Source organism: Molothrus ater, chromosome 10 (assembly GCF_012460135.2).
Source record: "Molothrus ater isolate BHLD 08-10-18 breed brown headed cowbird chromosome 10, BPBGC_Mater_1.1, whole genome shotgun sequence".
Classification (NCBI taxonomy): Eukaryota; Metazoa; Chordata; class Aves; order Passeriformes; family Icteridae; genus Molothrus; species Molothrus ater.
Window position 1 is genome coordinate 11423356 of NC_050487.2, and position 288358 is coordinate 11711713.

The 288358-nt window shown below is 39.3% G+C and overlaps 2 protein-coding genes across 3 annotated transcripts; one reads left to right on the top strand and one right to left on the bottom strand.

Annotated features, from left to right (window-relative positions):
* Positions 1–1521: 1521 nt before the first annotated feature.
* SLC9A9 (solute carrier family 9 member A9) lies at positions 1522–172623 on the bottom strand. 2 transcript variants are annotated; one of them, XM_036388794.2, is made up of 16 exons: positions 172341–172623; positions 166541–166743; positions 163643–163720; positions 162943–163019; positions 134368–134483; positions 125704–125809; positions 103134–103272; positions 102192–102297; positions 93320–93408; positions 76930–77043; positions 75316–75427; positions 69806–69959; positions 45697–45745; positions 40574–40653; positions 3227–3332; positions 1522–2724 (listed from the first exon to the last, which is right to left on the bottom strand). In XM_036388794.2, the coding sequence occupies exons 1-16, from the start codon at positions 172513–172515 to the stop codon at positions 2503–2505; spliced, it is 1926 nt and encodes a 641-aa protein (XP_036244687.1). In that variant the 5' UTR covers positions 172516–172623; the 3' UTR covers positions 1522–2502. The 2 variants fall into 2 exon arrangements, with proteins under 2 accessions (XP_036244687.1, XP_036244686.1); XM_036388793.2 differs by having other exon boundaries at positions 163643–163723.
* A 24275-nt stretch (positions 172624–196898) lies between these two features.
* Positions 196899–215349, top strand: DIPK2A (divergent protein kinase domain 2A). The gene is made up of 3 exons (XM_036389088.2): positions 196899–197665; positions 209207–209510; positions 211994–215349. Exons 1-3 carry the CDS (start codon positions 197012–197014, stop codon positions 212323–212325), a joined length of 1290 nt encoding a protein of 429 aa, XP_036244981.1. The 5' UTR covers positions 196899–197011; the 3' UTR covers positions 212326–215349.
* Positions 215350–288358: the final 73009 nt, after the last annotated feature.

Here is a 288358-nt window from a genome sequence, read left to right on the forward strand (position 1 = left end):
ATGATCCCAGATGATAAATGCCCTTCCTGCTGGGACCACTGATTCAGCCTCTTTGGTAGTCTTAGCATAAAAATCTGACCTGTGGAATGTGAAGTATGGCTTGTCTGTCATGAGGGATGACTTTCTCTACCAGGTAAAGTAGCCCTTGAAGGCATAGGGCTAGAACAGTGTGAAAAGTATTTGTTGCAGACTTTTTTTATAAACAGAGAATTTCAGACCCCAGAGCTCTCCATTTATCATTGCACAAATGTGGGAGACCTGGACATAGGCACAATGAATAAATCCATCAGTAAGCCCCTGTACAGTATGCTGCAGGATGCATTTCAGAGTAGAATCTAAGAGCAAAACTATTGAAGAACTTGTCATTTCCAGTTCATGTTGCAGTTGTGAAAAACAGCTTTGCATCTTTGTCGTGCTACAGCACTTTATTGATTTCCAGTGTAATCTAAGGACTGGAATCCAAGAAAGTTAGTTAGCCTGGTGACACGCCCTCAGGACTTCAGAGGCTGAAACCAGAAAATGGCTGCTGAAATCAGGGTGGTGTTAGCACCTACCCCAAGAGCTTCTTGCTGGGTTGTCACATTTTCACCTCACTCCAGTGTCTGCCTGCTTCTCCTTCCTCTGTTCTCTGCTGTCTCCCAGTACTTGGTGACAAAACCTTCCCTCCCCTTACCCATTCTCCATCCCTCCTTGCAAGCTGCTGCACGTCTTTTCCCAGCCCAGGCAGCTAAACAAAGCAAAGCATGGAGCTGGAAATTCAATAGTTCTTAGAAGAACGTATCATGCCTGAATATTATTTGTTTTAAACCATATGGGGATTAAGGCCCTTTGAAGATTCTTGATTAGAGTTTAGGAAAAAATGAAATGCCAGTTTAAGCTTCTGATTTTTTGTAACAGTATATCCAACTCCACTGTGTTCCAATTTATGCTTAAAATGGTTGTTCTAGAGTCACATATAGCCAGAAACTAATTACACTGGAAAAGAATGACTAAAACTTGATTATATTTATATTTTAGGTTTTATTTGTGGTGAAATTTAGACCTATTCATCTTTAGAACTATTAATAGAGACAGTTTGATTTTTATTCTTCTGGATAAATTTCTTCTTGCCTGGTATCTTTGTATACTAAGGATGATCTTCCTTAAAAACTCCTGATGTTTTGACTTTCTTAGTAGGAACGTCATCACGCCTAGTTAGTTGAAGTTTGTGCTGTGCCAAAAGGCACATGCTCTAACAACAGAAGCCTGGCTGTGTCCCTGGTTTTGCACTGCTCAGCTCTGCTGTGTGCCAAAGCTATCTGTACTAATGCCTCATAGTACTTGACAGCCAGCTGTATGTATGGCTGAGCAGTTGGTTATCCATTTACTGTCTTTATGCAGAACAAAATGAACACTTTGATACCTCTCTCTTGTGTGGTGTGTGGTTCCCCCCCCCCCCCCCTTTTTGTTTCTAACCACCACAGTCCTCATTTCTAGCACAACGCTCAGTGCCCAGTATAAGAAGAGAGACAGACAAATTAATCCTTGGAGCAGGCAGTCTGAAGATATAATTGTTTTGCAGAAATATTTGATTAGAAACAACTCTTCTTAAACAGTAAAAAAACCAAAAAACAAAAAAACATTTGAGTTCTTAAATCAAAGTATATTAAATCAAAGTTCAGAATTATCTTTCAAAACAAAAAAACCCTTTCCCCCCATTTAAGCTCTGCATGTTGCCAAGCTGTAAGGACAAATGCCTTTTGGAATTATACTGGCTTTAAACAGTGGTTGTGCCCATTCAGTGCTGCCAGGAAGGACGTTTGTGGCTGATTTTGTACACCTCCATGTCTCCTACTATCAGGGTTCAGTTTGTGGAAGCCTAGAGAAGCCCTCTGTGGCTATAAGGTGCTTTTAGAAAGAGAATATTTGGCTGGATGTCAGGACGAATATATCTGTGGGCATGAGGCTTTATCTATGAAGACTGAGGTGCTGCAAAGCATGTTTTAAGCATTTTCACATCACAACTCCTCGGACAAGAATCTTCTGCTTCTTCCTTATAAATATAATACCTACTGAGTAGTTATGTGTGGATCTTGTCAGGATCAGCTGTAGAAAAGAGCTGTCAACATATAAGCATGAATGTTAGGAAGTTATTTCTCTCCAATTCAACTTACTGAAGACTCTAAGCAATATTCCAAGGCCTGTGTACATGTGAGTGGCAGAGTACAGCCAAGTGCTGAGACAAAACATTACTGCAATGGATTTACAGTGGGCAGGTGCTGCCCTATGCTTTTATCCTAAAAACTGCTACAGTCCTAAAACTTGCATATGATTGTAGTTATATGGATATGATAGCAAACTCCTTTCCTGGGAGGAACAGGCAGTTACTTGCAGTTACTTGCAGTTGCTAAATTTTCTTTGATTTTGGTGCTTAGTAAATTTTTTCTGACCTCTTGTTTACATAACAAGATCTTTTGATTCATTGTTTTTTAATCTTCTTTCTTGTGATTAACATTACAGTGCTCATGCCAATGAATTCTTCTGGGGTTGACCTGCAGTGGGTTGAAGCTGGAGTTTGTATCCTCCTAATCCTAGGTCTCCTTCCTGAATATCTTCCTTGCCTGTAGCCTGGGTGGAGGCTGTGCTGTCCTGTGCTGGCACTGCTATGTGAGCAGATGATTCATAGTTTTCAGTCAATTCATCATTATTGATGATATAAACTGTGTCTCCATCCTTCAGTTGGTCCTGTATTGAAACAAAGAAAAAGATCTGTGGAAGAGAGGCTCTTGAGGGAGATTTTTGTTAAAGCTTAAATGAACAAGAACTCTGATGCAATTTCACTTTCATTTTGTTTCATTACATGCTTATTTTTTCAGGTGTTCTTTTACCATCTTGTTGATTAAAGCCAATAGTTGCTCACCATGTTCTGTTTGCAGACAGTGTTGAGAAACACAACCTACCCTTCAGATGTTTTAGATAATTTCAGTGCTTAAATATTGCTGATGGGTAGGCCAATACTTTCAGCATCTGGATGAATTATTTAGAATATATCACTCACATTTGAAGCTCACAGATTTAGTGGCCATTCATGAAAATGTACCTTGTTGTCTTCACAACTGAAGAAATTGTATAGTGCTTAGCATTAAAAGTAAAAAGTTTTAGAGAAGGGACTGTACTGAAGTGATCAATGCAAAGTGGCAGGTTTTGGCTAACACCTCGAAGACAATGAACCAAGCTGGGTACTTACCCCATATGCCCTGGGGCTGGTCAGAATCCTGGCAACAGGGTTGCACCATTCAGGCAATGTCGATGTGAGAGGTGGCCCAGCGTGGGTTAGGAGAGGCTTTAGATATCTGTGAGGTTTGTTAAAGGATATTTGCAATAGACACACTGGTGGCAACATGCTGTTCTATTGCACTAAGAAATTTAATTGTAAAGCACAAGAAAATCATCTAACTAAACAGAAGTATATAAAATACTATCTCTTTATACCCCCCACCTTCCCCATTACTGCATACATTCACCTGTCATCAGTATTGTCGAATGTTTTTCAGTAAAAGGAAAAAAACAATCTGAAAACTCCCCCAAAACTCAAACCATTTGATGCTCAAAAGCTGTCTTGAAAGGGTACCAGAATGGCTGAAGGGAATGTCATGGCATACATAATGCAGCAGGAGCTGAAACACAGGAAGTGTATACTAGATTGTCTCCTGATCAAATTGCATAAAAAAATCACACTTGGAGCAAGACACAGAAGAGTAAACAGGACAATTTAAGATGCCATTCTATCAGCTATTTTATATAAGAACAGTAGCAAATGTTTTCTTAAACACCTATGTTTAGCCTTTTGTAAAATCAATATATTTCTTCAACAGACAAAACATATTTCATCAAATACTAAATTCCTTTATCACTGGGGGTGTAAGTTGTTCTCTGTAATACCTAATCTTCAGCATTCAATGCATTTCTTTTCCACTTCATACATCAACTCTTCTCTACATAAAATTATGTAAGTCAGGAACAGGCTTTATGCTATTGTCTCATACCTGCCTTTCCAATCTTTTTTCCAGAAGTGCTTTATTGAGATAAAAGAAAAACCTGCTCATCTTGAGCCATTACATCATCTGCATGTCTGTCAATAGCAGCTCTCCCATGAGTCCTTCAAGTTGCCTTATCTTCTCTGCCACTTTTACTCACAAAGTAATTTCCAGTGTTCTTTGGGAAGCAGATCTGTCAGCTATTTTTGCTGCTAGGGAAAATTTACTTTATTGATTTGTCATCCCACTTTCTCTCCCCTGCTCCTTCTCTTGCTTTCTTACTTGTGCCATCTTCCCCAGTCTTTCTCCCTGCCTCCTTAAACAGGAACGGAACAAATATAATAATAGTGATTCAGGTTCTGCAGCAATATTGTAGAAATACTCAGGAAGGAACACTGAGTCTTGGGCCTATCCACACAAGTGCCTCCTTTTCTTTCACTGTTGGCTGTTTATGGTATCACTGCTTTACACACAAAGCACAAATTCTTTATCCTGAAGAGATGTAAAATATGCTTCTAACCTCAGTTAAAAATTGCAAGGCTAAATAATTTTAAATGTCCTATATGCTGCAGACATGGAAATTGTTTTATAGTGGTGTTTTTATGTGCACATTTTGTATTTATTTTTAAAAGTTAAGTTGCTTTCTATTTATTTTTAAAAGTTAAGTCAGCAGATTGGGTGATTTTTTCACCCAAGGTCATATACTGAGTTTGTGTGAAAAATTAAGTCTACTTCAGAAAAGATGGTGAGATCTTAATATAAATTCTTATCAGAACCATGATCAAGGTGAGTATCTCATGAGATCTAATTGAGTAGGGAAAGTTTAGATTTGTCTCACTTCTGTTAGAGTAAAATCAAGCCAAACAATCTTTTCTGATCCATTCCAATTTGATCTGAAACCTCCAAACTGCTAGGCTGTTAAGAGCTATTATTAAAAAGCAAAGTATGAAAGCCATTAATTAGACTTGCTCTGTTTTCAGCACTTCAGAAAAACCTAATTAAAAGGCCAAAAATGGAAATACAAGCCTCATTCTAGGTTTTTAATCTTTGGGAATATTTGCTTTGTTATTACAAACATCCTGAATTGTTTGAACTGAGTTGTCAGACTGAGTGTAAAAAGTACAGGCTTTTAGAGGAAGTTGCATTTGATTATAGTGCGTTCTGTCTGCTCTGTCCTTTCATTCTTTTCCAGAATAAGTAATTGAAGATGAGTATTACTCTACCTTTCTTAATCCAGTGATGTCTGAGCTAGGCCTTGTAAGCAGCCTTATAATTTCCTAATGAGCATTTATCCCACTCATTTTTAGAGTCCTGTTTTGCCCATGCTAGCACAGAGCCTTGACCACACAGAGCAGGAGGGGGCTGTGTGCTGAAGCAGACAATCTGCCCAGCCACCACAGCAATCTTCAGTCCCTTGAGCCACTCCTGCTCTTAGCATAAACTTTTGTCTGGTGTGTTTGACTGGCTGGCGTTTATGTACGTGGATATTCTGAAGTTGTGATTATTCCATTTTGCAACAGGTTCTCTAAATCCCCTTCATTTTGCATTTGCTCTCACCATTCATTGTGTGCTGTCCGTGCTTCTGCTCTGAAGCCTCTTGAGATGCAGTTTAAAGTGAATGCAATTTTCTTGTGCTTGTTGTGTTGATTCTGTAATAAATTATTTATCTTTGTTCCTTATTTAACTAGTTATTATTCAGCCCACTCAAGGAACTTAAATTGCCCTGGCCTATTTTTCATTGTTTTAATAACCTCTGCCATAAATGTTTCCTCTTTATAGTTGACACAGTTGCTTTATAGTATTACAGACATAATCACATCATTTAGGGCAGCATAAAAGAGGAAGAAAAATCTGTGTGCAGTGCTGGCATTTCAAAAGCATGTCAGATGTGGGTCCTACAGCATTTTAAGGCTGGCAAGAAGCCTTATCACACTCCAGCTGCTCTGGTTGCATCTCCAGGGAGATGTAATTTAAATAATGTAATAGAAAAAGGTAGATGTTGCACCAAGGCTGCTTTAAAAATTTGGAAAAACGAAGTGCAAACCTCTTGGCATAACTGGGAAATTACAGTCAGACCAAATTTGTGCCTGCCCCATTCAGGGATGAGAGAAGAGAGCAGGGCAGAGCTGCTTTGCACTGCAGCCCTCCCTGGGCACACAGCCCACCCCACGGCTGTGCCACAGTGCTGCCTGAATTAAAGAATGACATTAATATTGGAAAGGTGGCGACTGCTGAGCTTTGAAACTGGATTAAGGGTGCCAGTGTAGGCACGTGCAGAGGATTTTAATCCATATGTAATGCAGGAATGTTACCATGCCCTGCTTTTATAATCAAATACCCATTTTCCCATTGATCTCTGGCTTCCACTCTCAGTTCACATACCCAGAAATGTTTACTCTAGTTTGCCTCATTGCTGTTTGAAACTGCCCAGGCAGTTTCAGTCTTGTCAGACACAGTTCTCCCTTTCTGTCTCACTGAAACCAGGCTCAATATCTAAATCTGTTTCCTCAGTCCTGGTTCAGCTTCTGTCTATTCTGAGTTTGACTGATCTGATGTCCTCTTTGCTCTAAGTGCAATGTATTTAAAAATAATTTCATGAAGATTTATCAGGAATCAAACCATGGAATTGTGATTTTTTTTTTAACATTGTCTGAAACAAATATCTATTATTGAAATCCTCCTCCTGTGTAGCTCCTGCTTCACAAAGATACAGGTAACCTGAAAGAACATTTTTAAGTGAGAAGTCCCAGGTAAATCTGATGAGAAATGCTACTGCCATCAGCCATATTGCAGAATGTTTAGCTTTTCTATCATACAGAAAAACTGAAGGTGTAAAGAAAAGTTGTGACTTAATATTAGGATGAACAATCAGAACTTAAAAACTTCTGTGACCACACTGTTTAATTGACATGTTCTGTCAGATTTTGAGGATATTGGTGGAAATCACTATTTTTTGGTAAAAAGGGATTAGCATGTTCAAATAGAGAAAGATATTCTGCCAGAAATGTTGTGGCTGTTTAGACTTGGACTTCAGAGTTCACTTTCCTTCTGTTGGAGGAGCAACAAAAGGAAGTCGTAGTCCAGTCCTAATCCTAGCTCTGCTATGAAAAATATCCTAGTAAGAGAGAAATAACTTGCTGGGGGGGACACCTGCCCCCCAGTAAACCCAACACAACAACACAGAATATCAAACCCAAGCACCCCACCCACCCACCCCCTCAGCAAAGCAGCAGCTGTGGTCCCAGGTGGAAATACACGTGGCAGCTCTGCAAAGGCCTGCATTTGGCCCCAAAGGTGGTTTGCCTTTTGCCTCATCACACAATGGGGGCTCTGTAACTGAAGACAGTCCCATCCTCCTCAAAGGAAAATATGCTCACACTTTATTTACTATTAAAAAGCACCCAAGTATAGGAATTCTTGTGCTACTAATCAAAATTACATAAAACAATTTTTCAGAGGATGTTTTCTTACATCAGACTGCTGTACACGCACATTTGTTGCGTATGGTGTTTGGTGTTCTGCTGCTAGGTGCTATATTTCTGCTGCAGGCATGAATCTCTAGAAGTTAATGGCACCACTCCCCAAATTCACCCCTTTGTGCGATGTTTTTAAGATTTCTTGAGCTTTGCAGCTTTTTGTTTTAGTGTCCTTTCGGTGAATATTTGGGAGTCTCAATTTGTAGATTACTTATGAGTTGTATTAATACTACTTTTGTTGTCTTTATGAAGAAATATAATGAAAAAAGGTATGAAAGTAAAGATGTCACTTCTATTTTTTCAATATTTCTGTAATAAAGAGAACTCGCATTTTGCTCTTTGTTAGAATTCAGTTTGTGTGTAGTTTTTTTAAAGGATGATTTGCTATAAATTACATGTTAGCCTAAAGAGCAAACATTTCCATTTTGGTAGGGTTTGACAGGGAGCAGGCAAACGATGAAACCTTTCTGTGGCTGAGCTGTGCACGTGGCTGGCTCCTGCCACCAGCTGACTGAGATTCTTGTGGTGCTGTAGAGCACGGCCTGTGTGCAGGACTGACTTGGGGAGGCACAGAGGCATGGCCAGATCTGCAGGGCATGTACAGCAGATTAACATGCCCCAGAGGAGGGGAGGGGTTTTAGGGGAGCTCTCCTCCTGGCTCTTGCAAGAGAGGATGCTCTACGTGCTCTTGTACCATGGAATTTGTAGAGGATGGGGAGTTATCACTATAGAGTAGTTGAACAATTGGGTAATGGTTATTTTGGATGTAATTGTTAGAATAACACATGTGTGTTTGAAAAACCTAAGAGATCTGTGGTGATTTAACATGTAAAGATAAGTTAATCTGCACTGTGGAGAAAGCTGAGGAGGAATCACTGAATCGGGTATAAATTATATTTTAATTTTAACTTAGAGCTGTTACTAGCAAATTCTGTTTTAGTTCTTTGTGACTTTTTAAAATCTTTTCAAGGAGTGGTTTAAAAAATTTAAAAGTCTACTACTGTTGTAATTTAAAATGCTAAACAATTGAGGATAAAAGAATAATACTGTAGCTCTGCAAAGTCAAATCATCAGGTCTCTTTTTTAAAAAGATTCATTCTTTCTGTCTTTGTTTTTCTCATGTCTGAAAAAACGGAGAGTAATGAAAATCAGTATTAATAAGATCTGGTTCAATGTGTATTTATGGGAAAGTCTGTCTGACTTAAATTCCAGATCCAGATGTAATGTCAGACCCTAAGAATTAACTCTGGCCTTTTTGCAGAATAGGGCTAAAAATTTGCTGTTTTCAACTTTGAAACTGGAAGCATTGCAGAGATGTGGGCAAAATGGAGGAAGTTAGTGGAACCTGATCTTAGTCACATCTTTTTATCTATAAGTAGCTGCAGACTGAGAAGTGGCTTGTTCTCTTATGTGTGCTGAGTAAAATGTCTGGGGTGTTTGCAGACCACAGTCTTAGTTGATAGCTCCCTGAGGCAGAGCAGAAAACTGAGACATCTTACTCAAGTTATTTGAAGTCTATTATATCCTGAATATAAACGCCTCCACCTAAGTAAAAATCAGAGACCTAAATGGAAACCTGCTTATGTAACTGATGAGTGGTAATGCAGCTACTCTTGAAAATGGAAGGATAGAACATGCAAAGGATGGAAAAATACTCATATAGGATTAAAAAAGCATATATGAAGAGACAAATTAACATTAGAAAAGTTTGGAAAATGCAGGCTGCATGAGGCAGATAAAGAATAGAAGAAAAACTTTCCCTGCCATCAGTTGTATAGTAACAAGAAAATATTACTTGTCTTTTTTTGTCTTCTTCTGACAAAAAACTAGCAACTGCCCCTCAAAATAGCCTCCCAACCCTCCCCAACAAACAAGCGCTACCACCCCCACCCCAAAATCAGAATGCCAAACAAATGAAAAATACCAAAAAACTTACAATCAACTAAACAGCACCACCAGAGATGCATAAGGGTCAGCTAGACACAGGGAATAGGTAAGGCTGCTGCACAAATCACATTGGTGTTCAGGACATTCTGAAAAATGTGTGTGATGTTAAGTTGGCATCATTGGTATCCCCTCTTTTCAGACACCTTTCAGCAGGATATCAGGCAGACATCTAACCTGCCAGTCTTACTTTTTCATCAGCAAAGAGAAATGGCCAAATCCAAGACTGTTAACTCCAGCACTGAAGGAGTCAGTCATAATTGGAATGAATTGAGATTAGGATGAGTTTCTTTCCCTTTCTTGACTGTAAAACAGTCTAAACAATTCATTTAGATGTAGATGCCTAATAATTAAGTATGTAAAACTTGATGAAATGAATCTCACACCAGAACAGGAGAATATAGAATTCCTAAGGCAAAATATAAGAAATCAAACACAATGTCCTCCATACCAAGGAAGCTAGGAGTGTATAGAAGGCATCCATTTTCATAATTAGAAAGCACTACATTAAATACATCTAGGAGAAAAAGAAAGATAAAAAGCATATACATTTCTGTGTAGTAAGTATGGCACCAAACCCAGCAAAAACTTAAATGTTTAGCTAGTGAGAACCTGAGCAAACATGGGATTCATAAAAAGAAATTTGACCTTGGAAAATTTAAAAGGATTTCCTGGCATCTTTTAAGGCATAGAAATTTCTCAGGACATTCCAAAACTGCTCTGCCTGTAGCTTGGCAATAGGGTTTATTTTCCTGCAGAAGAGGAACTTCTGCATATGGTACATTTAACATGATTACAGAACTGGAGATACCATTGGTATGAGTAAGATTAATTATTGCATTAGAAAGGATGAACTGTTGTGACCTGGCTGTGCACAGGCCCTCAAAGCCTTAGCAAGTCTCTGGTGCCAGCTGCCAGGTGAGATCACTTTGAAGCTCTTCACTTGAAGTGCAGCTTTTGTATAAAACACTTGAACCCTGGTGCTGGCAGAAGGAACTAATTTAGAAGCACAGGCAAGTTAGCAGGGCCTTCTGCACTCTGTGTGGAAGATTGTTTTGTGAGATTGTCCTTGGCATCACCATCTGGCAGAGCAGTATTCCAGAAAGCAGATGTGTGAAGAATGTGGACTGGCAGTGGTTACAACCCTGTGCTGATGACAGTTTAATACCAGTGGCACCACAAATCTAATCATTTGCAGAGTGCAGGGAGAATAAACCTTAAAAATTAAATGCAGTGAAGTATAAGAACAAATTGTTTTTGATCAAGTAAATTACTTCAATATCACAGAGGAGAAGAGAGAAGGTCTGATTCAAATCAAGTGAAAGCTTTCGGAAACCTTTCATCAATAAATGATGTCAGGTAAAATGAATCTGCACCAAGACAGCTCCTGAGGATAGCAGTGGTTGTAGTGTCTCTACCCTGTAAAAGGAGAACCTTGGGAGCAGGAGGATGATGGAAGTAGAGGGTAACAAGAGAATAATGTGAGCAAGAGTTTCCAAACCAATGGGCAGCATTCTGCTCAAACTACAATACTGCAGTGAGAGCAAGGCAAGGAAATGGCTGCTAGAACTTTGTAACAGCTGGACTAATAGTCTTGCTACAGGCCTCTGGTGATGGAGAGCTAAAGCCAATGCACCAAAATTATGTTCAAATTAAAAAAAGAATTATTTGGCATTTTTCAGGAAGTCAGATGAGATATTTAATCAAATGCATGAGATATAGCAGCATTATAATAGTTAAAATAGTTCACAGATCTGTGGAGAGGGTTTTTGAGAAATCTCCAGCTTCTGCATTGCCATGAGTCAAAGAAAGCTCTCAGAGTTTTAAAGGTACAACTTGAAAGGGAAATACGACCCCTTATGAGAAAAATCCTGTAAAGAACTTCTTTTCTTGCAGAATTTAGTAGAAGGACAAGCAACAAATGTGGAAGAAGGCTTGGAGGAACAATATCTCTTTTATTCTGATGCTTGCTTGTTTTTGTAAAGATTCTAAAAAAATAGAAACAAAAGTGATCCTTCACTATATATTTTAGAAAAGAAAATCTGTATAAAGGTAACAGAATCTCTCTTTCTTTGTCAGAAGACAGGTATAAAGAATAAAACACGAGGTTGGTGTCATGTCTGAGGAGAACAGTAGATCCAAGGAAAATGAAAATTCTGAGAAAGCTTTTTGGAGACTGTTTGGTACAGTGGTGAGGATAGACTCGAGTGCTTCTCTCTTAGCCCAGTTTGAGTGTACAAACAGAACTTGTACTCAGGGCTCTGTGTGTCCCTATGGAATGTAAAAGCAGGATCCCAACGTGAGCTGTGCTGGGTGAAGCCCTTGAGCCAGCTGACAGCACCTGCATAACTTACAGTGTACTCATGGAAATGTAGCATTGCTTGTGTGTGATTGTGAGAAACCATGCTCATTCCGATATGGAAGTAGATTCAAAAGCTGTGTGGCAAGAGCAGGACATGGTTTAGCATTTTGCAGAAGGGTATCTTACTCAGTAGCATGCTGTACCTCTGGGAAGATGGGTAATGAGGAAGAAGTGCTGGGACTGGCTTAAAATAAATAGTCCTTACATCTCCTGTGCTGAGCTGAGAGTAGAACAACTTTTGTAGAGTCCTGCTAATACAAGACTTTATTTTAATACATCCTCTGAAAATCTCTACTCCTGTGAGCAGATTGGTCCAAGGACTGTGTTCAGATTCTCCAGCAGCTTTTTCCAATGTGTAACCCATGTTATAGGCACAAGTAGCTAGTTGGGTGAAGTTGGAGCTCTCTAATAGGTTTGTAAAGAAAGCACATTAAGAAGGGGAGGGCTCAGTGTTGAAGATGTGAAGACACATTGCCCAGGAATAGGTTTTGCTGTGATCCAAAGAAAGCAGCCTTCTGGCAAGCCAGATCTTTGCTGTTGTAAGGATATTTTAACACAGAGAAAGACCCGCTAGAAAGCCCTCACAAAACAATGTTCCCTAAGAGATATGGAAATTCTAGTGCAAAGAACAAATGAGGATAATTAATTATGGCTCATATCTAAGAATAAAATAGGTTAGTGATCATGGAAAGAAATATGAGGTATTTATTCTAATATTAGTTTAAAATTCTGAATACATAAACCAGAATACTTTATGAACAGTGCCAGATTAAAATAACAGAACAGAGGATACATATTAAGAGATCAAATTGCCTTTTGATTGGCAGTGATCAAATACAAATCAGAAATAGGAGAAGCAAATGCCAGATCTGCAGCCAGGATGGCTCATCTCCCTGCTCCTGTCCCTGCACTAGTCTGGAGCAGGACAGTTGTCTTGAGAGGGCCTGAGGCTTTCCTGTGAGCCTGTGAATGCTGGCACACTGTGAGTGGGGACAGTGAGATGTGATGGGCAAAGCTGGAGAAACGTGGGGCAGGACATAGGTGGGAACAAGACAGATTTCTGCAAGTGTGAAAAGTGACTTCTGTGGCTGGCATCAGTCCCTTGTGTTGATTGCCAGTGCACTGTGCACACACACACATATACTGGTGCTGCCCCTGACACAAACACAGACTGTGATAGGGGTGGGGAAAGTACAGTACAGCATGGATGAGCATGAAGTTTTCTCATTCTGTGTTTTATTTCAGAGGGAGAGGTCACTTGTCAGGGTTTTAGCCATGAGCTGTTCATAGTACAAAAGCCACCATTATTATGCATGAGCAGGTGTAGCTATTCTATGAACATGATTTGGTTAAGAAACACATTTCTTGAGATCACTGTTTTTCTTTCCCATCTTTGACAAGTCCTGTGCTAACTCCTAATCCAGAGTGGATACCAAAAACTTTGAGTTTGCTGCTCAGATTTCACTCTAGTAACTTTTTTTGGTTCCAGATTCTTTCATAGTAGTTCTTGGCTCACTCTCAGGTAAGCTGATTAGTGAAGGATTTGAACTAAATTTCTGCAAGACATTAAATTATAATTTATAATAGAAATATCTCTGATTTCTCAGTAGGAAATAATTCTGGGTTTAGATGCCAGACAATTCAATGAAAAGTCAAAGTTTTTCCAAGGGCTTTTTCATTCAGTTGAAAGCTGATTTTTCAGTTGAAAAAAATTCGACCATCACATTTAATACAGCTTTGTCTGACTTATGGTAGTAGTCAAGGACAGAGATTTGTAAATATTTTGGATTGAGGATGGCTATGTATGTCTGACCTCAGTATCAAACAAAGTCTTTGAACCCCTCTTGAAGGAAAAGGGTAGTTCAAGGACATGGAGTTACATGGAAAATTGGATAAAATGCAATGTGTTTTTAACAAAAGCCAATTGTGTCAGATTAGACCAGTATCTGTCTTCGATAAGAACTGTTTGGCTGGACAAGGTTGAAGTAGCAAGTCAAATCTATATGTGTAGTTCTAAGTAAGGCACATAAGGTACCCTGCCTCACGGGATATCATTATTTGAGAGAGACAAAAGGGAATAGTATGCATTTGAAGACAGATAAGAAATTAATTTCCTGTTTAGCCAGCTTGGGTCATCTTAGAAGGGCATTTAGAAAGAGAAGAGCAAATATAAGGGGTGTGCCTCAGGCCCCAGTCTTGGCAACAGAGGGCTTTGAATGTGTTTGTGACATCAGTTACTATAAAATGTTATGCCCTCTCTGTATCATTCCCTCTTTGATTTTCTTATTTCTAGTTGTTTTTCTCCTTATCATGCTGATTGTCACTTAGAGTAAAGCACTCTGACACATGAGAAGTGCCTGAGACATGCAGGTTTCCTCTCCTGTCACTCTGGGGCACTGAGGCATTGTCCTGTGAACCTTCTCAGGTAAACAAACTGAAAGGAGCCTGTGACACATGAAGTGGAAGAAATTTAAGATGCAGAAACACTTAATAGTAGAGCACTCTTTTGACCTCACAGTTTTGACAAGGAAACTCTTAAAACATCATATTGAGAGGCAAGCAGAAGAATTTTTAACCTGTAAGAAAAGATGACAGCAGATTATCTTTTATGGCTGCAGCAACATTGTCTGAATGGTTAAATCAGCCTTCTGTGCTTGTGTAAAGATGAGATGGAACTCAGAACAGACCTATCATCATTTGAGATTGTGTGTGTCAGGTTGTTTTATTGGCCTGCATCTCAGCTCTCTCACTGAGGAACCTGAGAGAACTCATTCAATCTTTGGCCATAACCTGCTGAGCTACATGCACTTCATGTTCTGTTCCTCACTTCAGCAGTGTATAGAAAATACTCTGCAGTTTCCTTCAGGAATTGAGACTGGCAGGTCCCAGCTCCCAGGTAGCATCTGTGCCTCTGCTGTATCAACTCATTCTGGTTTACTCAATATTGCATGGTTGGTACCTGCAGGGTTTGACTTTCAGTTAAGCATGGTTGATCCCTCTGTGTGTGTGTGTGATAACATTACGGGGCAGCCTAGCAAAGGGCAGAAAATTCAAATACACAATACCAGTACTAATATTAGTTTGATTTTCTTATTGGCAGTGTAATGCTTTATATGAGTTCAAATAGCTTTTAGCTATTTGAACGCATATAAACATTTCCATTTTGAATGTTTTTTGGTAAGGTTTTTAAGTGATGATTGTTTTGGAATACACTTGTGATTCACTTTCCTCCCTCCTCCAGTTCTAAACCTGCCCTAATGATCCTTGTCTTTTAGATGCCAAGATAAACCATTGTACATGTGCATTTGTGCTTGTCCCTTGTTATCACCTCTCACTTTTCATGGTATAAGGAACAGCATAATTGGATGAGTTTTGCAACTGGAAGATTCTGACCCTCTGCTAAGCAAGCTAGATGAAGGGGTTAGGAGAGGAGGCTCATCAGCTTGTCATATTGTACTGACTCCTGATGTTTGGCTGGAGAGTTGGCAGCTGAGCAAAGCCCTCAGTGGGCAGGGGGATAGAAAAAGTAGCAGTATGTGCACTGATCACTCAAAGCTGAGCAAAATAGTTTTAAAGGAAAAAATAGCCTTCATGGATAAACATTGGTTTGTACCATTGTGTACATTGCATGCCAAATGAAAACAGTAGAGATATTTTCCATCTTTTGGAGTTGAAACCCTGCAGCTTTAGAAGAGTAAAGCCTTTAGGTGTGCTGCTGTTACTAAGAGTGAGTCCTGCTAAGGAGTTGTTGCCTTATGCCCTAGATTGGAGACTTGGTGATGATTTGTCATTCTTAATCCCAGGGGGTTCATGTACACAGTTTGTCCTCCCTTTTTGTTTCTTTTTCCTTTTCACTGTTTCTTATCTTTTTCCCTGGGTTTTTGCTTGGCATAATTTTCACAGATAACTCCCACCCCATTGTTCCTCTCTTACTCAGGATTAAGAATTGTCCTTCTACCTCTGTTTGTCATCATCTTAGCACATTACATTATCTGCATATTACATTTTCCAAACAGCACATTCTTTGTGTTGTCCCTCTCCACTGAGTTTTCTTAGACAAATACTTCAGAAAAGCTTTAACTAGTTTGAGTTTCTTAAAGTATTATAATATTATATTAAAAATATACTACATGATAGAGAGAGGTACAGAAAGAAATTACCTGTATCTCTGTATGGTGTTATGTCTTGCAGGTTGCTATCCTGTAGGGTATTTGTGCAGTGTTGAGCACAGCAGAGCCTATAGTTTGTTACTGATTGTTCTGAGAACAAAGAGTATAGAAGTAATAATAAAAAAGTAAGCTGATGATTTTTCATTAATATCATGCAGGAGTTTTCTATCATGTTTATACACACAATCACTGTCATACCTCACCCCAAATGTTAAGTATAAAAAGATATTTACAATTAAAATGGTGCCAACTCACCATTAAAGATCAAAATTAAAACTAGAAAAAGTAAAAACCCAAACCCTAAGAAATAACTAACATTTGGGGGTTTTTGTTTGTTTGTTTTCATTCTGTTTTCTTTCATTACCCTTTTACCCAGTGCAGGAGTGATTTCCTCAAAATGAGTTTCTCTTTGACTTTTGGGCATTAATGTGCCAATTTTCTTTCTGCTGCTGAATATTCTCTGATCCTGAAGCTGGCTACAGTTGAATTAATGTTGCTGTCAAACACAGCTGCTTATCTGAGTCTTCTTGGGGCTGAAATTGAAAATTCTTTAATAGTGTGGTGTCAGAGCTTAGGTGTTTTCTCACCATGGCCAAATGGTGTTGTTCCCTCCCTCCTTGCCCTCTGCATGTCCCATTGTGTGCCAGCTGCAGTGGGTGCAGCCTCTGCCAAGCCCTGGGTCAAACCTGTGCGTTTCACCTGTGAGGAGTGAGGGGAGCAGTGGTGGGAAGGAGGTGTTGGCTGGGAGCAGGGGCCAGCCAAGCTCTTCGGCTCTCCTCTTGCGCTGCAGCAGCGCTGTTGGTGCCGCAGCTGCTGGGAGGTGAAGCTGCCCTATCGCACACGAAGGAAGATCCTGACCCAGCCTCGTTCCCTGGGGTTTGCAGGATGCAGCTTCCTTCCCCTCTACTGCACAGCTCCCAGGAGGTGTTAGAATAACATAATGTCCAGGTATCTGTCCTCAAACTAACAACTCAATAATGAATAATTAATTTGCTAGCAAGGGTTGTGTTTACCAGGACACTATAACTTTACATTGTGAGCAATATTTGATAAAAAACATGCTGGGGAAAAAAAAAAAACAAAGGAAAGCATTAAAGGGTGTTTATAAAGTTGTAGTGGGAAATAAAGAAAAGAAACTAAACCAACGTGCAATTTTGAAGTATTGAGGAAGAACTCAACACTCTAAAACCACCATTTTCCTTATAATCTTTATGATGGAGCTGTGTAAATGCATGATTAATTTTAACAGTTTTAAGATTTAAACAGTGTTTATGCATAGCATAATACTAAGTCTAATTTCTACCCAGGTAAAGCATTGATTTCTGCTCCTTCAGAGAACTCATAAAAGAAAGATAAAAGATCCATTTTGCAGCTTGTTTCATGCACCTTCTCTTTTTTATTTGATAGAACTAGGTTGTGTCACATACTCTATGGAAAATTTGGTTTAAATTGGTGAAGCATAGCATAAACCAAAGCAGACACATGACTTCTAACACAGCACAGTTTTGGTGTTTAGGAAGTCTTGGGAATCTATCAAATGCACAAGATTCAGAAATTGGAACTAGGGGGAAACAGTTTCTCTCAGACAGATTTTCAGACTCCTTTATCTGTTTACAGTTCTGAGTAAATATCCTCAGGTTTTGATTCAATGGGATTAATGTAATGATTCATATGAAACAGTTTGCACAGTAGGTATAAGTTGTTTGGCTTGTTTCAGAACAACTCTTGGAGTCCCATCCACATTAGAGTTTTTGATGAAGACAAAGCATGCTGATGGGTACTGGAGCACACTGAATCCCATTAGCCCACTTGTATGTGTGCACAGATGAATCTATTCACACCAGGAGCCAGTGCAGAACAGATGTTACCTTTGAAAAATTGATTTGTTCATAGAGTTTATTTATTCTGTTTGTGCTATTAAACTTTGGCATCTCTCCAAAGAACTGCTAGACTGCTCAGACTTTTTGCTGTGTTTTGCTATTTAATTTGTTAGCTTTGGGCACATTTATATTCAGGGCTGTACCTCTGAAACTTAAATCAGGTAATTCAATCATAAATTAGGTACACTGAGTGTCTAGTGCACTAAAGGTGTCCACTCAAGGTTTTGCCTGACTTCAAGTAATTTTTAAAATATCTCTATGGAGCCAGCGTGACTTTGAATAAAGATTGGGTGGAAGTTCTCCACCTGCTTGTGGGGTAATGCTGAGGACAGGGGAAGAGAGACATTTCACAAGAAACATTACAGAGGCAGCTGTCACATAAACCAAACTGCCAGATGAAAATAGCAAGCCCATGCAACACAGTCCTGCAAAGATGGATTGCTTCCCTTTCCCCTTATCCTGTCTAGCCAGTGTGACTGGGCAGGGCTTTGTTCTGAAACAGCAATGCCCTGTGCCACTGCCCAGGCTGCAGATGCCTCTTTTAAAAACAGAGAAGGAAGTAACTAATTTTTGCAATCAGGAGTGAACCAAGTGTGGTGGTAGTTACATAATAATGTAGAAAAGGTAATGAATACTCTCATGTAGTTATGATATTATTTTGTTATAATAGGTCAGGGGGTGCAGTTCTATGGTCCTTGTTGATAAACCATTTTCTCAGCAAGTCCCTGAGCTTCTCATTTGTGTAGGTGCTATGTAGTGTGCAGAGGAGTTACGGAGCTCCATCTGCTGAGGTTCTATAAAGTCCTTGGGAAATACATTTGTGAAACTGATTCTTTGGGATATTTGGGTGTTGTCACAGTCAGCACTGCATCACCTAACTGCCAGACCCCAAAGTGCCTGTGGGACAGCTTTGAGTTCTATAGTAACAAGGCTTAGTCATAAAGAGAGTTTAGAGTTCTGATGAGTGAAAATCCCCTGAAGCTACATCAAAAGAGGGGATGTACATGCTGAGAGAGGGTGGGAAGCAAAAGTTCCTCTCCCTGTTTAGCTCTCTGCTCTGGGGGGCACTCACATCAGTGGATCTGCCTTGGGTTTTGAACTAGAGTCTGGTGTTAGATATTCTCTGTGGAAAGCACTGCTGCCTCCCAGAACTCCAGACACCTCATGGCCCAGGGGAACAGAGCACATTCCAAAGCCTTGTTTCACATTTCCTTTGCCTCATCCAGAGTTGCAAGGTGAACCACAGTGAAGGCTCCATGGCATTCTGTGACAGCCTCTGAGGATCCCATCTGTGATAATAGTGATAGCACTATTTACCTGTTTAGATGTAAGCCTCAATTTTCCTCATATGAGGCAAAGAACAGGCTTCAGTGCATTCATCTCTCTGCCTCAGGGACTATTTAATCATTTAGACAAGGTAAAGTTGTTCTATTGTGAGAAACCAAGAGAACTCTGTACCTGAAGGGGTTTTCTAAAAATTGAGATTCATTCTCTGATGCAATGTGTGGCTCTTTATGCCAAATAGCCAGTGAGCTCTGCTGGGATGGGGAAAGCTACCCTCAAAGGGTCTTGTCCTCTTGTGAGCACACCTACAGAACAGCAGAGTGGCAGCTGGCAGAGGATGCCAGCCTTCAGGCATGCTCCAGGATGGCAGCTGGGTTAAAGGCTTTGCCTGCTGGTGGCAATACAGACATGTGGGCCAGGAATTTACCACCACACAATGTAGGAGCTTCTGGAAACAGTTCACAAATAAAGAGTATAGCATGTCTGCCATTTAGATTGATAACCATTTGTAAAGGCTTGGAAGCTTCTATTATTTCATTATTCTATTATTCTTCTATTATTCACTTATTTTGGACACTTTTCCTGGAAATTATAGAACTCTGGTATACTGCTTCTCATGCCCTTGTATAATTTTACTTGGGTACACTGAAAGTGTGTTCTTGAATCCGAGTTTTGTTCCTTTGGGTTTATCCTATGAATCATGCTATAGCTCTATGAAACAAGCTTACAGCCCTAAATATATCAGGAGCATAATGTATATAAATATTATTTTAGCTCAGCACTGCAACCATTTTAGAGAATTATTTACACAGAGAAGCACAATAATATAAGAAATACGTCAAGCGAGATGTCTATGCAAATCAAGTCAGTATATACTTAAAAACAAGAAGTAATTGATGCCCTTGGGTGACAGACTAAAGAGGAAATAGAAAAGTGAGAAATAGCATAATAAATCTAAGTATTATTAGAATTAGGAAATCTGTTTAGGATATCTGCCTGCAAAATGGAAGATTATTTGTCGAGTTTTATTTACATTAGTTAGCCAAGAAGACTATTTACTGTGCAAAAATGGCAGTTATTCTTTAACTTTGATTTGGTCTTCTCTGTTTTCAAATGTAGCATGGTCCAGTGCTGGGTGCACTGATTTCTGCAGGCTTAGATGCTTATCCAGAAGATTATTGTCAAGTCACGCTAAGGATTTCCTGTACTGAAAAAGCCAGGTGTGTGGGGCATGGTATTTTGTAATAAAGTGGGTCCTTTCCCAAGGTGTTATCTGCTTTTTTCTTTTTAGTATCCAGATACACCTATCCTTTGTGTGTTTGAAGCTGGATACTAAGAAAAGAGGCTGTTGGAGTCAGTAAGAAAGCAAATACATACAGAAAAAAACCCTGTAGCTAAATGAGTATTTTGGGGGGGGGGAAAAAGTAGCCTAACAACTCAATTTTGCCCACATGAGGTAGTTCTGCCATAGGAATATTTTTTAGTCATCTTAGTATCGCTTTAAAACATTTGGCAAGAGGAGTAGTGCTCTGCTAATTAATCAGAAATAGATGGACCTGTCCTCTCAACACGTTCTATCTTTAGAAGCCTTCTCAGAGCATTCCTTCACCAACCAAAGGTCTGCCTGCTTTGTTCAGAGCCTGCTCCCCAGCAGCCAGGACTGTGGAAAGGCAATATCCTACATGGATCAAGCACTGAGGAAAGCAGAGACAGCTGGTAGCACTGGAGACTTTCAGTGGGAGCACACAGAGAAGGGGAAGGACTAATTTCCTTCCCTGCTCCCTCTGGTCAAGTCAGCATTTTGGTCAGTCACAGATAAAACAAACATCCTGTCTGTAGCTTTTCCCTGCTAGTTTTTTGCCTTTTTCTGGCTTCTGTTCCAGACACTTTTTCTCTTTCCCCATAACTCACTTTTTTATTACACAGGTAATACCCCTTTTTTTTTTTTTTGATGTTCAGAATTACACGTGAAATTTCTGCATTTAATGTACTACATTGTAACTGAGGAGTAGTAATGTGTTTTACTGGGTTTTTTTTCCTTTGTATCTAAACGCACAAATACTTTAAAAATATGTTGACCTTTGTGATTACTAAACCTGAAATTTGTTTTGGATGTTTTTGCAGCTTGCTTTTCTCTGTCAACTGAACATTGTTATGATTGAATTAGGTTTGTGTGTTGCATTTCAAATGTCTTGTATTGTTTTGAATACATGGCTTTGTGGGGTAGTTATAACTTACTCTTGCTTTTAGAAACACAAGAACTGATGCCCCTGCTTGATATCTGTCCAAGAAACACCAGGAAACATTCAAGTTTCTACTCTTGAATCAAAACATTTTTTAGTTGTAACCTGAAATATGTTTACAAATATCCTTCTTTGCTGAAAGCATATTCTTCATTGAGAAAAAAATCCTTAGTGTTGTTTGACAGTTAGTACAATATGAGTAAACACAAAGATCTTTTTTTATTTTTCATTCTAGCTTTGATTTACTATCAGGCATCAGATTTAATAGTAGGGACTTAACAGCTTGTGCATTAGGCAGCATAAAATTTTTATCTAACATTGTGCATTTATCAAATAATTCAATGATATTTGAGAAAAATTCTGTCTCTGCTATGAGGAACCCTCAGATGCCTCTACTCAGGACAGAAATTAAATTAGTACAGTGGTTTTACATCTTAATTTAAAAAAAGTGCTTAAAATTGAAATTAATTGCTTGATACCTCATATGTGAAGATATTACTTATCTGCCCTCTGTTCTGAAGGTCATGAGATGTCTTTCACACCTGTCAAAGCAACAGAACCTAATTCTTCATATGGCAGATATCACTGCAGGTACAGTCTTGCCATTGTGCTGTGGTGAGAGGGCACAGTGTCCTTGAGAAACTTAAAAGAAAAGAAAGTCTGTCTTCAAGAAGGTCTTCTTGATCTGGTAGATAAATGTTACTAGATCAGCATTGATGATAGCAGCATAACAGAAATCACAGCATATTCTGTGTTGGAAGGGACCCATCAGGATCACTGACTGCAGTTCCTGGCCCTGCACAGGACAGCCCTGTGCCTGAGCACCTTGTCCAAAAATACTTCTGAGCTCTGCCAGGCTGATGCTGTGAGAGAGCATCATGGAGAGCCTGTTCCAGTGCCCACCCACCCTCTGGAGGAAGAAGCTTTTTTCTAATGTCCAGCCTGAAGCTCCCCTGACACAACTTGAGGCCCTTCCCTCAATCCTGTCACTGGTCAGCACAGGACAGAGATCAGAGCCTGCCCCTCCTCTTCCCCTCATGAGGAAGCTGTAGCTGCAGTGAGGTGTCCCCTCAATCTCCTCTTCTCCTGGCTGAACATAAAAAAGTGACCTCAGCTGCTCCTCACATGGCTACATATGGCTGGTTTGTTTTAGATTGGCAGACAGTACTGGCTTCTTCACAGAAATATGACAAATGAAAGGGCAGATGGGCAAGACATTGCTCTGGGATTCTCATCATGATATTAGATAAAATTCAGAGCTCCACCATGAAGTTGAAGATAAGGGGAATAAATCTAGAATACAGTAAAGATACCTTAAGGTCACATAAGTATGTCAGCCTACTGTAAACATAGAGCTTTTGAGATGAGATTCAAAGATAGCAAAACAGAGAAAATGTCATAAAATGCAGATTAATAGGAGCAGAATATAAGGCTGTGCCAAACTTCTCAATTTCTTTGAAATCTAGGTATGCTAGTTAAGAACCAGGGCTTGGATCTCTTCAATTAATCTATGAACACTCTATGTGGTGAGATAAATCAGGTTCTCAACGACCAGCATTTCACATAAGCTTCACTTTGTTCAAAAAGTTGCCAGTTAATAGTTAATATTTTATTTATCTGAGTAGTGAGAGCAGGTGCATTTTACTCCCTTTCTTCCTACCTGTGGTACTTTAAAGGGTTTTCCCCAAATTAGATTGCTGCAAAGAAAATAAAAACCTGGTGAGAGCTGAAGTGAAAGAAATGCACAGCACCTCTCAAGTATCAACCAGTGCTCACCTGGCTTTTCCAGGACTGGCCACGCTGCAAAAACCAATGAATCATTCCCTTAGAAAACATATACATCATTTTTCCTCCCTTACTTGGAAGGAAGAGTGAGAAGAAAAATGTACAGTAATCCATAGAAAGGGGAAAAATCTAACATGAATTTTCAAATAGCTAATGAAATCATATTAACTTTTGGGAACTGATATATTTTTAGTTATTGTAAGGTGTTTGTAGAATATTAAAATGTACCTTGTGTTTGTCGTGAGCAGGAAAATAATTCACATCTTCTAATGCTGGCAAGTGTGTGCAGTTTGGAAAGGACAGCTGCTATTAATTTTTTTTTCCCAGTAGGAAGTACTCTGAAGTTATCAGGCTTCCACATATAAGTAGGTCAAGAAAGACTTCTTCCAAAATTTTTACTTTTTAGCTGCAAACAGGAAACTATTCCTCATTTTGATGTCCAAAAGGCCATACTAAACCTGACCTTGAGCTTATGTGCAGTTTTACTTGACCTTTATTTAGAATCCCTTCTGCTAGAAAATTGCCTTTTGTTGTCACTAAAAATACACTTCACTGTCACAATGAGTCAGTATTCAAAGAGAAAGGCTTTCAATCCAGTATAGAGGTGCAGTGGAATCCTGACTTCAGTGATGTCAGTGGAAACGTTTCCACCTATTCTGATACCACTAATATTTTCTTCCACCTACTTTATTATGCCAATTACTTTCCTTACATTTTTTTCCTTCTGTTTTTTTCCTCTGTATTACAAAAAAATCCCCATTTTTTTTAATGGAGCAGCATATGTGTTTGTAGATATAGAAGCATTCAGTTCTGCATTTATGGAGTGGCAGATTGTGTAACTGGCATTCTTCATCACTCCCATCTTTCTGAAAGCAATGGTATTACTTTTGCCTCTCTTCAATTGTTTAATATGTGCATAAAAGCAGAATTCACAAACTTGCTTCCCATTCTGTTATTTATTCTAAATACCAACCTATTTATTTTTGCTGCCTGCAGGCAGCACACTTGATAGCATAAGAAATGCTCACTGGCCAGTTTTGTGTCTTGCTTCTCATGACAGCAAATCTGATGAGAAAGTTTTGATAAGAGCTGGAACAATAGCAAAATAGAGACCTATGAAGTTACTGTTTTCTTTCTTTCTAACAGTTTAAGAAAGTCGAGGTATTTTTTTTTCTCTAGACTTCCTTCCATACCAGGAACACTTTTCCTTTCTATTGGCGAGTACTTTTATAACTACTACTTATGGAGAGAAAAATATCCTTATAAAAAGTGTGAATCACCTTTGAAAGCAAAGTTGCAGGTGCAATTTACTGTTACTGCAACTGTAGAAATGAATATCTGGTACTTAAAGGCTCTGTACTGTGGTCTATTCAGCTACAAAAAGGGAACAGGAATATTTATATCATACATGCTTTTGAAAGAATAAATATTGTAGGGTCACTTGAGACTTGTGCTGACAGACTTTTCTTACACATGCATTAAAGGCCTTTGGTTTGAAAATTTGGCCCAAAGAGGCCCAAATCTGTGTGTATTGAGAGATAAAAAGCTTCCCTTGACTTCACTAGTGATGACCATGTCCCATGCATCTTTGGCAAGTTACACAGTGAAACTGCTGAGATTCTGGACACAGAAGTCCAAGGTCCTTTCCCTTGCAAATCTCTGTCATATGTTAAAATTTGTGCTAAGTAGAAATTTCCTTAAGATTCTTCTCAGAAGTTCAGGGTATTTCTAATTTAGCAGTTCTCAAATATTTAGTGTATTTTGTGAAATTTTACTCTTAAAATTAGAGCCATTTTTAAAGGGGAGAAAAAAAAATCATACAAGTTGGGCAATATTCTTGCTTTTTATGTCCAAGCAGTATTAACAAATTAAGACATATAGCAGCAGCATGAAAACAAACTTGCATAGTGTTTTGACATGTGCATCTCATGGAAGGATTGCTAATTGGTGAAAATGCCAATCATTACAGAAAGTGATTCATGCTCAGGGGTGGATGATATCTACTGGTGCCACATGGCATAGCAATGCTGTGGGAACCAGTCATGACCAACATTTGAAGTATTTGGGAGAGATTTCAGCATTCAAAATAAGACTTCCATAGAAATAAAAAGAACAGAAAAGGGAGAGTTGGTTTTTAGGGGAACATTGGTGTAAAGAAGAACAAGAAATTACTGAAAGGAAAAAAAAATCAATGTATCCATATTTTAATTTTCTTAAAAAGGAGAAATGATGCCACTTGCCCACTCTAGGCCCACACAGTGGTGTTGAAGAATCACCACAGCCAGTCAGCATGGGAGTGGTGTGGTGTGAGTGCCCAGCTGTTTGACGGCAGCTGGAGTAGCTGGGGTTCCCTAAAGCCCTGCCTGGGGAGAGGGTGGTGCTGCCTCTGGGACACCCAGCCCTGGGCAAGGCTGCTGGGGGTCAGTGGCTGGCTCTGCTGTGCTGGGAGAGTATGGAAAAGGCACTGGGTGAGCCAGAGCTCTCCTCTTCCCCAGATGTTCCCCTGTGCCCTCAGCACTCAGAGATATTGCTGTGCATCTTATTAAAAAAAGATAAAAATCACCATCTTTTGCCCATCCTTGCCTCCCAAGTCTGGAGACAAAGCTTACCTCAGTGTCTGAGGAGCTGTCAGCTCCATGAGGCAGGACATGGTTTGGTTTGTTATGCCAAAGTTCATTCTGATTTGTCCCCTATCCTGTAGCTGCAGTGATGTCCTGGGTGCAGCTTCCCCAGGGCTCACGGGGATCATCCCTGGGAGCTGCCCCAGCTGTCAGGACAGCGCTGCACTGCTGGCAGCAGACAGGCCAGCCTTGTCATAGCCATTACATCCAGGAAAATACACGACTTGCTCTGCTCTGTCAGGAATAAAGAGCAACTGAAGTTTCATTAACGGGGCATTACCAAGTGCTTGTGAGCATCATAAAATAGGCTTCCATTCACACTGAGGTTAACAATTTGCCTTCTCCACTGGCTCTTAGTCACAGCCTGTTGGTGTTAGAGCTTACAATTTGCTAAGCAGGGGCCATTCTGGGGTCTATTTAACTGAAGAATGAGAAACCGTGAGAGATGTGCACTTGAATTGTAAAGAACAACATATTAAAAAGTCTCTAAATGAAATATAAGCTAAAATGTGTCACTGGAACCAAGTGCTGATTTTCAACTGGAGGGCAACTCAGTGCTCTTGGGGGTTGGGGTAGGAAAGAAATTCAGCTACTTCAGAGTTTCACAGATTACCAAGACACAGTTTTGTTAATGGTGTAGTGGGCAGAACCTTTTCTTCCTGCACCCTTTGCAGAGAATTCTTTGCCTTGGAGATTTCTTTAGGTACTAGAGAAAATACCTCTGTGAGCTTTTCTGAATTGCAAGTTTGCTGGCTTGTAATTTTCAGGCTGGAGGAGGAGAGCTGTGTTTAAATATGTCATCCTGTATTTCTCTCCTTATAGATCAGTTCAAAGTACTGTGATTTGTCCTGGTGAGGAAGAGTGGAGATAATTACACTGGTGGGAGGCTTTGTGTGTAATTATGGAAGTTGTCTTCCACAGTAAATACAGAGGTCTTGAATGCCTCATTTTGGAATTGTACTGTATTGTATGTGGCTTAACTAATATTTATGAAAAGGGTTGTTCTAAATTTTCACGTATATCTAATTCATGCCATTTAACATCTATGAAACTTAAAAAAAATGTACTGTGTGCATATGTATAATAAAATCTGCATGTAGTACTTCAAACCAGTCATGAGGCAACATGAAAATCTGAAAATGCTGTGATAATACTGACAATATTGATGATTCCAACAAAGGTAATGAATCTATGAAAAGAATACCTGTTGATTTGTGGAGATCTTTTAACTTACAGATTGGGGCTGATCAAAGTCTTGTTTCTTTTATGCAGATGGTGTTATTAAATAATGGATGACATGCCATAGTTTAGATCACTCCAGTAAAATCATGTTGGATGATCAAAAGGACAGGATATCACTGATTTTTTTTTTTTTTTTTTGGTGAAGATTTTACATCACTCTTACCACCCCAATGAAACAACTGGAAGGAGTCACCAAGGAAAACTCTGCCCTCAGTTACAGCAATTCTAAGGCAGAGTAACAAACTCCCTCTGTGCTGGGTTCAGCACTTGGAGCAAGAGCTAAGTTATGTCAGGAGTCATATCAATTCCATTCATTCCAAAGGGCTTACTTTGGATTTACTTTTTTGTTGGGCCATTTGTTTTCTTATTGATGCTAATACAAGATGGCAGTGAATTGTGTGCTATTTTTGCATGAAATGAATCCATATACTTTTCCTGTATGCTGTTTTTACAACAATTTGTGTGACTGTAGGTTTTTTTTTAAACAGATCAGAAAAGTTTCCTGTTTGCTCTAATGCCATGCCTTTACAAGTGTGGTTGATGTACAGTCTGAAATTCTTTATGGGATCATTATACCTCTTGACCTTCCAAGCTCTTTATCATTTACTGTAATTTTTCCTTTTATTTTATTTTTCTTTTTCTGGAAGACTTTACTCACCTCTTTTGTTTCCCCTTCCCTGAAATTTGTGCACTCTAGCAGCAGTCATCAAAACTGCAGGTATTAAGGCACAGGGTGCAGAATCACAGGAATCCAATAATCTCCTGACTGTGATAGATTGTAGCTCATGAGAATTAGTCTTGAGCATTGTTTGATAGTTACAGTTTTGCACACAGTAGCTCTCGAAAATGCTCATTGCTGAGGAATTTACACCCACCCCTGCAAGCAACAAGAATTCAAATGAATGGTAATGAGAATTATTCATGCATCAGAAGGGGGAAAGAATGCAAGAAGAGTCATTTCTCTCCTGGAGCAGCCTGTCTCCTTGACTGTCAGGAGAAGGAACGCATACCTTAGGAAATCAGTCTTCTCTTCTTAATTCCAGCTGAAATGGCTCAAAAAGGTTTCTTCCGAGTGTTTTGACAGAAAGTACAGAGAAGGATAAGAGATCTATTTCTCTGATACTTCAGCTGGAACTAACACAGGAAGGCTTTTAAAAAAGAATATAGTGAGGGGGCTCCATAGTGAAAATGGGAGCTTATGCATTATTATCCAAGTTAAAATAAAACTTCTACATCTGAAAAATTCAAAACAAAATAAAAAGAAGGAAAATCTTGCTGAAAAATAGAGGCCTCTTAACAAGTGGAAGTAAGGACTTTGTCCTCTTGTCCAGTACCTAGAAAAAACAGGGCTCACAAAGGTTGATGCTGACAGCCTGTCTTGCAAGAGGAAGTCAGGAAGATCCTCATGCATCAAATGCAAAGCAAATAAGCATTTTAATTCAATCTGTCAAAATTAATTAGAAACAAGATTTAAAAAGCTCCTCACAATCAGATGAAGCATTAGCTTGTTAACGTTAATTCCCATTCTGTTGTTGTGATAAACTGAGTCATAGCTATTTGCTTTGCAGCTGATCAGCTGCTCTGCAGAAATTTTGAGTAGAAAATATCTATCTGTAGTGGCAAGACATGGAGAGGGAGGCAAGGTCTTGCTGCAGCTTCTGCTGCAGGGACTCCCTCCCCACCCCAGAGAGCAGCACACCTTTCAGGGAAGGGGATGGGAGAGGGCCCCAGTGTATCTTCTGAGGACCTCCTGAAAAAGCCCTTGTGATGCATTTGCCTTGAGCTTCCAGGCTGATCAGATCCCCAGCTTTTTGCTGACAGCTGTTTCACAGCTGAACTCCCTGACCTGCTCCTGAGCGTGCATGCAGGAGGCAGCAGCTCCAGCCTGGCACAGCTCTCAGGGCAGTTCAGGTACCAATTCCCTGGCACAGGGAGGCAGAGCTGGCTTGGGCGTGTTTGGGCTCATTTGTGTGGAGTGGGCCTGCCCCTGTGTGCATGAAATCATAGCCCAAACTTACTTCAGGCCTTGTGTCAGCTTTATCTGAGCAGCTCTGCAGGGATGTCCCTGGACACGCACTGTGTGCACTCTCAGAACTGCTGTGTGCCCAGGCTCAGGGTGGTGAGCTTTGTTCCAGGAGGTGTCTATTGTGATCAGACCTGTCTAACATTAGGAAAATATTTTAAGTGTGTCATTACTGAAATAGGTAGCAGATTACAATTCTGTGCTGTACAGATGATAGATACGTTAATAGAGGAAGATTGAGAAAAAGCAATCTAAGGCATAATCTTCATTTTGCTGTTGTACCATAATGGAAGCATCCATGTACTTATGCTTAAAAAATAGATCTAGCTTTTCTATGTGCAAAAGTAAAACTATCACCATAAATACATGGCTGTTTTGTTATATCTGTAGCAACAGAGCCTAAAGCAAAAACATAGAGAAGGAGGTGTATTTATTGCTATGTAATAGGTTAAAGTAGCAATGTAATTTTCAGCTGTATTTTGTGTGCTTGGAAAAATTGGCGAACGTTCATAAAAGGAGCACAGTTGGCATTTTACCCTGTTAAGAATAAACCACAAGTCACCTGCATTATTAGCCACTAATCTCCTTAGGCTCCTAATCATATCCCTGGGCTGGGAAGAGATGTATCAGAGTGGAGGATGCCTTAGTGTCCCTGTAACTTGGAAAGGATTCTGAAGATATTTCATTTCTGCCTTATTTCCTAAAGTGACATGCTAAGTTAGTTATCCTTGTACCATCCCTAACTCATTGAGACAGCAGTGAGTTCAACCAAAAAACCCCTCATGCTGCCAGGTGAGTTACTGGCCATTTTTTTTACATAATAGCCTAGGTGTTAAAGCACTGATCTGTGAAGGGAAAGATCAGGATTTTGGCTTCCTCTTAGCCCAAGAGGGTTTGAAACCACTGTTTCTATTTCCTAAAAATATCCTAGCAGGCATGATGGAGATCAGCCTGTGTTGAGGCTCTGCTTTCTCTCTTCAGTCCTGCTGCTGAGGTTGTACTGTTGTGTGAGTGAGAATGAAAGTTGGGGAAATGACAGTAGAAAAATATTACATTCAATGTAGACTGCATATGTGTTATATTTTAATACTATTCTTTCCTTATATTTTAAAATCTAAGATATTACTGAATTGACAATCGAAGATAACTAAATGTAATACTGTTTTTATATTGCCTCTTTAAATTTGTGTGGCAACTTATGGAACAATCTGGTGCAGAGCTGTTTTATCTGCATTTTCATGGATCATTAGCAAACAGAATTTTCTGCATCACACAAATTGTAAGTCTCCAGTTTAGCTGGGAGGACCAAGCCCTAGTGACCAATCACAATCTTAATTCACTTCTGTTCCAGTTTATACTTGCCATGATACAAAATATCAATAGCAATTTAACTGTGTCATAGCAGCCTGTATGGATGTATTTTTTACTACTGAGTTTTAACTAAATGGGAATGAACCTCATATGCAATCATTTGTGCAGCAAGTGTAACTATCTTTTATGCATTTGAAACTTTTGGATGCCTGCAGTACATGAAAAGCACTCTATGGGTACTTGCATTATTGCATATTTCATTATAATGTAACTCTGTATTAGATATTCTATTTATGCAGAATCCAAAAATAGTTCATGCTGTGTAGCAATGCAAATTTTGGTGAATAATCCACAAAGAATTTCAAAGCCTTAACCATTTGTGACATGCACTGTTCTGTATCTTTAATGAGGACTTAACCTTTGAACAAATTATACTGGCCTTTTTATGAGTAAAAACCATTTCTGTGCTTCCCTGTTAAAGAACAGTCTATCACTTCTTATCTTAATGAAATCAGAAATATTAGGGTTATTGTTACTGCTCAAAATTCCTCAAACTGGCTTTAGATCAGTAATAGAAGTGTAAATCAGGTTTCTGCACCTGAGGGCTGTGCCCCCTTCCCATCTGAGAGCTGATCACCAGAGAAGGGAACAGCACCAGCATGGCCGAGGCTGGGCAGGACAGTGCAATAGCTGAGGAAAAATCCCCTTTCCTCACACTTCACCTCAAGGAACCCAACTTAAACCAAGGTAGAATGAAGGGAATTTCCCACAGTGTGGGGAAACAGCAGATGTGAGTAGGGATGTTGTTTTTCACCTGGAGTATCTAAGGCTGAGGACACTGAAGCCAAAGATGTGCAGTGAGGGCCTGCAGTGTGCACTGAGTGAGCCCAGGCTGCAGGGCTGTGCCACTGATGCTCTGGTGGTGCAGGAGCTGAGTTGACACCACAGTCCTTAGTGGAACAAACATCAAAATGAAACAAGAGGGGAACCTCCTCTTGAACTATTTAAGACATGCTGGAAAGCTGGGGCTTTCTACTGTTTAAAATAGATAGCACTGATCAGAAATTTTCCTACTGAGGGTATAATAAATAACAATTTACAGAATCAGTTCAGAAAAGCACCAGCTTGCTTTTAGCAAATTGAATAAAACATTTCTTATAAGCTCCTAATGAACAAATAGCAAAGCACTCCAAGTCCATCAGCGCTAGGACTTTTTTTAAAATTTGAATGAGATTTTACTATTCAAAGCACAACTGTGTTCAGTACATAATTACATGGAAGAACAAAATAAAAAAATCTGTAGAACTGCCTGCCTAAATAAGACATCCTTTGCAATATTTTAAAATAAGTATTTAAGAGATTAAAACTTTTTCTTTGGGAATGCTAGCACAAATTAAAAATTTTGAAGAAAATAACCAGATCAAAATACTTATTCCATTCCTTCATGCATTTAAGCATGCATTTCAAGAAGCTTGTATTATAGTGTAAGATGTAAGACAGCCTTTGTCTTGGGACTTTTACCTCCTCTGACAAAAGTTAAAGTGAGCTAGTCAGATGTGAAGGTCTGCTGCAATACCTCATGCAAACTTGTAGTCAGCCCTGTATCAGTGTATTCATTCCTCTGATCTGTCCTTTCCACCTTTCCTTGGCATCCCCTTGAGAAGAGCTGAATTAAGAACTGGTACTAAGATTGGTTGATTCACAGTCTGTCTGAATGCAGGATGATGTTCATGTTCCAGTGAATCATGTGCCTATTTCAATATCAGAAATAGAAAATGGCTCTTGAGGTTCTCTGCTGCCAGAAATTGCTTCATTTTGAATTGCTGATTGCCTGAGTGTTCTTAAAAATAGAGGCAAAAAAAGTTTTTTCCTCTCACATTTGCACATTTGCCTCAGCCTTATCGGTGCTGCTGTGTTAGGGTGCTAAAGTAGTTTAACTAAACTTGAAACTATCATAGCCAACACAAACTAAGGGGACCAGTGGTGCTTTTTCTAGAGCAACCACCTAAAATGGGGAGGATGCCAATAATACAGACCAATCTTCCAAATAAGACTTGTGTGGAAGGTCTTGTTCACACCTACTCAAAGGAACTGGAACGTATCATTGACTTTAGAAGGAATTTGCATCCAGATATTAACTTTCTGTGAAAGAGTTCAATTCAACACTATTTTCTGATGGAAGATCATTAATGTGCTCTTTGCCATTCCTGCTTGATAAAATCAATCATCCTGATTCCTTTAGTCTCCCAACTTTTACCGGAATCCCACTGTAATTTAACATTAATAACAGCCCCTTACTAGGAAGTATTACCAATTTCTTGCCTAGGTGAGGTTATAATTAGCAGTATCTTGCTGTGACAATTGCTGCTGTGAGAGAAGTGCCATTTATAGATGATATTACAGATGCAGATGTGCTGTGTGCACATCCAGGCATTCCAATACACATGAAATGTCTGGAAACACAACAGTGGAAGACACACATGCAGAAGAACACTTTAAAACACTTTAGATGTACTGCAAAGTAACTTTTTGCATATACAGAGGTGTAAATGAAATAATAAGAGACTTGAAAGAGAATTTTAAGTTATGCTTGATTAAATCTGTGCTATAAACTTCTGGTACTCTGATATCATACTTGGGTCTCTTGGGTGCTATTAAGCATTGTCAGTCAACAAACTATAATTTCATGCCTGAGTGGACTGATACAAGCCTAGGCTTCTGCTTCTTTGTACAGTCAGCCTTCAGTTTGCTGTAATAATAAAGTGAGAAGAGGAGGAAAAGAAAGAATTGTCACACAGAATGATAATACTTATCAGTAAAATCAGATACTATGATGGTTTAAGCTATAATTTGTTCAGGTCAGTAAACTGTGAGTCCATTTACTTCACTAAGCTTTAGATCAACTCCTTCAAGTTTTGTATTTTCATTTGACAGGTACTGTAACAGGCAGCTATGCAGGTGGGTGTTTTCTGCAGAACTGGAGGGTGTTTTCTGTTTGGTTTGGGGTTTTTGGTTTTTGTTTTTTTATTAGGGTTTTTTTTGGAGTGGTTTTGTACTGGAAAGACTAAAGTGTATTTCTCTACGAAAAATTTTATTCTTAAATTATAAAACTCCATGTGGGGTTGGTGTTTGTGATTTCTGTCTATTGCAGGTTAAGTTACATAGTTGCATAAAGAACCAAGTACTTCTATTGGGCCACCTAGAATCTGTGAGAAGCCTCTGTATTCAGCCTAGGTCCTTGTTCACCCAAATTCAGAGAAACAGCACACAGAAAAGGTATTATATGTCACGTGAGCCAGGATGTTAAATAGAAAAGCTGGTAATTCTAAGCAACTGCCCGCAATAAGCTCTAGGTCAGGTTCTGCCTTTGATGCTGTGCAAAACTTTTATAAAAATCCATGAGCATTTGATGCAAAGAACAGAAAACCTGGTCCAGCATCGCTGAGAGATGAAAACAAAGATTTGGTAACAGTTCCAGGAAAGCATTCCCTGCTCCTCAGACTGCAAAAATAATGACATATTCTCCTCCACTTGTCCCATTGCTTAACCATTACTTTGAACATTGATTTTTTTTTTTTAATCCCATAAAGTTTCTCCCATGTGACTATTTCTTCCTTTAAAGGCAAAAGCAATGCATAGTTATTTGAAGGCTTTAAAGAAATCAAGAAGTTTGATATAATGGCTTTGTTACCAGTGAAGTAACACCTTTGGCAAGAAAAGTCCTATTCCAGAATGATTTAGTGTTTACATTATTTTATGTAACTTTAAGAGTTAAGATTAGACTATGAGAAAGGATCTGATTTTTCTAGAGTTTCCCCTTGGCTGTTTCTTTTCTCCCTAATTTAATTTTTTGTTTTTGTTTTAAACATGTAAATAGGCCTTTCTGCAATGTACTGAATCTTAGTGTCAGGATGAAAGATATAAATAGTAAAAATTCAAGCTTTATTTCCTTTTGATTATATTTTGTGGAAACAAAATACATGAAGCTCCCTTATTCCAGGATTGTGGTGAGGAAAGGGTGGGCTGAAATATTTGCATTTTTTGATAAAAATCTCAAGAGATGATAATGAATAATTATGTATGTCTCCATGCAACGTAACTGTGAAAAGGATCATATGTCAAATATTGTAAAAAAACCCAAAGATTTTTCATTTAATACTTTGTATTTAATTTTGCATTCATACTTGTTATTTAAGTCATGCTTAGTAATTTTTCACTGTAAAAAATATCTGGACATGAATGAGACTTTCAAGGAATTGACATGAGTGAAACTTTACAAATGAAAAGGATTTTACTTGCCTATTCAGTGTGGAATTGTTTCAGAATTAGCTGTCTAGGTTTCTTTCTCTGAATGGAGGACGAACTGAGGTCACTTATTATTCTGGTTAATTATTAGCCATGTTTATTTATTAGGTTAATTTGCAGAGTTTCAACAATCCTGTGTCCTTGAAAGGGTCAGGAAATATCACCAAATCAGCTATACTGATTATCTGTGCTGCAGAAAGAACAATGAGCTTCTCTAGATCATGTTCTTGAAAATATATCGTGGGAATGAGCTTTGAAGCAAGTCCAGCCAATGTTCTAATGATAAAATCCCTTCTGGGGACCCTCCTAGTGCTGTTTAAGTTTGGACTGTTTGAGGAAACCTTATGATACAGTCAGCTGCTTTTGTTGAGCTCATGTTCTGAGATCCACTCGAACTCATTACTGTGGTTTATGCTTTCCTCTCAACTTTTAGGATCTGCTTTTAATGGCTGCAAATCTAATTCTTCGGCTCTCTTGGCATTTCTGTGCTATGCTGGCCACCTTTCCTGCCAGCCCTTTCTGCAGCAGTGCTTCTGTGGTACCTGGCTTGGCTTGGGCTGTGTTATCTAATGCTGCTTTGGTTCATGATTGGACTGAATTGTCTCTCAGATAAGATTCTTTTCTGTTTGAAAACTGTGTAGCAGAATGAGTTTCTGGGCCAAAACTAGGGCCCTATGTGCAATTTTGTTGTTTTCACTGAAGCGCTAAAGGAAGAATAAATCAAAATATTGATTTATATTGATAAACTTTTAGTTCTCTAGCAGGTAAAAGAAAACAGCATGCATGTGCATGCTTTCAGGCTCTTCCTTGCTTTTTCCTTCCAAAGATGTCTGTCTCTGATATGAGAGTGACAAGCCAGCCTAGAAGGAAAATTCAGCTGAAAGGACCACAAAATGCTGAGTTTGTCTTTGATTGTCAGTTCACCACAGAATGCACTTTTGCTTTTAATAGGTTTTCCATTTTCTCCCAGGCACAGAATAGTACTTATCTTGCTCAATAGTTGGCCATTATGTCTGTTTTATCCACGCACAAAGCACAGGAGAAATAAAATGATAGGTGCCCTGATAGGGAGGATAAACTTTTGAAGTCTATGAAGAATGCAATTCCTGTTGGCTGATGGATTTCAGGCAAGTGCAAAGGACATAAACAGCTTTCTTTTTTTTTTTTTTTTTTTTTAACCAAACTGAAAGGCATGAATTTCAATGGTGGACAACTGCAGCTTAAGCAGAAACATTTTAAGGAGTTACTTTATGGAGAATTGTCTCACTCTGTCCCAGACATCTGCTTCTATTCACTGTAACAGTGTTAGTTCCTCAGATTGCAAATAAATCTGTATAGAATGGGGAAAGCTCTCCTCCCTCTGCTTTTCCAGGTATCAGTGTGTGTGAACCACTCAAAAAGCAGAGTTTTGTGCAAAGTTAGAGAGCTGCATTGCTCTTGGGTAGCTTGGAGCAGCACCAGGGGTGCAGTAGGTCTGTCATGGCAGTGCTGCTGGAAACTGCCCCAGCCAGCTGACAGCAACCACAGTCCCTGTCCTGCCTCCCCTGGCCCCTCACCTGTGCCAAAGACAGGCAGCCTTGGTGCTCTGCTCGTGTTACTCTTGCAAGGCCACACCTTGTGCAGCGCCATCCTCATCCCTTTGCCACAAAAGCAGGATTACACTTTGCTGCCAGTGGGACCAAAACCAGTCTTGCAATTTAACACAAAGTATTTAAAGAAACTTACTGTGCATTTGATGTCCTTGTCCCTCTTCCTTCCCTTCTTGCTTTTTTCTGTTTCATCTTGCATAAGTTTTCCTGTTATGCTGTAACTATTTTGTTCTCAATGCAAGTTTCAGCAAGTATTCTCAAAGTACCTGTCCCACAACACAATGTGGGCTGCTTCTTATGAAGATGGTGAACATTTCTATCCAGAAATATCTTGGACCATGCATTGCACTCTCTTTTCTCATCTTCAATATCCATTATTTTTGCATTATTTTTGTGGTTTTGTGTAGCAATCCCAAGTCCTTCCTTTTCACTATAGAGCATGAGAAGTTGGGTGAAAATTGTAGTTCTCTTCCTGATGGATGCCAGCAAGAGCAAGAATGCCCCCACACAAGGAAGCAAGAATTAGATGGATTCTGGGAGAGAATGAATCCTTAGTGGATGAAGAGCCTTGTATAAAATTAAATGAAGCCAGAAATGATTGCAGAGTTTAGTCTAGAGCAGCTGGAAAACCAGATGAAGGTTGCTTGCAAGATGCTTTTACTGCACTAATTTCCCTTAATGCTTAGAATTGTAACTGGAATTCTAGGCCTATGTAAAGGAGGAATTCCAGCTCTAGTCAGGTACACAATGTCTAAGCACTTTGCAGGCAAAAGGAGGATATTGGCTTAGAGTAAGCAAGTAGAGAGGCTGAGACTGAGGAGAGTTAAAAGCAAATTTCTCTTAGCTGGGAGCAAAGTTTAACTATTTTGGAGATGCTGTGGAATGGGAAAATTTTGCCTGAGCTCTGCCCATATGCACACAGATTCTTGCCCTTGCAGGATGAAATTCCCACCTACTCATTCATTTGTTAGCTAAACTAGCCTACATCTGCTTTGGAAGAAACACAACATTTTAAAGATGTATATATAATGCTGGATTGTAAATCTGTGGTATCTCTTTCTCCTGATGAATTCTTGAAACCTGATTAATTCTTTGTTGATTCCCTTGCTTTCCCACTAGCCTTCAGTAGGATATTATGGCCTCAAATGGTGTAATGCACTGTAGGCTGTAAAAACAACACTTGACTCACTGGAAGTTGCCCCCTGTCAGATGCAACTATTTTATTTTGCATTTTTCTTGTTTAAATTATTGAGATGGAAATCCAAGAGGATAACTCTACCTACTAAAATGATCTATTCTTCATTTTTGTTATTTCAATGTTATAATTTCTTAACCTAGATTTTAGAGAACGATGTATTTTTCCTAGGTGTCAATACCTGATTCAAAGAAGCTTTTGCTGAAAGAATACAATCTTCATTGAACCCATCTGGCTCTTGATCAGGTTCCTGATGTTTCTTTCAGAATAAAAATAAAATGTGATTCTCAAACAGAATTGCAGGGATTTTTTGCATAGTTCTATCCCAGCATGGCATGTTGCCATTGCCTAAGATCACCTAACTAATTGGAAATCAGTCATAAAGACAGCAAAGAACAGCACAACTTTTTGATTTCCTTAGTGATATTTCCTCCCTCTTGCTTTCCTCCTGTGAAATAAATACGGGCATAAGAGATGTCATTGCCAGAAGAGTGGGTAGATTTGTGTTAATGCCTAAGAGCAAATGTCAAACTATAGAAATGTCACAGTCTTGTATGCTTTTGAAGTATATGAACAGATATTTAGGTGCACAGTTTGTGGTGATTGGGATGGGGCTGAGCTGAGTCTCATCCCCAGTTGGTTTCAGCTGTGAGCAGCACTGACAGCAATGAGCCATGGAGTGCCCAGGGGCACTGACCAACCACCAAAGGGAGCAGAGGGCACACAGGTGCAGGGCATCAACAGGAGGGAATAAAAGGCTGGGCTAAAGAACAAGAAGAGCAGTTGCTTGCAGCCTTCTGAAGTGCCCTGATGTTACTGTGTATGGGCAGACACCTGAAGCCTTCTGAAGAGGTAAGGTGTTACTGTGTATGGAGAATGCTTAAAGCCTTCTGGAATTGTATGATAATACCCTGTGTATTGTGGCTGTCTCAGCTGTGACACAGGTTATTAGTTTACTGTATCTTTTCTTTGAAAACTTTATCATAATCCTCTCTGCAATCTTGTACTGGGGACAAGTACTATGCTACGTGGCAATTTTTTCTAAATCTGGCAACATGGCTTTATAGTGTTAGGCAGGGAAAGGCAAAAGAAAGTTTGGGTGAATAATTTTTCTTTCCTTGAAAAGAATGTCTTTCAGAAGTAGTCTTACCAAAGAAAAGCTTAGAGCTGTGAGTCACAGCATTAGTGGGTTGAACTATGATTCCATGCAGGAATATGGGCACACACTTTCAGGATTAGTGAAATGTAGATGTATTATTTCTAATAAATATATATTTTAGGGTAATGGCACAGCTATAATCTCTGAACATCTGAATTCTAAAGAAACATTATGGCTTGACTGGTAGTGAGACTGACATGAAGAAATGTGTTCTTTAAAAAATTCTATTTTTTAAAATCGCTTAAAATATTTTCTTGAAATGCAAAGGACATAGAAACCAGAATTTTTAGAATAACGTATCAGGCACCCATATTCAGGATCTCTACCATACAGATGATCTCTGAGAAGTGGTGCTTCTGGTGCCTTCTACAGACTTTTCATTTTGCCTGTACTGCTGTCTGACTTTTTCCCATTGATTTCTCTTTCCCTCTTCTGCCTCTGTCCCTTGTTTTCTATCTTTGCCCTTGTTCTCTTTCATGTCTTTAATTCATGCTTCTGTCCTGCTCCTGCCTTCCACATTTTTTGCTTGCTCTTTTTTATTTTTTATCTTCAGAGGAAAGATCCCCCCTTCCCCTCACCCTGTTCATCTGTTCCTTCTGACTTAGTTTCTAGGATATACCACTACCACAGGCTATTTCTTCTGAAAAATGGGTGGTTAAAGCCAGTCATGCTGGCACTCAACATTAACATTTAAACATATTTTCTCACTTCATATAACATTTACCTACTATTTCTATGTATTCTTGAAGAATTATCCAAGGGAAAATTTTAATGCTAAGTGCTTTTTGGCCTTTAGAACTGCTTGAGTAGATGAATTAAGGAAAAAACATCCATTTCTAACCAAAAAGATGTTTTTCCATCACAAGTCTCTTTGAAGGATAACTTTGAGTGAACTCTCCAAGGAAGCTGTATTCCCAAAGAATTACATTTTATCAGCTGAAATGTTTCACTCTAGTTTGCTGCAGCTGCTATCAGGAAAAACACATATGCAGCCTGAGCATTAATTTCTGCTCAGTGGTGCAGGGTGACTGACAATAGATGTGCTGCTGGATAATGGGGGGACAGCATTGGCAGGGCTCTGCCTGCTCAGCTCCTGAGCCAGGATGCACAGAAATCAGCTGGTGGGCTTCTCTTAGATTGACTGGATATCTCTGCTAAAGGCTTGGGGGGATTGTTGCTGTGGGATCTCACTGGCAGCTGTGCAAAGCCTGTGCAGAGTCAGTTTCAAATGACAATAAATCAGAATGGTTGTGTTTACAGTTTTTGCACAGGCATTAGTGTCAGACTGTATGTTCTGCCTTGGCTTAGGGAGGATGTTCTTTTATCACTTACTTAAACTATTTTCTTGAAATGCAAAAGACATGGAAACCAGACTTCCTGGAGTAAAGCATCAGACACCCATACTCAGGGTCTGTACTGCACATGCCTCAGCAGGAAGGTGAATAAAAGCACAAAGGCTCAGGAATCCAGGGATTAGGAAGCCTGAGCTTCAGAATGTCCTGGGAGCTTTTCATAGTGGATGCCTCTTTCTCTGTTTTATTAGAGGTGTGGGTAAATCGGTGTTGTCTTATTTTTTTCTTAGGTAGCTACTGCTTTCTGAGTTTATGGTCAGGCAACAGGCATTTGGCTGCTTCTGGCTCCAACCTCCTGGTTCCCCAAACACAGAATCTGCACCCTATCTAAATAATGATAGGATTAGTTTTATCCAGGAGTTAAAGAAGATTAATTAATTTAAATGTATTGTCTATATGCTACTGTAGCTCAGAGCCCCTTAACTTGTTCCCTGTCCCCATAGCCTCAGTCAAGGCTGGACCTTCTGCTGCCTTGGACTTGCAAAATTTCTCCTTAGTAACACATTAAAATAGATTACACTTTTGGTTTATAAAAGTATAATAATTTTTGTTCTTAAACATTTTGAAGGTGAATTGTAGTGCAGCTCTCATTCATGGTTTATAACAGAAAAGGATACTTGTGGTCAAAGCCATACCATATTCTGAACAGCCATGCACTCTCAGCTTTGGTTGTATTTTTATCCAAGTTAGGTGCACTCTGCAAAATAAAAAAATGAATAAAGTGAGAAGCATATTTATAAAATAAATAAAACATGGAGTTTGGATATTAAGAATACATGTCAGACCAAATTACAATTAGATGCACTTTTTTTTTTAATTTAAAAAGCTTTGTTGTCACACAAATGTCATCCTTGTGAATCAGTTCAGGAGAAAATTGGCTCATACAGCACATTTCTCATTGCAAGAATGTAGCATTTATTCTTATGAATGATTCCAATTTTTTAAGCAGTTGAGAAGTGCTATACTCTGAGATCAATAAAATGATATTTTGATTTAATTGCCATTGTGGGATTACTTCAGTTTACTCTGACAAGATCAGAGGCTGTTTGTGTATGTCTAACAAACTGTCTTTCCCAAAGGGATTGAGATGTTCTAATAATTAGAAAAGTCCTTTCCCTTGAGGGGAACATGAATTGAATTGAAAAGGCTCAAAAAACCCTTTCCATTCTGCAAGGGTATTAATTCTGTAACATGCTGCACAGGTAGAGAGGTGGATTATCCTTTTCCTCAGGGTCCTAATTTGGAATAATAAATTAGGAACAGTTTCCTGAACAAAGACAGGCAGTTTGGTCATACTCTAGGTGTCACATCAGTACTAGTGGAAGAATTAATCTCAGGATGAAATTAGGAATGGGGTGGCCAGTTCTCTAACAATACTAAACTGTTGTCTTGGTTTTTTTTTTTGTGGCAAGTTAGGTTAGTTTAAATGAGTATATTTTTCTTTATGCAGTTTTAAACCAACGAATCTGTTAATTTTCATGTTTTAATCTAATAATATATTAAAATAGAATACTTTATAATAGACTAATATACATGTAAATTGATGATGATAATGTCAAGGGTCTGACCCTCAAAAGTGTAAGGTCTAGTTCCCAGGCAACCTGTTCATGGGAACTTTGGAACAATGGGAGCATTGATGTCATTGAGTTTTGAATAAGGTTAGACAGAATCCATGCTGTGGCTGTTATGATTTTGGTAATGTGGTCATGCTGAACATGCAAATGCACCAAATAGAACAACTATTATTCTTGGGATCTGTTTCCTGGTTAACTGAATTGAGTATATTAGCAACCCCTCCCAGTAACTGGGGGAAGCTGTGGGGGGAGGAGGAGGAAGATGATATTAATCCCTAACCAAGCAGCAGAACACTCTTCCAAGCTCTAAACATCTAAAAGTGCATTTTGGCAAGATAAAGATTGGGAAAAGGGTTGAAATGTTTAAGCAGGAATTGATTGTAAGCAAAATCTGTGTTAGGTCAGAGGAACAAGAACACTGAATAAAGGAGAGGGAAGGACTTGAGCTCACAGGGGTAGAGATGAGGAAGAGAAGGACAGACATGGAAATAAACATTGTGGAGTGGGCTACTCATGCAGCAGAGGTGCAGAGGACAGCTTGTTAAAAGCACAGTGAGCTCTGTAAATGACCTGTGTCCTTTGTTTGCATTTTCATGTTGTTGTTGGTTAATTCCTCTTTCCAAACTCATTGTACCTCTAGCTTCCTCTTAAGGAAGAAGGTTTCCTCATTCAGGAAAATGAATTGTTGAAAGCAGTGGACAAAGAGAGCTACACAAGAGTATGATCCCCCAAGGGCTTTCTGGTCCTGACCTGGGCCTTTTATTTCTACTTTGACATGTTGCACCTTCCTCCTTTTGTCTATGAAATCTGTGCTGTGTTATCAGCTTTTGCAGTAGTGGGGATCTGGAGGGCAGCTCCTGCAGAAACAGTGCAAGGGAGGACAGGAGATGTTGGTGTCAATGTTTCAGGGCTCTTGCAGATCCTTGGATCCTATTTTGGATCTTATGATTTTAAAGAGTAACTTTTCACTTTCCCTACAGTTCAGAGAGGTAAAAGTAGTTCTCTCTGGGAAGAGAAAATGCCAAAGTTTTTCACATCTCTTCTTCCATATGGGAATTGCCCATATGGAGATTACTCTCATTAGTCCTTGCAATAAATTCACCAACCAGCTGGCAGATGAAACTGATAACAGTGTAACTAAATTCCTTATTATACTTACAAAGATATAGGGGCAGTTAAATAAACTATGCAGATTAGTTTGACAGAGACGATATTGATAAGCATTTTGCATGTTATTTAGTTTTTTCCTGAGATCAATAGCATATCTACAACATTTTTTCTGAAGTACTTGTAGAAATTATATTCTTACCCTCTCTCAACTGAAGTTAACATGGCAGAATTTGAGGTACAGAAGCCATGTGAATGAAATATCCTATTGACTGTCTTTTTAAATGGGAGTTTAGTTAAATATCTCACTTTCATAAAGCTTTTGCCTTTTTTAAACAGACTCACTTTGTAACTATGCTTAGTGATTATGTGTCCCTGCATTGTGCTTTTCAGAGTTAGCTTTTGGTATTTGTACACTGCATGTACATGATATGCAGCTAAGTGGTTTGTTTTACATACCATTTTCTATACAGTAATATATATTATTTTAGTATGTATTTTGTAATTTCTCTCAGAACTAAGTTATGACAGTCCATCAATAAGCAAATGGGTCTGAATATGAGGCTACTTCCTTTTGTTAATGCTCATGCTGTGATAAGGATTTAATTATAAATTTAAGGGTGGCAAGACAGAACTGAAACTGAGATATGCTTCTGATGGATCATGGTATGGTGCAGTGCAGATGTTAATTATACATGAAGAGGCTCTACACCTTTTCTAGGGAAGGAGCTCTGGGTTCCAGGTCTTACAGTTTGAACTGGAATTTGCTGCGAGATGACTGCCAAAATTATTGGTTCAGGTAGCCCAAAATAGAACATAATCAAAAGTGTAGAAATAACTGTGTATATAGAATTATTGAAGAAATCAAATCTCTTCACAGAAAATTGAATTTTTGGGAGGCAAAGGAAGGAAAGAAGGGAGAAAAAGATGAGGAGGTAAGAAAGGAAAAGGGTTTTTCACTCATATAACTGGTATTGTATCTGACATAGTACCCATGAGATGGAAGGTCTTTAAGGCTTATTCTGCCCCTAAAAAAAATCAAGGTATGGTTACAGACAGGGATTGAGAGGCTCCTACAAGGTCCCCATGTCCCGGTAGTTAGAGTGGTCACAGAGGAGCTAAATTCAAATCTTGGTAGCAGACCTTGTAGCTTTCCCATTCTGGCTGAGTACTCTGACTGAGCAGGGAGAGGCCTGGAGGTTTCTGTTCCATTAATTTTTGCTCTCTTTTAAACATCTTGTTCTTCAAGATATTTTGTTCTTATTTCTGGTACAATCTCCCCTGAAGCTTCAATTAACAGCACTGAGAGTGGGCACATGGTTTAAAGTTCATCTGGGCAAGAGCTTTAAGTGGCAGTGGGAGGTACTGGCACCTGACCCAGTATTTGTGCAGGGATGGATGTGTAGGAAAATCAACTGCTTCCACTGTGAAAACTCAGTAACATAGGAAGAAAATAAGTTATGAAAGGTAAACTAAGTAAAAACATCATTTTGGAAGTAAAGGGAAAGAAAAGAGAAACACAGGGGAAGAAGAGAAAATTAGAAGAAACAACCTGACTTGAATAACTATGATAGGTACTGAGTTAAAACAGTAAGTGCTACAGAGAATGCAGCCAAGATCTGAAGTACTAAAACATTGAGATGTCAAATATAAAAAAAAAAAAAACAATGAAAATAAAATACCATGGGAGGAGGGAAGACTAATCAGAACAGCAAAACTATTTTCCAAGGTATAATATACTACTATAAGGAATGTTGAACTGGACATGATGGGGCATGAAAAGTGTTATATTTATTTTTACCTTCTGTGTTGTATTGCTCAGTTTTGTCAGAAGGGATAGATGTTAATTCACAGAGCACAGTTGGGACACTGGATGTGTTACTGTTGTAAATAAACATTATTATTTTCATTTTCAGTAAAAGATTGAGAAAATTAGATGCCTAGCAGCTTCTGAAGAAATCATGTTTTTGTAAAACATGCATTCAGTCAATTTTGAGCTGCATTCCCTGATCTTTGATAATTCATGAGTGCTGAAAAGCAGAAAATTTCTGCAATTCTATATCTCTGTACTCCAGTCAAGAATAGACTATGGTTCTGTGTCCTGCTCTCATTCAGGATTTGGGCAGAGGCATTGCAGGAATTCTTACCAAGATGCTTAGGAAAGTGAATTTCACATGAGGCCCCTCACTCAGAATAAAACAGTGCCTTGCTATGGTGCAATGAAGGTTATGCTAAACCTTTATCAATAGTGACCAGGTTGTAAAATGAAAGATGTGGTCAGTGTAAGTAATATTGGTGTTTCTTCTTTTAAAAGAAACATTAGGATAATTAGGCACCTGAATTCTACTTGTTACAATGAAAATTGAGATTGACCTTATGTGCCTTCAGAAACGTGCAGATGTGTAAATGTTAAGAATACTCAGCACATAAGAGATATTCAAGTTTTGCCTAATGGTATCTCTAATGTATTTTGAAATGAATAAAGTATCTTATATCTTCCTCAGCTTATTTTCTACATTTTTGTTATTTTTGGGTGATTTAAATTTCAGTTCCAGTTGCATTGTCTGAAAGGGTGCATGGGATGGTATCACCAGCATCAGGCACTTGTTGGTTTTTTGCTTTGGCACCTTGTCAGCTTCTCCACAGTCCCCCTGCTGTTGCACCCACTGTGCTGAGCCACAGGTCATGTCTCTGTGCATTGACTCTACAGATTCCTCCTGCTGCTGCAGGCAGGGCTGCACTTGAAACTGCACCATATATATAATATTTATGTATATATATGACAAAAAATGGAAGGGCACCCATGAACAGCTGCAGCTTGTTCAGGAGCCCCCTTCAGAGGTTTCAAGTTCACAATGTATTCAGGCTTTCATGTGAAAAATAACTGAAAAATATTTTCATACACCAGACCTACTAGAGTTGAGCATTACACATTCTCCTTTTAAATTCTGAGGGATTAAAGGTTGTTCTGAGATGTCTCATTTCCACAGATGCAGCCATGATCTGCCAAACATTGAACACTTTTAAATTCAGCATGTATGTCCAAAAGCCTGACATACCTGGCTCACAGCTCTAGCTTTCAGATCTTCATCTGGATCGACGCCAACTCTGTAAAAAAAAACCCAAAAAACCAAACCTGAGGACATATGGTAATGATCTGGTGTATATTAGACAGCTTTGAGTGTAAAAATGCTTCTTGTGTCACTCATTTCCTACTAGGTGAGAAATGAGGAGAAGAGCTGGGAAAACATTAGGATCACTTTTTAAATTAAGGAAGTTCTGAAGTTTTTAGAAAACTTAAGTTTCCATGTAACTGCCACTCCTAACACCTGAGACTGGATCTTTATCCTGTCTCTGATCCATCTCTGGGGAGAGACAATCAAGCTGTTACCCTGTGCTAGGAAATGCTTAATTGCTGTCAGAAGAGCAGGGCTGAGGAACTGCAGTTGGAAGTGGAGGATGGGATTGCAGAACTCCAGTCTGCCTTGCCTGTGCTGCATTATGGATCTATTGAGGCACTTGGAGAAGGCTTTACTCGGCACACCAGGTACAGGGAAGCAACCCAGAAGGGAGAGGAGGCTGCAGTGAGTGATGTACAAGATGGTGATAACCTGGGTGGCCCTTTCCCATCCCATATGGATGGGGAAAAAAATTTGCTATTTAAAAGGGTGTTGTTTAAAGGAAGAATTGCATATTTTGATTATGGCTGATACTCAGAGCTGAGGAGAAATGAAATTGAAAATGTTTTAAGTTGAACAACAGAGGCTTATGCTGATGAAAGACACAAGAAAGTATGGAAAGCAGTGAGGGATGATAAATAATACACCTTATTATCACCCAAATCTGAAGTCCACAGCTAAGGTGACCAACAACCCCCATACACCTTGCAAGCTCCCAGATAAGTAGCAAGTCCACCAAGATATAAACCAGAATTTACTGATGCAAAGAAAATCTAGTCTTTCACTGGATATTAATTTAAGGCCACTATACTGGTTTTCTGATAGTCTTCATTTTTGAGTATAGATTTGCTTTTGGTAATAACACATCACATTATATTTTAAAATAATATTAAATATTAACAATTGCACACCTCAACATTCTTTCCTGTGGAAGTTATGCATACACTCTTATTGGACTGGAGACAATGACAGGAACTATATGCAAAGTAGATGCTTTTTATATGTAAATACTGAATAGACAAAAAAAAAAAAGAGATTTCTTTCTATCATAGCTCTAGAGCTCCAACAAACCTGAGTCCTTCAGGCATAAATATTTCCATCTTTTTATTAAAAATAACCATCCTGGAGGTGGCTCAACAAAGAGACAGAATGAATAGCAGGTTCTCATTCTTTTATTTTCTTTTTTTTTTGTCCTCTTGGCCCTTAAATTGCAAGGAAAAGCTTCTGATGACACTAACCTTATTCATTAGTTTGGAATAAAGCAAGTAAGGTATTTCCATTTCATTAAAATGGAAAAATTTACATATGAAAAGGAAAAGAATCATTACCCAGAGGTTTAACCATCTATCTGGCAGTGGGTTTGTCATTGCCATGTGCAGAACAGAAGTGTCCAGGGCCTTATCTGTGCTTGGCCCTGTGAAACAGAGCAGTGTGAGGCAGCCCTGCCCTGCCCAGGCTGCAGGGTAAGGATGGTGCCTGCAGTGGAGGCTGCAGCAGTGGCACAAATGTGGGTGCTGTGGTCTCAAACTCATAACCCAGGTCAGAATCAGAAAGCCAGTCTGTTTCCTGAGCACAGGCACTGTTTATTAGACTGTGGTGATTCATTGGATGTGTGCACCAGCGCCAGGCCAAGATAAACCCACCAGCAGCACATCAGCTGGAGACTGCAGAGCTCTGGAAGTAAAAAGATCCAACATATTTATATGTGATTGTGCTGCAGCCCTGCCTTTCAGCTGCACCTGACTTCCCAACACTCTTTTTCATGAGCTTAACTTGATCTCAAAAAAGGTCACTTCTGGGACAGAAGTAATTTAGCCTTCCTGCAGTTCTCACCTCACTGGAGCTGAGAAACCTCCACTCCTGGCTGTGTGTGTTGGAGTTGTGATGTGTTATTAGAGACTGAGCTAAGACAACAGAATACATTTCACCCAGGACTCAAAGGACTGTAATAGCAAATGGGAAAAGAGAGAGGCCATGGGGATGGTAGGACCAGAGTTTCTGGCTGTGATATTGATTCAGTAGCAGGATATAACTAATAGCTAATTCCACTGACAGCAGGAATTAACTGGTATTGTAAATCCTAATTTTTCCCTGAGTTCTGCAGAATCTGTGGTGTGCTGTGCTGAAGCTTCTCTGCATCTATAATTTCTCATCCTTATAGCTACAGAGACAGCTAGACATTTTGCTTTGTTTATTTGGCAGACAACAGATTATTATAATACAGCACAAATGAAGATTCTCACATGACATCCTAACAGGAGTATTACATTTAAAGCTAGAAAAAAGCAACAATAAATAAGGAATTCAACCTTAGGTTGTTAATGTATGAAAATGAAAAGGAGGCTTCTATGCCACATGAATTCACAGAGCCTGAGCTGACACTTTATTTGGTCTGTTCTTTGCCCTCATTTAAAACACATGGTCAGATAGAATTGCTGTTTTTCTCATGGAATAGTATCTCACTACTGGGAGTTCGTCTGGACACCAGAATATTACCAGGTGATTTAAAGTCCTGTGGGAAAAGAACCAAATTATTCTTTGCATTATATGGGAGATTTCTTTAATGCATTAAAATAGCAATGTGTTTCTGTAATTTAATGAAGTATGAACTATGTAAACTCAGTCTAATCAGTTCTGAAATTGTGGCTAATTATTTCATATCCAACCATAGGCTTGGGAGCCTAATATCAGGCCCCTAGGAGTGAAAGTCATGGTCTTCTAGAATTAGCTCTGATACACTTGACATGAAGTAGAATTTAATATTTCTAAATATCAAATATTGAAAAAAACAAACTATACCAAATTATATGAGACTCAAGATGACTGAAATTAATCATAGATATGCACTTGGAGTTTACAACCTTGAATTCTTCAAAAGGCCTGCTAGATCTAATGCTATTGCCAGTAGAATTTGCAAGCTTAAAATATGTATGAATTACTGTAACTGCCTCTAAGAGATATCCTGATAATATTTGTACAAACATCTTTCCCCTTTTAACAGTCTCAGGTTTCCATTCCTGTGAGAAAATCTAATGCATGCTCAGAAAAAATATTTTCTTAGTATTTTTTCTCTTTTCTTGCTATCAACTTTTGTCTCTATTCTCCTGTTGTCTTTTACTTCCTGCAGCCTCTCTTCTGTCTTTCTGCCCCACTTTCCCTGGCTGCTCTCTGTTCCTTGTTTGTCTTCTAAATATTGTATGCTTTTATTTCTGCATCTTGTTCTATACATTAAACATTAGGATGATTTCTCTTCCATGAAGACGAATTCAAAGACTCTTAATCAGTTCTGCACTGCAGGGAAGTTTACTTTATGTATTTAGATAGGCTTTAGTAATAGCTCAGGTCCAAATGCCCTAGAATAGGGAGGAAATCAAACCCCTGACAGCTTCTCTGTATTGCCCTTTTCAGGATTTTTGGGTGGGGGATTGGGATGTGGTAGGGCATGTGCCATGGTTTTTTGTTTTTCAGTAAGGACTGGATCAAAACCTGGGTTCAGAGAATGCTTCCAGTTGCTCTGCTCAAAATGTGGAAGGGAAGCTTTTGACTTCAGGCAGCCTCTAGCAGTTAGGCCAAAGAATTGCTGGGAACTGCATTAATCTGCACAAGTACCCCTTGCAGTGGATGGGATTTAAATCCCTGTGTGCTATCAAGTGCATCATTTTTTTAGCAAAAGTCAGAATGTACTTGGTAATAAGAGAAGGAATTTGTCACTGAATACAAAGCAGTTAATAACATCTTTCCTTATGTGGTTTGAAAAGAAAATGGATCAAAAGATAAATCCCAAATTGCCAGGGGAATCAATAGTAAAAAATACACACCCAATCCCTAGGAATACTGAGTAGTAAATCACTATTCAGGCATTGTAAACTTTTAATTCCCTCACATCACCACAAAAACAACAGTGTAGGATAAAATCTCTGCTTTCTCCAGTGGAGCCACATAAAACCCTATATAGACTGACATCTTCATGAGGATCTAGGCACACAGAGCAGAACTGTTGGTGTCTGTACTTACAAGTGTGATTCTCAGCCCTCCCTCACTTTAAGTGCTGGGAAACCTGCAAATAGAGACATTTCTCTGAAATCTGAAATCTAATTACTGAAATTGTCCTGGGCCTGCATGGGCTTTCTGTACTGGCACAGCAGGGCCTGGTTCATGCAAGTTAAGTCTTCTTGGAGTTCTGCCTAGCCTGGTTTGCAATTACCATGGACTCACACTGGTTAGGTGTGCCCCAGCTGAGGCAGCCAGGACTGCTTTTATTTGAAACCTTGTCCTGAGAGCATGTAATTAATGCTATCTAGTTGATGACCCTAGAAAAATTGTTTATATCTGTATTATTTAATGCAGCTAATGATTTAATGAACAAAGGATCAAGCCTGGGAAAGAGACATCTCTCCTAATGCAAGTAGCAATCTTCCCCTGCTCAAAGTGTATGATGGTAAATGTGTACCTGGTGGAACAGAACATCACTGAGCTGTCTCATGAGGGTCAGGATCAGCCAAGTGTCCTCTGTATCCTTTTCCACAATAGTGGGGAAACAAAGGCACTGCAAGAGGTGGGAAAAGTCTGGCATCTCTATCCCCATTTCTATGAAATGGGATTAACAACACTTCCTTCACCCTATGGCTCATCTGTTTTGTATATTTAGCTTGTAAGTACACATCCTTTATTATGTTTGTACAAAATCTAGCACAGCTGTGTTTTTGTTTAGAGCTCCAAGAGTGCTGCTGTAAGTTAATAACAATATTGGCTTCTTTGCTTGTCAAAGGTTTCACTGGAAGAACTCACTTTGTCAGTGCAGTGGCCTCAGCCTTCCACTGGCTGTCTCACTGAAACTAAACCAGTCCTTAAGCCTCAGCTTACATCTCAAAAGCTACACATCCCAGGAAGGGTTTTTTGAGTAAGTGATTTAGAACCCAATTTTCCAAGATGGCCATTAAACAGCATTTGCAACAGGAGTCTTGAATATTTTTGCATGAATAAATCTCAAGCTTGTTGCTATCCATCGTCAGCATATTGCATTCAGTACAGAATTATTAACTGTAAAGAATAGAAACACGAGTAAAATCCAAAAAAAGGTTGTTTCATGATCTCTAATAAATCACTGTAATTGAAATTAGAAAACCTTCAGGATAAATAATGATTTCTCAGGACATTATTCTTGTCCATGTGGCAGTAAGTGTGATGTGTATTCCTAACAAACTGATACTGGCAATCTGCTTTTGCTTCTAGATTGCTCTATTGCTGCTACATGCTGCTTTTTCTGTGGACTGATACTGTCAAAAACATCTGCTTTTTTTATAGCACAGTATTTCATTGACAAACCCATGAGGAATTATGGCATGAGTATAGATCTTCGAAGTTCAGCTGATTTTCTTAATAAATGAAAACACTTCAGTTGAAGTTTAAGGCAAGAGTAATCACTTGCACCTCACAGCAGAAAGAACAAATCAGTTTAATTTCATGCTGAGGAGGGCTTAAAGAAATTAGCAGGTAAATGATGCTTCCTAAATGGTTATGGCAGCTGTTTGTCATGCAGCTAATGCTTTCTATATGCAACATGTTGAAATGGAATGAAAAGTGTAATTTTCAGTTTGTTGAATCATGTAAGAGGTAAAAGTGATATAATTTGACTTTTGATCTTGGAATTTCCTAAAACTGGTAAGATAATTTTTAAAAAATGCTAAACATTTGCTCTGTGGTTGAAGTCCATGCCCCATTTTTGGTGGACATATGGAGAACTACTTTGTTGCAGAATTGACAGTTAAATTAATACACTTGTATAAATGGTGTCCAAATAAAAGTGGAGTGAAATGCATGAAGATAATGGGTAAATGCTGATAGAAGATAAGGCTGAAGAAAGAACTGTAGTGCTCTATAAGAGATCGACAAGTTATAGTTTCTAGATGTGACCTTCATCAAAAAGATTGTGAAATTGAGAGTAATGTCACTGCATAAAATTTTACCACTTTCTTATAGCTGTGTGAAGAAAATGCTAAAGTTTAAAAACAGATGATGGCTTGCATTTACATGATGAACCTATTTTCAGAGCAGCCAGAATGATGAACTGGATCTGTAGATAGCTGGTATCTGATCCTCCCTTCTGATAATCCTATTTTATCCTAATACTGGGGCAGGGGCACTAAAATGGTATGGCCACTCTGGAGTCACAAGGTACATCTGCATGGCAGAATGCAAGGTCAGATGTTCTGCAGTTATGGGGAGCAGGGCAGCATCCTGAGCAGCAGGGATTTACATCCCTGCAGTGCTTCTGGCACACATGGTAGATTATCAATGTTATTGTGCTGTGTGAATATTCCTGTAGAGAATTCAGGCCTCTTGCTTAAAAATATGAACCGAAGTTGAGTCAAATTAACATAATCTAACTTCTGTAGAATTTTTAGAAATCATCATTTGTAGTAGTATCAATGCACGTGAATAGATTTGGAAAAGATCAGCAGGAAAGTTGGCAGCAACCAAAATAATAAAAGCTTCTGGTGACAATGTCAGAACTGAGATGAGTTTTCAGGTTTAAGGAAAAATTATTGTAATAGATTCTATGATAGAATAAAAGGTGTTATTGTTTACTATGACACTCAGGCTTGTTACATCAAAGATCATCAAATCTAGGTGGATGGGAAGTGCAAGTTGTACATTTATGTCCATAGACACAATAATTATACAGATTACACCAAATTCTATGTCAAATTGGAAAGATAGCAGCTACTGACTGTGCCAAACCCACTCTGCCCCAGCAGCATGCTACTCACAGTGAGCTGAGGAGGTTTAACTCCCAGCACAAGGCTGCAGGTCAGCTCAGCACTTCATCTTCAGGCAGTGGCTGCAGGGGGTTCTGTTTTCAAGTGTGATGCTGAAAAATGCAGGGCTTTGCAAGCTTTACATCCTTGTATCCATATGTACATGTGTCTTTAGGGACCCAAACTCACAGTTGTTTCCTGCCTCTGATACAGAGTGAATGCGTGGGAAATTTGATTTCTGTGCTTTCTCCTGAACTGTTGGATTTCACAAGAATTGTACAATTAAATATATTCAGTATGTGGTTCACAGACAACTGGTGAAACCCATAGACCCTTGGCAGCAATGTTAGATATCCTCTTGGGATATCAGCTGCTCAGCACTATTTTCCTGTTTTGCTTCCCTCTGCCTTCCTCCTGCCCCCCTTTTGATTTTGGTTTTCCTATTTATATATACTCATATCATATGTTGTTCCTGAACATTTCATTGCACTGTGGTAGGTGATCCAGCTTTCACCTTCTACTGTGGTGTGGATAGCTTGCTTTGCTGAGTGACAACTTGCATGTTTTATTTTTTTAATTCAACCTTAGGGAGAAGAAAAATCTGTCATAAAATGATATTTTTAGTAATCCACATTAAGATTAATAAACTTTCTATACTAAAGTATGTGGAAAACACCACCATTTCCCCTCTTTTTTTATATTCTTATTTGGAAAATGTTTCTCAGATGCAATTGTTTTTCTGGGAACTTGGCAATGTTCAAATCCCTCTGACGGTTTGGCAAATCCTTGTTCTGTTTCCCCCTCCTCAGTAAGGACTGGCATGTGCTTGTATGTGAGCCATTCCACTCTCCCTGCACCAAAAGAGCAGGTTTTTTAAAACTCTGTTCTTATCCTAAAATGCTCCCACAGGTTTTTGAGCAGCTCTGGTTGCAGTGTGTGAGGAGAGGTTTCCCAGGGCTGGGCACAGCTCTCACAGCTCCCAGTCGAGCAATGTCAGCGGTGTCATTGGCTTCCCAGGGACCACACTGACACCAGTGCTGTGTCTTTCACAAGAATGTTTCCCTGATACTTTTGCCAGCTTCTCAGCATTTCTGAATTATACTGGGGTGTGGTGGTCATTTTAACTTTCCACTTATGATTGTGCTGGCATCACTCATCAGCCTGGGTTTCGTTAACATCACCTGGAGGGCGGCACTCACTGCCATTGCTGTCATTTACTCACTGAAAGAAAGAGATTGTTTTATGCAGCTCATTTATGTAAAACCTGAGCTCTGTAGAACAAGGTAAGCACTTTGCTGCCTGCTTTGCAAGCATTTAGATTCTGTCTATAATCTCCCTCTTGAAGTGCAGGAAGGGCAGGAATTCCAGAGCAGGGTTATGTGGAGGCTCAGCCATAGTCAGCTAATGGGCACTGCCCCTCACAGCAACACTGCACTCACTGAGCAGGGAGGTGATTACTTGTAGGCAATCAGACATAGATTTATGGGCAAAGGATGGGAAAGCTTGAAAGGACTGTAATCCTCCTGAATTTTTATTTTTAATCATAGTTACAGAAAAAAGGCAAACCCCAAGCCCTCAGTAAATCTAAAATTCAGGATAACTGCTACCAGAAGTCTTCTAAAATGAAACTCTCATGATAACAGTAGATTATTTGATATTAAAATGTTATAAAATTATTAAAAATCTGCTTTGTTTAGATTGGAAAAAATCTGTTCAGACAGTTGAGACGGAGACACCTCTGGAGAAAATTGTGGCTATAAGGGTCACATCACTCAGGAATACTGTGCTCCAATCAAAGAAACTGAAAAATGATAACACATGAAAAATAATGTGACTTGAATAATTTTATAAAACTGCAGGAGAAGTTCAGATATGAGGAGTGTGCATAGTAGTAACTGAGATATACAGGGCAATTATCACTTTCTCAGCAAGGTTTCATTTTGCAATTCAGTTTTCACCTGAGTTTTATATCTCAGATGAGAACTGGGACTCGGAGAATAAGAGATTCCCTAGATATCATATTATAGTGTTGATGCAGTATTGACTTTGAAGGAAGGATGGAATTGGGTCCCTTTTTTGGCAGTAGTGGTGTTACTTCTTTTGAGTGCCAACCCAGTTAATCCTGACAAGGGTGAGCTTTTGAGCTGCTGAATCACAGCACAGTGTGGGAAGGTTGTCATGAGGTGACTGTGATGCCTCCCATCCAAAATCTTTATTGTTTTGAGGGAATAAAAAAAGGGGGGCAGATACATTACATTTCCATTACTGTAAGTAAAAGATGTTGTATTTTCAATAACACCAACCTACATGTCTTAAGGAGCTACTGGTGATGGCAAATGTTTTTTTTGCTTTAATTTGAAATGTTGCAAATGGAGAGATTTAGACACACACATGCATCTGTGTATCATATTTTCAATAAGAGGCAGTAAATAGAACAGTATTGATCAGCCTCCATGTGCTTTAAGAATTTCATTATTATTACCATGCCTCTCCCCATGCTGCCAGGAAGTCTACAGATGAAATGCTCTGTACACAATATTGGAAATGTATTAATAAAAATCCCTGGTATATTATTAAAAATAAATTTTCAGTTAATGCAGAAAGACAGAAACACCACTGCATTACAAAAAGTATCATTTTTGCACATAGTAAAGATCCTAACTGCTACTTTTATGAACTCCATGGAGATGATTAGAACTTGCAAAAAAAAAAATTAAGGAATTAGGCTGTTTTGTTGGTGTCTAACTCAGGTTACTAACAAACTTTGTCAGCTAGGAAAAATGGGAACTGGTTTTACAGAAGATGTGTATGAGGAAAAGAAACTGTGTGCAGATGTGTTTTGACAAAATCCTATAGATGAGATAAGTCAATTTCTGGCTCAGAAATAACAGTTTCCTCCAGTGAATTATGTCAATGATTTCTAGAGCAGTAAAATGTTTGTTCTCTGAATTACTTTAGGTGTCTGTTCCTTTATTTTCCTTGCACATAAACAGCACAGTGTTGGAAAGAAGCCCAGGCCATGGTAGATGCATTATATTATTGCTAATGTGATTAACCCAAAGTAAAACATTAAATCCTCCTGAGGCATTAGTCTAAATAATGAGATGACCAACTTTAAGTTCTCTGGGCTCATGGCATGGGGAAAAATATATCATGCACTTCATCTCTTGCATTGACATTTGAAATTTATCATATGAAGCTGGTGCTGGGAGCAACTGTGCACAGAGCCATTGGAAGGGCAGAGTAATGCTGGTCAAGCCTGATGCATGGTACAAGCAAAACATGCTGAGTAAATGCCTGTGCCTCTGCTGCTGGGATCTGCTGCCATGAAAGCCATCACCCCTCTGCCCATTCAGGCTACTCCTTTCACAGGAAGCTTGTAAATCAGCTGCATTGTTTCAGATCATATTTAATTCCTGCCTTGAAATATGTTCACCTAAGTTCTGTCTGAAGTGCTCAGAACAGCAGGGAATTATAGTAAGGACTTGTATGGATTTATTGACCCAAGGCTGTACAAAGCAGGTTGAAGGTGTATTCTCCCGTGTACCATATAAGATATGCTGTACTATTTTTTAAAATCAAAATGGCATTTCTGAAACCTCAACACTATGCAGCACAAGGGTTTGTAGAGCTGAGGTCACTGCTCATAAGCAGAGATGCTGCAGTGCATAATCTGAGTAAGCACTGATAGGATCTTTGCATGTTTCCTTATGTAGGAAAAAGGGCTCAGGAAAATGACTCAGGAAAATGTTAGGCACTTATACAGAAAAGTTTTGCCTAAATTTTCATTTTCTGATGTACACAGTGCCAATAATTATTACTCTTTTGTTTAAATGGCAGAATGACACCTGTGCACGTTTGTGTCAAAACACACTTTAAAGCCACTTTAAATACAGCAGGATGAAGAGCAGTGTCTTTTCTGAAGGCAATGTTCTAAGACACTGCTTAATGGAAAATTTAACTTTTCATTTCTTTTCCACCACTTTGCTTTTCAGCAACACAGAATAAAACAATGACTCAAAGACACCCATTTTATTTAATTTTTTTTAGTATACCATTTAAAACCTCAAACATGGAGGTTTATTCAGGAGTATTATATCCTCCTGATATAACAAATATCAATTAATGCATAATGGTCTTTTTGACAGAGTGACTATAGAATTGCTGGAAAAGTGTGCTTCCCTTTATCTAGTGTTTATGCTGTTCAATGTTGTTTTCATTTCATGAGTTGTTTGATAATTGCACTCTTTAGTTTAAACAGTGCAGATTCTGTTGATTTTAAATTTGTTTTTGCAATATAATCCTTCCTTAAGAAACTTGGCCATCCTTACCAGTTTCAAGCAATACATTTAGATCTTCTGTGACTGTTTAAAACACTATTTAGGCCATTCATACAAAAACTTACTGTATCTAAAATAGATACAGATCTATTTATGATCTATGTATTTGCACTGTTTGTAATGTGAGGGAATGCAAAGCTGTTACTGACATAAATTTGTGTGTGCATGCTCACAGACACCCTCCAAGCCCTTGAGCTGCAGAGGTTTCAGTGAGGAAAAAATATTTTCTGGTGCAATTGGCAAATTGGGACCAGATGTCATCCAAAACTGAGACCTGCCAGTGGCACAGGGCTCATGGAGCAGCAGATCTGGCTTTGGGACAGAGCTGTTCTGGGGGTTTTGTTTCCTTTTCACTTTCCAGATGACTTTCACTTGTACAGCAACACCAATGAAGATAGACACTTGTTAGCTAGTTATTGTGGTTATCAAGAACTATAGGAAATGCCCTTATTTCACAGTGTGCAAAGGCCCTTTGTAGAGTTCAGAAAGTGCTAGGCTTGGGGTTGTTCTGAATTGTTTTTACTCACACTTTTCTTGAATTGTTTTTACTCACATTTCTAAATATGCATGACTTGGGAAAAATTTGTTTATTTGGAGAGAATAAGAGCTTAAATGGAATGTAAATGATCCAGAAGCTTGGGTCTGGTGCCCTAACAGATGAAATTAAACTTGTGTACGTGCATTTGTGTTGTGTTACATTGTACTCAGGAGAATGGAGGAACTATCAGGCATTTGTTCTGCATTTGAGCTTTCTTATTCTGGCAAAGCAAATGTCTCAGATGTCAATGTTAGCTTTTTCCTTTTGTGTCAGCAACTCAGCTGTGGCTGCAAACCTCTCGATTCTGCTCGTTCTGTTGATCTCAAGTCAAAAATTTCCTAATTTTCTTTTGGTAATGAACCAAATTGGCATTTTTGCCATATTTTCAGGGGCCTAGCTTGTAAACATGTGTTTTGAGATTTTATTTATACTGCCTGCACCAATCCTTGCAAACTTTTCATGAGCAGCCAGGAGGAGGGTTAATCACCTTTGTTGAACAGTTCTTATTAATTGGGAAACACTGGTAAAACAATTTCATTTTAATTAAATCAAGTCTCTTTTCTCACAAGTGCATTTGAAGACACTCCTCAAAGTTTCTAGTGTTTGGGGTTTTAAATTTAAATTTTATTTTGTCTTCTCTCTGTAGCCATATACAGCTTGAGCAATAATCCTGAAGCACCCAGTTGAAGTTTAAAATGAGTTCAGGGGAAAAGGAGTTCTGGAAGGATGAGATAGGGAGTGTGCTATAAAGTTTCATAGTTTTATTTAAGCTTCTTTTGTTGCTCTGTTGTGTGTTTGGAGGTGTTTGCTGCATCATAGTTAAGAAAAGGACTCCATTCCCATTGCCTTCTTGTAAAAATAAGAATAAACTGCTGTATGTAGCAGCTATGAGCTATCTGAATTCTAGCTGTGATGACAAGAAAAGCAATAGCTTGCATGAGATTAAGAAGAGACAAAGTGAGAAAGTGGAGTGAGAAATTGCCTTGATCAGGGATTCTGAAAGTACAGTCTACTTCTGCCTACAGGCCAAGAAAATAAATGAATGTCATTATGACATCCTGCACCAGCTAAGGATCTGTCCCCATTTCTCCACTGCCACTCAGCTTCCCTGGGGCTCTAAGTACCTCTCTGTGGCCAGTGACTTCAGGCAATGTGATATTTCTGTCAGTGTATTCATAAATATGTGATGGTATTGGCTTCAGGTTCCTGTCTTACTGAGCAGAGCAGTAAACTTCAGAGCTGAAGGGCAAGTCTAATGCCTAAAACAAGTCTAATGCCTAAAACTCCCCATAGATACACAGAATAATTTAGGCTGGAAAGGACCTTTAAGATTGTAGAGTTCAACCATTAGCCCAGTACTGCCAAATCCACAACTAAATCCTGGGCCACGTCTACATCTGGAAAGGCAAGAGCCTTCTTCCCTTCTTTTGTGAAACAAAGAAAAGATTACTTAATTTTACTTTTTAAAGTGCATCATTACTCCTTTCTGGGACGTGTAAGTTGAGATGTTTATAATAAATTGTATCAATATTTGCTTAATCTAACTTGGGGAGCTTGTCACTTATTTAGAATTCTGCTTTTCAATGTAAGTGATAGGAAAGTGGCACACATCCATAATGACTTAGAATTCAAAGTCAAAGAAATGCTCTGATGGAGAATTCAATGTCTTTTTTCCCAGTATTGCATTGAGCATAAATAAGAAAATACATTGGCTGCAGACTGTGTTTTGGAATTAAGCTGAGAAAATAGAATTCAAATTCAAGTATATGTATATGTAAGGGTTACTAGATCAGAAAGCATGTGAGCAGTCATTTTTCTGTAGACTAATGAAATGGAAGACCTGGATTCTGAACTTTACTCTGAAAAGATGAATATATTTTAGCTGATAACTCATTTAAAATGGAACAGAAATACTTGCTTGGACAGAAGCTGACACCTCCTTAGTGAACACATTAGCCACCAGTCTACACAATAATTTTATCTAATTTTCTGGTGAATTAAAATTATTTTCTAACTTCTCTATTTTCCTCACCTCATGATGCATATGCAGCCAGATGAAGAACTGATGAGGTCTGGGCTAGAATTCTTCCAGAAGCGTGGAAGAAATTGAAAGAGGCAGAGGAAGCAAACCATCAAACCCAGGGAGGGAGAGCAGGGCTGCGGCGGCTGTGTCCAGGTGGGAAACAGGCTGCCATGGCATTTGCAGGGATTCCTTGGGGTGGAGATTAGAAAAGCTCAGGGACTGATTAAGACTCAGATCAAGATGCAGGCAGACTCCCTGAACCCACTCTGTAATTCCTGACCAGGCTTAGTGCTCATGAATAAGTGAATAGCAAAGGCATCTGGGTAATTCCAAGGTCACCCTGTACAACCCTGTCTACTTGTACAATAAGAGAAGCAAAGAGTCACTTTTTAGGATTCCTGCTTGGGTATTTTACATAAACAGCACTTAGACATCAACTTTTGAGCAAACATCTTTTCTGTATATTTATTTGCATAGAAAACATTTTGGATTTATAAAACCATAATTTTATGTATGTTTTCAATATCCCTTTATATATATTATTTGTCACTATAACAAAATGGTGTATCTATTTGAAGAAGTAAAAAAATGCAGAAGCAGAATATAATTTCAAGGGCATTGAAACCAAGTACTTCTTGCTGAGATAGGAGGAGATTTTCTCATTTAAAGCTCATCAATGTACTGACCAGCCAGTCACTGTTGGGCTGTTCCTGATAACTCACTATACAAAAGTCTCTATTACATTGTAATTATCTGTTTATTAAAAGCTAAAAGCCCAGACTGCCATACAGAGCCTCGATTACTTAATATCTGCTTTAATTAACTTTTCACAATCAACTAATTCTGGAACAATTTGATAGGCTTGTTATCAAGCATGCCAGACCTGTCCTTCCACTCTACATTGTAAAAAAGAACACCAAGTTCAGAATTTCCAGAGGAATGTTTCATGAAAGTTGAAGTCACAGTTCTCTCCTGCCACAAAGTTCCTCTGCAAACCCAGATGTACCCAGTAATGTTCTTATTTTTTAGGTTCACTATTGTTTTGTTAGAATATTTATGTCATAGTCCATACTTTGCATAAGACCCTTAGGGACTGTAAGACCACAAATCTTCCCAGTTATTCTATACCTTTATTCTTGTTGGAAGACACAAGGTCTGTTTTGGGTTTTTATTTTTTTGATGTAGAGTTTAAAATTGGAATGCAATGTTTTTGGCACTTTGTGGAATACTTGATAACAGAAGAGAAAACCACGGGAAAGCTTAAAAAAACTGAGAAAGTTTGAAAACTTTTGGGTTTTTTCTTATTGAAATGATATTTTAGGTCATGCTGAAAACTTTTATCCCTTCTAAATGAAGCATTCATTTAATATTTTCTTGCTGAAGTAATTCTAGTATTCTTAGTTGAACAAAATAGGAGAAGGATGAACATGCACACTTTGGAAATTATGCAAACTAACAAATATGAAAGCCATTAATTCCATGCTCTATTTTTTAGTGCAGCTGACAGCATCACACAGTTCTTAAAATATCAAAGTTCAGTGAGTTTTGAGACCAATTATTTTGCAGAAAGCATCAGTTTCTGACCAATAAAAGGAAGAATTAAGCAGTATCTTGTTCAATGCTTACTGACCAGGAATATAAGATTCATCTTAGTAAATATGATCCTTATTTTTTCTAGAGTCCATGTTGATACCACATATTTATCTCAAACTTTTAAAGGCTCAAACTATTTTTCTGTACCTTTTGCTCACCTTCAAATGATACAGTTTTGACATATGCATGAAATAAGCTGGGTTTATGCTTGCTCCAATTTAATTCTGACAGAGTAGTTAGAGCTCCAGATTAATTTGGGATATTTTGGTAGAAAGCAATAAATCATCAGTCTCATTCCAAAGATCCAAATAATTAAGTTGTTCCCTAGCACTATTTCCTGATAGGTTTATTTGGTTCTTTGTAACTTGAATAACTTCATTATGTTGACTGCTGCATAGCAGTTATCTTTTGTATGACAAGGAGAAAAGTGTTAATAGGAGAATAAAGTTACTGCATTAGATGGAAGAAAACTTTTTTAGCATACTCAGACACATCAAAGCAGCAGTATTTTAAAATAGGATAAACTATATAGTTTAATTGACACAAATCTAGCTGGATGGTTTCTATTCCAAATTATAGATTTTTTTAATAGTTTTCTGGAACTATTCAGAGGTTTTGGCCTGTGGAAAGTTAATCTTATCATTTGCTGCTAGTAAACTGAGGGCATGAATCTTTTATTGTTGTGTAATTTTCCTTCTCTCCTGTACCAAATAGTCTAGCAATAAAAGTGTATCTTTCATATCTTTCTTTTTCTGTTTTCAATAGCCATGTGTAGCTAGAAATACAAGCTGTGTGAGGTGGGATTTAACTGTCTGCCCTGTTAGGAGACTGTGCTCAAAATTAGACCCCTCTGGCCAATAAAGACCAACAGAGTTGATAGCTGGAGTCATGTACAAGTCATGCACCAGTCACAATTGCAATCCAACATCCCCTATTCAACATCTGCCCTGGACTGCCTTCACAGCTGCAGTCAGAAAGCCAAGACCTTTGTATTTTAGTCTTTTATTTTGTTTCAAGCACAAATGTTTATAAATCTTGTTTAGTGCCATTCAGGCAAAATGCTGTGGTGAATAACTGAGAGATCAAATGCACACCTTATCTTTGCAGAGAAGTACCTTGCAAATAAATGACAGGCATTTCAGGAGATCACTGAGATTCATTACCTGGATGATTTCTCATTTTCAGATAGGAATGAAAGGAAATTATCCAATTTCTTTTTCTTATAATAACAGCCAATACATTTATTGTCCAATTTTATAGTGCTTCTTGATTTATAGCATTTCCCAGGCTCATCATGCTCTAGCTACCACTGCAAAAGCAGTTCCCATCTTAACCCTTTCAGGGTGGCTGTCCCCCAAGAAATGCTCAAAGATGATTTCATGTGTGATGTTGAGCTCCTCTGAAGCAGAAGGCCTTTCTAATATGGCTTCAGGCAGGAACCCCAGACCATTTGCTATTTCTTGTAATTACTACATACACATGAAGTGCTTTCATACGCACAAATCCAGAACTGGTGGCAAAACCAAAGAAAAAGTAGCAAATCTAGCAATATTTTTGTATTAAAAAAGATCCTTGACTCAGTTCTAACCCAGTATTTTAGCCTGTGCTACTACAGGGGATCAAGGGGAACAAAGTGATAAACCAGCATCTGATCTTCTGCTCTCTGTGACCCATGTGACATGTAATCAATACATTACCATGCAAATTAGTCAAATGCTGAATGACAACGATCTCTTGGCTAAACCTTTCTGCCTTTTCCACTGTCTCCCTGGTCCAGTTGCTCCCCCCCTGCTGGGTAGGTGAGTTACTGGGTGCACAGAGAGGGACTGGCAGCCATGCAGTTTCCTAAGTGAATCACAAATTCCTATTTTTCTGTTGTACCCAGAATATTGTGCACAAACAATGATGGAGCTCATCAGCAAAACAGTGTGTCTTGAAGATAATGCTCCTGCAAAAACTCTGGGACAACATTTCCTCTGAGCCTTTATGGTGGGCTGTCCATGAATGCATGAAAGATTCCTTGTTAGTTTAATTTTACTTGAATAATTTTCATGGTGTTCTTCACAATTGTGAAAATCCCTTTTTAAACAGCAATGTGGATCTTGTGACCTGAGAATCTGCACATTGATCAGTAACATCCTAAGGCTGAGGAGAGCCTGGCGTCAGCAATGTGTTTTCTCATGTATATGCCTTGAGTGATAATGCAGGAATATTCAAGCTATCATCAGTATAAAAGGTGCCAGGCAAAGGCTGTCCTGTAGATGTTCACAGGAACAAATAGTTGGCAGCTAAAGACAGTATATTAAAAATAGTTGCGGCATTTATGATTAGACTTGTTAGATTAAATTACAGCTGTTTCTGTATTTCAGCGGGTTTTTTTAGGATTAAATGCTTTTCCAAGCAAAGACAGGGTGATCCCTTTTGAAGGTGTGTCTGGGTGAAAAAATTCTCAGTGGGCTGAAGAGACCTGGCTGAAATTGGCCTCTCAACAAGAGTGTTTATTGCAGTGTGATTTAAATACATACTGTACCATGGCTAAAGAGCAATATGACCCTGCAAACCAGATCAAACTTTGTTTATTGGAGCTATATTTGTTACTGAGAGGGAACAACAGTTAGGCTGATTATGACTGTTCTAAACACAAAACAAAATAATAACCAGTACAAAGTGCACAGAAATACAACCATGCTTGAAAATATCCTGCCTTTAATTGCACTGTTCATCTCTATGTTGTGGTCACTTAAAATTACAGTTGAAGATTCTGTTTCCAACAGCAAATAACAACTTCACTTCAACTAAACTGTTTTCCAGGACTCTAGAGGAAATATGACCCAAAGGAATATGGGTCAGAACCGGCTAAGGCCAGGAAACAACATTTAGCTAAACCTTCTCTAAACTGACTTTCCTTCTTATTGACAAACAAGGACAGGAAAATGTGTACCAAGGAATACAAGCAAAATAACTAACAAGGTCCTTAATAGTTTCTAAGTAATGAATTATGGATCATCTGAAGATACGTACACACTCAGCTGGTACATTCAGAGTGTCTCACGGACTAGCCATGTTTCAGGAAGGATAATCCTTGTGTGCCCATGTGAGGGAGAAAGGAAAGCCAAGATGTGTCCTTAGTTTAGAAGTAAATGAGAGGCACTAGAGATCAAACTCCAGTTTGGCTCTAGTTGATAAGGAATGGCTGTAAGGAGATGTACTGTCTCATGCTCTCCTCCATGAGCAGAGAAGCACTCTGTGATGCAGCACAATATTCTGATCAGGGTTCTCTTAACCAGGCTACGGGATCATTCCTCCTTGCCTCAGCTGAGTGCAGCCCAGATCACCTGTCAGGAGGCCATTCTGTCCAGTGCCTTTCTGCAGCACCCCCTTGAACACAGCTGGACACAGAGAATCCTGCTACAGAGTTTGGGAATAATGAAAAGAATATTTTTGTGACTGAAGCAGTAATCCTGGCCAAGATCATGTTCTTATTGTGGTTGCTCTGTCATAAAGTTCTGTCTTTCAGCAGTCTATAACTAGCTGCGAAAGGGCTGAGATAAATACAAAATCATGTTCAACTAACCAGGTTTTTAGGTTGTTTTGTGGTAGACAGCCACAGTCATACACAGTCATGGCACAGCATTTCACCCCACTGCCCATCGACATCCCTAATGAGCCATCCTGCTAAACATATGCACTGCCTTAGACTTTGGTGTTGAAACAAACTATTGGATACTGAAGGATCCAAAATGTTGGCTCCTTCTGTTGAGTGAGATGCTTCTGCTGAGAATGTGAGTTTGGTCAGCCTTGGTCATGCCCCAAAAATGGGTAATACGAGGCCTCAGTACTTAGAGAAAGTTGGATGTTTGGAACTGAAGTTTTAGGTGAACTAGAAATGGTGTGATTTTAAGGGCAGCCAGGCACACAGACAGCTCTTTTCTAAAATACATTTATCAACAGCAATGGCCAGATAGGCACAGTAGTAAAAGCTACTATTCAAAGCTACTCAGTATTTGTTTAGATTATGGAATAGAATTCTTCCTATTAACTGAAGAACAGCTGCAAAGAGATGCACAAAGAGTCTGGAAATCTCTTGGCAAACATTTACACAGAAGGTGATGATAAACAAACAAGACCTAATACCTAGCACAATGCTTTTATAGGACATGTTTTATTAACAGCTTTGAATTTTTGCACTGCTTGTCAGGAGAATCCTTTATCCTCAAGCCTCTCAGTGCAGATTTACTGTAAAATGTAGCTCTCTATTTTTAATCAGAGTATGGGGAATGAAGGGAATCATATATCCAAAAGCATTAGCAAGTAATGCTCAGCATCTCTGAAGGCACATTTATTGAATAGTTCAATTTGACTGGGAACTTAAATGGCTCTCTCTGTTTTGGTGTTGATGTATTATGGAATTATTCTCACATGCTGATCCAGGTTTATTCATTGTCTGCCAAGAACTGAATATTGTAGTCCTTTCACATGGGGAGTAAAAGCAATTCTTTTTCCTGTTACAACTTTAAGACATAGTCAAAGGACAATGTATTACTTAGGGAGGTGGTGCAGCTGCTCCCAGTGTGGCAGCTGACAGTGCTGTAAACACCTGCACCACTTCTGTGCTGGGAGGTGCTGCTGCTGCACCAGACAATTGGGAACTCGTAAATACAACCTCATCTTCAGAAAGGGAACACCCAACTCTCCCTGAAACTCAGAGTTTCAGGTGTTTAGAAAGCAGACAGCTAAAATAAATAAGATATTTCCAAAAGTGTACGTTTCATTCTTTTAGAATAAAGTGAAGAAATATTCAGTCTTTGCCAAGAATTTTAAGACTCATTTTGAAGGGTGTTGTGTATGAGTAAATGCAGTAGTAAAATGAGAATTATTGGCATGGATTTCTGTTAAAACTGTGTTTTGACATGTAGACACATTGAGCCATAAATTCTGTTATTAGCAGGTCATATTTCCAAAGCTTTAAGAACTTTTCTTAGATTCAAGATATAGTTTAAGTAGGAATATATATTTAAATATAATTTATTTGTTAAATAAAGGGAGGAAGAATTATTATTAATAAATTTAGTGGATTCCTGGGATACATTTCAGCTTTTTTTTTCCACAAGCTCTTAGCTGGTTTCTCGTGACACAGCTGATTGATGCTGCTGCATTACATGGGAGATAGAAGTTGAGCCTTTTTAGGTAGCACATGGTTATTTTTGATAGTGTATCTTACTATATGTTTTAGCAACAATTTGCAAATGTTGTATAAGCCATACATATTCCTGGAATAAATCTACTGGTAGTTATCTCTGAGGCCACATCTTTTCTCTAAAAATAGAGTGACAGATTATATTTACATTATGTTAAATTTCAACTGAAAAAGAAAACGCAGATCTGATGGTATTGCTGTGAGGAGAGGGGGAAAGTTATGGGAATCCAATTATTATGGAGACAAAGACTGATTTCTTTCAGAAGTTTCATTCGTACTCTTATTTATAGTTGTCATTGTAAGGGAATTAAGGTGTAAGGGAATTGTCATTCCCTTCTACACCAAGTGTCCTGATCACTGTTAAGAGAAATGCTCAATGTAAATTATGGAGAAAGCAATAAATAATTGAAACATGGTATAATATGTGGCAATGATATACAGCAAGAAGGCTGTAGAGATCTGAGTACTACCTTCTGCCCTAACACTGTAATGCATTATGCCAGAGTAAATGGTAAATATATGGGTGTGAGCTCTTTCTGATTTATGTTATTTTTACATATCTTGAACTGAATGGATGATAGATTTATTTATCTTTTAAATCCAAACTGTGGGTAAATTGGTCTGTACCATATAAACCCAAGAATTTATCTCTAGGATAAGACTGAGCTGATTGACCTTGAGGAGTTCAGAGTTGCATCTCCTGAACTAATGATAGGAACTGGACCCTATTTCACAGAGGGAGAGGGGACACAAAACAGTGCATGTGAATGAGAATCAATCTATCCAAATAGATTCAGAAATGACTTGCTCTTCTCTTTTAGTCTCTGAATACCTCCACATGAATTTAATACATTATCTGCTGGATAATAATTTTATGATGAAAAATTGGCAAAAAAAGCACACTCTGTTTGTGACTGTTACTTACTTGATTGTGCTGTTTTTGACATTCTCTCCTGAGAAGGTTTACCTATACAGCAACTTGTTTCTGTAGGGAAAGTCAGTGTAGTCACTGTGACCATTCCTATATTTTGATTTCCCATAAGCACTATTTTGAGAAGGTGAGTACCTTTAGTTGTTTGGATTAACTGAGCTGGCACTGTGCTTTGAGTGGGACTGACAGTGGTAGATGTGGTTCCCTGGAGCACTGGGAATCTCACAGAGGAATTTCAAGCTGCCCTGGGAAGGTGCCTGAGCAATGTTTGCATCAGCTGATCACAAAGGGCTGCTGTGAGACCAGACCCCCTCTTCTGTGCTCATAGCCATGCTTGCAGCATTTCTCTGGCTTCAGCCCTTTTTTCTGTAATTGATGGCAGACAAACCCTTTCCAATAAATCTCTTCAGAGACAATCATATAATTTTTGTACTTGTAATGCAGTTTCTGTGGCTTTGTGAGTGGAACCCTCCAAGCTAGGTTGAAAAATACCATCTTTTTCTTCTAAAGAACTATGGGGATAGATGCAGCTCAGAGCTGCTGTTCAGGCACAGGTGCCAGCATGCTAAGCAAGCTGGGGTCATTTGCCACAGCTCCATAACTTTCCTTAGCAAACTCATCTGCCAGAATCCATACAAGTGTCAATTGTCGTGAATTACCACCACCTTTGAATACAATTACTTAGCAAAATTCGTTAAGACTAAAAAGATAAATGCTGGTAGCTAAGGAAAAAAGTCCACACTGAGGTGTAATAAATTATAAATACAATTAAATATCTTCACTAGAAGGAGAAATCAGAGCCTCAAGATAAATTTGTAATTAAAGATGTCTATTTAAAATTTTATCTCTGACCTCCTCATAATTTATGAAGATATATGTTCCAGTGTCAAGAAAGTAAGTGTAAATTATGAACCTAATATCTTTATAGTAAGAAAATCGATATCCTGATTACAAACTCAATTTATTTTATTGATAAAAATGTCTGGCAGATCCGATGGGATTCAGAGGAAATCCTCAGAGATAAGCATTTCAAATCAGTAATGATTGTCTACTTTCAGTGTCTTGGGTGAAATCTATTGTACAAGAGTCTAGAGAAAGAAGCATGTGCACTGAACAGTATAAACAGTTAATATGAGAGTCAGCCCCTCACTTGTGCTCTTGGGGGGCTTTGCACTTCTGGGTAGCACTAAGGAGCAGAAGAAATGCCCTTGCATCCAATTAATTTCCTTGTTAGTGAAAGCACTTCACAATCTTAATTTAAAAATCCCCTTGAGAGCTAACCACGAGGGGCATCTAGAGACCCAAGCTCTCAATCTGCACGTTGACTACTCAGACTGCACATTGCTGCCAGCCTTTTCTCCTTACTGTATTCTCAGCATTACTCCTTATCTCCTGTTATAGAAACCCAGACTGACTTGCTCCCCAAGATCTACTGAGAAAGCTCTTCCTCACCCGCCTTTCTGTTGCCACACAGAAAAACTCTTGCTGACTGACAGTGAAAAAGTGGCAAATCTCAGAAAGATGACTGATAGTGCCAGAGTGTATCCAAACTGTAATGGCCTTGATTGACATTATGGGACATGAGGCATGTCATGAAGAAGAATCAAACTGTCACAGAAATAGAAAACCTCCACACTGTACATGGATGCCTGTATCCGTGTTTCTCCAGTACACTTGTACACTAGTCCTTATTTTGTCTGCAATTTTATCTATGCTCTTTGTAAAAGCCCCAATTTGGTTATCTTCAGCTGCTATTTTATAGCAAGAGTCTGACATGAAGGCTTGTAATCAGACATCATTTTGTAAACAAGGAAAACATATGCTATATATAGAATAAATGATAAGGACTTGTGAATTGCAGGCCTATCTTGATACTGAGGATTTCTGTGGTGATCTTGCAAATCACAGCAGGGAGTTCTGAATGGATTGTGAAGTAACCAGAATCAATAACCAGCATGAGTACACTCATTATTAAAAGTTAGGTTTCAAAAAAGCACACTTGGAAGGACATTGCATTTAAATTAGATCCTTTTTACTCCAGTTTTCTATGTCCCTCTCACTTGTAATTTAACCTCCCTTGTCATTCATTGCTCTCTGTGAATACAAGTAACTATGAAGTAATTAAAAAAATAATATAGTGAAGAAAAATATATAAAACAATGCATAATAAATTAATGCCTGAATGAGGCAGCAGTGGAGGAAGATTTTTCCAGCATATTCTCATTATAATCAGAAATACACCATTTATTAGATGTTTGTGAAGTAACTACATATTTTAGGATGAGGGCAAAATCTGCCTGTATAGCTCTTTCCTCAGCAGCAAGGAGGACACTATTAAGATGTATTCATGATGTTTAAAAGAGCAGTAGTGAAACAAACTCTCAGGAAACAAGGATGTGTCTGACCTACATCTAAGCCCATAACAAACTTAGGAAGGACCTGTTCCTTGTGGTCTGGAGCCACCAACAGATGCATAAACCCTCCCTTTGTGTGTCCTAAAGCTCATACAAAGCACACCTAGAAGCATTAGGAAGTTGTAAGGATGTTGCCATGGATCCATAGGGATCCCATTCTGTGCTGCTGGCCGGGGCTGCACAGACAGTACTGACCTGATCTGCAGCCAGGTGAGCATTGGTGTGGTGCCTCCCCCACACACCCAGACTGTGAAGAACACCACCAGCAGGGCTGTGCTGAACATCATCTGCTTGGGCTGCGAGTCCGTGTCCCGAATGGCCAACGCAAATGCAATGGCGCCTCGCAAACCTGGAACGAGACAAGGGGGATGGACTTAATGAGAGAAACAGAGTTTTAATCTTTTCAGTCCAAAGCCAGTTCCAAGGACAGAGGAAATTTTCAGATCATAATCCTGTTTATAAAGTACTGAATCATGCTAACTGAAAGGGTGGGATTTAATGCAGCAAATTTGCAAAAGTACTCTCATATTCACATAATAATCACACTTTTGCTTTAAGTCTACTGAATTCTTTGTCTAGAATAATTGCAAATTAAGTAGGGATCTGAACCTAATGCAGGTTGAAAAAGAAATTTATATTCTCTGTTAAGTGGGACTACTCATGAAGTCAGGAGCAAGTGAAAAAGAGGATTGGCATTAAAATCTGTACCTAAATATGCTACTCATTGCTTCCTTGAAAATATAAAATATATTCCTTTAAAATCATTTAATGTTCTAAGACTAGTCAGAAAAACATGACTTAAAAACAATGAATAGTTTTTCAAACGAAACATCCCCTAAAAGGGGATGCAGAATAAATTAATGTACTTGAAATGTTATAATAGTTGTAGAATTATACACCCACAGAGACTGAACAAACAAGAAATTACAAGGGTGGTGAAAACAGCTAAATGAGTTTAAAAAAAAAAAGCCCCATAGGTAGTAATAAAGGGACTAAATAGGTCTTGACAAAATGCCATGTTTAAAAATTGAGGGGGAAAAAACCTGCTGGTGCCTGCAGCCCTCAGGTTGCATAATACAAACAATACTCCATATTTTCCAATGCCTTTCATTTATCTATTTAAATGTGCTTTATTGTTTTCTAAAAAACTTTCACAAAATAATTCTAGAGAGCAAAGTCATTACGTGTATACATACATGCTGAGTGCAAAAAGTACCTTGCAAAGTATTGAGAAATTAAATCTAGTAATCAAACCTCTTGTAAGGCACTGATGACATATGCAGAATCATTTAATTAACTGCTAAATGCAGCTATTTTTGGCCTAGAACTCAAAAGCTCTTTAAGATTACATAGCTAGAATGAGAATTATTTGGTATAGAAGCTGAGCTTCCAATTTTTTGGTATAGAAGTTTATGCAGGGAACAGCACAAAGCCATTTCTGCAAGGAAGAAGCAGACTGGGGTTGCACTGTCTGAAAATACTCAGTGGAGCAGGTTCAAAACCCTGCAGGCAGACACTGGGCTTTCCTTGGCTTTGCTTTTGTGTAAAAGACATCTCTGAGGATGCAGTGCTTTACTATCTTCTAACAGGGAAAGAGTATAATCTCATTTTAAACTAAGGAGGGAATGAACAACTATTGAAATGGTCTTTATTTCAGTGGTTACAGTGGTAATCTGGATGATTGGAACAGCTACATTTCCCTGGAAAAAAATGTTTTTTCCCACAGTTACAGCACACCTTTAATTTTAAATCTAGAACACCTCTTTTTGTAAGAGGGGATATATATATATATATATATATATATATATATATATATATATATATATACACACACATATTTAGATATAAAAGTTAATTAGTATGTCTTCTTGAGCAGTGGACTGGCTGTTTCTTCAGTTCAGAAAAATAGTGAGTGACTTCTCTGCATTTTTCATTTATAAAAGGCTCAACATGGTCTATAAGAGATAATTCAGTTTCAACTAAAGACATGTCTTAAGTAAAATAAATAAACTAAACAACTAAAGCAGTGGGAAGCAGATGAATACACTTAAAATGTAAAGACTTAATGAGAAGCAAGGAGCACTGCTATACGCCTATATATATATGTATACATCTCTCAAAATACTTTTCAAGTAATAATACAAGTGAAGGAAGGGAATTTTAACAACCTCAGAACATGTTGAGCTATTGAAATGGTCTGAAGTTAAGGAAGATGAAATGTTCTGTAAAACTTCAGGGAAAACTGCCACCAAAGCCCAGTGGGATGACTGGATGCAGTGGATGTTGGTACCTCAGCTCCCGCTGGACAGAGTGGGGCAGCAGAAGGACCAGCTCTGATGAACCATTAGCAGAGATTCTCTCCCCTCATCTTTCAGAGGTGCACTGATGGCAGCTCCTCATCTGTGTTAATCCATTCATCCTTGGGCTGAATCACAGATTTCCTAACAGATATTTTTTTGTGCCAGCCATTAGAGATTGATCTTTAAGCAATACCCTCTAATGGGTCAGAGCCTTCAAAGCAGACCAGCCCAGGGTTAAGCCCCAGAGTCCCCAGAACAGAACCTGTGTGCCCTGTAGGGCTGTTAGCCATCCTTTGCCCACACCCTACACAAACATCTCTCCAAACCCAGCTCTCTGAAGAGCCCATGAGGGCTGGAATGTTTGCTGATGGTGGGAAAAGAATCTGCCAGGAAAGAAGACTTTCTGTGGATAGCCCTGATGTTTTGGTTTCAGCCATAGTTTTTTGCTCTTTTCTTCCTTGCTTTCTTTTCTATTTAGCTGATTTCTTCAATTGCCACTTCCCACCTCTGTGTCTGTATGAATGTGTAGATGTAAATGCCTGCACAATAGCTGTCTGTACATGGGCATCTTTTGGCTTAATGCTGCATTTGTGTTCATCCTTTCAGGCTCCACTGATGCTGTAATCTTATATTAACAGCAACCACCCCTGTAGCACTGTGTCCCACAAGCCTCTCTGTTGCCTATTTATGTGTTGTAGAGAAGAGGAAAGCAGAGTAAAAAGTAAATAAAGATGCTGGGAGAAGAGTGGAAGATGCTATAAAGTCTAAGACTTTAAAATGTTTCTTTTTCACATGAGCAGAGACTGCTGGACTGCTCACTTTAGCTGATGTTCAACTTAATTTGAGAAGCCTGGACTTCATTAGTCCTTGTATAAAGGACTAACCAAGTTTTCATTTCCAATGGAATGTTATCAGGAATCATGATTAAAAACAGTTGTAGACGTGAATCCACCCTCTGTAATGTATTTTTAGAGGAGTGGTAGAAGCAGATAAAGAATGTGATAAATCAAAATCCTTCATAATCCACCTCCAAGCCCAACCCTTCCACCTTTTCTCAACTGTATTGATATGCATCAAAAAGCAGAACTTAGTGACTTCAGGAGAGTTCTTTGCAGAGTAAGGTTTAATCAAAGGCTAATCAACAGTGTACTTGCCTGACCTTAATTGCTTTTCTCAGCAATTTTTCTCAGCAATCACTTTGGTGATTGTGGCAGTAAAACAAGCAGTAAATGTTTGGTGGATTTGGTAATAAGATAGAAAACAAAACTAACCCCAAATTCATTGTTTTCCACATCTGGATGTGTGATGCTGTAGTGAATGAAGGGCATTTTTCCCTGTGATCAACAAGAACCTGATGCTATGCCAGAACAATGAGGATGGTAAAACCCACACTGAAGTGGTGGATGCCCCATCCTTGGAAACACTTGAGGTCAGGCTGGATGGGGCTCTGGGTGACCTGATCTGGTTGAAGATAGCCCTGCTCATTGCAGGGGGCCAGATAACCTTTAAAGGTCCCCTCCAGCCCAAATTGTTCTATGACTGTTGCTACAGATCTTTGTAGATAATTTCCTTCAAACTCAAATTCAATGTCTTGTTTACTCATCAGAAATGTGTCTCTCTCCTGGCAGACACTGTCCTCCCTGTTTATCACTATATGCAGTTTTATCAGTTTATAGCACTATGAATGTTATTGGTAACTAAGCACAAATCTTGGTGCATCTTAAAAAATAGAATTACACAGAAAATCTGTGCATCCTGTGAAGTGTGCAGCTGCTGGCAGCATGAGAGACAGTCTTAATTATTATAGCTGCAGATTATGCCATTACTTTATTATAATGTAAACACATTTTTCTCTACAAAATAGAGGGGGTTTTATCTTTGGAAATAGATACTTTTCTGAGAACTTGAAAATTTATATTTTAGAAGCCTGCAATACTGCTGTTTCAGTTCTCAGCTGCCAGATTGTCCTGGAAAGCTAAAGTGTGTGAGTTCTCACGTTCAGCTGGCTGCAGGCTGCTTTCTGCTTCTGTTCTGTGGAGAATGAAATTTGATTGCAGAAAACGAGGACAGAAAAGTTAAAGAATAAGAGAGATTTCAGAAGGTTTTCCATCCTATACTTTGGCTGATGCAAACCAAAAGCCAAAATGGAGCCCAGGAACTAGATACCAAAAGATATGAAGCTATTTTTCATGCTGCTGTCTAGCTGGCCACCTGCTAGGCTTACCAGGGGGATCTCCAGCTCCAGGTTACCCATGGAGCAATGGCAGGGGAGCAGTTGGGCTGAAAGGCAGCTCCTGCTGGATGTGTCATCATCCCTCACCCCGCTCTCGCCGGAATTAGTGACATTTTCAGTGGCAGCTTTTAGCAGAAGGATTGAATGGGTATAGAAATGAACTGCTGTGTTGCTCTCCAGAGAGTTGGAATTACATAGGCACAAATGAGGCCCCCTGATGTGGAGTACTCCTGATGAGGGAGCTTGAAATGCAGCACATTGTATTTCACTCGTTATCTGGCTAAATGGATCCCTCTACATCAAGGCTGTCAATCAAGAACTTTTATCCATACAAATGTGGAATACATTTTTGCATAAAAAGCAGGAAAATGAAGCAAAAAATGTGCTGAGTTTCTAATTTTAAAAAAATATATCATCAATAGCGTAGGGGTATCTGCATTTCTGTCTTTTACTGAACAGATATACTTGGCTTATAAGTGAGTTTTTCCTAACTAGCATTAGAAAGTCAAGTGGAATTATTTCTAGCTTGTACAAGTAAAAAAATAGGTAATCCAGATGAGCCTTAACAGTTCTGGGGATGATGTGCAAATCAGACTAGAACATGGCTCCCTCTTCTGGATTTTATTTTTTTTTTATTATTCTACAAGGTTAACAAAATCAACAAAATTTAATATCAAGCTGGAATACATATGAAGAGGTCTGTGGAATTGAAATGATCAGGTTTAAAAGTAAAACTGCTCCAGAAGTTTAAGGAATTGCCAAAGGCCATGTCTGATCTGAGTGTGAGCACTAACACTGTCCAAGTTGGGTATTTATTTGCTGCTGTGTAAAATACTCTCAAGTATACTACAGGTGCCTCTAAAACAGCACAGCTTAAAAACATGGTATTCCCAAATTGTCATGAAAGTGTAGACAGATGGGGGACAATGGATTGAAAGACAATGGCTTCCTGGGCAGTGAATTTCCAAAATGTTAATTAAAATAGGGAAAGAGCACAGTGAGGTTGATCACAAGGCATCCATTTGCTTCAGTAGCTTTGGAGAGATGACCTTGAGTTTTAAGATAACAAATTATTTGTGATAAATGTGTTTTTTTGTAGTGATAGTTGACTATTTTTGTCATTCATTAAATGTGGACAGGAGAAATACCAAAAAAGCCAAAATAGCTCTTACCTGAAAACATCATCATGTGCTGAAAGGTCCTGGGAATCTTATGTTTTCGACCCAAATTCAAAAGGAAAGATAGTGGGTATATGTTGGAAGCTCTTGCTACAAAAACTGCCACCTAAAATGTAAGATGTTGAGGAAAATAGTGGACAAACTACCGACAAAACCAGAATTAACCCAAATATTTCTCTAAAATTATTTTTAAGGTGTAATTAAACAAATATGATGTTATCTTTTTAAGTTTTACATGCCATGTTCTAATGCTCCCTGTGCAGTGGCACAGATCTGCCTTTCCCAGACATCCTGGTTTTATATTCATCATTATATATCTCACTTCAATCACTCTACTTCTACTCATGACACTTGTGTCACATGTGACTTCATCTTCAGCTCTTCAGGAAAATGCCCATCATCAATTGCAGAGAGAGCATTATGTCCTTGAGCAGCAATTTTCAGAGACTAAATCTACTTTTGGACCTGATTATTACTTCCTTATTTCCTGGTGATTCATATTGTCTATATCAAGCACTTTTTGCTTTTTCTTCCCCTTCTCAGCTGAGATTCCTCTGATGAAGTTCTTTACTACTCCTCTGTGGAACTATACCAAGTTTCCTTAATTGGAGCCATGAGGCCATTATCAGGTTTAGAGAAAGGCAGTCTGAGCTCCCTGTATATGCTTTTTGCACATTTTGCACGTTTTTTGCCCTTCCCTTGTCTTGTGGCTCAATTATGGCACTCCCAGTCTGAGTGGTCTGGACTGGAGAGCAGTGTAGAGTTTGAGAGGCAATGTCTGAGACCCAGCAGCTGCCCCAGGAGCTGCCTGCAGCTCTGATGCCGTCCTGATTATTCATTTAGAAATTACATATAACAATTACTGCACATCAACAGTGTGCTCCCAACTTTCAAAGCTATTACAGTTCATTTAAAAGTGATAAGCAGAGTCCTGCTGCTCTGAGAAAAAAAAAAATCATTGAATAAATTGTCACTGTGAAAGGAATCTATACTGCTCTAGGAGTAAGATTTATTGAGAAACCATGGCAGAGCTTTTCTTACCTCTTAGGCACATGATGGTGTAAATAATTCCATGTATGCTAGAGATACCAAGTATAAAGAAGGAAAGATCTGAGCAAAGCAGACCTGTGTGATTTTTAAGGACTTCATATCATTTAAGTTGTTTTGGGGAAGTCCTGCTTATGGCACACATCTGTCTGGAGGCAGCTCTCCAGTTTGGGGATCTGCACTGGCTCCAGACAGGAAAAAAGGTTTTGTGTTGCACCTGTACCCACAGATGTGTCCCAATACTTGTCCTAATTTCCCACCCCACTTGTAAACCACTGGCAAAAGTTCCCCAGCAGGTTTAAATCTATTTGCCTATAGCAGAGGAGCAAAACAGCAACTGTCCAAAGAACATGTGCTTACATGCATTGGGGCAGTTATTGGCATATAGGTAATAGATGATTGTGCTTGGAATTGACAATTTACTGATCTTTAGTATTTGAGGAACTGATTGGTTTGTTTGTTGACTTCTTTTTTCACATGGAACATGCATTCTTTTTATATATATATATACACACACACACACACATACAGAGATATGTACTTCTTTAAAGCAAAGGATACAAGAGCACCAAATATGAAAAGAGGATTGAAGATGTGATTTTGAAATGTAAATAGTGCGAGTCCCATGTAACAGAAGATGACATTCTCAGCCAAAAAATTCATGAACTCGAACAACTTAAATGAGAGAGAAAGAACATAATTATGACTCATGTCTACAGCAAACTACTGATTATCCCAGGTTCTCTTGGAATACAGAACTGTTTAGATGAAAGGAACAGAAATTGCTGCTGTTTCAAGGGTGGATTTTAAACCCACCTAATTTGCTGACAAATTAGACACAAGGTGTCTTTTAGCTTTAAAAATCATAGTTGCTTGCAGGTTTTTCTCTGATTTGTATATGAAAGCTTGACATAGACAACTGGTAAAATACATAAACAGCAAGTAAGTTATATGAGCTTCAGTGCAAACTGCAGGGAAGCTGAGGGAAATTAGCTTCACTCATGTTTACAGGGGGAGCCTGGGAAATGGCTCGTGGTAACACAAGTGGCTGTGCATAATGCAGTCCTGGGTATGAGTACACTAAGGCCTAGAGAGAAAAAATAATCCTAAATGGACTTTTAAGAACTTGTCCCTTTAAAATATAGCACAATCTTTCTTATTACTATGAATATTGTCTTGCAGATGGAAATTCTTATTGCACTGTATGGACATCAATATCAATACTAATTTCAAACCAAACTATTTAAAATGTCATTTAAAGGTATTATAAAATAAGCTTAAAATGTATGAGTAGGGTAGAATTTCTTGTGGGAAAAATCAAGCAAAGCCAAAATATTCATTTGCCTTGAGGGGATGTTTTTGATTATATTTGCAACTGATTATATTAAAACTAATAAAATAAATTTTCCTATTTAACCACATCTGCAAAAAATCAATCATTGCTGCCAAATAACCACAGAGAGGAAAAAGGGGCATTTCATTTCTGCAGTAATTTTTGAGCTCAGGATTCTATGCTAACAGATCCTGATGCAGAGTTAGAACTGAAGTTTGTCAGTCTGTCTGCAACCAGCCATACATCACTATCCAGAATGTTACTATGGAGATGTTTTATTTGTCCTCAGTGGGCTTATGTATTTTTTGTTATTTGTTTGTTCTTCTAAAAATAAATATCCAGTAACAATCACTAAGATTTAACAAAGGAAAAATGAGAGCTGTCAAAATCATTAAAACAAATTTCAGAGGCAAAATGGCATAAAACCCATTAGTATATGGGAGGATATTTTGGACTCCATGGTAGCACCATCAATTATCCCAAGCACACATTCCATAGCCCTCATTTTGTGCTGCAATAATGAATGACATTAAAACAAGCACAAAAAATATTTACAGGTTAGCAGTCTTAAATTATTTGAATTATATTTAGATGAGAGAAACCAGTTGTCAAAAACTTCTAAGTCTGGGATCTTGTGACTCATAGAAATTATGATAGGTTCTTGCATTTCCACTTGGGAGCAAACATGATCCCACGTCTTTGTGGCAATATCATGCATTGTTTGAAACAATAGAAAAATGTATCAGGAGTGCCATGACAGGATCTACATCTCTATAAAATAGATATCTGTGTATATATGAAAATCTTCTGAGGGAAGGATACTGCTATGAGGAGCCACAACTGCATACTTTAATTGTTGGGATGAGATAAAGTACTCCACAGGTTTTAAAGCTGAATGATATTTTGTTTTTCATTTAGAAAATCTCATTCAACACTCAAAAAAAAATTAAAGTAGATGTACTATTGGCACATTTTAGAATCAGAAATTCTTAAACTAAATTTCCTTTCTTGTATTTTCAAAACTTCTGTTAATATACATTTTTTTTGAGGAAAAGAGGTTTTTTTTCTATATCTTTGCCTTTGCTCTATACTTTTTCTCAGCAATCCTACTAAATTCAAGCTTTTACTGTTGCCTGGAGTGCTTTCTTGGTATAGCTGATTTTAAACTTCTCACCCCTTGTCTCCCAGCAATCCCATCAAGATACAATCTTTATGGATTTCTTGCAAATCCAGTTTAGTGCATCTTTTTCATTTCCCCACAACTTTACCTACTTTTACTCACTACAAGCCTCCTGCTTCTTCCTACTTCAAAGTTCCACGCTGATTTCAGTAAATGATTGTTGAAGAGAAAAAAATCCCTCATCCTTGTCTGGGTGTTTGCACTCAACACGAACAGCACATTTTTCCTTTGCTCTCTGGGTGAATGTGTCATGTCCCACAGCACAGCCCTGCTGATCTCCTTGGCCTCTGTTCACAGTGGGTGTAACATTTGCAGCCACAGCATCTGTGTCAGATACCTCCAATGTTGGAATTGAATTGCTGTACATCAATTTTTCTTTTCTACCCCCTGAGCAAATATAACCCAAATATTTTTTTTGTTTCTGTGAGGCTTTTTTTTTTTTTTAATGTGTCTTTGCTGAACTGTGCTGGTCTTTCTCCTCTTATCTCTAGTTTCTCTGTATTTTGATCTTTCACTATCACTGCTTGCTTGCTAGAAGATTAAATCCAGACTCCTTTTCTTCTTTGTGTTGCAAAAATCCAGGTGTTATTTCAATAGCTAAATTAGAGCAGACTCCACTCCTTCCTATTCCAGGCACAAGCATGATATGGTCTATTATCAAAGCTTCAGCTCCTTAAAATGGTAAAAGTAGCTCGTTAGCTTCATTCAGAGTCTTCTGTGTTCCCCACATAGTTTGCTCTCTTTTTTAAAAGTCTATCACTCACACATATGACACATTTATTCACTGACTGCAACTTATTCAAATTTCTCACCATGAGTTAGAAAAAATTAAATAAAACAACTGCTTCAGAACTAGTCATTGTCATAAAAGGAGTGATATCTGAATGTTTTTTCTTGAAACGTGACACTTGCTGATATAGCGTAAAAATGACCCACTGTTCTCTTGGCCTTACTTTTATTAGTGTATTTAAGTTCAGTGTTTTATTTAGTGCTCAGCTTCTGTGTTTTGTTCAACAGAGCCCATGGAGACATCCATTTAGCACTTAACTGTCGGTGCTGTGCAGCACAAATCCCTTCAGAGCAAAACAATTTGTTCTAAAGAGATCTTCTGAAAACCACGTTAAGAAACAGCTTCCATAGGAGCCTTTTCCCAAATTGTCATGCCTCTCAGTCAGATGTTTCTGGAGTTATTTTAAAGAGGAGATGTCAAGATCTTTTGATGAGAATTAGAAAAATAGGAGCAATAGGCTGGAATTTAAAAATCCCTGGGTGCCCCAAGGAGTTGCACCTTGCACAGCAGCCTGTGGGGTGACATCCTCTCCTGTCTGAGGGGCCATGAGCCAGGATAATGCGGTGCTCCAGGGGCTGCTTAAATGCCACTCAAAAATTCTCAATATGTTGAATGCATGTACTTGCAAGTGGGATTGCTTTTGTGGGAAGAAAAAGTTAGGATTCAAGTCTTCTGGATTCCAAGTGTTTGGAAGTATTTTCTCTATAACCATAAATTCCCTTCCCTCGTCACCCACACAGACAGCCAACCTCTTTCTGCTCTAAATGAAATTGGCATAAAGTGCTTATACACCACTATTAGTTTTCCCAGGGCTACCAGAAAACCATTTTAATACACAAGTAGCAATAAGACATTTTTTTGTTACAAAACCAAACCGCCTCATTTGTAATGCGGCATTTCTAACTCTCCACGGAGTCTACAAATCTGGTTATACTTTTAATGTAAGAGCTGTAATAAATCACCAATGACAGCACATTGCAGAGTAGAGCATTAATTACAAGAACACCAGTTTAGAACTAATCCAGGCACTTGGTTTAGGTGTTTAGCTGAGGGAATTACTGAGAATGGTATTTACTTTGCTTTGGTAATTTCCTCTGTAAGTAGTGGTTATTACTAAAGATTTATAGTAAAATTGACATAATATTTATGTATTTAAAAACACATAATTAATAAAATATGCTTCACTTTTCTATTACTCTCAGCTGTTGTATGAAAGTACTAAGTATGAAATTACTAAGAGAGATTAAAAATTAGAAAATCCTTTTTTAACCTGGGACATCATTCTGGAAAATGCCCCTTGCAGTTCAGTTCTCACTGACAGAGGAAGGAATCAACTTGTATGTTAAGCCTTGCTGTAACCACTGAGTTTACCTTAGACCAATATTTTATTTTAACTCAAGTGAAAAAATTTATATGATATAATAGCTGCATTAGTTTTATCTTTTCAGTGGATAAGGAAAGCATGATCTTTTTTCCTCTCCATCCTTTCCTCCTCCCACACAGTTAAGTTCCAGCCAATTAGAGCAATAATCTATGCCAGAATGGCTTTTGGTACTCAATTTATTTTCTAGAACCACTTATATTTTCACTGAGTGTTAGAGAGATTTTCTAGGTAAGTAATTAATGCACCTGGAAGATGGAACGCACTAAGTACCAATCTTACCTGCAATGAAAATAGAATTCCTTAAAGGAGCATCAAAAGGAGAAAATGAACATAATCTATGCCACAGTCCCCTTGTGGCTGGGGAGATGGAAAATGTAAGATTTTTGAAATACTGATATTTTAAGGAACACTTCTCATCTCAAGGGAATAAAGTTAGTATGACAGGACTGGGTAAAAGCAGAATGGCAAACAGTATTCTTTCCTCTTGAGGGAATAACATTAGTACAGAGGTATTGGGTAGAGGCTGAATTATATCCTCAAATTCCTTCCAGCAAAATTGACTGAATTTTAATCATTGATGGCAATATTGCATTCGTTCACTTGATTTAATATCTGCTGAAGGAGTGTCATCCACCTCTTGCAGGTACCTGCAGGCCTTCTGTAGTTGCGCTGATTTAGCCAAAAACATGGGAAATGCCACCTCTCTTGGGAAGTGCACCCTACAGGGATATGTTCCTGCATCAAAACAGGGAGTTTCCATACTCCAACAGCAGCTAGGAAGCTAGGATGTAAAAATGATTATAGTTTTAAGAGAGATCTAAAGGTGGCAGAGCTACTAAATACCCAAGAATTCAGTGTTAAGTGATGGTTATAAAATTTATTATCTTTGAATAATTTAAAATTTATTATCTATTTAAATAGATCACAGATTTCAAAATACTCCATGAAGTCAAGGATATTGATAAATTAAAAACTGATGAAAATTACTTTTCCTTAACTCTTTTGAATTAAAATGCAGTGAGAATTCAAGCTACTATAATTTTCCTGAAATCATAGAAACCTTTATTATAGCCTAATTGCTTTATTTTATTTCTCTTCTGATTAGAAGTTTCAAAATTAGGAAGAGATTTGGATTTGAACATTTTTCTTGAAAACTTATTCAGCTATAATGACTGTTCACAGCATAGTGATATGATGCTCATTTCTGAATATGTTGGATGAAAGAATCAGCAAAAGTAACTCAAATTCATATGTCTGTACCTGGGAATTTTGGGAATTCTTTTGTTCATTTCTACAGTCATCTTTAAACAGCTTCCCTGCCTCCTGATGTAGGCTGCTCTTCAGGAATTGAGATGCATTTGAACAAGAAGTCTGAGAAATGTGAATAGCAGCTATGCTCTGTGTGCCACACTTTTCCCTTAAGTATTAGAGTACGTGGCTTTTCTCATCTAACACTCCTTTACACTTAAAGCTGTAATCTAGAGTGCTCCATGGAGAAGTGATAAATGAGACATAATTTGACTTCAGCTGAAACAGAAGATGCTGAACTGTTGGAAAAAGTACTGCAAAGATTTCCAGTGTTTTCAGGTCTACTAAATTACTTATGGTCTCATTGGTGATGTTTTACTGACATCAACAAAGGGGAAAAAAAGACAGTAAAACAAGCAGAAATTAAAATTGCTACTCTAAGATACATCTTCAACTGTACTTAAATCTGAGAGCTCAGGTGACTGTTTTACATAAAATGAAGCATCTGTAGTGAAATGATTAAAATAGCTTCTGTAAGATTCCGTGGGAAAGTAGAAGGTGGGTGTACTAGGGACATATCATTGGGCACCTCAGAAAAATGCTTTTACAAGAAAAATAGTAATTACGACATGAATGTGGGCTTCTGAGGGTACTGATTGTCTGTTTGGAATTTTCAAACACTCCTAACTCTTCTCAGGTTCTCTGGAGGCATAGTGTGGTCAATACCTCCTTTAATTTGTGTGACTGAAGCTGAAGTAAAAGTCAAAAGCTTGAAAAAGATCCTCAAACTTGTACCCCAGTTCATTATTGTAGGTTAATGAAAGTATATAGGTACCAAAATACGTGCAAAGATAGGGCACTGATTTGAATCCTAGTCATGATTTAGACATTTAGTCTGAAAACTTTTGACAAAGGGCATTTTAGCCCTTAATTATGTGCACAGCCGGTGCCATGAGGAAGAGATGAGCTATTGGCAGCTGTTTGGTATGTCTTGCATTGTGCTACCATTTGGTACAAATGTCTCTTTGGAAGGTAGGAAAGCCATTAATTGTGTAATGGAAACACAGCTGTGCAGTCACTAAAAAGACAGGATGCTGGCAAGGGCTTTAGACTATTATAATGCCTTATTTACATGTATTTATTTTCTTCTTGCAGCTTATTGTGTGAGAATTCTATTGTTACCAACATACTTCTAAAAGTTTTGACCAAAGCCTTTGTGAAGTTCTTACAGCTGATAGGGAACTTTGCAGATAACAGCCCTTGAAAGAGAATTGTGAGGAATCAGCATTCATGTAAAAATCATGGAAGTTAAAAAGGAGAAACATCAGACTGCAAGAATGGATCTTTGCCAGCAGCAGTTTGGTGCTGTTAGGAATCACACAACAGCTCCGATTCCTTAAGGGCTCCCATTGCCCCAGGGCTTCTGGGCAGGCAAAAGCGTTGCTGTTTAAAAAAATATCAAGTAAAAAGTAGGAAAGCTCCCAAAGCCTGCAGACTGCTTTGGGTGAGGTCAGCTCCATCTGCAGCAGAAATCTGGATGCTCTGCGGAGATCCCAGTGCTGGATGCTCTGCAGAAATCCTAGTGTAGCCTCCCCAGCCAGGCCAGAAATAGCAGCTTAATTGTGTTTCCAAACACAGGCCTCACAGGAGGAGCAATTATGAACCTGGTGACACATACTCATGCAAGTGTAAGGCAACACAGGGTTCTAATTAAGGTACCTATTATGAATACCCTCAACATTAAAACCTCTCTTTTGACCTATGTGCTGAGCAATTTTGCTGCATTCCAATTCAGCAGTATATTGTACTATGCACAGAAATACAAAACAGATAGGGTTTTTTTCCCTAGAGATTTATTCCATAACTGAAGAATTTAGTGATAAATCTTGTATTAAAATCATCTAACACAATAACATGAAGTGTCAGTGTTTCCAAACTAGAGAAAATCAATCCCATTGGGACACAACTATATTTTAAGTAAGAGACTGAGTGTTTCTAACTCTGTTGTCATTAGATATATTTAGAACTTGCTCATTTATAGCATAAGCCAAATGTCATTGAAATCAAAGGACTTTGGTTCATTATATAAAATTCTACTAAATTAGTTTTCCTGTATGAAAAATTAAGGAAGACTTAAAATAAGAATCCTACCTTTGTTTTTTTATCCTTGTCACAAATTCTCAGATGAGGGAGTTCTGACTGATTATGTTTGTGGGAATTGTTGTAATTATCAATTTTTACAAAACATGAGATTGCATAAGTTACTCTTCAAACTAAAGTTAACCGTATTGGTTCTAAGTATGGGATGTTAAAGTGCACTCTGCTCTGTTTCAGCAGTACATGTTGATGATGTGAGAATATGCTCCTAACCCAGAACTAGATTGATTCTGGTTTGCTTTTTCTCTTTATGCATTCCACAGTTGCTGTTACCAGTGGCAATAATTAGGATGGGCTTGATTTCACAGGTTACATACATAGAGAGAATAATCTTCACAAAACTAGATGTGCTTTACACAAGTGGGGCACAAGGCTGGATTTTTGCACAGCTGCAGACTTAAAAACAAAGGATAAGTGCTAACTACCCCAAGTAGGGAGAAGTTTCTCAGAAGTTGCTCTTCAAAGCTCTGGTGAGATTGATGGAGCACAGCAGCATCTGCAGAGTTCCATAAAGCTGTGTTTGATTCTGCAGCAGCTCTCACAGCCCCAAGCAGTCTGAGTCCACTGCACAGAGCAGCACACATGAGAGCCTCATTTGTGATTCAGGGCACTGCCAGAGCAGCTAGGCCACAGGTCTCACTTTGGAAGTTCCTTACACATTTCTCCACGTGCCAATGTGATTTTGGCCTATCTGTTATAATTCCAATTGGTATATGTTAGCTAACTGCTGGCATCTGATACTGTGCTGGAAGAGTAAACTACAACCTTAACAATCTAAGATCTTTATTAATATTTAAAGAAAATGTTTAATGTTTAAACAGATAGTAAAAACTTTAATGAAACCATTTGGAAACTAGTTTGTATATGGTATTATGTTCCTTAGCCTACCAGCATCAAAAATGACATAATTTTTCAACAAGATGAGCTTTTCTGTAGAAACACTGCTTCATTACAGTTCTGGGTTACTTCAGGGTATGAATTACATTTCAGTGTGTTATTTTCCAGTTTCTGTGCTTAAGCAAAATTAAGGAAAATATTTATTTCTTTGTTTTTCAAGAGAATTTCTCTTCCTCATAGGCTCAAAGTACTTTTCTTTATTCTCTGTGTGTATGTGTTTAAGACACTAGAATATGATATTCTTCATAAAATGCTGATGACAAAGGGGCACATGCCTTGTGGGAGCTAATGAGGCCAGAGCACATCTGCACATTCTCAGTTAAGGAATCTCTAATGCAGGTGTACAAAAAGAGGGAAAATGGAAACTACAGAATCAAGTATAGAACTGAATATTCTAACAAGATTTTGTATATGGACACCCAATATTTTCAGTATTGTGGGTAGGAAAGCAGCTAATTTATTATATAAACCATAAATGATGCAGGTAATTACTGATGCACCAGAGTTATGAAGTCTGCTGTTATTGGTTACTCATAGCAATGATTTCTAGCTGTTTACCATCCATCATGTAGCTCACAGCTGAAAGAGAGGAAACAATTACAGCATTTTCACATAAATTTAAGGGGAGTCACATGTAAAGAGACTGCAGATTAACATTCTTTTAGCATGGTGAAGTAATCAGGAACATCAGTCAGATAATGAGGGATTTTGTCAAGAAATTCAGATTGAAAGACATGGTAGTATAATTTCTTCTGCAGAAATCAAGATTTTCTTGTGTTGTTATGATTCTTCTTGTTAAACCCATACAGTAAGCAGCTTTAGACTTCTTTATAGCATTACACTGTTCTACAGGGTTCCATAAGATTTTATGGTACATCTGGTCAAACAATGCACCTGGCATGTCTCCAACATTCATCTTTTTCTGCTAAACACAGAAAATAGCTGTGCAGAGGACTGGAATTCATTGTACACTTCCTGTCAATTGCAATCCATTTTAAAGGTAACAATTATTACAAGCACTCTGCATGTGATGCATATTCAATTAGAGAGAAGAAGGCAAGTGCTGAACGAGGGCAGGCGGTTTGTGACAGAGCCAGGGGCTCTGCAGAGATGCTCTGGCTCTGCAGTCAGGAGCACAGGGCTCAGCCAGCACATCTGACACTGCTGGAGCTCAGGAGGGAGGGAAAGCTGGAGCTTAGAAGGGAGAGCACAGGACAAGAATGAGAGGCTGCTGCTCCTCAGGGTATGTAGGCTGGAGCTGTAATGATAGCCAATGTCTAGAGACCTCAGCTTTGGACTTTTAGAAAGGTAGAAGACTCTGGCTTGTGTTGTTTCCAATATAGGTTAGCTACCTCAAAATTAGAAATAGTTTCTACCTACAGTTTCAGGTATCTGATCCTAATAGCCATAAGATAAATGCTGTATAAACCATTATTTTTTAAACCATGCTTACAACCCTTGTATGAATGTATCATTTCCTTCTCTCAAAAGGAAAAAAAACCCAAGGGCATTTCTATTTTCTCCCTGATTGTTTTCAACAGCTGTAAAATGAAGATTTTTGCTATAGGCCTTGTCTCAAAAAAAAAAAAAAAAAAAAAAAAAAAAAATCTGGGTGAAATACCAGAAGACAAGATCAAGGTTTTTCCTTAATATTACTAATTTCTGAAATATTTAAGCAAAACTGGCTAAAACATGGGCAAAACTATACTAATGTTATTCCAGTACAACAAAATCTTCCAAAACGCTATTTTATTTTCAGACTCTTGTCATCAAAAGGAATATCTTCTCCAGACCTTTCTATTGAGCCCTATTAGTTGGTCACCTGTGCTGTTTCCTGGGCAGCACTGCCTGAAGCCTCAGTCTTTATCACTTTTGAGTCTGAACTTGCAGGAGTTCAAGGAGGTTGCAAATCAGAGAACTTTTTTTGTTCAGCTGCAGAAAGGGAACCATGAGACAGTGCCCATCAGAGCTAACTTTTATGCTCAGTCTCCACTTAAATGGAAAAATGTGCTTCATGCATGTAACCTGTTTAATGCTCACCAAGAATTTGGACTTTACTGGATTCCTTAGGCAAAGACCTCTTCTGTATTATTGAAGAGTGCCAGACCTGAATGCCATGCATTAGCCAAAAAGAATTTCCAGTTTGCTCTCAGAGGACTGTCAGACAGCCAGCTCTATACCTGGGAAGATAATAAACCCCCATTCTGGTATGAAATTTTCCTGTAGGCACTGTGATTGAGGTGTGCTGGGAAAACAGATTCCTCCTGCACAGCACAGATGCAAAGGCAGATTAGAATCTGGTACTGGTGGTAACCTTTCTGAGAGATAACTTTTCTTTCAGTCTTTCTCTCTGCCAGTCATTTGTGTGGAAATACCTGACCTCTTGCAGCGCCTTAAAGGTCATTTGTCCCTAAGAAGAGGGAACAAATCAAAACAGCTGTCAATTAGGCTGCTCATTTCAGAAGGATGAGAATTATCCTTGTGTATCCTTATGTTTTGTGGTAGTTCTGCCTTGCTAATAATCTAGGGCATTTTACTGTAAGTAGGGTTTTCCTCTGCCTAGAAATATTCTCATTTTTTTATAAATTAAGAGTTTGAATTATAAGAGCCATTATAACCTGACATTTGTGCATGTACTTTTATTCCTAGAAGTATAAACTCATTATCTATAAACAGTTCAATGTTTGATAACAGAAAATAGTAGGCATTAACTAGAGATAAATTAATATAGGCTCTGCAATACAGAAGCAAGCCCAGCTCTCTTTGTTTGGTCTCTTAAACACTCACACAAATAGCAGAACCACAGCTCCAGGGCACACACATGTCCAGTGTGACTGTGGAGGGTTTAAGATAAAGGCACCAAACCATTTCATTTTGTGCTGCAGCTCCCTATGAAATTAGAGGGCTGCTTCTCCCAGGCATGGGTGCTGGATACCTGGAGTGGGACCCTCACAAAGCAGATGTAGTTTGGGTGTGGTAGTGCAGAGTCATCTCTCCCCAGCTGCTCTCCTCTCACAGAAAGGGAACAGTAGCTGCAGCTCCTGGCATGTGCTTTTAACAACAAACTCAGGAGAAATCATTCTGCTACTAAAGCAGAATTTGCAGTGCATTATTTTCTCCTCTAAAGACTGCTGATGGGAGAATCCTATAAAACAGAATTATGTATCTGGAGAAAGGTAATTTGTTGTTGCAGTGCCGGCTGTAGGTCTGCTTGTGACTGATTTACAAGATCCATAGGCCAAAAAGCAGTAGAATTTTGAGATCCCAGTGATGGTGCTTCATTTGGATACAGTGACTTTGCTCACCTCTCTGCCTTTAGTCCTGCAATGCTCTTTTTAGTAAACATTGTCTGTAGGCATTCAGGTAATGATCCTTTGATTAATTGATTTTTTTTTTCCCCTTTCAGTTGATTTGGATACCTCTGTCACCATACTTTACTTTTGCTCTGCTGTTTTGCTTTGCTTCTGAAGTGAGTCCATAATCATGGATGGAACAGCTCCCCAGGGAAGTGGTGGAAACGCCATCCCTGGAAGTGTTCAAAAAATGAGTAGATGTGGCATGGTGGTATTTGGTTGATGATTGGACTTGATGGTCTTGGGAGATCTTTTCCTACCTCAATGATTCTGTTATTCTAAGTCTAAAATCTATATTGAGACTATACTATAACATATTAGGGTCAAGAGACTATAAAGATTTGATTTGCAGTTTTTGAGAAACTACAAAAATTTTTATGACTTTTTTCTACATGTTTCAATTAATGTGATTAATTGGAATTAAATTATATGCTTAAAACCACAATCCTTTTACACCAAAGTGTCTTGGAATGCAGTTTAATTTCTGATCCAGAAATCAGCTGATTGATCCCTAGCCAGTGTCCCTGTTGGAAGGAGGCTGCATCATCAATGAGCTCTGAACCTTTTGAAAGCTTCATGTATTTTTTAGGGATTTCCAGGAAATACTAGCTGCTCCCCTGCAAACTGATGACTTTTATTAATCAGAGATAATCATATCTGCTTTATAGTGCAGAGATTAAAATTTGAAGCAATCAGTACTATGTCCATCAGTGAGCAGAGCCCAAGAGCAGTCTGAGCCCTGCAGTGCAAACTGATCTGCTCAAGCCTCTGAGTGAGACTGCATCTTGGTAAAGTTACTCCCAAGTTAAGCAGCAGTGATGTTTATCTCATCCTCCTGCCTGTGTTAAACCTTGGAGGTGAAGGGCCACTGAAATCTTAACTTGGAATCTTGTGCACACAGCACGCCCAGTGCAGCTGAACAATCAGGCCAGGAGCTCCTGTCTCTAAGGCACCTTGTTCCCCTAATGGGCTTGCTATCAGCAACAACAGCACAGGGGAGTAACTGTTTAACTCCTCATGTGATTAGAAAGGCTACTACACCTCATTTGAGAAAGCAACCTTCAGCAAAAGTTTGACACACCTGTTTCAGAGGTGACCATGAGAACAAGGCTTAGCTTGGGGAATGAATGGAGACAGGGCAGTGTGTGACATATTCCCTTGTTGGCTGGACATGTTTTCCTCTGTCTTCTTGTTATTCCCTGGCTCTTCTTCCGTAGGTGATGCATTTCAGAGTTCCCTTTCCAGAATTTGTAACTTGCTGACACTATTTTGTCTGCAAAGAGAATTCTTCATACCCTTGCACGTTTAACCAAAGAGAGGTATTGCCCTGCCCACTCTCCTTGTTGGAGTTGTTCCCCAGAGTTAAAGGAGCATAAAAGGTACAACTCAGAAGTATATTTATGGCCATTAGTCAGTACTCCACCACTAGGAAAATGTGCTGGTCTTAGCTTGGCATTTGAGTGAAAGTGATAGAGGGCAGAGAGAAAAACAGAGCAAGGAACGTCTTATCTTCCTGTAGAAAACACAATCTTATCCATGAATCCTTTTCTAGAGGTGACCTGTAGGGATTTACACTCTGCCCACTTTAATCAAACCAGGGATTTCTGTTTATCTCACACCACCCTGCCCAGCCTCTGACTTACTTGTAGCAGAGCAAATCAGCCCAGCCCAGCTGTACATCTGAAGCCTACAGTAAAATTGGAGCTGTGATGTCCCAAGATTTAGAAGCAGCTGTCTGGCTGCAGCATAACGTGAGGGGAGATAGCAGCTGTAAATAATTCTGGAGAAAGCTGCTCAGAATCAAATAGCTTTCAATCAGATCCCAGCAGTTTCATCTTCTCCCTCACTAAAGATACATTGGATAAATTAAACTTTAAATGCCTGAAATTCAGGAGCGCTCGTGTTAGAGCTAACCTTGCTGCCATGGAGGGCAGGGTCAATCTCACTGTTAAGATCATGATGGCTGTTGTCAGGTCAATGATGATGACTTAAAATTACTTCCATAAACATCACCCATGTTAAAAAAATGACAGTAAAAACACACAGAATGTTTATAAATACCTAATGAAAATTGGGATAATTGAATTGAATGAAAACTATCGAAAGCCTCCATTTTGACTAATTTTTTTAAATCTACTTTTCCTATGAGAGTGTTAAAATAATACATTTATTTGTGAAAAGATTAGTGTTGCTTTATAGTTTCAGATTCTGTAAGTTTCAGATGCTTGAAATCTAATATTTCTCTTTCATGAAATCTTAAACAGTAATTGACAGAATAATGGATACATGGGGACTAATAATTACATGGCATCTTTTAACAGGCCTTTTTAATAGACATTCTTAAATTCTCATTTAAGAACTGTAGATAAGTTCTCATTTTACATCAGTGACTGAAGAGAAACTTTTTACTTTTTTTAGAGCAAAGGATGATGTATTATGGGAAATACAGAACTTGGCACCAGGGTTGGAAATACCCTTCTCTATCACTCTGTACCAGATTTTATCATCAAGCTATAAAATTTTAAAAGCAAGTAAAAAATGTAAAGAAAATTATGCAAAGCAGTAAAGAAAAAGTGTTTGTTTAAAAACAGCTAACACAATTTTGCAATCTGATTTACAGTTTTAAATCTAATTTCCATACTTTTTGTAAGCTTCAGCTTCAGCCTTAACTCACTGTTTTGTCAGTGTGTATTACAGTTCAGCACTCCTTTCTGAAAGATCTGTCAGATTGTAACAAAAGAGAGAGACTGCTTTGGAATAATTCTATAAAAGAACTGAAAAGCCCTTGATTTTGGCCAGTAATGAGTAATAAAAATGACTTAGAGTGGGAGCAAAGCCAACTGTCTGAGCAACAATATTCATTGAAGATGCACTGAAGTTATAGATGATTATGAGAATGCCAAGTGTGTGGTTTATTAAATTTGCTTGAAGAGAATTCTTGGGAGGAGAGAAAGAGGCAGTGCAGGTCTCACTGAAACAGCTGCATATGAAAGGGTAATATTTGGATTAGAAAATAAATTAGAAGAATTCAAAGGAATTCAACAACAATGTTTGAACCATATTGTAAAGGAGGCTGAGGATTAAGGGCTTATGGGGAAGAGAAAAACAGAATAGGAAAGTGTGCATAAAACTCATAGCTCCATAGAGAAACACATAATCCCTTTTCTGTGTGTTCAAGGGTAAATTTGGTTTATTTTCACTATTTTGTTTTGCATTTGTTGAATAGGAGGGAATAACAGAGTAAACATGAACAATACTAGGATGCATTTAAACAAAATATTAGTTGATTCTGCTGCTGAAAAGCTTAATAGATAATTAAAAATACCACCAACCTTGGCTTTTTCTGTCTCTCTCTGAGGCTATGCATCATTAAAACATGCAGATGAATCCCTGAAAAAACTTCTATTCAAATTATAAGTTTTGTGCAAGGGCAGTAATGGCATATGTAATGCAGTCTTTCTGCAGAACAGAAACAATTCTATGGTGGATTTCAATGTCATTCCCTTTCAGTGCAGTTATCAGAGAAAGGTTAGTTCTCTGCTGGAATACTTTCTGAAAGCATCAGACTCCACTGCTATGAAGAAATACAATTGAAAAGACTTATACTGTTCAATAGCTAACACTTTATTATGAGAGTAGTGACCAGAAACTTTTTGTGATCTAAAGTCAGTGAGACTCTAACAGCTGAACTGATACTGTGGCCAGTATTTTTTTCTATCAAGCTGTTTTTGATAGAAAATTGGATTTTTGATTAAATTGAGATGTGCAAGAAGCAATGAATTTTTCTATGTAAAATTTCAAATGCTTAAAAGAAAGGAATTGCTGAAAAAGGTATGAGATTGCATCATGAAAATTATAGTATTGGGCGATAAGTTTCCATTTTATTCTAGGAGATAGATTTCCTACAACCTGGGGGTTTTGGGACATATGAGTCAGTGTTAAAAGGGAAGAAAACTGCATTTAAATTACTTCTACCAGGCTCTAGGTAGTGGCAGGGTTGTCTAAAATTACTCATGCTGAAAAGTATTTTGAACACTGAAATGCCATAGATCTGAGAACAGCCTCATGTTTTAAAAATAATTACAATTGTACTAGTCACTTCTTCAAACAAAAACAGATGATCAAATTTCACATTTCTAGACTCTAAATAACACAATGGAAAGAAAAAATCTCTATCTTTCTAATTATGGCGATTTTTAATGAAACAGAAATTAAACAATGTCATTGCTAAAATCTGTGGGCCAGACTGCAGTTTATACAATCCCTTTGCAAAAATCTACAGGGATCCAATCTTTCAGACCACTTCTGTTTTACTTACTGGAGCTCTTTGATTTCCTTAATTTTGAAGCATTTTTGTATGGAAGTTGGTGCAAGCTGTTATCTCCATACCTGTCTGGCATTTCAGGTCTCTTGGGAAGAACAGATTCTTATATTCTTATTTTTTTTGCTTATCTTGATAATTGTTACTGTTTTCCTGGCAAAATCTCCAGTCTTTCCCCTGATGAAGACACAAGCCTCTTGCTGTGCATTGATGAAATCCCATCCAGCTGTAGTGCAGTGACTGTTACTCCTTACCACCAGTGTAAGGTCAGTTATTTCCATGTCCTACCTGTTTAGTTCTCATTTTGGAATCTGCTGACAGATTGTTGTAGGTGTAATGGGCCTGTGTGACTCCACAGAAAAGGACAGCAACAATACCTGGAATTAAAAAAAAAAAAAAAAAAAAAGAGCTGCTTCTGTTTTCTTACTTAAGCTTGCAAAAGGCTGCATAAAAAACCAAATTAAGTCTGTTAATAGCTTTTTATAACAAAAGAAATTTGAGATATATGTTCTAAGGCCAATCATGCTTCCATAGCATTTCCACTGTAGTGTATTTGGAAATTCAAAGGCTGTATAAAATTTTTTTTCAATTAACACATGGTATGATCCAACCACAATCTGACAGTAATTGTAAGTGTAAGACTAACATAATTGTAACATGTAGGAATTTGGACTATTTGAAAGAATTTGGCAGGGACTGAATAGGAAAGGAAAAGAAACTGCTACATTTAAATGGTTTGAGACTACTTGGTAGGAAATGACTGCAACAGGGTAAAACCATTCCAGTCTGTGCCTGATTGTATCTTATCACAAGCAGGGTGTAACAGTGTCAAGGTGAACAACAACACACTGCTTAAAAGGGATGCTCTGGCAGGTGCAAGCTGTGCTGCCCAGAACAGGCAGGTCAGTGAATGTGCACCAGTTGTAGTCCCAGCTTGTGGAAGGTCTGGAGGGGCAGGGAAGCAGGATTGTCAGGAATAATAGCAACAAATTTGTTTTATTGGGATATTTTTCAATACTGCCTTGGCCCTGGTAGTAACTCACTAGAATCACAGAGTAACATCACTGTGTGCAGTAGTGTAATTAAAGAAGCTGATAAGATTGTGAGGTCTGGACACAGATCATGCAGGAGGAACACACATAGGGAGAAAACAGAAATCCAAACAGTGTCCACCAGTAGCCAAATGTAAATGGCCATGGAGGAAGAACACTCTTTTTCTTAAACTTGGGGCATGTCTACACAGATAATTATTTACACAACAGCTCAGGGCTTCCTTGTGTCCACTCTGATCATTGCTCCCGCAGACATTTTGTTTGCTTCTGGGTTCTCTTTATATTTTAAATTTACCTGTACGGCTTCTACAGAACACTGACTCTTTAGCCAAGAGAAATTCCACTGAACCTTTAGTGTGTCTTTGATTCTTATATTTATTTTAAGTCTGTTTTGATTTTTTTTTCTAGCTACACAAAGACTTTTCTTCATGATAAATATTATAGGGTGTGGTGAGATTGTCACTGCTGAAATACATTCCAGGAAGTTTATATTTTTGTGAGGTCTAATTGCTCTCATGAATGTGTCTAATTCTTTTTACTCAGTAACTGTATTTGATTGTGCAGAACTGATCTGAGGAGTTTAAAAATTCTCAAGGCATTAATAATATTCACTGGGATGCTCAAACAATGACATTTCAGTTAAAAATACAGGCAAACAGTAATGTTGCTAAGTATCACTAGCTCCAGGCTCAGTAACTGAAATGGAGATAAGAGTTTCTGATGCAGTTTCTTCTCTATTAATCATCAGGATGTCAAGTCTTGCATTTTAAAAATTTGCTATTAAATTCAGCTGTGATTATAAACTGGTTTTGACTGCTAAGAAACTGTTAATTATGGGTAGTGAGAAAACCAAGAGTGTCATGAAGAATAAAATGGCTTAAATCTGATTTTGCAATAAGAATAAATGAACTGAACCATGCAATTATGCAAGTGTAGAAACCAGATATACTCTGTTTCCAGGGAAGACTGGGGGAATGCAGTGGAATATTCCAATTGCTACAATTGAAAGCTTAATATGTACCAGCCACGACTCTCACAATGAACAGTTCATTAAAAGGCTTGGAGAAAATGGTTTGTAATGAATATCCATAAAAATGATTACTTAAGAGTGATTATCAATTACATGTTAACTGAAAAGGAAAGAGAAATACCTGAAGAGGCAAACACAGAACTCTTTAGTTACAAGGAAAAGGCAATCTGGATTTCTTTGTAGCACTATAAAAGCTGGAATTGAAGTTAGCTGGGTAGAAAAATACTGTATGAGCAGAGTGTGGCACAGAATGAGGCTGCTTTTGTGGGCTTGCTTTCACAGAGAAGCAGGTAAGAGCAGATATGGCAATGCTGGAGTTGAAAACAGAAAATATCCATTAGATGCAGGAGGCAGATAAAGCAAGTGGACCCTTTACTTGTCCTCAGTTTCATGCTGTTGGAGGCAGCTCAGTCACTCTTTACTTAAGTGGAGAAATCAGCAATTACTGAGACAGTACTACAATTGCAGAACAAAATGCTAACTTAAAGTAAGCAGGGAATGTTTTCAGTTGAAACAGGTGGTAAGTTGTTAAGTGCAATACAGCTCATTGTGTTTATTAACAGATTACTGACATTTTTCTCTTAATATAAAAGATGAGACACTTCACAGAAAAAATGCTTTTATCACTAATAAACTTTCAGCTTCAGATCAACCTCTTTTTTTTAGAAATAAAAGCCTTACCATTTTATTTGATTTTTTGTAACAGAGAAATTGAGGCAGCTTGTTAGCTGTTAATACAGCTAGAGAACTTATTCTTACATTAGGTTTTACAAATACATGTAGTTGAAATGCTTGTTGAGTCAAAAGCTAGTAATATAAAAAATATAGCAACTATATAGGAACTTGTACATTTAAAAGTATTCTCCTGATAGTGTGAACCTTAAAATTATAGTGTGGGAATTAATTTACAAGTGCTAATCTGAAAATAGCTCCCATATTAGCTCTCACTAATAGACAAAATCTTCTTTTACACCATTTCACAAACATGCAAAAAGGAATATCAGAGAAGAGCAGCATGTGCAATGGTCTTTAAATACAAACCTGGAAGTGAGTGGCCACAATCAAAACCTGAAAATTTGCTAATTTGAGAAATGAAACCAGAAATTTTTCTCCAGCTGTCAGGACTTTTGGTGGTAAAAAAGAGAATTTAGAAAAAGAAAACCCCCAAACCGCTACTTTCTGGGGGAGCAAAATAATAAAGGTGTAGCTTCATTTCAAAAGACCTGTAAGTAAACCAGTTTTCATCCCAATTTAAAAGCTTTCCAGAACTTCTGGGATGCCTCTCTAAAGATGCACAATATCCTGAAATCTCTCAGTAAAGCAGCAGGAACTGGTCTTTCATCAGAGGTGGGGAAATGCATGGAAAAAGGGACAATGAGGATTGGGTAAAAGAGAAATTATTTAAATCAGATAACATTTACTTTGGAGTCATATTTATGTGAGAATCTCCACAGCATCTCCTGGGATGCAGCTGAATGTGTGAGTGGCAGGAAATGAGACTCTGTGTGCCTCCAATTGCTGCAGTAATGGGGCCACACGCCCAGGGGCAACAATCTCCCTATCCAGGCTGTTTGAGGGTATCAAATGTGACTAATCATTTTCTTGGTACTAAAGAAAAGATTTAAGGTTTCTTACACCAGACCTGCACCAATGCAAACCAAAGCTCGTGCTTTGCTCATGAGGCTTTTATCTCTGGAGTTATCTGAGGCTGATTTTATTTTGAAGTGACAGAAAACAACAAGAGATGGAGCTGAGGGGATTTTTTAGGCCCTTATCTTAGGATTGATCATTGATGTTGTACCTGGCTGCTTCAAGTGAGACCTGGGCTTCAGTGTTGTACTTTTGTAACCCCAAATGAATTGCTGAATTCAATGTCCACTGGAACTCCTGAGGTGACATATAACAGCATTTGTTCTGGCCATGCTAAGAGTGCTTACCCTGTTTATCCTGAACCTCTGCACTAGCAATAAGACTCCACTATCCACATTTTATGCAACTGATCTTTTGTCTCAGCTTAATGCTTTGCTAGAATATGTGATTTTCTCCAAAACATACACATTTCTCTTTTTTTCTTACTGCCTTAGAAGACTGTGCCTACAGCAGCCTCTAAATTAGCCAGGCCCAAGCTTTGACTCCAGTAAGGGATTGGCAGGAGACCAGCTCAGTTGTCATCTGTCTCTGCACAGCTGGGCAAATGCCATTTTCTTATCTCTTGTTTTCCTAATTAGGCTTAGATTTCATCCTGTGCTCCTAGGAGTGGCAGACCTTGAGCTTACAAGAGTTGTGGTCTCTTTGCTTTTGACCTGGATGCCAAAGTATCCCCTCTCCCTCCTCACTGGCAGGAGTCTGCCTACTCTGCATGTCACAGCATGGCACATTACTAATGAATAAAGAAAAGAAAGCCACACAGTTTAGAACTGAAAGCCCAGAATATCTTCCTTGTATAGAATAATGTCAGCTCAGTGAACTAAAGCCCAAACTGCCTTGGGCTCACAGTGCTCAGAACTGCAGACAGAAATGTTTTGGTAGATCCCTTCTGAGAGCATGCACAAGACCTGCTCAGAGCATTTTAAAAAAGCAATGAGGTAGATGACAGATTCTAGACAAATTACAGCAAACAGATAGGAGAAGTGAACAGCATGAGGATAAATGCACTTTGTCAGCAGTATTAAAGAAAATGAAGTTGATGACATTCATGCTTGCTATGTCCTAAATAGAAAAGTAGCACAAAATTGCCCCAGTGAGAGACCAATCTCTGGACTCATCCTGAGTACCTCATTCATAATAGACTGCTTATTTATTTTTGGAGGAAAAGGAGGAGAAGCTTTCCTGATAGATAGACTCTGCTCTCCTGTGAGCCCCTGAATAGGAAGGCAGGTGTCACAAAGGCAGAAACATCACAAAATATCCAGACAAGAATTGCTGAAGGTGAGGAAGCAGCAGTAATTTATTATTACAAGCTTTTTTGCTTTAAAATGATCAAGGCTATGAAAACTAGTAAAGGAACAAAAATTACACTCTCCAACAATTTTTTCCTTCAAGGTCTATTGTCTTTTTTGCCTTCATAATGCAGGTCTTTACTGTGTAAAAATCAGAGAGCTTGGCTGCACTTTTGATGCTTTTACACTGAGTCACTGTGTGACTTTGAAGCATGCACCAAATGAACACATACATACAAGTCAATTCCCATACATATTCTTGAGTGTATTTCTGCAGGTAAATTAATCTCCTTTTATTTGAGTATCTGGTCACTTCAAACAGCTGTAGATAGAGAAGGTCCAAGTGAGATGACCATTAAATGCCCATGTACATCATGAAACCTTTCTCAGACTGAGTGATCATTCAAAATTTGGAAAATGTTTTTAATTATAAAACAAGATAACAAGCAATTAATAAATGCAAGATGTACTTTCTTAATTTATTTCAACAAGTGTTTAATTTAAATTATTAATGATTTTTTTTCATAGCCTACTAGTAAATACTATGTAATGAACTTTGCAAATGAAAACCTCTCTATTAACACTGGCCTTACTCAAGTATTCTGCTATTACAGCTGTGTTCAGCAGTCAGGAATGATATACTCCAGGGCAAATGAGAACATGCACAAATTAGATTCTACTGTATAAGAATCAATTTATCATGCATGTGTCACAGCTTGATGATATAGCTATAAGATTAATAACCATAACATTAATTTATAATTTCCAGTTCCCAGTATAACAATAATTGTGTAGTCATCCCAGATTTTTATTTTGATTTGCTGGTTCGATCACATCCATTTTTCAACCAGGGTCAGGCCCATATATTGTGTGTTATATATCATGGGATATCTTGGGGCAGAGGAATGAAATATTTTCTAAAATATTGACCTGTAGTACTCTCCATTTAAGTTTTATTTTAGAAATCTGCAAGCTAAACAAGTGAGCCCTACCACCTACTTTACCCACTAAAAAGCCAGTATAGCCCATTATTTATAAATTATGAAATACTTCAATATGACACTTCAAAAAGCTCAGAATGATTGAAGGACTGCTGTGGAAAGCATAATAAGAATAAAATTATTTTGCAATTACATTACTTAATAGCTACAGGGAAGTACTAGTCTAGTGTTAATCCTTTGAAGTTCATTTAGAAGGAATGAACAGAGAAAACACAATGTCCAAGGAAAATGAAGATGAATAGAGGCATAAATGTCTAATGGAAGCAGTTGATTTTTGAAGCTTGTCAGTACTAGCAGTGTAGAGCATTGATTGCAGTGGTGCAGCTGTGCCATTGCTGGGCTGAGGCTCTCTGCATTCTCACAGCTGCTTGTAGGGACAGGCACAGGGCTGTAAACCAGAGCCTGCACACACTGAGACAAAGGGCAAAGCAAGAAAGCTGGCAAAGACTGGAAATTAGAGTGTGGATTAAGAGCTGAGTGTGTCCTGAAGCATGACTGCCCCTTTGCTGGGCTCCCCCTGCCCCCTGCAGCAGGTGCTTTGTGGGTACACATCTGCATTTTGCACTCATTTCCTTAGCATGGGCATGAGAAATCAGGGCTGAACCAAAGTCTGGTGAAAATTTCCTAACCAACAGAATATTTCTGCTGCTGAACTTGGGGTTTAAAATAGTATTTTGAAAGGAGGAGAGTTAGAACTATTTCAGAGGAAACCGAAAGACAAAAGCAACATCAAAACTGGTTAAGCCAGGCAACTAAAGGATAATGTCAGCAGAGTACTAATAAAGTAAATGCAGTTATAAAACACAGCTTTGAACTTCTGAAGCCACAAGAAAGGCTCCATGATTTTTTCCATAATAACAGCTTCTGACAAAAGCCTTTAACAGAAATTAAGTGACAAAGATTTAACTGATAAAAGTTTCAAGATTAAACTTTGCCTTCTCACAACAGTGTAATTAAACAATTTCCACATGAAACTCAGAAACCATGAAAAAATACCCATGAAAAAATGCTAGTGGCAGAACTAAAAATGCTTGATACTTTTTATTGGAATATATATGTTGGTGAATTAATTCTCTTTCCTCTACCAGTTCCTATTTTGTTAAGAATTAGTTAAATTTCCCAACAGTTTTCTATTTTCCCTTAAATTGAAACTTTACTTTGGTTCCACTCTCTTCCTCCTTCTCTGCCTCTGTCCATTTAAAATTCCATACCATGGCTACCACCACCATCTGTGGTGTTCAATAATTAAGTCTTTTATTTCAGATATTTTATATATTACAGCAGAAAAGAGCAATGAAACACTCTTCAGGGTAATACCAGGAGAGACTCTGCTGTCCATCATCACATTTGCAGCATGCAAAAAAGACATATGCCAATTATTTTTGTCTGGACATACAGTCTGTTCCTATGCCTGAGAAATGGAAATTACCTTTGGTGCAGCACCTGAGGCTCTGAAATATATGAGTGTTTCCTTTACAAATCTACTTTTTGTGTGTAATGTATAATCAATTGTTCAGTTGCTGAAGCACAGCATCCTCGTGCTCTGTGAGGAATGCATTTTAAACCAGTCTTTACTTGGAAGTCACTGGGTTAGGAAATCAGTACGTCCAGAAGCAGGAAAGTGATCAACAATGCTTTGCTTGCATTTTTCTGCAGTATTCATGCCACATTTCTAGAGCTTGTTGAGTCTAACCCCAGGCAGCAGCTCAGACTCTCAGAGCTGCTCACTCCCTCTCTCCCTCCTCCTTGGTGGGATGGGGAGAGAATGAGGCAAGGGCAAGAGTGAGAAACCTTCTTCCTGCAGCTTCTCTGCTCTGGGGTCAGCTGTCCTGGCACCCTCAGCCCCTTTGCTGCTGGGCTGAGGAGCAGAAAACTCCTTGGCTCTGTGTAAGAGCTTCTCAGGGACACCTGAAATATCCCTGATTACCAGGCCTGTTCCAGCACCACATTAGCCACTGTGAAGAAAATTAATGCTACCCTTGCCCAAACCAGTACAGAGCTGTTAAGAGACAAAATGGACTTTCGTTCCACCTGGTATCTGATTTTCTTGATGAAATTAAATACCACCCTTTTGTTCAGTTCATGTACCACTGTTTTTATTCTTTGGCCTGAAGAATTTGGCAGTAAACAGGGTGCAAAGTTGTATAATTAGTAAGACAAAAATGCAGATATTAATACCCATTCAGAAATGGTTTGATTGTGTGGCTGATATTAAAAAAGTAACATGCTGGCTCCAGAGAACTCAGTAAAAATATAACTGTTGCCTTCAAAAGGCTTTGAACAATTTTGCAAACAAACCAGCATGGGCTGCATTATACTCCATTAAGCATTTTTCTTCTCCTGATTTTCCCTGACATTAATTAGAGCACTGGATTTCAGAGGTGACAACTTCAACAGCATTGAAACAATCAAGGTCATAGAAACTTTGTTCTTTTGAGTCACACTATACAATAGATTGCTGTGGAGGTAAATTATATCCATTTACAATTTTTGCCTCAACTTCTGTGTGGACTTTAATGGAGGCCCTGGGCACACAACTGACTGTGATTGTACAATTTCTTTCCTGGCATTAATGAAAAAACAATTGGATCACACATCTTCCTGCCTGTCACTGGGACATGGCTGTGCCAAAATCTACATGTAGGTGTACTGAACAAGATGACTTTTTTTTTGTAAGTATAAAGATGGATGCAACCCACTGGCCCTGTTCTTGCTTTACTATTGATAATTGGTCTCAATTATTGATAATTGAGAATAACGAGAAGGGCCTGGGATATGGAGTGTGTGCAGAGGAGCACAGGCTGGTAATCACAAGACACTGCCTCCTTCCTTCCTTGCCTTACAGTTATCTTTGGTCCCATAGCTGGCCAGAAAAGAGGGGGATTAATAGAGAGACATTAATAGGGATGGCATAATGCAGGGAAGAGAGATAGAGGACTTGAGCCCGATCTGTTATGTCTTTGGAAGAATTATTCACTGTCACTACAGAATTGTTCTTAAAGATGAAACAATCTCCAATATAGCAACAGGCTTTTAGGAGCTTTATATATGACGTCATACCTAAAATAAACCATGCATTTTACCCACACTAGAGGCATAATACAAAATTGCTTTTATTTCATTAAACACAATACTTACCTGTAAGCCCAGCAGCTTCTGCTGATAAGAAGGCACTCCAGGATAGGAGGAAAAACAGACCTGTCTCCAACATAGGAAACTCACACAGCTTTGTGAATTTTGTCAAGTGCTAAAAGATTACTAAGGAAAAATAAAAACCCAACTGTTTTGTAAGCTAAAATTACCCCCAGTCTGAGAAAGGATGAAAGAAACAAAGCAAGCTCCCCCACCATACTCATCTAAACATTGAATTTGGGAAGAACTGCACAGCTTCTGACTTATCTCAAGGAGCAAAATCCAGAACAGATTTTAAAGTTAGCTGTTTTAAGTACTTTTGTGGAGTTTGAATTAATACCTAGTTGGTTGCATTTGATATTCTTTTTCCTAGAAAAAAGGAAAAGGAAGTAATTTTGTCCAGTTTTAAAAACAAACTGGCATTTGTTTACATTTGTGTGAATGCAAGAAATTTCAAAATAGCTGATCTTTCTACAGTAGCATTTTATATGAAGTGCAAAACACTAGAAAAAATGCAGGGCAACAGAAAGACCTTTAATTTCCAGCTTAGTTAAACTGATGGGCTTGTCACTACACTGACACAGTGTAGTGTTTTCCTTGTAGTTTTGTATAATTGCTGCTAGCCTAGAGTTCATAAATAAGCTGTTGTTCTTAATAGATTAATGTTTGAGCCTCAATATCCTTCAAAACACTTTCATTAAAATACAAATATTTGCAAATAGGGTGATAAAGGCCAGAGTCCTGCCTAATGATAAATGTAAAAAAAGAAATTTGTAGATTCTGACAAATGACATTTCCTGTCAATTTATGATTTATCTGTTTGTTTACAAACACTTGAGCCCAGAGTGAAAAGCTTCAGGCTCAGACTAAAGATGGTCACTCTCAGATATTGCATATTTTTTCCAACATATATAGATTTGCTCCCTGAAAACAAACCATAAAGGATATTAAAGCTGTGACAACAGCATAAGAGGATCCCATGGCAAATGATCCAGCAAAGATCCCCAGAAAATTTCCCACTGACTGGAAGAAAGCTGCAGCATCAAAAGCATTAGGATTCTCCTTAGGACTGTAAATGGAAATAGAGCTGAAAAGAAAACAAAGGGGTGGGGGAGAGGGAGAGAAAAAGGAACAACAAATTCAATCACATTGTAACAATTTTGGAATCAATAATTGCAAATGAACAGTTTTAGGCACTCAAAATGCAAACCAAGACTTCCCTGGGCTAACAGCAGATGAGAGCAAAGCAGATGGAGACTGGGGAGAACCAATTTGTTTTCAAGGTATCACACTGGAAATAGTCTACTGCCAGTCAGCAACACTTTTATACTAGAAGTGCCATAAACAATATTGTTTCCAGGCCAACAAAACATTAAAAGGTGGTAGGTGGATAAGAAAACTGCAGGGAAGATAGATAACTCTGAATTATTTATTGGCCATATGTCCTTAGAGCAGTTACATATTCGCAAATATCCTTGATAAAAAGTGCAGCTTTGTGGCTGAGGTTCAAATGGGTGACACAAATCACAGCAGGTACCACACATGCAGCAGCAATTTTGTCTCAAACCACTGAGCATTTTCCTTCCTGGTGTAACCCTTCATAACCAGGGCTGGAGCTGTGGCAAGGGCTCAGCAGTAGGAAACTTGTGGACAGAATGGAAGTTGTCCCACAGAATGAAACTGCTGCAGTTGTCTGAGGTCATCTCCTGTTTCCCACCCCTGAGTGCAGCCACCACAAGTGTTTTGGGATGAGAAAGGAGGCCACCAAAGCAAAGGGGCTGTGCACTAAATAATTGGAGTGTCTCAGAGTTATTTGCCAGCAGTCAGTTATTACCCAGAACACCAGTAACTCCATGAATGTACGTTCTTTTTCTTGTTGAAATGTTATATTGAACAGATACAAAATTGTTCTAAGCCTCACAAACTAAGAAGCATTTTCCATCTTTGTGTTCTGTTGCTTTGAGTACTGTTTTGAGTACTTTTATGATCCTTGTCAAAGAAAATGTGCTGAGCTTGGCTTTGGATTCAGAATGTCCCTTGGATAGATGGAAAATGATTGGTATTTTAAGAATTGGAATTTTAGAATTTTTAAAAAGTTGTGAATATTTTAAGCTTTTTGATAGGAAGAATGCAATCCTTGCAGTCTGATGATTTTCATTTGGAAATAAGGCTTAGGGTTGAAGTTCTGTTCAAAGGATTTTCTAAACAGATGCATTGAAATAACATGAAGATGTGAAAAGAGTTCTCGTGCTTTCAGTCTGCAGAAATGGCACAAGGTTCTCAAGGCTTACAGTGGAGCACCACAAAAATGAGGGGGGAATGCTCATGTACTACAACAGAAGTAACTAAGCACTAAAATCTGTGATCTCCAGTTATGCTGATTAGCACCACCACCAAATCAGGGAGATGATTTCTGGTGGAAGGTGCTGCTGATACAAGGACACAGAACCCTGGCAGCAGAGGAACTGGTGCTCAGTAGCATGTTGCTATCTAAATTTTCTGTCCTTTTTCAACTGTGGCTTTCTTAAACCAGGGGATCCATTATAATTCTTTGTTTCTCTTGCCTAGAAACTTGTAGGTGTGTCTTGACAGCAAAGCAGCCACTTGGTTCTTTGATGTTTGTCCCAGCCAAGTACAAAGACTGCAGCTGCTGCTCTGTTTTGCTTAGTGAATTATAAATCAGGAAATGATCTTTTGTGCCACTGGTGCTCTGGTCTGCATTGAGTGGTGAATTCAGAGAGGTCCTAAAATCAAGGAAAATGGTTCTGTTAGAATGATGGGCTCTGACCATGATAGGGATGCTCAGTAACAAAACAGGTCATGGCATGGAGTGAGAATTTATTAGTCAAATGTGAGCCATAGTCAGTAAATGTTTTTTTTTTTTTTAACTATGTTAATCTTAGGGCAAGAAAAGTTGGCTTTATTAAGACTGGTTAGGGTTACGGTTTGCCCTCCAATCTACCAACAGAGTTCAGGGATGAAGAAAACTAGAAGAAAGCATTCTATTCTTAATGTAGTTATTTCAGGAACAAGTATGAAGTGACTCATTCTCACTGAAAAGTTTTTTTACTCAGTGTGCCCCCCATGATTTTTTAGAAGCACCACAACATGACATGTGCTCATTATACTACTGTGGTTTCTGGTCTAAATCTTTCCAGAACTCCTGTTTCCCTGCAGCTCAAAGAATATCTACTTCTATTCTTCATTTCACATTATTCTCTACTAGAGCTATTTATTTTTCTGGATATGTTTCTTTTTAGCACTAACTTTTAATCCTTTCAAGCATCCAAAATACACGGTAATTTACCTGAGGTTTTCTATATAAGATGCAACTTAACAGAACAGGATTTTATTCTGTTTATTCCACTACTTGCTGCCAAACCAATTATTTAACCTAAACACAAAACTGGAAAGTTTAACCCTGGAGAGAACCATAATTAAAATTATAGTGCCTCTGCTCTTCTTCCTTTTCCTTGGAGAGCAATTCAAAAGGCCTGCTGGCATGACTTGCCCTCTCTGCTATCTGCTCTCTGTACAAAGGGGATGATTGCAGTTCATTAATAAGCAGTGTGGGTTTGATACTAAATTTCAAAGTGTTTTTAGGTTTTAGAGGCTTTCTAAACGCTGAAGAGTTTATTTCTGTAAATTTGTATCAGAAGTGGATTAAGGGAGTCCTCAAAGTAAATGCAGCAGAAAACTGTTTTCAGAGACTGATAAATGAACAGACTTAATGGCAAAGGCCTGCTTTATCTGCCAGCCAGAATGAGAAAGAGTGCAGGGATTGGAGTGAGAGATTTTTGTTCACTCCCCACTGAATACTCAATATGTTTATCTCACAGACACCTGTCCCAGTCCCTACTGTCTGTCTGAGTGTGAGCTTGGTAACCTCTGCCTCTCCTTCTGGTTGGAATAATACTTCACCTCCTGGCTGGGTTCAGTAGGATTAGCCAGCACTTTCTATATTAGACAGCTATTTAACAGATCTCTTTTTATTTCCAGTTTTTCTGTGTTTCCTTGAGCCAACAACATTGGACAGACTCAAGTGCTTTCACAGCTTTCAAAAAAGGAAATACAGGCAATATTTATTTATGCAATGTATTGCAAGTTGGGGTGGTAGTTTTTCTTGTAGCAGATAGAAAGATCAACAGTTTGTGTTAGTTGTACCACGCTAAGCTTTCCACTTCCCTCCCCTCATCTGCTGAGATCACTTCAGGATGAAAGCTCAGCATGACAAACACTTTAATTCCACACACTTTATAGAGATCTAATACTAAAGGTCTGCATGACAGAAGGGCTTTTGCAATAGAAAGCATCCAGTCACATTCCCTGTTACATCTTAATTGATTACTTTTTACATCTTCAGTTATTCTTAAGCAAAATCTCATTTATTCACAAGATCTTTTTCTTCCTGTTAGTTTTCCCAGCCTGTGAGTACAGCACAACGTATTTTCCTTGGAAAAAGGAAATAAAATAGAAAGCACTTAGCATTGCAGCAGAGATTTTACAGTAATTCATGCAAGTTTTTTGAGGAAAAATCTGTTGTTGAGGTTAAATCTTGTATCCTACTTTTGTTCCTGTCCAAACCTGATGGGGCAGCATCAAATAAAGAAATGCTAATCAGTCTTAACTAGCAGAACAGCATGAAGATTCTTTGTTTTGATATCAGCCAAAGTGAAGCAACACCTGTATCAGATGCGTTTTAGAAAAATGCATTATGCTAGAGAAATACACTCAAGCATCAGAAGGAAAGTGTGTGTGAACAGCAGAAAATTTCTAATAGAATTATGTAGAGTCAGTTATTAGAAATAACCAGTAAACAGACTGGTTTATTCCTGTCTTTTTGACCAACAGGAAAATAATAATTGGAGAGGAACATTTCTTTGCACTTGCTAAGCCACAGGGCTTCCTTTAGCCAAGTGCTCTTCTTCCTTCTTGCCCTTCATCACATGCCATGTAACACTGCACAATGTGAGAAAAGAAAAAAAATACCTGAAAATACAGGAAGGTCAGGTGTTCCCTAAAATACTTTTATTGAATACAGCGGGATCTCCCTCAGGTGAAAATTATTATAGAACTACATGGTGATTTCATCAGCTGCTAATTAAGAAAAATAAAGCAGGCCAGAAAAAAAGTATTCTAGAGTTCAAGGTTGTTTTTAAGAGGGAAAGAAGGTTATTTTTCCTGAAATTATAATTGTGCAGAAAAAGGTAGGTCACTACAGTATGTTGGAAAACTTGAATCTTTCAGAGAAGTGGATGGAATCAAACAGTTTCTGTTCCCACACAACTTTTTGGCTATATATTTTTCCTAAAAGTGTTGGAAGGAAGCCAAAACATCAGAGCTATAATTCACCCCCAATATGTGTTTGAACTAGAAGTGAAAGTCCATTCATGGCACCAGACACCCACACCTTCCCTTGGCAAATTGGTAGAGCCTGCTCAGGCTTCCTCACAAAAGATCTCCTCCCACAGGAGGGACAATCAGATGAACTATAAAGGTAAAAACAACTGGGGGAGTTTGGGATGTGGCCGTGCCAAGCCAATAAATCACGTAGCAAGCAGAGGTTTGCAGGCACCTAAGGAAAAGCAAAGACACACCAGAGCAGGAAGGCTTAAGGACTAGCAGAGGCAGCCAATTTTAACAGTTTTGAAACAAATATGCAGACATCTTCTAGATAAAAATTTCAAACAACAAACAAATGCATTTTTCAGATGTGTTAAAACAGTGATCAGTACATTGAAAGAACACATTGAGGAGTCTTTTGTACATCTCTCTGTATATATACCCTGTGTATACTCTGTATATATAATGGATCTGTCTCCATGGAATTTATTCCTGACAATATTTGCAAATTTTTAGACATTTAAGGTTCCTGAAGCAGAGACTTTGCAGAAACATAGATACTAAGCTTTCTATTTATATAGAGCTTTATATAACAGATAAAAAAATAAAAGGAATGAAAAAAGAAAGGTGCTGGTAGTTGAATTACTGCCCAAGTGGCCAGTGTTTAACCTTCATTATGGATACCCAAAATTTTATTCTTCTTGGCAATACAGCAGGTCATGGTTTTTATTCCACTTATAGCCTGGTTTTATCACTGCTAGTATTAGTACTACTATTATTGGTTTTAATTCTAGAAGAAGGTCTGGCAGTTGTTTATAGAAACTATTTTCACTCTGTTTCTTTTTCTCTGTGCTATGGCTCATTTTCTTCCTCTGTTTTCTGATCTTACTTTGCTCCTTTGTAGGCTTTTCCAGAATTTCTAAAATACTAGAGGACATTTTATCTTGATTACTTTAAACCAAGCTAACATTTACTGTTGTTGTATATGAGCTTTTATTGCTTTTACACTGGTAACTATTTTCCATTTTCTTCTGTGTCCAAGCCTGAGCTGACACACAGCAGCAGCAACTTAGAGAAAACAACAAATAGTTTGTGTTGTTCCAGGTAGACTTTCCCCTAATGCAGATCTTAGTTGTCATCTGCCCCCAAACATCAGGGGCTGCAGAAAATCTGTCATCCTCCCTCCTTCTTCTCTGTCTCCCAGCCCATCATCCTTAGGAGGTCTGCTCTACCTCCCATGGGAGCCTTGGAAGCCATTTATCCTGGTGATCACATTCTTGCCCTCAAATCCCACACCTGGGCCGTACAAGGTCCTGGTATCTCACCCACCTGGATGGGGCTGAGCTCAGCTTTCCTGGTGCCCAGGGACACTCTGCCAGTGCCTGCTGCCAGAGGGGCTGGACACTGCAACCTTCTGAGCCCTGCTCAGAGCTTGCTCACTACAGGGCTGCAGTCACTTTGACTCACAGAAAGGAGATGTGAGGGGAGAGTTTTGACAATGATTAAGGACCTAATGGGCCTGCAGGCAGAGCAATTTCAAGTCTAACATCATCTCTGATCTGGTGTGGAGCTTCTCTGCCCCAGTGCACCTAGCAGTGGTGTGCCCTGTCATCTGTACAAGTATCTTAGCTTCTCATTACCTTGTTCTAACCTGGTTTTATCTTTGACAGAAAGAAATCCTGATGAACAGCAACATGGGCTTAAAATCTATGCAAAAGAAAATTAAGGCTTTAACAGTAAAATTTGTTCACATATCTCTGAGGCTTGGCATAGGAATATTTCATTCTCAAATGACTGCTATTGCTTCTAAATGCCTAATTTTCATAAATCTATTTGGAAATATCACAGTCACAGTGACAACTCTTTCCTGTCCCATATCTTTGAGAGGAATGAAGCACATCAGCAGCAAACAGATGGCTGATAGTGGGCTGTCTGTGACAGCATGTGCTGCATTCTGTGTTATCCCTCTGACTGTCCTTATTTATGAGCTGATCATATCCAAAGGCACATAATTTACACATTTCTGTGCCTGAAAATATGATCCCTTCTCATTTGGATATCAGAACTGTAATCCAACTCACTGTTTAATTTCCATTCTTTTTAAACCTTGCATGAAGAGGAAATGCCTGTGTCTGTCTAGAGCAGCTTGAAGTCTATGCCCCCAGTTAGGGAGATTTCAGTGGCTTCAGCAACTGGGAAGATGCACATAGTGCTGAGAAAGTAGAAACAAAGAATCAACACCAAGGAAGCGATAAATGTATTTATTGTACTAATACAAAGAGCTGACTTCTCCCCTGCCTGGCACCTCTCTGTAATCACTCATGCAAAATAGAACAAGGTAGAACAGTGCTGTAAAAAATATGCATTTTTTCTGCAAAGAAAACATGGCTGTAAAAGTTGCAACCCATCAACCCTCTGAGTTAACAAGAAATAATGAACAAGTTAAAAATTCTTCAGTCAATATCTAGAAGGAAAAATGAAATAGTTTTCTATGTTATTTGAACCAAACCTGCTGCATGATGCTAATTGTGCCATAAGGGGAGTTAGATGTGCTTTGTGTGTTCAGACTCTTGCTAATGTTGGTTCATGAGCCTGAGCAAGCTTTTTGCCTCCCTACCTCTGAGACATGAGTTGGGAGCTATTGTCCACTCCCAGCTTTTGCACTACTAAATTTACATTCTTCTTCATTATTCACCTTTGTGTTATCTTAAATTTTTTACTTGAGTTACTCATCTCCAAAGTTACTTAAAGAGCTGAAAAATATTTATCCGAAACATTTACACAACCTTCCCTTTATGTGACAGTCTTTCCCATTAGTGCAGGGTGATGAGACTCTGGAATAAGGATTTTCTGTGAAAATTACACACCTCTCTTGAAATCCAAAAAATTAAATTAATGAACAATTGCAAGTGTTCTGTGTGCATAAGCAAGAGTTTAATGTGCTCCTGGAGGCCTAATTCGATCCACACCTCAGGTTTACTTGTACAAAAGTGGCAGAATGTGATACTAGGGACTAGGGAAGGTGATTACTGGAAGAATGGGTAATCTTAGTTAACCCCCCCTTTTTCTACTAAAATTTTTGGGATGACTCAAGGATGAGGTAAGAAAGCCTTCCAACTACACTAGTCCTTCACAGTGCCTTTGTTCCTGCAAACAAATGTTATATTTATCTATGTCAATTGAACTCCACCTGCCTGTTGACAAAATGCTGTGGGCTGCTGGCTGCCTGCACGGGGCAGAGTGTTGGAATGCTGCAGTAGATTGCCAGAAATCACTGTGATTTACTGTCATCCTGCTCTAGAGGAGAAACTGCCTCAAATTACCCTTACAGTGATGAGTGTCTGAAGCAACTCCACTGATTCAGTGCAGTTGGTATAAATGTGCATTGACCTTACAAAAAAAGCAGGATATGACCCAAACACTTAAAGGAAGGTTTTAAGCAGCTTGGTTAGTCATGAAAAATCCTTTCTCTTACTGGCAACTAGCAGAGATTGAATGGAAAGAGTTTCCACTAAATCTTTATTAAATAGTAATTTTCTTATAATCAAACAGTCCATGATTTTGTTCAGAAGCAATTTAAGACTGAAACAACAGAAAATGATGTATAGTTTATGCCAGACAGTATTCCCTTCATTTAGGCTTTGCCTCATCCTCATAACACTGCAGGAGAACCCACTAGACCTGTGAGCACTGTGAGATACCAGCAGCATTTCTTTATAGTAACAGCTGCTTCTTATCCTCAAAAATGCATAGTCCTACTCACCTCACCCTCCTCCAGGCTTTAAACCAACTTGTCCCTGAGATTGAGCTGGTTAAACAGTTCTACAATACACTGTAATTTCTGAAATCCCCTTGAATGAATGTGGACAAAGGAGTGAGGGGCAGTAGCACATTGCTTAGCTTGATCAATGGAAGAACATACACAGCATGTTCTTGTTTAATACTCAAAGGACTTTTTTCTTCTGTGACCTCTGCTTGTGAAAATCTGATGTGCTCAAGGGTGGTGCACCCCGTTGTCTTTTCACAGAGAACATTCCAGATCCCTGCCTGTGCTCAGCCCAATACTCCCAGAGACAGGGAGAGGAGGCTCTAAGTGCCCAGTCCTGCTCACCTCGAGGAAAGCAGGCTGTCCTCTCACTGCTTCTCCTCTTGTCAGTGGGACAGCAAAGGACCCCACTGTCACCACTGCTCTGCCAAGCCTCAGCTGCCCCATGTCACTGCCTGAAGTGTAACAGGGGTGTAAAGCTTACCTAGGAATGTTAAAGAGGAGGGACAGAATTGGGAGCATGCTGCTGGGAATATGCTATAAAGAATTGAAAGGTTAAGTGAGAGAGCAGGAGAAAGAAAACTATCTTTGTGATTTCTACCAGATGTCAGTTTTATATTCTACCAGTCATATATTCTACCAGATCTCATTATAAAAATGTAATGTACTAATTATATGCTTTCATAGATTTTTCTCAGGCATGAGGTTTAATTTTGTTTTTTCTTCTGTTTTTCTTGTTATCTCCCTGAAATAACTGTCTGTGACCCAAAAGTAATCTAATGAAGTCAGACCATATAATAATCTATGTTTGCAACAATCCTTAGTAAGCATGGGTACTCTTTGTCTTTTAAGAGATTTTTATGCTACTGTTTGTGTTTAAATCATCACATCCTAGACACAGCTAAGTGTGCTGCTAGAGGATGCAGGTAGTCCCTGGAGCAGCTGGATAATCCACTGCCAGTACTATGGCTGTGCCAAATTTCTGGCCTATCAACAGCCTTGGGCTTTTTCACTTGCAGAATGTTTTCTGTCAGATTTAGAAAGAAGCCCCCTGCCTTCACTGAACTTCAGCATCTTTAGGAACTTCTGAAGAGAGCAGGACACTGGGCAGCCTGGTGCTGAATGTAATTGATAAAGATATGGTACACAGAATCCCACAAAAATTGGGGTGGAAGGAGAAGGAAAGTATGCCTAAAGTTTTTTCTATTTCAGTGTTCTCCCTCACTCTGCCTAAGACTCTCTAATGTGTAATAAATAGGAAGAAATGTAGTCTTTGCTATGTGGTATATCATCCTTGTATAGCCAGTGCATGCAAAACAGATTCTTTCATAGTCAGAAGAGGGTGAAATGAGAAAAATCTGCAGTTCATGTAGCTTTTTAATATCTGGAGTACAATTTGTCTGTCTCCTACACAGATTCTTAGAGAGATAAAAAAATCAAATAATTGCTCCAAGAAATATTGTCAATAGATGCAAACAAACTGGCCCACATGATTTCTAATTGCCCAGACCATGCATCAGATGACCCCACCCCAGTCCTGACTTGGAACAGGCTAACCTTGAGGTTGTGCCAAACATCCCTGTGTAGCCCCATTTCACTCAGGAAAGCAGTTCCCTTCTCTCAGGTGTCACAGTGCAGGGCTGTGAAGGGCAGCACAGCTCACCTGGAGCTGTTCTCTGTTAGCACTGCAAGCTGCCTGTGCAGTTTTCCTGTGCATTCATCATTAGCACTCCTCAAGGATGGCTCTCACCATTTTTTCCCCCAGTGAAGACACACCCTGTGCTCTCAGCTGTCAGTTTCTGTGCTGCAGTTGAGAGCATAGCTGCTGTGGCAATGGGATTTCCAGAGCTCCATAGCCCTATCGATTTTTCCATGCACCCACCAAACAGCTGATAATTTTTGCCTCTTGCTAATCTGGATTTGAGATGAGCCAGTAATCTAAAGAAGAAAATCTTTTTAATCTCCTGAGCTGTTCAATCCCACCTACATTTCATTATTGAAAATATTTTCTATATTTTTCTTTTAAAAAATGGAATAGCTAGGGAAAAATGACTCAGGCATTGTCTGAATGAAATGCTATCCTGCACGATAACACAGCTTCTCTCACAAATATTAGTTCTACTTCTATTGCTTTATAATAAATGGTTGCAGCTGTTGCCATGGCAATTTTAATTTTTAAAAATGTATCCAACTGAAGACAAGAAATGCAGCTGTTGTTATGAGAAAGTCTAAAATAAATCCAGATGTGAATTGTATGATCTAGTGTTGGCAGTAATAACGTCAGAAACAAAACATGTTACATGTTTTGTTTTCTTGATATACTGGAGCTGAGGATGGGGATTTAGGGACATTCTGAATTGTAAGTCTCTGTTTCTGATCCAAATATAGCAAATAAACAGAATGAAATTTCACCTTAGGGAAAGGCACTTGCTAGAAAAGCTGGTCAGCCTTGCATAGAGAATGGCAGTAATATTCCTGTAGGAGAAAGGTGGGCCTCAAGCTCTCCTCTACTTTTCTGCTAATATGCTAGCATTTTATTTTTTACAGCTTATAAAAAGAAAAAATCCCAGTCATGGTAGAAATCTTAGAATTGCAATATTACCTATTGTTTACTTCCTTATCACTCTATAGCCTGAAGTTCTTTAACCTGTTATACCTTTAATGTGAGAACATTAAAACAAAATTACTGGAGAGTGCTCTACAAAACAAGCACAATCCAACAAGTCCCAGTACATGCACTAATAGTCATCCACTGGAAAAAACCCACTGGGCTGGGCAGGTAAATAATCCATGTAAGTCTCTTTTGGGAAAAAATACTTAAGGATAGAATTTCTGAGGAGGTGATAGAAGAATAGGTCCAGACTTATTTGAAAGTGAAGTTTACCTCTGGTGAGTGCTGGCTGAAGAGCAGTAGCTCCCAGCAGGAGCAGAGAGGTGTTGAGGGCAGCCTGTGAGTGTGACAGGACCCGGGCAGGGCGGCACACGGGCTGAGAGCTGGCTTTGCATCCATCTTGGACCTTTTCTGCTTGCCTTGGAACGGCAGAGGCTGCTCTGCCTGGAGCCCTTTGAAGCTCTGGCTGGCTCTCCACAGCCTGGAGGGTTCATTTCAGCAGCTTGGGGCTGCTGAACCTTGTGGAAATTGGTTCGCTCAAGCGTGAGTCAGTGCTGATTATGGCGCCTGCCAATAGCTCTTGGCAATCTGGAGGATTGCTGAACTTCACTCATGGTAAAATTAAACAAAGAGAGGGAATCACCACTTAGGCAGGGAAGTTGATGTGGATAGAATTTCAGTCCCAAATTCTAAGGCAATCAAAACAGCAAAACCTTCTTTTTATCCTTAAGGATTACAGCAAGAAGAGAAAACAAGAAAACACACACAAAATACACTCAGACACTCATTCTGTTTCTCTGACTTCCATCCTTGGGGATCTTTTACTCAAAATAACTGGAATCTGTATTTCTTTATCCTTTGTACAGGAACTTTGAATGATAAGTCACCTTTAAGCCTTGCTACTTAAACATATGCTACTTGAAGGAAATCTAAAAGTTAATGGTAATCTTGAAAATAATCTGGAAAATAAAATCCTACCCATCCCAATTTCCTCAATATAAATCACTTGATCAAAGTGACCTAATGCCAAACATACTGGATGAGAGGTTTTGCTTTGATAAGAATGAATTATTTGTAAGTACCTATGCTAAGGCTTTTGGGCACACAGCTGCCAGCTGATTGTGAATTATTCCTCAGTGCTAAGACTGAAAGAGTTAAGGAACATCTTCTTTTGTTAAAATGAAGGTATATGCTATTTGCCTATCCAATGCACTGTGAAAAACCTCACAGAAATGACAGGCAGCCAAACAGATAATTTTTCTTTCTGGCTTTGTAAAGACTCTATTGATTTACAGATAAACATGCAGTATAACACATTAATTTCCACCACTTAGTTTAAAAATAAATTCTTTCCCTAGACAGGAAGTTCTATGAGGCTTAAACACAGCTATTAATAAGAGGAAAATTATTCTGCCTAGCTTCATTACCCTCATAATTACTAGAATGTAGGAGTCTTGCCTCAGAAACTTTTGCATTCACTTCACTCTAACAATGCTCAGTGAAAACACTCTCAAAGCTATGTACTATGTCCTGCTAATGCTAGAAATAAAATGCAAAACTGTGAACATCCTATAATGAGAGTTTAGAAATACCTTTCACCTTACTCTCTAGGAATAAAAACACTGTAATAAAGAAGATGTACACTGTTAAATGGTTCAGGAGGCTGATATATTTCTTCAGGAATATTTTCATCTAGCTGTAACCTTTTCCCAGTGTGTCTGAGGCAGGAACAGCAGCCTGCTAGGCACTCCATTATTCTCATTTCTCTCACTACTGCTTCTGGCTGTGCTTGCTACAGATCAGTAGAATAGTGTGGAAAGAAAAACAGGTTGACTTCTTTTAAGTGAAAATAAAGTAAATTTTCAGTGAATGAGGATAAAAAATTAAAATGCTTTAAAGTCTAAAACCTATATTACTTTTGTGAGATTTTGCAATGGAGAAATTACTGAGGGCAAAATGTGAATGTCAGTTTATTCAGTGTATTGTTGGGATACTACTTTGTTCAAAGTTTTAATCATATTTAAACCTTCCTTTTCAAAATCCAAATTCTAGCATGACTATGTCTCCCCAGAAATGTGCTGAAACTTCATTAGAAATCCAAATAACATACACATATGCACATTACATTCAGAATATGTGGATCATTATAATTAGCAATTAGTTAGTGAACATCAACGTTCCAAATGCATCAAGAGCAAACTGATAAAAAGAGTGGGTGTCTTTCCTTGGTACCATGGTCTTCACAGGGAATGTTCCTAAGTCCCATTGCCCTGAACACGGCAGAAATGCGCCGTGCTCTGTCACACGGAGCTCTCTCAGGGCCACTCACACAACTGCTGCCCTGAGTGTTTTCTGTCTCTGTCACAGCTTGTGACTTTGCCAAAATGTCACCATTGAGACTATGTTGCCATGTTGTATTTGCAATTTCCATGAAGATTTTTTTTCTCTCTCTCTCTTTTCTTTTTTTTTTTTCCCTCTTTAAATTGGCATTCTGCAGAGCCGTTATAGAGGGACTACCTCTGTGCTTATCTTGGACAGAAACCTTACAACCACATAATTACAAAGCTTTCTCACTGAACCACTTTGAAATTCAGACTTGTCATTTCCAAGGGGAGGAAAGAGGAAATTATCCATCTGTTTCCTACATATCTTTCACCCTTGTGAAAATGTGACAAAATTATGCAAATTTTTAAAGGTTTCCAAAATGTTTAGTTGACAAATCTCAGTGGAGTTCTGATAAACTTCATCAACTAAAAACCTTACAAGATCTCATTTTTTAGGCACGTACCATCTAAAACTTAAATATGTGGCTTTTTCCCCTGCAGCTGCTGGTCCCCAGACTCAGCCAGCTGCTGTCCCCAGTGCTGTGACTGTCACATCACCCCTCTTGTCCTCTTTTGCTCTGCTCTTTGTCACAACATAATAAGAAGGATAGTGAAGAGGTGCTGGCACCAGGAAGGAAGTCAGGGTCTCTCTCAACTTTAGGGTATGAAGGAGGTTGGGGTTTACAGTCTTAGATTATCTCTAGAAATAATTTCTTTTTATCTCAGGTGGGTGACCTAGGGCCTGGAGAGTGCCACAGAAGTGGTGGAGCTGGTCATGCAGCTCAGGGCAAAGGGTAGAGTGAGATGGAGATGGTGACCATTGTCTTCTGGAAAGACAAGGGAGAGAAAGACTGAGACCAATACAAAAACAAGTGGAAACAAGGAGAGAGTGGAGTTTTGTTACCATTGGAATAAATCCCAAGGATAGAAATTTGCTGAGTCTCATCACTGAAGCAGATGTGAAGTGCAGTAACTGGAGGTTTGCAGTCACTCCTGCTGTGCCTGGCACTGAAGGAAGGCAGCTGATGCTACTGTTATCAATTATTCTCTTTGCTCAAGTGACAGAAGTATATCCTGAAACCATTAAAGTTCCTACTCCAAAAGGTGAAACATGCACACTGAAATGATGTCTTGGGTATGGAGAGAGGGAGGTTTCTGTGTATGAAAAAATGAACTTAAAAATAACATTTAATTAAAATGTTTACAAAGGGTACCTCTCCTTTGTAAGATATGAAAAATTTTGGGCATTATGTAACTAGTAAGTATTTGATAATATTTGCATTATTTTTATGTGCTTTATGGACAGTTCCTCATGCACATATATATATACACACACACACATATGCACTGCAAAAGAATTTAATGAAGAATTGTGTCAGTTCTAACAGCCTCAGTAGTTCAAGGATTTGAGCCTTAAAAGATCAAGGCTTGCAGGAGGAAGCAATTTACCTGATATTGTTGGTAGAAAAAAAATATGCTTAGAGCAGGTCAGAATGATGAAATTCAAATTGAACTGTAGCACAGAGGTTCTGGAGTGGTTCACAGAGGGATCACAAGAGACATCAGTCTTTCCTAGTGTTCCTGGGCAGCCACTGGAAAATAGTCCATTCTCCCACAATAGGAATGGGTTCTTTGTTCATGTAATCATAACCTGATCTCCAAGGAATAACAGCATTTTTATGGAGTATCCTGTTGTGACAAACTCTCTGTCTCTGAGATAGCTGTGCTTCCAGTACTGTATTTCTGGGAAGGATGTGGGCAGTGAACAGGAATTGGTGGCTACCTTTGCAAATGAAATGACAGAAAGGACTCCCAGACCTTTCTGACACATACTCCTCCTCTATCTTCTCTGCCAGGAGACATGGTATGTTAATTTATTGCAAGAGCCAGAGAGACTCTTACATACAGTATTTCATCCAGAGAGGATGAAATCAGCTTTCTTTTGGAACACTTCAAGGGAAATAATATCAATACTATAATTTTAAAATAAAAGGGGTTGTCTCTGTAAGTAGAATGAGACTCTGTATGTAATTATCTTGCTCTCAGGAAAAATCTGTCTCATTCACTAGAAAATGGTTATTTGGACAAGAAAAACCATCTGAAGAGCTCAAAACCCAGGCTGTAACCTGTACAGGCTGTTACCTGTAAAAACCATGATGTACTTCAGTTCTGAAGAGTTCCCAACAGAAATCTTTGAAATGAAGAAGCTCTGATGCCAGTTTGGTCATTTTCAGGGAAAGTGTAGCTAAATAAGTGCCACTTAGGTGTGATTTGCAAGGACTGCAAGCAGCGCTCTTAATTCTGAACTTAAAACTTATCTGTTTGTGTATCAGTGGATGGAGATACCTGCAGCTCCTCTGGTTTGATTGGGTCTGACAAGTACAGACATTCCCAGCTGATTTGAGCTAAGCTCTATCTTCATACATCCCTCAGGGCAATCTCCATAAGGTTGCTCACTGAAATCTACTCTAGCTTAGCAGTCTGCAGCTGAGGGCTGCCTGTTCAAATAAACTGCACAGACAAAGCAGTGCCAATTACAGAATTGAGGTGGGCTGCCCCTGGCTGGGTGACAGGTGCCCACCCAGCCACTCCATTGCCCCCTCCTCTGTAGGATGGGGTGGGGGAAAGAAAATAAGATAGAAAAAAGACCAGGAGGAAGATAAAGGCACATTAACAAAGCAAAAGCTGTGTGTGAAAGCAAAGAAAGCAAAAATTTTATTCTCTGCTTCCCATTGGTGGGTGATGCTCAGCCAAGTACCTGGAGCAGTTGCTGTGGAATATAAATGCAGTAACATTTATCTGCCCCCTCCTCCTTTCTCTTAGCTTTTATTGCTGAGCACATCATATGGTATAGAATATCCCTTTGTGGCCTCCCTGTGTCTTCTCCCAAGTCTCTGTCCACCTCCTGCCACTGGGAAGCTGGAGAGACAGAGCTGCTGCTGGGCCAGCACTGCTCAGCGGCACCAAAACACTGCTGGGCTCTCAGCAGGGCAAAGCACAGCTCTGTGAGGGCTGCTGGGGAAATAAATTCCAGCTCACACACACCCAGCAGCACAGAGAGCATGACCTTTAGCATATATTAAATAGATCCCAAGTAAAATTTTAGTATGGCACTAATATTGGAAAAAGGGATACGAAATACTGAAATGTGAAAAAAATTGAGGACTGAGAACTACTTCCTGAAAATATTCTCTTCTGAGTGCCCATTTTCATACTACAATTTTGTCTTTAAGAAGCATTACAGAAATTCAACAGCATTTTTTCCTCTGATTTAAGTATAACACTGGTCTGTACAGTAAAGCTCATGGAGGCAAAAAGAAAGGAAGTTTTGTTAAGCAGAGATACAAACATTTTATGTGGGATTTCCTCTATTCTGGGAGAGAAGCTCTTTTAAAGTTCCTGCTAATAGCAAGTTTGGTTAGCTTCCCAGTGCTCACATCTCCTGTTCCAGATGGTCAGTGACGTGAAACTCTAATTATCATCAACAAAATAAGCTGGGACTAAACCCTTCCTCAAAGGTAAAAAGAGCAGATGGACAACCAAAATTTCATTATTAGAGAAATAATAGAGAAAAGGACTCCTCATCTACCTTTCAAAATCACTCACTAACGTGATGCATAATTAACTCCTTGCTCTATTAATATATCAATTACTCTGTTATTTGACTGTTTGAATGGATGCTTGTTATATAAACCTTTCCAACAATATTTGGAATAGCAGCCAAATCCATCTAGTCTAAGGGGAACCAGTAAGTGAAATGATTGGGCTGAGCTTCCATCCAGCATTTTGTTTGCTTTCAGGTTTTCAGGGGATTCTATTTTATTCTCCTCCACAATGTTACAGACATCTCTCCTCAGGAATATTGGTGGGAATAAAATCACAAATAGCATTTGTCTGGAATGAGGCAAGGCCTGTATCCAGAGATCCAGCTAGTCATTCGTCCAGAGCTGTGGCTCACAGACATTGAAATCCCTAAATGTTTGTCAAGGATTCCAAGCCATGCAGGTCAGTACATGGAGCACTCTCCCTGTCTGTTGGGTTCCAGTGCTGGTCTCACTTTGAGCTGGGATTTCTGGGTCAGGCTTTGCAAAGGCAGCCCCTCATCTAAACCTGCCCCTGCTCAAACTGAGCTCACACAAGCCTCAGTCCCCCCAGGGCTGCCCAACCAGTCCATGTAAAGACAGCTACAAAGAAAGGGTCTGGGAGCAACCCCCTGTATTTCTGGCAGAATCTCATTCCTTTTCTGAATTCACATTCACTGCCTGATTGCAGCATATCACTCTTTGAACTGGCTGTCCTAATTCCTAATCTGTTGCCAGTTTTCTGCAGTTCAGGAGTAGATTTTGATGTACTAAGGATTTCAACATAGATATTCATAACAAAACAATATAAAACTGCAAAATTGCATCAGAGAAAGATAATCAGGTTTTCCTCTCTATCCTTATGAATAAACAAGCTTTTCTTCCCTCCAAAGAGTTCTAGCTACAGGTTTATGTATCACTGTCATGATCTGTAGTTACACAATGAGCCTTATCTTTGTTTGTTGCTTCTTTTTCCTAGCCATGCTTTCACAATGTCCATTTGTTGCTTTCACCAGCTTATTTTCTTACATCTTCATTTCACCTTAGAAATCTCTTTTTTTGTAAACAGGAAAATGTTGCATGTGTTGATACTTTTTACCTGCCACCTGTCTGATGGCACAGGTGCTTTTATTTCCCTCTTTCCTTCCTGGAAAGACACTTTGTACATTAGTTGGCAAGGAGTGAGGCTTTTATCCTTTTGAAAAAGAATTCCTAGGCTGAAGAGTTCTATGTGTAGGTACACTAAAGCTATTAGCTGTGGGTACATAAGGGCCCACTTGTGGATAGAAGTGTTTTTTAACACTGTTTCTCTGTACTGATATGTCTAGGATGTGTGAATAACATCTTAGCACTCAGACACATGTTGAGAATAAATAGAACTTAAATTAGTTTCATTTTCACTCCAGTGGCTGAGATAGTATTGTAAAAGACACTAAGGAACTGCATGAATACATACAGGGTTTAAAAAGTGGCTAAAAATATAAGGGCAATAGAGAAACCAGCATCCTTTTTCTTTTCTTATGTGAGGACTCAATACTATTTGTCATTTGCTAATAGTGCCTAACAAATCTCAGCATGAGGAAGAGATTCAGGCTGACAGAATTCCCTGTGTTCTTACACTGAACAAACTTACCTACAGGTGGGGAGGAAGCTGAAACAAAGGATTAGCTAAGAGAAAAGTCATTGTTTCTTAATTGAAACACATGAAACAAAAGATTTTGACCCAGTACATATGGAAACCCACAACGTCGCGTTCAAAGGACACTTTCTGAATATAACTGCAGGTTGTGGGAAAAATACGACGTGAGAACATTCAGATGTCTTTCCTCTGTAAAATTTGTTATTCAATGTGCTCAGGGATCAAAGTGTGGCAAAAACTACACAGAATAATGCTTCAAAAATGGAAGGTCAAAGGATCTAAATTAGAGACAGTCCATGACAAAAGAAAAAAAGAAAAATATAATCATAAAGGGAGCTTCACATCTACTGAGATATGCATCAAGCAGACACCCATCATAACTTTCAAAGCCAATATTCCTGCAACTTCCAGCTCCCTATCTAATTATTCAGCAGCATGGTTACAATATCTGTTCTTGTCCTTTCAGAAAAACTGATTTTAATATATAATACTCAAGGAACAACAATTAGTAATTGTGAAAAGTAGGGTGGTAACACTTGCAGATAATGGACAGTTACATCAGTGGGCCAATGACCACATGAAAAACAGACTGAATTCTTGTAACTGCATTTGATGTTTGTCCAATGTCTGTTTCTCAGTCTCGGATTACATTTCTCTCCTGTCTATGCTACGTTCAAGTTCAGTGACATAATAACAGAAATAACCCACTGAAATAATACCAATAATAAACAAGTAAACAAGTACCTAGAACCAGAAAGGTTTAAGGATTCTTATTAATTTTCTATTTGAGGTCCATTATATCACAAGAGTTTCCTATATTTTGAAAATATCTAAACTCTAATGAAAGCAGTAATACAATGGCTGTGCCTACCCTTAAGAATCCCCAGCGTGTCAGAAGGAATTCTCTTGTCTGCCTAAGAAAATTATAGGAATCACTGTCTGAGAAAAGACAGCCTTAGAGGGTGCTCAGCCCAAACTGAGCTGAACTCCAGCCTCTGAGTTATTTCCCCTGGAAATTGATACTGTTTTTCAATCAAGTTTCAATAAATCAGTTACCTTTGCCATGTTATTTCAGAAAGCCTTATACAAGCTTCTGCCAAGAAAGCAGGGTTTGAGCATGACATTAACTTGTATAAGGTATGTCTAGACTAGAATGAAAGTACTTTTTGAGTGAAGATGTACAATGACCTGAGTTGGTATATGTTTATCCTGGAAATATTTAAGAGGAACCACGAAACTACTTTTATCAGGATTTTCCTCAGTCAGTATTCTTAAAAACAAAGTATGTAGGAAGTATTTGTGGCATAATTAGTCATATGGGTTTTTCTGGGTAAAAGCAGACATATTTAATAATCTAATAAATACTCTCTTTTAAGGGTCTGCTATCAGTTTTCTTAAAAACTTGGAATTCTTGATGTTTGTTTTCTGTGAGAATTCTCACAAGTTTTTATTAAAAGCAGAATTTTATCCCAATAACAAAAAGTTGTTAGAAACTCTGGAAGTGATTTTGATATGAGGAAATCCTCATTGCATCTCCCATGCCCTTGTTTAGAGGCCCTTGTGTGTGTGAGCTCTCCCAGATGCAGAACAGCTTGTCAGCCTCCCTGCAGCCACTGCTGTCAATTTGAGTCACAGTGATCCCTCCTGCACGGATTATCTTAAAATAGCACACTAGAAATGAAACCTTGCAGTTAGCACAAACACCCAGGTGTTTGCTGGGGCAGGATGGCCACAGGAGAGCTGTTAAACTGCCCCAGAGAACTGGTGTCCCTGGCTGGGATTTTCACTGTGTGCACACACTCTTGCAGCAACACAGCTCTTGTGACTTGCTAAATCCCTAGAAAAATGCAGGGGTGGCTGCTCCTGCTGCTGTCCTTCTTAAACTAAATGATAAACAGGACAGGAAAAATAGAAACTGGAGGGAGAAGCTGAAAGAAAGGAGAGAGATCAATCTAAGCCCTTGTTGGCAGACAGCCATGCTGCCTTCACCTTGCCAAATTGTCACCTCCTGCCATAAGGGCCTCCTCTCTCTTCTCTTCCTGCCTCTCCTGCAGTGAGTCACTCCTGCAGACATTATCTTACTTATTCTTTTAGATAATGAAAGGCAAGGTGTATTTTCATATTCTATTTTCCTGGTTATCATTATGTAGTGTACTAAATTACTTACTCTTGCTTTTCCATATTTGTAAACATTATTCTCACACCTTTTTAAATAGACATCTATTGCTGTAATTATGAACATGTTGTGTTTGCACACAAGAATGGTATGGGTTACAGGAGAAAAAATAGCTGTTCTTTTGCAGTGGCAGAAAAACAATTTTCTTAATTTAAACTCTGGTTGGTTTAATAGGGTTTTAATGACCTGAAGCTGGCAATATTAACAGTATATCTTTACTTAAAATGCTACAGGAAGATTATATTGGGTTGCATAAGTATTGTATTTGTGCAGAATCTGATTATTTAAGCCAGAGAGTAATGAAATGTGAAACTGATGATGCCATGTATTCTCTTCAGTCTCTGCAAATGACTTTAGAAATCAAAGAATTGGTCACAGTGAATATATATAAAAAAAATCAGAACAATTTTCCAGTGTCAAGAGATTCTATACTAAGGATTTGTAACCTCTCATGTAACAGCAAAGAAAACATTAGAGGTAGATAGGCTGAGGTGCATAACCTAGACTTGAGTACTGGGAAGAGCAGAGCTTAGAAACTCATGAATCATGTACTGGAATACTGATGGAACTGGAATCTGATGGGTCTTTCCCTTTTAGATTTGTTCTGCAGTTGAGTTGCTCCTTTGGGAGATCTGTGTGCTGTGGCATTAGGGTGACTGAAAACAGAGAGATTTCAAACAGTATGGGCTCCCTTGAGCTGCTTGGAGCCCCACTGTTCCTCTGTGGGAACCTTGCACTAACAGCAGAGGAGTCTCAATGAGCTGAAAATGTCTCAGCTGTTATTAAACCATGCCAAGGGAGGGAGATAAAAATCTCAGACATCGCCACCTACACACTTCTTCCCAATTCTAATAGCTGCTTCAATGCCATACTGTGGCTCTCTCACCGAGTTGTCTGGTCTTTGCTTACTTTTCTTTTTGTGCATTTTATTATCTGGTGTACCAGAGCTCTCCCAGGTGACACATTCCAGCCCCAGTCCCGGGTTGTGACAGCCATGCTCTATCTAACCCTGAGCTGCTGTGCTCAGACACTCAACAGTGTTTGAAAACATTGCTCTTGCTCTGGAAACTCTGGGAGGAGTTCAGTGTAGGTGAAGGTTACTAGATTGATAATTGGAGAGTGGTAAATTAAATAGGAATACTATTTCTTTTTCTACTGTGAAACAAGTTTGGGTCTTTTTGCAGCAATTATTATAAGTTGAAACTTCATGGGGTTTCAGACAAAATATTAAGCTCATCTTTTAACTACTGTAAAGTCTTTAATTCTGAGAGATAGGATAAATCCTTGTTCAAGGAACCATGTTTTAAGGAGAAAGTTGGCACTGAATTGAGGCTTACTGTGAAGCACCTTCAAACATCGTGGAGAAGTGAATTTGACTTTGCAGTTCTGTTACTTTTAAGATTATCTGAGAGGATTATTTGTATTTCTGGCAAAGCTCTGGGAAGCATATAATACATGTAGAGTGGAGTAAACTTGAGATCCCATTAATCATGTACTTAGCATCTATGTTTTTAGGACAGCACATACTTGTGTGATTTTGGCCCATCATTTGTGATCTGTTTGAGGATTCCTGAGAATAAAAAAGCTATATATAAATTTAGGATAATATTATCAGTTGAAGCTCTGCCAGCTTCCATAGACAGAAATAGATAAACAGATATTGTGTACCACTTTGTGGTTTTAATATTGGAAAATAATAAGTGCAAAAAATAAAAAGAACCTGTCTTGAATGTTATAGTTGCTCTATGTCCTAGATGTTCATTTAGCATTTTTTTTCCAAGATACCTTGTTTAGATGAGGAAAGAAATGGTAATAAATTAAGTTCACCATTTTACAGAATGTACTGCTTTCTGGGTTAAAGAACATGAACTAAAGTTGCATTCTGGATATAGAGTTACTATGAACAATATTGGAATTCTAGTGTTAACAAACCAAGAAAAATTCTAAAACTACATCTTTGTAACAAAACCTTCAAATAGTATAGCTGTACTTGAACAAAGCATATCAGTGAGAGTGGCACCAGTGAGAAAAGCTTTAATGATGTCCCCAAGTAAAGCATGGAGGTGGGTGTAACTTACTGTGTCAGCACGATAGCCACAGCATCATTTAGGACACTCTCTCCAAACAGGAGTGTGTACAAATCTGTATCCACATTCAGCTCATGGAAAATAGCAAGGACTGTCACTGTATGGAAAGAAAGAAAAGTGAGTTGGTATTTTCATGTTCCTCTGGCAGTTCAAGAAATAAAGCAATGTTAGAATACAGGTTTGAGAAGCCCAGTCCTATATATGGCCTAAGTGGATAACAATGGGTTAAGAAGGATCAACTATTAAGTCTATGAATTTTGCTGCTGCAGCTGAGTTAGGAAGAAGCTTTCCCTCTCAGACAGAGAATCCTACAGAAATGAAAATGTCACAGCATGTTTCACTGTGCATGAAGCACTGCAGTCTTGTGACCACAGAGGAATAAGGGTGCTGAAAAGAGTTGGGTTTGCTGTGCATTTTGTGTGTGATGAGTAGGGGTCTACCTGTTTTAAGAAGGACATAATAACACTTATCCATCTGTTACACATGCTCACTAAGGGATGTGCAGCATGCCCACCCTGTCCTGCCCCACGCTCAGCAAGGATGTGGCTCATGGTACCCAGGAAGCCTCTGACCCAGACCAGGATATTTTACACCTACAACCCATTCTAAGGCTCCTTCAGCATACCAGTGACTTCAGTTCCTTCCTTCTGCCTGAGTTATACCCTATATTTGATTTTCAGTTCGCCAGTGCAATATAAAAAATAGAGTGTGGTGAATTTAAATTGAAGGTGAGCAAATCATTTAGACACATATCATCAGGAGTATTTAGACATTTGGTTCCTATTCAGGTAGTTAAATCCTGTAGATATTAACTTAGGCCATCTCTGTTTTTCCCTCTTCCCTGCAGACAGAGGATCACAGTCCTTCCTATGGTCTATTTTGCACTTCATAATCTCCAGCTGAAGAAGGCTGTCTGTGTTCTGTGTATGTCTTATTTGAATTCTTATTATTCTTATTATTTTCTCTTTGCATGGACAAAGCAGAACTTTCTCATTTCAAACAGAATTTAATGTAAAGACTCCCAATTACTTGTCTGGTTAAAAATTGGATGGTAACTCAGTGCTTCACTGCTGCTCATTCTAGTACATAATTGTGCACTTGACTCATCCTTATAGCCCAGGAATCCTAAGGATTTGGAGTGCCTCTGGGATGCCATGTTCACATCTGACATTTTAGAAATAAAAATAATATACTTTTACATTCACATGACTGCTGATAATTCATACAAAAGTATGACCAGCTGATTATGCTTTGTCTTAATGACATTTCTTGGAACTTTCAAAGCATTGCTGCTAAGGTTTTCTAAATGGCACTTAAATATCTATGTAATCTCAAAATCAGTTTATAAAACCAAAATAGATTCTCAGTTCTCCTGTGAGATTTTATGTTAAAGTGATCTCTGTTGATGTTATCTCTGATGTTATCTCTAAAGTTATCTCTGAAGAATTTTGGAAGTGTTATTCTACAGAAGACAATTTAGGAGATGTGTGTAGCAGAACATTTGCTGATATAGCTATATTTAAATTAGCTAGTTATATTTAACCATCCTGGTAACCTCACCCATCTACTCCCACTGCAGTTATAATTTAAACTACGAAAAGAGTTCTTTCCCCAGAATAGCTCAAAGGTGTAGGCAGAAGCTTTATTGACAAAAGATATTTTCTTGGTTCACCAACGTCTATATTCAGGTTTTTGCCTGAGTAGCAATGCTGACTTAATGTGCTAAATATGGACTCAGTTTAGTCTCCTGCTCTCTAATGTCATTGGCATAAAAACAGACTTGTTTTCTAAAACTATTTGCCACTTTCAGCTTTTGCTTATTAGCTAATTAGTTTGGGCTCTCGTTAATAGTCCCTGTGATAATGATAGAAGGAAAAGAAAACAGTAATCAAAGTCACTGTACTGCTGCAGTGTGTGTGGAGCAGGCCAAGGCAATTAGACAGATGCCTGCACATTCCTCTCCTTCCTCCTGCCTCCTAAATAAACAACTTTCTCTTCTTGTTTCTCTTCCAACTCTACCCCAAAAATGTTACTTTAATCTTTTCAAATGAAAGCAAAATAATAAATCAAGCAACACAGTAATGCATCAATTGCCTCTTCTGGGAGAAACCCCCAGTTCACCCAGTTCCCAGAAAATATCTTCCATTTCAAATGTTTTCCCATTTCCAGGGGAGGTTATTGGGAGGTTATTTACCTGTCCCTGACTGAAGGGTCCTGGTCTCTGCTCTGTCCCTCTCTTGTCTGGCCCAAGGCAGAGCAAACTTCAGCCCTACCTCTGCTGACAGATATTTATCTGATTTGTTTCCAAGAACTGAAATGATGCTGGTTGCAAGAAACTCAAGGGAGTCTGACTTGCTCTTTAGTATTCATATCATTTATAAATGCAATTATTCCTGAATCATGTCTAACCCAAATCTCCCCTCCTGCTTTTCAAGTCTGCAATTTCCATTCCTAGCCTAATGAGAGACAAAAATTTGTCATATTTATTCTGATTTTCTTTCAGCAGAATTTGTCTATTCAAAGACTCATTTCAGACATCTCCTCCCTAAAATGACTCACTTCATTCAATCTCCTCCTTTAGTAATGTTTTCTTGCCCTCTAATCAGCTCATATCTTTCCTGAAATACAGTGCCTAAAACCACATACCAGTAATGTAGTTGACACTCGCTGTCAAGAAATAGAATGAAAAAATGCTGTAGAACACGTTAATAAATCCTGTTTTCCTTTTATTTTTCTGCTATGTATTGGTTCTCATGACTCATTTTCATAGGTTGTAAACTTGAAATCGTTTTCAGAAGTGAATGCTCACTTCTTATCTGCTGTCTATGAAGATACTTTCATTTCAAGTGTAGCATTTATCCTTGTCTATTTTAAATCATTACAGCAATCATACTGAATTCTAACCATGCCTTTCAAAGTGTTTGCAATCTCCTTTCAGCAGAATATTGTACCATAAAGAAACACCCTCCATTGCATTAGCCAACTCATTAATGAAAATTATAAATAGTGTCTGCACAAGAACAGAGATCTGCAGGATCTTTAGCACATCCACCCTTTTAAGAGCTCCAGGAAACATTTTCACCTTGTTTTGACCACCACTGTCTGGGCACTTCCCCATGACCACATTTGCCTTCATTAATTATGAGAATCTCTGGGCATAGGTCAGAATGGCCACATCAAAGGGGATGTGCTGCTCTGCTATGGAAGAAAGTTAATTTAAGTTACCTCTGGACATAATAACGGTCTAGGAATAGTCATCATGTCCAAGGAAGTCACATCATGTTTTGTCAAATAGATGACTTTAAAACTCAAGGGAAATAATTTAAAAATAATCCTATACCACAGTAACATGCCCAGTCTGTGAGAACTTTGACATCTAAGTCAAGTTTGTAGATGCTGCACTGCAGTCAGCTTGGCCCCTGGCTTTCTGAAGGCACTGCTGAGCAACAGTGAGAAGGGCTTGGTTTTTGTGTGGTAACTACTTAAAGACTCCCATAACAACTTGTATTACAAAGATACCAAACTATTTTTCTTTAAGGTACTTGGCCTCTCTTGTTTCAGTGTAAGCAAATGAGGACAGAAAAAGAGGTGGGTAAAGAAGTGGCTGGAAGGTCAGGTCATTGGGGGAGCACCAACACCTTTTGTGGCAGTAGAAAACCCACACCAACAGAAATAACGTGTGCCAGAGCTGCTGACTCAGAAAGGGTTGTGAACTTCAGTTAAAATTCAGTGATGGGAAGCAGGAAATAGTGAGGCATCTAAGATTTTCACAGATTTTATTTATGCCAACAAAAGTCTGATTCACTTCTTCCCTGACTTCATGGGCTGAGGTAACATCTATCACATGCTGAACCCAACATGATTTCAGTTGTACCCAAGTCATAAGAAGTGTCTGTGGAGCTGCTTTGTGAAAGGTATCTTTGGACAAATGTAGAAACAAATTGGCTTGTTATAGATGCCTGTAAAAAGTATCTATAACTGAGATATCACCAAACTACAACAATCTCTGTGCTAACTGGATTCAGTGCTACTTTGCTGTTACTTTTAAAAGAATAAGGAAACAAAAAATAAATTACACCATTATATAAAGTATTGGTATTATTGTACCTCAGTCTTCTGACTAGAGCTATTAATATCTTTCATAGCTCATGGGACTGAATTCTTTAGGAGTGCAGTATCAATGAGAAGAAAATAAGATTAGAGAAATCTAACTTTTATTTCCTATTGACTTTGTCTAAAAATAAAGATTCAAATTTGAATTATAGACTCCTTTCCCTATTAATAAGTCACAGCACTCACAGATTAGTTCAGTGGTGAATAAGATGAAAGAGGACATATATTTTAATTTAAAACACATTTATAAACTGCCTTACATAGTGTTTGAAATGCATTACCTTGTTGCATTTATACATTATGCTTCTTAATGCAAAATCCTTCAATTTTATGAGAAACAGAAACTGCTCTTTCTGATAAATATCCAATTTTATCAATAACAAGAGCAGTGCAACTCACAGCTCCAGTTCAGCTGTAACCATAGTAACTTCAAAAAGGGAAGAGCCTTGTGATTGTCAATGTGACCAAAGGTAAGGGAGTTCATATAGCTCAGAAATAGCTGTGCTTCAGCAAACCCTCTGAGGGTAAATCACTTTTCTATACTTGAAACATCAAAAATTGGAAAAGAAAACAAAAGGAAGGGCTAAAGGTATGTGGAATGTCTTTGGATGGGAAGGTGATTGCCCAGAAGGTGTTACTAGCACAGCCCTGGAGGCTGCCACAGTTGTGCTGTGTGTGTATTTTTGGTGGCTGGGGCAGAGGTCCCATCTGTACCCCCCTGTGCCAGGTCTGTGCTGTTCATTGCTCCATTAGAGCCACAGGGACAGCTGGGCCACCAGGCCCTGTGGGCAGTGTCACTGTGCAGCTGGGCCACCAAGCCCCATGGGCAGAGTCACTGTGAGGTGTCTGAGGGGCAGTGTGACTGTGAGGTGTCTGAGGGGCAGGCAGTGTCACTGTGGGGCAGTCAGTGTCACTGTGGGTCTCTGAGGGGCAGGCAGTGTCACTGTGGGGCAGTCAGTGTCACTGTGGGGTCTCTGAGGGGCAGGCAGTGTCACTGTGGGGCAGTCAGTGTCACTGTGGGGCAGGCAGTGTCACTGTGGGGCAGTCAGTGTCACTGTGGGGTCTCTGATGGGCAGTCAGTGTCACTGTGGGGTCTCTGAGGGGCAGGCAGTGTCATTGTGAGGTCTCTGATGGGCAGGCAGTGTCACTGTGAGGTGTCTGAGGGGCAATGTCACTGTGAGGTCTCTGAGGGGCAGGCAGTGTCACTGTGGGGCAGTCAGTGTCACTGTGGGGCAGTCAGTGTCATTGTGGGGTCTCTGATGGGCAGGCAGTGTCACTGTGGGGCAGTCAGTGTCACTGTGGGGTCTCTGAGGGGCAGTCAGTGTCACTGTGGGGCAGTCAGTGTCATTGTGGGGTCTCTGATGGGCAGGCACCCAGGGCTCCCCAGCACCTTCCCTGCTCCCCCTGCTGCTCCTGAGCAGGGGCACCTGTGTGAGCACAGAGCACAGCCAGGAACTGCCCTGCTACCTCTGAAGGGAGCCCAAAACACTCCCAGAGTCAGGGCACACCAGAAATCAAATGCCAGTGCTAACACAAGGCAACCCTTTCAACAGTGAAACAGGGAAATCTGTGCTGGTTTATGCAGATGAAACAATAAGACATGATTTCCTTGACAATGTGATGAACTATGCCTATTGATCAGAATAAACAAAAATGTAAATACTGGTGTCATGTTTTAAATCAAGAATAATGAAGAGATAATTTGGGAATTTAGAAATTCTATTTCTTAAAATTTCACCTCTCACCTGAAGTCTTAAAATGAGAAACTTTCTCTACTGAAAATGATAAATGATTGGAAGGAGATGTTCTCTGTAAGATGAATTATTTGGTCAAGAGTGACCTTGTTTTGTCCCTGAAGTTTCTAACTGTCCTTTCTAGAGACATGAAAGTCTTTTGAGGCATCACAAAGTATTGTTGATATTTAAGGATCACAGTTTATAATGGAAAACACAGTCCCAAGTATATCCAGTCCTAAATTCATTTCTTAATCTTAGTTCCAGTGCTAGTTTTCTATGTAAGAGAACACACAGCAAATAAGAGCAATTCTCCTGAATTATTTTTATGCCAAAATATCTAGATTAAAAATCTTCAGATAAACTTCAGAACTAAAACTGCAGAGTGCTGTGACATTATTTCCTTCTTCTTTGCAATACTAGAAAATTTTACCTGGCATATGTTTGTTTGCTACCTTGAGATTAAAAAGCTTTGTTTAACATGTAAACACCTACCAGTCATCTTTACTATCACAAATAAGGAGCTCAATCAAACCAACTTCTGTCAAGTCAACAAATCAGTTTTTGGCATCTTTTGAGACTTAATTGCTTTCCATAGCCATGGGAAATTAAATCTCTTTTTGAAATGAGTTCATAGTCCTACACAGTGAAGAATTAAATGAAAAATCATGTAGCAAATCTGTCAGGAATTTATTATTTCATCTTAAGACCAATTTATTGTTGATAACACTCACAACATTTTACTAAAGTTTTCTTTAAAAAACCCAAAATGAACCCTAGTTATCACAGATAGAATCTTTATACTGATTATTTTACGCCCTAATATGTATCAGTTCTCTAGGGAGCCATATTTGAACTGATTTTGGAATGCCAGTGAGCTCTTTACACACTTGAGATTATAATTCACTGGCAAATCCTAAAACACAATGAAATATTTTCAGCAGTGTCAACCATTTAATTAATGAAAACCTTAATTCAAAATTCTCTTAAGTCTTTGAGGGGGTGAAATTTATGGATAAGATTAGTGAACACATGAAACAACTTAGAATATTGTGAATTGATAGCAGAGGGAGCAAGGCTGAACATTAAAAAACTCTTGGATGTGCACAGACTATATAAGCAGAGAAGTAATTAGAAACAATATTAATCAATGCAGTTTGTCACACTAAAAATAGTTTTCTCAACTGCAACTTTAGCTTTTTAAGCCTGTTTAAAACTCTGGGAAAAGTAATCCTTGTAACTTATTCCTTACAGTGCAAGAGGAGCTTCTGTTTTGTTGATTTTTTTTCCCTCTTGATTGTTCTAGATTAATCAGTGGTGATTTAATACTCTTATAATCAAAATCAGTGCATTTGTCTTATACATTACTCATCATAAGTCAATATTTGTGAAACTAAATAGTCTTGGACTGGGAAATGGGAAAAGAAACTGAGCCAGCTGCAAAACCCTATTCATAGCACTATCACGAAATAGACTTGGAAATTGTAAGGATGCTTTTATTCCATAAGCAGTTGATTTTCCTAGGTTTTCCTTGTGCTTCCAACTTCTGTGTTTTTCTCTTGCTCTGAAGATTGGCTTCAATCATGTGCTGAGTCTTATTAATATGGCTGGGTGATTGAAGAAGTGGCAGCATATTGGATGTGTGGATTAATTTGAGAACAACAATTTCATGCAGCTTTTACAGTAACCTTGCAACAACTGGTTTTGTGGAAACAAATTGTTTTATACCGTACTTTTAAGCTGTCAGAATGATAAATCACAAGCCCAAATATTTTGTTAAATATTGAGACTTCATTTAAAGACTGGAAAAAATATGTAGAACAATATTGCTTTTTCTCATTTCTTTTAAAAGCCAGGAATTTGAAAGCTTTATTCCTAAGTCTCTTAGAGAAGCTTCTCAAGTGCAGTTTTTTAACACTAATGCAGAATTTCACATGCATGACAAAACGTTTTCTCTTCTGTCTCCTTTAATTGCTCAGCTGAAAATTTTGCAAAAATCCATTGCACCCTTGCAGACTTTGTATTTTGTCTTAGCAGATAACCTCTATAAATATCTGTTCACCTTCTCCTTTACTGTGTTCCCACAGCTGCAAATAGCAATACTTTTAACACCTGAGTATTCTTATTGACAGTTTCAACATAACAAATCCTGGACAAATCTATGAAAGCTAGGCAAGCTTTGAGATTAGACTGCTCTAATTAGAAGGTAGGACTAGAACACCTCCAGACATCCCTCCAAATCTAAATGATTCTGTAATTCTTTGATTCCAAAATTGACTGATTCTGCTTCCCAGACTTTGCCATTTACTGTAACATTGGGCTTTAAATCTTGTATCTGCAAATTCAAGTCAATTTCTTGGTATCTGAGTTGTATTTATCCTGAACACTGATATCACATAAACAGTATTTATATGGCCAAATTTGAACACTCCATTCCCCATATCTTAAAGGGGGTTATGTCACACATGGATGTGAGGTTGTGATTATTATCTGTGAGGCTCCAGCAGTTCTCATATCAGCAAGCAACAGGTGGTGTCCTGAAGATCAGAGCATTTTCCCAATCTTTTCAGTAACCTTAATTATAAAGTTTGTGACCTCAGCCTAGGAAAACCAGCTACTAAAAAGCCACAAGGTATCTCAGGAGCTGACTTGGACTTTGATTTGCTTATGATTATCAGAATATCAGGTATTTAACAGCTAAGAGAAGAAAAAAAACCCCAAGAACAGAGACTTAGAACATTTCTATGGCATATACAGTTCTTATTTACTCTTCTGACTTTTGAAAAAGTAATTTATTTGAAATGGTTACCTGGATCTGTGGCAGACATCAGCGATCCAAAAAATAAACAGTCAGTGAAGTGGAATTCCCATTGCTTTAACTGGCCAATGTGTACCATGGCCTTCACAAAGCCATACATTATCAACCTGTCAGGGCAAGGATAAGACTGGTATTCAGACAGAGTATGTAATATTTATGTTTAATTTACATTATTAAAGAGGTTCGTATTCTCTACAGCTTCTTTTCAATGAATGTATCACATGAATACTGAACATAAACTGGTATCATATAAAAATTCTATTTCCTGTTCAACTGTCAAATACTGTATTGAAATGTCAGAGACAATTCCAAATCAAAGGTTTTCTGGGTAATTTTCATCTCCTGTTAGCAGAGAACAATGGTTTGGGCTGTTTATTTTTCAAAAGGAAAGATAAGGTAAGCTTAAGAAGACATTATTAAGACAAATTTGTCTAATGTAGAACTTTTAAACAAAGGCAGTTCTCCTATCAGCTCTGTGGCTTGCTCTGTATTTCTAAATGAATTGTGTTATTCTATCAGCTTTTAAATGTTAGCAGCACTCAAAGTTCCACATAAGGTCTCTAAGTGGGCATATTTAACAACTCACAGTGACAGTGAGCCAGCAAAGTCATATTTCAAAATGCACTGCTACAGCCTCACTAGTTTCACAGGAAATGTTATCTCTGGTTTATGTAACTAGACAGTGCTCTCTGAGATGTGCATTCCAATTAGAATCTTGAGATAATGTGGAAAAAAGAGATTCACTTGTTGTTAGAACCTGTTGCAGATTTTTACAATATTATTCATGTCAGTCTAGTTAATAATAAACCCCATTGCATTCAATGCCTGTTCCATAAACACACAGATTGACAACTGTGCTCTTCTAACTTCAGGCTCTAAACCAATCATTTTAACAAGTTCCATGCATGCTCATCCTGAGCTCGGTTTTGCCCTCAGCTTTCCTCCTAAGGAGCTCCTGAATTCCCATGAACACTGACCTGAGGGACAGATAAAATGCAATTAACAAACAGCCTGAGAGTTAATTACAAATGGCTTTCAGATACTGCACCAAGCTCTCTGTGTTGCACAAGGAGAGAAGCAGAGAGGTCACCACAGCCTTCCCCAGTGGCTCTGAGTATTTGTGTAGATATTTACAGAAGTTCTCCAGCAAACAGCTCAGCAGCAATCACCCTACACCGCTGTATGCAGCTCTGGCTCTCCTTGATTGATGAGCTCACTTTCTTTCCCTTCCCAAAGAATAATGACTCAAGACCTTGCAGTGAACTCAGTCTTCTTATCCCCAGAAAATTTTGTCAGCTCCAAGGAATGAGTCCTTCAAAACCTGACTGTGGTGCTGCTCTCCCAATTTTCAATTGTATCCAGAGCCACAGTAATGGAAGTGAGCACAGCCAGGTCTTTTAGAAATAATTGCCTAAACCTACTTGCAGGTTTGACCAGAGATACTCTTCTCCCTCATTCAAAAACATTTTAAAATATTAAATAAAAATAAGTTGCAACTATCTGGCAAATTTAGTACTGATAATTCTGCATATTGAAAAGATGGATCCCAGTGGATACCTGAGCTCCCAATGGTAGTGATATTACACATCATCCAGTAGTACCCAACACAGCTGTTCTTGCTGGAAACCCAAGAAGGAAAGCACACCCTAAAGACAGCAGGACATTATTCCCAAGGAAATGTTCTGCACTGATGGTACTACTGCTATTATAAAGTGGAATTGCAAAAAGATAGTCTTATTGATTTTTAGAGCTACTGTCACTTAATTTGATTAATTTAGTATATTTTTAGCAAGTTTATACCAAATTTCAGTAAATCAGCTTGCTTTATTAATAAAAAATCCATTTAATATATGTTGAAAAAGTATGGAATGTCTTTTAGTAAGTTGTAAATAAATCAAAGCATCAGTGACTCTGAATTTCGTGTGGAATGTTCCTGTCCCATGGGAACGTGTTCCCACCCAGTGCTCACTGCTGACACAGAACAGGCAATTGACACCAATGGAGTCAACATAAAAAGCTCTGAATCTGTTGAGTAGGATAGCACTTCTATTTCCAATTCCTGTCTGTGAAATCATCTTTTTTACTAATAAAGAATGCTAAATTTTATTTTTCATTGTTTTAGAATTTCAGAACTGAGATCTTCAGGGCAGTGTAAAGGAAACAGAACTTCAGTGGCAAATCAGTGTAACTCTGATTTTCAATATGGCTTTGAAAATCTTAATTTTAAAATAATACTGCAAAAGAATTTTATTTTATACACTTTTTGAAAACTTTTTTTAAAATCTGTATTGCAAATACCTTGGTAAAATTCTTGCCTCTTAAAATGTGAGATCTTTATATCTGTGTTCTAAATGATCCTTATCTGATAACTTTATAGAGTAAGAGCTACTTTCTCTATAAGCCTGGATTTTGCATTTATACTGTGAACTGTGCATCATTTAGAGCACTGTGTTTACTCCAGGAGATAGTGTCCCTTCATTCTCCCCAAATGAACCAGTGAGGAGGATTCTGTGGAACAGAAATAATGAGGCACAGAGCTGGGCAAGGACTTAGGAGAGGAGACTTCTGTTGAAAATCTGAGTCCTCAGAGCTGCTGCCTCAGGTCCCTGCTGCACTTTGATCCACAAAGCCTCTCAACTCCCAGGAGGTTTCTGGGGGGTTTGTCCAGCACTGTGTGTGTCCAGCACGTCCTGCTTGTCCAGGGATCCTGTGGGATTCACACACTGATGAATGGCCTGGCTGCCAGTGAGAACTGCAGGGACATCCTGACTCTCACAAAGCCCAGAGCTGCAGGAAAAAGAGGTGGCTCCACTTTGCAGTGCCTTTCATTCTACTCTGACTGAGCAGGACATGTGAGCCTCAGAGCCAAACCTTGTTTCACCCCACTGTCCTTTATTTTTCCTACACTCAGCTGCCAAACAGGTCCCAGCTCCTACAAGCTGCTCCACCTTGCTCATAATGAGGCATTATTCATTAAATTAGGCAGCTGGAATGTGCATGGATGTGACAGTGGGATGTGGTACCAGGCACCATGGGTCCTATCCTGGGTGATGGAATTCTGACCTTAAGCCTACGCTTTGAAGTCAGATTCTTTTCCCTCTGTCCCTCTAGCTTTGCATGTCTCAAATTCTGCTAGGTGACAAAGCCAAACAATGCAATTTTTGTTTTGCATCTAGGTATATATGTCTGTTCTAGAAGCTACATAGACTCAGTGCAGAATAGGGAGTTGATTTGGAATTGTCCTACCTCCTTATAACTTCTTTTTCTCATGAATAAATCTTCAAATTCAGCAATGTATTTTTGTGATCAGAAAGTAGATGATCAGAAACATTATACTTAGAAACAAACTGCAGCTAAATTGATCAATAATTAAAAGTTGCTGAAAACTTCTCAGTTGGACTTAGTGATGGTTTGGTTCTTCAGAAAATGTTTGTGAATAACTGATTTGTCAAAGACTTGGAACTGTCATAAAGTAAGAAAACAGAAGAATAAAATGCAGATTAGCTTTGCTGCAGGGGCTCTGACATTTTCTACACCCAAACATATTTTTAAAGTCTGGGGAGGAGCCCATCAAGTTAGAGCAAGTATTTTACCACTTCAGCAGGAAAAGAGAAAAACAGTAATGTAATGTAATGAAACACATGAGAATTCAGAATTTTCCAGATTACACAAGTCTGGCACTCACAAAGTGCCTCATCACTAAAAAATGCTGCATAGAATGCTGTCATTACACAGTAGAGGAGACACCATATAAATATTTGACTTGCTGAAGTAAGAATCTTTTGGGAAACTGAACTTTAACCACCACAATTTCCAGTATGAACCAGCAAGTAAACCACACAAACGACACAAAATCTCAGCCCAACAACACAAACCCCCCCCTTTAAACTGACAAAACTAACAAAAATAGAAGTAAATAACAGACACTGAAGAACCAGAACAAAAACTCTTCAAGGCTTTAATTATTCTGAGCATTGGGCTGTCCTTAGATTTTTGAAGCCAGACTGAATTTTGAAGCTTGTTGGTGTAAAGAAGTGGGAGTGAAGAGTCTCCATTTGTGCAGGTCCATTTTTTTACTAGCACAGTTCTGCTATGCTGAGGAAAGAGTTTGGAAAGCACACTGGCTGTCTGTGTACTGCTGGAAGGTTCCAGTGACTTTATTTATAAAGCTGCTCTCCAGGAAGGCTTCTCTGGGACAACCCTGGTCTAGCTGCAGTTTACATGTACAGGGGAAAAAAGAGAGCTATCTCAAAAGGCATTTAAAGAGTAATTACTACACACAAAACTTTCTAAGTGCTCAGGAAGAGCTTTAGATGCAGCTCAACAGAAGTTTTTTTTTGTTTTTTTTTTTTTTTTTTTTGCAAGTGTTTCCTTTAGTAGCATCTGTTTTAAGGGATCTGAAAAGAGAGAGCAAAATTGCTTTGGGGGTTTTTGGGAAGCTCTTGTCAGAAAGCTCTCAACAGCAAAACCTCTCTTCAGCAAACTGCCAGTGGAAGAGAGATAATTGGTAGTTTTGGAGCAGAGGAAGTGGGGTATGTCTGATGCAGAATGGGGAGGCTGCAGGAAAGATGCAAAGGATAGAAGCATTGCAAGCAGTCACAAACAGGATCAGAGCACACTGGGAAGGGAAAAGATACCAGAGTCTTCAAGACAGGGAGGCTGAAAGCCTGGCAAGAGTTTTGGTCCTCTGGGTGTGAGTAAGGCAGTGAGCACAGCACACCCAAAAGGCAGGCAGACAGCAGGGGCTGTGCTGCTCCCAAGGCAGCTGGGGAAACCAGCCTGGGAGCAGCACCCCTGGCATGTGAGACTGCAGGGGTGTCCAAAAGAACTGCTGAGAGCAGCTATGAACAGTGCACAAGGGGGACAGGATGACAATGCATAAGGTACCTTAGGTACATGTGAGATGAGACAGATGCAAATTGAAAAAAATCCTTTAAATCCCTTGTGTTAAAAATATGCCTCACTGGTGTAGTCAGGCAAGAAATCTGTGCTGAGCTTTGCCTCCCAAAAATCCCAGCCACACCTTCAGCTTGCAGGACCTGGCATCACAGCACCTATCCCTCTGCAATAGAGCAAACTGAAAAAATAATGGCAATAAATACATATGGGCAGGTTAGTTTATAGGCCGCTGCTTCTTTGAAAACTAACTGCATCCTCTCATGCAAACTAAAATGGGGAAACCTACCAGTTCTAAAAGAATCTACTCCTAAGTTAAAGCTCTAGGGGACATAAATAGAATGTAACAGAACCTGCTAAGTGAAGATATACAGCACACATACATGCCCTGTATCCTCAATACTGATAGCCCCATCTGCCTGATGATTTTATCAGCAGTTGTATTTTCTTCAGCTTTGTTATTCATTGCATTATCACTGCTGAATCTCACTGTGGGTCTTTATTGTGTTAAATGTTTTAAAAACATAACTCCAGATTTAAAATGTTTGTGCAGTTATGCTGTGTAGCATGGAAGAGACTTGTAATTTACATCTTTCTTGCCAAATATGTTTTCTAGCCTGCAGAGAATTTTTTATGTCATAGTCTAACTCCCTAAAGAATCTTGCCTTATCTAGACATGATTATCTTGTAGCTTGAAGCCAGTTGAACATAGCTACAGATTGTAATCATGCAAGTAAAAGATGAAAAAATATTTCTTCCTTTACATTTCTTCTTTTTCACAAGGAGTGGTGATATCAATAAACCAACAATAGGAAAAGGGGATGATTTTATTTTCCTTTGTATCTGAAGTAACATAGTGATTGACTGAAACCATAGTAGAAATAAAAAGTAATTTTTCAGAATTTAAAATATATGCTAAAAACAGAAATAATAGAGATGAAAATTAAAAACCTGTTTTTTTATTTTGCTCTTTCTGTTTCTAACATACCAATATATTTCTATTACTTTTTCCATGCAACAGAATTCTTCACATCAAATGCTCTGGCTGCAGTGATCTGTTATTTTGAATTGCTCTATGTGCTACTACTTCCTTCTTTTAGTTCTCTTTTAAATCAGATTTGTCACTAGAAAGGGTAGTATCATGGGCATTTCTCCAAAAAAATCATTTTCTCACTAATCAAAGCAGGAGAAAACCTCACTGAAGTGTGTCAGGTAACAATAAAGCAATAGTAACATTACCTAAAGTTATTTCGTATAAATCACACAAGAAGAAAACCCCTCTGGCTATAGAAATAACAGAGATCAGAAAAGAGCCTGACTTTGCAAATCACTGCATCCCAGTTACCTGGGGCACAGTACTGTCCAACAGCTGAGCATTAGAACTGCAGAGCTGCAGCTCTCACAGAGCTTCAGCACCAGCAGGTCTGACACAGCTCCAGGGAGCCCTGCTGTGCTTGGCTTGGCTTTTCCCAATGGGCACTGCCAAAGATCTATCACAGAGACTCTGGAAGCAGTCACAGATCATCTTCTGTGTGCTTCTTACCTCAGAAGTTGGGATGGGAAGGCTAAATGGAGAGAAACACACTTTACACCTCAGAGATAGGGAAAGAAAGGCTTTGTTCCAGCAACCTTGGGTCCACAGGGAGCTCCTCAGACAGTCCTGTGCTACCAGAGCTTTGGGAAAGTGAGGCTGTTCAGAGTTACTCAACCAAGCGAGCAGGTATTGAATATAAATAAAAAATCCAGCCCAGGTTTCTATATCAGTCAATTTGGGGGCCAGTGGTAATAGAAAAAGTGAAGAGATCTGAAAGAGGCTTCAAAGTGGCGGGGCTGTCATGCCCTGTTGTTTCACTTAAGGGACGACCAACCATATTTGTGTTCAAGGCTTTAGGACTGGCTTGAACAAGATTATGCAGAAGGCCTGAGTGCTCAGAATGTCTCAGCGTCTGAGCCTTTGCTTAACTAAAAATATCTTCCTATGGATTTGTCCTCATGAAAGTAAAGAATAGCTACATGTCAGTATGAATTTTACTTTGGTTAACCTTCTGTAGTACATTCAACCAGGGGTTGAATTATTGAAATATAGAGATGCTTTCCTTTAAAATAGAAAAAACCATTTTGCCCAGGTTCAAAGTTTCAACATATAATTGTAGATTTTGCTCATAAATGCTAACAGTGTAGCAAAAGTAAGGAGTGAAAAAAGGGGATAAGGCAGGTAGGGGGATAGAATATAAGAAAATAAAGATAGTGTAGAGAGTAATCTTACCCCTAAGGAGTTGCAGCTGGGTCAATTATCAAAGATTAGGAACAGGCCTGGCTTTAGCAGGCTGCAGCTGTAACCAATGAGAAGAAGATGCCATAACAGAGTGGGGTGGCTGGGTGAGAAGGGAACTGGAGTCAGTTGGCTGCTTTGTGAAGAAGAAAGAATCAGTGTTCTGAGGAGCTGCCCACGATATGAAACCTTTGTCATAGGGAGACAGCAGTATGGAACCCCTGCAATAAGATGACAATAAGGCATGAACACACATGAGATGAAAGTTAGTTGAGGTCCTCAGTCTTCACTGGAAACTGTCAGTAAGTGGTATTTCATGGTTTGTTTTTTTGTTAAAATTTCTTATCTCTTTTTTCAGCTGACTTTCAAATAGCCCTTACTGTATTAGAGGTTTACAACAGTGTGCACCACAGACATACAAACCAATTCACCACCACTCACAACTGCGCGCTATAATTTAATGTATTTTTAGTACTTCCCTAATGAATGTAACACAGCTTCAGGATCCTGTGTTCCTGAGCTCCACTTAAATTAGAGCCATTATGCATTATATGCATAACAACCTGAACCTCTGCAATGAAAAACCTGCACTTGATCTCAGAGTGCTGAGTAAAATGTAATAATTACTTGGGTAAATGAGCCATGAAACACTGCCAACTGTACTGTGTCCCAATCATAGTGCCACTTAATATTTTATTGCACTACACAAATTTAAACATTACCTGAAGATTTACTTTACTCAGTGTTATAAATTGAGAGAACCTTTGAAAAGGGGATGAATTACTGACAGTCTTACGTATATACTTTGAGACAGATATCCTCATGACAGTAAAAATTAAATCTATAAAAAGAAGACATAAGATCATCCATATACAATTAATGTAAATTATTTTAAAAATTCCTAATTCACTGTTTTACAGAAGGTGGTGGCATTCTAAAAAAATATTAGTGACACAAAGAGACTTTCATTAGGAAAAAAGAAGGACTGAAAATGCCCAGTTTACAGAGAGAAAAAAGGCACTTTTAGATTGTATTATCTACAGGAGTTAAATATAATTAAATGTCTAACTCGGAGTTCTCAGATCACACAACTGTTGTCACATCCTGAGCTACCACACAGAGTCACTCAGGGCAGGGTAAATTGGGTTCACTGGTTAATTGGCTCATTCAGTCAGCCAGCAATAAATTCACCAATCACATACTCCAATGATTACCATCATTCTAGCAATCAGAACATGCAAAGTTTTTCTTTGCCTACAAGAAGTCAACCTTCTGAAGAATTTTGTCTGGTCTAAATATTTAGGGGTTTTGTAAGTTCAAGAAAACCTGCTGCAGCTCATAAAATTGCCTCCAATATGAGAAGTTTCTCTCTAGTTCTCAGCTGAGTGGGTGCTTTGTATGCTGAAATGTTAAGACCCCTAATCCCATCCCATTATCAATATAAATGTCTGACTTTAATATTAAAGAATCTGCTAAATCCATGGCTTTAACCACATCTGATAGCACTAAGTGTCTCAGAGTAGCTGTGGACCCAGAACAAAACTTTGTATCTGTTTTCTTCACCTTTGAAGCTTCAAATGTGCCAACATTTAATATCACTGTGTATCACCTTATTATTGTACAGACAGAGGGATACATAAGGGTAATTTTGTCTTTTCAACCTCAGGAATATTGTATGTGTGAAGAAAACTCTATGAGCTTTCTTCAGAACATCACATGACAGAAAAATCCTACTTTCAGAAATAGTTTTCAGGACAGTCAAGAATGATAATATAAAGACCTGTCTATGGAAAGTCCTCAAACCTTTCAGATCTGAGTGATTAAAGGAAAAAAACAAGTCTGATCCAGCAGAAATTCACAAGAAAACTATTTTGAATCAAGAAAGTGAGAGCCAATAATGTTTTGAACTTCCTCTCCAAGTACATAAACATTGCTGCATCCTAACCTGCTATCAATCTCTGTTAAAGGCAGAGTCATGCTTCTGGTTATTATTCATGCTGAACTAATTAATGAGTAATTCAGCTATTCTCTAAATTTCAGAATGAACTCCTCCAAAGATTCTGGAACAGCGACACTTTTGCCCCACATTTGAAACTACAGTATTTGAATTTTACACATAAAACAAGAAAATATTTTCATTTAATATTTCATATCAAAATACATAAACCCCATGATCTCATTTGCAAGGAACTTCTACAATAGGTTTTCACTGCAGCACCTGATGTTTCCTTTAAATTAGCTTGTATTATCATTAAAAGGTAATTAGGATCAGTTTGTGATTTCAGAATAATGTAAATTGGATTAGAGAACAGCCTGCTGTAAAATAGGGCATGAAATGAACTATAAAGAAATATGTTTGAAACAGTTTTAGCATTTTTATTGGATTAGCTCAGTCAAATAGTAGTACAAATAGCTCAAGAACAAAGAAAAGAAGAATTCATACCTGCATTATAAATGAAGATTGCCAGGTACCCTTGACAGGCATTTAAGTTAGTGCAGTTTTCAAATGTAAAATTTATTGTTTGATTAAAAAGTTAAATGTATTTAGGACAGAAAGGGATATTGCCAAGGCTTGAGAGTTTCCAGGTGCCTACCTGGGCTTGGTTCTGTCTCTCTTAGAAATAGGGGACACTGTGGAATATCAACCAACTTTAAAACACTGAAGTTCTACATTTCTAAATTAGGGTGTGGTTACATCTTGGGATTTGGATCTTGTGCCTTAGTAATTGAAATCTAAAATTGAGACCTCTGAAAGTGTGAGAATTTCTGTAACTGTATAGACAGGAAAAGAAACACATCCAACTTTTAACACATCCAACTTGAGGCTGGTTACTTCAGCCTCAAGAGGTGCAGTGGATTGATGGTAAATCCCTTGGGGCAAAGACTCATCATAATGAAACACATGGAATGTCAGGCATTGCTGTTTGTGGAGAGTGTGAGGGGTGGGATGAGAGAAGTCATTCCCTAATCCTCTGCTTTTAGGTGTGTTGTGAGCAACTTGACAAGCTCAAGGTAGTGAATGAAAATGCCAATGAAAACATCCTGTCCCCACTACCAAGAAGGTTCTAGATATTCAGAGTGCAAGGTGCTTTCTGTCAGACCTGGACATACCGGGGGATCCTCACAGGCTTTAAGCACATAAAAAGCCCTTTGTAGAATTCTTTTTTCTCTTCTTTTACTATAGCTGACACTGCACAAAGCCCACCCACACAGCAGTAAGTGTATGCTCTGTGGCTCTATCCTGTATCCATGCTCCTCACTGACAGTAGCCAAGGACAGACCCCATTTAAGCTTAGGAATTGCCAAAACATTTGGTTAGTTATTGCTAGCAGAAGGCAGTAGGTGGAAGTTATTTCTTATTGCTTCTGAGATTTAGGATATAACCTATAGGATTCTGTAGGATATATGATTGAACCTCTAGCATAAATCTACAGATGTGTCAAGATCTACTTCACTCCCTGTCCAGGTTTTCATTTCCTTTCCCCTGAAGGCAGAAAAACCTTCTAAATAAATATATTTTAGTTTTCTAGCACTGGAATATGACAAGGAGACGTACACAGGCACAAGCTGGATGTACAAAAGAAAGTTTTTACCACAGCATTCCTGACCAGTTTGTGGCAGTAACATTGTAGGACAGATTGATTTGGTGCATCTCATGGAGGTCACTTCTCTAACTAAGGAATGCCCATGCCCAGTTACAGGACACCTGTTCCCATTACAGGATCTGTCATGATTGTTGTGTCTCATTTAACAACCAAAGTTTCCCATTCTACAGGATGAGGTTTGATAATCCTTAAAATCCCAAGCTACTGCTGTAGCTTTTAGTGGAAATGATTAAATGGAAAATTGCCTTAAATGCTTCCTGGGTGAGGCGAAAGAATGATAATTAAATTCATTAAATGGAAATGCAGTTGTGATGCACTGGCTGCTTTCTCATGGAAAAATTTACTTTGTAAATACATGTAAAATGGATTGTTTTGATGAGAAAAGGTAGAGATATTTGTTTAAATTATTTCGACTTCGGAACAGGGCTAAGAGTGACAGTGGATTACAGGAGATAAAATTCTTAAATATGCATGTAAAACCATCATGGGACAAATAATTTTTGTCTGAGTGATGTACATTACATATCAAATTAAATAGAAGTGTAAATAAGACAAATATATGGGATTTGGCCAGATTACAACACTTCTGTGCTGGGTGATTGAAACCAAGCAGCTATATCTGTCCTGAGAACTGCATACTAAGCTTAAACTGTCCTTAAATTTCCAGGGTCTGTGAAGGCAGAACAAAACTACTGATTAGTAAAAAAGCAGGTGCAACTCATTGGGATTCAGGGTAAATCTACAAGTATGTGTCACACTGTGCAGCATCAGGATGTAGCAGTTGCTTGATAGTGCTTATCACTCTGATAAAGCATGCAGAACAGGGAATAAGAAACAGCCTACAGTCAAAAACTGCTGGGCAAGTCTGGGGGAGGAAAATGCAACGTGATTATTAAGGCTAAGGCTAGCGTGGATGCTGGGGTAAATATTACTATTCCTGCAAAGGTGTGTAAGGGGATCTTTCCACACCCATTATTTAGGGTTTTGTACTTCTAGAAATACAAACACCTTTGCATGTTACACTGGGCAGGATTCTGTTAGAGGTCCAGTTGCTGAAGCACTGACAGACACTGCTGTATTGTGTCCTACCCACCAGCACTACCTTCAAACATTCTCCCCCAGCCCTCTGGTGATGTGGGCCAGGGCATGGGTGAAGTGGCTTTGCAGTAATGCACTGCAATCAGACATAGATTGGACAAGAGGCTGGAAAATATTTTTCCAGCAATAGGACTGATTAGGCATTCACAGCTAGAGCTGAAGCACTGTAGAAATGCAAATAGATTTGTTCTCTATAATGGCAGCAATTACTGCTTTGCTTCATCCTATAGCTGGATCAAAGCAGAGAGAAAAGGACTGACATTTTTGCACCCTAGAATTGCTCCTTCATTCTTCCCATGCTCCCAGGGCTTTAGGTATGCTGGACAAAGCAGCCAAGAATGAACTGCAAAGTAGCCTTTTAGAGGTGGAATAATGAGCTCTACAGTCTAATAGCTCTTTTACTGCTCTAATTTCTATGCCTCCATGATCTACTCCTTCATTTCATCACTTCAGAGATCAGAGAAAGATTATATTCTCAAATGAGCAAGACTGAAGTACATTCCCTCATTGGGAGGACACTGAGACAAATTACCTGATACTACATCACTGAGCATGGCTTACCATGAACTACAGTAACTTCTGGGACTGATTTGATACAGCAGCTGCAGCCAAATTTGTTTAACACTGTACTGGCTTTGTGTGCTGGGATTTTGGTGGTGAGGGGGACTAAAGGGGTGGCCTAAAGGGGTGGTTGCTGTGAGAAGCTGCTGGAAGATTCTCCTGAGTCTGATGGAGCCAATGGCTGTAGGCTCCAGGACTGACCTGCCCCAGGCAGAGCCCATTGGCACTGGGGGCAGCACCTCTGTGATGAGGTGTTTCAGAAGGGGCACAAAAACCTGCAGAGATGGAGACAGGAGTGAGGGTATGGAGAGAACAGCCCTGCAGACACCAGGGTCAAGGAAAGATGGGCAGGAGGTGCCTCAGGCACTGGAGCTGAGATTCCTCCTGAATCTCATGGAGAGGCAGCTGTGCCCCTGCAGCCCCTGGAGGTCCATGGAGGAGCAGAGATCCACCTGCAGCCCCTGCAGGACCCCAGGCAGAGCAGGTAGATGTGCCTGAGGGAGGCTGTGAGCCCATGGGAAGCTGGAGCAGGGGAAGAATGTGAGGAATCCTCCCCCTGAGGGGGAAGGAGCAGCAGAGACAAGGTGGAACACTGTGATGAAGTGACCACTACCCCCATTCCCTGTCCCCCTGTGCAGCCATGGGGAGAAGGGAGTGAAGGTGGGACTCATTAAGGTGGGGAAAAAGAGAAGGGTTTTTTAAGATTTGTATTTATTTCTCATTAACATACTCTGATTTGATTGGCAATAAGTTAAACTAATTTCCTCAAGTTGTGTCTCTTTTGCTGTGACAGTAACTGGTGAGTGCTCTCTCCCTGCCCTTATCTTCACCCAAGAGCTTTTCATTGCATTTTCTCTGCCCTGTCCAGCTGAGGAGGGCAGGGACAGAGCAGCTTTGCTGGGTCAGCAGGGTCAGCCCAGCACAAGAACAGTTTAACAGAGGGTCTATTTAGACCTCACTGTAAGCTGTAAGTTGCAGAAATATTTTTTCCCCTTTAATCTCATATGGACAACTGATTACTCAAAAAATCTTGCCAATAGCAGCTTTTATATAGGTTGAACCTCAGTTCATCAGATACTGCTCATGTCACATTAGAGAAGTCCTTAAATCAGGCCAGGCCTTCACACATGGAAAAGAATTTGGGACTACCCACAAAACTTAAGAGTGCTTCAGAAATCAGTAGGCATTGTTTTATGTTGGCTATAGCTCCAGGTAATTAAGTTAGTAATTATTTCTGGATTTTCTTGACAAAACTTTGAAAACTGGTCTTAAGATCTCCACTTCCTTCAGTTTGGAGTTCTTGCTTTCTTAACTTTATAAGATATGTTTCATATTAGGTTCCAGGTGTTTTTTATACATGCAGCATTTTTTTTCACGGCAGTCTCTCATGTACAAGATCACTGGTCTGTGGGAGCTGACAGAGATGTTACAGATTTACTCACACCCCCAAACTGGGGGCACCACTCCCTTGGGCAGAGCAAGGGGACAAGGATGGCAATGTTTGCTCTGTAACTGAGTGAGCACAGCAGAGCTGGCTGCAGGCAGGCAGTAACACCAGCAGCCAGAGGCCAGGGGGCACATCTGGATCCCACTTGCAGGCTGAGGAGCCCTGGGGTGGGCAGTGCCAGTGTGGGATCCTGGCCTGGCCATGGAACCCAGGCTGAGGAGCCCCAGGGTGGGCAGTGCCAGTGTGGGATCCTGGCCTGGCCATGGAACCCAGGCTGAGGAGCCCCAGGACACCAAGCCTGGATTTGCCTGGGGTGAGACACAGTGTCCATGGGAAGGCAGGATCCTGCACCAGAGCTGGTCCCAGATGCCAATCTGGCACCACCCTGCAGTGTATGGTTTGAACTGGCCTAAGGCATCCCCTACGACAGATTATTCCCAATTTTCCTGCTCTTCTCCATCTTGTTGCAACTTGAGTCTGAAAAACACCGGTGCCTTGTTTGTCTTAGAAAGACTGTGCCTGCTTTTGCTGATTGAAAATATCCAATCTAAAATTAATTTCAGAGAGTGTTAGAACTTCTGAAGGATAAAAAAACTGGTCCAGGGGCTCCATTTACATTCACTGAAGCTTGAGTCTGTTCGGTGGCACAGAAAGCAGAACTGCCTGCAACACCTTGCCAGGAGAAAAAGCGCAGATGAAAGGAGGAATCACAAAACTAAGGATTTTACATTTCCATTGCACTTTGATGTTCAGCTCTTGCTGCCCTCCCTCCCTGAAGCAAGCTAACACCGCTGTGTGTGACTACACCCCTCTAAGTGCTTGAATCTGCCTCCAGGCGTTCTCCTCCCAGTCTTCCTCCATACATTTGAAAGATCCTCTGCCTCCCCAGCATCTGTTCCTGAGTGATGACGGTCAGTGCTAAAGGGAGAGCAAGGGCATCCCAATGGCAATTTTATCAACTGGAAATCGTACGTGAGGCTTTCAAAACGGGCCAGCAAGAGGAAATTAATAATGGGGTAGCATGTAATGATCAAACAGATCAAAGAAGTGTGAGAAAGCACCTCAGAGATATTTTTAGAGGCAGAAAACCCTGCAGGAAAGGAAGTATGAAGGCACAGATACCTCAGCACATCCTCTTGGCACTGCACTGTTACATATTCCCTTGAGATAGCACAGCTTGCATAGTATCACTATGGCAAGAAAAAAGTATTCCAGCAGGGATATTCGCTGAATAATACTGCAGTGTTTCCATCCCCAACATGTTAAAAACCCAACAAAAGATAAATATTAAGTCTTAAAACAAGATTTTTATTAAACTACATAGCTTTTATTCTTTGGATTGTTCAGCTTCTAGTTTGCATCTGGATCATGTTTCCCAGTTTTTTGTCTTAATGAGGCACTAAAAAATAATTCAATATGATGCTTTTGTGCACCAAGAATATTCTCAAGAGCAGCACTATAATTAAAATATCAGAGATAAGGGGGTTTGCAAATAAAGCCAGGTTTGATAACACAGACGTGTGGCACTCCTCTGAAATGTGCTGCCGGGCTTCAGCCATCTGTCCTGGCTGTTACCAAAGGTTTTTGTCCTTGTAACACAATGGGGCTAGTTGTTGTTGAAAAAAGACATGTAGGCAGCTTGAATAATTCATTTCTTCAAAACAGAAGCCACACAAGGGCCAGTAATGAAAGGAGGAAGAACACAGAGGAGAAAAAGTTTTGAACAGTATAGCTATGTGGGCCCACCAGGAACTAACCTCAAGGTGTGGCATTTTCTTCTCCTTGGCACAGAAGCCCTCCTGAGACTCTGTAATCAGGAAGAACATTATCTGAGAAGCTTTGTGGAACTGTTTGTCCTTCATGGAGCAATTTGTGGGCAATTTTTGGGAAATGTGTTAAACTGCTACCAGTGCTCTACTGACGTGGAAGGAGTCTGCTCGGATGCTCTGCAGCTCCCAGGTCAGTTTATTGGAAGAACAGCCAGGTTTAAAGAATCTACAAGAAAAATTCAGGCACAGTGGAGAGATAATGATGTTCCTTGACTACATGCATCACCACATGCTGTCAGCCAGACTGTGCTGTGAGGGACACCAAGGGAGTGCTTGGGGACAGTAGTGACAGACAGATTCCTAATTATATAAATTTCTGTCTTAGTGGAGTACCTGAACAGGACCCCCTAGTGCCTGCCTGAGAACAACTGCTATTGCCCTACAGTAATGTTAGTCACTGTGTTGTTGATAGATAATTCTGGTTTTCAATTTATAAAAATATACATATATATGTGTATATATATATATATATATACACACATATATATATGTATGTCATCCTTGCATTTAGAGGAGTTCTATGTTAACTAGAACATCCACAACACTAATGAGAGAGTTTTGTGGGAAAGGAAGCTACTTTATGTTACTGCATGTGTCTTGGCTCACTGGGAAAATACTACAGAATTTATGTGCTTACAATTATCATTAGATCCTAATTTTTGGCAGGTTTAACTACTACCTTCTCTTCCCATTTATTTTTAAGTGAGTTGTGAGTTTGTGAACGAGCCAGTTTGATGGCCCCAAAGACAGAGAATGTCTGTTTGCCTATAAAGGCAATATATTTCCAACATTCCCTTCCACAAACTGCTCCCGAAAGAGCGCTTCAGTGGCACACTTGAGGGGCTAACAAGAGGATCAGTAATGTAAAACCCCCGTCATCTTGCCAAGATTACTAATGAGGCTGCAATTTGCCAGTGAGATGTTGCAACTGTAATGGCTTTTGCAGTCTATTCCTTTTGCTCGGAGGGCATTGTAACAACCTGCAGGCTTCTGAGCCACTTCCAGTCTTCCAAGTGTTCCCACTAACTTTGTTAGTGATGTCCTTAAATCGTTGTGCCACAACTCCAGAACTAAATCCCTACTTAGAAAACTACATGAAAAGTTTTGAAAATCAGACTGATTATTAACATTCTGCTAATTTTGCAGACTGGACACCAATTTTAGCTAAGAAACCATTGTATCCCCAAGACATCCCTAGTTTTCTAATAATTGTTCATCAGAATAGTTTCATTTATTGAATTATTCAGAACCCCGGGCAGATCAGTGTCAGAAAACTGACAAGTAAAGGATGACACTTGTTTAGTAGCTTGTAGTACACCCAGTAAAAGCCGTGCTCAAAGTCCGAGAAAAGAGAAGTGGGAGCTGCAAGTGATGCTGCTGCAGACTTTTGGAAGCTGCTCTGTCACAAGATAAACGAGAGCTGATCTGGAACAGAGCACAGCTGGATCGGGATGTCCCAGACCAGGCCCCCGTGTGGCCTGGTGTCCCCAGGATCAGCCTAGAGAAGCTGTGAAGAGGAGCCCCGGGCAGTTTTGAACTGCATTCAAAACAAATGAATGCAATTTTGCTGGCAATGAGCTCGGTGTGCTCCCCCGGCCGGCCCGGCCCGGCCTGGCCCAGCCCGGCCCAGCCGAGCCCGGCCCGGCTGCTGCCCCGGCTGCGGGCCCGGCCGCACGAGGCGGAGCGCGGGCGCCGCCCGGTGGCGGCTGCGGGCACTGCGGGCCCCGGCCGCGCTGCTCAGCTGCGGGCGCTGCGGCGCCGGGCTCGGCCGGGCTCGGCCTGCTCCTGCTCTCGCCGCTCGTTTGCGTTTTAGAAGTAGTCGCGATGAGTTTTTTCTCCCCTCTCTGGCGTGTGGGAAGCAAAGCCGACGGCTCGGCTCTGACGGCGGAAGGAGTTAAAGCTGTGCAGCCTCAGCCACGCGTTAAACTGCGATCGGCAGCGGAACGGGAGCACTGAGCGACAGCAGAAGTGAGGCTCCCGCACCGGTCTGGTGGGGGATCAGACACAATCGAGCCTTTGGCCGCAACTGCGGTGTTCTGGAAAGGTGCCGAAATGGGAATAGGACAGGACCGCGGATCCGGCGTATCGCAGCTACAGCGATAAGGCTTTTCTGGCTCCGGTGCTGCTGGCCCGTGCCAGCCCCTCTGAGGCTGCTCTCCCTTCGTGATACCCGAGTTTTTGAGCCATCTGAGTGGGACGGCAGAAGGCGCCTTTCAGATAGCCGTGGTTTTCAGATGGCCGTGGTTTTCAGATAGTCGTGGTGTTCAGATGGCCGCGGTTGTGCTGCAAACGCTGCAGCACAGCCCGGGCAGGGCAAGGGGCTGAGCTGTTCCCCCTGAACAATTCAGCTGTTCCCCGCTGAACAATCACACCCTGTAACCTGTCAGCCAGTGCGCTGTTCCACATCTACAGTGAGATCAATATTCTGCTTCCTAGAAATCAAGCCCAGCTTAAAAGGTATTTTACCATCTTTGAATGAGTAGCAGGCAGGTTAGACAGCTACTGTGCTATGCTTTAGCACAAACCATGGATTTCTGTATGGGCCAGACAACTTTCATAGGAAGATTACTAAAAGCTGATGAAGTCACCCATCTCGGAAGGACTTGGAGGGCGGCACAGCCTCCCTCCTGCTGGGCTCAGAAGTAATGAGCACGCACTGGTTGGAAAGCAGCTGCACCTGGATATTAATGCTGCTCCTCAGAGATGGACACCGAGGTGCATTCAGAATGTGACCAGCACGCTCTACATAACCTGCTTCAGCTTTTGCAGTAAGCCTTGTTTTTGTCAGCAGGGGATTGGACCTAAGGTAAATGCCATCCCAAATTATTTGTTGAGTGTGACAAAAGAGTGTTGAAGAGCAATCTCACTCTGATGTTATTCACAGTGCAAGAAACTGAAACCAGCTGGATTCACAGCCTGATGAACAACAGGGCAACTGCACAAACCACATGACATGATTTGCTAGAGAGCACAACTTCAGATACGTTCCCCTCTTTCTTACTTTCCTTTTAGGATACTCATTTTTCATAGAGGTTGCATAAACCGTCCAAAAATCAAATAAAAGGAGATCATTCACAGGAAACACACCTAATGTTTTCATGTGCAGTCCCACTTGGGTTAAATAAAATAGGCAAACAGAACTCTGAAAATTATTCCGATTCACTGGAAAATCAGCTCTTTCCTTGTTTTCGTCCATGAGTGTGTAGTAAGGATGGAAGAAAGGAACATGGGAAATTAAAAAAAAAAATTGTTTTTTTCATTTGAAGTCTGAAGAATGACAACCCTTTCATATATCAACAAGGCAATGAAAAGGCATTGCTGGTGCAGTCTCTGTGCCTGTATGTGACCTTAAATTCTTGTTGCAGAGGTTTTGCTGTTACTCATTGTCTTTTTGCAGATCAAGTGTTTTTTATTTTTATTTTTTTGGGTTTTTTACCAGTGACATCATCCTGCTCAAAGCTTTCAGCGTGCACATATAAGAGATAAAAGCACCCATGCTCTCAATAATGGAGAGGTCAAAAAGGAGTGGCAATTGTGGTCCCTTCACATTTCAGTTTTGGTTGCTGCTAAGCTTCAGCTGGAGAGTGGTTAGCTGGGGAGAGGCGGTGTTGCAGAGAGCAAGGAAGTGCCCAATCAGTGTATTACAGAAAGGAAAGTGATTTTTTTGCTTTTTAAACTTGGAGCTGACTAAGAATTGAGATTAATTAGCATTTTAAGAGCCATCTTCATGCATAAAGTACTTGCTTCAGAAGGAAGTGAAATAATCCTAACTTTTCTTCAGAAAGACCTTTTTATTGCAGATTCCATATTTTAACAGAAGTTGAGGAGAAAGAAAAATACCCCAGAAGCTAAGTGTTGAGTATGGCAGGATGGAGACCAAGATAATTGAATCAGAAAAATTGGCAGAAAAATTAAAAGTAGAAAAGGGCTGAAAGAGATGGACTAGGGGTAGCATATTTTCTGCTGTAAGGTTTGTTATTTACAGCAACATAGAATTTAGAGTAACTTATGTTAGAAGGGACCAGAGGATGTCTCTAGTCAAAATTCCTACTCAAAGCAAGGTTCAGCTATGAGCTCAAACCAGAGTAGTTAGGGCCTTAGCTACTTTGGTTGTGAAAACCTCCAAGGATGGAGATTACACATCAGCTTCTCTGGACAACCTGTTCTGATGCTTGAGTGTCCTCATGAAGAAAAAGCTTTTGCTTATATCAAGTCAAACCTTTTTAAAATACAGTTTATGCCTGTCAATTGTCCTCTCACCATGTACTACTGTGAAGAGCATGGCTTTCCTTTCTTGGTAATCTCTCCTCAAAGCCCCTCTTACTTAGGCTCAATGAGCTCAGTTTCTTCAGTTTCTTCTTTTTGGGGCAAATGTCCTGTCCATATTGGTGGCCATCCACTGAACTTGCTGTAAGTTATCATCATTGTCAAATGTATGGAATATGGAGTCAAATGTAATGGAGTTCTGAGACAAGCAGTATTCTAAGGAGAGCCAAGGCTAGGGACACACCTTGTATGATTTATTGTCACCTTAGTAATCAGGAGAAAAGCTCTGTGCACTATTTAAATGTCATCTGCCTCTCACTGTGTAGGATCTGGTTACCTGATCAGACCAGCTTTTGTAGGTTTTGTCTCCAATAAATGCAGCATCTGTCCCAGGGCTATCATGAAAACGGCTGTGTTTACAGAACATTTCAGGCCAGAACCAGTTGTGTTCAGTAAAGACTTGTCAGATACAAAAGCACCATTTGATCAGCTGGCTCAGAAGCAGGGTATGTAAAATGATGGTGGGTGGGAGAACAAAGCATCCTTTGAGCTGGTGTATTATGAATTTTTCAAGGTAACAGGCAGGAGATCTCAGTCACCCCCTCTCTGCCTGCTCCAATGAGCTACTTGCTGCCTGTACACTTCCCAGTGTTGCTCAGCATTTGATCTGAGAGCAAACCTGTCAGTTTGAGGAGACTGCAGGTTGCAGGTAGCTCCATGCTACTGTAGTGGAATAGGTTTTTCCTCTTGTGTTTTAAATTTCTGTTGCATCTTTCACGACGAGGCAGCTCAAAGCACTTTGCAACCACCTCACAAGCCCAAGTGCTCCTGACAGAGGGCACACAGTTGCCTGTTTTGACTCAGAAGGAAACATGGCCTGGCTCACTACCTAGCAAAGCCATACAGGTGTTTATGGCCTGGAGCAGTGTCAGCCTGGGCTGGAGATGCCTTCCTCAGTTATAGGCTTGGTGTGCAGGTTTCTCATGCAGTATGGAAAAATATCTGTAAGAGGTGGAAAATGAACTAACACATCAGAGTCAATGCACCCTCTGCTTTCATCTCCTCTGTAGCCTGGAATTGTTCTGGAAAGAAAGGATGTACTGAGAAAGGCAGTGGATTTCAGGATAAAGGGCCATAAGGGATGCATATTTTCCATTTCACCAGCTCTGTAAAGATGTTTTCCCTGAAAGTCATTGTGGAGACTGCAAGAGCAGATTTGCAAACTTGAGACTGCAAATGATGCTTCAGCCAAGGAAGCTTTTTTTGCACAGGTGTATGGATGATCTATTGCCAGAGAAAGAGGAGACTGGGAATCTTTGTTAGCCACTCTGCATGTTAAATCTTAAAGGATGCATGAACATCAGGGAAGAAGACATGAAGAGCTGTATTCAAGAGTATTCCTTCCTGCAGTTAAAGCTTTGACATTCAAGACAATTGGGAAGACACTTTGTAAAAAAGAAATCCAAAAAACCAAACAAAAACCACACAAACAAACTCTTCCTTCCAGGATAGGGTTTCTTATTGGGAAATATCTGGACTTGGGTGTTTAGCCTGTTTTGCAACAAATGGCATTTGCATGTTTTTCAGAAGAGCACATGATTTAAATTCTTTGATGGATTCCTGGAGAACCTGCTGGCTATCAAATACCAAATTAAACATACTTTTAATTTTAGATTAATCTTCTGCTATTCCAGGTTCTGTTTGTCTCTGCAGTCCTACACCTTTGGTGTTCCCTATCATACATTTATTTCTTTCGTATGCTGAAGGGTTCTTCTGGATGATACAAATAATTACTTCCTGCTGCTTGGCACATCTGTTTATGAGAAGAAAAACTGGTTTTTGCATGATCAGCTCTGCTGCAGTAAACAATGTCGGATGCTTATTGCGAAATAGCGACAAATTCTGGCTGAACTTGCAGCAACACATGCTTGAAGGCATCAGAGTACTCTTGGAAGAACTTTCCACTCTGTGTGGGTGTCAGTGGTTTGGGAAATACTATTTTATATTAGTGCCTTGATTTAATCCAGCTTCTTATCCATAATTTCACATGTCATACAAATAGGAGGTGCTTTGTAAAATATTTTATAACTTTTAGACCTGCCAGAACTCTCTTGAGTTACGGCTATGAGGAAGCCTCTTCCCTCTCTACCACCTGTGCAGAATTCCCCAACACAAGTATCACAGTGGGTGTATATTTTCAAGCTTCTCTAAATTTACACTTTACAAACCATTTTGGATTTACCACACACCTTTGAACACAAGTGAGAAGCAGCAACTACCCCTTGCAACTGCAGCTCTGAGCTGCAGATGGCAACTCCCCAGACTGCAATGGAATTACCTCAGATTTGGACTGATCAGAGAGCCAAAGCTACTGCTTTGGGCAACTGAGCTGCACATTAACATGTGCAGCATGCATGCAACATGTTCATCTGCCTTTGGAGAAATCTGGAGAGCTTGATTTTTCAGCTGAATAATCTTTGTTGAGTTTCCTCAAGTCAATGCAAAACTGAGGCAATACTGTTTGGTGAGTGAAAGAAAAAGCCTTTATTCACTCCAAGATGGGACATGGAAGGAGCCATAACCTCCAAAAGGGGCACCAGCACAGGCACTGCACTCTTACAACAGTTACGCTTCATTCAATTAATGTTTTCTTACTAGTTTTGTCTTTATTTCCACTCATAGGCTGAATATCTGGCCTCAAAATATTGTTAGACATTTTTGAAGTCAGACATCTGATGTTCAGGGGCTTTTAGCACTGAGGAGGGTAAGTGGTCTAAATATAAGTTTTCCCTCTTTCTCCTTCAATTAATTTCTACAGCACTAAGATACTGTAACACTTCCACTCAGCAGTTTCTGTTTGTACCAAAAAGAAAGCTTTTATTCTTGCTTGTGGGGAGGTTAAGCATTTGCTATATGCAAGTGGAGTGTGGAGGGAAGGTGGACCTGGGGTTTTTTATGTGTCATTTGATGACATGCAGTACAAAAGAGTATTTTAATTAGGGAAAAAAACCCCAAACTTGTACATGAATTAAGCCTAAATTAATACAAAAGTTATCATCTGGAAGGCAAGAGCTTAGCTGGTGCAGTAGCAGATAATCCTTGTAAAGGTATTTGCTTAGTTTATGTAGAGCTCTGTAACAGAGATTTTGTTTTTTGTTACCCTTAAACAGGCCCCATTTTCCCTTGCAGAAACAGTTCCAAAATCCAGAAGAATCCCACAGCACCACACATTAAGTTCAAGCCAAACAACATTTGGCTTTGCTCTGCTGGAGCACATAGGTACAAGTGTTTCATTTCCAAGCTGTAAAGTCTGTCCATAGCCCTCCAGTGAGAAAGAACAGCAGATTATAGGGCCAGTACTGCTCCCTATCAGCAGACCCCATTTGTATATTCCTTTAAGCTTCCAGCAGAAAGTAATAAACACGCCCATAACCTCACTAAACTCCCCTCTAGCCCAAAGTACTTATGGAAATAAAAAAATATCCCCAGTCCTGCAGAGCTCAGTAACCACAACTACTGCCTGCTGAGGCTTTTGGGTATGTGTCTCCTCACCTTTAGAATAATGTTTGGGCAGGTGTAACAGTGACAGAAGCGAATCTCTGACTGGAAAGTTATGTCAGGATGCATCTCACCCAGGTAAACTGTGGAAAGGAAAGTTCAACCTTTTGTTTTTAGTGCTGCATTTGAGCAACAGTGTTATTAATTCAGCCCAACCCATCCTTCTTTAGAAGGCACAGAGATTCTGCTGTAACAGTACAGTTAAGAGTGAAGAAAAACAATTCCATGTGATGGTGGAATATTTATATCACAGACATTTGAATGAAAAATGTCTACTTTCATAGAAAGTTATGATGGAAATTCTAATCATGATCAACAAAAATATCTGTATTGGTATTTGATATTCTTGATACTCCTTTCTTTCTCTCTTAAAAATTTTTACTTATATATGTATATGTCTATGTACAGAGACAAAAAAATTGCTCTGGTTTTCAAGTAAAACCATCTAAGATTCAGATTTTAAAAGGGAGAATTTAGAAAATATATGTTAATTATATTGTATTATATTTATTATATTAATCATATTTATGATGTTGTATTATTATAGTCTCAGCATTTAGTAGCCATATGTGGACAGCATTTGAATGTTCATTTGTAGAATGGTGAGGAATGGCAAAGGAAAGGATTCTTGATTGCCCGTGAGAATCAATTACGATGACTTATGCCTCACGTTTGAATCTAAATGTCAGAAGAGACTTTGTCCAAACTGTTAGCCATGGCAGTTAAACACAGATATACAAAAGAAATACTTTGATTCTATGAGGGTTTTTAAATGAGAACTTGAATTTTGAGCACTGATTGCCATGAAGTCTGACACGGTTACTTTAAATCCAGCATCCATGTGCTCACAGACATATTGGAATTAATCAAGCCAAACTAACCCCCTGTGGCTCCAGCTGAACTAAGAAGTCCTGTCTCCTCAGCCAGAGAAGGTTGTGCAAACTGAGCAGCTAATAAAAACACCAGCATCCTTCCTCCTAAAACAGGGATCATCCTGGCATGATTTTTCCTAACACCACTATTATCTGTTATTTGCATTTCGTAGCTTCCCTCAAAACAACAATTACTCCAATTTTCCTGATCCAAACCCCAATTTTATCTCAGCTCTCTTTGCTTTATTCAAGCAAAATTCTCACTGCAGCCACAAAGATAGATCAAACTTGGTCTACGCTTTCTGTAAATACATTTGTTATTTGAGTTGCACACTCAGAGAACTTTAAATTCCAGAAAAATCAGGCCTTGCCAAACGTAGTAGACAGGCTGGAAAAATATGAGTGAGTGACTGCAAACATGCTGCATTCTGAATATTGAAAATGTGGCTTTGGCATTGCAATTCGAGAGAACCCAAGTGAAACCAAATAAAAAATCACAGATAAGACCAACTTAATGATCTCAGTGCTCACATGCATAGGCATCTTGGCCCTGGCTGCCACTGAGAATACTGAGCAAAGAAGTCAAAAGGATTTCAAGAGGGGGAAAAATGCAAATGGTTCTACACCCTCTGCCACTCAATATGTTGCTCTGATAGGTTGTTATCACAGTGTAAAGATTTTTCCAAATACTTAAGCACTCTTCCATTATCAAAATAGAAAATTTCTATTACAGACATCAATTCTGGAAGATGCACCCCAGCACAGTTTATTTAAAATAGAATCTAAGGGAAGAGAACACTATTCCTTGCAGAAGTTAGCATTAGGTCCTTTTCCCCGCTTCTTCCTAAGATGTAAAAAGTAAAAAAAGGCAAGAGGGGGCAGATGTTCATTTAATACTTCAGCAGCCCAGTTTTCATGCACTCACTGGGTAGCATCAGCTCAGTGGTGCTTCAGCTTGCCATGGTCATAATACACAGCTCATAGTGAGGTACCTATGGAAAACTACAGCAACCATATGCAGCAGTCCCACAGAAGCAGGGCTGGCTACACAAGTACCTGCAGAAAACCCCTGGAGTCCTGGGGGATACCAAATGGAGCACAAATCACAATGGGACTTCACAAGAGCAGCTATGACTGCAAACCACATTGTGTTCATGGAAGCAAGGGAGCAAACCAAGAGAAGCCATTAAATCTTTTGTTGGCACCTGGAGGTGACATGTGGAATAGTGTGTGTCACTTTGGACTGCAGGACAGGGAAGACAGAGATGGGACAGAACCACCAAGATAATTTGAGGGCTGTGGCATATGAGAAATGACAGAAGCTGAGCTCCCTCATGTAGGTGGGAGTGGAGCTCAGTGCTGTCCTCAGGTGGGTACGGAGAACATGAAGGCTGCATAGGGAAGGGATGGGAGGCAAAAGTTACAAGGTGAAGCAAGGGAAATTGCAACTGGATAAACACTTTGAAAGACACTTTGTAGTGAGGGTGGTTAAGACTGGAACAGATATCTCAGAGTTCTGGATGACTGCAGACATCCAGACATTGCTTCCAACCAAAGTTATTCTCTGAGTCCATGAAACTCAAGGAGTCTCCTACAGCAAAAGACTGCCTGCCCTGTGTCAGGCTGAGACTCACAGAGACTTGCCCTGGATGGTTTTTCTCAGGAAGAAAGAGATGTCTCAGTTCTACACTACTCTTCAGAAGATGGGAAGCTGGAACCACTGACAGAGAAAAGATCTATTGAAAGACTGGATCTTCTACAATCTTATGTCATGCAGACACAGAGACAGCAGACTCCGTTCACCAAGAAAGGGACCACTTCAGCTATTCTGCAGTTAAAATAGAGCTTGGAGTGGGCGAAATTCCCCTCTCCCTCATGGGATCTCTCTGCATGGATCCTTGCTAGTCAGATTTGGTGTGAAGGGCATAATTTGTGCACTTTGCTGGGAAAGCTTTATATCTTTCCTGTGTTTTAAGTGGCTGAGGACAGTCTTACAGCAAATATGGGCAGGCATATAGCAGTACTTAGAGCAGTACTTAGCTGAAAGCAAGTAGGTTTTGGCACAATCTTCACTAAAAAAAAATCAATCTCTCTTACTCCTCCTTCCCCCACCCTCAGTGGGAATATCTGATTATAGCCTTTTCACTCAAATTCCACACAGCTCCTCTTTCTTGAGGCCTTTCACACAAATGCAAAGACTCACAAAGAGCAGACAGGCACCATTGTATCCCTGTGTTCCATGGCAACGTTTTAGCACTCCAAGAGTTTGCAGCAAATCCAAATGATGTTTCTGTTCTTTATTAATGATATTTCCCAGCTGTTTCTGGTTGACAAAGAGAGGTCTGGTCCTTCTTTGTTACAGGCTGTGCCCTGCCACTTCAGGGAGCCCCAGAGGGGTGCACACAGAGCTCTGTAATTCAGGCAGCGGGAGCACAGCCCCAGTGAGAGGCTGCAGACAACAGAGCTTGAGCCTGGGGATCTTGAGGTACTGCCTGTGCTTGTGCTGTGCTCATATAATGAGAAGAAAGCACAAGTTTAATCATACCTGTGCACACAATATTTGTCTACAGCAATGATACCTAGAAGTACCTCAGGGTGTTTTTTTTCTGTTTTGTTTTTTTTTTTTTTTTTTTTTTTTTTTTGTAACAGAACTAGTTCTTCACCCTTTCTCTCTTAGGACATAGTTTTCTTTTAGGGCTTACTTTTCATTCCCTTCAGTAAAGTTTTCATATCATCTTTCTTCTTCATGCAGTCATTATCTCCTCCTTATCCTGACATGCACATTATGCAAACATGCTTCACACTCACACAAGCCCTGCTCTGAATGTATCACTGCCTTCTCTGCAGTGGATCCAGTGGGGGCTCTGGGTTTGTACTAGAACAAGGCCCAGTGCTTACCACTCTCTACCCTAAGGTTTCCTTTGGATCTTTATCCCTGACTTTGGGCTTGAACTTTGAACTGCTAGTAGGAATTGTTTCTAGTAGAACTTTTTCTAGTAGATTCTATCTGCATTTATTCTGTTTTAGATAACATGGCATGGATCTAGGAATGAAAGTATTGGGAATAAAGGCTAAATTCAATATATTATGTTTATTTTAACAAACTTATCAAAGCTGATCTGGCATTTTTCATTTACAAGGGGCAATGTCAGTCATAAACTAAATGCGTATTTAAAGGCATTACTGGCTGGACCACCCTAATGCTTTCCTGCAGTCTCACAGATCCCCTGGCTTTGGTTTATGTTCAATAGCTCAGACAAGAGAGTGGAAGCACAGGAAGAGTCCTACTGAGATCCAGAACCATTGTTACCTCAGAAATGTGCTACCATTTGGCTCAAAGTGTTGTTTGGATGTAGATTTTCTTACTGAATTTATAATTTCAATCTTAGGGGTGCTCTCTGACATAGAGGGCATGGAAAGAAAAAAGAGCAAGGGTCATAGGTATAATGCAAATAAAGACAGGGGGAAAATATGAGTGATGTAGCTGTCCAGGCTGTGAACTTCAAGAAGTGATGAGGTGCCATTTCTTGAGGAAAGCAAAATTTCAGAAAAAAAAGTGAGATTAAGCTTTTCCTCCCCAATAAATGGGACACATGGCACAATGCCTCTGGGTCTGAAACTGAAGGCATCTTTTTCCTGAGCCCAAAGATGTTCAGTGGTTTTTTTACATGAAGGGGAGACAGCCACATTGAGAGTTTACACTCCTCTGTATTGCAGCACAGATGATGATCATACTTTGATTGCAGAGTCTAAATTTTCCTGGCACTTGGAGCAACCAGAGCTTACAGGACATTTAATACCACAATGCCTCTGGTGCATTATGCTTACTAAGCTTGATGATCAGAAATCTAAGATATCAAGATAGATATGATGACATACCCATAAAAGAATGGGTTTAAAATCATTGAACTCAAAGTTATAGGTCATTCATGTATTTTACTATTATTAAAATGACATTAAAGGAGAAACTTCCATCACATATTAATGCCAGTAAGAGCTTTATACCTTTTCCATCTCAGCACTTCTTGAGAAGGAATTACTTTATCTGCTACACCAGTTTCTAAGTATATGGATCATGCAGGCTCTGCAATTCTTTTTACAGTTTAGTTTTTAGTTGCAAGAAATACCAAGCATGTGATAATAGCAGAAGGCACTCACTTACCCTATGACAATGCAGGAGATGGCAGTTCCCAAAAAGGCGTAGGTTAAAATTGATCCTAAGTTACGGAAAAAATGTCTCTGGGGAGGAAAGTTTGAAAGGAACTTTGTTATATAGAAAATAAAAAAGCATTCTGACCAAGTGGAAACACATCTAGGAGTGTTTCCATTTCCATCTAGAAGTGAAGCCTTTTTTTAGAATACATTTCTCATATGAAAGATGGAGGAATATTGGCTACCTCAGTTATTTTGGAAATTACAACTTAAAGATGTTCAATTTTTTCCCCTGGCGGAATGCCATCAAAATTCCCTCTTTTTTATGTATCTGGCCAAATGTTTCAGGATCATGGCAGATTGGTGGTACCTGATGCAAATGGTATCATGACCCCATCCCTAGAACAAAGTCCTGATCAGGCAGGATATGAGACACAGGCTGTTCCTGCCTGCAGGTCACAGCACTCAAAGTGGTCTCTTCTGAAAACAGGGAGGCCTGAGTGCTGTGAACTGCACAATCAGATCTTTGCACAGGGACAGAAAGAGAGCAGAATGAGGGCCATGAATCATTCATTTTAATCCATTCCTGCCAGGCAATGGATTAAATTGGCAATGAAATTGTTAGCTGACTGTCCTCTGTCACTGGCCTGTTGGGTCTAGAGAGCAGCAGCCACACTCAGACCCTTCTGTCACAAAAGAAAGACACATACCTTCTTCAAACTATATCCAGCATGAAATATAATGGGTGGCAGCAGAATGTTGAAGAAGATGGAAGGATCAAAGGTCATCTGCTAGGAAGGACAAAAGAGAGGGTAAGGACAACTAAAGTAGCATTTAATTTGATATGATAGTTTTTTAATTGTATCTTCTTATCAAGACTGATCTCAGGCTCACCTCCACTGTTTGTGAGATTATTCTGAGTTGGTTTTTTGCAAGTATAAATGTGTAGTTCCTTACAGCTTGTAGATGCAGACTACTACTTGAAAAGTATTCCTTCAAGAAGGAAATCAGTTGTGCTGCATTACAGGGAACACATAAAAGCAGCTTTACCTGTGACAGCAGCTGCCCTACCAGACATGCAACTTGACAGTCCCATGACATAACTCTTGGTCACTTTCAGGAAAGACACATCAGCAGTGTTGTGTCTCAGTTCCCCATGTACAGAAGGGTGATAAAAGGCCTAGATCACCAAAAGCAATTTAACATTTCCTTTGAAGGAAATGATTTATAAAACAGCCATTAAAAGTTTTAAAGCAATGCTAGAATAAGGAAGTGCACTGATCATACTGGCCTTCAACTTCTGGCACAGAGAAAGACCAAGGACATTGCTCAGCCATTGCAATTCAATAGAATAGAACAGAATTCTCTTTAAAATTACAGCATTGCTGGAGAAAAAAAACCAAAAAAGCCAACTTTAATAAGCCTGTGTACTGCTCAGTGTTCTGTCAGTGGGCTGTATTATACCAATACTTTTAAGAGACAGGAGGTAATTAGTGCCAAGGCTTGCAGCTCCTTTGTTCAGATGAAGTGATATTTTAAGGCTATGGTATTATATATTATTTTCCTTCAAAAGAGTAAGACCTGCCTACAAAATTACTTCTGCCTTCTTACTAACAGACAGCTTGATTCAATAAACAGGAAGTGAGAGCTGAGACTTTTTTCCATCCTGCTCACTTTGAATTATAAAGCTAAAAATTCTAGCTAAATAACCTGCCAGCAACATTAGCTGTGCTGACACCATCATTGAAAACCTAATGAAAAAAGGATTTTCTTCATCTATGAACTAACGTTCTCAAATGTTAATTTTGGAATTAATTCAGCAGATATGTTAAAATATCTTTTCTGTGGGCATCAGAAATCCTGACTACATGTTTTATTATTCAAAACATGTTCTGAAGAATACATGTTTGTAAGTCATGGCACAATCTATTCTCTCTGATAAAAGGCACTAAGTAAACACTTTTAGTGCAGTCAAAAGGGAATTACAGTTGTACAAACCCCAGAGCATGGTGTGATCATGCTTTCTGTTTTTTACATTAGTGCTTTTGCCAGTCAGGAAGGCTGCCAGGCATTGTTATTGTCTCCTAAATACAGCTGAACTCATCCCCCTTTCCTTTTTTATTTATTTTCTTTTCAAGAGGGCATCTGCCAGGTAATTTTAAAGGAAAACAAGTGAAAATCCAGGCAGACTGAGGTCTCTGCAATAATTTAGAAGAACTACAATTCACAGTTGAGACCTTCAAGAGCCTTCCAGCAAAATGAGACTATAGAAACAAGATTGGGCAGTTCTCTGTAGGGGCAAGAGAAATTTCTGTGCAAGTCATTGCTCCTCCTCTCTCCTACGTCAGCTCCAGAGCCAGGTCTGATGAAGAGGATCAAATGTAATGGATTAGTACATGTGCCCTGGAAATGAAACACACGCTTTGGCTAAGACAAAGCTGCAACTGCAACCAGCTAGCAGGAAAAAGAATGGAGATTCAGCAAAACCTGATTAGTCTGACTGCCACAGTATTTTCCTGTCTCCACCCACCACAACTCTAATGGTCCTTGACAGTCTGGTTCTTTCTGAGAAGGGCAAGTCTGGCAGTAACAGCAGACAGGCACACAATGCTGCTGCATCAGCAAGAAATTTGAGCAGATGGTTAAATGCAAATTCTGCTGAGCTCCACAGTTTACATTCTAAGCATAACTTATAAGTTTTCCCAATGATAACTGTATAATACACAGGATCATGCATTACTGTGCTAGACAAACAACAATACTTGGAAAAAAGCTAAATAATACATTGCACTATTGTAAAAAGCCATTGGTAGGGGCTTTGGAGCTTCATGTGAATATACAATGTTTTTGAGCACAAAATCCAGGTTTTAAAAAGTGCTTCTGCACTCCAGTGTTCTTCAAATGGCGGCCATTTTAAAAAAATGAACATTATAAGAAGCAAATATTATGTGACCAGGGAAAGATATACTAAAAAAGTGAAATATTTTTTTTTATATACTGGAAAAAAGAAAAGTCTATGGCATTGTGAAAGACTGCAAATTTTCTCCTACACTTCCCTTTTTGCATCCAGCCTGAATTGCCCCAGTGCTGTCTCCCTACTGAGGACCACTGCAGGAGTAGAAGAATGTATGAGAATGCTGTGATGAGTTTAAGTGTACATTAATACATATTTACAAGTTTGTGTTTTGAAAAATATTTAGAGTTTGCCGTTTCCTGTGCTATCCACAGGAGGTAACCTCCCCTTGCATTATCCTGCCAGAGCAAGTCACTTTGAAGACAGAGGAAAAGTAAAGATATCATTGGGTTTGTAAAGGTTTAGTGGCAATGAATCCAAGTTAACAGCTGTGTCTGCAGGAGCTGGGACTGTCATTTGAAACAGCTCAGGCAACCATTCTGTGAGTGCACAGTCAGCTTGGAGCTAAATGATGGTCAGGGTTCTACCACACTTCCTTTCCTTTACTGTTCTTCTTCCCCGCCCTAAATTCAGAACAGACTCTCTGTCTCTCTCATTTTAACTTGAAGCTTGTTTTCCTCTCTCAAGCATGAAAATAAAATAAATATCTTCCAGAGTTTAGAGCAAAAATAAAATAAAATAAGATAGCTTTTACCTTTTGAAGCATTGAATTGCCCTGGTGGCCATTGACATTGTGGTGGCTGATCTCTCTTTTGTATTGATATTCGTAGACCTGATTAGTTATATTAATAAGCAGAGTGGATGGCCCAGATTTCAGTTTTTCACATTCATAAACAGTACCACTTTCAACATCTGGTGATTTTGTCACATATCGTATAATTAATCCCATTACAAGGCCTGGAGAGTAAAGAAAAAAAGAAAAATGAAAGATATTCAAGTACTTCAAAGTATTTGATGCCACACATTTAGAGAAAAAATTAGCTCTGCAAAACTAGGATACCTTTTCAGTGTTTCTACATTTATAGAACCTTTCTCAACACTTCATGGATGACCACTAAATATTCTTCCAAAATGGTCATTTCACAGGAATGCAGATGTTGGTTTGACATATGCACAGTCATACTCCTATTTGTGTGATCCAGTTGCTGGCATAATAATTAACTGAGTTTCTCATCCACTGCATTTCCAATAGTTATTTAGAGCAGGGAGATGTCTGCACAACTCATGTGCTGAACTGAGCATATAAACATCAGCTGTGCTGTTGGGTATTTTACACACTTCATTTGTGGGGACAAAACTCCGACACATCCTCAGGCAAATTCTGCTTTCTGTAGAAGATTGCATTTTTGAGACTGCATAAACATAGAAAAATAAAGTCAGGAAGAAAGGAAGGAATAATAAGACTATCTACAATTTAGGGCTCTTACAGATGTTTTGTTTCCTTTTACATTTAACAGAAAGGAAAATGCATTTCTGCCGTCATCCTCTGGACAGTATGGCTCTTTCTGTTGGCTCTACTGGGAGGCTGCATGTTTACTTTAGGAGAGGGAATATTTAGCTAGATAATATTACTGAGATTATTTCCACCCTCAGAGACTTTGATTTGGTTTCAAATTTAATTTCCATATTTCTTTTATGTCATGTATGCTTTCAGTCCCATATATAGACTGAATAGCTTTACAGCTACTAATTATTAGCATAATCATAAAATGCTAAGAATGCTCAGATGAAATATTGATAGAAGACACCTAAACATCTAGAAAGATATACTTGCTATTAAAAGAAAAGAAAGAAAATAAATTACATTAGATATTAGAGAAGCATCTGCAAAATATGATATTACAGTTTCAGTTTGATCCCATCATCAGAAGGGAACACAAGTGATCACAAGGATCTCGAGAATCCTTCTTATTGTCACATCTTCTCCTAACAGAGACTCTGGGAACTGCAGATTCCTGGCATAGCTGTAAGTCAGGTTTGTAGCTTCTTGGAGGGATGCTGAGTAACAGCTGTAGTGTCTGTTTTAGTGTGTGCAGGCATTTGTGCTTGTTTAGAATCTATTGTTTAGTGTGGTTGCTTTCTGTAAATGATGGAGGATTTCAATAAGCTGTAGAAAATCCCAAGACCTCTCTCTTAAGTTACATAGCATTCATGCAATAAATCAGATCATAAATCTAGCTGTAGTAAAGGACAGAACTCCTCAAAATGTTAGGGGAAGATATGTGTATGTAAAGGGTAGTAAGCACTGCATGTGCCACCATGAAATATGACTTCCACAGTGCTCAGCCCAGATGTCCGAAATCATGAGTCAGAAACCAGGAAACCATTCATTATTTAAAACTGTCAGGGTTTTCAGCTTATTTTTATTAGATTTCCTCCAGAAGAATCACATAATTAATTTTTAAATTCAATTTCAAATATGTAAAAAATTCAACTTATTTGATAGATGTGACATTTTTCATTCTCTGGAGCAGAAAACATACAGGTTTTCCTTTACCATTTTTGTCCTTATGACTCAATGTTTTAAACTACTACTTCTATTACCAGGTATTACTTAACCTGCTCAGGTAACAGAAATATTTTGTAGACATTCACCAAGGCCTGTGTGAGGACACTGGCAGAAAACGACTATTCAAAAAGTGTTTTAAGCACATTTATTTAAATGCAGCATTGAAACAGAAAAGGCTGTCAGTAATGTCACAGATTTCTTTAAAAAAGTCTCAACTGGCCTTTGAAGTGGGATCTTGCAGCAAAACTCTAACTACAGCTCAGTCATGTTTCAACTGAAGGCAATGCAGGTTCTCCAGGGTCTTCAGAGGAAGCAGGAAAAAATGGTTAATTACAGATGTGGCCATTGGTGGGATTTTTTAAGTCATTGTGTCAAACTCCTGAGCTAAACAGGACTGTTCTTTCCCCAGGATTTCATCTAGTCAGCTGTTAAATGCTTTCTGTAGTAATAACACTCAGGGAGGCAGTTTTAGTCATTACTTGATTTTTCCAAATATTTAAGATTTTCTTTCAAATTTCTTTGTCTCAAGAATGATGTTCCTCTCTTCACCTTACCACTACAAAATTTCTGCCTTAATTGTGATTTTCCTATGTCTCTTCTGAGTTCCAGTGAATGTTGTAATCAGGAAGACAATGAAATACTCTGTTTTAGGGAGGTTTAGAGATTTCTCTTTCTGGCACCTGTTCCATCCATTTCTGCCTGTGAGGCATAGGGATACTCAGAACACACCATCAGAAGGCAAATAGAATTATTTCACACAGGAGGCTTATTGGATTAGGAAGGTATAAGAACGAGAGTGTTCATCATTAGACACCTCCAGCTGAATCCAGAACTGATTGTGCCTCACTCCCCAACTGAATTGGAGCTCAGAAGGGGCTGCAGAGGGTGTCTGTGAGTCAGCTTTCCCTCTGCACACCTGTCAAAACCTGTCCCCTCCAAACCTGGTGAAACACCTCTAACCACTGCAACCCAAAGCCATTTCATGTGAGACCACAATGGCTCTTCTGTCATTCAGCCTTTTTGTTTCCTTCCAGTCTCATCAACTAATGCCATGGAGCACAGCATTGAAGGCTGGTACACCTGCAACCAGCCCCACCTTCACCTGGGGGTACCACCCACTCCCTAGGGGTGACAGTTACTCAAGCTGAGAACAATTTCCATTTAAATTTGGTAATTAACCTCCCATACAAAAGGCACAGCTTCATTTGCTGCTGGTTTGGGGTTTTTTGTCGTTGAGTTCAATTCTGGCTGCCTCCTTGCTGGAGTATTTTAGCCTCTTACTCAGAGCTGTGATGGTGCCTCTATGTGAGCCCGACACCTGAGTTCTGGGGAGGATGAACAGTTTGGATCCTTGCACTCAGTTTGTCACTGCATAGCTCTGGGTTATTGCTGCACTGATGTGAAGGGCCCTGACTCACATCTTACATGGGGGATTTGGTGCCTATTGGTTTATGGCTGAGGCATTTAAAGCTATCTGGCCTGGCAGGAGGTGGCTGCAGGCACTTTGGTGTTCTGTTGGCTCCTTGTGTCTTCTCCAGCACCAAGAGGCCACATCCTGGGGCTGGTCTGAGAGGGCTCACCTGCTCTGACCCCAGGCAAGTGGCTTTGTTTTCATCGGTGTAGATCATCTCCCACACCATTCCTGAGTGTGCTCTTGGATAGGAAACTCTCTCACATCCATCTGTCTCCCTGGTATACAGAATCAGGAATTAACTTGCGTTTACTATTAGTGGTCTGTTTATCAAACCCAACTACAGTGTGAAGAGAAACTTGCTCTCTGAGACTCAGGAAAACCAAGGAATGAATGAATGAAGGTAAGTCTGTATTCTTCCTTGTTTTTTGTGAGTGATTTTTCAGTCTGGTCTCAAAACAAACAAGGTAATTTGAGTCTTTAAATATTTTCAAACTAAATGCCTTGCTATATATATAGATACACACACACACATACATATTCACACACTTGAATGTGAAATAATGTTGAGTTAATTCTGCATTATTCAAAATGCTTTTTGTTTTTTTTTTTTTAATTTGTAGAAAGATTTTAAAATTAAATATAGCTATAGTTATTGTTGATCCATTGCTTTGGTAAACAAAAAAAAATTAATACATCTCAGTTATTTAAGTTTCTAAATAGATAGTATGGTTGGGGTTTTTTTCTTGCTGGAACTATTCAGCCTAAAACTGAATTCTGCTACCAAGCCTATAAAAAAAAAGCCAACCCCCCCCTCTCATTTGTTCTCTACTTTAAATAGCACTTTCTATCAGGCTGTGTTCCGTTTGTGGCTGTTCAGCATTTTGCAGTAACTGTAAAACTTCCTGGGTTTGTCTTTCTATGTTTGTTTTTTCCCCCTGGTGTTCCTCACACTTTGCCTTCCCTGTCCTCTCCCCTGCTACTCCCCTGAGGGCACAGTCGAGGAATGTGGGCCCACCTGTCATCCCGTGGGACACGCTCTGCAGTAAGTGCCCATGTCCTATCACTTGAAGGCAGTTTATCAGTTCATTGTATTGCTATTCACATATCTAATAAATAGCTCAATGGGATGGAGCAAAGCAAACTGCAGGACTGGAACCTATTTTTGTGCAGAAAAGGTAGAAGTTAGAATTGCTTGGAAAGGGAAGGTGAAATTAAGTGAGGGCAGGACTTGTCCCACTGTCAGTCTTGGTGACATGAAGATTTTCTCCCAAAGTTGCTGCCTGCTGATCTGACAACCTCTCCTATAAGCTCTGAAATTTCACATTTCAATATTGCCATTCCATGGTGTAAAGGGAACTACACCCATATCCAAAATTTTGAAGGATAAGAAGGGCATCGTTAGCTTTTTAGATCTTACAGATAAGCTTTTCTTTTCCTGTTTGAAGACTGCCATAAATAATGCAAGACTAAAGAGATAGTTTCTTTACAATAATGAGGAATGTTTTAATAATTCAAAAGCTGTGTCCTGCTAGAGCACTCATCTCTTAACCAATCCAAAGAATATGAGCAGGTTATCCTCATGATGTGCAGAGTATGTTCTGGGCAGGCAGCAAAAGAGAAGCAAATGATGAATAAAACTCTAATTCCATACTTATTTATTTTTGTTTTGTTGTATTCTCCTATATTTCATTTCTGTTTTGGCTTTTGTCTAAATCTTGAGAAAATGCCATCAGCTGCACATGGCAAACAGCCCAACAGTGAGAAGGAAGCTCCTGCAGTAGAGGCACCCATCTTTACAAAAGTAGTTTCGGGTATTGCAGGAGGATGTGGTGTGCACAGAATGTGTCAGAACGGGCTGGCACTCGGTAATGACTGAGCTGTTGATTTCTATCTTCCATTTTGACAGTTTGCTTTCCTGTATGTATCTTATGGCAGCAGAGTGTCTCAGTGAAACAGCACTAAGAGAGTGCCAAGAGAAGTCATTACACATGTAAGTGTGAGCCATTAAAGCAGAGAGTACTTGGGGGACAATGCAAAAAGTTCTGTGTGAGAGTGAAATGCAACACGGCAAAACTTCATCAAAGATTAGAACTAGGCAGGCAAGCTAGAGTTACTCTACAATGACAGCATTGACAGCAAACTTGAGACACATTCTTCAGTGTGCTTTTCAAAGGCACAGAGCAAAGCCAAAAGAAAGCTCTCAAGATTATTTAATCTTTATTAGACAACGTGTCTGTATCCACAAGGCTCCTTAGACTAACAGCTTTGAATGTTGGACAAACCCAAGCCGGCTGCTTTTGTAAACAGTGAAGTCCCCAGCTCTCTGCTGCCTGAGCACAGGGAGCAGAATGCACATGCTGGGGGTAACCAGCTCATCACAGCTGCTGCCCTACCCAGGCAGCCTCTGGCTACTTCAGAGATGCTGTCACATCATTATTGTACCCCACACTTATGGAGCTGATGACATTTAATTCAGCACATTTCTGAGCTTTGTCAGCACTTGAGATCAAGTACCTCATCATAAATATGCAACTAGTCCAGTGTTATGCTGGCACTTGAATTTATACTCACCATAAAGCATAGCTCCTCCAGTTTCATGCAGAAAGCGGAATCGATGGTTTTTAAACAACCAAATAGTTAATATTGTAAGAATGAGTAGAAAGTTAAAGATTAGCAGCTCCACAGCTCCCTGATGATAAAAGTGGTCTTCATCTTTCACTGATACATATTCCTTCAACTTCTCCATTTCATTCCCTTTTTAGAAAGTTTGTGAAAAATAAAAGAAGAAAAAAAAATCCCAGGAAGGAAAGTGTTGTCACCTTAAGTACAAAAACTCCAGACACTACAGAAATTCACAGCAAGCACATCTGTTTCATTTGCAGCCTCATGGTGAAGTGCCCCAGCTCAGAATTCAGCTGGATTCTAGTTACAGCTTCCTGTTCCTCTCTTAAAGCCGCCCTGTCTCATTTTTAATGGTGCGATCGTGTCGCTGGACTGCGCTTGCTCTGGCTGTGGATGCACAAATTGCCTCCAAGGCTCAGACTCTCCACTTCTAAAATTCTGTTGCAAAACTCAGCGTGTGTTCATCATGTTTTCTTCCTGTAGTTTACAGTCCAATCTCAATCCTAGGAGTCCTATTTTGTCTTCACAGTTTAAGATGGAAAACATTATGCTAAAAAAATAGCATAACAACCTTTACTAAACTTTGGAAGTTTAAGCACCTTTCCTCTTTCCCAATTCCCACATTTAGATGTAAATGACATAGAATAAAGGTGGCACTTCTATGGTGCAAAGACAGAAGAAGAAAACAAATCAATGGATAAGGATTTCAAGATTTAGGCATTTGTATTGATCCTGTCAGATGACAGATCTCTCTAAAAGCAAGGGTCCAATCACCTGGAATTAGGAGTACTTAAACCCCCCCATTGAACGAAATAAAATGCAGCAGAATATACTTTTCATCATTTCTGCTGTTTGTATGTTTTGATTTATTAAAGTCATTATTCTATTATGCCAGAAAAACAGTAAAAAAACTCTATGTATAGCAAATACTCCTGGACTTCTGTCTATGGTCAAGGCTGCAATGCATTTGCATACAGAGAATTTCAAACCAGCTCTAATCTTCATCAGAAAAACCAGCAATTCTACTGCTCATTATAAAAGATAATTTTCTCATTATTTGATGTTAAATTCTCATAACTTTTTTTTTAAAACACACTTTGGAGCTCACTAATCTGTACAAAATCCATTCCAAGTCAGGTAGGTGTCAAAGGGGAATAACCCACCTGTCCATACTCTCAGTAGTTTTGGGGCTGTAGCTCATAATAGTGTTCCCAGGGAGGTGCTGTTTCTTCAGTCAATCTAAATATTTTGTTCTTGATGATCAATCAGTTCTGTCCTCTGCATAAGCAAATTTCACCCCCTCTACAGGTTTCCCCTTTTTTCTTTCACTTTGTAATTAAATTATTTTCCTCCTAATTTTTTTAATCAATGCTTTTTCTTTGCTTACCAGATACTTTTTCAATCTCTGTCAGTGGTTTCTCTTTGTTCTCTACACGTTTCACTATTTTCTCTCCTTTGTGTTTCCCTCATTTTCTCTTTCTGTAGATTTACCTTATAATTTGCAAACATGATCAGGGTTCTTGAAGTTAAAACTGTATTTCTCAAGTAATTTTCAAGGGATCCTCTGTGAGATGCAAAGCTGGCAGAAACCAGAGGACACCTCCCAAACTAATGAACTGCAACTCAATTTTAAGCAAGGGTAACAATGCTAACTGGTATTTTTTGAGAATTATTCAATACTGTATTTTGAATTAAAAAATAAAGTAAGGGAATTGGGTGTAGCAATTTCATATACAGCTAATGCAACGGTTTAAGAAATGTTAGTTGCATAGCCAAGGCTTATAGCTTTCATAGAGGAGAAAAAAAAATAAAGGCTTGATATGGTTTTCATAGTCACAATTTGGAAATGACAGTGACCTCAATTTTGTGTGTCTGATCATTCATTTCAAAGGTGGAAGTATCAAAAACAAGCAAAAAAAAATCAATTTAAAAGAATCACATTCAGTTTCTTTTGCAATAAACCCCAAAGATTTGTTTATTATGAAAGCCACTTCTTTTCCACCCTGTGAAATAAGTAATTTGCAGGCTCTTATAATAAAATCAATGGAGAAGCAGCCCAAAACAGTGAAAGAAGGTAATTTTATTCTGAAAATCTCAGTGATTGGACTATTTACTTCAGATTTGGGAGACCAGGCTCAGGTTTTTATTTTAATTTACCCAAACTCATATTTTTCACTAAGTAACAAGGAGTTCCTTAGTCTTACTGCTGGAGCAGGTGTGGTATGAAATATTTGAAACACATAAGTGTCAATTTCCAAAGCTGCCTTTTCTCTTTTGCAAAATAGGGCAGGTTTATAATCCTATCTCACAAGATAATGTGGTACATGTTTGTGAAGCAATCACATGTTACAGCAATTTGCACCAGATCAGAGCTTAAATGAGAACAGAATTTCAGGTTTTGCATCAGGCTTGCAGGTGTTGGACTTGGGGCTTAAACTCTGCCAAAGCTCCTTCTATAATTTTGGGAAGGTCTGGTTCTAAACAGCACTCACCATGTTACAGGACTGGGGTTTCAGGTGCTGCTTTCCTCTCAGAGGTGTGAGACAGTTGCAAATCAGCTTTCCAGACCCAGCCACTCATCATAGTTGCAGCTTCTGAGGAATCCAGAATTGACATCTAAAAACTGTTGTTTTTCTTTGCATTCTCAACCATTGTATTCATCATTACTATACAGTATCTGAAATATGCCAAAGTAGGATGATTAAGGCAGAATAACGGTTGCAAGATGTTTGTAAGTGATAATTTTATACATGCATTGTTAGGGGAAATGTATTGGCATGAAGTAGTGCAGGATCTTAGGAATGCTTTTTGCTTTTAATAATCTGGTGTCATTTGGTACCCATAGGCTACTTAGAGGGATGCCTCAAATGTTCAGTCATACATGGAGAAGAGCTAATGTGAAAGCTGTGGGTCACAGAAGAGCCTGTATGAAATGTTTCAATCCTGTTAGTTTTGCTACCCCCTGTCTGACTGGTATGGCTGTATTGTCCTCTGTATGCCATGTGATTTTATTAGAGCTACACAGAGCCAGAAAGCTCTTGAGCTAAATTAAGCCATATCACCTCTCCAATGTTTCTTAGGCAAATTTTTGTAATGTACAGATGTTAATCTTGTAAAGTCTTCTTTTTTTATGTACAAACTTTAGTTTTGTAAAGAATTATGAGTCTGAGTAGATTAGGAGCAGCTCTATTGAGAAAAGAGAGCTACCCATGGGAAATACACAGAAAACCAGTATGGACTCAGAAAACCTTATCTGGGTTTCCAATAAGGTCTCACTTGAAAAACTGTTGGCAATGTGACCAGTTAGTTTTTCTTTTTGTGCTCAGGTCTTTCCATGTTATTTCAGATAAACCTACTTTTAGGGATATTGAGGCCCTGCAGCAATTTCACTTCCTAAAAATGGAATAACTTCTCTCCAAGTTCTGGTTGGTTTGCAGGTTAACTAGGAAAACAGTCTGTTGCAACAGCTGCATCATATTTCCAATATTGATAACAGACGATAAATTAAGAAGGAAGGGAAATTCATAAAATAGAATGGTACACTTTGGCTTTAAAACAGGCTACCAGGTGAATAAAGAAAGTTTTCATGGTGAAGATATTTTCAATATTACTTAACAGGTGAAAGAGACAAACAAGATTTTGTGGAAGGCAGTATGTCAAGTAATTATCATAGTACTGTGTTCTTACTACAAATAGTATTTGATTCATCTCCTCTGGCATGTAATTTTAATGAACAAGAGGTAGTAGTCAAATTTTCTGTGTCCACCTTATCAACTCTATGGATTTCACAGACTAATTATCCTTAGCTTGGCAGATATAGAAATCTGCTGTGATAGAAACTATCAAGATGGAATAGAAAGCAAGAGGAGTCTTGTAAATCAGTGGAAGGATTCTCAGCTTGGAGGATTTAAATTTAGAAAAGGAGTATAATGTAAAAATGGTAATAAATTATAGTTATTGGGAATTCCAAGCAAAGATACTGTGCTTTAGTACCACTGGCAATCCTGCCAGCATAGGAAAAATACAGACAAGAGTAAAAGCAAACATTGAAAACAAGTGCACCTGTATATATAATTAAAAGACCAAGCCAAACCAACTCTGAAACTGAGAAATCAATCACTTTGTGAGTACACAGATAAAAAGTGTTCTGTCACAGCTTGCTTGTCTGAAATCCCCAGACAGAATGGAACAGGATTAGTGGGATCACAAGTGGTTATCCTTCTCTAATCCATTCCAGCCAAGAAGATCTGCCTTGCTGGCTCCTGCTCTGATACACAACTGCCCAGGAAACACTGTGGGCTAAGGCCACTTAAGGCCACTAAGCCCACAGTGGTGGGCTAAGCATCATTTATAACTGCCAGGCCTCTGTGCATTAATTTAAAATCTCTTCTTCTACTGCTTAGAATAGTCTCCTATGAAACCAGTTGATGTGCTGGTTGCTTGTTCTCTCTTTTTTTCTGAGGTCAGACTCTGGTTTTTCATATCTGATATTGCTGGTATTCAATCTACACGGGTCATAGAGCCTCTAGAGTCAGAAATAAATCCACATAATCTATGTATCTTTATGTTACAGCTAGTACACTTAGATGAAAAATAGCTTTAAGAATAATTTCTGCTCACTGGAATGCAGCTTTCTATCCAGAAGGTAAAATCTGGTTTGGTTTTTTTTTTCCCTCTTTGGTTCAGAGACTGTTTTACTGATTTATTAAAATACTGTACTAATTATGATGAATATATATTGAGTTGAGTGGAACTGGACTTTTAATCTCCCAAGACTTGTGATCCTTCTGCTCATATGTCACTGTCCAGAGGCATTGTATCAACACAGGAAAATCTTTTCTCCCCTTAGAGCATGAGTAAATTTGATGCACCCTGTGATGTAACAACCAGCTCATCATGCTGAATCTGCCTTCAGAGACCAAAGTCAGGTTAGACAGACCTGAAATGCTCATGTGTGCTTTTCTCACTGATAAGACAGAAATGCCAGCAAAAATAAAAGCTTCAAAAGACAGGAAGCACTTTGGTTCTATGAGTAGTTACAGGAGAATTAATCTGTTCCAGTTTAGACAGTTTCAGCCAACAGGTTCAGAACTAAATTACTTACAAAATTGAGGAAAACTGATATTACCTGTTTATGCAGTTAAAATTAATCCACCCAATTGAATGTCAGGATTATGAAGAAGTAATTCCAAGTTTACTTCTGTGGGTTTGATGCTCATTTTCAGCTTGAACTTCTGCCCTGTGGTATTATTTTTAATTTTTAATAAATTTAAAAAAAATCTAGATAATTTTTATCATTTTATCAATTTTGTAAATTAGTTTCCTGGTGGTTAAACTACTTTGGGGAGCTGACTCATGTTCAACTCTTAGAACTGTGGACCTGTGCATATATGCTGGTTTAAGTTTAGTTTCCTATAAAAGCAGGCAATGCATCAGTCACAGATTATGCTACAATGCTGGAATGTGTGTGCTAAAAACTGGGGCAAAAAGGTCATTGAATTCCTTTGTCTTTTCCGTGTCCTTTGTCGGTAGTTTCTCTGCCCCACTGAGCCTGGGTGTGCACTTGCAGGAGCCACTTTTGCTGCCCTTTTCCTTCCATCCCTGCTGCTTTACAGCTCTGGGTCAGCATTTCTCTGTGTGCTCAGGCAGGGTCTGTGTATTCCTCCTGGGTTACCTGGTTCTGCTTCCATTTCTCTACTGCCTTTTCCTGTTTGAGCTCAGCCAGGTGTTCCTTCATCCACACGCGCCTTCTGCCAGGCTTGCTTGACCTTCTGCATGTTGGGAGGTCCTTGTGGTTTGAAGCAGCTGTCATGGAGATCAGACTTTCCTGGGCTGATGATACTAATACCCCATGCTTCTATATGGATGTGGATGCCACATCACTGATTCAATTGCGTTGAGTAAACAGCAACTACAGAAAAACTGCAGCATTCAGGATAGCCACAACACAGCAGCAAACATCCTGACTGTCATTGCCATTTAAGGCTTTAAAAACTCCCCAACAAAACCACAAAACCCCACCAAACTCAACCCCCCAAACCCTCAAATGCTGCCAGAAAAAGTATTTTGGTATAGGGCTTTTTATTTTATTCAGGTTCATTGTCCATCAGTGTCCTTTGGTCACTTCTGTTTCAGATACAAATTATATTACATTATTGCGTTGTGTTGTAACAAAATGCTAGCAAGGCATGCAGGAACACACACCTGATTTTACTACCTTGCATGACAAGGGCTGCTCTTTTGCATCAGTCGAATCTGAAAGCACATCCCACTAGAGGGCTCTCGTTACACGTGAAATGGAAATCTGACTCGAGCACTGCTCGGTCTTTTATCAGTTTTCCAGGTTAAAGATAGGTTTTGGTTTATTTAAACAAAGCATCGCAGTGCATCAGTGTACTGGAGTGGATCCCATTTGGAATTCGTAATTACTTTTTGGACTTTATTTTCAGAGGAAGCGTGCTGATCCCAATGATGTACTTTTAGTTTATGAACATGAACATTTTGAATTGTTCCTAATTAAACTAAACATCAGGTCCCAGTTCTTATTTCCATTAGAGTAGTAGGAATCAGATTATTATAAATTTATTATTTTATAGGTTCTGCCAATATCACTAAACTATTTTTGTGGGGACTTAGGCCAGCAGATGTAAACCTTTCTTACGTGCAGATAACCCTGCTGCGTACCTCAGAGCCTAAAAGTGTATTTTACAGAAACAGACCTGTAATTAACACTGCTGTTTTCATCTATATCAGTATCCAAACAGCAGCTGTTCCTTTTTTCATTTCAACACTGTTTAAAAACTTGTAAATAAGTAACATTAAGAGCAGTTATCATCATTTCTATATAATTGTGCTGTGCTATCTGCATCTGCACGTTTCAAGAGAACAGATTGTGTTCTTCCATTCTGAAGACAAACAGGGCTATGTTTGTAAAGGAATGTGGGCACAAGAAATGCAGGCAGGTGCTTTTGAAAATCCTGGTGGACTGTAACTCCTATTGCAGACCCTGGACTCTTATGTAGTAACCAGTTTTGCTTTAAAAGAATTATGTCTGAAACATAACTAATTTAGATCTGGCAGTATCTCTTTGGAGTGCCACATTGTATTCCTCACCCAAGGGAAGGCCTCTCATCTCCAGTTGAGCCCCTGGCCTGTGCTCTCTCTTCCTTTGCCATTCCCTGTGGATGTTTGGGACAATCATTTCTCTTTACTCCCAGCCATGTTTTATCCTAATGTTGCTCTTGCTTCCAATCTCCTAATTCACAAACCTCTTTTCTTCCAACTGACAGTTTTCAAATATTTTTCTCTTGTTCTCTAGAAACTCTAGTTGCTATAGAGACACCTGATGATTACAGAGACAGTGACTACCTTTGTTAGAACCTCAGTTGCTATAGCAATGACTGTTGGCTGTGGGTTCAATGAAATCTGCTACATGGTTCATGCCCTTTTACACAGCAATACAGCTTGTAAAAGCTTCTTTTAATTGTTATGCTCAGTAATGAGACTGTGAGCCAAATTCTGTTCTAATTGAAGTCAGTGGGAGTTTTGCCATTAACTTCGACCACAGTTTGATCCTAAACTCCTCTGTCCATAAATAACAAAAGGAATCCACTTTCAGCACTGTGGCCAACAGGGCATGGCTTCATTCAGTCAGTAACAGCTGAACCTGGGAACAAAGCTTTAATGTCTGTCACTGATTTCAGTAAAGTCTGACTTAAATGATATTCTTTTTCTTTTGAATATTATAGAAATTCTGTGACTAAATAGTCAATTCTCAGATCAAACATATCATAGTCCTTGCAAGGACCTATGTGTATTCTTTTAAACAAAAGAATTGTGAAACAAAAATGTAACCTTTAAAGTACTTAGACTATTTCTTTTTCTTCTAGGAGAAATGTTTCCCTTTTGTTGCTTTGTGGGAATAGTGACAAGAAAGTAAACATTTTCAAGGAGATATCATCACTTCACAGAAGAGATATCCCTACTGAAATTGTAGATATAATGCTGTTCTTCCAAAGGATGTTATTTCTTGGCAGTATCCCTGAATTTTTTTTGACACTATGGGAATGACCTCTGAAGAATGTCTTAAAGTCAACTTTGTCCTTGAGCTATTTCTGTTCTACTTAAGGTATCCTGGAGATACTTTCAAAGTCACAGGAATCCCATTCAAGTAGAAGCTGAGGTTGGAAAGCACTGTATTTGCTGTGTCCATCCACAAATGTTTGTTTCATTTGGGTATGCCCGAATTATCACATACTATGACTGTTGTAGTCATTTGTGCTTTTATCTGGCAGCCTCTGCAGGAACTCATTATTTTTCTCTTCTTTCTCTCCTTCACTGTTTCTGTGAAATTATGGGGAAATTTGCTGTGAGTTTGTGTCAGAACAGTTCTTACCCTTGATCCCATCTGTAAGGGTTAAGTTACAGGCAAGATTACAAAATGTCTCATATTCAGCATGCCCAGAATAACAAATCTGACATGCCCACTTCAACAGCTGCTGCAAAATTAAAAACCTAAGAAGTCCTCTTACAGACTTGTACCATGCATATTTTGTGTGACAATCTGCTCATTTAAAGCAGTCATGACTAGATGAAAGAAAAGTACCTGAAATAAGTGCCATTGATCTCTTTAGGAACAGCTAGGCCAGAATGAAGAGAGAAGAGATTTTCATTTGCTAAGGGAAAAGCAAGAAATGGAGAAACATTGCCATAACAGCTGAAAAACTGAAGTGACACCTTGTATCAGCACATGTTGTGTATACATCTCTACAAGAGCCACTCCCCAGGTACTGTCAGATGCCTGCAGAACATCAGGACTCTCTGGTACTCCCATGCTTTTGGTGTGCTCACTGCTCTGTAGCATTTTTTTGTACCCAGACCAAGATACAGAAGGAATCCAGACTCACCTATCTCTCCTTTCCCTTCATATAATTCCCTCAAAACCTGGCATTTTTTTTCTTGCTGCAGCAGCCATTTTTATTTCTATTTCTTCTGTGCTCCAAAGATAAGCTGTGCAAGACTCCTACAAGAAATAATGAAAAAAAAAAATCCTTTCTTATGAATTCTGCTCTCCTCTGGTGATCAGTTTCGTGTGCTGGTCAAAGAGCATTTAGGCACTCCTTTGTTTGTACACAAGCCTGTTGGTCAAAGTGCTCGTTCTTACTGTTCATGAATGCCAGGCTTTCTGTGAGTAGAGGCTCATGAATTGTAAACAATGACCTATTGTGAATCCTGTGCAATTATCTTATTGAATTTCTGATTAATTTAGCACCAAAAAATCAGAATGAAAGAATAATTTAGATTTGAAAGGACTTCAAGGGTCATCTCATCCAAAGTCTGAGCTAGCTAAGATTGGGCTTGAAGATGCTCAGTGTCTCACTGTGTTGTTTTATTTTTCTGGGCATTTAATTTGCAGGTATAAGAGAGAGAAAGCAAAAAAGTACTGCATTCAGTGGTGTTAGAATTTTGAGTTTTGTACACAAAAAAATTATAATGTAGAGATGAAATTCAAAAGTCATACATAAACTCCATTGTACTCAAAGCATCCTCTGCTGACTCCAGCATTTTCATTCCTCTGTCAGTTTGGACATGGAATAACATTAGAACTGCTGCTTTTCTTGTTTAAGTTTCACTTTCTTAGGCTTTACATGAACATCTTCCACCAGTCTGTTATGGAAGACACAGGAGAAATGCTAAAAATTCTTGGGGATCATTAATTTTTGTGAGATTTTCTGCTTTGCTAGAAAAAGCTTGATGAATTGTGTTCTGTGTAATCTGTTCTATTTCTGAGCCATATGAGGAATTTTGTCCTGTCTTCTAACATGCATACACAATGAATTTTAGATTATTCACACAGTCTGCTTGGATATCTAGTGAATTCTGGTATTTGGAGGAAAGATATTATTTTCTACGCCCTTCTAGTAAAAGTACATTATCTGACACGAGCAACAAACCAACCCAAGGCTGTGTTTGTTGCTGTCAGAGGGCAAAGAGATACTTATTCTCTGTTTGAGGCTGTTCTTTCCATCCATGCCCCACATTAAAGCTTGCAGCAGTTCTCTGGCCCTGGGAAGGAGAGGAACTGCTGGGGCTCACCATCCCAAGGTACTAAAGGCTTGGAACAAGCCAGATTTGTGGGTCTTCAAATCACACCTGTTTTCTGACAAGTGCTCCCTAATAAATGCTCATCTGGTTAAACAGTGCACTGCCAGGACACTCAGACTGCTGTGGATGTTCTTGTCTCCCACAGGTTAGACACTGTTTAGGAGGAAGCAGCATATCTGCTCAGCATCCTTGCGAGTACAAGAAAACAATTTTAGGATAAATCAGCTAAGTATCCCAGACAGAAAGTGGCAGGAAGTTATTTAAGCTGAGCCAGCACTTGTGGCTTTCCTGCTTTGTTCTCAGATTTGCTGTTAACAGAGTTCTTTATCCACCTTGTCCTTTCCCTTGCCAGTCTCCTGCCTCCATTGCAGGTCAGGAGAAACAGTTGTTCCTTACAGAGCAGCTCTAGCAAGAAAAAAGGAAAAAGGGTGTTGGACTTAGATTTACATCTGTTGGTGCTTGACACGGCTTCTCTGGAGCACAGCTTCAAGTCTTGCACTAATGTTCTCTCCACCATGGCCAAACCTGGCAACACCCTGCCTGCTGAGCACAGCCCTGCAGGGGTGCAGAGCTGCAGGGCAGGGCCTCACCCACCAGGAACAAGAGTCTCTGAAATGGAAAGAGCCATCAGTAAGGGATTATTAGATCAGTGTCTCACTGCAATCCTTTTGAAATTTGCTTTGGAGCAGCAAAGCCCAGATCTTTGTGCATCCACGTATTCTGGCACTTCAAAGAGGAATCAACTGAACTGGTCTTGGAAAAGAGGAGAAATTGAGAGGAGAAATTGGAACTTATTGAGCAGTTACCTTTTACTGGATGTGAAGGCAGAACACTCATAAAGACTGAGCATTCCTCTTGTTGCTTGGAGCTTCTTCCCACCTTCCAAATGTATAGAGAAATAGCCTTTAAATGTAGTTCTTCCTATATTTCACAATATTCCCCAAGGGAAAAAAAAAACCCCAAAAAACACCAGGGTACTTCTGGGGACTTAAATGGGATATATTACATCATAAAACAAGCTTGCCACATTCCTGTGCAAGCTTAAAGGTTCTCTTTGTCATTCTGGAAGACTCTGCCAGCAAAACACAGGCTATTATGCTTATCTGTTCTCTGGTTTTGAATATGGCCTTTTGTTGAAAGATCCATTTCAACATGGGTGAGCAAATGGTCACTTATTCCCTTTGAAAGAAAGCAATTCCTTAAGTTCAATTTACATCTTGCACATTGATTTAATTTTAGGGGTTTTAAAAGAAGTAAAATTTAAAATACCATTATCTGGCTATGGGAGTTGTTCTTCTATCTAGGAATTATGAATTTAAAAATATAATATTATTGTTAACAACATTTGAAATGTGGCTATAAAAATGTTTTATAACAACAAAACATTATTTTTCATGTGTTACAATAGTAGGAAAAACCCGGTATGTTGGTATCCTGATAATACAATGGGTTGCATTTTCCCAATGAAAGTTCAGATTTCAAAATCTCCTTCTGAATTCTCCATAGAAAACAATTCCATTGAATTTAATAATTACCCTCTCACATAAGAACTAGACTTCTCAGGAAAAAAAGTTGGTAAAAGTATTTTAATATATTATTTAAAGTTACTATAACATCATTCAGCATATCCTCAAAATGAAATATTATATGCTGAGACAAATGTCTTACTATATTGCTTTTTTAAAAGAAAGTGTATCATGTAAGTTTTCATGTGATATTTCAACAGATATACAGCATTTTAAAAGGTAGGTTAAGATATAATTTTTAAATTGAATTGCAGTCACGGTAGACAAATAGAGGAATATTTGGATACCAAATGGGAATTGGCAAATTTTTATGTCCTTCCTTAACAATTTTAGAATTCATATTAAAATTATAATTTTGGAAAAGAAAATAGGACAATTTTTGATATTGCAAGAACTTCCTGAGACAATACTCAAATTTATCACTCATTTGCAGTGGATGGGAAGGAGCCATAAGAACAGCTAGCCAGGTAAACAATGTATTTTAAACAGAACTTTGGCTCAGGAACTACTTCTAGAGTTTGCTTGATTTGCCATCTGCTCAGCCATAAATTATTGTTGTTTTCAGCTTGGCTTTTTCTTTCTGTGCAATCTAAATCTAAACCAGACACATTTTTTTTGCAGTTCACAGAGGTGATATTGCCATGAAAACAAACAATCACTACTTGTTACTTGTGTTCTGTCATTCTGTCTGAATTCATTATAAAAATAAATCCCATTTGATATTTTTACATCTGAATTTAGGCACTTGAGGCCACCTTTTTTTTTAATAACACATACTATTGTTATATAGAATATGTTCTTTGTCCTAAGGAAGCAGTAAAATTACTTTAAATAGTCCAAACATCTTCCTGTAAGTGAGGTAATATTTTCAAAAGTACTGTAAATAATGGATTTTGTTTCCAGCATTCATATCTGTAAGCAAAAGTTGCTTTTTGAATAGAAGTCAATACAGTGTGAGTTAGTGGGGGAAAAAGATATTTATTTCTTAAATAACAGTAAAAACTTGGGGCTTTATAAATAGGATCTTTTCCTCCTACTCCTTTTCACATGATGGATTTTCTTACAAAACCCCAACCAAACAACAAAAACCAGACAGTGATTACAAAATCTTGAAGGAAAACGTAAAAGGGCTTTTGGAATTAAACTACCCTTCACAAGAAATCACCACATATTTTTCCGCTTTGCTTTTCTTGAAACATTGGATAAATGTTACAGCTCATGGAAGGACATCTACAAAGAAAGTGGGAATTGGTGCCATTTCTCTTTCATGAAGAGGCAGAAATCATTTCCTAGGGGACAGTCACATCATCTTGTAAGAAAACTCATACAGCAAGGACAGGCAAATTCAGCTAATATGTGGAGTCAAGGAAAAACTCTGAGCCCTCAATACTGAGACTAGTGTTGAGATGGGACTGGAAGCAGGCAGCATCACTCAAAATATGGATCCTGTAAACCAGGAGAAAAACTGCCTCAAAAGCACAGAGGTGTTAGGAAGCCACTTCCCAATAACTGAATGGTTTCATTTTTTCTTTGAACCCAGCATGACTATTTGGGAGCTATGGCACTTCTTTTTCAGAAATTGATGCTTTTGGTAAGACAAACTCTGAGTGAAAATTGCTAATAATAAATGTAGAACTAATGAAGTCAACTTCTTCCAAAGTCCAGATATGAGACAGCAGAGGCATCTGAATTCCTTTCCTGACTTTGCCACATATTTTAATGGTAGTTATCATTTATGACTTGTAGGATATGATTTATTTCTGTTTGCAAATGGTTTTGGGATTCCTGAGTAGTTACAGGCCAAGTGTTCAGAAGTGTACTGAATTGCCAAGCAATTCAACATTTTTCTAAAGTAACATATCCAGCTATAGAGGGGCTTCATATTTCATGTCACCATGCTCAATCCTTTATTTGGAAGAAATGCTGCCAGTAGCTGTACAGAGGACTTTCCCTCCCACTGCCCTCTGCTTCAGTCCCATTTGCAGTAATCTAAGATGTCTTTGTTCTCTAAGCACTTAACTATGGAGTGTAATTCAGAAACCACCGTTTTTAAGTTACTTCCACAATGTACAAAGGTTTGCATGGGAGAATGACATTTCTAAAACTGCAGAATCACAGAAAGCTGGAACCTTGCCTGCAGGAGTACAAAATTATGGTTGTCAAATGTGAGCACACCCAATTTCTTTGTGTACCTGTAAGTGTGAGATGTATATTAACTCCACTAAACAATATTGTATCATAAATAGGTTGAAGGAGCACCTTCTGTTCACTTGAATACTAAATAATATACTGAGGAAGATGAAATCAACACCAGTCATGTATGCCATACATAAATAAGTGTGGGGAAAAACTAGCATGGAATCTATGTACTAAAAGGTATTTTTTAGAACAGCAGACCTCAATGCTTAGCATGTCTTCATACATGATGTTTTTACTATAAACTCTGCAATGTTTTTTTCCTTGTACCATTAATGTCTAGGAAGCAAGATTTTAATCTTCAACAGCAGCACTTGGACAGATATTTAAAAAATTTATTTGAAAAAGCTGTTGCAGTGAGTTGGTTTTCTGTCCTGTCCCTGCTGGAGACACAAGGTTGGACTCTGAGTTGAGTCACAAATGAAAGAGTAATTTTCTGCCAGTCACCATCTGTGCAGTATCCCAGCACTGCCACACATCCAAGCCTCATTCTGCATGCTCTGGAACCCAAGTCACAAGGACACACATCCTTGCCTCAGTAGTGAGAGGCAGTGACAGTGCTTGGGAGCACTTAGGCAGTGACTGCATGATGGCTCATTGTGTTACTGCTTCACTTATTAAAAGCAGATCCACATCTCTCTCGTGTCAGAGGAGAACAAGATCACAATTTGGCACCACAGCAGTGAAATAACTCATCTGCTGCCTAATGCATTATTCTGTTAAGCACCAATACACCAACCAGTCCCAGATATAATCCCCTACGTTTTGTTTTAATCCTTCTGCACTTTCAAATGTACTTCCAAAGTTGGAGATTTTTTTTCTGCATGGAAATAGAATTACATCTTTAAGTTTGGGCAATGAAACATTTGCATCTGGCATGAGTGACTTTGATACCTACAGCTAGATTGCATTAAGCTGAGTTTGCTGCTGAAAACTGACAGGGCTTACAATTATGCCGTCACAGGATCTGCAGAAGCAGAGCAGGGAAGCAGCATTTGTGAGGCTGCCCTGTGCCAGATGGCACACCGTGGCAGAAAAATCTATTTGAGCCCTTGTGTTCTTGCATTATAACCAGCAGATTGTCAGCTGGAGTAAAGTACAGAAAGTATGTAATTTAGCTGACCTTGTCTCTGTAGGAATTTTCAGATCAGAGGATGAAACTCTTGATGTTTTTCCTTGGTGAGGCAGTTTCATTTTTTCTTCTTTCCCTTGTACGAGATGTATCAGTAGTAGATAAGGACTGCTGCAAAACTTGCTCTGAAATGTGAGTTTTTGAACTTGAAAGACATGCCATTTTAATAAAATGGCACTCTTTAATACTACTGCTCAATCCTGTGAACTCAGATCACTAAAAGTAAGTTTCTTTGGACTGCAAATTACAAAGTACAGCTCTATTAGTTTTCATGAGTGCATGCTAGAAATTGTGTAATTTCATGTTGTGATCTTTGAGTCAAACTTCAGACACAAAATCAGGCTGCTTTGTAATTCATCTGCAACTTCCCTGGACAAACCACTTCAGTGTGAAGACACCTTGTGATGTAACACAGAGTGGCCAGCAGGTACCAACCTTTGAGCTGAATTTGCTGTGGTTGTGATGTACCTAAACCCACTTGTGTGGATGTAACCCCCGTTCAGGAAAGCCTGAGGCACGAGTAACCAGGATCTCCTTGTTCCAGTCATCCTTGTCACAAGGTCTGCAAACATGTAGGCCTTGTTACCATGTCCATCTGCAAAACTGGGTAAGCACTATATGTTTTTCCATATGTGAAACTGTTGGCTGAAGCCAAAACTAGCTAGAACTGGCTTGCAAGTTACACAACTTGACAGCAATTTGTTATTTATTTCTCAGCAAAGCCTCAGCAGAGTGTTAAGCAGATGACTACATATATCAGATTAATTTTTCTCCTTCCAGTATATCAACTATTGTTGGGTTTTCATGAGCTTCATATTTCCTAGACCAGAAAGGACACAGACACTATGCCTTACATACTGCATACAATTAAATTTAAGAAAGCTACCTCTTGATTAAGCTAAATTCATTGCTGTACAGACCAAGAGTTTATTCTGCAAGTGTGAAAAATCACAGACTCACAGATTAATTTAGAATGCAAAGGCAGTCAGAAGATCATGTAATCCATCTCCCTGATGAATGTGTGCCCAATGTGGGTTGATTTCACCTGATTCCATGAGACCCCAACCTTTCTAGGCTTGTTATCAACTTGTTATGAGCCTGTGGGACAGCAGTGGAATGGCTCTGTGGGACTTTGCAGGTAGAAGGAAGTGAACTGTGCCTCCATGGAGAAGCTGGTGTCAGCTCTGACCCAACAGGCACTGGCTGCAGTAGGTGCTAACTGACACAGTGGATTCCACCTCTCAGCAAAAATTTATTTTCCAAACTTGTAAACCAGCCTGCAACATTGAAAGAAAATTCTGCCTCCAATACACCTTGGTTGTTTTATTGAATTTTTAAGAATCCTCAGTGGTTGCTTGACTAAGAAGAAGGATAATTCTGCCTGCATAAGTCAAGGTAAAATTGTTCTAGATAATTATTTCCTTGCTGCAGATAAATTTCTCTTTTATTAGACAAACACTTTGGAAAAATTTTTTTCCTAGACTAAACGAATTCATTTCCTGAGACAATGTGGAACTTTTCATAGCTCCTATATAGTAATAGTGCCAATTCCACACCAAATAACGTTTTTAACAGTTAAGAAAAAAAATTAAATTCTTTTTGAATTGTATTTTTGGAGGTGTGCTAATTTCTTATGTGGTCAGACTTTTCTCTGAAAGCCTAGCCCTTACAATTTTTTAAAATCTGTCTGTCCTGGTGTGGTTTATTATTCTCCAGGTTGCTTCTCTATGTGCTCTGCATCATACAAGAGTAACAAAACTAGTTTGGTTTTATCCACTACTGTAAGATGTAAAAACCTCATTTCACTTTTTGTGGATTTTCTCCATTCCACAGAAATTAGAGCTTTATCCAACACTTAGCATTAAAGCAGAAATACCTTAATTCCCTTTAGCAGTGCTGTTTTCAGTGACTCAGTCTTCCTTGCCTTTTCTAAACCCCTCTGCTGTTTGTTGCTTTGACACATACTTCCTTGGTGCTCTCACTTATCAGATGTAATTGCGTTTCAAATGAGTGGTTCATTTATCAGCGACACTTGAACCTGTAAGGAATTGGCACTGGTACCTCCAGAACACTGCAGCAGTGCTGACAGCTGAGATGTCTGTGACTGCAGTTATGGCCTACACAGGAGAAAACACCTTGGGAAGAATCCTCACAGGTGGAGAGGCCTTAGTTAAGGAGGGACACGTAGGCCATTAGTGGATCTTGGTAACACTTTCACAGTTTAAACCTTTACTTTGGAAATTTGATCTTGACTGCAACATTTTCCAATTAGAAGCTAATTTCAGATCTTCCTTTCCTAAGCAAATATTCTTAAAATGGTGCGGTCCCTTGACTATTATTATTATCAACAGTTTGCAGTGTTTTCAGAAGCTCTTCTTAAAGACACAGTTATATTGGTAGCCCTATTCTAAAACTTGAATTTATCTACCAACTCCTACCTGTGTTCTATCTTTTCTACATCAAATCTTAATTTTTAAACATGCTTTATCACCATGTAGTAGGTTCTGTTTTCATTCTTTGCATTTAACCCTCCTTACAAGAACTTCTATTATCGTAGTTTAAAATTTAGCTTTATATTTCTCATTACTGTTATTCTCATTATCTGTCATAACTTGTTCTAGCACATACTTCGTACCACAGTAAAATTGATTTAATTTCACTTTAGGTAATTTTTTATCTTCTAGGCGAAGTTTTAAGATTGTTTGGCAAGTATAGCATATTCAAATACTTAATTTTCTCAATGATTTCTGTATGGGGTTTATGTGGCAAGATTTTGCTCGCAGGGGCGTGGTGTGTGTGTGTGTGCTGCAGGGGTGGTATGAATGTACCTTCAAGTGATTGTGATAAAGGAATAGAAAAAACCTCAGCTATTAAAAAAGTAGCATCCTTTGTGGCAGCTATTTCTTAGTCGAGTTCTGCATTTCATGACTGTAGTAAGTACTTTCAGAGTCACCAACTGTTTCTTTGTTTCTTCCAGTATGACTTAATTTTAATGAGCTCCATGATTTCACATTATGTTCCCTACTCCTGGAAGTTATCAAAATGCAGTTAAGAGAACTTCTACATCCTTTAGAAGATTCATCCCCATGGCAGCAAACTTTCAATTAGGTTTTAAAAAATGTATCAATAAATGGACATGAAAGCAAGTGTTTTAGGCCTTCAGTTTACACTGAAGTCGAAGCGTTTGAAGATGCAATGTTTTATAAACAGAATAATAATGGACCTAACTGTCAAACAGTTGATCTGCCGACAATGTTCAAATATTTGCATTTGTTTCATGTATGAAAACCAAATACAGTAAAACTAAATATCTTATGGTTGTTTTATACTTTGAAAGGTGATACTGTTTGCAGGGTATGGACCCTTAGGGACAAGCTACTGGGCCAAAGCAGATGTCCCTGTCGACCAGCAGCCTGTCATGAAGCATATCCAGGGAATGGATGTCTAGGAAGCAGCAGGAATAGGATGTACATACTGCTGCCCAATCCTTCTGCAGACTTTTTGCACCTGAGCAATCCTTTTCAGCCCAGGGACTTCCAAAGTCAGTTTCCATGTACTTGGTTAGCACCAATGTGCTTCTCTTTGTGAACTCTCCATTCTTCCTTGGAACCAACAGAAACTCCGGCCATCTGCAATGCCTGGAGCTCCACAGCTCTGTCACCCAGTGCAGCACTTGCTACTCTGAAACAGGATCCTACAGGCTTAATCTGGGGGGGTAGGGTTAATTGGTTCTTGTAGTTCTGGTGGTAGAAAAGCTGAAGAATTTCTGAGAGATACCCAGCCTTTCCATCACACTCACCACCTTGTACTTTATCATACCCTTCCCTGATATCTTTTTCTCAAACCCAATAGTTCTAGTTTACTTCATGGCTTCTAGGAAGGAAGTTGTATTTTTGGTCAACCTTTAGCTCTTCTCTGAATCTTTTCCAGTCCTAGTTTATGGTTTGGTTTTTTAACAGGACCAGCACAACAAACAGTGAGTTCAGATTTTAATTCTTTCAACCCTTTTCTATGCCACATAATACTCTACTTCTACAAGTAATACTAGAGATTTCAATCTGACTTGTAATCTCTCTGTGTTATATTTTCCTCATCTTTAAGGAAGGGATAACATAAAATACTTCTCTGACAAGATTTTTAAGAAGATGGATGTGATTATTTTACTCTTACTGACATGAGGAACACATTTCATATTTCCTCTGCCCTCTGGACCAAAAGACACTCTGTTTAGGAGGTGTCTCAATGGCACAGCACAATGGCATAGCTTAGATCTAAAGACATCTCTGAAATGTAAAACCAAACAGAGCACAGAGCTGGAGGCCATCTGACTGGATTTTAGTTCTTAGAGTATGGAACATTAAAATATGGAACAGAAGTCCCAGTTATAGATTCCTCCCAGAAAGGCTGGCAAGGGACAAAAACTTCATCATAACTATTGACTATAATTGCTATAACAATCAATAAATATGGATAGCAAAGGCGTTTTCTGAAACTGAATTGCTGGAAAATCTTCTAATGTTTTGAATTTGACAAAATAGCATGGAAGAGTAACTTCTCATGGCACAAAATCATGTTAAAGCTAAGGTTCTATCTATTTTTCAACAACTCTAAGACTGAAACCAAAAAACTAAATAAACCTAACTCACAGATTGGCTGCATTTGACATCAGATGTGTAGCTTTTGAAATGCTGATGTCTTTTTTCAGGCTACACATGTTAAAATTGAATGAAGAGGCATTGTCAGCTTTAATGTATATATGCAACAGCAATGAAGAGCAAGCAGCTGCTGTTGTGGATCCCAGTTACCATAGCAATGCATTCCCATAGACATTTACAATCTCATTTATAATAACAGTGCCTTTAGTAAACAAGAATGCAAAGTTGCTGATAGCATTCATGTGGTTTCCTGCATTATGGATTTTAGATGTTTACAATAAAACAACTTCATTATCGATGGACGATCCCACTGAAGGAACTTGATGAAGTAAATTATTAATTGAATCAGTTACTTCAGACACAGGACCACTCCATAGAAGTCCAAGCCAGTACCCAAAAAAATGATATATTGCATATGTTGCAGTTTTACCAGGTTCATACTTATACAAAAAAATACAAAAAGAAGAAAGTTCACATGCCCACTATTTCCGTGCCATGAAAATTCTGATTAGTACAATATAAAACAGTCTGATCGTAGAGTGGTATACAGGAAGAAAGAAATAATCCAACCTAAACCCTCCCAGCAGACAAACCTGAAAATCCATGTTAAGCAATGCTACTTCTAAATGAACAGATGTCAGATGCTATATAATACACATAGAGCTAATTGAACAAAAAAAGTTGCGCATAAAAGCAGCAAAATTCTCTACTGAAAGTAAAGATGCTATGGTTTTTATGGTGTTTATGGTAAAATTATTGTGTAAAGTTCGAAAATGAAAACAAATTATTTTACTGAGAATCTCAAAATTTCCATCAGAAACAAAACAATTAGACTTCACCCAAGGACAAGCACTGTCACTCCGTTCTTACACCAATATTAAGAACATACTGCACGAAATCAGGATAAAAATAGATGTTGACTTTAAAGGACAAAGACCATCCTTAATCTGTACTTGAAGATGAGAGGAAAGAGAAAGGAGAACTTGAAAATACTTTTGCAGCTTTTGATATTCAATTTCAGTGCAGTAACCAGGCACTGTCCGATTCATGATGATAAAGCATATTTGCTAGGATGTTTATTCAGCTAAATAATCTGTAATGTTGTTCAGCAGCTCAAAGGCTGTAAGAGGCAGCAATTTAAAGGAAGTAGAAATTGAGGAAAAATGGCAGATTACTAAAAGCAAAAATTCTACAGAACCACTATTTCTGTTACACTGCACCAAATACATTATGTGCATAAAATTCAACACAATTAAAAAATTTATGATTATTTATAAAATTGTCGTCTTGTTGCCTTTTTTTCCCTCATTTTTGCTTTCATTCTAAGCAAGAATAAGTATTGTACACAGCCAATTAAAACCCCAATTTACTGAAATTTTTTATTGGTTAAAGAAAGACACTCCCACTAGTAAGATTAACAGACTTTTAGGTGTTACTTTTCCAGAAGCACAATACAAATTTCATTTTGCCATCAGTAAGTGGCACAGCATAACAAATGAGATTTTCAATTTGCAGAAGGTAGAGAGCAGAACAGAAGTTGTGCTACACATCCTCGGAGAAGTGCTAAGTGTCCCTCTGAGTGTGATGGATGGTTGGTTGGACAGATCCTTTACACAGCCCAGCCATAGATCCAGATTCCTTCAGATATGTTCTACTTTCTTCTCAAGGATCAAATCTGGAAGATGTCTGAGGATATTGAGTGTTTGTCCCAACCTCTGGCTGTCCCCTAAACATAAAAAGGGAAAATATTCAGAAATCTCAGGCATGCCCACTGCAGCCCTTGCTGGGACACAGGCTTCTGAATTATGTGTATGCAGTCAGTCTGATGTGTGTGAACATAAATATGTAAAGTCTGGGTTATAAAGGTGCAGAACTTGGAACTGTTCTTCCAGCACATCTTTCTGACCTGCCTGGCTAAAGGGACAAAGATCCCTATTTTGAAAGTGGCAAGGTGGATTTGGTGATTGAGTGTGGGAATGAGTGTCTAGACAATTAAGAAAAACAGATACTCCAAACGCTTTTGCAGTATCTGCAAGGATTTTGAGATAGCTGCCATTTCAAACAGCTGCTTATTCCATAGTTTGAAACAAGAGCTCAGAGTGAAGTGCCCTAGTAAGGGAGAGTCTGTTATCAGACCTTTCAATAGAGCTGCTGGATTATCTTTTCTTTCTAAACTGTTTAAATTCTGAGTGGTTGTTTGCTTTCTCATTATGGAGGCCTGGAGCTATTCAAGTCTTCTTTCAAATCAATATACTGGATAATTTAATGTTGTGTAGGAGGTCTCTGCAGCTGTGGAGTCTGTGATCACCATGAGGCCTCTCCATGTCTCTGAAAACACTGGGAATATATTTTGTCCACTTGTATAAAAGGTCTGCATAACTCCAACCCACCGCTGTTATGGGAGATGTAAAAAATCCCCAGGTGGAGGCAGCGATATGAGGTAATTGTTGGAACAGCCCTTCCTAGCATACAGCCAACTGAGACCCTGTTGCTGTGCTGTGAGGCAGCCCTTGGCGAGAACCTGCTGCACCCCAGAGAACGTCTGCACTGGCACTCCACTGCTGGCCTGTGTTTGCATCCCAGTCACTGCAAGCTTTCATGATTTACACTGTCAGATATAATGAAGTCTTCACAGGAAAACTACTGTGGTTGATTTTGAAGGCTAGGCAGAAGGTGGCAACTCTAGAAAGACAGGAAATGCATGCATTATAATGCATTATCTAGTTTATTTTGCATTCCCCCGCTCTTTGAAATGGATCATTCACAAATCAGGCATTTTAACACTACAAGATATACCTGTCATTCTTTCAGAATTGACCATTTTTTACTCAGTTGGTCCCCCTCCTTTGCTTTTTCTTTCCAACTCTGCCTCAACCTTTTCCTTCCACACATTTTAGTCTTCCAAATGGTTGCATTTTCCCTTCATTCTCCTTTCTTTCGTTACCCAAAATTTGTAAATCTGTGAAACCAAGTTAAAGAGACATTGAAAGGCAGCCTCCACCTTTTCCCTTATCCCTCACAAACAATCTTCACAGTCTCCAGTGAATGCCAGGGAAATCAGAAATAACTACAGAACAAGTTTTCTGATCTGTTTAGAAACAACTTTAGAAACAGATTTATTTGTTTATGAATTTGCAATGTCAAATGCTTTAAGAACACTACATTGTTGTTGAAAGAACGTATTAAACTATTTAAATGATTCTTTGTACTTTAAAATGTTTTCTCTTGTAAAGATTAAAATATTCTGTTTGCATTCAGGAGGATCAAGCTGTTTCCCTATAAATGAGGAAATGAGAAAGCTTGAGAAATAAGCAATGCAGAAAATAAACATTAATTCAGTACATTTGTTTATATTTGGATTTGTTAGTGATTTAATAACATACAGACTAGATATTGTTAGATGAAAAAACCCACTATCAGCATGTAAAGACCAAACATGTTTAGCTAGTGAGTTTGGAGTTTGCATGCAAGAAAAAAATCAGTTCATCTTTCAGGATCAATTATGATTATTTGAAATATGGCATCAAGCACTGCATCCCCTAATGAAGACTTGAATTAAGGGAAATTGTATATATTTATGTATATACTTAATTTGTCAGAAACCCACTGGTTTGTAGACTGTTTGCAGAATTTGGTGATGGAATGTTTTGACCCTAGGAGCAGCATTTAACAAGGCATATTGAAACAGATACAGTCATTGACAAAATCTCAGTAAGAGAAATACTTTAGACTAGACATAGAAGTGTCAAAACACAGGACATAGAGATATTAGTACATGTCAGTAAGAAAAGACAAATAATGTCCAATATTCTAGCTACTGAGCACCCAAAGTTTTGTAAAGTGCATATAAAATAACTGGAAATTATGCAGTCTGCTACACTTCTTTTGCAACGACCATATCCCTATGCACTTTTGGGACTGGACAGGTAATAAAGTGAGTTACTTCTCACAATATGAAGGTAGTCTTTAACTTGTGAGGGCATAGTGTCAGACGAGGTTAAGATTTGTCACCCTCTTTGTTACTCTGTTGTGGTTAGTTTTACAGAACGGCTCTTAGCCTGCGGCAGTGCCGGTGGTGCCAGCACTCCCAGGGACGCTGTGGGGGCAGCCTCACAGCACGGAACGTTCCTCACACGGGGACTGCACCTCAGCACCGGTTCTTCCCCCGGCGTGGGGACAGGCTGGACACATTTCACAGGATCAGGTGTAGCGTTCCAGCGCTACACGAGACGCACGAACGGCCCCTTGCCAGCCCTGGGGAAGAGAGACCCTGTCTCGCGGTACCGCCAAGCCAGGCGGGGACGCGCCGGGACCCGTGAGGGCGGGCGAGGGGCGGGCAGGGACACAGCGGGTGGCGGACACTGCTGGGGCAGCGCGGCCGTCCCGGGCCAGCCTCGGGCAGGGCGCTTTCCGCGGACACCGGGAAAGCGCTGCTGCCCCGGACGGAGGGCTAACACGGCGGACAGACGCGGACACAGACAGGCACAGGCAACATGGCGGCAGCCAGCGCCAGCCCCGCGCCCCCTCCCCGGACGCTCGAGAGTCCGGCGGGGCCGGGGGCTGAGGGGCGGGAAGGGCGCCGCGCCCCGCCCCCCGCGCGCGTGGCGGCCCCGCCCCCGAGATGGGGCAGGGCCGCACGCGACCGCGCCGCGTCACGCGCAGCCAACCGCTGGCGGCCGGCGGCGCTCGCGCTAGGCCCAGCCCTCGGGGGCGTGTCCAGCGGCGGGCGGGGGAGGAGCCCCCCGGGGCGGCGGGGGCTCGGCGGCGGCGGGAGCGGCGGCGGCGGAGCCCGAGCCCCTCCCCGGGGGCGGGTCCGCCCGGGCCCGCGCGCTGCAGGCGCCGCCCCCCCTCCCCTGCCCTCCCCCTCCCCGCCGGCCCCTCAGTAACTTGGCCGCCTTTTATCGGGCGGGCGGCGAGGCGGGGAGTTTATTGGAGCCGGAGCCGCGGCGCGGCCGGGGCGGGCAGCGAGCTCGGCGGAGGGCGGGGGGCCCGGCGCGGCCCGGGACGATGCTGCGGCTGGTGTCGCTGAAGTTGGGGCGGCTGTACCGCTACGTGAAGCTGGCGGTCCTGGGCAGCCTGGCGGCGGCGCTGGTGCTGAACACGCACTCGCTGCTGGCCTCGCTGCAGCGCAACGAGCTGTCGGAGCGGCGCTTCCTGCAGCTCAATAAGTGCCCGGCCTGCTGGGGCACCAGCTGGTGCCGCAAGTTCCTCAACGGGCAGCTGCGGCTGGAGAGCTGGGGCCGCCTGCGCCTGCTGGACTTCTTCAACGTGAAGAACGTGTACTTCGCGCGGTACGGAGAGCCCCGTGAGGGCTCCCGCCGCGTCGTGCTGAAGCGCCTGGGCTCGGCGCAGGAGCTCGCCGACATCGACACCAAGATCTGCCGCCGCGCCACCGGCAGGGGCCGCTGCGACCTGCTGCAGGCGCTGCCCGCCACCGAGTTCGCCAGCCTGAACGGCGACGTGCGGCTGCTCACCCCCGGCGCCGTGGAGGGCTGGTCCGACCTGGTGCACTGCCCCTCGCAGCGCCTGCTCGACCGCCTGGTGCGCCGCTACGCCGAGACCAAGGACTCGGGCAGCTTCCTGCTGCGCAACCTGAAGGACTCGGAGCGCATGCAGCTGCTCATCACCCTTGCCTTCAACCCCGAGCCGCTGGTGCTGCAGGTAAGCGCGGCCGGCAGTGCCCGTCCCGGCGGGACCCTCGCTGGAATAGCCTTTCCTGCCCTAGCCGTGTCTGCGAGCGGGGCCGAGGGCTCCCGGGCAGCTGGCCCCGAACCCCGGCGGATCGCGGGGGCCGCCTCCGGCTCTGTGCCGTGACTGATTCTCCTGCGGAGGTGCCGGCCGGGCGGGCTGAGCAGAGGGTCCCCGGTCCCTGCCTCCGGGCAGGGGGAGTTTCTTTAGCTCGCTCAGCCTGATCAGTTCTTCTCCTTCCTTTCTCCTTCAAACCTGCGTGTTTTCCCGATTTGCTGTCCTCCTCAGGGTTTTAACTCCATCCCCATCCCGCTGTGCCGCCGGGTACCGAGCGGCAGGCGCGGTCCCCAGGAGCGAGCGGTCAGTGCCGGAGGCTGATGCTCTCTGCTGCCATGATGCCTCTGCCTTTGGCACAGTCCGGTGTCAGCGTGTTCCGCAATTCACACATTCCCGGGCAGCAGTGCGTGCCCGTGATTCATTTCTTAGGCTCTAGTTCGGGAGGGAGTGCGTAGAGACTGTGCTGCGATGCTGTTGTGCTTTCCTTGTCAGAAACTGACTCATGTGCTATGTCATGTTCTTAGTGTGAACTAAATATAGTTAGTGCTGGTAGAAATTAGAGATAGGTATTTGTAGCCTGGAAATAGACCGACAGATAAATGGACAGTGTTCTCCTTTCAGCGATTACATGTTCTGTAGTCTTTAATTAGGGGGACAGGTTATGTGCACACACCTGAAATTTGTGCTTTACTATGTTATAGAAATTTTTAGGTGCAAAATGCTTAGGAAACTTCTATTCTGTGGCACTGCTCTGTTGTTTCTGTTCTATATCTGTTTAGATGAGGAGCTTTGCATTTTGGTTTTTAACATTATCAAGGGAACTTCCAAGCGTGCCTTTATCATGTAGGTTTGGAATCAGAACTGTTTTGTCTAACTACTGAACTGTCCTTGCCTTTATCCAATGTATGATTAAAATAATATTTGCAAATATGTTTTGAAAACATTACCTCATGGTTACTATTAACATCTGCTGTTTCTCTAGTGAGAGGCCAAGAAATGCTCAAAAAGCAGTGCTGCAGGCTTTACCCTCCAGAAAGTTTGCCTACTGACTAATTTCTAGAAAATCAATTTATGAACTTAATTACAAACATGTTTTTCAGTAGTATGCCTTCTGCCCTTCAGTCTCTCCATGTACAGCTCTTTAGTTTTGTTTTCAGAGTGTGTTTCCAGTTTGCTTCTCAGCAGACTTGAGGGTACAGTAAGTTTCCCATTTTGCTGTGAAGTTCCTCCTGAGCACAGTAAGGAAACTCCACTTAAGTAAGAAAATCAAAACTGCTTTGCTCTGCTGAGTGTATTTGGAAATTCTTTGAGAAGTGATTTGTTTTGGCTGTGTTTCATACAACTTACTTTTTTGGTTTTGAACAGTGGTTCCAACATGCTGAGTGTAGACCTCGATGGCCAGAGAACAGCTGTGTTTCTTCTTAATTCTTTACAGGCAAAGGGTATGGCACACTTGTGGCATTGACTGTAATGGGCTGGATCATGCGTGGAGGGCTGTGGGTTGATTAGGAGCCTTGATTCCTCTTGGCTTCTTGATGAACTGTAGATGAATCCTGGGACTGTCAAGCAAATCTGTTGAAGAGAAAAAATCTTGGGTGGACTTGAGCACTCTGCTCAACATTTATTTTAACAAGGATGCAGCTGAGAGCAGAGCAGGTCAAATTTGTGGGAAGTGAGGCAGCCTTTAGCAGTTCAGAGAGAAGTAAAGCAAGTCTGTTGCCTTTTAACAGATCAAAAGTGTTTCATAGAGTCTTGTGAGTTTTGATGGTTTGGTTTATCTTGGACAATATTTCTGGGGAGGTTCAGGCCAGCTTTGTGTGCCTAAACACTCCTAATGGTTTCTCCAGAAGAGTGTTAATTAACTTTGGTATTAACTGGGTATTCAAGGTTTGAAGACCTTCCCTCAATTAGGAATGAAATATGTGAAGTACATGAATCTGTATGATCTCTTCCCATTCCATAGTACTCCAGGTTTAGTCTCCATCTGAGAAACATTTAAGGAATGGCTAATTCTGTGTTCTGCAGCTCTTGCAACAGCAACGTGCCAGACACTCTGAGAGGTAGTTACTTTCTAGAATTGATAATTGACTACTGAGCAGGTTTGTGTTTGTACATAACATTTGTAAGACATTTTATGGTGTAGTTTCTGCAGTATTGATGAGGGCAAGTAGTGCTGTTGGAATGAAACTTGTAGGCTTGTTTTAAAAATCAGCTGCTTCCAAGAAAAGAAACCTTCATGATGTTGTATGAAGAATCAGATTTTAATTTAAAGTAAAGCAATCGATAAATTGATGCATTTAACTCATGCTGCCTGTCACCAAGAGGGCCCAAGGGAAAATATTGCTTGTTTTTGCCTCGAGCCTTTCATGGAGCACTACAGTGACTGAGCACTGTCATTCATAACAGTGCAGATGATGTCCAAACTCTTGGTGTACACTCCGTGCAAGTTCTGTTTTGCTTAATTGTGTAACAGACAAATATAAATAGGCAATTTAGTAGGAATTTGAAGCTTGGTCTTTCATTTATAGTAGAAAATTCTCAGTAGTTGTCCACAAGAGCCAACAGTTTGTGGATTGTGAGGTTTTTCATCAGAGGCTGGGATTTTAGCTTGAAGCCTGTGAGGAGTATGGATTATTCCTGAAGTGCTGTTCTCGTGAACGGCATCATCACAAGTGATTTACAGCTTCTGCTCTGGGAATTTTTCAGGTGGGGCTTTAACCCATAGCATGATATTACTGTTCAGGGATTTGTATCAAAAGTATAACACTGCACAGTTTAATACAGATTACATGTTGTAATCCTAACTCATTATTTGTATTTTTTCATAACTTTCTTGTTAACCTTCTTTGTTTGCACTAATTTATTGTGTAGGTGTAATCAGGGAAGAACTCAGCCCCCTTTGCCATTTGACTTTGTTAAGCAAATGGAATGACATCTGCAGTATTGTTCAAGTACACTTAAGATATTTTTTTGGATATTAAAATACTAATTTTTCTTCTGTAGAATCTTGCTAGACTGCTCACTAATTAAATCTTTTCACAATTTTCATCTGAATTCACATTTGAACCAAAGAACTTCTATCCTAAAGGTTTAAGTTCTGATAGGTTTGGGGTTTTTTCATCTCCCCTCCTAATTGTTGTTTTCTGCAATAAACATGAATACTTTTTAGTTAAATAAGGTCAGATTTGTAATCAAAATGCTACATCTAAACCAGTATTTCATATAGGCATGAACAGCTTATTTGGACAAAAGCAACAACAAAACCTGCTGCTGTTTCAACTCATTCAATGATAAACAGAGTGTTTTAAATGGGAATCACCTGAGGATAGGATCTATGCATGGCATCCAATTTCTAACTGAATATGATGATGGTGTTCATCAAACACTTGCAAAGATAGGTCAGCTGGAGTTGCCTTAGAAGAAATAGAAAAATTGAAAAATAACTTGGATTAGAGACTGAGTGCAGTGTGACTGTTCAGAGAACCATTCTGGATGTAAGCAGATTTATCCTTGTCCTGTGACTTTCTATAAACCACCAGCTTCTAGTTTGTCTTGTAAAATAGATGTAGTGGAGAAAGGTTTTGAAATATTTTCAACATTTTAAATAGTGGATGCTATTCAACTTTATCAAGTAACTTGGTTAATTTTTATCTTCAGTCGCAAGTTGGAACATAAACTTACTGTTAATAGACCTGAAAGGTGTGATAGCTCTTTTTTCATAGAGCTTTTGCAGTGATGCCTGTCAGCCTCCAGATTTCCCCTTTGGAGGTGCTGTGGCAGTGTCCTGGCAGTTTGGATGGCAGTTCCTGAGCTGCTGCTGTGGTGCCACAGTGGCTGTGCCGTGAGCCCTGGTGTGCAGCCACGCTGTGTCTGACACCTTCTGCAGTGGCCAAGTGTTGTGTTCTCTGCTTAAACAGGAAAAAACAACAGTGCCCCAAATCCTTGTTCTTGGAGGTGGGGGAAGTGCAGTGGGACTTGACTGCTGAAAGAGAAGTTGTTTCTTGATAAGAAAGTTGTTTTTCAGTAAGGTGGTTGTATTTTCCTAATGCTTACCTGAAAAGACAGTTTACATCTGTACTGGCAAAACTGAAATACAGGATTTATAAGTTGTTCTGGCAAAAGTGCATCTAGAGCTGGTCTTGCAACCCTCAGTCTTGTCTTTGTGTTGGCTTTGCTGTTGGTTTACATTATTGCCAGGTGCCATATGGAAATGTCAGTTGCCTTTACTTTGTTTTCAGTGCTGTGGTTTAACCCCAGCTGGGAACTCAGCCCCACACAGCTCCCTCCCCTCACACTGGGACGGGGGAGAGTAGAAATGAGAACCTGTGGGGTGAGACCAGGAGAGGAAAGCCAAACAAGGGATTCATTCAGCAATCATGGGCAGGCAGGTGCTCAGCCATTGCAGGGCTCATCACATAGGATGGTGACTTGGGAAGACAGTGCTGTCACCATGGATGTGTGTCCCCCTCCTTCCTCCTCCTTCCCGCAGCCTCACGTGCTGGTCACGATGCCCTGTGGAGTGGAATGTCCATTGGGTCAGCTGTCCTGGCTGTGTCCCCTCCCAGGTTTTTGTGCTCTCCCATTCCCCTGGCTGCTGGGGTGTGGAGCAGGAAAGGCCTTGGCTCTGCTTAATCACTGCTCAGCAATAACTGAAACATCCCTGAGTTACCAATGCATTTCCAGCACAAATCCAAAACACAGACCCACACCCGCTACTGTGGAAAAAATGAGATAGGCACACAAAGTAAACTTGGAATTTGCACATATATTGTGCAATTAAAATAAAATGCTTGCACATAATGAAGCTTTTTTCAAACTGTAGAAGGTATCTATCAGTTAAATCCAGAGTGCATTAATGCGACTTTGTCTTGAGCTTCAGCTTTTAACAACCTCTTTAAATGAACATTCTTCAAAGAATGATGGTGAACATTTGTGTCTTGTATGTAAATTACAAGTCTCAAGGACTTTTATTTCTCTAAGAGAAATGCCAATCTCTATGTGCCAAAAAGTGGTATTTCTGCATTTTTAATAGACTGTGTAAATCATTGCCCCTCCCTCAGATATGGTTTTAGCTTCCTAAATGCTTAAGCTTAATGACTCTATTTTTCTCACAACTTGTGATCATTCTTAATCCTTGTGGGGAAAAAGCAAAACAAAACAAACCCAACAGCTGTATCTCTATTCCTGGTATAATTACTCTGCATGAACAGTCTGTTGCCACATAGCCTAAAATTCTTCTGGTTTCTCTACATGTCATTGTTGGGCTGTTTGGTTTTGTTATGGGAAGAGCAATAGTTGACATCTGGTAAACATATATTAAAACTTTATCTGATCAGTTTTAGTGAATTCTATGCAAGAAATTGTTTCAAACTAGCAATTTGGCCAAATGTTCCAGAGAACCATTTTGCTGATCCATACATAAGTAAAAGGGCAAATTCCTCTTTTCTATTTTTTTCCATACACACTCTTCTAATCGTAAGGTTATTTTCTGTAGTTCTATTCTAAATATATTGGTAGAATGTAGAATGGCAAGTCAATTTTAATACTTGGTACCCTTTAAAATGTCTTCATTACTGAATTTGGTGTTTCTGTTCCATAATTCTGATGCCATAAACCAAGCAGTGGATATAAGGCGGTATCTGCAATACCTGACATGTCCTTGGCTGGACTTGTGTTATTGGAGTCCTGGCTCATACAGATACTTGGATTTTAATAGACTGAATTTCCATTGTGAACCTTTCTAAAAGGAACGAAAAATTGGTTCTTTGTTGAATTGAGTGGCCTCATGTTACAAGAATATTCCTCTAATGTGGTTCTATTGAAAACTGAAGAATCATTTTTTTTTGCAGTGACATATGACTGTACATATTAGACCAGAACTGGCTTGTACTTGTCATGTTAACTGTCATATTTAATTATGTTCCCTAAGTTATCAAAACTATTTTCATCCTTCTTTCATAGTGAAAGTTCCCTATAGTAGAAAACATGTAGGTGAATTATAAGGGATATTTTAAAATAGTCTAGAAATTCTTGAAGTTATTGTGGGGTGTATATTATGATGAATGGCTGTCTGAATTTAAAGGCTGCTGGGAAGTTACTATACAGACTTAAATAGAAATTCTCTTGAGAAATTCTCATTCTTGCAGTTTTCAATAGCAGGAAAAAGTTTGTTACCCCACATTAGAAACCTTGCAATACCAGTGTTGTTCTGGTTTGTCAGATGTATAGGGGGAGTTGTGTTTTACTTCTCTGAATTAAATAATTGAAGCTTTGTTTTAGACTCCAGTTTTGCAAAGTAACTTTAAAAATAAGGCCATCTCTGCTAGGACTGCTTTATAGTAACATATTCCAGGCTCATTACTGATGAGAAGTAAATACACAGTGATCATTTGCATGTGTTGCAAATTTAATCTGAAAAAAACTTCTATGAACTACAAACCAATTTGAACAGGTGACAACCAATAACGATATTAAATTTGCTTTATTGTGGCTCTTGAGTTTAATCATTGTTCATTAATTTATTTGGAAAAGAGGCATGTCTCTGCTGATGCTGTGAAATACAACTTTTACAGCTGAAGTGTTCATCTTAACAACTGAGTATTTGGAATTTTGTGTGTCAAGCCTGGTGTGAACCTCTTGTTGGCATGAGTTGTATGTAGTAACGGGTTGAAATGGAGTCAAATAAATTAAAAAACCATGGTTTCAGTGGGAACACCAGTATCTGGAGCACTCAATGAAATCCACTGTTCACGCTGTGTGTAGGCTATGTGTGTATAACTCCTGTGGAAGTTCTAGGGAAATATCCAATGCTGTGGCATGTAGCTGGAATTACATAAACCACTGTACTCACTAGCATTCAAAAAAACATTTGAATACATATCTTCCAGAGTGCAGATCAGTTCCTGACAAAAGGAGGCATCTGTGCTTTGTAACTCCTTTGATCCAAAAAACATCACGGTAAATCTGCTCTCCAGCTCTTCATGGTTCCAGAGCTTTGCTCATTTGCCTTGGTGATTAATGCAAGAGCTACTTCTGTTTACACTGTGGAATCAGCAGTACTCTGAGACAGAGCTCATTTTCCTTTTGAGGAAGAGCATGTTATGTGAATTCTGCTTGCCCTGCCTGCTGGTGCCTGCAGTTCAGCAGGATGATGCAGTGAAGGTATCAGGGTGGGGTCATTTTGCCATGAAGTTCCTCAGGGTCCCTTAGAGACGAGTCCCCACTCTGTCTGTGTGTGTTTTTTAAAATTTCTTCACTTAAAAGATGCAGCTCTTTGTTTGGGCAGGTTTTTTGTCCGAGGTGTTTTTTCTGAGCTGGAACTCACTTTATGCAAACACTGGAGGTGACAAATAGAGCATCTTCTGGAATAGTTTTGAAAATGAAAAGCATGTTTTTTAACAACAGAAATGCCAGTTGTTACTTAAACTGGTTTGGCTTTTTGGTCTTGATTATGAGGATGAATTATATGCTTCATTATGATAAACTAATACTCTTTTAAGTGTTTAATTCAAGGGGGATTTGTGTTACTGCAGAATACAATAGGCTTTATCAGCTGCAAGCTGGTGAGTCTTCACTGCCTGATCTAATTCACAGCTCTGAACAAAAAGCACTGGCACATTTGTGTATAATCTCAGGTTTAGACAGATGGAAGTGAGGAAGACAAATGCACTGATGGTGTGTTTTTTGCTTCAGTGAAGTGATAAATTCGCTCTGTTAATTCTTAATATTTATTCTGAGACTACAGTGTATTTTTTAAAGGTATAAATGCAGAATTATTCTTTCAGGACCAGCATGTCCATTGTCCCTTTGACAGGATTTGTTTAGATTTCTGAGCCTTGCTTAGAGAGATATCTTGGAGCTACACTAATTAGAGCAAGCAGAATATGTTTTGGGGCTGTGTCACTGGGAATGGAGGTAGCAGAAGTTTTTGGCATCTTTACTGTTTTCCATCTTTCTGTTAGAAGATATACATAGATAACAATGTTAATGAGAGGAATCTTTCTAAGCAGCCTGTTTTTACGTTTTCATTACCTTATTTTAAAACAGATGAGGTTTAATTGTCTATGGTTTCTCTGGCTTTTGTGTGTATGTTCTCAGATAAAATGTGAGGGGGTGCATCAGAATCAGATTCTTTTGTCAAACAGCTGTTTCTGGTTTTGAACAAGAGCTTAGTTTTTAATTTGATTGTCAAATGCAGGTTTTAAAGTCTGAAAATAGCATATTCAAGTACAAAATGATCTAATTAAATATGCGGACTACTAAAATAAAGCATAAAGTTGTGTATTATTCCCCAGAAATCAGATTTTTGACTGTGATGTAAGAAGCTTTGCTTTTGTTTCTAAATGCAACTTGTTCATGGAATACATGTTCATTAATCATATAAATTTGTTTTCAAAATTTTAATGCATGAACCAAAAAATCCTTGTCAAGTTAGCTGCACTTTCCTCTTAGAAAACAACTTTCAAAATAGAATAGTACAAAAAGTTACAAACTGCTGCTTGCAAAGACAAGAGATCTGCACTTCAATTAATATTCTTGTCAAATTCACCAAGTGAATATAAAAACTACTGAATGAGGCACTTGTACATATTTTTATCCCCTTCTTCCGCTACTGACTTGGGTAATGAAGTGTAGATGTGGCTGTTACATGCCAGTTGGAAGGGAGCCAAAGCAGAGATGTTGTTTGTACATGTGCAGACCTTGGCAGGATTCCCTGCACTCCTGTTGTCAAAAGATGTTTTTATTGCCACAGTGTTAAAATATATCTGCTACAGCATGGCATGCAGATATTCTGCTGGTAACATGAAGGTGAGCACTTCTGAGTAAACCAGAGTGCCCCTCGAATTTCTTGTCTGCAATGAAATTCAGTGTACACAGTGCAGGAAGCATAGTGGATGTGTTTGGAAGATCAGTGACTAACGCTGCACTTTGAAAATCAGTTTAATCCATTACATAAATCCCTGCTGCTGCTGCTGGAAAGGAAACGTCCTCTTAGCTCCTTCCCTCTTCTGCACCCAGCTGGGGAGGCCTTCTCTTCCCCTCCCAGCAGTGCATGCTGGCACGAGGTGGGGATGTGGTATGGATCAGGCTCTGATCCAGGGGAGCACCAGCCCCGCAATACGAGCCTTGCTTTGCTAATGGTGTGCAGGGGATGGAAATGAGCGTGCTTGGTGGGCTGGGAGGGAAGGACACCTGTGCTTCCAGTGGTAGCACCTTCCCTGCCAGGTTCTACTGCTTGTGGTTGCATTTGTTTTTGCAAAGGGAGGCAAAGTCATAAGCAGAGCAAGATTGGAACATGGTAAAGGACAACAGTGGAAAAGAGAAGGAGTGGGGTGGTCCAAAGTAATATTTAAATAAAAATATTTAAGCATCATTGAACCAAGTGCTGATAAAATACAGCAATATGAAAGTGTCATACACAGTTGTTGAAATGAGTTAAGCTTGTGTTTATGAGGAAATGTAATCAGGTAACTTTTCCCCAATTTAAAGAGAAGTTTGTATGATGTAGGTTAAACAAATAATTTCATTTGATGGACAATAGCTGTTAGCTTCTTGTTTTGTTTTGGTCCAGGACTGAATACAGTCATGATAACTGCACATGAAACCCCTCTTTGGTGACATTTACTGATGCCACAGCCATGTTTCTGTTAGATAGTCTGTTCAGAATAGGTAAGGAACACTGAATTACCACACACTTCAGTTGTTGGAAGGTTATTTTGTTAACCACAAAACAAGTGAAAAAACAATCCTAAAATTCTCTTAACTGTGGAATGTGACACTTGACTGAGCTGAACTGGTGGCTATTTGGCTGTATTTCTACCTTCATTAATTGCCCTGAATCCTGCAGGCAAATAAGCCTGGAGGCTGGATAATGTCCTCCCTATTGCATGGTAGATTTAGTTACTGAGAGAGATTTAGTTCTGCTGAGTTACGTGGTTTCACAGCTTGAAAATACCATACTGCTCTCAAACCTGTCAAATTAGTTCCTATTATCCTCAGGATTTATCACAACCTGTTTTGCTTATGTGAGTAGAACATGTGATAAAAATAGAGTTGAAGTTCAGACATGCAGACATGTCAAAAACTTCGAACCTCTTCTGTTATCCATATGGTTCTGGATGTCCTTTTACCCAGCCAAGAAAGGTGGTTCTCTGTAGTGGTAAACATGGTTACTTACCCAGAAATTGTCTTCTAAGGTTTGCCACCTTAGAGAGCAACTTGATGGCTTTTGCCATAGAAATAGCAAACATTGTCAATTATGTATATTAGTTAAAATTTTAGTTTCTTCAGGTGTACTACATAGACAAAGTTGGTTATGTTAGGCACCTCTTCTCTGCGTGGTCTTGTAGTTCAGACCTGCTCTACAGAGTGTGTTTCCTTCCAGTCTCTTTCCCCAGGTGATAGTAAATGTTTCTGCCATTGTAGATTCCAGAAGGTCCCAAGGCTTTCATTTCATCCATACTGGTGGTAAAAACCCCCAGCTGTGGTAAAACCTTTGCTACATCATTACTGCAGGATGGATCCTGGGTGGTGTCTGGTGACACCATAGAAGGGCAGAACATGAGAAAGGAGCATGGGCACCTGGTGGTATCTCCTAACAGTTAGAAGCAGTGTACATCATATTCTTACAGTGCTAACTTCTCAAATTTGGTGTTTCTTAAATCAGTGCTTTTGTGGTTTCTTCCTATCCAGCATTCCTCTGGAGTTTGGAGGGTACCTGTTAAGTGCCTGTCTGTTCACATTGAAGTCCTAGAGCACATTCAGCACAGCTGAATTAGGAAAACCGTGCTGGTGTGTTGTGGCTTTTTTTGTAATTTCTTGTAGGGTGTCGTTTCTATTCAGTCTCTTATGTTAACTTCCAAGAAAGGTACTGTTGGAGACAGATTTTACTCTTGATAAAAATGTTATGTGGCTGTGTGTAATAAACACACAGTATATATGTAGCAATTAATCAAAAGATAGACTTAAGAATTAAATTAAGAAACCTCAAAGGAATCCCATCAACTGGCAAAGTGGAAGGGGTGGTGGTGGAGAGAAGGAGGTGCCACTTTGTAGAGTTTTTTTTCTTTAGGTTGTTAAAAGAACTGGTTTTAATTAAAAGATCAAATGCAAAAATGTTGTGGTGGGAAATATACTTGCATTATTACAACAAATGTGTAATAAAACACCAAGAGAAAAAGATGGTTGGTGAAAATGTGTGTGTATAGGTGGAAAGCTAGGTATGGGCTATGTATTGTTTCAGGCCATCCAGCCTTTTCCCTGCATTGGTCCAGCAAGGCCTCTTGGTCACAGAAACACATTTTGTATTGTTTTTCCTTTCCCTTCAAAACTTAGAAACATATGGATTATTGTGTTGATGGTTATTTACAGCTTTCTCTTCTAGGTTTTATTGAAAAGCCTCTTAAAACCTTAGCTGTTTTGTATTAACTGAAAATTTAATTTTTTTTGTATATACAGAGCTTTCCATCTGATGAGGGTTGGCCATTTGCAAAATACTTGGGAGCATGTGGAAGGATGGTGGCTGTCAACTACGTGGGAGAGGAGCTGTGGAGTTACTTCAATGCACCGTGGGAGAAACGAGTGGATCTGGCCTGGCAATTAATGGAAATAGCTGAGCAGCTGACAAATAATGACTTTGAATTTGCACTCTACCTCCTTGATGTCAGCTTTGACAACTTTGCAGTGGGACCAAGAGATGGGAAGGTTATCATTGTAGATGCAGAAAACGTTCTGGTGGCAGACAAAAGGTTGATCAGACAGAGTAAGTGTCTTCTTTCACTCCCCTCACCCCGTGTGTCTCACTTCTTTCTCTGCAATATTTAAAGTATGAGTGGTTGCTAAATACATATTTTGTTTGCTTTGCAACTAGACTGCTAATTAAAAATGAATTCACTTTCTTCTGCAATTAGACTAATTAGCTTGACCAATTTCATGAGCTGTTGGGCATACCTGGATGCTTTTAACTACTGTAAATGTGCATAAAGGAAGAGGTGGGGGTGGGAAAAGAGGGTGTTGGTGCAGAGTGTGTTTGGACAGGTGGATAGACAGATAAGCAGCCTGGCTGTCTTGTCCCCCTTAGCTAAGAGAGAGGGGTTTTTTGTCTTTTCCAAGCACCTATGTCACAGTGGAAGTCTTGGAACTCTACTTTCTGTGAATGACAAACAGCCTTAGTGCCTGCTTTGCCTCAGTCCCATAGCCTGACTTTGCTTCCTGTTGGTTTTCTGTAATAAGGGAACTGAAGCAATGGGTAATTCAAGTGATGTTTCCAAATTAATTTTCTTTCTGTCACCTGTAAAAGCTCAAAGCAGTGGCAGCAGGAGAGGTGTTTGACAAAGTGGCATCACGTAGGTTTATATTCTTTTTGAGCTTATAAGGAAAACTTACAGACCTAAGGGCTGGAGACATTGAACATGGAACTCTGGATTCTGCAGAAATTCATGGCAACAGGCCAAGTGATTCCAGTTTGCTTTGGGTGAATGGATTATTTTGAGCTTTGCAAATAGGCTTCATATGTTTTGCAGTGGAATTAAATTTTAGACTGGGTTTTTCTATCCACACACTTTTCTGCAAGGAAGTGTGTTTTGGGGTTGTTTGGTTGGGTTTTTTTATTAGATTTATTATATATTCTCAAGCAGCTTAGATTAAAACTGTATGAACCTACCAAGGAAATCTTTTAATATATTGAATATCCAGTACATTAACTGTAGAACCCTTTCCTTTCCTTCTATTCCTTTTTCTTCCATTAATTTCCTTCCCTCTTAAAATAATATTACTGAAGGCTTTCATTTTTGGAGCCTGTCTGAATTGCTCAGGCAGAAGGATGTCCAGATGAGCTCTGAAAAGGTTGTTATGTATGTGAAATAGGAGCAAGTAGCTCCTTGCAGAACCTGAATGCTGCAAGTGTCACATCTGTTGTCCCAACCAGGCTTTTGGTGTGATTTATGATCTAACAATCAAGAACACAGACAACAGAAGAGGACATGAGAAAATTCTTAGTCTTTATATAAACTTGTTGTGGTTGACATTTACTACTGTTTTCATGCATCTTTGGGAAGGTTCCATGAGCCAGTCTCTGTCCAGAGTGATCACTGTGCCTGTTGAGGTATTTCAGTGTGTACCTTCTGTCCAGTTGCACTGTACAGTAACACCTGTTTGTACTCTCTTTGGGATGTCAGATTTGAGTTTGCTGAAGGAAGCTCTTTTTTACTGGCTTTTTTTCCACATTGACTTTGCTGTTAATTCTGCAGATCTTACATCATGTTTTTATAGTTTTAGCTGTCATCCTTCAGTACTCTTTCTTTTCCTAAACTGTCTTCTCAGTGTGCTGTGAATGAGAAGACCAATAGTCAGCTCATAGACTGCCAGGCACAGATGAGTTTTTCTTTGTACCTCACACTGCTAAGAGACATCTGCAAAACTCTGGGACTCCATGCTAAGGACCTCTTCTCACAGCTGGCAGTAGTCTGGAAACTTAAGATGAAAGTTTTCTCACAAAAAATAATAAGAACTCAGGAGAGCTCACACTTAGTAACCTTTTCAGTATTATTACTGCATGAGGTATTTTACGCAAATCAGGTTTTAAGTTAAAGCTGTGAGAAGGAGAAGGGTTTGTGCATAAATGCCATTTGCCTTGTTGAATTTTACTTTTTTCAAAGATTCTAAGTAATGTATCTGCTTTTTTTATATTCTTTCTGGTTACTGCTGTGTCGAAAGTAAGATGGAAGATAAAGTTTCAAAAGTTTATAGCAATTACTTTGCAATGTTTTTTTAGTCTTTGGTAGACCACTTGCTAGCAGTAGTTTCCAGGGCAACTGGAGAACCCAAATCTATGTTGCTAAAATAAATCATGCTGCTTGTTTGTTTTTCTCTGAGCTTTGGCTCTGGATTGTTCTCTTGTACTTGCTCATGCTACATTTTTTCCTCTGGGTATGTGTGAATGTAGATTTCATGTGTTTACTGTGCTACTTTTTTTTCCTGCCTTCTCTTTGCTATCTATTTTTCCCTCTTTCTTTCTTTCTTTCCCTTTCTTTTTTGTTTTGCTGGGACCATTTCAGCAGAAGGATGTATCAAACTGTCAGATGCAGTCTTAGGCTCCAGCATTTCTGAGTTTATCTAAACAAAACTGGTTTTAGTTTAAATATTACCAGTTTGCTGTGCATTGAGCCTTCTGATTGTATTCAGACACACACACATGCTCTTTGCTCCCCTCCCTCACTTGTTTCACTGTCTCCTTGCATTCCACAGATAAACCTGAGAACTGGGACGTGTGGTACGAGAGCAAGTTTGACGACTGCGATAAAGAAGCCTGTCTGTCCTTCTCTAAGGAGATCCTTTGTGCTCGAGTCACCGTGGACCACAACTATTACGCCGTTTGTCAGAACCTTTTGTCCAGACACGCCACGTGGCGGGGCACCTCGGGGGGGCTGCTGCACCACCCCCCGGCTGAGATTGCCAAAGAGGGGCGCCTGGAGGCCCTGCTGGATGAGTGTGCCAACCCAAAGAAGAGATACGGCCGATTCCAGGCCGCCAAGGAGCTGCGGGAGTACCTGGCACAGCTCAGTAACAACGTCAGGTAGTCCTCAGTGAAGGCCTTTGGCAATGCTGGCTAAAACACTATTGCAAAGAGACGGAGAAAACAGAAGTTTTGGACTCCTCTGTTAAAAAGAGAGAATAAAAAAAACCCTAGTTTATCAGTTTTCTAAATACTGTAAAAATAGAATTTTATGGTGTTATAATGTTCCTTTGCAAACAGACAAGGTACTTACTGAATTAAAACTTGAGCTACTATTGACTGTCCTCCCTAACTGTTAAAAAGGGAGTAGGTCACAAAAGACTGTGATAGCTTCATTGACAGCTTGTGTGTCAAAGGGTACTTTACCTAAAACTGCATTAGTGTCACAGTTTTGTGAAACTGATGTTCTTACTTGGAAAGTCAAGTTAGACTGGTGGCCTGTTTTAAAGGCCTTTTTCCTGACATCATTGTCTCATTTTTGTGTTTATTTAAACACCTTGAAGTGGCATTTACATCCAGGTAAACCTAGCTGTCTGCATTGTTTCAAACTGAACAGGCTTTCATGTTAATGCTGTGCAGAACATTCCTACTGTGAGTGCAGAATTCCTGAGTTTACTGTCTGATTTTAGGGGGTTTTACACTGTATTTTACTATGCTTAGACATTGTGGTTTGTTTTTTTAAGATCATCCTGAGCTCAAATCTCACTTGAACTAACATTCATTTAATGTCTTCTGTGGTTCTGCCATTGGAAATATCACTTAATGTAACTATTGTACAAAACTTACCCTTCGTGCCAGTATGTACACATGGCTGTTTAACAGGAAATCATGGTATGAGCAAACTCTTACTTTTAAGAGAGATAATTTGAAAATTGAAAAGACACTACAATAAAAAGATCTGTGTTAATTTAAATTTGGGATAGAAGATTGACTAAAAATAAAAAATTGCTAATCTGGTGTAGTTTAAGTATAAGCCAAAGAAAATGGTTTTGTTTACTAGTTTTTTAACATACAGTAAACAAAGAATGCTACACTGTAGTGAAACTAATAATTTTCAAAATTGAGATTTTGATGGTCCTTGGGTACTTTCTGAAGAACTTCTGAAACTGTGTACTTATGCTAGAGAAAACCCTAATTTGAATAATGTCAAGCAAGTTAGCAGTTTGTTTTACATCCTTCCTAAGTGTATTGAATGGAATTTTCTGAATATTCATCTTTTGGTTTACCAGTAAGCTGTACTCACTCTAGGTACCTTTTCTTGAACTAAGTTTCACTATTCCCAGTACAGTTGAAATTGACTTGTTGAGGTTTGTGTAAATATGGAGTTGTTCTCATAAATCACAGTTTTTATAAAAGCCTCAGTTACTGCTACAAAAACTCACTTGAAAGCTTGCTCCTCAGGTTTTGGTTTTCCCCCTTTTTTTTTTTTTTACAACTACTAAGGAAATGTGTGCATATTACTTCTGGTAACAGTAATGAAGGAGACTAATATTTCTTAAATGCCTGTATAAAACACTATTTTGTACAAGCTAAACTTAATTCTGAGCAAGGTAACATGTGCTACTTCCAAGAGCAGAGCTGCTCTGCCTCCTGTACTGCATGGAGCCTGATGGAAATTGTTCTGCAGGTGAGGAAAATGGCAAACTCACTGACTTGCCCTCCTTTCTCAAAGCTCAGAGTGGAGCCACACAGAGATGCAGAGTGCTCTTGGATTTCTTAGGTCACTGTATTTTGAGGACATTTTTAATGGTGAACATGGTGGTGGTGCTGGGTTGCTGGTTGGACTTGATGATCTTAAAGGTCTTTTCCAACTTTAAAGATTCTATGATTAAGGATATTTTGGAATTGGAAATTCTCACTCTTATGTCATTGTTGCCTCTGTAGTCTTAATTTGTTCCCAGTCCCTTGTCTTGTTTTTTGAAGTTAGAATGCCCAGTGCAGCTTTTAATTTTAATTTCTCCCCTCATTTGAACAGTTTTATGTGCTTCTTCTGGCACAAGCTGTTGGAGAACAGTCATGTTACTTCTCTTCATAAAATCCACTTATTTGAAGAAAATGGACAAACCCTCAGACTAGGTACTACTGATGCCTTAAGTTTTAGCTTTCATATTTTCCAGATTCTGTACTCCATTAGTATGTAACTCTGAACTTCATATAAAAAGTTAGCAAGTTCTCTTCACAGTTTATTTAGACAAAACAATCCTTTTCCAGCCTGAGAACCAAGGACACCTTTGCAGCTTCAGGCCCAAAAAGTGTAAACAACAGGGAGTTGAGGAGAGCAGTCTGGGAGGATGGGACTGCATAACCTGAAGCTGTAATTGGACAAATAACCCCAATATGGAAATGGACCAAAATTTACAAAAGTGTGAAAACTCTTGGCCTGCTCTCCATGTTGGGTGGAGCCACTTGTACTGCCCAGGGTGTATCCTTTGAAGGCCTTTGAATAAATCCCTGCTTTATTCCTTTAACACTGTCTAGCCTCTGTTCTAGGTAGCCTCGAAGGCATCACTACCACCCTACCTTAAAGCCTTGACTTACCACTACATTTGATTTTTAAACATTACCACATTTTCCAAAGAGAGAGTGGAGTGTGATTGTTAAAGTTGTGAAAGAAACAAACACTGCCAGTTTTGGGTACTACTTGAGTCAGTTCTGTGACTGTCAGAATGTCCTCTTAGATTTTGTTTGGGGTTTAGTCCCTCCAGAAACAAGTTACTAAAGCCACTTGTAAAAGGAACTTGGAAGTGAAAGGAAAATAAACCCCAAAACCCCCCACTAGAGCAAAAACACTACAGGGAAAACCTTGTGGAGAGCAATAAATCTTGTTCCATTTGCACCTGTCAGATATTTATTGTACAATAACAATTTATATTTTTAGTCATTGCCCATTATTATTGATGAACATGGTGAAATATTTTTGAATGAGATGTTTGGGGTTTGTATGTGCATTAAAATTGTCCTTTTTGTACTGTAAGTTACTGTTTGTTTGGAATACTTTATCAAAACTGTCTCCCTGTGCCTTTATATTACAAGAAAGTTGTTTCTGCAACTTCTAATGATATTAATAAAGAATACTTTAAGAACCTCATCTCAGCTATTCATTTTCACTGTTCAAAAGGTGAAAACACTGCAGAAGTGTTACACACATACTGGCACATACTTGCTATGATGTGTGCCTGCCCCAGGGCCACATGTGTTATCAGAAATGGTTCTTTTCAGAATTTCATCGGAATTCTTTGCTTGTGGACACAGCTGTGTGAGTTTATGAAGGCTTGTGATGTTATGACTGCATTCCCCAGGTGCTTGACCAGCAAGTGCAGTAGGAAGGAGCCAGAAGCTGGGGCGGTCTGTGTGCCTCTGTCCCCTGGCAGTGCCCTCTGCTCCTTTGGGTTGTGGGTGCCCCATGGATCCCATCAGTGCAGGGCTCAGCAGACTGCAGCAAGAGCCTCTGCATCCTCAGGGTGTGCCTGCCTGAGATCTGCCTCCCCCTCAGATGGGACTTGTCTCCTTCACTCAACATCTTCAGTGTGCTTATGCTCAATTAGCAGCTCCAATTTGTATTTCTTAGGGCTTGGAAGACACTGGGTGTGCATGTGGGCAAGAGCTGGTGGCAAGGAACCTGCTTCATGTACATCAACACTCTGCAACCAAACCAGCACTGGGGAGCAGGAGTGGGATTGAGACATTGGATTTCAAATTTGCTTTATTCCTCCTGGACAGGGTCAGTGTAAACCCAGACTCTGAGAGCTCAATGTTTTCTTCACTAGGCAGAAGGAGGACCCTGCATTCTGACTGAGCTTCCTTACAGTTAAGTTTGTGTGTTATTTATCTATTAGTTTTTGCTAATGCCGTATTCAAATTTTATGTGTCCATATAAATGTACTCATATGGGTGTATTTAGCATAAGCTGCTATTGCAGAATTCAGATTGGACTGCAGGCTCACAACTAATGATGATTTAATCAATTGCTTTATTTGTGGAAAGTCTGATAACCTAATTTCCCTGCCTTCTTGTCTTCATCTATGTGACTTTGTTCATCAGATCTGGTGTCTTAAGGACCTAAAAACTGATCTGTAACCAGCTATTTGGAACAAACTACTAAGGATCTTCCTGTTATTTTATTTTCAAGTTTAAATTTTTGATTTGCAATGTGATAACTGAGTTTACATGGCACTGTTGTATTTACCTTTTGGTGCTTTACAGAAAAGGAACTGTGGTTTCTGATTGTTTTGGTAGTTACAAAGGTATTTTGATTTGGAATACTACTCTTTCAGACTTGCAGATGTTTTGTTAGTACTGTAAGAGAAAGATTGCAGCTCTGGCTTTTAGATGTCCAGAATTCCTCAGCTGGGTCCATCGTAGGAATTGTGAAATGCTCCCACAAGGACCACATCTCTTGTAATTACCTAGATGTAGAATTGAGGCAGAGCATTTCCTTTGATGCCTGGATTTTTGAGACATGAGAAACAGTAACCCATCTCCCTTGAGGCAAAAGTATTTTGAAAAGGAGAAGATATGATGTAGGTGATTTTTGGTTTGTTGGTTTGCTTGTTTTTTCACTATTCGATACTTCTCTGGAGTTCAACTGATTGCATTTTGTGAGATGAATATAATTATGCTGCCTTTATAATGTTAAAATCTTGCAAAAGTCACTTTTTAGCAACTTTGGTGCCTTTTAAATAGAACTTTTAAATTTTACTGTGATGTATTTCAGTAAATAAGCAGTAATTACAAACATTTTTGTGAAGTGTAACCAAAGTTTTTTATATTGTGATTTCTGTGTGCTCTTTTCTGTATGTGGGCTAGCAGTTTATTCTGTACACTGAATGTTGCCTGCCCACATCACTGAAATTGATGTGTAGTAAGGACACAATTGCAGTTACAGATGGAGTAGTGTGTGTTTCTGGCCTGTAGCACAGCTCTTCAGTGGCAGATTACCAGAACTTCTCTATTCTCCAAACAAATAAGCAATGTGCTGCATTTGTATATTATTTATGGGTGTTTGGGTTCCCATACACGAGCCACAGTCTGAGGTGTGTTGGTGTGAACTGAAAGGAGCTGCTGAAATTAGAGAAAGTGGATTAATGCCCAGTATACAAAAGCAATGGGTTTGAAGTTAAGCTCTCCCTTCACAGGCATTGCAGACAGAGTGAACCATGTTTAAATAACCCACACATTGGAAAGTCATCCAGAGAGAAGAGCTTTTGTTCCTACAAGGATCACATGTTAATTTACATGTGGGATACAATGGTATCAGCATATGAATTGCAGGAAAAGCAGATATTGGGGGGTCAGGGTCTGTTTTTAAGATTTTTTTTGTGTTTCATATTTAGCAAAAAGAAAAGAAAATTAGAAGACCATGAACCAGGATAAGAGTTTTTTCTTCCAAAGCAGAAACAATGAAGGGAGGATGTTTGCTGAAATAGTACCTCAGTCCAGGCAGAAGGAAATCTGTTCAGCAGCACATGATCATCCTGTGTTCCATGTAGATGTTGATTTTTTGTTCTACTGATTTCATTTTAGTAGCTGTTTTCTGCTTTGCGTTCAAGAGCCAGAATAAATTTGACTTCTGCTTTTCCTTACCTAGTGATAAAGGAGCCTCAGGCCAAGCGTTGGTGGGTGCTGGTGGTGGCTCTGGGAGCAGCATCCTGCAGGAAGGGCCTGGGGCTTCACCTCCACAGCCCTCCAGACTGCAAAGGCCTCGGGGAAATGATTTCCTAGTTCAGGCTGGTGAGAAGTGGAGCTTGCCAAAGGAAGCTTTGGGGCAGCTTATCAGTGCACCTTGTCAGGTACCAGTTGAAAAGAAAATGGTGTTTAACTGTGGGATAGCCACGTGTCTTGAAAATTCTTTTGCAATTCCTGTAGCTGGACAGAGCCCAATTTCCAGAGAATTTTTTCTCCACCAATATCTGTTGGGGATGTAATTCACAGTGGCTGAAAGGTATGGTCAGATTCCCCTAAAAGCAAACCACTTAAGAGTATGCAGACCATGTGTTTGTAATTCAAATATCTGTGTTATTTAATGTTATATTTATTGAAGCCTATTCTTCTCTGCACTTTTTCAAGGCCTCTAGATTCTTGCTAGTTGTCCTACTTACAGACAGCGAAGCAGCCCTTGATGTCTGTAGCAAGCCACAGGGCAAAACAAGAACAGCTCACCAATGTCTTTTGTAATTTGGATAGATGTCCAAGGTGTCAGAAGTGCTTTGAAGTAATTTAGTCTCTTAAGAAAAGTATTTAATGCATTCGAGGGCTTCAAAGCCAAGCTGTGTTTCTAAAATTTATTTATTTTATATGTTGAGTAGAATTTTGGGGTCAAAATGTTCACAGATCACCTTTATATTCATCCTGGTTGAACATCTGCAGGTATTTTTCCCAGTGTGTTTGGGAATGTTTTAATACTTACAGATGACATTTCAAAGCTGAATGAAATCTGGTAGCATTTACCCTACTTGCTGAATATGCTAAAATCCAGTAATATTTAACTGCTTTCATAGTGTAAATTCTAGACTATAGCATCTTAACTGCCAGCTTGTTTTCCTGGTGAAAGCAGATAGAATAAAAGAACATATGCATTAGCTGCTTGTTAAATGGTACACAAGGCTGTGGGAAGCCTCTCACTTCTGTTTGCTGTGCCTTATATCTCTATGCTGCTCTGTACAATAATACTGTATGATAGAGAATCTTATCATTGCAGTTAACCCATGCACAGCAGTAAGATGTCTGTAAAAAAAAAAAGACTTTGATACCACCTTGGTTTTCAGTGGAACAAAACAGTGCCTGGAGAAATTAAAAAGGAAATATGATAAAGGAATCTGCTCAAGTTAAGTATGGATGCGGCCATGGATGGATCAGCAAATGGTGTGGGAGGAGGTGACAGCAACCAAACCTGGTGAGCTCTGGAAGCTGCTGCTGTGGGTCCCTGGCTGAACTCCCACCATGCTGTCCTGGCCACAAGAACAAGAGAATCTCACCACAACTCAGCAAGGAAAGGGTGAGCTCCCAGCAGAGGACACAAAAGAAACCACTCCAGTTGTTGTACAAGGTGGAGATTTTAAACAGACTGTTCTAGGCCAAGTCTTTCCCCAAGGGAACTCTTGGGAGTTGCTGAAGCTGTGGAAGGGTGCTAAGCAATCCTTTTGGGTGAGTAAAGTGCCACATTCAAGGCTTTAAAGTGTGGCTCAGCTGTGAAAATCTCTCACAGAGGACTGAATGTTCAAGGTTTGTGCTACGACATCTATATACTTCTTTATTTTCGAAGAATGAAGCAGGAAGTGTTTTCAAGCCCAGTAGGATAGGGATAATAATCTCCCATCTGGTTTCCTTTGCACATTCCAAGTTTCACAGAAAGAAAATACAGGTGTGTGGGCTCAGAGCAGTCCAGGAGTCTTCTGAGAACAGGGCTTGAAAATAGCTTGTGGTTTATTGCAAGTTAGTCGAAGTGCAGGAGAGAGGCTGGGGAGTGGCAAAGAATTGGTTAATCCTGAAATGTAAAGCACATGAAAAATCCAGACTATGATTCTGATTTTCAGAAAATGTTTTGCTTCTTCCCCACCTTTCTCCCTGGTTATGTGTACACAGTTTTCTTTATAGTTTTCCTTCAGCTTTTAAATCCAGATGTACAATGCTGTGAAGTGAATGCATTTTTGTGCTGTGCCATAATAAGTTAATATTTTCCTGTACAGAGTTTCACAATGCAAACTTCTGTGGAAAAAGGTAACTCAAGAATTCCAGCAGGAACTTTTCCTTGTTCTGTGTTGGGAAAAAGATAAACATTTGTGCTCCCAATTCCATTTGCTCCAGTGCTTTCCTGTCAGCTTGAGAGGAGTTCTCTCCTATTAGAACTGGTTTAGAAAGATTAAGATTTGAACACTGAGATCTTCCCTGTACCATAGGGTTGAATGGATTCAGCAAAGCACTTAAACAGACACTTTAAATTGAGGTTTAAATGAAGTTGCACAGAATGCAGTTTACATTTGTGTTTGTTTAAAATGTATTTGAGGACCATTAGCATATTCATCCTTTCTGTAAACCTATATTACATCTAGTTTTTATGTAACCTTAACGTGCACTGCGATTGCTGTCCATTAGGTTTTGGATTTAATGATCAGAATAGAAAATGAAAAAGAAGCAAAATATTTAGGAAACTATTATTATGACTACATCAAGCTAATCATGCAGATACAAGGCTTTAATAATAGTGAGATTATCCTCTGTAAATAGTAGAGTCTGTATGTAACATTTCCAGTTGTTGAATATCCAGAAGCTGGTAGTACCATTTGGTTTTGCTTCTCTGCTAACTTAAGTCTATAATCAAACAACCATTTAAAGTGAGATTGATCTCCAACTTCCTGTTACAGTTGGAGTAATATTTGAAAGGGGCCAGCAAATTGAGTAGACTGATTTAAAAAAATCATCCTTTTTATATTTGTAGCACCTTCTCAGCAAAGAGCTCCTGTATCTATGAAATAAACTTGCAGAGGGGAAGGAGGCCTCCCTAGTAGGTGATATAGCACAGTTCTTCCTTGGTTTACAAAGGAGACATAATTTTATTGATTCAATTTTTTGAAACTGTCTTTTGAGTAGTTATTGTAAAACTTTAACCTTAGTGAAAATAAAACTTGTCTTAGCTTGGCACGACAACATTCATTTTTTAAAATATTGGCTTCATTGAGGGTGCGCCTCAATACCACCCCTTAACTAAGTTCTTAAACTCTGGTCCTTCCATACATAGTGGAGAGGCTCTTTCAGACAGTAATTTAAGACCTACTTCTAGAAGTATGAATTGTTTAATATTAACGAAAAAAAGAAATAAATTAAAAAATGAAACAATAATATTCAGGAAATTCTGCTAAAGGAATAGACAAAGCAAAAATGCTGCTGTATGGATATCAAATTTAATGCCATGGATTCTCTTACATAAGAAATACACATGAATGTGGGACGTGAATGTCATTTAATAGTTCCCAAATGCAATTGAAAAGGTAAAAGTTAAAAGTGATTGTTCTGGTAGTGTGTGCATAGGAGAGCTGGCTAAAATTGAAAAAGGTTCTTCAGTATTTTGAACTTGGAAGATGAATATTTCCTGAAATGTCACAGTTCCATTACATATGGCTCATAACCTTTAAGTGTGGTTACAGTAAAACAAAATGTATTTCAGATTCAACACAGTAATCCTTGATGAGAGATGTGCAGAGCTGTCATTTTCTCCAAGCATTCATAGATGGTCACTGGGGTTTCCACAGGCCTGTTCCACAGAGACACTCTGCCTTTTAGCAGGTAAACACAGATTTATTTTTTTTTCCCTGCAAGGAAACTGAGAAAAATCTGTCCTCAAAAAAAAGTAGCTCCATACAATCTCCCCTTGTTCCTGTTAAATTTTCAAGAGCTAAGAAACCATTTCTTACAATGCTGCTGTAAAACTTTGTCTTTATTTGTTTGTGGTTTTCTTAAACATTTTTGGCAAACATTGTCAGTGAAGCTGCATGTTTTCACCCAAGTGCCATCTGGAACTGTCCATTTTTCAACCTGACTGCTTAAAAAAGAGGAGACTTGGTGAGGAAATCTATTTTCTCTGTTGGTTTGAAAATGCCTGCATAAAATGTGCTAGCCTGCACATCCCCAACCTTTTTCAGTGTTTTGGAAGAGTGGCTTTTCTGTTGAGTTTATTATTTGCCAAGCGTCCTCTGTGCATATGTAGGTCATTGCATGACATGGCACTGAAGCTGTATTGCTTTGGGGGCATAGAAGCATTTCCAGAAATATTTTTTAAAAGAACAAAGACAAATTGTTCTGAGGCGGAAATTTAACAGTTTGATCCCTCTGCTCCTGTGACTCTTATTCTATAAATTGTGATAATCATTTCTGGGGGAGGAAGGAAGCTGAATGCAGAAACATCTGTGCTAAATGTCCAGTGGCCTTGGCACCTGAGCAGTGAAATCTCATCATAGGAGTAGGCTCTGGCTGGTGGAGACAACAGGGAGAGCAAAGGCAAGAAAGCTCCTGGGCTGACATAAAGACATTTTAATAGGTGGAGGAAAAACCTCAGTGGCACAACAGGAGTCACCCACCACGTCCCCCAGGCAGTCCTGGAGCAGCAGCTGCCTTGGCAAGGCAGCCCCAGCTCCTTGCTGTGCCACAGTGGCGCTGGGGCTCCGGGCTGTCCCTGATTGTCCCCCCCCTGCTCCTGCCCTCCCCTGCTCCTGGGGCACCGTGGGGACTGCAGAAGGCCTTGCCAGGATGCCAGCAGTGCTCAGCTGGAACACTGGTGCTTTATCCAGCCTGCTTTAGTCACAGTCCCAAACCTCACCATGCTATGGGCTGCTGTAAAACCTTAACCCCGGCCTGGCCTAAGGCAATGCTAAATTAATCCAGCTGGAACCGTGGAGGGGAGACTCACAAAGGTGGCTGTTACAAGGGAAAATGTGTTTATTCAAACAATTTATGCTTAGTTTAAGTCTCTTGGATTTTGGAGGGGATATTGCCCTGTTAGGAGGGCTGATGAACGAGCTCAGATGATGAGTGATTTATTGAACATGACCTAATTATACTGAGGGAAATGGGAAATATTTTCTGACGGGTTCAGAAAAGCTCTGTGGGAAAGAGATACCCAGGGTTGTCTTGGTGTGGCAAGAGGGGATGAATGGAAATTAACTCCTGAGAGACTGGTTCAGGCATTTGGATGATGGGCGCTACATGGGAACCCAGACAGAACAGTTCAGCTGTTTTTGAACTCACTGAAGGATTAAATCCCCTTCAGAGCAGCAGTATGATTTTGAGTTTCTTTGGAGTTCCCTGCAGTGAGTGAGTTTATATCTCTCAAAAACAGACAGATAAATTAGTGCTTGCAGTATTTTTCTCAACTGGATTTGAGTTTGTAGCAGTTGAAATTCCCTCCACAGAAATGAACAATTCCCCATTACCTCAGCAACCCCAAAGGACTGTGCTCTGTTTTCCAACACGAGGTCCCAGGGGCTGCAGAGTTCAGCACTGATTTCAAATACCCTGAAATATGGCAGTAATCAGTGGTGGAGGATGTGATCTTCCACTGAGTCCCACACACGAATCACATTTCCTGCTGGCTGCATGATGGTAAAAATGGTGGCAAATGGCCCCAAAGCTGGAAGCTGGACCAAGGGAGGAGTGAAAGGCAGTGGCTGCTCTGGGGTTCCTTTGCTGCCAGGTCTGAGGGTGTAACATGGCTGAGGAGCTGCAGAAATGGAGCATGAGGGACCCTCAGTAAAAGTGTGCCTTGGTTTTTCTGGCCTCTGTTGTTTATCAGCTAAAGCTGAAAAACCTATAATTGCCCAAAGGAATTACAGTCTTAGTCTTAAGCTCTCAGGATCTCTCGGTTTAGAAGCTTTTCAACTGATTTCAAGAGTGTGACTGTGAGAAATAATATAATACACACAAGACTGTAATTCTGGAGATATTTGAAGGTGAGAATACAGTGAAATTGGTTGCAAATGTCTCCCTCATTTATTTTTTAGGAATACAGTGTTCATAATAGCTTGACTTTTAACCTGTAGAATTGCTATTACTGCAAGCATCACCATCATGGCAAACAAATACATTTTTTCTTTTTGTTCTGATTTTATAATAATGATAGAGCTATAACAAAACCAATTGCACAGAATAACTGCAGATTCTGAAAAGAATTTTGATCACTGTTAATATTTTGAAAAATAAAAGCTGGAATTTCTGGATAACTGCACTGTAAATTCTCACAAAAGTGTGTTTAATTTATCAATTATGGACATTTTAAGGCTCCTGTAGACCTGTGTTTGAATGCAATTGTAGAAACTTCTGTTCTTTGATTATGATTACTATAATATTATTGTGATGGCTTGATTTCTGTGTCGCAAAACTTTGGTTTCAGTTGTTGCCCATGTAAGATCATATTAAATTAAATGGCAATTTAAAATTTATTCTGATAATTTAAAATATGGATTCAGGAAAAGTAAGGCTGGAAGAAGTGCTAAATACAGAATTTCAAAAGTATTCCTATTGTGGATCACAACATTTTATCTTAGATGAGTGAATAGGTGAGTCTCATGAATGCACTGACGTTTGGCCAGTGGTCAACCTGCCACATTACTTTTCCTTTTCCTTTTATTTTTTTTTCTTTTTTTAATATTAATGAGCTGGAAAATATATTTTTTTAGCTAAGAGCAAGACGTTGTGTCTTTAGGTCTTAAGTGAATTAAATGTGTTTGCTGTGGACTGTGTTGTACCCTAAAGTTGGTTTCCCCCATTTTCCATCTCACCACAGGACAAGAACAGCAATGCTGGGGTTTGGAGGGAAGGCTACAGGCTCTCAAATAGTGCTGATGGGCAAATATCTTTAATTTTTGATTCTGCTAATCTTCCCTCTTAGGATTTACTAATTTGGCTCTCGCTTCTCTACAAACCCAACTTGACCAGAAGAGGTACAGTTGTACAACTGTCCCTTGAGAGGTACAGTTAAGTTTGAAGCTGCAGCTCCATTACAAAATAGAAATCACTGTTCTCCCACCATGTGTGGATAGGATGGCTCAGTACTGTATTTGCTGACAGTTTGCATTTTGCCTGAGCTTTAGGGATCTCATGACGTCTTGGGAACCCAATGTTATCCTCTGTTATTTTAGTGAACTGACTTAAAATATATCATTTAGCCTCACGCAGAGATTAACCCTCATTGTGTTTTATAAGCTGGACATTATTTCTATTCAAACAGTAGGGAAGCTCAGATATTTTAGTTAGCATTCAAAACAATATTTTTGGCTTTTCTTGTGGTACTTTAATTTCCCTCTTCATAGATCTGTAAATATTTTCTTTCTCTGAACAGGTAAGTAGTTTTTGGTAGTACGTTAGAATAGATTTGCCTCCCCTAGTGTCTAAAATGAGTCCTTCATGATCCTGTATTAGAAGTGTTACAGTCTCTGTGCAAAAAGCACATTCAGTAAGAAGTTAATAACAGTAGGAAATTAGGCTAAGAGGCAGGTGCCAAATAACCCAACTGTACTTTTCACAGTAATGAGTAATCTGTGCTTCTTTTCCTAATGCCTTGACTAAAAAGGCTTGTTTAGTGTGTGTGCTTCACACTGTAATATAGTGCTTCATTTCCCCCATAATTTCTGGAGCTAGGAGCTAAAGTAATGGTTTTCTGGGCCTTAGCACACTGCTTGATCTTGCAAAGTCTATTTCATGGTCTGCTAGATCCTAATGGAGATTGTTGGTAATGAGATAACATTTATTTATATAAAACGAAATTTACTGCCAACTGCCTAAAACTTGCAAGCAATTGAAGTAATGAGTTGTTTTAAGTTTTTAGTTTATTTTATCAGTATATAAGAGAATATGCAGAGGTCACAATTTCAACTCCCTAAAGTGCCCAAAATATTATATAGGTCAGGGTACCAAGATACAGTGTCTGAGCAAACTTTTAAATGAGGCTGTATATTAATGGTTCTGCTGGAGATACATTTATGTCTGGAGCTTCTGCTTCCCAAGCAATTAAATAATTTGGCAACAAATGTTACATCTCATTCGGTAAAATCAGATATTATGTGCATCTGTTAATGGAATCAATCTTAGAGCTGAAGCATGAGCAAAAAGGTGGGAGGGAGCCTGTGCAGCTGCTCTTGAGAGGCTTTGAGGGTGACCTTGGTATCAGCTGTGCTGATGGCATTTCCAGCAGAGCCTCTGCAGTAGGCTTTTGCCTACAGCCACGCTGTGAGCTATCCCTGCAGTGGAGATTACATAATTGTTAAGAGAAATGAGGAAAAAGTGCCCTTCTTAATTCCCAAGTGAGATCTACAGCACAGCAGCGAAGGGCCAGGCTGGTGAATCCAGACTGGCAATCTCGATGCTGTGCAAACCAAAGAGAACCAGAAGCTCATTCCCCCCCAAGAGCTCGTGTGCAGTGCTCACCATCTCAGCTTTAACTGGGGCAGTGTGTCTTCCTAGGGTGCACACAGAGCTTTATTTTCCAATGGTGGTGCTGTGGATGCCACATTTCAGATTTTTGAGGAGGTTTTGTTTAGATGTTGCTCATTTTTGGTTGGTGAATGTTTTCTAATCAGAGAGATTTCTGGTTTGAGAACCATCAAAATTGCATTCCTTTTGCAATCATGAAAGTAGTTAAAAACAATGAAACATTAAAAAGTCTGTTGACCCATATATGCATTTACAGTAGGAGGAAAGAATATTGAGAAAAATCTCTCTGTTGCTCACAAGGTTAGCAACTGGATTATATATTGATTTGAAGTTCAATTCTGTATCTGTAGAACAGAGTAATAATGTAATGAATGCAGAGGTTTCATGAGTTCAAGTCTGAAGTAGTGAAGCCATGGCTTAATTTTGTCGGTCATATAAAATCTGTGCCAATAATTCTTCAAGGGATAGCACATTATGTGTGCACCTACCACTTTTAAAGGCTAGAGACTCTTAAAAATATCTATTAGCTCTCTTTTAATAAAGCCTTCATATCCAAAGTGTTGGAGACACTGATGATTAAGATTTCAAGTGGAGTGGCCTCGGGCACTGTATCTAACTTTCAGAAACCTTTCCAAGTTATCTAAAATAATAACAACTTCTTCACTTTTTACTTTCTTGTTAAAAAATTCAGGATCTCAGGGCTTTGTAAGGCTATGAAGTTGGCAGACTTTACTGCACAGGAAAGTTTATTGAGCAACTTAAGTTTTACAATCAAAGCTTATTAGATGGCTTAAGATATGTGTGTTACTTTTTCATTTGAATTTATACAACGCACAACCAATGTGGAAAATATTTTTAAGAGGTTGCAAGAGAAAGTTGATAGCAGTAAGAGGGTGGGGCAAAACCTGGCAACCTTTGCCAATGTTATGGGCAGTGAGATTTTAGGTTTTGCAGTTTTCAGGTTTTGCTTTGTCTTGTTCTTTGTAAATGGCATTAGGTTGGAGCTATGGAGTTTTGTTTTATTTTGCTTTTCCTGGAGAGAGCTTTTGTTTAGGTTGGGTTTTTTTGTCTCTGCTTGACACAAAGGTTTAGGTTCGTTTTTTTTGTCTCTGCTTGTCTCTGGTTAGTTAAGAGAGAGAAAAACTGTGCTGTCAATTATACTGATATGAATCTAGAATAACTAAATATTCATGAGCTGTTAGCCTAGACTAGATGGGACAGAAAAACAGAACCTAGCTACAGTATTTGTTGATGAGACTGTAGAGAAGATCTTAATTCCTGTCTAAATACTTCTGATACTACTGATATTAAATTCAGGTTTATGTTGTAGAAAAGGTTTAAAATACTGATTCAAGAAATAAGTGTAAGGAAAAGAATCCTCTTTGATCTGCACATATGCTACTGGGAGAAGAACCTTTTGCTCCTTCCCTGCCTTTGTAGCTGTGAAAGGCCAGCCAAGCACAGAAGAAAGTTTCCAGAAGGCAGCTGAGCCTGCAGATTCAACTGTCCCCGTGGCACCCTCAGCTCTGCAGTCCTGCCATCGCCCTCACTCAGGCACTGGCGAACCTGCAGTTGTTTGGGCAGCCACACCATGCAGCTGAGCTGAAAGCTTGAGGAAAACCAAGCTTTCCAGCTCCAGGATTTCTGAATCAGCTCCATGAGCCAGTTCACTCGGCAGTTACATCCTAGTTTTTTTGCCATTGCTGGGAAAAACACTGGGAGGGTTTGGGTGGGGCTGGGGTAGGACACAGGACACTCCTGGGCTGAGCATGGATGGTCAGCTGGGAGCTTGATGTTATCTCTGCTGGAGAATATATTAGTGATTCCTAAACCCAGCAGTGTGTGCTCTGTGCCCAGAGTGGCTGCTGAACTGGTGTGGCAGGGGGGCTCTGAAATGTGTGGCTGGTCCTTGTCCCTGTCCCCAGAATGGCTTCTTCCACTGAGGGTTGGATTTTACACTGAGAATAAGATTTTACCCTGCATCAGGAAAAGTACAACTAAAACTGCACATCAGCTGAGTAGTTCACTTTTTTTGAATGTAGGATAATCACACACAGAATCACACACAGAAATTCTAGGTTGGAAGAGACCTTTAAGATCATCGAGTCCAACCCATGTTCTAATACCTCAACTAGATCATGGCACCAAGTGCCACATCCAGTCTTTTTTTAAACTCTTCGAGGGATGGTGACTCCACGACCTCCCTGGGTAGATGATTCCAGTATTTGACTACTCTTTCTGTAAAATACTTCCTCCTTATTTCTAGCTTGCATCTCCCTTGGCGCAGCTTGAGACTGTGTCCTCTTGTTCTGTCGGTTGTTGCCCGGAGAAAGAGACCGACCCCCAGCTCACCACAGCTACCCTTCAGGAAGTTGAAGAGGGTGATAAGGTCACCCCTGAGTCTCCTTTTCTCCAGGCTGAACAACCCCAGCTCCCTCAGTCGCTCTTCATATGGCTTGTGTTCCAAGCCCCTCACCAGCCTCGTTGCTCTCCTTTGGACACGCTCAAGCATCTCAACGTCCCTCCTAAAGTGAGGGGCCCAGAATTGGACGCAATACTCAAGGTGTGGCCTCACCAGTGCTGAGTACAGGGGAAGAATGACCTCCCTGCTCCTGCTGGCCACACCGTTCATGATACTGGCCAGGATGCCAGAGCAACTTTATTTTGTGTTAGTTTTTCTTCTGAATTTGTAAAAGGACTAGAACTCTGTTCTCTGGTCATGTCAATCAACCAAATTAAAGCACAGAAAACTGATGAATAAACACTGCAACCAGTGTAGAAAGAAAACAAGTAGAGCAGCAATCACCCAATATTTCTCCGAGTAACTGTGCAGAGCCAATAATTAACACTAATAACCTCTGGCACAGCTGTCCTTCAGCACTTTTAAAACACAATACCCAAATCCCTCACAGCACATCCTTTGCTAAGACAATGGGCCATTCCAAATCAGGAAGGCAGAGGCAAAGTAGGGATGCTGAAGTAGCTTCTTATTTTTACAGAGGAGGGCTGGCCTTGGGGATTGGCTGCTTTCAGCTGCCTCAGTGCTTTTGGGGACCAGAGGGAGCCTCTCAGCAAGGCAGGTGGCAGATCTGACAGGGCTTAGGTCAGAAACTGCACCTTGGAAAAGTGCAGGTTCCTCCTGCTTGCTATGAAACCGCCACTGGATGTGTTCATGTCACTCGCTCGCTTGCACGCTACAGAAATTCCCTCTGAGTTGCTGTCTTGTCCTATTTCAATCTGAAGATGGATATGTGCCCTGTCTTGAGGCTTGTAGAAGCTGACCAGACACTGTAGAAGGTAATGTCAATAGAAGTTAATCACTCATATGGGGAAAGGTGTCATTTTGTGCACCAAAAACATGCATTCTAAGCATATGGGGGACCCAACAGAGGAAATGCCTCTGTCCTGCCTTAAATGTACAGTGGTGCCACTGGCATCACAAAATCATTTAGGCTGCAGCTGAAACCCATTCTAGCAGTGCAACAGCCAAGGCTCTCATCCATGCTTGTGGCTTTTGGAACAAAAATGACATTTGAGATTCTGAGTTTGTTTTTCAGCATCACCGTGGCAGAGCCATCATCCCCATGACAGCCAGCCCCAAAGAGCAGCACAGACCTGTCACAGAGCAGAGACTGCACAGGCTCCATTCTGGATGCCTAAAGGGGAGAGCTTCCCAGGGGTTATGTGCAGGATAGTCTCCACTCCAGTATCAGCCAGTGCCCCAGTGTGCATTCAGGGTACTACCCTGACATTAAATTATTGAATTTCCAGCTTCAGCTGGATAAATAACTATTTACTTTCTGTCAGAGGTTGCTATCATTAAATGGTCGCTGTATTCAACATTACTGTGCAGGTAACTAACTCATCCATAAAACTATTCTTAATTTTTATTCATGAAAGGTATTATAAACCATAAATAATGAATTATTTCTCCTATATCTAGATTTTTAAAAAACTTTAAGAAAGTGCCTTAAGTACTTAGAGTGTAAAATCAGTTGGGCAGATCATACTGAAATGCTAGACTAACAGGTCTAGCAGCTAAGAAGGTGTTGCATTAAAATGTTAAATATAGTTTTTGTATCAGAAATGGGGGCTTTTCAAAGTAACAAAAGTTCCTATTTTAGTTGAAATAGGAAAAAAAGAGCTTTATATGAGAAGAGCATGCTCTAGGAATTACAATACTTTGATCATTACATCGTTTACTAGAATGCTGCATAATAGAAATTTCTATAATAAAAATTACATAATTTAAAAAATGATCATTTTAGGTTGATTTTGAACTCAGAAAAACACACCGGTGCTGAGAAACAGATGAAATGAAAAAGCTTTACCAGAAAAGAACCAGTATGGTAAAATATTAATAACAATTATTTTAATCTACCATACATTGCCAAGAACTGAGATCTTGAGAGAAGGTTGTCACTAAGAAGTGATGTAGCACAAGTGGTAGCTGAAACTGAGACTGTTAAACAAAAATCTATGCAAACCAGAACTAAAATGACAATTCTACAACGGTAACTGTGTGTGTGAAACCCAAATTGAAGGTTATGGATGAGCTTCAAACCAACAGATCTGGGACTGGTGTAATTATTGTGCTGAGCTGTTATTGCAAACTCTTCATTCAGCTGAGCCTTCCAGGGTACCACATGTAATGAAGTTTAGAGGCTCTTACTTAATTTAAAGCTGCTCCTAGAGGTCGATGGATCTTGGCAATGCTGCCAAGTCTTGTTGAATCTTAAAAGGGCTTTAGGCTGGAGGTGTTAAATGTGGGTAACTTCAGTGGATTCCCATGGATTCAGAGGTGCTTTTGACATGTAGAAGGAATGTAGAGTGTGCTGGTGTCTGCCTGGGGATGTGAGCAGGTGAGGTACACAGCCTCCAGCTGTGCAGGGAAACGTGGATGTTTGTGCCTCTGAGGGCAGTGCCTGACCAAGGTGCAGCTGTGAATGTCCCTCTGTTTTTACTTGGATTCAGTGCCTGCTGCAATTCCCTGCAGTGCCTAGCATGGAACTTGGAGCACTTGATACATTGGAGATTTTGGGCCTTTTATAATTCTTGTCATATTAAACCTTCACAGATACAGTGTTAAACTTCAATCTGTTCCATTCCAGTGTCTCCGTTATCACCTTATCCATTCCCTTTATGATAATTCCTAAATTTGTCAATGGATTTTAAGGCTTTCCCACTCAGGAGACTGTACTTCTGCCCAGATACTCAGCTTGCAGAGTTAGGCTGTATTTTAATGATATAATAAATCCCAATTTAGCACTCCCTCTTAGTACTGAAAAATTTGCCATGGGCACATGGCAAAAATGCTGACTCTGTGTAAAATCTGGGCATGTTCTGAAAAGTTTTTAAATTATTGACAAGTTAACATTGTACCAGTTCATTTATGCTGAACAGGTATTATTTGTCTTTTGCAGCCAGAGTAATGTTCCATAATACTGTAAAGCAGCCTGAATTTCTGAATTGCTGCTTTGGCTAACTTGGAAAAGGCATGTGGATGGATCCAGGTTCAGGTCCAAAGGCTTTGGCATGATGACAGAGACTGTGAGAGAGCCTTCCAGCACCATGTATGACAAGACTGTAAACAATGCTGTGAGCAGTAGATACACTGGAAGCTGAAATGACAATAATTACTGACATATTTTTATGTAAAAATCATTGCAATGAAATTTTGACATCATTTTAGAAGCCCCTGTTGTTTTCTGCTCAAGTAATATCAGAAATTACAGAATTAAGTTTAAAGTGTTTTTAAACAGAAACACAGAAATAGTTTCTATTGAAAGGGGGAAAAAAAGCCACTTAGGAATAGCTGGGAAAGCAAAGATCACCAGTGCACTTTGGTTTAAAAGTTGCTCTTTCTGAGCACAAGAAGTGGAGTTGGGAGCAGTGTTTCCATAAGCTCATGGTTTATCTCTGAAAATTCTACTGCTGCATCTGGCTGGAAGTTGGCTTGCTTTGTGTGTCCATGTGTTTTTAAATGATAGATACCAACACAAATCTTTAGACCACTGTGAAATGCTGATGCTTATGGCAGACAGTAATTTCTAGAGGTGTATTTTCCTCCTACTAATGGACTTGTATAAACCTTACACTTTGCAGAACTGGTCCTGCTCTAGTTGCTGTAGTCGCATTTGCTTCCCTGGTATAATTTAGCTGTGTAGCCTAGCTGCAGTACTGGAGATTCTGGCTTTTTTTCCTATTTAATGTAAAAGTGTGACTGTGCTCCAAAAATGTGACTGTAGTGACTCCCTTGCAGAAAAGAGGAGCGGCCAGGTTACATCCTTTTGGAGGAAGAAGTAGTCTGGGCAAACAAAGTAAGCCTTTCTAAAGTAAGATCTTGGAAAACAAGACACAGCAAGTTGTTAGACTTCATGTTTGGCTACAGTGATTGTGAGAGGCCTCTGCAGGGCAGGGGAAGTTCAGCTCTTCCTGCCTTCAGCTCCTCCTAATTGCTGAACTCGTTATGTTCATCAGAATTGGCTGGTGGTGAGAGGCTGCCAGATTTGATAGAAATAACCAGAACCTGAAGTGAAGGGTGAGAAGTCTGTAACATGGACTTGCTGTAATGACTAATGTAATCAGAATGAAGGCTGAATGACACTGACTCCTGCATGATAAACACTGATAAACACTATGATGTGGATCAAAATCTAAACACTACTGTACCCTAGGAAAATGCAGCTATATTTAGGAGAAAGGAGAAAAAAAAGCCTGAAATATTCCTGTCAAGTCACATTTCTCTTACTTATGTTTACTCTTTCACTGTTGTCTCTTCAGCTTTTCCTTTTTTGTGTCTTTCCTTGTAAGCCTTGACAAGATCGGCAATATTGTTACATTGACACATTGGGATAGAATAAGAAATGCAGGAAAGCATTGTGTGAAAAGGTTGTCAGCACAACTTTTCTGGTGTTTTTCTAGACTTTTAGTTAAAATATTATGTACTTGAAACTTTTTTCTATCTCTTACCTAATAATTTAATCTAACCCTCTGGGTCACTGCACCAGTTTTCTGTAGCTGTTCCTTTTCTCATTTCCTGACTTCTCTTTCACACTTGGACACTTCCATGAAAGAAAAATCAGCAGTGCTGCCTGTAAGGGTTGTCCTGAAGTGTCCTGCACTTGTCTGCCTCTGATGGCATGTGCTGATGGAACAGGGGGCACACAGGGGATGCAGAGGGGTCACACTGTGGGGCTGCTGAATGGATGAGTGCATTTCATGCAAGTTATTTCTTCATGCCACTGCCTGCTCAAGTGCTCAGCTCAGTTTTAGGAAAAGCCAACTATTCATAGTGGCATTCAAGCACATATTCAGTACCTTACTGGGTCAGAGTTTCAGTGATCTGGTTTTTTTCCTAAATTATACCAAATTATGTAAATTACTTACGCATGGCTTTGGAACATAAGTCACCTTTTTGAGATGTAAGCCTTGTAAAATAAACAAAACAAAATCCCAGAGGGAAGAAAACCCACAATCCTTTTCTACATTTTAAGCACAGGATTCTACTGCAGCCAAACCATCTTCTTCCAATAAAAAGCTCTGTGGTGGGTTCAAATATGTATATTTATATATTTCATTTTTCCCTAACTTCATCATGGTCATTTGAAGGACTTTGAATTAATGCTCCTCATTGGAAAACTTCTAAACCTTGTAGTGGAATGGCACAGGGCTGCAGGCCAGGAGACCTCAACACAGCTCTTTCACCTCCTGTAGGCCCAGGAAATGTACTTTCAGTTCAGGCTTTTTATCCAGGATGGAAGTGGAGCTGAAGCCAAAATGACATTCTTGGGAGTTTGTGTCCTTGCAGCAGGAGGCTCTGTGCTCTCTGGGTGATGAGCTGTGAGTTGTGGTGCACTTGTGAGCACAGCCCCCGTGTTTCACTGAGGCTTTGGGGTTGAGCACACACCTACATTGAACAGTGTTTGCTCCCTTGGCAGTGTTGCCAGTCAAAGATCATCCCATAACAATACTTTCCTCTTATGCTAAAAAATTATTATTAAACAATTCTGCTTCTGACTTCTACCCAGTAACCAAAATGAGTACTTTAAAATCCTTATCAATATCATGAATCTCATTCTCATATAAAGCAGGCTTTTATTAGAAAACTGTAGTCATATGTAGTTTCTCATTTAAGGCTGATGGTTCTGCAAGTACAGACAAGATGAATGTGCTTCATTCTCCCTGGGATTCTGTGTGCTCCTATTTTCTCACAGCTCCTTCACTTTTAGAATGGACATTGGTTTAATCAGAGCAGTCCTGCCAGTCATACTTAGTTATTTTTGGAGACATAACCTTGGCTAGTAATTAATTGTGCTCTGAATTTGTTACTGAATTCAGGTTGAGGACATGGTAATATATATTCTTATATTATATCACACACTGTTCCTATACCCTAATCAAACAGACCTGATTGTCTCCAGTGTTCTGATATTCAAGGCAGAATTCTTTGAAGATTTAAGGTTAGGATTCTTGGCAGCTCCTGGCCTAATGGCATATTATCTGAGAGAACTGCTCAGCAGCTTATGATATCAATGCTTTTTGTGCTTTTATCCTCACATATTGCATAAGGTAAATATTCTTCTCCTCATCTTTTGGGAGAACAAACAGAAGAACAGCAGCAGTGCCATTTGAAAAAAAGCAGGACCTTTCTGGCTGTCTCAAGCCAGGAGGTCACACTTAGTCCTTGTTTCCCCCTTTACTTGGTGGAGGAATTCCCTGTGCTGATTGGGCAGTGCTGCAAAAGAAGCAGCACTAACACTGTCCTTGCTTTCTGCTCTCCATTCAGTCAGGGATTTACCAGTCTGGCAGGAACCGCTTTCCTTCTAACTGTGCAGCCTTCACAGGAGAGTAAATGCCTTTTTATTCTTCTGTGGGAGTTTATCTCAGTTTCCAACCCATGAATAAAAACATTAGTTGGGAAAATGAAAGATTTTCTTATTGATAAGCCATGAAAATAAGCTCTTCTTTGATCTTTGCTGGAAACCACCATATACACAGGTTTCTCTGTTCAAGAAATAGAAGAATTAAGCATTAAACATCTAGAAAATAAAACAAAAGCCATGACCATTTTTTCTGGGAAACAATGGTGTCACGGTATGCTTTATCAGTATAATTTAGCTATGCATTATATAGAACATAAAACCTTTTAAGGGATTTTGTGAAGAATAATTAAATAGATGAAAAGTGGCATTGTTGAAAATAATCAAAAGAGATTTTTGTCAGTTGTGGGCAGATGCAAAACCTGTTGAAGCCAATGAAAGTCCTTACAGAGATTTAAGCTGTGTCTCCTGTCCCCCACAGAACCATGAGTGTGCAGCATGGAGGCTGCTGGATTGCTTCTCTCTCCCATGTCAAAGAGGAGGTGAATATTTGTGAGTCAGAGCAAGAACCAAAGAAGTTTATAAACCAAGTGTCACTGCCAGTTATGACTTAATGCCAGATTTTGGGTATATTTAGCTGCCTAAAGACCAGCTGAAGAACACACTGGGCTTTCCAAATCACGCAAATGCTTCCCTGTGTGATCCAGTGGGCAGCAGGTCTGTGCATTGAATGCTGGGGGTACATTCTTAACTGGGCTCCTACATAAAAGCCAATTTAATTATAAAAGGGTTATTTAGGCCTTAAAATCACTGAGGTGCCATTGCAGATGCTACCAAGGAAAGCAACTTCTCATACTAGAATATTTTTAGATTATCAGTAACTGCAATATGCAAATTTCAGTCAGACCAGGACCCTGTCTCAGTTATGAGTGGTCAGCAATCATTCTGGAATAAATGAATGTAAAGTAATATGACTTATAAATCATGCCAAGCAGAAATTGTTTCTTCTATTTTGTTAAATATAATTATTATCCCAAATTAATTATGCTTTAAGAAGAAGAAAAAATATTTTAAATGATCTTGGAAAAAGACTGCAGAAAATATTAACAATATGCTAGTGCCATGAGAAAATAGAAAACTTGCTACTTGAAGCAGGATAAATTGTTTTTCCTTACAATAGTTTTGACTCATGATGCTGATGGTAATGGAAATACATCTAAAAAGTGAAACTTAGAAGTTATGTAAATTCAAATTTTAACTTGTCTTGGAAAATGTCCTGGGAAAAGTCTAAATAATGAAATTCTAAATTAAGAAGCAAGCAAAAATGATAATATTTCTGGCAGTGGTATTTGAAGGTTTTCAGAAATGCTTTGTTAGCCCAGAGCTGAAAATTTGGAATCTGTGAAGTCAGAGGGTGTAATACAATGCAACCATTTGTGGGAACTGTGTGTGTTATCAGATATTCCCAAAAGGCTCCTGGCTATAAAATTTAAAGTTAAATAGAGAGTCAACGTAAAAGCAATTTTATGTTTAAAACTGTGGAATAAGGAAGAAAAGCTGTCAAATACCCAAGAAAAATGCAGGTCCCTTTTCATAGGCCTTTTTTGGCATATTCTAAGGCTTTTGGATGCAGTCTTAAACCTATAATTTGAGATGCAGTCTAATTGTCTATTGTCTTTATCTTTCATTGTGGACTTATGCAAGAAGAAGATCTTTGCTTCCAGGCAGTGTGTGGAATTTGCTAGTCAAATTAACGGCTCAGGCAACATGAAAGACTGTGGAATTAAAATATTCTGTATATCAAGAACACTATTATTAGTAAGCAAAGGTATGTGTTTAAACTTTGTGAAATGACTTTATTCTCAAGAGAAACTGCTTAACAGCAGAAGCCTCATTTTGCAGTATTTGGATTTAGCTGTGTCTATTTAGTAACTTAGCATAATTAATGCAATGTAGCTCACAAAGTTGATGCGCTAATAAAATGTCAGGCTTATGGTGTAGGTGTGAAGTTATACACTCAATAAATTATTCTCAGATGTCACTGGAAGTACAGCAGTTCACTGAAAAAGCTGATCAATAAAGCAGAGGCCCTCTTGCTGTTATCCCAAATATATAGTCTGAAAAGGAGCCAGGACTAGGGAAGCCCTGCAACCCCCAGCTGCCCATAAAGTGGCAGCTTGTCTGCTTGAAAGGCCAGTTAAAAGGTCAAGTTCTGTACTGAGTCCTGATGTTACCTGGTAGCATTCCTCTGCAAAAACTGTGTCCAAGCACAGCAGAGTGACAGAGAAAGGGAGGACAAATCACCCCTGCCAGAGAAAACCTGTCCTTGGAGCTCGGAGGTAGGGAATGGAACTAATTTATGCTCATTTCTCTTTTATCTTTTTTCTTTCCTTTGGGGAAAGGAAAATGAAAGAAGACCACATTCAGTAGATGTGGAACTAAATAAGCAGTGACTGTTTGGCTGTAAAACTCAATCAATTCTGGTTTTACACTGACTGTGTGTACAAGATATTTTATTGTCGACAGTAGAAAAACTATCTGGTCAAGTTCATTAAAACCAGGTTTAAAGCCTCACATAAACCTTCTGTTTCTCCCCTGCAGAATCTTAAATTAATCTTGAAGGATCCTGCTGAAAATTTGATCACTTATTTCTTAGCAGCCAAATAGCCATTGACTAGTGGCTGGAAGCTCTGTGATGAACAGAAAAATGGCTTGGGTTAAGAACTGGCTAAAAAATTACAGGGTGTGGGGAAACACAAACTTCCAAGTCTTTCTTAACATCAAAGGAAGCAGTTCAGATTGCCCACAGATAGCTGTCGAGGTTGTCAGAGCCTTGTGAAGGTACCAGTAACCTCTGTGGGATTTTCTGCTTGAGGAATGGCAAAGTGGTGCAAAGTTACCCATTGTTTGAAAGCATTTGGCTTGTGAAAATGGAAAGGTTTTTTCTCACACAGAATCTAAACACCAAATCTGTAATTTAATCTGGCATGTGTCTGATTTTCATCCATAATCAAACAGTAGAAATACATGGGTCTTTTGCCTTTCTGTATCCATTATCCATGAGGAAACTGAGGAGGGCCAATCTGACTATGGAGATGGACTTGTAATTAAAGCATGGTGATCTCCACTGTCACTTATTCAATGCAGGCTGGAGGATACAGCTCTCTAATGCACCATTTTCTTATCTAGGACATAAGAACAAACACAATATTTGTCTTTAGCAGTGGCTGGCAGCAGTGCAGTTTGTGCCTGCACTGCAGTTATCTCTAGTCTTTGTCACAGGAATGACCTACCTAATATCCCAGACATCCTTTCCTTAGGGGTAGGGTAGAACTGGATGTCTCTGAAATAAAATAATCATTCCTATTATCTAATTCTGTAGGCAGCTGGAGGGAGTAAATTTGTACCTTCCAAAATGTTCTTCTCTATGTAAATTGAACAATGTTGACTAAACCACTAAAAGCTAAAATGTGATGCGGTTATTGCTTAGCTGTGTGAAGTAACATCACAAAAATGCTTCAGAACAGCAAGTGAAACACTTAGCTAAGATTTTAGAAGAAATGCTTACTTCAAACATAATGTACTTAGAGATTCAGCTAAACTTTGCTTTTTCATTGCAAAAAATGTTCTAAAATCTTTAATAACTTCAAAGGTTGAGGGCTTCAGTTTTACAGTAGCAAAGCGCTGACTGAGCCTTTCCTCAGAATGAGTTCAAAAGCAAGAGCACAACTTTCTTTGATCGGAGACATCTCCTTAATTTTATTATGGTTCTAGTGAAGTCTGCATTACCTTGATAGCTGCAACTGGTAAGTTTTGCCCTTCTGTTCCTCCATCATCCTATACAAAATAATCACTCCACATAAAACTCATGAGCTAATAAATTATCTCCTTCATTGCATGCCTCTGCTTTCTGATTAGAAGATCAAGGTTTTCAGAATACTGTTGGAGAGCCTTCAGTCCTACACATTCTAGCAGAAAATAGGAGAGGAAAACAGCCCTTCCTAGGCAGTGTATGCCTGGGTCAACCACTTCCAATTTCTGAAACCTGCAAACTAGAGAATGAATTGTTGTTTCATTTAATAACTAACAGCTGTGCTCAAGTCTAGCAGGTCATGGCCATATTCCCCAACAAAGGGTTACATTGGCACCAGAAGGGAGAAACTGTACCCTGCTGAGAAAAAGAGAACAGAAGAGTGCTATTATGTAATTTAATGCCCTTACTGGGACTAAATGCCTGCCAAGGGGTTGCTTGCTTTTATAATCCTTAAAACCCCACAAAATACTCCACCTTTTATGACTGTGAGTTGGGTAAAAGGAGATGCTGATGAGCTATTGATCTCTTTCTTTCAGCAGATCACTTCCTTTCAGGTGAGACTGAGCACAGTGAACAACTTCAGACAAACCAGACTGGACCCAAATCCTGCCAGCTGGAGAAAGGATGTGAAGCCTCACAGATGCTCACATAAGTAACAGAAGTCCAAAAATATGCACGTGTTAACATCTGTCTGGGATGTCACCTGTTCTGAGACAACTGCCTGGGGTGTCCACAGGGACCTTGGTAACACCTTCCCTGCCCTGTCCTGGTTCTGTGTTTGTTCCTATCCTGTCTCCACACCATTCCCCACTTGTTTTCATGCCTTCCATTCTAAATAGTATTCTTTTTATTTTCTTCAGTCATTCTTACTAAACTTTTTTTTTCTATCCCTGTCACTGTTACATCTTTCTAACTTGTCTTTCCAAATTGTCCCAGCTTTTTTCTGCTGAATTACATAGCTCACTCTTGTCTTCAGAGCCAAAACTACAAAAACATAGGAGGAGTTTCTCTTTCCTTGCTTTTCAAGTGTGGTGTTAAATTAACCGTGGCAATTGTGCAATTGCAGAAAAAAACCTTTCTTTAATTCAGGCCAGAAATTGCATATTCAAAGCATTTTACTGTCAGGCTGTACCAAAAGTCTCAACTGTTCATGTGGGAACTAGAATTTTGGAAGCTTATATTTTAAACAAATTTGGGAGGATTTTCACACCATGGTACTGCAGTGATATTTTCCTTCTGCCACATTTCAATTTCTTACTCTCTAGCTTGAAGGTATCAAAAAATGAATTTTTTTTTTGAATTGTAAATCATTATTCACTTGCATCTTTCTTGAAATTGGCTCATTTGTTTAAGCTGGCGCTTTCCAAAATCTTTCAGCTTGCGGCAAGCACCCAGCAGCGCAGGAAATTCCTCAGAATGGTCAACACTGGCAAAGTTCTAAACAACTAAAAATAGGTCTTATCATGGAAAGCTTTGAATGTGCTGACTGTAAGAGGTACTGTCAGCTCTGCATGTAAGAGACAGAACAGAGATCCTGGCTTTCTTTAGAGGTACTTTGGCAAAGACCTGCACATCTCCTGAGGCAGTTCACATACACCATTTCTGGGCATGTTTCCAAATAGAAAGTGGAGTAAATGCTGCTCCACAAGCCAGGACAGGATTGAAAAACTGGCTCTGTAGCCCCTTTCTCTCAGAGCAATAAGCAAAAATGTTAGGGTGAGACTGTGGTGTGTATCCTTACAGATCCCAGAGATTACTGTCTCCAGCTGGTCATCACCACCTCCTTTGGCATTCACAGTCTTTGTTGATATGCCAGTTGCAGGAAAAGTGCTTGGTTAGATGAGAGGTCTCACTCTTAGATCAAATATGAAGGCAAAAAAAAAATCCACCAAAAAGCTGTAGAAAGTTTGTTCTTTTTCTGGAGGGACAATGGCATAGATACTATACTGCAGTGCAGAGGCCAGCTTACTACTGGTGTGCTTTAAAGAATTTATTCTTATGGAAATGTTAATGTTACTCAGTTCATCTTCAAGTGCCAATAGATCAAGCACTGGGGTGTTCTTAACCTCAGCTCTGCTGCATGAGATCAATAGGAGCCAATGGTTTTCTGATTAGCTCTATATTGATTGACCTTAATCTAAGAGTCATGTCCCTCCCTAGTAACAGTAATCTCCCAGGAATGCCATGGCTTACTTGATGGTAGATGGCATAATAATCTTCATTACATTCTTTTCATTGTTCATTTTGAGCTGTTTCTCCATGCAAGTCATGTCTTATCCTTAATGCTTTACTTTGGATTTGGTAGCATCATTATTAAGGTTAGTTAATTAATTTGTAAAACTTTTTATGATACCTGTAGTTATTACTTCTGCGGAATGAAAAATTGCCAGTTTTTTAATATTCATTATCTCAGTAAATGTAGTTTCTAGAAAGAGAGTGTGCTGTGCCATTGTGGACAGGGGATTATAGGATAAGAATATACTTTTGCCTTCTAGAGATAGGTCTCTTGAGAAAAAGATCTCTCAAGCCAAAATCAAACCTGGTTATTCTAGGTCTGTAAAGGTGTCAATGACTCAAGGAGACTTTTCTTTTGTCATGAAATTTTATCAGCTGTCCTCTCCTTATGCATAAAAGATTTTCTACGATCCCTGTTAGCTCTGTAATCCTCACCTCAATCTGAAAGCCAGGGTGGATACTTTCCAACTCCTCTGCTGTCTACAGGAGCACCGCAGGCTAAATGAGGCCATCACTAAAAGTTTTTTTGCCCCCATTTATTTCCCTCTTAAGAGACAACTTTGAATAAACTTGTCCAAACCTATTAGCTTTCAGCAGGATTTGCAGAGGTGTAAGTGAGGACAGCCTGGCCTGCAGCAGTTTGTGCTCTGCAGGTGACAGCACATGACAACACACATAACCAACACATGACCTGAACACCTCTGTCTTTTACCGTGCCTTTTGAGTCTTGCAAAATGGAACACTTGTTACTGCTTCAGTACAATTGCATTGTTTTAACAAAAGTGGAATAAATATCAATTCACTGTAACCAAAGAGATTCTCTTCCTTTTCTAGATCAATTTCCTGCCTGAAGAAAATTGCTATGTACCAGCTTTGGTGTTTTGGTCAGTGCAGTTTTAAATTCTCCAAGCAACAGGAGACCCACTGATGCTTTTTAAAGACTATTTCATTTTATTAGATTCTATTAGGGGAAATTTGCAGCTTCCCTATTTTTTAACTTCACATTAGCAAAACCTGTTCTTGTCACAGGGAGTAATGAACTAAAGAAAGTTCATTCTCTGTTCTTATCTCCAATTACTGTTAAAGCACAGCAGTTCCTGGGTGTGGAATTCACAGGAATCAAATGTCTTTAAGAGGTGTGGAACACCTACAAAATGTGTTTGTGTTTAATTTGCAATAACCCCATTTAGCTTATTCACTTATAGCACATCTGTCTAGAAACTGGCTTTTGATCCAAGAGTGGCTTTTGGGACTGCCTAATCAGACATCTTGGGGCATTTCAGAGTTACCCCAAGTGATGCAATTATGCTGTAAGAAACTGAAATCATACCTGGGAAATAAAAACTGTTTCAAATACAGTAACTATTTGAGGGCTGCAGGTTTTGATGGGAGAGGAAGATGGTGGTCATTTGTGCTTGCAGAATCAGCTGTGCTGGAGGAGGGGTTAACACCTTTGTGACTGTGGCAGCTGTGTAGCTGATTCCTGTTAGCTGGGTTTTTTTTGTTGTCATCAAGAAGGTTTAAGTTGTGCCTGCTCAGCTGAGGAGGTCTTCTAGGTGGCTGCCTGGAAGGAGTCCATTTAGGCATGTCCTAGCTCTACTTCTTGTTTGTTGTTTAAGAACAATACATCAGATAAATCAGAACGTGGAGCTGCAGGTAAGACCAAGAATAGTTTTTGTCTTTTGCTATTGTGGGAGATGATTCATATGTGTGCACATTTAACATTTTGGGGTGGAATCCCTGGAGCTGTGACCAACTGGCAGAAAGCACTGGAAGCATATTGGTCTTGGCCTCCCCAGCTCCCAGCTGGTGTCTGCCTGGGCCCCACTCCCACTCATTTGAGGTTCAGCCCAAGGGTAGGAAAGAGTGTTGGACACTGCTTCCTTCTGGGTTTTACCTGGCTGAACAGTTGTGATAGGAACTCAGGGATATTGCCTAAACCCTGGCACAGACAGCTACTGGGGTGACCCAAGGGACTGACTGGTTTTGTTGGGGCTGTGTGTGGCTTTTGGCATTTGCTGGCCTCGGTGTGGGGAAGTGCTGTGGGTGAGTTCTGCTGCTGTGGCTTTCTGCAGGCAGGCTGAGATGGAGCTTAACCCTAGAGCTGAGGTGAATCTTATTACTGAGGTCTACATTAATCTCTCTGACAAGTGTGCTGTACACCTCAGTGCGTTTCTACTGGATCCAAATGAATTATTTTTTCTATGGACAGTAATCTGCTTTAAATATAGCAAGTACCCACACAGCACATGAAAACACAAGCAGGAACTTATGCCAGCATGCTTCAGCTATATATTAGTGGGATAGTTTGAACAAAAAAGCTAGCTCAGCAAATAGGAGAGAAATGATCTTTTGTCAATCCTATACTGGATCTGTCTACCATTATTCTATGTGTAAGGTTGTGTGAATAATAAATCAGGAGCAAGTAAATTGTATGAAGGCAGAAAGCAAGTCAATAATTTCTGATCATCTCATTATGCTTGACAATATCTTTAGAAACTGCTTCTATTATGATGGGGATGAAGGGAAACTTACTAGCACAGTTACCAGCTTCTGTGCTTTTAGAGGTCTAATAAGATGATACTAGATCTGAAAGATAAATAGCTAACTAAAAAAAAAATGAAGTTTTTTTTTTAAGGGAATGAGTAAATCTGATAAACATGGTAGTTGGTTTGAGAGTGATTTGAGAACAAAGCATCTGGTAGCATTTGTTAGGCTTCACAGAAGCAGAAAATCAATTTGCCTCCTGCAAGGGTGGTTGTTATCTCTGGTGTGCATACTTACTGCCCACATCAGCCCATCATTTCTGGGGTCTCTTGGTTAAAGATACTATCATCTTTAATGAAATTTAGTTCATTTTTTCAAATGCTCTCAAAGTCAATTACTATTTAAAATACACGATAGATGCAGTCCTGTTTTACATTAAAGAAGATTGATCTCATTCCACCAGTTTAAAAGGTCTACCAGCGAGCATATTTTATGGGCTGTGTAGAAGAACATGGATCAGTAACTCCAAAAGGCAATGTTCCTTTTTGCTTTTCCTGTCTAATTCTCCTTCCCAAGATCTGATCTTGGCTGGTTACTGTGCTGCCTGTATGTTGATTGTTCAACTGGATGGACACATCAAGTGTGGAACTACTTATAAGTTAAATTATGAAATGTAAAGAAAAATTGGTTTGTGTAAAGATATTTTCTTCCTTGTTATTGCTGAGATTGTGTACTATTGTATGAGACTAGGTCAAGCCATAGTGCCATATGAGTATAGAAATTTTAAAAGAAAAATAAAGTTCAGAATGACAATTTAACTGAAATATTTTTTTATTATTAACGTGAAAAAAGAGATAACTGTTTTGCCTTGCCTGTTGATCTTACAGAATATTTCACAATTTCCTATTAATCCATCTTCTCTTCAAAACTATGCCTAATAAAGCTTACAGGAATCCCATGATATATGTTATTGGAGAACACAATACTCCATTTTTTTTTTGGACTTCAGTTTGTTTTGTATCACGTACCAAGTTTCTGGTTTATTTCAGGTAACGCAGAAATGAAGGAAGGAATAAGGAAATGGCCCTCCTGCATATCAAACTAAAAGTATGACAGAGTAAATCTGTATTTAAATACTTTGATGATTGACCCTCTTTATGACCTGTGATAGCTTAATCTCACAAGCTATTTGTGCAATGACTTCACTAGTTTCTAGTTTGGCAAAATACCCTGAAGACACATCACTTAAAATTTGCAGTAAGAGTTGAGTCAGCAGCTGTCTTGCTTGAAAAGAAGAGTCAACAGTTCAGCATATTTTCATCAGCATAAACAAACTTTGAAGAAACATTACTTTCTCAGAATTATTTATTTTTCCAAATCAATTAGCCCCTTTTGCCTTGCTCTTTCCTCTGTTACACCTCTTAGCATAGATGTGTTGTGGAGCCAGGCTATGTGTGCCAGCTGCATGTCTGTGTTGCCCTGGTATAGCTCTGTACCAGCAAGTGATGCTCTTTGACATCATTCCAATTAAAAAAAAAGTGCTGGCAGTGAGATTCTGGAGATGGCTGATGAGTTTTCTAGCACTAATTTTGACTTCTCAGAATTTGATAACTCACTGGCTGAGTGGGAGAAATGAATATCGCAGTAAATTCTTGGTTAAGCATATGTTTGTGTAAAAGCTTTTGGTTTTTGCATCCATTTGATAGTCAGTCCCCCTAGGAACAGTTATTTTTAAAGCAAGGTGGCTGTTTATTGGGCTTGGCCTGTCCCTAAAGGGAACTGCTGGTTTTCTCTATACCATCACTTGCACTGTGCTGGGATGGTCAGCACTTACTGACCATTCTGGCAGTTAAAGCCTTGCTTTTCCCACCTTCCCTTCTCCTCTTCTTATTTGTGTTTCTGGGTTTGTTTTGTTTTTATTGTTGTGTGTTCCTCCTGGGAATCCTGCTGTGCCACCTCACGTGCTGGGCCAGGCCTGGGCCGTGGTGGTGCCGTGTTTCCCTTGCCCAGGAGGCCCACACAGGGACATTGTGGTGACAGCATCACAGGAGAGCACAGGGACCCAAACCCAGCAGTCCAAGGGGTGGCGTGGCTGGGAGAAGGTAGGAGGAGAGGAGAAGGAACATGAGAGTCCTGCTGGCGCTTGGCAGCCCTTTGACACTTGTCTCATCTGGAGTGCCTGTGCCCCAGGGAGGGGCCATGCCCTGCCCTCCCTGTGGGGCTGTGTGAGGTGCTGTTGCTGTGGAAACTGTCTGTGTATTCCATGGTGACATTCGTGAGGGTGAGCAGAGCCCGATCTGGCAGCACAGCTCCAGGGGAACAGTGCTGGCAGCTTTGATGGAGGCCATGTCTCTTGCTCCAGGGCCTCCTTGTCACTCTGTGACAGCCAGGGCTGAGGAGGGCGACATGCTGCCTCCTCTGGGAGCGCTGCTGGTGTGGCTTTATCCTGCTCTCCTCTGGAGCTGTCTTTGCTTGAGCTTTGGGATTGTTTCTAAGTGTGCACACAGACACTGTAGGTGACAGCAGCGCTGACATCCAAACCCCTCTGCGCTGGCCTGAGGCCCAGCCATGGGCGTCCTGGGGAGAGGCACAAACCACCCAAGTACCTCACCTCACTCTTTTCAACTAAAAACCTTCCAGTTTTTAAATTTTTTGTCTAAAAACTTTCTAAAAAAAAAAATCATCCCAAAAGCACTCAGTGAAAGTGATCCACAAGTATATGGTGAAGTGGTGCTTCAGTTTAAGCTCCTAAATGCTTCATCATCAGTGTATTCAGTGCACAGCTCGGCTGCCTAAGCAGCTGTCAGAAAACAACAGTACTCTGGAGAGTAATACACTCTTCAGGCATCATTTCAGATTATGTAGATAATTTAAGATTAACCCTTCAATGCTTTAATTTAAGATGAGCCCTTCACTGCTTTAGTAAAATTCAGTTTTTTACATACTATCACAACATGAATGAACCTTTTGGAGTGATGCCAAAGGCAAGATGACTTTTGTTATTAGTTTCAAGTGACAGCAGTAGTTTGTTCTGATATTGTGTCAATATATCAGTATATCTAGCTGTTTTATTCCCTATAATATTTCTAGTGTGAGTTTTATTTGCTACCTTGTCTGTCTGGGTTTTTTTAAATATCAGAACATATAATATGTTGAATAAGGTTATATGAAATTACTATTTGTACCAGGTAAATCTTTAAGACATTTTATTTGGATGTTACTGCATAACTTAAAATGTTAGGACTACTATCAAGTATAACTAGGTAAAATAAGAGATAATTATTTTGTACCTGAATGATGCTGCTGGGATCACTAAAGAGACAACAAATTTTATTGTTTTGTATTAAGTCTATCTGCCTTATTGTCCTTCTATTCTGATTGTGGTTGCTGGTTTGCAAACAAGATGCCTTTCATACTTCATATCCTGTGAGTGTCTTGTTAGTAATTTATCTCAACTCTAGTCTTAGATTTTTGTTGCTTTTTCCTAAAGCAGTTGTGGACAGAATTTGTCCAAAGAATATCGATGAAGCAACAAAACTCTGTTCTTTATTGAAAATGGTCATGGATGTCTGAGCAGCCAAAACACACATGGTAGTCTTCTCTTGTGGAAATCTATAATGCCATGGTGCCATAATGAAAGCTTTCTTTGTTATTACAGGCTGATATTCTTGTCTGTATGTTTAAGAGGAATCCTACTGCCTGACCTTATATAATATGTGTGAATATTTCACAGATAGCTCCAGTATCATGCCCACTAGCCAAAATGATTGCTGATCTTTAATCTTCAATTTTTGATTTGTGACATGGTGAGTGTTGGAAGCCTGCCACATAACTTGATAAGCTGTTATAAAGGTTAATTACACATTATTTTACTTTCTTGAAAATCTGTTTCATTTTCTGGTCTGAAATTTCCAGCTGCTGTCACAATGGAGCATATTCTTGTACAAAATGTGTTCCAGTGGGAACATTTATGGGGCCAGAGTTCAATTTATTAATGCCTTTCCTCTAAGGTGAAGTCAGGCAAGAAATATGTGAAAGACTTGCAATAGGTAATATGTATCTGATATGGAAGGCCACAAGAAGCTGAGAGATCCAGATTGGAGGTAAGGAGGGAGAGTAAGATGCTAAATTTAGGATGAGCCCTTTATAGGATATATCTCCATTTTAATTTGATTTGGATTTCTACTGTGCATACCTGCAGATACCTCACTGGGTGGCTACTGAGGTTCGTGGTGTTTTGAACTTTGAGCTAAGTACAAGGCTAATACAACTGCAAGGTGCCCTGGCAATGCAAATGTGCTGCTTGTGCAAATGTGTCACTTTTGATGTGGAAGTTTTCTGAATCTTAAGGCGGTGTATTAAAATTTTCCCATGTTCCTGCATATCATAATACAATTTGAGTAGGAAGGGAACTCAAAGGTGATCTAGTTCAACCCCTGTGTGTTATTGTGAAAGCTATCATGGAGGTGGGTGCAGTTCACCTACAAGGTTAAACAGAGTGCATGTCACTTTTGAAACTTCTGTTAAGGAGCCAGTGCTGGTTTCCTTCATTGCAAAGATTAACAGAGGGTAATTGTTGTAAAGAGCACAATAGTGCAGTGTGCTTCAACCTGTGATCTCTAATCTGACTGGACTGCAAGTGAGCACAGAGGCGTCAAAACATTATCTGTGAAATGTTTGCCAAAAACCAAGTGCTGACAGGGTTAGCTGGAATCTGGCTCCTGGTGATTGTTAGCACTTGCTGGCAACAACAGCTACAAATTGCTAGAAATTGCCAGCAAGCAACTTTAATGCTGAAGTTACAACGCTGTGAACCGAACATTTTCTGTTTAGCCCAGTGATAAGTACTGTAGGGTTCATGTTTCCAGCAAAGAACGAGGACAACAACTACTCTTAAAGCAAGTCAAAGCAATGAGACTTGACTCTGCCTCCTTCCTCCCTTTCTCCTGTCCTATTTTGAGGTTTCAGCATAAGGGTCCAGAATAGAAACTTATTTACTTACTGATGTTAATTATGAATGCCTTTAGTTTCCTGTTTAATTTGGAGTTGTGGTGATACAGGAATGGGCAGTGGCAATTTTAAATATTCTCAGGTTTTTTAAATGAGAGTTCATGCTGTAACTCTACCACCTTTTCAAACTAGTAAAAACTAGCAACGAGTGAGGGAGTGCAAGAAAAGGAATATGTATCGTAAAAATTGCTTTGGACACTTGTATAGAACTTCAGACATTACATTTCATCTTGAGAAATAAACACAGTGTCTCCTTGGTCAAAATCTGTTTTACAGACAGTTCTACCTCCAGTAATTTCTAGTTGCTGTAAGGAAAAAGTAAATTCATTATTTATTCAGCACAACTGTAACACACAGGACACATTTTTATCTGTGCACAGCTCCTTGGTACCTTAGCAGCATCATCCCTGACATTCAAGAATGTTGTGAAAATACAGAACAGGTTGCTATTTTTATGAAGTAGATTTATACACAAATCACACAGTTTTTTCTCTTTGGACTGCTGGTTACTCATCCCTGGTCATGATCCTTATTCCAAACAACTTCTGTTTCTTTCATTTCCCCCTTCTCACCAATTCTTATTGTAGCAGCAGTGCCTCTGGCAATATTTCTCCTGTTGTCTTGCTTTGATAACGTCACAGCTTCCCTGGAGCGTGGGGTTGTGATGCTGCCTGTGACCTGCTCGGGTACCAAGGTCACTCAGCTGCCCTGCCCACGCTCTGTCCTCCTTGGGAGAGGCAGCACTGCCAGGGACTGGAAATCTGCCACTCTCTCTGGTGGTGCTTCCTGACCCAAACAGATGTGATATCAGATCAGTGTGTTCTCTGTCTCCCACACAGATACATCTTGCAGACATGGTTTAAGGCTGACTCCCAAAATCCTATAATACTCTAAGGAGGAAAGCAGATCCTATTAGAGTGCTGAATGGTTTAGTAATTGGAATTGTCCTTGTCTCCAGAAGTTCTTCACAGGTCACGAGAACCATCAATAATATAAATTTCCTTTGTTTAAGCACTGTTTAACAGTGATTTTAAGCCCACATGAATGGCTTTTGTACAGGATTAAGAGTTCTAATTTTTTTAGGAAGGAATGTGATTTCTGGAAGGGAGATGGTCTATTTAAAACCAGTTCAAAAACTAAAAAGAGTTGTCATAAGGTAAAAGAATTTCCAAGATGTATAATGTTGAGTTATAAGTGCATTTACATGTGTAAAAGATTTCTGTACTGTGCTTTTACATTTTCATCCAGGAACTAGTGCTGTAGCTTGATCCAAGCATTGAAACAACGCCTAATGTTAAAAATGCACATGGCCAATTGTGATCAGCAAGGACTATCTCCAGCTGAAATGGTTTCCTGGATTTGGTCCAGGGGGCCATACAGGGGTGGGTGTTTAATTCCTAAGAAATAAAAATGCCTTGGTTGCCCTGATGTAATTCCATCCCCTCCCACCTTTGTCAAGCCTTGCCATCCACAAGGGTGGGACGTGGCATTGGAATGATGGCAGTGTGCTCCTTGCAGTCCTTAGCTCTCGTGGACAGAAGGAGATTTTATAAATTGCTAAGAGGTTTTCATTGCAGATCTTCCCCTGGAAGCCAGTTATTCAGAACTGCAGATACTGTTAGGAGGTTGACAAAATCATTTGGCCGCGCTGATGATTAATTTATAAAGGGCTTAAAGGCATTAAACCAGTGACCTGGTAAAAATCATTGGTGTCAGATAAAGGGATGCCTGCATTAACAGAGCTGAGGCCTTTTAACAGCTTTAAGAGGAAAAGTATGTATTAAAAGCATGCTAAAAATGACACTGTTCAGAGAACAAGGCAGCCAAAGTAATTTGCAAAGAGAAATAGTGTGATATTTTTGCGTACAGATTTTGATTGTTGTAAATACTAATCTAGGCCTACAGCAGCAATGAGAGATGAAAGCTAGAGAAAAATAAATTCCCAACCCCAAACATTCAGGCTTTGCAGAGCTGAATGTTTTTATAGAAAGACTGTTCATTTTTCTTTATTATTAGATGCTTGGAAATAGGAAACTCATCTCTTCTTACAGTTTTGGATCCTTGCATCCACCTGGAGTCTCACTTAAGCTACTCCCAGCAAAAGTGATCTGTCTGAGAATCATGCCTTTCAGTAAAAGGGCCTTATTCTGCAATTTATGCATATTCTCTCAAACTATTTCTGATGTATTCTGATGTTGGTGGTTGTCTTATGTCTCACATCTGCTAAAGACATTTATGTAAAGAATTTATATAAACTCTTCACCACTCTAGTCAGTAATGTAAAAACTTAAATACTTTTAATATTCAAATAGACTTTTTTATGTTAAATTCTGCAATTCCAAAGACATGGGTTTCTTTGGAAAGTGTAGCACAATTTCTTTTGTTAAACAGTTGAAAAAACTCATATTTTTTGAAACATCTCCCTCAATACATCAGCATGACTTCTCAAATACTTTGGCAAGCAGTATTCCAAACTGGCTTGCTCGGGAAGGAAGGTAGGCAGCTTGCATTTATTTACAGATTGACTGTGTCATGGATGGTGTTGGATAGAGTCTCTCAGGGGTATTTGCTTACAGGAGCACTATATTGTTGTTACATGACTGCCTCACATACTGAGGTTAATATTCTCAAGCCTTGCAGACCTGTGCATTGCAGAAAGAATCTCCAGTGCCTCAGCACTGCCTATTGAGTATGTATTTCAGGGCAATTCTGCTCCTCTCCAATGGTCATATTTTGTAACTTTCTGTCTTTTAAGATTGTGACTGTCATAACAGTACTCCTTCCTTTGCATTAAAAAAAATAGCCTGGGATAATGTAAGTTTTAAGCAGTAATTACTACTACATTAGATACCTTGTCTGCTCTAAGGAACGATCACACCAATTAGATTTTAATGATTATGTGTAAAATTAAAGCCACTAGTCTCCATATAGAAAATGCCTACTGAGATAATCTGTTATTGGAAGCAGGGAAGAAACAGCAATGCATATTTGTGGTGTATAAATGACCACATTGTTTGCCTGAACCTGTGTTCAGTTTCTACTATTCAACAATGCTGTAACAGAATATCAAGTCTTGGGCAACCCCTGCAATAAAGAGAGGCAATTATCACAGTGCTGCAGTTAATGAATGACCTTGCTGACAGAAACAATCATTACTATTAAACATAGCAAGGTTGTTCTTCTGTTTGTTTTTTTAAACCCTTCCTTCTTCAAAGAAAAGTGCCTTTGGTTTTAGGAAGGAAATACTAATCAGACTGTAACTGAATTGTAAGTGAAATAGTGCATCTCCTTTACTTTCAAACATCACTGCTGGTTTGTGTTTATTAGCAGACCATATGCATTTGCTGCTGTTCTGAAAAGGATTTTTAGCCAGTACTTAGCCAGCAAATCTAGAGTCCATTTTCTAACACAGTCTGTCCTGGGGACACTGACACTGAAGATACATATCCAGGAGTTATTTTGCAGTTGTGGTAAAAGGCTTAGTCAGTTCTGTTCTCTGCCCTGCCTTCTCAGGTCCCATTTTTTGAGCAGTCAGCTTGGTCACAAGGGTGAAGAACTTGTTTGAGCTAAGAACAGCCACTCCCTTGCTAGGAGAAAGGTTGTGTTAGTCCAAAGGTTCTACAATGAAAGGATACTTTTGCTTAAATATGCATGTATTGCAGTAGATAATTTTGCATTATCTTCCTACAGATGGGAAATGGAGTCATTATGTCCAGTGACATTGCCTAGATTGCAACACAAGATAGATTTAATTCCTTTTTTATTTGTTGAACCATCCAATTCCCCAAAAACAGTGGAAGTGAGAAACAGTACCAAGAAGTATTAATAGTGTGGATTATAGAAAAATATTTATAGAATTATTTCAAATGTTAGTATTGCAGTGTTTTGTTTAGTTCATGGGATCCAAGTTAAATAGAAGAGTGGGAGTATTAGAAGTTTTTGAGGAAACATCTGTTTTTCATTGTGCTTGAATGAAACTGCCTTTTCTAAACTTTTCATTATGTACTCTGTGCATAATGTGAAGGGTTTTTTTAAAATGTAAATGTTTATATTGAATGGGGATACTGTAGTCAGTATTGATAAGAGGGTTTCAGAGACTGTTTTTCCCATTAAACATTGAAACTGATTTTCTCAGCTCATTCAAAATTATTTTTTTTGAGGGTGAGCAAAGCAAAAGTGTAACCAGATGCATTAATTTATGAAAAGGGGAATATATTTTACAATTTTTCTTTTATTATGAACGTAAAAGGTGGTGGCTTTTAAATACATGAGTCCATAAAATCCCCACTGGATAAGTTGTCTCCTATACTATCCCAGTAAAAAATTGTCCAGCTTATGTGTATCAGGCACCCTTATGAGACAATAAAATGCCCTCTGTGTCTTGTCTCTACATGAGGTTTTATATGTGTTCTTTCAGGGAACATTGCAATTGGGGTTTGGGTTACAGTTCACTACAGTAAACCTTCAAAGGAACACACTATCATGCGGATATGTTGTTTAAGGTTTTTTAAACAAACTGAGTATTTTGAAATATTTGTTTTTGCTGAGCAAGCCCTATTCTAGGCTAAGTTTTAGAGGGGAAAAATTGCCACACTATGTTCACTATGCACCATTGTCTAAAATTAGCAATTACTGAAACAGCACTTGGTTGCAATCTCTTCCTCTTTTTCTTTCTTTCTCTTTTTTAAAAAGCATATTCAGCCTTTGCAGAGCTGAATGATTTTTGAAAAATTCTTGCAATTTCTGACAGCCACCTGCTCTCTTGGTCATAGATTAATAACACCTGACCAAGCATGAAAACATGCTGAGTCCATCTGCCTCTCCCCATGCAGGGGGCATTGTAGTGTTGTCTTATTAACTCCCCAGCACAGCATCCCGTTCAGAGCTGTGTTATCAGTCCTGTGCAAGCAGCTCATTTGACAGAATGTGGGATCTGTTCACAGCACCTTGGAAACAACCTTTTTGTCTGGACTTCTTTTGCCATAGTGCTGCCAAGTCCTCGGTGTGGCCATTATTTGAGAAGAGCTTTATTGTTAGAGATTCCCTAGAGATTCTTATTGAGCCTCTTTCAATGAACTGCAGGGATGCTGCCTGCATCTGTGGGACCCTGTCTCACAGGACTGCCTATGGATTAGATGTTCTTGCTTAGTTCTGAAAAGTGCTAAAATATGTTTTCAATTCCAAGCACAAAAAGTGTTGCTAGTGAAATAAGTACTAGGATGTGAAATAAGTACTAGGATGGAACAAAAATGATCACTAAATTAAACTTTTATTGTTATTTCAAAATGAATTAAAAAAAAAAAAGAAAAAAAATCCCCTGAGATACCTGTAACTGGCAAAATGCATGAACAAGTGATGGCTTACATCTGCATAGAAGATATTTCTTGAAATAGTAATGATAATTAGTACCTTCAGGTGCCATCAGCCTGTACTGTACTTATATAATACCCAGCTGTATAATTAAGTGATCTTATTTTCAGCTTGATCCTTTATTTTTCCATAATTGTCTGTTAAAATGCTACACTTGTGAGCCTGACACTTTTATGTTTGCAGTGCAGTTAACCCTGGCTCAAGCTGTGCAGAACAGCTTTTAGTGTTAGTTCAAAAGTCTGAGCTCCTTGGGCAAAGGCCCCTTCCAAAGTGCCTTGTTGCTCTAGAGCAGACCTTGGCTGGGCTCTTATGGGCTCTGGCAGTGCTAATGACTGACTGGAGCTCTGCGTTCCACAACTTTTACAAATCTGGGTAGAAAACAAGGAAGCAGTTGAATTTTTTTTGTAGGAGCTGTTATAAATAACAAAAGAGATAAGTCAAAGTCAGATTCTAAGGCTTTTAAAGCTGAACCATAATGTTGAAAGAAGCTATCAATTTGAAATGAAGTAAACACCTGCTCGTTTTTGGAAGATTGTAACCACTGTCCTACCCCTTTTTTAACTTAGCTCTGTACTGAAATTCCTTTTTGATAAAGAGAAATATGTAACTTCTTTTAAATGAAACCAGAAATTGCAGTAATTTTGGAGGAATTAGGAGGACATATAGTGATATTTCCTTATCTATCCAATGTAGTTTGTAGGTACTAGATGGGCTCTGAAAGGATTTGTCTTTCTCACTGTGTACTTCTGCTTTTCACATTGCTGCTCTTTGGAACTTTTAATGCTCAAGCTTGTGAACAAATGAAACATCTGGACACAAGCACTGTATGTGGTTGTATCTCATGCTGACTACTTATGTCCAAATATTTTGCTACTGTTCTTTAAATCCTAGGAAAGGAGACAGAAAATTACGTTTTGGGAGAAAAGAAAATATTTTTCTTGACTGAAAACAATCACTTGGTTTTTTAAAAGAATGAATTCATTTCTGGAAGCAAAATTTGAAAGCACACTTGTTCTTCTGTGATGAAACTTCTGTCACCTCTGATCAGAAAACTTATTGTACTGGGGATTTTTTGGGATAGGCTTCAAATGACTAATACTATGATAGTAGCCTAGCTGAAGTGCCTGTAGAACAGGAGAAGTTAGTAAAGAATGTTGCTGGTATATTCCTGTGTCTACCCTTATTTAGATTTGCTGCACAGCTGCTTTTATAGACAGTGGAGAAAAGAGACCATTCACTTAGAGGGAACTTCACTGGGGAAAAGAAGGTGATTGAAAGGAAAATGCAATTACAAGTAATGAGTCTAAGCCCATTTTTAGACAAGTGCTATTGTTCAATATAGAATGGAATATAAAAAAATAATTTTCTCCTCACTTTCACCACATCTTAAGCAAGCCTTTAGTACTGAGAATTGGCGAAATTAAATTCTTTTGACAATGGATTTCATTTAACTATAAAAAAATTAAACCAGTTTCATGTAAGGTTTGTATTATGCAGTGTCACCTCTGCTAGACACAACTGTTTCTTTTCTCTCCCGACTCTCAAATCTCCTCCTCCCTTTTTCCTTCCACTTTATGGATGACTCCTTCATCTTACACAGGTGACAGCTGTATCTGACAGCAAAACCCCTTCTTAGGAGTCCTTGAGGACACACAGATTTCAGGCTTGCTTTCAAACTCCTAATGTTCGAATCCCTGTGTTTAGTGAAACTGTAGGTGGAAATCAGATATAGTTTTGAGTAACCTTTAGCTGCCTTGCAATGCTTAAAAATTATTTTATACCCCTCACAAGCTAAAATCTCACTTGAAATAATTGTTACTATTTGGCAGATCACAATGAAAGCTGCTTGTTCAGTTTTGAGCTGCTCTCATTCTCTGGCTGTGAGGAGATGCTTGCCACACCTTTTCCAAGGTGGAATGAGTTTTACAGTCTCCATCTTCCTTGTTATCTCTACAAACATGCACTCAATGGTCAGCTTTTGTTGTCATGATCAAACACCACAATTTTTTCTTTTTATATGCTGGTAGGATGCAGATCCTCTTATAATTCAGTTCAGAGGGCCTTTGGATTTGGCTTTGATCTGGTGTATATTCTGTACATTTGGTTTGCTAGCCATATAAATCAACTTTTATGCACATTTAAAATTGCTGTTTACTAAAATCAAAGCATTTAAATTAGAAAGCTATACTTGAGAAAGTGGGGATGCCAAGGAACCTATGAAAATGTCAGGTCCTCTCTGCTTGGGGGCTTGTATTTCATAAATGGGCTCTAGTGTGTTGACATTCAGTCCAGGATCTCACTGGCTGCCCTTGGGTGTGGCTGCAGGCTCTTGGCACATCCCAAATCCATGATCTGTCAGATCCATCAGACTTCTGCTGCTGGTCAGTCTTCTTGGCCTGTGTTTGCATCACTGCAAACTCACTACAGATCTTTAGCCTTTGGTTTATTTGCTGCTCTGCAGTCTTTTCTCTATGTATGGGAGCCTGTTTTACAACTGGTTGAAGAGCTTGTATTGTTTCACTTTAAATGGATGTTTTCCAGTTTCATTCCCTATGCTCTCTTGTTGCTGACCTGCAGACAGTGGTGGTTGGAGTACAGTTCCCTGTAGTTTCCAACAGCAAGGTTCTTCTACACAGAAAGAAGCTCTCTGTTTTGCAGCCATCTGTGGAAAAAGACCTCACTGTTATGATACATGTATCTGGGATTTGTTTTCCTCTCACTACCTGTGGCCTTTTCAAGAACATTCCTGTTTGTGTAAGCAGAATTTAACTATCAATGTGGCACTATTTACCTCTTGTGCTCCTACGTGCAATGTGTTAAGTGACACAAACCCAGATGTGCATAATAATAAGGGGATTTATCACCTCAAGTCTGATGTAAAGAATGCTTTAATTATTCTAGTTGGTGTAGAATTACTGTAAAAATTAAATGTCTTAAAGAATGGAAGGAAAATGCTTCATTTAGAAAGTGTATGGTAGTGAATTAATACTTGAATCCAGTGTTATTTAATCTCTGCCTCAGGGTCAGAATTTGGTATTCCTAATAACACTGGTTATGAGCTGCCTTTGGGGAAGCTGTAGAATGAAGTACTATTCACTGTAAGGAAGAATTGTAAAACATTTCCCCAAAACAGTAAACGTAAGCAAGAATTGCACAGGTATTAATCTGACATGCAGTTACATTGTTTCAGGGAAATCTGTCTATCTTGCAATTTCTAGATGGAGGAAAAGTCCAGCAAAGCACTCAGACTGTCTGCCATTTTCTGAATGATTGCCAATAATTATGTCCCTCTTTTGAAATGATCTACAAGTAATTCAAACTGATGAGAATGTGAGATGTGCCAAATGATTTGGCAAAATATCAGGTACCTCTGAACATGGTGGCTCCTGCTGACCTGCCATATAAAATGACACAATGTGTTGTGACTGACACTGCATACATTAAGCAGCATGTAGGAAATTGGAAAATGAAGTGTTTTCAAGGCCAAGGTACTGAGGAAAAATGCATTTTTGATGGATGCCTACTTAAAAAAAAGTTGCTGTTTGTGAAATGTCATTTTGGCCTTTTGCTGTATTGGAGAATGGATTGTATGTCTGGATATTAGCCTTGGCTCTGATCAGCTAAAAGATACTGTTGAAGATATTGGGAAAGGTGGTAAATTATTGGGTAAACAGTTGGATCTATGTAAACTCAGTTTTCTTAATAGGGAGGGAGAAGGAAATGAAATTTCTCTTATGAAGCAAAAAGCTTAAACAAAAATATCTTAATATTAGCTATTATGCAAGACTGGGATTCTCTCTTGGATTCAGAGTGTTGAGCTGAAATTTAAAGAATAATCTTGAAACAGTGAGATTTAACTGTCCTCTATTTATTAGGATTTTCCCCATGCACTGACCTCCCTGTCATGAACCCAGCTGTTCTCAGAGCAAGGGGACACTGGGTGTCAGTCTGGATGTGCTGGCTCAGAAGTGAAGAGCATTTGCCAGCTACTCAGAGGCAACCTCACCTGTAAATAGAGGCTGATGGAGATGATTTGCCAGCTTGCCAAAATGTCCTAAGAAATGCTTAAGTGCCTCTGTAAAAGGTCTCTGAATTTTCTTCATAGTTTCATTCTTCTTGTGGTTAGAATGAAGAAAAGGGACAAGTAGAAGCTACATAGCTAATAGGATCTTACAGACTCGGGTCAGATCAAGAACCTTTGGAGGTGGATGGAAATTTTGGACCTAAAAGTTATGAAGGCAGCCTTAAATGTTAAGAATAACAGCCTTGTCATACAAGGAGCTATAATGATTGTCTGTATACTGCAGCTAACTTAATTTGTGTTTCTAATATCTTTGATTTCTCAGTAGTGCAAAGAATTATACTTTTTGCTGGAGATTTTTCATAATTTTTGGTTTTGTTGGAGCAAAATACTGAGCAAGTTTCAAGTACTTCAGGAAAAATTCAGGAAGCACTAGTTCAGAAACAGTCCTGAGTGTCTTTTTTACACTTGCTTAAGGCTATAGTGATTTACATGCCAGTGATATTTAACTTCTGTGCTGTTTCAGCTGCTCTTCTTAAGAAGCAAGACTGGAGCCAAACCTCTCTCCAGCTCACCTGGCTCTTTCAGTTCTTTCATAGGTATCCTGCTGAATTTTGTGTGTTACAACTTGAGGTCTGAGTACAGCACCAAATGAAAGGGAAATCGTACTTTGCTCTTATTCCCTAGGAAGGGAGGATAGTCTACATATCAGTTTAGCTCAGTGAGATTAGACTATTGCACAAGAGATTCCTGAGGGGAATGGGAGCAGTAGAAAGAGTATAAATGAGATGGGAAGGGACACTGCCATCTACATCAAAAAAGATGCCCTACATTGGCAGTGAGAACAGAAGTGAGCTATGTGATAGTAGTTCACTGGCATTATCCACTTCTGATTTCCCTGATTGGATACCTGAGCTAGAAGCTCTACAATGACTGTAGAGCTGTCTGAACTGTGTCATACACATGAGAACACTCCAGGGGTTGGATAAAGGCAGTTCATTAGGTAAAGCAAAAGCTGAATGCACAAGCCAAGTAAAATAAGGAATTCATTCTCTGCTTCCTGTGGAAAGGCAGATATTTAGCCATTTTCAGTGAAGCTGAGCTTCACCACAGGTAATGGTTGTTTGGGAATCCTAGGACTGTACTGCCAAATTTCACCCTCTTCTTCCAGCACCTCCATATGCTGAGCATGATGCAGAATGGTATGGAACATCCCTGTGGTCAGCTGTCCTGGCTGTGCCCCCTCCCAGCTTTTCCTGTCCCTCCAGGCTCCTGGCTTGCAGGGAGTATGACAAATGGAAGAGGCCTTGATGCTGTGCAAGCATGGACCAGCAACAGCTGAAACATTCCTGTACTCTTGAACACTCTTCTGATCACCTCTCTGAGCCATGGCCACACAGGCTACTGTGACATCATCATGGTTTGCTGTACTTTTATATAACAGCAAGCATTGCCAGTGGCCTTGCCATGATTGCCATGACCTCATAGGACAGCAGCTCTGGGAGTAACACTTCTGTCTCTATAAACCTAAAACTTTTAAACAGCTTTAGAAAAACCTGGTGCTGTCAAAGATGGTAAGATCAAAGTGGTACTGAACCTTCTTTTTCAATGTTTTGTGAGTTGTTTTGATGCACAGCAGCATATGCATAGTGGAGAATATGAAGCCAAACAAACAAGGAAAAGAAGTCATATATCTTATGAGTAGTCTTCAGAAAAAGAATGCTAATATTTGATGAAAGCTAATTGGTATGACTGTCAGGTTTTATATGGTTGCTCTCCACCATGACTTCCTTGTTATTCAACCCTGTTTTTATCTGCAATTTGGTTTTAAACTGGCAGGTTACCTCAACCTTTCCCATTTTTCATCACTGGCCCAAATGTAATCAAGAACTTGCTTATAATTCTGCAGTTTTACTAGCAGGTCATTTTCAATGAATTATGATTCCCCATTTTCTAACCATGATTTCCTTGTACTGGTTCCAGGACTATGGTTCTGTGTAGATATTATAAATTTTAAAACTGCAAATTTAGATAATATCTTTTCCTTTGTCTGTTTTTTGTGCAGTTCATATCCCTCTAAACCAATGTTTGTTACTCAGTGTTTGTTGAATCTCCTCAGATGTATGGAACTTACAGATAGGTGGAATTTTATGTAAAGGCTAACTGTGCATAGATTGAAGTCAATGGGGATAACCTTGGATGCAGAATTATTCATGCACTTAATTTTTTGCAAGATTGAAACCTTGAGATAAGATAGCAGCAATTATTTTAAGCTTTTGGTTTTGTGTCAGTTAATGTTGAGTGGGCTGAAGTTATTTTTAAGGTGAATAAGTAACTCACTTATATTGGCTGGGATAGGGGTGGCAAGGGATAATTTTGTAAGCCAAATGATATAAATGGACACAGATTTTTAGAGTTTTTTTAAGAGAAATTGAGAACTTCATTCATAATTTATTTTTCTTCCTGCTTTTTTTTTTTTCAGTGTGGCTGCAGTGCAGTTTTCTGTTTGATTGTAAAAAAGAGATAAGTAAAGAGATAAGAGATGTTTGGAAGCTGCTTGCCAGACTCTGCCATGGAACTTGCTCATCAGGTTTTTTTGTCCAGTCAGCATGGTTTCAAGTGTCATGAGTGCCAGTAAGCCTGTCAGCTCAGTCTCATTTCTAAAAAGTAGTAGTACAGAGCCTTTATTTCCTGACATGAGCAAATGGAAAAGTTCAGTTCAGTCTGTAACCCATAGCTATATGAAGTCATTCAGTGTGAAGGCAACAGCTCTGACCTGCACAGCTTTAGATGGGACGTGCAAGGGGTGCTCAGTCAGCTCTGCCACCCTGCTCTGAGTGCTTGCTGCAGGGGCTGTGGGTGGGAGCTGCCAGTGCTGCCATGGGGACTCTGGTGATGCTGGCCTTCACTGTCCTGCAGGTAGAGCTCAATAATAATTGCCTCACACCAATATTGCTGTGGGGCAGTGTCATTAACAGGGAAACTTGGTTTAGCTTTGCCATGGACCCTTCCTGCTGATTGATTCAGCAGCCCAGTGAAGATTTGTGGTCTCTGTGCACCCCAGCAGGGCACTTGTAAGAGCTGGAAGTACAAGTGCAGATGAAGTAGGAAATGCCCAAAGTGTGATCGTGTTAGCTTACAAAAATTAAGCCATAATCTATGGCAATCATAGGTGTAAACAAAATTAACTTATTTTTCAATTTGGGCAAAAAAGAATTTACTACTTGTTATTGTCCAGGTTGGAACAACACTCAGGTTAATTTTCTTTCTTTTCAGTTCTCATTAGTCCACAGTAATGATGGATTCCTGCCAAGCAATAAACAGTGCCATTCCCAGTTGCTTTTGGGCTTTTTTTTTTTTTGCATACACTGATACAAACAGTGAAGGTAATTTTAGTTTTAATTTTTGTCCATGCTTAGTAATTTTGGACAGCCAAAGCCTTATGTCCCATTTAACTCTGAGTCAAGACTGGGCTCAGTCATGCCTGTGAAAACTTGTCAGTTTTCCAGCCATTCATGTTCACAGCCAAGGAGTAGGAAAAATGTCTGCAGCTAAATGCTGCTCCTCCCCCAGATTGCTTTTGTCTCTTGTTTTGAGAACTCTCCTTATGCAACGTGCTTTGGCTGTGCTGTAGTGCTGACTCCAGAGAGGCTCTCTCCCTCCAAAGTCATTACTGCCTATTATATTCTTCCTGCCTCAAGAGCTGTTCTAATTATGTAAAGAGAACTGGCTTTTCATATAAATAGACATACAAATCACAGCCTGCATAAACTTCCAAAACAAAATCTAAGTTTCTGTCACTTGGTGTTAATTTCCACTGTATGCTTGCTGTATAAAAGGGATTTGTGGTTTTGGTTTTACACAGTGAGATTCTTTTAGCAGTTTTAGTTCTGTTTTTCCCAGTCATAGGAATGGATATGATATAGTCAAACTGAAATGCCAAAATAGTCGTTGTTGGTTTACAGTTGCTTCAGGATTTGTTCTTTGAATGATATATTTTACCTTCCTTAAGAATACAAGGAATACCTTATGTAATGAAATACTACTACATAAAAGGAATAAATAGAAAATTGAAGTTGCCATTGAATGTCTGTGGAAGAACAGGCATCTCTGAACAACATATTATTTTAGCTGCAATGTAGAAGGGCATTCCTTCCAGCTGGGAAGAATGTTAATGATGCCAATTACCCATTTATGACAATGAATGAGGAAGGCTGGAATGCAGGGCTCTTTTTCTGAGGATGATGTGACTGCATGAATGATGTTCCAATAACTTTCAGTAAGATCCACATTATAGGGCTGATTTTTAAACAATGCCTCTCAATCCCCTTTATTGTATCCTTGAAATGAAAGCATTAGAAGGTCAGATAGCGTATCCATTGTGGGGAGAGGGAATCCATCAATGATGGGTATTCACTTCAGTGCTGTGACAAGTGGCATGAGACAGTACTGGCAGTGAGGATGTTCCCAGGAGTAAGCATTGGTCTGTGATGTTGGCACTGCTGAGACTTTTCAGCAGGACGGTGGCTGGGAGTTCCCAGCAGTGGGGAGGTGCTTGTTCTCCCCCAGGTGACCAAGAGGGTCTAGACTGGAGGAATTGTTTTGGCATGAGCTCCTCAAAGGCTGCAGTGTTAGTATTGCTGGTAAAGCCTCTAAAGTGAGTAACTTCTTACCTTCCTGCAACTGTCCTTCGGTAGAGCAGATAAATAAAAACACTGAATAGGAGACTGCAATGTCTTTCCAAGAATAAATTAACTTAATTATCCTAATAATTATTATTAAATAATTAGCAGATCTTGTGTAGTACAGAGGTTGTGGTGATTGGGATGGGGCTGGGCTGAGCCCCATCCCCAGTTGGTTTCAGCTGTGAGCAGCACTGACAGCAATGAGCCATGGAGTGCCCAGGGGCACTGACCAACCACCAAAGGGAACAGAGGGCACACAGGTGCAGGGCATCAACAGGAGGGGATAAAAGGCTGGGCTAAAGAACAAGAAGAGCAGTTGCTTGCAGCCTTTGATGTTACTCTGTATGGGTGGACACCTGAGGCCTTCTGAAAGGGTAAGGTGTTGTTCTGTATGGGCTGATGATTTCTGATATTGTATGGTAACACTCTGTGTGTCTCAACTGTGACATGTGCTGTGACAATCTTGAGACTTCTTATGTGTAGAAAAGCTCTGCTAAATGGTACCAAAGTTTTGAATGTGGAAACTAGTGAAGCTCCATTGCATTAAAATAGTGACTTTAAACTAAAAACATAACCTGTGTTCCACATGAGATTATAGGCTTTTTTTGTAGTCTCCTGCCTGCTGAGAGGGAATTGTAAAGCCCCTGACTGCAGAAAGTGGTAGAGGATTGGGAAAAGAAATCAGAGTAGAAATTGTTTTTCCATGTGGGATGAGCAGCTTGAACATGAAACGCAGAGGAAGGAAATAGTGGATGTCTCACTGCTCTCATGGTGGGTAAGCACACAGCACTGCATTTCAATTTAGACTATGTTAGTGTGGGCTGCACTGATCAAATTAAAACCAGAAACCATAGAAATGTACTGTGGAACTTCTGGTTGATTAAACATTGTCTCTTATTCTCCAGCCTGCTTACAGCCAGGACAGTGTGTTAAAAATTGAGGGGTTGAGAGCTCCCATCCATTGTTCCTCTGCTGAAAACCTCCCTGACAAATTCTTCCCCCGAGTGAGAGTTCACCAGCAAATTCCAGTAATGCTCTGGGTAGCTGGTGTGTCATGTAAACTTCCCTCTTAACCCCTGAACTCTGCTGTTTCTAATTTCAGCTGAACATGTGTGACAGGCCAGGGCTGTGGCTTGTGAAACCAGCTGTTCTGAGCTGCACTGCAGCTGTGCTGGGCCACTAGGCACTGGCTCTCATTCCTTCTGTAAAGAAAATGTTTATTCATCTACTCTGGTCTTGAAATGACAGGATTCGTGATGGACACATGGCATGATTTGTATAAGCTTTCATTTCTTTTGCTGCTGTGTTTGTTACAAATGTATATATGGCAAAATTTAGAGAAATGGTTCAGTAATAATACAATGATTGACTTTAAAGCCAACTTTCTTGTTCCTGTTTACATCTAGCTGCAGCAGAAGCTTAGCCATTAAAAAGAAAAAAAGAGGAAAAGGGTAGAACTGTTGCTTTTCCATCCAGATCTGGTCAAATTACTCCAGTTTTGCAATATCTTTATACAAATCTGCGGTTTCTATTATTGGCATAGATTTGCTGTTGGAAGCATTTGTTTGACCTTTCTGTTTAAAGCCATCAGAATTCCATGCTTATTATTTAGATTTAATAACTAGAGGTACTAAGTTATACTTGGACATCATAACACAATTAAGTTCCACAATTATTTAAATTTCTTTTTATTCTTAGTAAGTTACCTGTACCTTTGCTGCTTTCTATGCAAATGAAAGATAAAAGAATTGATGTTTTTTCTGCATTTTTTTTTCTTAATTTGTCCTGGCTTTTGGTTAAATTGAGTTTTATAAGTAGCTGTATTCTTTTGGAAATAGCCTTTTTCTTATTCTAGCTCATGACTCAGCTGATTTCCAAACACTGCATTTGGTGCTCATACTCCCTCCACCTCCTGGAAATGAAGAATATTTAGAAGGAGAGATTTCAAAATGCACTTTTAGTTCAGTAGCTTAGAATGCTGAGCTTTAATTGGCATGGCCAAATTCAAGTTCATCCCATCCAAGCATATAGAAGTGACTCACTCAGCTAAAATTGCACGTACCAGATATGGCATGTCTAGATGCTATTTAAAATGCTGCTTATTAAACTGCTCTACACTATTGCTAGTTTAACAGTCCTGCTGCCCTCCCTGTTTAAATATGCTGCTTATTTTTTTTTTATTAGGGAGATATGTTCACCTGTTTTCCACCCTGTCCACAAGTGGGTTTCTTTTTTGTGTTGAGGTAGGCAGTGAGGTGGGCCCTCTGTCTGGTGGGGGATCAAGAAATAAATGAAGAACACTTTAGTTTTGAGTTTATTTGGGCTTTGGTTGGTTCCTTCTTTTTCCTTTTTCCCCCTTTTTTTTAAATAATTTTGTTTTCAGTTTCTTTTTCTATGAAGACAGGTGATTTTGTCTTTTACTTTTAATTGGCTGTCTTGGGTTCAAAAACTCTTACAGGCTTAGGAAGACCTGTCAATGGTTTCTAGCTCTAATTTCTCTCAGGCCTTCCTTTTTACTGTGCACACTCTCTGCAGAAGAAAAATAATAATAAAAAAAAAGTCTCAAAAGCAAACAACAAAACAACAGCTCTGTAGAAATGAAGTACTTGCTGGTGTATATGTTGTTTGTAGTCTGATTTGAGTGCTGCATGTTTTTCTGTCTTCAGATGTCTTTTAAGGTCGTATGTAGTGGAGAGAAAGGAAAAGGCTGTACTGGAGCTGTTTTAGTTTTCCTTCATGTGAGTGGACAGCAGGGCACAATGCTGAAATTAGAAAATAATGCCAAAAGGATTTCAGTGTTAGTATAAAAGAGGGAAGTACCAAAATGAAGCAGTTGTATAACAGAGCTGCTGTATAACAACAGCAACACACATCCAGCTGTATAACAGGAGTTAAAGCTCACCTCCAAGAAAGGTATGGGGACCTAAGGGCCTCAGAGTCCTGACTTGCCTTTGCAGTAGGGAGGAGCTGGGTGATAGTGGGGTTTCCCTCCCCACTGCTGGCAAATTGGTTCCCATCCACTCCTTACATATTATATTTTTTTTGGTTTTTTTTCCTGCAAGCAACATCTCTGTTCTGCTTGCCTTGTGTACAGGCTCTGCCCCAGGTGGCTGATGTTTCTCTCTAGAAAAGCTTAAGGCTGCACTTCTTATTTAATCTTTGTAAATGTGTAGCCCAAATCCATGAAGTTTTCTGCTTTAAAACACAAGCATCTCTTGAAAGCTTTCATGAATATAGATAGAGTACATTTGAAACCTTGTACCAGTATCAATTACTTCTTTCTTTGTCTATTTTATGGTAACTTTCTTTAAATAATATGCTGTGACATCTTTATTATCCTTTAGTGATGAGGACAGTGAGCACAATAATAATTTTGATCCTCAGTAGGTTAATGGAGTTAGGCTTGTCACCATACATTATAAAAGCAATCAAAAGTGTTTTTAATGATCTTCAGTGAGTGTGAATCCCTGCTTTATACAGCTCAAACTGGAATATCCCTTGGAACATATCTTACTGTTTTGGAAACCCAGTAGAGGAGGAATTTTCATCTTCTGTCTCCAAACAGAGGCAGTTTGACTCAACCTCTGAGTGCTGCTTGTGTAGAGAAAAGAGAAATTAAATGGAGTGATATTTGAGGCTATATTTCACTTGGCCGCCTATTTTTTCCTGTCTCTATATTTGTTGTGACTTAAAACTATGGCTGAAAGGAAATGAAAGAGAAAATCAAGGATTTTTTTTTGTTTTGCTAGGAGTCAGATTCTATGTGCTTGACTCAGGCCAAAGGGAATCTGTAAACACTGTTAAACAGTAGTGACAATAGACTCTTTCCTGCAGTATTTATAATAATCCAAGCAAAAACGCTGTTTTAAATTGTGAAAATCTCCTGAATGGGCCTGTTAATTTTGGTTGCTTTATGTCAAGTCCCAGTTTGCTCTCTTAGGATATTCATAAGTGATCCTGGAGGAATGGCATGTTCAGTGTTTAATGCATTATGTCTGCATTGCAGCTATCAGAGTGCAGGTGTATTAGCACTGCTGAGGTTGGTGGGAGAAACGCACAATCCTGTAGTGCCCAGATCTATCTACAGATCTCAAAGTTTCATCTTGTGGCATTCCCAAGGTAGTGGATTTGGGTCTATTTATAGGCAAAGCTGGGCTCATGCCCAAGTGCACTAGTTCCATTTTCCTGCTTCAGGATGATGCATCTTTCCTAATCTTTGTAACTGGATTTGGTGGTGTCTATACTTGACATTTTGCCTTTCTCTGTGAGGTCTTATAATGATCCAACTTATTTTTTCCAATCCATCTAACCTAAAATATAAAACTACTCCGTTGGTGGAGAGAGAGGTGAGGAAGAGCTTACTAAAATATCTTGCCTTATCTAGTGACAAGCAATGAAACCTAGGGGAACAGGTCATCATTGGGTAGATACTTTTGATGCTGCTTGCCATTGCTCTTAAGGCATTAATCCTGCTTTTTTATGAGTTATGTGCTGTCTCTGAGGAATTTTCTGACTAATTTGATGTGTTTTGATTCTAGGTTTGTGATTATAGCATTGCAATTGCATATGGGTGTGGAGATAATTGAATTGTTATTCTACTGTAATTGGGGTGATAAAGTTTCAAAGTCTTTTTCTGAGATGGTCCTGATTTTTATGAATTACTTATTTGTACTAAAACTTGTATTACTTGTGTTTCACAAAATGAGATTGAAAAAAATTATTATCAAAGTCTTTATGCCATTTGGGATATCATTATTCTGAAAACTTGTGCATTGATAAAATTATTAAAAAAAGTCTATCCTTCCCTAAGATCATCACCCTTATAACAGTTAAAATTGTACATGCATATACTAGATTTATTTTGGTACTTAAACTTCACATGACTGATGCAGAGGTTGATGTCTGAATTTAAAGCTCAGGTTTGGACTGTGAGCTCTAGAACTAAACAGATTTGAAATGACTTGAAGCCACAAGTTATAAGATATGGCTTTCTGCATATTTAATTTCTAATTCAGTTGGGTGAACATATTTGCTTGTCAATCAGTCCCTGAAAAATTTTCAGATCTCACTGTTTACAGTGCCATTCTCTGTTCTGCAGATGCCAATGATCTGTTATCCACATTCCTGCTAACAGCCTTCACTGTTCCATGGTTTTGTCTTCCCTTTCTCAAATGCCAACTACTCTTTCTCTCAAATTTTCCAGTTAATTAACTTAATTAGGTTAAATCATGGTCTCGGAGGCAGTGATATTGAGGAACCTTTTCTTGGCAGTTCTTTTTCTCTTGAGCAGTTCCTGTGCTTGTTCTTCCTGCTTCCCACCACTTGTGTTCCCTGATGTAGCACATTGTAACCAGATTCATGCAAGTCAGAATCTCTGCTGTCTTTTTTAAATACCAAGCAATTAATTCACTGTTACACTTCCCAGAACAGCTCCACAAATGGTTAATTTGGCACAACTGGAAGGCAGCAGCAAGGGGGTGGGTGGGCAGAAAGCGCATTCTTTGGAGCGGAAAGACCTGAGCTACCCCTGCTGCTAAAGGAGAAAGTCCTGAGGTCCTATTTTCTCCAGAACTTCTAAAGGGAGGCATCCCAGAGCTTGGTGCTTTTTCACATTTTTTTCAGATGGTTTAATGCTAAACACTCTGCTCCACTCAACTAACCTTCAAATAGACAACCCCCCTCCAAAAAAAATCAAACCAGAAGAACCAAATCTTGCTTTACAGGGCTTTCAGAAGATTCTTCACTTTGTTCTACCACATTCTAGTCTGAGTGGAAGTGCTTTAAATATCCCCATGGAATTGTATTTTGACTTGATGGCAGTTATGCCATAGACTCACCTGAATTTCCATCAGTGCCACTGCTGTTTTAAGCATCCCCTCTCTGTGCTGATGGCACTGGGGAGTCACCTGGCCCTTGATGATGCCTTGTTCGTGTGGTAACACAGTGAACATGTGCAGGTGAATTTCTTTAGCATGGCACAGTTAAGGGGATAATGAGAAGGCAGAAAGGCACTTGTAGGCACTTGTTTCTTGCTTGGCATACTTGGCCTCCTCAGCAATTGTTTTTCAGTCGTTTTCAATTAATAGCTCCATAGAAAGCTTAACATAAAATAACAAAATTGATTGCTTTTGACTGGTGAAGTTTCAATTTTCATTTCAGTTGATCTACCTTTGAGTTTTACTGTTCTAAAAATGCTGTTTGGGACTAGGGCTAAGTCCATGTTACAAGGCTGAGTCTCTGCTTTTCCTCTCCTGAATAATCACCCTGGCATGGGCTGCTCCAGGCAATATTCTAGTGTGTGCCTAAGAACAGCAACAGGTTTCTGAGTCTTTGCTTTGTTTAGAGGCTTGTAAGGTCTGTCCTGATGAGGGCTGATAAAAAGCACTCCTTGACAGTAGCTGTGGAAAATTTGAAGGAACTCAATGGGAATTGTTACAAGAAGGGCACAGGTAACTCAGGCAGCCAGCTGAGGGTTTGTTCTATGGTGCTGTGTCTTCCTGTAAAGCACTGCAATGATGTCAATTAAAATGAGACAAAAGAGAGCAAATAACAGGTTTGGTATGAAAGAGGTGGAAAAAACCTTATGTCTACATTTCTCATTCCAAGTGCTGGCTTCAGCAAGTTTATTCCAATCTCTTTAAATCCCTACAATATGGGTGGGATTGAAGTTAAAAACCATATTGCTTAACAAGATTACATTGGTATTTACCCTTATTGCCTGGGCCCTGTCAATATGACTGGGTCACCAAGTCATCAGTGTGTTTGGTTATACTGCACTGAGATTAATTACATTGTGGCAGAGCACTTGGAAGCCATAAAAAGGAGCTGTTTCTTAGAAGCTTTTAATGGTAGCTCTTCTTTCTGACTTTGTGGATGAGCAGTGATCGAGTACAATATCTGCATGTCTGAAGATGCAAAGTCACAAATCTTTATTTGTATTTTCTGTTTTATGTTGGGGGTGAAAGAGCACTGAGTCTACCCCCCTGCCCCCCTTTTATTTCTCTAATGTGGACTTTGAAGTCACTCTAGTTGTGCAGAAAACCAAACATTTAGTACTGGAGGGCAATTTAGAAACCTAAATATTTCCTCTGCTTGCTTTCAAAATTTTAAGCCCTTGTTTACTTTATCCATGACCATCATATATATAATTTTTGTCTGAAATAACGTCTTTGTCATGCTACATTTTTATTAGATCAATGTCTTTTCACCAGAGGTTTTAAGAATTTCATTGAATCCATTTGAAAAGGTGATGACTTACACATATGACTAACAGAGGGCAAAGTCTTCCAGTAATTTTGGATTCAGATTTTGCCATTTTCTATAGTAATATATATTACACTAAATAATATATTACACTAAATATGATTCCAAATCATCACAGACAAATGTCTGTGAATTGTATTTGACATATCATTGTTTCTTTTGCTTGTGACTCTGAGATGAGCCTTAGAAATGTTTCTTCATATGGCTAATCACATAAATCCCCAGGATTTAATTTATGTGGCTGAGTATGGATTCAGCAGTCTAGTTTTAAGCATTTGTTTTTGTCTGTACTGATCTTTAGCATTCTTTTCTTATTTTAATGAAGAATTTAACCTTTTAGTTGCTACTTCTTTTTAACTGGGCTCATTTCAAAAGGAAATGGCTGCACACTGTTTCATGCAAACAATTGGTTTTCATCATATTTTCCCTGAGACCAAAATAGTGGCATGTGAATGTGTGCCTTTTTATTTTTTTGCCAGAGAACCAGATAAAAAGTAGTCAAAATCTATGTTAATGTTATTTTGTTCAGCTTTAAGTAGTTTTCCACTCTTCTATTCACTCAGCAGAACAAACCAGACCCATCTGACCCAGCGCCAAGAATAACAGCAATGCCTCCTCTGTCTTCTCTGTTCTCCTCCCTCTCTCACAGAAATAAGAACAATATTTTTCTTTATTATTTGGAAAGCCCAAACAAGTTAAGGCTCTGCATCAAATATTTTCTGAACCCTTTAACATTTCTGAAGTATGATAACATATGTAGTGTTGATAATGTGACAAATAGTGGACTTATGTCATACTTGTAAAAGTTTCCGTTGCCTTTATTGGTGGTTGAAAGTCCTGCCAGAATGCCTGAGTAATCACCAGAACAGCCACTGGGCTGCAGATGAAGTCAATATTTGCTTGTGCTTCAAGTTGTGGTTATGTTTGTGTGGGAGCTTAAAGCAGTCAATGCTATGAAGCCATCTTTATGTGGAACACAATAGTAACTAAGGCAGTTAGTTACAACACTGGGTTGTAATGGTGCACAAGAAATACACTCCTTCCTCAATTTCTTCTGAAACATGACACTGAACTAAAGGTGAACTTACATTATTTTCACTTTAATAGTTAATGCTAGTGAAGTCTCAAAGGTTTAAAGAGAAAAAAAATTGAAATATGCCTGTGTGTTAATTCAAGAACTAAACTTACTATTCTAGTTCAATAAATATGGCCAGAATGTTTTATTTTTCAGATTCCTTTTTAAAATTGTTTTCTCTTTATTTTTCTTCAAAAGCCCAATTAAAAATACCTGCTGGGCCACAACAAAAGGAAAACTCTTGAGGCATATTTGGATTCTAGCTTAGGGCCTAGATTTCACTTTTGGAGAGGATGTTAGGGATGAGGTGAGTGGAAGGGTCACACGTTCGGTGCTCATTCCTGCTGCTGGCAAGAGGAACAAAGCAGGACTTTTTGATATTTTAATTGTACACTGAAGTAAGAAGGTGGAGGGGAAGAGGGAGGGAACAGACTCAGTATGTACTCCAATGCAAATTTACATACATATGAGATCTCTGGTGTATGAACAGCAGCTTTCACAGCCATCTGTTCTTTTGTTGGGGCTGCAGCAACTTGCATCAGTTTCAAATATTCACTGGTGTGGGCTAAACATGTTTAATAAGCCCCTGCTGAAACCATAGGTTACAGGAAGTCAATTCTGTATTGTTCGTAGACAAATCTGGATGATTATTGTGGTGTACATACAGCCAGCAGGCTTTTGTCCATCCTTTTTATGGGGAAGATTGTGGCTCTTTTGACATGTTTATCTGCTTGTATTGGCATATTTAGAGATCAGGGAGTTTTATTGCAAGGAAAGAAGCTGTGCTGTAGCTGGGGTCAAGAGCTTTGCCCTTTTAAGTGGGGAGAAATCTAGGGAGGGAGCAGAAATTGACAGTGTGATGTGATGGTTCTTGAAAAAAGGAAAATGAGTTTGAGAAGGAAACAATCAAAATAGTTCTCAACCTCTAAAGTTCTGGGGGTGTCTAACAGCTGACTTGGACTCTCCAGTTTTTAGACTAGGAGCCTGTAATTGTCTCTTATCTGACAGCCAGCCCCATGGCAAGAGGGTAATGATGCAATCATCTGGATCTAGAGCTCTCTAAAGCAGTCTGCATCCCTCCAGATAAAATCCAGCTCTATTGTTGTTCCTATAAATTAATATTAGGGAAGGATCCTATCTTATTGAATTTTACCAAGTCCCTCAAGCAAAACATCCAAACAAATAGGATTGTTAGAATGCTTGAAGGTAACTTGTCTTGGCTATTGATTATTCTCTGTGGTATTGGAAAGGATGGGCCCCTTGGCTTCATTGTCATTATGCCTGTGTCAGACTTGCCTGTCTGTCTGTGGTGTGCCACCACCCCCCTTTCAGACCTCTGTAACATATTTCATTCTGGAAATGTAAAAGATTCAGGCAGAAAACCTAAACTGAATGTTACTTTCTGGGGGATACTGACTTGAACATATTTTCTCTTCAGACCTTCACTCTGGGCTAAATAGGAATGGGAAGATAATACTTTTATATTTAGTTAGTGTTAGCTTTCTCCCAATTTCTGGTTTTCATAGTTACCTCAGATTTCAGAGTATCTGTCTGTAACTGTGAATGTGTTGTCAGAAGTTGCTAAGAAGCATGTATAAGTGTGAAAAGTTAAGTATCAATATTTTTAATCAAACTCATTGCTAAATTATCATAGGTTGTGAATGAATAATATCCAGTTTGCCATTACAATTTTTCCAGTGATGTCCCTGTTGGGGGGAACTATGACCTAGTGACCAAGATCTGGCTACAGCAGATGTTTAAGTGTCTACAATACAGCAAAAAAATGAATTGCAGAGCTCAGACAAGCAAAGTATTCTTCAGAGATGAAAAATGTCAGGCTTATATTTTTTCCTAGCCATATATTTACAAATTTCTGAATGCAATGTTGTCTTTTAAACATCTGACCATAGTTTTCTTTAAAAGTGTTTAATTTAAGGAATGTCAAGTATTACGCCATGACTGGCTGTCTATTTAAGACAGATCTGAAGAGGGTAGAAATGCAGTTGCCTTACTTGCAGACATGTCAGCAATATATGGCATCTTAGAATACAGAAGCTCCTTACTTAAATAAATGGCATGACGACTGCTTCATACTTAAATCAACGTCTATGAAAGGACTAATAAATCCATGATTAAATTATAATCCTTCAATCACACACAATCAAGCCTTATGTAGCTGCTGAAAACATATATGGTAAATCCAAATTATTTTGACTATTTGTGCTCTGCAGGATTCAGTTATCATATAAGAATTTAGATTTTGTCAATCCAGTAAAAAAAAAATTAATTTTTCCTAACCCTGAAATTATGAAGATTATAGTTTGATGTAGTTTGGAGAAAGTGTAACTGATTGCTTTTGATGAGAGTGACACTATCTCTGTGTCCTTCTCAAAGGTTCCATCAGCGTAGAAGGCAGTTTCTGGAATTAGCTATAAAAGTTCACATGTTTGAAGTTGCTTAATTAATGCAGGCTGTCATAAGTCAGTTATCCAGTCGCTGTATGAGTGCATCCAGTGTGGTGAAGATTTTCAGACAGTTTTTCATGTTTTTGATTTAAAACTGGTTGCCAAAGGTTTTTGTATACTTGCTGTCCCCATGCAGCTGACCAGACCTCCGTGGACTTTTTTTTGCTGTGTAACTCTTAGAAAATCAATCAAAACCTAAATAAATGGGATTGTTGCATTGGCAACTCATTCCATTTAATGAGGGGTTAAAAAGGAAAGATGGTGCTCTTGAACCCCTGCCTGAAGTAGCTGGAATAAACATGCAAACCTGAAGATGTTTGAGCAGTCTTTGAAAGGCATTTGGAAGCACAAGTCTTTACAATAAATATTTCAGTTTTAACCTAGGTAGCATCTAGTTACATGGAAAAATTATGTGTACGTGGCTGATTTGTATTTAATCATGAAGCAAAACAAAGTCACACTGATGAACAAGCAGTTGTACAGGCACAATTTAAGCCTGTAGGTCATGAGAGCTGGAGATTTTAGGCATTGGGATTAATCTGATTTTGTGTTCTAATTTGCATATTAATGAATATGCACCATAATTTGCATACATGACATGATCTCTAACATCAGGTCTTAGCCTAACAACACATTTCCTCAGCAAGTAGCCAAATGACTCTGCTTTAATCTTACAAATGCTGGAAGCCAATGCACTAGAATTAGATAAAATCTCTGTACTGTGAGTAACTGGAAGAAAGTGACCCTGGACCTTTCAATCTGTGAAAGGTGTTTGTAATTTCTTGGAATGACCCCCTTCCCACAGAGGTAATATTTGGAAATAATATAGAAGGTTAGCGCTCCTACATATCCTAGGTCAATGCTCTTTTGTAGCTGGATGTCCTTTTGCCTTCTCTACAGTTCAAATCCTGGAGCAAATCAGACCAATAACTTTGTTGAGCAGATTTCTAGAAAGGCTCTTGTTTAGCTGCCTTTGGGACAGGATGGTTCGCTGCCCAGAGCTGTCCTGTCAGGGTGCTTCCTCTACCATGGTGACAATTGCCCAGATCTATCCATCCCCAGTTCCAGAGGCCTTCAGAGGTCTGTGTGCACAGGCTGTGCTGGGGCTGGCAGGAGCAGGGCTGGGAGCAGGAATCAGGGGCTGCCCGGGATGGGATGGGATGAGGGACATGGGGACTGTGTGCTGTGAGGAGCTCCTTCTCTGGAGCAACTGGGAGACACAGTCCCACCAGTAGGCTTGTAGAGTTTTGTGATGGATTCATGGTTTGGGAATACTGAAGAAGTGGCTGTGCCTCTATTTTTGCATTATGTCCTTTTCCCAAAACCATGTCCTTGCTTTTATTTGTCACAGTAGAATTTCCTCACTTGTCACAATCAGTTGTAACTAAAGAAATTGAGCCCTGCTTTGGTCTAGTGTCCATAGGTACTGGTTTCCCAGGGCTCCTACTGTTTGTTCTTCCCAACTGCTGGTGTTTGGCTGCAGTCTTTAGTCTGGGTTTTTCTTGAAAAGTGAAGCCCAGCTTCTGCTCCAGTAGGTTTTAAGAGATGCTGAATGGAAGATGAATGTACCGCAGACTGCAAGACTCAGAAAAGACTATGTGCAGAGTTAAAAAATGTCACTAGAATAGCATTATCCTGATTAATTCAAGAATTAATTGCATTTTTATAATGTTTCAAAATGCCTGAGATAAAAGGCCAGGCAGTGGCTGCTACCCTGCTTCTAGAAAAGCAAGCAGGAAGAGGAGTTGGAAAGGAAAAGCACATTCAGGCCTTTGGTTTAAATTATAAGTTTAGATGAAAATAAAGGATGTTTCTTCATACCTTATCTGATGCAGGAAGAAATGTGAGACTCAAAAAATTGATACACAAAATTAATGGAATGACTGACATGAATACTTGTATTGTTTGGCTGGTGTGCTGCAGAAGAGTGTTTTAAATTTTTTTTTGTTTGTCTATTTATTTTTGTATATTGTGTCAAGGAAGTCTGGAATGTTAATGTTTTCTGTGAGATAATGAACAGCTGCTTAAGGCTTATTTTCTTGGCTTCTCTAATGAGATTGTTTTTAAGATCTTTTAGTCCCTGTAGAGTTGACAAAAGGTGAAGCTTCATTGTTACAATTTGTTTAGGAGCTCTAAACGTGACCTAGGATTCTACTTCATAAGTATTAATAACCATGAAGCAAAAGCACAGATGCTACATCCCCTCCTGCGCACCTCCAAATGTTTCACATGTAAATAATACCTTCCTTCCCCTCTTTCCAAAGCAGGAACTCTGGTTGTAGCTCTAGTATTTGCTGCTTCAGGTTCTTTGCTGTGGCTCTTTTCTGCACAGGAATATTTATAGACTGTCCTGGCACCACACTTGATAACGGAAGTTCTGTTTCTGCTTTGGGTAATATTCAGCTGATTTACTTAAGTGCTTAACTAATAGTGTCCAACAGATCAAACCCAAGTATTAAGGTCTGGTTTTGTGGGTTTTGTTCTGTTTTGGGTTTTTCTCCCACTGTCCTGCTCCCTTCCATTCCCTCTCTGGGGAAGTGCTGCCCGGCTCCTGACTGTACTCAGTCACCAGCAGCAGTGGAGTGGTGAAGCCTTTCCAGAGCCAGGAGGCAAATACTTCTTACTGGAGCTTTATTTGCTGTAACAAAGATATTTGGGTGCACTCATCAAAAAGTCAGGCTTTTATTTATTGGCAACCTAATCCCACGCACCAGGCCAAAAGATCTCTCCACATTCTGGAGAACTGATACTGAACTTGGTATATTTTGACCAGAAGAATGTTACTGAAGTTGCTGCAAGTTTTAAGATTCTGGCCCATCTTAATATCTTATTTTTTTATTATTTTAATCAATACCAAACAATATAAAATACTCTCCTTTTACTAGGAAAGAAAATTACTCTTTCTTTCCTAGTAAAAGAAAAGAAATCTTTATTGTTAGATAAATATGTTCCAAGAGAAACACAAATATTCTTCCTAGCCTACTGAGACATTTGATAATAAAATGTTTCCTCAGTATGTCTCTTTTCTTTAGTTTGTATTTAACTGTCTGATCTGCTGAGGATCCAGCCAGAAAGGGGGAAAACAGAAATGCATCACATTTAGAGTATTATGTTTTCTTCATTATGTAAGGTGCTGAATTGTCTTTCAGTAGCATTTGTAATAAAGTTTCATCAGTACAGCCTCTTTTGGGAGTAGGATCGTGCCTATTTCCCAAGGCAGCAAATTGTGTTAAAATTAATGGTCACATTATTCTTCAGAAGAAGATTGATACATTTTTTTTTTTTAAGGTAAGATATTTAGACCCACATAGCATCACTTGTAATTTAAGTAATGGGCCTGCCTGGTACCTCATTAAAGACCTTTTCTACTGAATGATTGCAGAAAATGGCAGCATATGAAATAGCCTAGGCATAGCTGAATAAGACAATTTTCTAGAATGCTTGAAAATTGGACTAAATGCACTGTCTATGAAGGACAGATAGCAAGTCTCATTGCAATGGACTATGTCAGAAATGGGCTGAGTGATGGGACCTGAACTGACAGATGTACTGGAAGATATAATATACTTATTGTTTAATCATGTGGATAGAGCAGAAGATGGAAACATTGAGAATAAGAAGATTACAGTAAGAACTAGTGCTTAATCTGAGCAATAGCCTCTGAGGTTTCTTAATCTACTAGGGGAATTGTATAGATGCACTAAGTCTGACAAGACAAATAAAAGAATAAAGAATCTCGTAAGCAAGTGAAATTCTAGATTTTAATTTCTGTTATTCTACAAGGGATTGAGGAAAGGGAAATAAAAAGAGGCAGGCAAAAGATAAGCCCTACATTTCTGCTGTTGATGATGTGGGAAACAGATGAAGGAGTGTACGATGTGCCCGTTTTTTGCTTTTGGAAGTATATTAATTGCAGGCTTGGAATTCCCAGCTTTGACTGAGGAGTCAAGAGGACTGTGCTGCTGATTGATGCAGTTTGTGGTCAAATATTGCCATGGTGTCAAAAAGCCTCAGCTAGGTCTGAGGAAATCGTGGTGAATACCTGTCCTTGTCCCACAGAGCATGTGCTTTAGGAGTTTGTGAGAAATTCAAGGATGTCAAGACCTGCTTTTGAGGGTTGTGTGGCTGCTGCCCCTAATGATGTGCGTTGGGTAGGCAGGATTGAAGTAGTTCAGCTTTAACCAGTGGGGATGATGTGGGATGGGTGTGAGTGGAGTGAGGAAAAAAGCAGTAAGTCTTAACATGCCCATCTTAATAATGCAAACACACTTGCAAAGCCAGGTTTTTCAATGACTATGCTTGTGTAGGAGTATATCAATATTACACTTGTGGCCACAGAAACCAGGACAAATAAATGCAAATGAATTTGAGTAAATCTGCTAGGTGCAGGGACCTCAGATAAAGCTTCCCCTTATGTACTGCAAGAATACTCTGCTTATTGCAATGTGCTCAGAAAATCATAAATTTGTGTAATTTTTACAAGCTACAAATCATATAAGCTATTTATTATCATTAAAATAAGTTAGTAATGTTGGAATCTGTGTAAAGTAAGCAGAGTGCTTTCCCTGACTCATGTGTCATTCATTGTTGAATAGCATGTTCACTTAAACAATTCCAGCAGCTTTTAAATGTTCTAGGAAACATCTGAATTACATCAGTAGGAAAGGTACTTTGGGAAATTTAATTAGATACCAAAGCATGCAGGTGCTTGTAATTTAATTGCTGTAAAAGGAGGGATTGCTAAACATTAATAATATTATTTTTATTCATCAGATTTTGCTTAACGCACACTGCTTTTGTGAATGTTAAATAGCAGAATTTTTAGCAGATATGTTAATGAACACTGCAATAAACAGTTAAAAAGTATACAGACTTTAAATCTTAAGTCTATAATAGCATATGATGCAATAACTTAAATTCTTCTTCATGTTATTATGAGAATCCTGGAAAGATTTCTATCCCATCCAAGTCCAGAAAATCTTGGGCCTAATAAGTTCCTGCACTGTTGAAGGCTTGTAAGTCAAACAATAAAAGCCTAAAAAAACAAAAATCACTTCTACTATGCTTTCTGTGGTGCATGTTTTAAAATCTTCAGCTTCGACTTCTCTTTTTTGAAAAATTTCTCTCAATCCTATCTTCTTCTCACCCCTTCATCTTCCTGTCATCTTGACTTACCATGTGTCTGTTCCTTTTTCTGAGTTCCTACCCACAAAAGCCTAGCTTGAGCTGCCTCTGGAGGCAGTGGTGAAAGGAAGCATGACTGTATTATCATGGGGAACCACAGAAACTTAGAATTCTTCTGTGGCTGTTGAAAGAGATGGCCAGAAATCATCTTGGTAATTACAGTAAACATTCATAGCAGTTGGCAGTTGAAGATAAATTTTCTATCTGCTAGACATCTTTCTCTGCTTGTAAAGCAAGGACTTGACTGTGTTGCTTTCAAGACTGTAGCCACTGCCCTACCAAGAATAACTTCAGGACTCATTCTTTAAGGTCTAAAAAATGAATCTAAAATGTTTTTAATTAAAGCTCATAGAACTAATGATTTTCTCTCCCCTTTCCTCCTATTAGCACAAGCAGTGCTGGAATATCTTCCCCAGGAGGGCTAACACCAGTTTGTTGGTTCCCTTGCTGCCGTTCTGGCTTGCTGGGTTTGGTGCTCTCAGTACAGATCCATTATCCCTGCCAGGGAGTGCTCTGCAGTAAGCAGCAGAACAGCAATATTGCTGCATTTCACAGGGAGTGTAGTAAGACTCCCTTCATCCTGAGAGGAATTGTCCTGATTGTGGTATTTGGACAGTCATCTTAAACATGAAAGTGTTTCTGCATTGAAAGATGAGAGGCAGATTATATTAATGAAAAGATGGTTCAAGGTTAGTTCAGTGCCTAAGCATTTGTGACTGAAGACTACTGAAAAATATTGTTAAAAGCCTTCAAAGTCACCCATCTCACTGGAGTTGGTGTGTCTGAGTGGCTTTGTTTTGTGCTTGGCCAGCTTTGTAAATACAGTTTCTTTCAATACCCACCTATTTTTGGTGTCATTTTGATATCCAAGGGTTTCACACTAATACTGATCCATCTGCTCTTTCCTCCTCCCTCCTGGCCATATTGTTCCAGTGACTTTTCTTGGTAAAAATTAGCTATGTGAAAATATCAAAGAAAAGGTTTGTATTTTCAAAAGTATGGTGCAGATGAAAAATGTACTTATTTTTGTATTGTACTTTTTAATTGGTTATGCCTCTTTAAAATTAGAACTGTAATGAAGAATGAACTAATAAGGAATGATTAAGTATTAAGTACCTATAATCCTAAACTGCTTTGCTATCTGTATTAGGCTTATTACATTAAAATACACAAAATATTTATATTTCAGGACAAATGAGATGAAGGAGTAATAGATAACATAGCAAAAAAGGACTCAATAATCTGGCTACAAGATGCTGGATAATCACTATGCAAGCACCAACAAAATAATTCATTCTCTGATTGGTTTGTCAGATCTCAGTGTTTATACAACTAACTCAGAAAAATATAGCATCTGTGAGATTATAATATTCAAAATAGGCTTTGAACCTCTAATCATGCAGGCTTTTAAATGTTTATCTCCAAGTAATGGGAGTAGTCAATATAATGCAGGCAAATCTTTGGCCTAGAGTATGAGCAGAGCCAGGTCTTGTGTGGTTGTTAGCACTATTACTTAAATCAGATATGAATAATGATCTGCTTAAGATTTGTGTTAAGCAGGGGCAAAATGAAGCCAGATGATTTAAATTGGATGTTGATGTGTTTAGAGGCATTGTGATTATTAGAAACGCTTTAAAAAGTTCTCAATTAACTTATATATAGAAATCTTATTTACAAATAAATATATAAAAAATTATTTTATTTGTGTTATATTGTTATTTCCAAAAGTGATGTAGATAGAGGATCTGGAAAGGCAGATGTCATTCCTGAGACATCCATACATTTTTGCAAGTTAGTTCTATAACTGTTTTGTAGAGCTAGGCATGGCAAGATTTCATTGTGAAGAATCTTTTCCCACCCTTAGCTTAAGGCTCTTTCCTAGTGTACTGTAATAGAGCCTTGGTTTGCTTCCATTTTTCACTGAATTCATATAAGAAATCCCCAAAACAATGAACAAGGAACAAGGGCTTGCCAGTTTTTATTCTGATCTACTTTGAATTCCTGCCCAAATACTGATGCAGTGGAGAGTCAGTTCCATCAGCTGTGCAAGAAATTTACAGCTATAAAGGGCACCTGTTGAACCCTTTCTGTTCCCTCTGCCTTTGTGGGAAAAAGCTGTTGATCTATGACAGCTTTTTCATGGAAAACTGCACAGCTGGGAGGATCAATCTTTCTTGCCAGCTATTTAATTTCTATGTCTTTGTGCTGCATAGAGTTGAATTCTTTAGCTTAAATACTCAAGTGCTTTTTTGGCTTGGTTTTACTAGTTTTTTGTGGGTTTTTTTTTGCGGGGGCGATGCCCTTGGGGAGGTGGGATGTCTTTGTTGGGCTTTTGTTTTGTTTTGAGGTTGTTTGTTGGCTTTGGTGGTGATACCTGTGTGGAAAAGTCCAGTTCCAAACTACTTATTTAAAGCCATGAAAAATATTTTTAAAAAAAGATCCTGAAACAAATATGCCAGGTCATGCTTAAACCCAAATAAGTATCCATCAGTGGAATCTACAGTGTCTGCTTTGTAAACACAGTGTCAGGGTGGATAAACTGGCAAAGAGCTGTTGTTTCCTTAGACCACAGAGAATTTTAGCAGCGAGGATTCAGTTCATTTATGTCTTTGATAAAGGCAGTGGAATATTTCCTGAATCCCACTGCTGGTACTCTGAAGAAGGGAGATGAGGAAGACCTTATCAGTAGATAAGACTTGATAAGCCATAAGCAAACTGCCTGTAATCAGCTCCCAGGAACATTCCAGTCATTTAGTGCCCCTAATCAGGGTTTATGGTTCAGGGTGAAGGTTACTAAGGCCATTGTGAAATAAAGAAAAATGGAGGTAGTTAAAGCAGATTTGTAGCCATTTGTGATATGTGGTTTTGCAATTAACTTGTGCTGTTTTCTGTTTATGAACACAAAAAACACACTGACTCTGTAATATAGATTGACACATAGCAAATTGAATCTATTTACTTAATCTCCTTAATAGTTTCTGCATTAAATGGGGGCAAGATAGCTGAATATAAGAAGGTAAATCAAAGCAGCTGTCTGCCTTCATTTGGGATCTATAGAATTTTAGACTGCAAGGCGTGTTTGACTGCTGGGCAACTTATTTCATAAGGCAACCTAAAGAGACACTGTGAGAGAAAATCTCTTGTTCATTAGAAAACAGCTTTAAAAATACTGCCATAAAAATCCCTGAAAATCACTGGTTGGAGTTAGATGAATTAAGATTTACATCATAGTTAAGTCTCATTAAGTTTCATTATGTTTTTTATGTTCTTACTGAAGATTTATAAGAGCCATTAACTTACATGTTGCAATTCTATGAAGATGCATCCCTCTGAAAAGCAAAATGGTTATTTTTTGGGTCGGCTTAATGCCAACTTATATGTGGCACATATTCAAGCCTTTTATAATTCTTTGAGCTCTAATCATGTCCCAGGTTCTATTCCTTACTGTACAGTTAAGCTGATAAAATTGTTCTTAAGATGTTTCTAGCTAAGATACTTTTAGCAGATTAAAATGAATAAGCAGGATGAACATCTGTTTAAGTGTACAAAGAACCCCGTGTTCAGCAGGCATCTCCTGCAGCCACCTTGGAAGATTTCTGCTCAGTGAATTTTAACAAATCCTAGTTACAGATGATAGCTGTTATCATCATGCTACAGTTCTTTATAATAAGGTCATTATCCACAGGAATTTTCCTACATCTAGATGTGTCAGAGGAAAAGGAAAAGACATATGTGGCCTTGTACTCTGATTGCTCCAAATTAGGAAATGCAACTTGAATATTCCGGGAAACGTACTAATAAAAAGAGAAATCTAGAAGGTAAAAGTTTGGTGGTTATTATAGGATCATCTGTGCTGATGACTGGAACCAAGGCATGTCCCAAAACCACATTTAGGTTCGATATTTTTCCCTTGAGGATGTACACGGGTTTTCAGAATGCTTTGGGAGCACAGGGATTTTTGAACACTAGAATTTCAGGATTGACAAGGAAGATGTACTGAGCTGCTTATTTTATTTTTTTTTTTTGGTGAAGAAATGTTTGGTTTTTTGCTTGCAGATGTAACAACTGCAGTTCAGATTATTCACAAGTCAATAATTTTTTTTTTTGTCTTGTATAAGACAGCCTATTGCTTTCCACTTTCTAACCAGTGGTCTGAGGTGGTGTTTTTTTCACATGCAATAATTGGCATAAGTGGCTTCATTTTTTTTTTTTTTTTTTTTTTTTTTTTGTTTCACATAACAGGACACTCATGTGTTGTTATTTGTGTCTGGGAAAATGGTAATACTTCCCAGAAGTAGGGATCTGCTTTTTCTGGACATTACTAGGAGCCATTTGAGTCCTCATGTGCAGCAGCCCTCCTGTGTGTCCTGTACCTGAAACATCCCAGTTTTCAAAGCTGGTCAAGTGGGTCTCATCCATTATTGCCAAGGAAAATACTTGGTAATAAAATCTTCTATGGTAATTAATCTCCATTTCTTCTGAAAATTATACTACCATGATCTGTTTATGTAGAATAGAAGATCAGAAAGTTAGACAGCTAAAGTTTCAATAAAATTTCATTTAGAAACTGAGGTTCAAGTAGTGGTTCCTCAAAACTGAGACAGCTGCAATAACATCTTTTGGCTTGATGTTTTATTATGACCTGCATCTCAGAGCAGGCATGAAAAAGGTCAGGATGCCCTAAATGCTTGGTAAGAGTGTAGAGCTGTACAAGAGAGTACTGACTTTATATTCAGAGAAGGAATAGCTGGAGAGAAGAATGATAGAAAAAAGTGTTTTCCTGTACTGCTTCTTCCTTTTTCCAGTTGATCAATCTCAGGATTTTCAGGGAGGTTATTGTTGAGCATGAATAAGAGATGTATTAATACCTGAGCTGAGCAGCACTGCCCTGCTGCACAAGGGACACCTGAAATCTGCACTGGCACATCTGGAGGATGCCACCTCTGCTGGCACTGAGAACCAGCTACAAAGTATTTTGACTAAGTCAGTCTGCACTTTCCTAAGGTCCTGCATCTGTATGAAAAAGACTGAGGAACAAAGAAGTGACCAAACCTCAAATTTAGAATTGATGGCTTTTACACAGAAGGAATCTCTGTGCTTCTGTTGATTCTACTTAATTTTGGGAGGGGAGAAGGTTTTGGAGAGTGTTAGATTTACTGCTAAATTCCTTTTCTGAGGCTTTCAAGAAGGGCATGGTATGTGCTTCCCTGAGCAGCTGCAGAAGGGAAGGGAGTGCTTTCTATGCTTTAAAAATGCACTCAACCACTTTTAATTCTAAAATTTTCTATTCTGCCTGCTTTTAGTTATTGGCATAATATTACCTGGCTGATTTGCTGCTGCTTGGAAAAAGTATAGGTCTCTTCCAAACCACCAAGAAGCACTTGAAGCAATTACTTTACCTGATTTTGTGATGCTCTCTGGTCAGAATGGAGGTATGAGAGTGAGGAAATTGATGATAGGGGGAGCAGGGAATTTGAATGCACTCCAGTTAAGCAGATGGATCACTGTCTCTGGAAAAACTGGCCCAAGCCCAGAACATTATGCAGTATAAAAAGATGATCATCCAACTCAGCAGGTTTTCCAGTTATTTAGAGAACATCTCCTCCCTGCTCCGTGCTAGTGAAAACTAGCACAACCCCTTTTACCCTCTCGAGGCTGATATAAAATTACTCACTTTTCTCTTGAAACTGCTTTCAGAAATTGTGTAAGGGGAGAGGACACACTAAGAGCAGCTGTAGGAAAAATATTTTTTTTAAAAGATACTTTTCCAAATGTAAATGAAACCATTTTGGAGAAGTCAATCAAAATTGACCATTTCGGCAAAAATGAGACCTTACCTTTAGTTAGTTTCTTAAGATTAAGGGTTCTTTCTTACTCTATAGCACACTGACCTTTTATATTTTTTCACTTTAAAACACATGTATTCATATATGTATAATTTAGATCTCACTTGTTCTGGGGGGGTCTAGTTGTTTTATGGTCATGGGATTAAGCAAACATTTTTCACAAGTAGATGTAATTTATCTTTTAATAGAATGAAAATTTGTAATGTTTTGAGAATCTAGAAAATTTTTACTTTGTGAATTATTTCCTCTCTTGGCTACAAATTTCCTATGAACCACACTTTTAAAATCTATTTATTTTGTTCATGTGATAGAAAAAAGTGACAAAGAAGCCAGCACTTGTATCAACTGGAAAATTTTGAAATAATGCATGAAAAATACAGCTCTCCAGTCACTGCTCTTCTGTTAAAGCATGATTAGTTTATTCTGTCTACTAATTTATTCTACATGGTGGCAAAAACCTTCACACAACTGAACAATACCTAGCTGCTTTGCTGTGGTAGTTCTGTACCTGCAGAATATATTTATTTCAGTGGTACCCTGGCTTTGGTGTGTTCCTCAAATAGCAGCACACTGTACCTGCAGCTGAGGTAGGCTTGACATGGCAAGTACCCGCAGGCCTCTTGAGGGTCTGTTGGTAGCACACACAGGTATGATGGAATAGTGCTTTGCACCATCTGGGGTAGCTCTGCTCCTCTGCAGGTGCCTGACAGGGCTGTTACAGCACGGGGTATTTACCCATTCACTGCAATGTACAGCATAATTGGAGGCAAAATTAACATGTCAGCTTGAACCAGCACAGAAATTCTGTTATTCCAGAAGGGTGTAGACCTTCTCAAGTATAAATAAATACCTGCTGCTGTTTAAGGTTACCAAGAGCTCTCTATTTGCTGCTCCCTGAATTTAAAGGCATAATTTTGCACAATTTTCACTAAGAGTGGAGGTAATTTAGCTTTCAGAACTTTAGTTTCTTCTGAATTTTGCTTGGCCTCTTTTCTGACCTGGGAAAAATATCAGTTGATCTGAAAAGTGCTGGAGTATTTTCTCAGAAGTTGAGAAGAGATAAGTACATCCAAAAAGATAATTATTTCCCTTTATTGTGTTGCTGTTTTTTCACACTAACCTTGAAGAACTTAGTGCAGTACATCTCTCCAAGCCCTGTCCATGACTGACTATGCCAATAACTCCCTGCAGCTGATTAGCCTGGATAACCATGTTATATTTACACTTTGCATGTATGCAAAGAGCTGACGGGAGCACACACAGTACCCCCACGCCCATGAGACAAACTAACTAAACTATTTTTTATGTTGACTGAAAATGAACATATATAGGGTGAGTTGGAAGGGAGTGGTGCAGGGAAGGAGAGGGATTTTATGTGGATTAGTTTTGAAGCAGAGAATCCAGTTTCCTTACACTCTTCTGGGGATGAGGATGGTGATGGCAGGCACTACTTCAGGAAAGTATAATCTGAGTCTTAACAGGAGGGTCCTGTCTCCTTATCCACTGAGTGTGTTGAAAACATATGGCTGTTAACATACTTGGATTAAAGTTGGGCTTTGTTAATACTGCCATGCTGCTCCTTCCATTTTAGGAATCATAAATAGCACCCTATCCTGTTAGATGATATAAAACCAGATTTGATATATAGATAAAACGTATGGGGCTGCTTGCCTCTTTGAATAGTCTGGATCCCATTGTCAGGGTGTGATACAATTCGTGCAGAAGAGGAAAAAGGTATTTTCACTTTGTTTTTTCCCTCTCTGGTGGCTAAAAATTGCTGTCCTTGTGTTTTATAAACATGCTTTGTTTTCAGTGATAATTAAGTATGCAGAACCTAAATAGTTCTGTTTGTGTAGCCAAATCCAAATCAGCATTGTATTAAATAATTTTCTCTATATGTCTGGATTAAGATTATCCTGTTTTACAGAGCTGCACTGTATGTAGTGTGCAGGATCTTCATGGGACTGTACCACTGAGTATATAGGCAAAAGAACATTTAACTTACAGCAACTTTTTATTAGAATTTAAATAGAGTGAATTTTTAATATTCAATCATTAAAATGACTCATCAACTGAAATGTTAATATTCATATAATTATTAAAAGTTACTCATCCTTATTCTCCATAAAAACTTTAAATGAGACAACACAGGCATTCTTTGGTGAGGAGTGGGATAAGTTTGTGTGTTTGCTGCTTAGATCTTTCTTCCCCAAAGTGGCTGACCTTCACTTTTGAGACCTTTTCAAAATGAGCCATACTCATAAGCCCCAGAATTTAGGCTTGTCTTCATCACTGGGGTGTGTTATCTGTTGACATTGTAAATTGAACCCAGTCAAACACACAGCTGTCACCTGAGCTGGTTACAGTTTATTTAAGTGTTTTACTATACACAGGAAATAATTCCATCTGTTCCACAATAGTCAACTGTGTAGCAGGGAACAACAATGTTCTAATCAGCTTCCTGGGTTAATTATAACCTTGGCAATCATGAAACCCAAGGGAGAATGGGGGAAGGGGGATGACTGGGATTGGTCATTGTGCATAGAGGTTTTTCTTCCAGGAGGTGTCTTCTGACCGTGTGGTCACTTCAGAGACTCCTGGGTAGATGTCAGATGGTGCCACCTCTTTGGGACAACCCTCCTGTACCTGTGTCACTCCCTCAGCCACGTCTGCTGAGGGACTGCTGTGTTCTGAACAGGAGTCTGTTCAGGCTTGTCTTGTGCCCACAACAGGTCTCTCAGCACTTAAGCACAAATGTTTCTCTACTTTGGGAAGCCTCAGTGTCTATTAAGAGAACTGGAATTGAGGACTTCTAGGGTTATTTATATGTAATATCCCACACTATGTCAGTGTGTTCTGCTGTTATTGATGTGGCTGGTGCTCCCTGTCCCTCCCCTGCAAGGCTGCCTTCAAATATAATTCCTGTCCTGTCCCTTTCAGTCATTTTTTCTCAGTGCCAGTAAAAGAGGCTGGGCTCTGGACATAAACATTTCCCTGTGTGAGCATTAGAAACAGCTGAGCAGGCTGCCTGCTTTTGTTCAGCTGAGTGTGAAGAGCAGTGCCTTCTGTTGCTATTGCTGTGTCCTAAATGTGTAGGGCCAGATTTAGTCTTTGGATAGAGCTGCTAAAGTCATCAGTCCTTCAAACCCAGGAATTATGTGCAGGGTGAGCAGGTGTGTGTTGTGGTGGAAATCACAGTCATCATTATCTCCTCGCTGACACTGAGTGACCGATGTAAATTCACTAGCACAGTAACTTGCACTTCTGTGAATACCTTTAGTCTGTTTTGCTCTATTTTTCTTGGCTATGAGCTCCATGGCCTGTTTGACAGTGCTGTTGCACAGCATGGAAACTTTTGCCTCTTTCTTTCCTTCCCACAAGTGTAACACTGGCTGGTGGATGGGGTAGTGAAAAAGGAATACCAAAGGAAATTTCAACAGTCCTGTGTACAGACTGTTTGGGAAGAAAAGATCCCTTTGTGTCAAGCACAGAGCTCTGCATTTAGGGAGTAATAAATTAATTTTATCATTAATTTGGTTATAATAAAAATTGTAGGACTTAACCATAAGAACTGGTTTCAGTAACTTGCAAGCTAACAAAGTGAAGTAATTTATTCCCTTTACTCCTGATGAACACATTATCATGCGTGTAGCAGCTCGTTTCTAATTCTTCGAGGATTACTCCAGTTTCTCCAGAGGTGCTGATGAGTAACAGTGGAGCCAGCTTGGGCAGGTTGCAGTTTGCCTCCCACGCCAGGGGAGCAGCTGTGAGCACAGCGTGGACTCTGGGGTGTGCAGCACTCAGCTCTGCTCCACCCACACTGACACCTCTGACCTGGGCTGGGGCTGAGCAGGGAGGGCTCCTTACAGCTGTGACTCCTCTTTCTGTCCTTCCCCTTTCTGG

Excerpts from the sequence above, each read along its gene's own strand:
- SLC9A9 (XM_036388793.2), bottom strand. The coding sequence starts at position 172,515 with ATGGAGAAGTTGAAGGAATATGTATCAGTGAAAGATGAAGACCACTTT. Across the intron at positions 77,044-93,319 it reads CCAAAATGAGAACTAAACAG|TTGTTCGAGTTCATGAATTT; the intron begins GTAGGACATGGA and ends CTCTCATTTAAG. Across the intron at positions 3,333-40,573 it reads TGGTATGGCTTTGACCACAA|ATATCTAAAGCCTCTCCTAA; the intron begins GTATCCTTTTCT and ends CAAACCTCACAG.
- DIPK2A (XM_036389088.2), top strand. The coding sequence starts at position 197,012 with ATGCTGCGGCTGGTGTCGCTGAAGTTGGGGCGGCTGTACCGCTACGTG. Across the intron at positions 197,666-209,206 it reads CCGAGCCGCTGGTGCTGCAG|AGCTTTCCATCTGATGAGGG; the intron begins GTAAGCGCGGCC and ends TTGTATATACAG. Across the intron at positions 209,511-211,993 it reads CAAAAGGTTGATCAGACAGA|ATAAACCTGAGAACTGGGAC; the intron begins GTAAGTGTCTTC and ends TGCATTCCACAG.